The sequence below is a fragment of the Excalfactoria chinensis genome, chromosome 5, assembly GCF_039878825.1.
Source record: "Excalfactoria chinensis isolate bCotChi1 chromosome 5, bCotChi1.hap2, whole genome shotgun sequence".
Classification (NCBI taxonomy): domain Eukaryota; kingdom Metazoa; phylum Chordata; class Aves; order Galliformes; family Phasianidae; genus Excalfactoria; species Excalfactoria chinensis.
Window position 1 is genome coordinate 12,978,147 of NC_092829.1, and position 288,358 is coordinate 13,266,504.

A 288,358-nucleotide genomic window follows, 5' to 3' on the forward strand; every position below is an offset into this window, starting at 1 on the left:
TACTCATAATCTCTTGGTGACAGACAGCACTTCTCCAGATGCTGGGCTCCAAGGAAAGGAAAACTGGCAAGCTGTGCTGCCACTTTAGGGTATAACTTACACACAAAAAGGCAGCAATATCACATTTTAAAAGGACCATATCTATGAAACAGCCACCATTTCTTCCCCATTTCCCTCTGTGGTTTAGCTGCACTTAATGATGGATAAGTCTCCTTTTTCAGTGCTTGAATTTTAACCTTCCTGATTCTTCTAGGAGAGTAAGTGATTCTAGGGGATCAAGACAGAACACCAAATCCAGAAACATACACAGTATGTTTTCACTGTCAGACCTGACTAGAATCTGAAACAGCTCTGCCTGCTTTAATGTAAGTGTCTCTTATGTGTCTGACAGTATTCTGTGCATACTCTTGCATGCAGTATCTTTGCACATGAATCTTAGAGATATTTTGGGTTGGTGTGGTTTTTTTTGTGTTGTTCCTTTTTTTTTTTCAGCAAGAAACTGACAGAACAGTTAACATCTTTAACTACAAGATAGGAACTGCTTGTGCTTGCTGTGTACACCCTGTTTTCCTATCACACTGTCAAGCCAATTACTTTAATTAAAGTTCTGTCTGGCCCTTTTTGACAACTCGGCCTGTAATGATGAAAGTATGTATGAGAATGATCTGGATTAGGGAGTCAGAATTCATTGTTTTCCAACACTCCTGCAATTACTATTAATTTCACATGAAAGTAGGGCACTTTCTTTGGGAAAAACAACATAGAAGTGTCACTTGGGCTCATTAGCAGAGTGGTGGTTCTCTGTTCTTCTATCTTAAATGCATTTCTTCATGGACAAGGAACTTAGTCCAGTGCTTTGAGGAAAAAAAATGCAACCATTGCTAATTGCACTTAAATTAATATTCTAAGAAATTTAAACAAAGCATTCTACCGGCAAAGTTACTTGGCAGTAGAATAACCTCAATGGACAAGTACTTTATTGTCAAATTAGTTTTAATCATGGTGAAAAATGTTGTGCTGTTCATGTGCTTTTATTTAGGTTTTGGCATAACTAGAGAGCCTACTGAAATTCTGAAGAAAAGCACGTTAAATAATTGATCTAATTGCAAAAGCAACAGAATATCAGAAAATTGTGATGTTTCCATGGGTCCAACACGTCAGCATATGTGACCCTGTCCTGGCCAGTTCTCTGTTCAAAACCCCTCTGCAGCCTTCCAGTCTCACTTAACAGTTTGCTTTCTGCTCAGAGAGGGTAAAGAAGAATTGAAGAACTGGACAGGTACACAATTTATACAGCTTTCTCATTTTTAAAACTTCATTATTTTCGATCTACCAAAGGGGCAAACAGCTACTTTAGGACAGTGAGTAGCAATATTTTTGCAGTTTTTTTTTCTTAGGAGTATATAGCTGTTTTATTATAATTTGCTTTCGGTGTGGCTAAGCTTCCATAATACTACTTCTCGAGATTTTTCTCAGAACGCATATCTTCTACCCTCAACCATCGTCCCAGAATTCCTCCAAACTGGAAAACAGCTAAACACACAAAAGCTCATTTTCTCAACTGAGTTGTCATTGGATTTTTCATCCTCAGGATAGCTTAATCTATTTTCTCTTGCTTGCCGCTTTTAAAGCTGGAAAGATACAAACAAGTTCACAAAGACAGGAATAAAATATATGCAGTGACTAGGAGCAATTCTAATCACAGATTTGGGGCATGCTGCTTTGATGCAAGTAACTGTCCACCAGCCCTGAAGGGAAATGAGTTTAAAGAGAAAAGAAGGAAAAGGAAAACTTCCCAATGGATTTGCCATCTCTTAGTCCAGCCTCAGGCTTAGTAGCAGGAAAATGTCAAAAATAGGCTCTGTGCCTTCAGAAAGGCTTTCTGGAATTAGCACAGTAGTTCCATGAGGCAGTACACATAGATTTGGAGCAAGAATTTCTTTTCCACTGTCTCAGAGTTCAAACATTTTGGGGTATTGATTTTTGGTGTTATTTTTTTTCTTTGTGTAGGAAGAAGAGGGAAATTTTCAACAAGGTGATTCACTTATTTTTTTTTTTTTTTTTTCCTCTCCCCTCAGGATTTTTATAATCTTTGAAACACGGACAGCTGCAACTTCTTTTGAAAAGGAAATGCTCACAGGAATAATGCAATGAAAATGTTCCCCAATGGAAAAACAAAAATCAGAAATCAGAGCTGTTACTTAAAGTACACTCTATAAAAGCCACTTCCAGGAGCCTCACCAGAACCCAGAGAATTACTAGGACTGAGACACAGGTACTTTTGTACCTGCCACATCTTCCTGTGCTATTTCCACTCAACATTGGATTCCTATACTCACTCCCTTGTGAACACAGAAGCATGTCATCTTTCTTTCATTTCAACTTTGTTCGTAAGACATCACTCACTGTTAATTAGATTTCACAGTTCCCCCACATTCATTTGCTGGAATAATATGCTTATGAAGGTCTGGGATCTGTGGAAAACCTGGTTCACAATGAAATAAGCTTGAAAGCATGGTATCTGTCCTTTGGTTCCTGGATGGGACATCTATAAACTGATGTTGCTATTGCAATCCAGTATATCTACACAGAAACAGGGGCTTGTGCTGCCCTATTCCAATCACACTTTGTGCCTCCTCCTGCAAACAGCAGCCAGGCGGAGCATCAATTCCTAGATTATCATATCCAGTCATTGACAGTGGAAAGCAAGTGTTAGTAGCATGCATTCTGCCTCTCATAATGTTAAGACTCACAATTTCGACACAGCTTAGTGTATGCAAGTGCTAGAATGCACATACAATGAACTTGTACTGCATCAGAACTGAGTCAATGCCTATCGCTCACTCCATCTGGAAAACTAACATGTTTAGCAACTATGACATAGAACAATTCTATACAATTTTGTACCACAGTAAAAAAATGCACAAAAATCCGACAAAACCCAGAAAAGCTGCTAGAAAAATCTCAACAGTAGAAAATAAGCACTTCCTATATAAATCTCACTTTCTTTTTGTATCCACTGTAATCAAACTGGTCTGGCATTTGTTATATTTCCATACAAATGCTGTGCTGGCACTTTCACCATTAGAGTTCTCACCTCCATATAGTTTGCCATACCATCCAGACTTTCTGCCATCAAGATTCACAATGATTAAATTGCATTTCTTTTCTGTTATTGTGGCAGTACTTATTCAACAAAGTTCCTACCTATATGTATTTATATAGATATACATGTATATATACACACATACATACATACACATGACAAATACTGCTGCAGTTATCCTCTCTTCCAGTGCTTGGAGTGACAGGCATCCTAGAAGGTGAAGGCATACACCACTCCCACAACCACAATATTTCCAATTGTTGCTATGATTGCAATCCATAACAATATGGCATCATTTGAAGACCGGGGTGTTTCTTCTGGTGGATTCTGCATGGAAGAAGCTGCATGGACGTTGGCTGAAGAGTTAAACAAGGAGTACTCTGTACTAAAGTCCTCATTTGGTGAGTCCATAAAGGCTCCTCCCATAACAGGAAGCTGTGAAGAAGAATATGGCAAAATTAGATTGAAAGCCAATAAATGGATTTGTATGGTTTCAAAGTCATTACGAAAGAGTAATCACTAGCCAGCCTTCCAAATCACTGAGATTCCATGTTCATGGTGCTAAGCTGTCAGGCCTATCACATACATACACACTGTACACTATTTCTTCCATTTTTGTTAGGATTGTTGTTACTGAAAGATACCTATGTATATTGCATGTACCATTATACATCAGAGCTAGCCTCCAGGCTCCAAGTAAAGCTACACAATAATATGAAATTATCATTTCTTTTCAAATGATAAAGAAAACGATGATTTGAAATGATAAAGAAATGAAAATCCACAAAGGATTCACGTACCAAAGCACAGCACCGTAACTGTTCTAAGGCAGGTCAGCAATGAACTCATCAAGTACGTACAGTGTGGATGTGAGCAGGGAATTTGTTCCACTTATATATATGGCTTAGAAGTGAACACAATTTATATATATGCAAACAAAAACATGCATTGCAGAAGTTAGTTGTTACAGTAAAGAAGACGAAGCGTGCCAAGTGCACTAAGTTCACTTGCAAAAACATATCTGCAATGTGTTATTTACAAATCTATAAATTCTGATAATTCTATAAATCTAAGGAATTATTAATTGACAGAGTGGAAAACTTCAATTATGACAGGCCTCATAATAATGAAGTTAGTGACAGATTTCCAGCATCACTACCACCTAATGGGTGTTCTTAGTGGTTTTGTCAGTGCTACCTCATAAACTTTTCAGTTCTCCACTTGCAAATGTTTTTGATGTTTTGGCATCATTACTCTTCATCTGTCCCAATAGGGCTCTCTGATATGTCTGAAAACAAAGTCTTAGGTCCAGTAACAACAAAATAAATAAGAACCCTCTCTTCTTCAGTACTAGTAACAGTACTATTACAGCTAGCAGCAGCACAGTACTATTGAGGTCACCGTGGTCTATGAATAATGGCGGAATCAACTTTACTTTCCTTTAGCCACACCACAGAAGGCTGATATGACCATGAGTGCTAAATTACCACGAGCAGTACTCACTGTGCCAGCAAATTAGTGTCTTTCAGTACTTTATCCTTCAAATCCTGCAGCACACTTTGATTTGCCTGCTGGTACCAAGTTACACCCCACCTGTCTACCTTCAGCTGTGCTACGGAGGCTGCTATCCAAGAGAGGACTCAAGGATAAGCCAGCTCTCTCCTCCCACAGTGGTGGCTGTAATCTAATATTAGAACAAAGAATTTGCTAAGTGTGACAGTAAAGCAGCTTTTCTTCTCTTGATATTCAGAACATTCTACAGAGCAGTCTCTGTTTTGAAAACTGACTGCTGAACAGATTTTGTTTATACTAGAAAATACGTCACATTGAAAATGAAACAAAGACTGCAACGGTTATGTCATACTTCCCAATCCACATTAAATCAAATTACCTGTGAGAGCAAATAAATGGTATGATTAGACAAAAGCAGCCTGCAAGAAACCAAACAGGAAATTGCAGAAGTCAGGTCTGGAACACTGCCCCTGCACCAAAGACTTTTTGCTTCTACATTCAACACTGTGCTTTATAGAGAACAAAGGCTACAATTTCACAGCAAGCCCAGCTTGGCCCTCTGAATCCAACAACACCAGCATCTTTTATATCTTGGAATTCAATAGGAAAAACTATTCAATTAAACCAGAATTCCTTTTTATGTAGAGACTGAAGTCAGAATTGGCTTTTATAGCTAATACAACGAGAACATTCATGCAGAAGTGCTGCCAGCAGTTAAGGAGTTAAAGCAGCAAACAACAGGCATATATTTACCACAGCAGCGGCAAAATGCTCAGTTTTTCTTTTTAGCATTGACACTGATCAAATCTACACAGTCTTTCAACTATAGAAACTATCCTTGGTGATTGTTTATGGAAGACACAGGGGTACATGAAAATGTGCGTGTACCCAAGATTGTGGGAAGCTGTGAGCACTGTTCTGATAAGTGATATCTGTTTTTTGGGCCATACATTCTCTACCTTCTGTGAATTATTTGAGCTGACAAGCTTCCACTGTGCTGGTCCACATGGTGCTGTCACAGGGGCAGGGAGCACAAGTGTAGCAGCACGGCTACACACCATGCTGCAAGTGATGTCAGATCTGAGCTTCCTCATTCCGTGCAAGGCTCAAACAAGCTGTTTTCACCATATGAGGGGAACACATGGTGAAACAGCTCATCTGAGTCTCCAAAAGGCTTGCAGTGACCTGGCATAAAACCCTGATGTTCAGCACCTGGCACAGGCTCTTCCTGTAAAACTGCCTTTCAGTTTTTCTGTTTGTAGGTCAGTGGCACTTTCATTGGCAGATCTGGAAATAAACCTCACTGCTGATTTCCCATTTGAAAAAAAAACTGATCCTTACTAAATTTTCATTCTCTCTTCCCATTGATAAAATGGCCATAGTGTATCTGAAAGAAAGCTAATTTTCTGGGCTGTGACTGGTTTCAAGCTTTAACAATGGCCCTAAGTGGAAAGAGTAAAAGCACAATTGGACTCAGTATATCTGATCCCACTTCTTAACATCTCTGCTAAGGTAGTATGCAAACTCAATGCTATTACTCTGGATTCAATAACCAACTCTCAAAGAATTTTGTTACCATGAACACATCTAAAGGCCTTCAGGCTTCTCAATCTGGCCTCTTGCTGCCACTTATCTGGAAGGGCTGCCCAGTGATTAGCACCATGTAAATGGGCCGCAAGAGACATATCTGGCTCTCCAGTGGAGAGGGAAGCATGGGGAAAATACAAACTGGTGATCTTAGTGGTAAATTAACCTCAGTAAGTTGAATTTTACCCTTTAGCCTCGATATCTTTGATTCTCTCAAAAAAGGACAGTATCTTCCCTCTTCAGCCTTATTTAAGATATCGTATTAAAGGCTGCGAGACATCCATACCCAACTCTAACAGGAGCTGTGAAGTGCTAGTAGTAAACTGTAGGCTAAGGAGAGAAACCCTGCAGTACTTCCTGTTCTTTCTCCACTTGCCTCTCTCTGCCTCTGCAAAATATGCAGTTTATTTTAGCCAAGAAATTAACCCACATCACTGATATTGCACAGGGATCCTCAAAGGGTTTTACAGTTGAAGCAAAGCGGTGTAGCACCTGTTTCAAAATGTCTCCTTCTGGTATCCAAAAGGATGGCTGAGGGGCAGCAGTAATAGAACAAGGCTCTCAAACAGTTAAGTAATACATTTGCCTGTTAGCAAAAAAATCCTGTTTTATAACTTAAATGGTTCACATGAAGGAAAGAAAACATGGCAGGTCCCAGTCACCAACAGTCTAAAAATGATGGCTTTCCTAAGTAATATCACATAAAATCCATCATTTAGCAATAACACTGTTCCATTTCTTTGAGAATCAGAGAATCTTTTACATCAAGCTAGACAAGCACGACATTCAGTTCCTGCTATGTTAGAGTGAACCCAAGCTCAGCAGAGAGCTTTGAAGGCACAGCTAAATCTTCCAGTAGCTGTTTTTCAAGAGACTAGGAAACCTCAGCGGCATCTTTGATAGATGTGCTGGACCTTGACCTTGGCTGCAGACTTCTCTGGAAATGAGATACTGATAGGTGAAATGTCACCCCAGCTCAGATGTCTTATAAAATTGCTGTTTTTACTTCAGAATATTTAGAAGCTTTGTTTCTTTTAGGTTACACGACAGATTCTGAACACTTGCAGTGAAATGAGTATTTCCTTCTGGCCTAGCACCATGTGATGGCTGCAATGGATCTGAAAACCCAGCTACAGTCACACATCAATCTGAATAACGCAGTTGATAAAGATGACAGCGGTACACAGAAGTATCATAACCACATTTAAATTCTTAGACTCTTTAAATAAATGTTTTGCTTTAAAGAGATATCCCACATGGCCAATATTTTCCCTACACTAAGTCTCTTGCTTCTCACAGAATCATGCACTTATGTAATTCACCTACTCTAGGGCATATACTATAACGCAAATAAAGAAGTTCTTCATGTTACTTATTTACTGGTAAAATCTGGAGAATCAATTCCTTCCATCCACCATTTACCAGAATATTATTTATTTACCACACAAGGATTTTATTATTATTTAGCACACAAGGACAACCAGGACTGTTGGTGTCCATTACAAGAGTAGTTAAAATGCTTTAAATCCCCACACAAATGGAATTAAAGGGCACCTAAGGCAATCTTATTTAATGTAAGTAAATAGATCTAATTCTGAAGGGGGAGGATCAATGCAAATGCTTTATGCAGATCACTTCCAATTCTCAATTCATTTAATTCAGATCCTTGCTTCACACTAAAATCATGGTCTCTTGTTGACAAGCTTAAGAAAAACAGCTACTTATTTTTAAAATACAATTCTCAAAATGTTTGCCCTACAAGTGGCAATGGAAAATTTATCTCTGCTTTGAAAGCATCAAGATTTCATGTTTTATTTTTAATTCCATTAAAAATTTTATATCTTATTCCAACCAATCTCTGATTTTCTTCTATTTCATCATATTCCTAGGACATGTGTATTATTTCCTTCTCTGCTTTCCTACTTGTGCTAGGCAATAGAAGTTTTTGTCCTTTTAGATGAGACTAATGTTCACAGCTGTTCCTTATCAGCAGCATCTCAGATGCCAGAGGCACAAGTTTCAGCCTTGCCATTGACCACACTAAGAGATGTCACGGAATCATAGAATTGCTCAGGTTAGAAAAGACCTTAAGACCATCAAGTCCAACTCCAGCCTGGTCATACTAACTCTAACAACCCTCTGCTAAATTAAGTCATGCCCAACAGGTGACTAGATATTCTGGAAGGAATGTCCAAAGGTGACCAGAGCTGCAGCAGACACTCCCAATTCTCAATTTGGAAAAGGGCTGCACAAGCCCATCCTCCATTGTGGTCTTTGTCACAAATAAGGATGACTTCAAAGTGTCAACGTCTCATGACCAATTCATTATTGTGGCCAAAATATCTTAGTAGCAAAGAAAGGGGCTGATGACTACAGTTTTTAAATTCTCTTTCTCCTCTATTTCCCTTAGCCTAACACAATTCTTAGGCTGTTTCATGCAAGGAGGCAGCAACGTAGCCATGGGGAAAGGATGGGAATTAGTAACCATTCATGGCAATAGAAGCAACAACACAATTTCAAAACTATAACTAGATCCAGATGAAAAATCGTTAGAATCACAGAATTGTAGACTTGAGAAATGGGCAAAAACGGTGAGTATGTAAATTACTGTATTTTCCAGTATTCAGTAATCAGAATGCTTCTCACAAAAACTAAAAGAATTTCAAGGGGCTGGTGCTCAGGGAGTTAGACCTAGAAGGATGTTTTGGACACCTTACTCTTCTAGACAAAAATTTAATTGCATACAATTTCCTCTGTGTTGCATACACTGATTATGTTCAAACTTAAACCCACTAAGAGGAAAAATCTTGCACGCTAGCTCCAATCCCTGCTACACAGCCCATGAAAAATTAATTGGTTGAGATTTAGCTATACCACAGCAACAGGCATGATATCGCTTAGCTCTATTTCATCACAGAAATTATTTACTATTCCACGAAGACTCAAAAGCTTTCAAACTATACATTTGATGTTTTACACAATGATGGCTGCACTACAAAAGGTTAGGATACATCTGCCTATTAAGGGAAGTAATTACTACCACTGCAGCTCTGCTGTACCTAATGATGGGGTATAAACGCCTCATTTTCAGCACCTTGGAAACAGTCACCTGGAATCTATCCTCAAATATGATAACAGAAGAGGCCAGTACCCTCATCATAATGCAAATCCACTAGGAAAAAATCATTCTGTGATGACTTCCAGAAATTCATTTACCCATGCAAAATACTTCTGGGCATCCAGCAGAAAGCCTTAAAATGGAAATAAAAACAATTTAACAGTCTCAACTGAAACCACAATGATTATTTTCCCAAAGTTTATATAAGCTATCAGGGTCCCTCAAAAAACACAGGAAAGAGAAAACTGGTAACAATGCAAGCAATTTTATTTGGGCTATGTGTCATTTTCATCCAACATTTTATACCAGTTTATTTTCTTCTTTTATTTTCATGTTGCATTGCATTTTCAAAAAAGAAAAAACAAAAAAAGTATGCTGACAAAATCTGAGATATATCTCCCAAGTATTAAGCCTATTTTTATAAAGACCTTTGCTTGCCTACATGGCATGTAGTTCAAGACACACACAAAGCCCAAGACTCGGAAAAAAAAATGATCTATTCCACTTGAGATGAAAAAAAAGAAACCATAGAAAAAGCTGACACATTGTTAACCCCCTTCACTCTGGGAGACCATACGAGCAGCAGCACACATGAAGGTCAAGTAAAACGTACAAAGCAGCTTCTAGGAAGATAGAAGGACTGCCAAATGTTATTCCTACTGCATACACTTCACTTGATAGAATACCAACATCTGGCAGACTGTCATGCTTCTTGATTCCATCAGGCATACTAGGCTCGACATATGGCTTGAACAACCTATAGATTACACATCCCCTTCAACTTACTCTTTAATGCTTAAGGAGTGGTTTATACGTAAAGAAGAAACCACATTAATGTGCCTGAAAATTAATCATTTTATCTTGTATTTTGGCCACAGGAGCATGATAAGTGTGCAATACGCAAGAAAATAAAAATTAGAATGTAAAAAAACATTGAAAATTGCCTCACTTTTGGAATTCAAGAAGAAACTCATAGAAAGCTGTCTTCCAAAGGCTGAATACCAAGAGGAGGCTAAAAGCTTGGTTGCCTATAAATCTTGAGCGCTCAAGAACCACACAAGTGCTACCCGGCAACTGTTTCAGCCACCTTCTGGGATTTACTGTTCCCACAGCAGAGCTCAAGGAAAGGAGTTAACATGCTTCTCATCCACTTGGGTGCAAAGTCAACAGGCATACATTTCACAGGAGTCTTAAAATAAGCCTGAATCACTATGCGCTGAAGTAGAGGAGAAGCACCCATATGGGACATCCCACTGGCCCTTTTGAGGGCAGAAGTCCGCAACAAAGTGTGAGAACAGCCTTCCTTAGAGCCAAATATTCCATATGTTTTTTCACAAGCTCAGATTCTCACATCCTAGGTTTTGCTCACGTATTAAGACAATAAAGGGATGATTAAGTGTGGCTGAACTAGACAGCAGCTGATGACATCTTTGTCATGCCAAAGAAAACAGAACAGCCAAACCATCTGTGTTATGTTTAAAACTGTTCAAACAGTTCAAAAAACATTACAGAAGAATATAATAAATTATACATTTTTGTTATCTCTCTAGATAAGTGTGAGTCTATATATTCACACACAAAGTAGACTCCTTAGTGACTGTTTATATCCATATGCACAGGATAGGCTCAAACTAATGTATAATTTATTATACTTCTATTTGCAGTTTGTACTTTGAGCTGTCATAGTTGGCAGAGCTGCACAGGGTAATTAAAAGGCATGAATATGTAACAGTTTTTCTTGGGAATGAGTGTTTTCCTACTCAAAAATGACTTCAAAAAAACTTCCTCAGCTATTTCTGTGTTATGGAAGGGAGAACAGAGAAAAGGAGGCAAAATTTATTGTACATGCATTCTTTTTCTGTATTTTATTCAGTGCAATCTGAACTATACAATCACCACTGGTATGGAGGACTAAAATGGTTCTGGGAGCTAGTGCAGCGTGGTGGCCTCCCACACTTAATAGAAGACACAAGTTTCTAATCCCTTGGCATCATAGGGTCTTTGGAGCGATGCTTTGAATGTGCAAGCATCTTAATTCACTTAAACAGAAATGTTTTTGTCGTTGAGGTTCATATAATCATAGAATTGCACAGATTGGAATAGACCTTAAAGATCATCAAATCCAACTATGGCCCTGAGTCTGACACAGCTCAAGTATAGAGAAAAATAACTACGAACAGCACAATGCAACACATGAAGTCTTTCACATAAAAGGTGCCAAAAAAACAATCAGAAAATGGTTCCAAGTTCAATAAGAATTTCTCCAAAGCCTGACAGGCAAAGCAAAAAATGCAGACTGTTCTTCAAACCTGAACTTCAGAATCCTTGGAACTTCAGATGGTAAAAGCAACAAAACAACAACCCAGCTAAGGGATACGTTGGTGCTTTAGGGGACAGGACTCAGAGAAAGACAAGCGCACACACATACCCTTGTGATGATATTTGTGCATGCCATCAAGTATATGATAATGTGGTGGCATCTTGCAGCTGCACACGTAAATTTAAAATAACTAGTACCAATAACCAATATCTAGTCAATATCAGCCCAAGAGTGAGAACGAGCTTAAAAAGCTGAAAACAAAGTAAGCAAACTGCACCAAAATCCAAACTACTGCTTTATAAAATCCTTAGTACAAATCCTGTAAGAACAGCTGAAAAAAAATGCCTGACTGAAGTAAAACACCTACCTCTAAGAGATTTCAGCATGTGCAACACAGTACAGTTCCCAGTGTAACTGGGTTCTTCAGTGACGGCACTCCAGGCGATCTGCTCCATGAAGTTCCCTAGCATATTGACAGATCGTTTTGTGAAATTACGAAGGAGATAAAAGATTGAGAGGTAGAGAAGAGAAAGATTTTTTAAGACTCCATTTCCTTTAACCAATTCTGCATTTTCTTATTTTGAAAGTGCCCTGAGAGTCCTAAGTCCTGTAACGTTTGTACACTGAAAGCATACTCAAAGGGATAAGGGTAAGATAACAAATGTACGACCATAACAAATAGATGAGTATGTTCACCTGACTTAAAATGAGTTCAATTAGGTGGTTTAAAACATTCCCAAATAAAATAAGTTTTCTACATATGCCCTGTTTCCTACATAGCCCTGTATACAAGTCACTCTTTTATATAGTAGCTCTGTGAGATCTCTTAGAACTCAATAAAAGCACAGATGTGCCTGGAGTGCTTTCCTCCTAGCACATTCACTACCTGTCCCAGTTCTCCCTTGAAGATAAATTGTAATCATGATGCAATATCACATAATACACACCCTGACTGGAGAGACTGTACAAAACTGACCTCTGTAATACATCATTAAAGATAACATAGTGCCTATCCTCTGTGGATTACTGTTAATTGAAGTCCCTCTAAGTTAGGGAAAGATATTATTTATCTATTGGCAACTACACTGAAATAATTATAGCACAAAACCCATTTAATCCTGTTGCTGAAAAAGCATAATGGAAATATCCCTGATAAAATGCAATACATTGTTGCAAGAGGACTGTCCATCTTAAAAATTCAGAACCAGCTAAAAATAAGCTAATAAAAATAAATTCAGGGACCAGTGATGAAGAGAAGTAGGAAATTAAAACAAACAAAAATAAACATACAAAAAAAATACCCAGATTGGGATGTAAAAATTACAAGCAATTCTAAACCGTTTTATTTCTATATTGCTAATATGGATTCACATTGAGTCAGCAAAACAAACATATCAAATTTAAAAGATGAATGTGATGTGGTTTAAGGCCAATTCCAAACCATATCCCATTTAATACAACCTACAGGACAGTGGAGAAGCTCTATGGGCTACAACGCAGAAACACTCCAGGAAACAGGCAGCCACCCAAATGAAAAAGAATTGAGATATAGCAGGTGCCATGGGCAAGCAGGACAGTACTCATGAACATATGCATCCTTGCTATTGCTCATGCCAGTACCTTGGGAAACTTTGTTTATTCTTTATGTTCTAACTTCTTCATAAAAACTGAATGTTATTCCTTGAGAAATGGTTGAGCTTCTCTGCAGCTTCGCCTAGTTTTAGTCTATACAAAGCCTACCCACTGATGTTCCGGTCTTGTCTAGACACTTTCTAGTAGCAAATTATTCATTTGCTACTATAACTAGTAATTGCAATTACCAGAGACTCTTAATACCAAGGTCTAAAAGTGTAAGCAAACATCTGCAGTCGAATACCTTTTATCAGTGCATGGCATATCCACACCTGCTATCTGTAGCCAGAATTCAAGCCAGTGGACTCACTAAACCCAGTCCTCTTTCTGTTAGATTTTTACTGCACTCACATCATTTTGGGGGAATAATAAACAGAAAATTCACCCATAATTATTTCCACCTCATTTATGTTAAGAAACACTGGAGTGAGAAGCAACAGTGAAGAGTATGTCCCTTCAGAACTGCTCAAAACCAAGGAGGATTCCCCTTGGACAAATCTTGAAGACAGTTAAAAAGGTAGAGTTTCTGTATCTTGAAGCAAGTCTCTAAAGAAACCTAAGATATAAAACACACTCATATGAAACATAAAAAGGCAGCAAGTCAAACCTCCTCAGGAGGGACCATATGAAATGTGGCCGTCCCAGTAAATAAAAGAGCAAATGCAGCATGGTTAAACTTTAATTCTATTTGGCTCTCTCAAAGCAGATGCTTGCAGACAGATTTCTGTTTCAACCACTAATGACTGTCATACACAATCATGTCACTGATTTCAGAGGCCTGCAGGGTTTATAAGCTTGCAGGCAAAACTGACAAGACACAGCTAAAGAATATTCACAAAATCCAATATGCTGCTTAGTCCAACAGGGACATTTAAGCAGTGCAATCAAGATAAGAGAACCAGACTGTGCCATGCAGTTCCAGTAATTCTAACAGGGAGAGGAATAATCATCAGATTGTGCTGGTGCCTGTTACAGATTCTGTGTATAAAACAATGACCTTCCTTACTATGGCATGGAAAGTCATGGTGTTATCCTCCTCAGTGCTCCCAGATTTATCTTTATGTGATGATCCAGAAAACTAATGGGAGGTAGTTACTAAAGCAGAGAGACAAAGATAGGCAAGGGTACAAGAGGAAGAAGTATGTCAGAAATATGGGCAAGGGAAGACAATCTGTTGGGAAGCTGTGTATACTGTACGTACTTCACTTAAGCCCAAAGCAAATAATTTCCAATTTAAGTTTATCTAATTATAAGCTTCAGATATAAGCTCCATAATATTTTACAATGTAAACTGGATAACTTCAGTTTTTTTCTGCAAGATCTAGAAAGAATGAGAATACTCATTTCCTACTCCAAGGCCATGTTTCTAAAGTTTGTATATTACAATCTCAGATAAGATTACATCAAATGGAACTCAAGTCTGGAAACAGAAAAGGACTTTGAGTTACACAAAACTGCTTACATGAACCTTGTTTCACCCAGTTTTACCAAGAACAACTTCTCGTTTTCACCACTCAAGTAGAAAAGGAAAAGAAAACATTTTCTTAATGTTTTAAATCTTTTGTCTCTCTCTGCTTTAGCTTTCCCATTTCTCCTTCCATTAGGAGCCATTTCCTTCTGAAGTCCTGCTGTGCAGGCACCATTCAAGTTTCTACAAACTGAAAATGCCATTTTGGAAAATACCACGACACCACTCTCCACAGATAAGCAAGTTGCCTGTAAATCTGACCGCCACAAATTTCTTGATCTGTCTCTTCTGTTTAAAGCTACATTATGTGTCGTACCACAAAGATAAATAATGATGGAACATTAACAATTCATTCTATTCCTGCTGACCTCATAGAGAAAAATAAAAAGAGGAAAAAAGAATTTCTAGAAAGCATTGAAGTATACGACTCATTATTTAGCAAATATAATTGGGTCATATCTGGCTTTGGAATGACCTGGCATCCTTCAGAATATCTTGTGCCAAGAAAAATTTTATCTATTACTCAGCACCAAACCTTGGATGCCAATTGATCAGGACCTACGAAGGCTCCAAATGAGATTGTTTTTCAGCAAGAATCTGCTCATTCATAGAGATCAGCAGCATGCCCACTGTTTTCAGAAAATATCAGGTATGGGCTATAGCAGAGGAAAGGCCCTGATTACTAAAGGTAATTACCTCATGTAAGTGTTTAGTAGCATCATCTTTTATTGGGGTTAAGCTTGAGGAAAAAAACAAACCAAACCAAAATGGGGAAATGCTATTCTGCCAAAGGACTTTTGAGAGAATAAACAACCTTAGAACTAAGAATGACCCAGAGACATAGCTAGGTTACAGGCTACTCAGGTTGGGCATGGTGAAGAAATCAAACTGAGGAGACAGATCAAAGATTAGTTACATTTCAGTCTCTCATTGCACCCTTTCTCCCATCTTGCTCATCTCCTTCTGTGCTTCAATTAAACTTCAATTATTCCCATTTTTTCCACCTGATTCTACTTCTGTTATCACGCCAATTCCAGTACTTGCAACCCAGTCTTCTGCCTTTGATCTATCTCAACAAAACTCATGGATGATTTTGATCAAAAGCTGCCTAGCATTCCAGAGACAAAAACTATGCATCTGATTCTCCGATGCACTTCAGTTTTGACATTAGAAAAAGCAAGATAAGGCATCAACATCTCCTCACAGTACTTGGGCATTTATAAAGAGAGCAAGATGACCACCAGTACTTGTTAACAAACTGAAAAATAAATAAATAAATAAAAATTGTACGGTATTTTATAGAAATATTATTTTATCATTATACTTCATTAAAACATAATGTTGTTTTGATTTTAGGCCTCCATTAATATTTATACCCTCATTAGTTAATACAACTTAGATTATCCTTTTTTTCCTTTTCCCCCCCCCCTTTGCAGAAATGCAAACAAGATACTCTGTGCATTTGAACCATGGGAATAATGATGCGCTCAAAAGGTTAGTGTGATCTTGTGTTGATTAAGATATATGTTACTAAGATAAATGTTTCACTTGCTATTAATGATTTATTTCAGTGGGGAAAAAAAAAAAATTACACAAAGTACTGTAATAAGGTAAGGAAAGCAAACTTGTCAGGTTAGAGTAGGAGGCCTGAACAACTAAGAATGAAAGCCGCATTTAAGATAGTGTCTTCCAGGTATACCCTTTGCATCTGTTGGCCGTATTATTCTGTCAAATAAAAAGAGTGTGAAAGAAAAGAAGCTCCTAGCAAGGCTAAACATGATTTTAATAAAAAAAATGAACTAATAATTTGCATCATGATTTCAGAAAAATTAAATGTCATAGAGTGAAAATAAATGAATCCAGACCAGAACAATATGCTACCTGGAGTCAAACCATTCTACACGTATTGGACATCCAACGCAGAGATACTGACTTACATCCAAAGTAAAAGCCATCTTCTCTGAGACACCCTCACTCATATCCCACATTTGTAGGAGTCAGCACAGACCCTGTCCCAAGGACTGACACACTTGTTGAAAATATGCTACATAAACCCAGATTACACCTGGCCAACCAAAAACTCCACAGTTTATCTTGAACTTGCTCCTTGCTCAGAAGACTTGTTTTAAAAGAAAGAGTGCAGTGAAGAGGTTCAGAGCTGCCACAAAGTATAACTTGAGCAGAAAAGTCCTGGAAAGAGTACAATATTTATCACACATTGACATACACGCATAAAGAGAACTGCAGTTACAGTGGTTAGGTTAAAAAAAAATAAAGACCAGCAACCTGAAATGGACTATGCAATTAGAGCGATGAACTGATGCATAAAAACTGGATCTAAACACATGCTTTTGAAATCCACATCTGAGATGTATAAACAGAATGAGATTTTTATTTTTTTTTTTAAATTTTAGTTAAAAATAAATTAAAAAAACCCAAAACCCTACTGACAGAAAAGGAGAAGAACAGGGAAGGTTCAGACAGAGTGGGTGTGAGGAAAAGGTTCTTCACCTGAGAGCAGGCTCCCCAAGGCAGCAGGCTTAACTCAGACAATATAGTATGATTTATGGCTGACATTAGCACTCAATATGCTCACACAGATATGTGGACCTGAGAAGCCCCTTGAGCAACATGAGGCAGCAGGTGTACAGAAAACACCCCTTCTCTTGGGCTCTCTTTCCATTCCTCAGATAAAGGCATATCCCGCTCTCTGAAAGATGAGGGCAGCTGCACTGGTGGGTAGCAGCAGATGGAGAGCAGAAGAGCAGTTGGACCCTCCACTCACTTGAGGGCCTCTGCTCTGCCTAGGATATAAAAACCTGCAGCTGTCTGCTTCTGCATATTGGTGATGAAGTCTGGGCTATCCCTATCCTTAAGCAGCCATAAGGCCAAGAGGCTTCTGGGCTTTCCCAGGCAGCAAGGAGAGCATGCACAGACCCACAACGGTAGGCATCTAGTTTACATGATGTAAGTGCACACATACCCTTAATTTCACAAGGGCTGGGCACAAGAAGGTCAAATGGCAGCAGAGGTACTCAAGCATTGCCATGTTCTGTGTCACACGTGTTGGGTTCAAGGCTGCATCAGCACATTAACAACAGGCAGCTGCAGCAGCAGGGGTGCAGCATCCCAAAACGAGAGGAAACCAAGAAGCAGATGATGTTCTTCTGCAGCTCTAAGGTCACACCCCCCAGAAGCACTGTCCATGCATTAGTACCCACCAGGTGCTGCGATTATAATCACACCATTTCCCACACACTTCAGAAATAGCTGAAATGCTAAGGGACCAGCAAGTCCCACCATTGAACACTGACTGCAGGTCAGTCTGCATACAAAAACTCTTTGTAGCAGCCACTGTACTGGTCTACATAATACAGAGTACATGATATTTAGCAACTAAACACACTATTACACACGACTTCATGCCAGCATTTATGGGTATGCAATGCTGGAATCTTTGAGCTTGATTATTTGTTTCATGGATATCCAAGAGAAAACATTTATGCTTTCAAATGCCATTTTCCCCCTTTCCCTCCCCCCCATGCCCCCAGTGTTTTCAAGCAAAAGAGAAAAGCAATCTCCAATTGTTATTTCTTTTAGACATCCATTCAAATATGAATTCACTCAGCCCTTTTGCAGTAAATACTAGTTGCCTATGTGTGAAGTAATGATCACTTCAGAGCTGGTAATAAAACCAGGGAATAAAGAGCCAACAACAATTGCAACAAGAATCACTATGTACTCGTATTTGGAGAGCCAAATCCTCACAGAGGAGAAACATGTGCTTCTACTACATAGGGATGCAGCCTTTATGTTGACTCAAGTTAATAGAGAGAAAAGACAAGCCTCAGGTCAAGCTCTAGGTTGTACACTGCACAGGAAGTGCTGTCAGAGCTATTTTCCTTGTGCCTTCGTATTTTTCAAATGAACAACTTTCAAAATAAATTGCTAATCATGCAACTGCACGAACAAACCAAGTTTGTTTATCTTCACATCAGTGAGCAAGGAGCTGTAAATAGGTGTGACAGCTGCAGCATCTCTTCTGTTGTCACTGCTCTGCTCCTCCTGTGAGACAGGCGGGGAATGGGATGACTACCAGGGCTGACAGCAGCATAGTATGATCCTCAGGCAAAGAGCTATACACAAGCCGTATTACTCTTAAACATCTGTCAAAATCAGCACTCAGAAATGATGCTCGCTTAAACGGGGAAGAGAATACCCCCATTCTGCAGCTGGACAGGCCTTTGCTGAAATAGTGCAGGCTGACAAGCTGCGGTTTCCAACCTTAAAATCACCTGCTAAATTCATTTTGAAGGACACAACACCATGATGAAAACACAAGAAAACCACAGTTTGAGAGTCAGAAATCTAGTTTTGAAAGGCAAGGCTACAAGCTTCATCCAAACTCAGAACTCCAGGGATGCGCTGAGTTTTACTTGCTGGGCCACCTGACTGCAGATCTGGCTAATGAAGGAATTGCTTATTTTGCCTGTCAGTCACAGAGAATTTAAGCTTCCTCACTCAGAAAGCCCCAATTTGTGAATCTGTTCTGAAGAAGATTTTTATTTCCTCCATGGTAACATGGCAGAGTCAGTTTCCAATCACACCTCACCCAAAGTCAGGTTGCGTACCTAATCATCACTTATATAACAAAGCTCCAGAGATTTCTGGAGTAATGCATCAATACCCTGTATGTTACATGTCGCTATTAAAACAAACAAAAATACCCCAACATCATGGATGTGGTGGAGTCCAGCTGAATCCAACACAGTATACATAGAAAAAAAATTCCACATCTTTTGTAGAAATTTAAAAAAGAAGAAAACAACAACTAATAAAAAATAAATGTATAGATAAAATGATATTATTGCTTGAACAAAATGAACCCAAGTGTAAAACCATGTAATTGGTTTTCTAATAGCAAACATCACGTGGTGAGATAAACCAGCTTTCATTGATATCTATTTATGCTCTAGAGCTGAATTTAAGCTTTTTAATAATCTAGCTATCATTTCTTAAGCCAACACTTACAGAAAAAAATGAACATGCTCCCATAGACTGGCCAGCATTCTCTGCATCAATTCCAGCCATACCATGCTGCAAGCTCAAGATGAACACTGGAGTTAGGCCAAGGCTACCTTTGATGACTATCTCCCATTTCCCTTCGGTTCAGTGTTCCCTGTGCTGTACAGTGATACCTGGAGGCTTTTTGTTGAACAGCAACAGATGACCAACACTGGAAGTCAATGGCTTACATCAGCATGTTGCTTTCCGCCTTGTGCCTGTGCCCTCCTCTGCCTCTTCTGTACTCTGCAGACCAGAGGTCATGAGACAAATATTTCTGAGGCAGGGCTGTTTTATTTAGTCATCCAAATGCTAATTTATAAAGCACTGTTAAGAGTATTATGTACCCTGAGCAAGAGATGCACTATGAAAACCAACCATGCTGAAAATTATAGCTGCTTGGGTAAAGGTTACCTGTGAAAGTACAAAGCACAGTTGTAAGAGAAGTCAAGAGTCTTCTCAGACATGATAAGATTACAGGAGAAATGAGTTGCAAAACTACACTGGAGAACAAGTGAGAGCAAGAACAGCAATTCAATTTCTGCTGCTTACATTTCACGTGTACAAGAGTCATCAGGGAATAAAACATCTGCCACCTTGATGATGACTTGGTTCAGGACCTCCCTGCCTGGCCCATATGCACAGCATGCTCAGTCAGACAAAGGAACCATTTCACAGCATGGATCCTGCTACAGAGCAGCATCTGCAGTTTGATATGCTGGTGAAACTGGAGGGCAAGAAAAAATTGCACAGGCAGTGGAAGAAGGGACAGGAAACCTAAAGGGAGTACAGAGATGCTGCTGGACTGTGTAGGGACAAGGCTGGGAAGGCCTTGCTGGAACTGGACATGTCAAGAGGTGCAAAGAAAATAAATGCTTCTACAGGTAGATCAACTGGAAAAGGAAAGTCTGTGAAGGTGTACCACCCCTTGTGCGCAATGCAAGCAGGCTGGAGACAAGAATATTGAGGTACTCAACAACATTTTTGCCTCTGTCTTCACTACACAGACTGCTCTACACAGAACCCTAGAGCGGATGGTTCAGAAGGTGGGAACCAGTGGGAACGATGCCCCTCCTGCTGTAAGTAAAGATCAGGTTAATGACTGTCTGAGGAACCTGGACATCCTTAACTCTGTGGGCACCAATAGGATGCATCTCAGAGTCCTGAGGGAATTGGCTGACATTCACCAAGCCACACTCAATGATATTTGAAAAATCATAGTGCTCAGTCCCTGGTGAGTGGAACAAAGGCAGTGTCAAACGCATTTTTAAGAAGGGTAGAAAGGTTGATCCATGAAACCACTGATCTGTCAGCCTTATCTCTGTGCCAGCTAAGATTATGAAGTAGATCCTCCTGAAAGCTATGTTAATGCATATGGAACAGAGGCAGGCAATACGAGACAACCAGCACAGCAACACTGAGAGCAAATTCTTCCTGACCAATGTAAATGGCCTTCTATGATGGCCCAACTCAGTTCCACTTTCACCTTTGATAAGCAATATATTATAAACACACATCTTCTCTAAAGCAATTTACAAGGCTGATCAAGATACAGATCTGCAAGTACTTGCTAATATGGAGCACGGGAAACAGGAGTATGAGGTTTACTCAGGATCACACACTGAATAAATACTGTTGTTAGGACAACCGATTTTGACCTCTAGAGCTCATTACTCTACACATCTAATGGAACTAGCTCTGTCCAAATTTAAGCTGCTTCCTCTATAGTTCTCTAGACAATGTTTTTTTGTTTAAATTGTTATGTTTTGGGGTTGGTTTTTTGTTTTTTTTTTTTTTTTTTGCTGTTCCTTCAACGAGCTCTAGCAACACAGGATGAAATTAGATATACCCAACCCTGTGTAAATGTTTGCTGTCTTTCAGAGCCACATAAATCCTTGTTAAGGCACGACAACATATCCCTGCACAAGGAAAATATTTATTCCTTTGCTGATTTTTTTTTTTAAACAAAAATTTAGATCTTTGAAGGATTTGGACTTGAGTTGGTGCAACTATAGCAGCTGAGGTAATTTATAGAAGGTAGGCATAGGGGATAGGAGAGGTGCAGAAAGAAGGTACTCAAAAAGGATAGAAGATGATTTGGATGGAAATTTTTTATGAAAGAAAAGTTGGGAAAATATCCAAAATCCAAGTAAGGAAATAAATAAATAAAATTACATGGTGTGTCAAGCAGGGGAAGAGAGAGAAGAGAAAGGAACAACCTGATCTATTTTCAGCGGAGCTCATGTTCAAAGAAAAGCTATTATAATTGCTCAGAATGCTTTGACTGTTATTGCACATAGAATCACAGAATTGCTCACATTGGAAAAGACTGTAAAGATCTTTGAGTCTAACCACAGCCTAACCATACTACCCTAACTCTAATAACCCTCTGCTAAATCACAGCACCACATCCAAACAGTTTTTAGACACAACCAGGAATAGAGACTCAACCACCTCCCTGAGAAGCCCATTCCAGTGCTTAACAACCCTTTCTATGAAGTTTTTTTTCCTGATATCCAACCTAAACTTACCCTGGTGCAACTTGAGGCCATTTCCTCTTGTCCTGTCACCAGTCACCCGTGAGAAGAGACCAACCCTGCTCTCCCTGTAAACACCTTTCAGATACTGGAAGAGAGTGGTAAGGTCTCCCATCAGCCTTCTTTTCACCAGACTAAACAGCCCCAGTTCCTTCAGTCTCTCCTCGTAGGGCTGATTCTCCAAGCCCTTCACAAGTCTTGTTGCCTTTCTCTGGACCTGCTCCAGCACCTCCATGTCATTTCTGTACTGAGGTACCCAAAACTGAACGTAGTACTCGAGGTAAGGCCTCATCAATATCAAGTACAGGGGCAATACACAACATCATCAAGGCACTTAATTATATACTTCTCTTAACAAAGGTGTAGGTCAGAAGCACTTGAAAGGCTTATAAGCAAAACAGCAACAAACAGAACCAATTGAGGTTAAAAGCTTAATTTTTAAAAATTTATTTTAAAAATCACTTCCACATTAGAGATAATCTGGGAAACAAGAAGAATTGGCCTCATACCCAACTTTGTCTCCCAAAGTTTGCCACAAAGACAGTTGGGCTTCTCTGAAGCAACTGTAACAATAATGGTTTCTAATTAGCTGCTGCTTGGCAGGTTTTTGTTCTGGCAGCTTCTACAAGCAAGGAATTGAGCTCTTAGAATAAAAAGACTAAAGATTCAGCCTGAGAGTAAATGCTGCTTCAAACACCCACCACTGCAAAAACAACTTGAAAGCACCATGTAGGTGTGCAAGCCTGCTAGAGAAAGGGTGGCCAGCAACCACAGCTAGGACCAGCTTTGGCTGCCCTGTACACACAGCATGGCTGTGTTTGCAGAGAGCTATCTTGGATCTGGTCTTGCTTAATTTTTCCACAGCTGTAAGAATTCATTCAGTAAATGTTCATGTCTCTTGGCATCATGGAGTATTCTCCCATTTAAACAGCGTAGGGACAAATATTGCTCACTCGAGTACTAGAGGGTATGGGAGAGCGCAGACTGGACAGCACATTCAGCAATGTCAAAATACATGGCAAGGAGGTCTTACACTTCATTCTGACCCTTTTGTTTTTTTTACCCCAGTGCTAACAGTTTATATATGCAGTGTCAGCGGCATGTTTGCCAGTGGCTTCCACCACACTGATACTACTGCTGCTCCACTGTAAGAGAGCAACTCCTGACTCATCCCCGGGCACAAGAAGCAGATGAAGCCACTGATGAGTGATGACTGCCTTCACTTCACACCAATTTTCACTGACCTTCCTTTTACATTTGAGTATCTGCTGGGGGAAAAAAAAGCTCAGAATAGCACAGAGCCATCACCATTTCTAAACATACCTTTAAAAACCATCATCCTGCAAAGAGTGGAAAAGGTTAAAACTCATCCAGTTTAGGATGATACACACTCATCAAGCCAAAAGGAGACTACCAAAACAACAGATAGGGGCTCCAGTAGATCTCACTGACAAAGGGAGATAATGCAACTCATGACAGAAAATGCTTTCTAGGAAAGCAAGTCCCAGGAGGCAGGTGCAGCAAGCTAATGGAGCTGGTAACTGCTGAATTTGTTTGGGTTATTGTTCAAATTTTCTGCTTTCCACATCATTGCGTTTCATTTGAAAACACTAATATTTTCTCTGAACAATGATCTAATCTGATGGTGTTCCAATGGTCACCAATGCAACCCAGGCACTACTAAATCCCACACAACCCCTGGATTCATTTGAAGATTTTTGGACTCAGCTTCTTCCTGATATCAGAATAAGACAAAGAGCAGTTAAATGGTGAAACTTAATGGCCACCATCCATGCCGTTTCCAACAAAAGGTAAAACAGAAGCTTCCCCACGTTTGCAGCTCATTAACAAATCAGTAAATCCAACTTATAAAATACATATTTATGTCTATATAATTAAGTCTAGATTTTCCAGTCTGTGGGCCCAGCACCATCGTGCTACCCAGTAAGTTCAGCTCTCACCAAGTCTGCCAAGAGCATTGCTGCTCAGTGTATCAGTGTATCCTTTCTGCTAAAGAAATACCAGACACCTAAACAAGCAAGACGCCTGACATGAATGTAGTGCTGCTTCAGCCTTAACTTCTCACCTGCCATCTGTAGCTATTTGCTGGGTACAATAGGACCCCAGCTGCTGCTGCTGCAATCAACTATGTTGTTGATGTTGGTTCATCTTTGTAATGCACGTGAATGTGTTCATTTGCAGTCATCTTACAAGCCTGTTTTTTTGCATTCGGCACAGATGGAATTGTCTGAGATTTGCACCCTTTGTAAATCATTTAGCCCATATCCACTGAAAATCATGTCAATTGATAAAAACAAACAAAACTAAAACAAAAAGCACTTTACAGAATTAGTCGCAGTTAATTGGCACATGAAACACATTATTTTCAGTCTCTCCTTAAATCTCCTTATGAAGTATGCACATAGACTGTACAAATGAAGACATGAGCTGTTTCCTCCTTTCCCTTCCCTGCCATTTTTCCTTGACACATCTCCCAAGAGAAAGTGGATCTGCTGTTATTCGATGGAATTACAGTCAGGCCAAAACATAGCCTTTCCCAAATTAAACAAAAATGACCACTAAAAGGTTTCCTCCTGCTCTTCAAAGAGCTGTTCCTATGAATTGCAAAGCGTTCTCACCACATCAGCACCAGGCTTTGAGATATGACCTTTCAAGCAAGTGGACATTCCTGCTGACATTACTGGAACAGCATACACTTGCTCCGAGTGCAATAAGTGCTTAAGTGTTTTGTTGGATTGGAATCACTGCTTTTAGCATCTCTGACAGCAATTACAGCCTGAAACAGCAGCCTCTCCCAAAGTGCAGTATCCACACTTGACCAAATCACTTAGTCCAAATCTCTGCAGAAAAGCTTTGTTGGCACAGAATTTTCTGCTATAGAAGACTTGGAAGTGGAGTGTGCACTGTCACTGCAGCAATAAGAAACAGGCAGGGATTCCTCATTTCCCACTCCTCCCAAAAAAGACCTAATGTGGGTGCACCAAGCAGTTGCAGAAAGACGTCTCCAGAAAATATTTTTCATCTCAACTGCTAATGACATCCTGGATGAGGACAGTACTAATTTCCTTACATAGAACAGCATCTGGATCATCTGGATTATGTAGCTGGTCTCTGTGTGGGCGCCATACCACAGCAAGGCACTGAAGTTTAACTTCAAGCACCTGACACACCTTTAGTTAAACTCTGATTTGCTCTTTCAGCCTTCTGATGTCTGATTTCTATCTACTATAAGACAATCTGGAGGACTCAAAGCGTATCAAAGGAATTCACCTGAACATTTGGAAGGAAGCAGAGCTGGTAGTGCCCTACTATTCTGTGCTTAAGCAACCACTTAATTGTAAAAGAACGCCCACATCTTCCTAGCTAGCATAATTACTGTTTGATTTGACAGGTCAAAGCGTTTTTTTGTCTCACAGACTTGATTATAATCTTAACCCTGCTTTTGAAAAGGTTAGGTTGACTAACCTTAAATCATGATTCGCCACATGATTTATCTTAGAGGTGTTTTTGTTTGGTTGGTTTTTGTTGCTTGCAAGTACAATTTTTAAAGAAAAAAAAAATAAAATAAAGCCAGTGTGTCTCCCTAAGCTTACATCAGTGGTGTTAAAGCTTCCAAAACAGCACAGATTCTCAAAGCACAAACACAACCCTGGTACTTTCTGAAGTTAGCTTTCACAGAACACAAACGTGCACACAGGCTTTTGTTGAGCAGCTAGTCTAGGATCTGTTTTAAGGCAGTGGAAATAACCTATCAAACCCACAAATCTAAGCCTTTTTGGTTTTAATATCTTCAGAATACCTTGCTGAGAGCACACAGCTAATAAAGGCTTTGAATGCCTTGACCCTTGAGAGAAAAAGTACATTAAGAGAGAAGTGGGAAAACAGATGTGGGATTATCCTGGGCTCTGGTTCCTCTATTCTGTACAGCAGACTACAGCAAGTCCTAATTGTGCCTCTCCTTGCATCCAGAAATCTCATTAGAAAGGAATTAAGGCGAGCAGCAGCTATGTCTCAGATGCCTGGAGATGCAGCAGCTCTGTTCACCAAGGTGATTAGATTTCCCAAAATACCAAGCAAACCCTCCACACACACACACCAATTCTGCAGCATAGACATGAACATTGTGTATCTTAGGGAAAATATGAGTGGTATATCAAACTCATCTTAAACAAACTCAGTTTACCATGGGCATTCCAGTGCTTTCCAGAAGTTACATGGCTCATAACAACATACTTTTGATATAGAAGCATGACAGCCTCAGACTTCTCATACTGATAAGGGCATAGGCAGATATACAGCTTCTTTAAGGTACACCAAGACCCACTACCCTGTACTGGGGAAAACAACTGACCTCAACTACTGCCAAGACAATGAATGAGACGCAGTGACTGGAGTGGTCATTGATCAGACCTGAAATACCAGCAGAGTGATACAGAACACAAAAGCAATTAAGTCTAAGTTCTCTTTATTACATGGCCTTGCTTTCTGTACCAAGTTTGTTTATGTTTCTCAAACTCCTTAAATAGGTCAGCTTTCTCAAAATGTCTACAGTAAAAAAATCCTCAACACCATAACAGAAATTCAAGATTAAAAAACCCCTCACTTTTATTCACAGAAATTAAACACAGGGTTCTATTTACCATACTCCAGATCCCCAACAGTTTAAAAAGAGCTCCTGAACACAGAGATAAAAAACATAAACTGTATGTGGGACAAAAAAAAATTCCACAGAATTAAGCATGTCCCCAAGGCTCTTACTGGCTCTTCTCTGTCCTGTATGTAAAAGAAAAGATCATTCATCTGGCAATTACAGCAATATTTTTTACTACACGTACATATACCCAACTATAAAGATATTGCAAGTTGGAATCTACTTCGCATTCTCAATAGAGAACAAAAAACACAGAAGTCATTTATGGGAAAGCTAAATTGCAAACACAAATCCTGAAAAACAGATAACTGCTATAATGACTGCAGGTGCTGTTGAGCTGGTATTGATTCGTATCCTACTGAGGACCATGACATCATTTTTTCCTCTGTAGCTTCCCACTGTGTGCCTCTATTTTTCATGTTGAATAGATGTTCCAGCCCTGCTCACAATGTTATTAACCCTGATGCAATTTTCACTGTTAGCTTCCCCAGCAGAAATGCTTTAGCCTGTTCTTAGGTATGAGCTGAGGGAGGGGAACAAGTTGCCACCAAGCACCTGATAGCAAAACCCAGACCCCTGCTTTGTTGCTGAATATTTCAACAGCAGAAGCAATGTGCAACCACCTCTGAAAAGCACTGAATGCTCTTAGCCTGGATGCAGAGTTCAAGTCCCCCATAATCAGGTTTCAATGCTGGAAGCTGAAGGCCCTACCTATGATAAGGGGCTACTTCTCAGGTTACCTAGACTACAAGAGTGCTCTGAAATCACTGAAATGAGCCACACACACACACAGTCACAGAGCTCAGCAGCAGCTGAACATCTCTGACCATATTTTGAGGCACACAGGATTACTTTAATTAAAATCTGGATTCAAAATGAAAAAAATCCTAACTAATAGGCTTTTCCTATTAGCACAAGTGACCTGACAGAAATCAATTAGAGCACCTGCATAGCAGGGGACACTGAAGCCTGCACAGCCCAGTGCGGCTGAGCATACAGATGTGAAAGGTCTTATTTTAACAAGGGATTTAATTGTCAGAGTTGAAAGCTGTTCTTCATTACACACTAATAAATGTTGTACAGCTGAGCTGTTCAGACATGAGCGCCTAAGCTGGGCAGCCCAACCTTTGTGCTGTACCTCCAGCGCACACATTTGTTAGCATTACTGCTCTGACAATCTCCAATCTTCCACAACGATTTTTAACAGCAAAACGTTATCCTGTCTATGGCATCTAATACATCATTCAGAAGGCATTACATTAATATTCCTGCTAGCACAAGGAATAGTTTCAGGGCGTCCAATGCACAAAAGCGACTTACAGGAACATCGCCTAAAGTATCCTGTAATTCACTTGGAAGGTAAGCAGTGTTTTCTTGCCATTAAGGATCTCAGTTTAGGTACTGCCTATTTTGGCATGAAGTATTAGCCTGACATTCACCAGGAAAACGGCCAGCCCTGCTGAACACCAGCAGGACACTAATGAGTAACAGCAGAGAATCTTTAGGAGTGGTCAGCTTTCTCCTCTGCTCTCACACACCCTTCACACTAAGGGTCATCTCAGTGGACCGTGTCACCAGAAATGCCACAAAAAGGACTCCAAAAAAGGAGGAATAGATACAGTAGAGAAAAGAAAGTGGAAGAAGAGCGGTACATCACTTCTAGAAGTTACACTGGGGGTTAATTGTTTGTGATGACAGGTGGGGACCACTGCCTGGGTCAGAAAGAGGTGCAGAAGGCCTATCAGAGGGGAACAGCACAGAGGTAAGAGCAGCATCCACAGTATGCAGCAACATAAAACTCCTTAGCAGGAGTCCAAGAAACCTTATCCTATAATTCTAGAACAGCAACACAAAAACCTCTTGGATTATGCCTCTAGATCTCAGCTCAGGCACCTGCTGGGAGAGCCCACAGCTGCCCTGTCTGAGCAAGCCCCCAGCACACACTGCTTAGAGAAGTGGCTGATGGTCTATAAGCTGCCAGTGCTCCAGTGGCTTCTGGACAATGCCCTTATTAATAATACACTGTAACTTATGGTTAGCCCTTTTACCTGCTAGATAGAAGAAATCATTCTGGTAAAACATGAAATGGATGCTCAATATGAATTCCTTTTCCTACAGTTTGTCTGTTTAAAAATCTAATTCATTTGGACTCACAAGATGCTTTTTGGCTTTGGGTGCTCTATAGGACCTGAGGTACTTCTCCATACATTGACCACCAATATTCATAAACAACCCTTGGGCTGAAGCCCAAACTTAGCCATGACTTGAAACAACTTGGCCACGCAGACAGGAGCACCTCTGCATACATCAGGCCAGAATCCGTGTACAAAGACAACTCATACAAACACAGATGCGTGCACAAACGTGGAAGCGAGGAAAACAACCGAAAAATCAGCTCTCCGCTTTCTATTTATAGCCCACAGCAGGAGGCAGGGACGACGCTGCGTTCGCCTCCCTCCCCATCGTGACGGCAGCGGAGCGGCCCGAGGGATGCGCTCCAGGGCCGGGCGGGGAGCGGTCCATCCGCTGGGCGCTGACACCTGCTGCTCCCGGCAACTTCAGAGCCCCTTCTCTCTCCGATTTCCCCCTCCTTTCTCCTTCGTTTTATTTTATTTCATTTTTTCCCCCCTCTGCCACTTTCCCCCTTCCCGACGCGGCACAGCGACTCACTCCTCGCCCCCCTGTGCTCCCGCTTCGCCGACACCCCTAGCAAAGGAAGGAGGAGCGGGGCTGCGCCTACCTGTGCGGCCATGAAGGAGAGGTCCATGCTGCTGCTGCTGGAGCTGCTGCCCGAGCTGCCGGAGGTGCAGAGGCTGCTGCCGCCGCCGTTGCTGCCGGGGGCGGGCGGGGCGCGGGGGCGCGGGGCGGGCGCCGCCTCCCCCAGCAGCGGCGGGCGCGGCCGCGGGACCGACACCGGGACCAGTTCCAGCTCCGGTGGTTCCTGGTTCGGCACGGTGCGATGCAGCACGCTGTTCCGACTCGAAGAGGCGGCCCGACCCCGCGTGGGCTGGGTTGTCCCGCCCCCACATGGCGGGGGGCGGCCGCGGGCAGCGCCCGCGTGGGACACCGCTGCTTTCGGGTCAGGGTGCGGGGGGAACGCTTCTGCTCTGCGGCGTCTTGTTCGTTCCTCACGGCTGGAGCTTACGAGCAATTGCCCTGCAGCTCCTGCTCCCCAGTGGGTGCCGAGACAGGGAGGACGGGTCGGAGGCACGGCCGATGCTGGGCAGTGACGGAGACGCGCTAGGGAGCAGGTGCAGCACTGCTCTCTCCACATCTGCTGATCCTTTGCATGATACAAGCCCCATGAGATACGCTGACTATTATACCCTTGTTTTTCTTGCCTAGCAAGCAAATCCATCTTTTATTCTTTTTATTTATTTTTGCTTTTTTTAATATTCAACAACTCACCTTCTAACACCTCTGCTGAAAAGAACTTGTTACACTTCATGACATGTTATCATTCTCAGACGTTTCCATGGCTTAGCTGCTACAACTTCATCTGTAACTTCTCTCCTCCTTGGTCCAAAATTCAACAATTCATGGCATATACGTTTTGTGCCTTTTGTTTTCTCCTGTATTTCACAGATGCTGCCATTTTGAGTGAAGATTCGGTGAGCTTGTACATTGGGTGGCATTGAAAAACCTTTGACACCAACTAGAACGAAAGAATAATAAAAACGGAAATTCTTATGCGCCGACTGTTTTTGTTCTGAGAGTTTTTACTGTCTGTTTTATGTTGGTTTCCTCTCCAAGACTAAACCATTTTGTGATATCTTTACTGCTTCAGCTTAATACAGGGACCTGAGCGGGGTGTAAACATAATATCAGTAGAAGAACTAATTGGAAACTCAGCTTTGCTGTGGGGTTTTAAAATATAGAAGAATGGAATAGCACGAAGCTGTGTGCTCTTGGGTCGTTATGATGTTGTGCTGTTGCAGCAGGTGGTGGTGAAAAGCAGCTCAGCTGCTTTACATCAATGCTTTACTTGATTGACTGCTAAAGCACCTGCCAAAAATGCTTTTATGTCAAGAGGCCCATTAAGTCTAACAAGTAAAATCCAAAAGAGATGGTGCCGTTTCATGAATTTTTCATCTCAGTTCTGTAAATAATGAAATTGTCTATTTGTGGATTTTCCCCAAGATTTTGAAAGAATGTTGGTGTGTGCATCACAAGCCGTAAATCCAAAATCATTTTAGTCCTTATCATCCAGATAAATTACTATGTCTTGTTTATCTCCTAAAAACACTTAATGAGGATCACTAGTGGCAAGAAGATCGTTCAGTCAGATTTTCAAGTATTTTACTGTGATGTTCAATGGGTTCAGACAACTGAGTTGTCTCCAAGAGGTTCCTGGCTACGGCGCTACTTCTTCCATGCACGTAACAGCATAAGATTGTTGTGGATACAGAGAAATTCCTATTAGGTTAGAGAGAGTGGCATTTATTGCATACAGTGACACTGGAAAGTGGTACCCATCATCATGTCTTCATGCTATGCTTTTATTGATAATATAGATAGAAGGTGATGCTATCTGTTAAGCACCCAGAGACCTTGCTTAAAGTGATAGACAATAATGTCATGCTAAAGCCTACTGCATACACCAGCTGATCTGCTTGTGATGTAACCATGAGCATCCATAAGTCCAATGCTGGATTCATCCAGATGCCACTAAACAGTTCTTCTATTCTTGATCTCAGCTGGAAATTTGGCTAACTTATCTTGGGGGATAGCCATAGTCAAAATCAGTCACAATCAGGTAAAGGGAAGTTGTCCCTTTACCCCATTTAAACTATTCTTTTACTTCTTGTATTAGCTTCGGAAAAGAAAAAAAAAAAAATAATCTTCAGTTCTCACTACTGATTACTATTTAGGTTATTGCCTTTTTTCCTAGAACAGCACAGATCTGTACTAATTAAGATAGAAATAATTTATAAGGCAAAGAGAATTATTTGTTACAAGCCCTTATTATGTTAACACAAAAATACTAAATTTTGCTTTCCCTTCTTCTCCCAGAAATGCATTTTGGATGGAAATTGCTTTACAAGAGCTCTGTAGGTTTTTCTATAAAGCACATATTTTAGACCATCTTTCTTCTGGTAGTGCTGATGGAGAATTTAAATTGAGATCTAGCAGCTGTGTTGTCAACCTTTTGCTACAGCTTTCCCATCAAAACTATCTAGACCACTTAAAGAGATTATGTCATGATTTGCTGTTGTTGTGAACAAACACAGTAGCTGACAGCTAAAGCTGCAAACACAATTGTATAACATTACTCTTAAAAACGAGCTAAGGTTGCCTAAGATACTCTTTAATTAGCTTCAAAGCTGTTTACTAAAAAGACCACATTTTTCATTACAGCAGAACGTGACTCCATTAGAGAATAGTTTGGTTTTTCAGTTTTCCTGGGGCATTGTAGGAAATCCTCTGTTGCTCTGAATGTGTACATAAGCTCTGCTTTTGCTTTGCAAAATGGGCTTAACAAAACATGACAACTGAATCTTGCAGCTGAAGAGGGTTTTAAATGGGCTTGTATCTGTACAGCCCTATTTACCATATGTTGTATTTAGCTACCTAAGACAACACAATACCAATTTTTAGGTTTGTATTATTTAAATCTTATATTCATATAGGGAGAATTAACTTCCACTTTGGGAAAGAGTATTATGTTGGCTTCTTGGTGCATTTTCATCGTGTGTAAACACTGTTTGTATTGAACTCCAATATTAACCTACTGCTGCGTTATTGCAGCAGGTTACAGTCACACAAGGCAATTAACTCTCTTAACGAAGAATCAGCTGCTGACACGTGGTATCCCATCTGGAGACAGAGCACATTATCTCTGACAGACCCCAGCTGTTCAAGGTAACATAAAGGAGGCCAAGGATGCTGAATTTTTCATACAGTGCCTGCTTGAAATCCCTCCAGAACCATTTGACTTCTTTTTCTCTCTTCATTCAGAAATCAAATGTTTAATCAGAAAATATGTTAATTTTTCTAACAGTGTTTTGTCCTTCAACAATAACCACCACCAACAGCATCACCTGCAAATTAATGCCATGCAGCCCTTGTCTTTCAAGCTGCTATTTTCTATGAGTGGAACCCAAGCATCTTCCCAGGTCCTTGGAGAACTGCTGGATCCCAGATCCTGCTGGCAAAATGTCTGAACTGACAAATAAAGTAAAAACATGTTTATTTTTAATATCTTTTTTTTTATTATCATCTTTAAGGCTGAAGCAACCCATATAATCTCTCAAAGTGTCTCAGTAGTCATAAGAGAAGAGGCAACATTGGCCAATACATTTGGTGTGGCATACGTCCCTTTTTATTCATCTGAACTTCCACTTTAGCTGTTACATACTGGAGGCCTCACTCATACGTAACTGTATGATGAAATGAATTAGAGCCAAATAATTTAACAGAAAATTAAGTTTGTAACTTTCTGTATGAGTCCTGAATCCCAACAGTTGCCCAGACAAGAATAATAATAGTCAGCTTTTACTCTCAAATTACTTGCGGGCACAATATTCCTCCCAAAAGAGTTTTAGATTTAAAACTCCCCTGCAAACAGTTTCATTAACAGAGATATGAGCTGTAATAATGCTCAAATTCTCAACATTTCAAGCTTTTATCTTCATGTAAAATTTAGCTCTAATGGGCAGGAATACTCCTAAAATCCAAGAGATTTTCTCTTGTACTGCTGGCTTTGAAGCATTACAAGCTAACAGTCCACATCATGATGGCACAGGGAAGCAATGCAGAGGAAACAGAATGTAGAGAGGGAAAACAGAAAATAAAGTCTTCAATTACATTCTAGCTCCTGGTCTCCTCAGTGGGACAAACAGGCTCTCAGCCCTGAAGGAATCAGCATTCCCAAGGAATCCCTGCTAGAACTGTAGTTGCTGTAAGTATTAAAGGTATTGACCTTTGTCTCGCTGTTGCATTTATGTGATCTGAAAATGCAACTGAAGCAGCAAAGACTGAAAAATCCAACTGCTCATACTAGCTATCTTTATCTGCCTGTACCCTCCCTTGAGTCTCATATGTGACTTCCCATAAGAAGGATGGGACAGCATTGTTGGCACCAGGCACTCCCAACCTTGAAAGAAATAGAGAGAAGAGCTGTGAGGAAGTGGGAAATCAAGCAGTGGTGGTGGGGGGGGGGGCTTGGTTTACTTAGCCTCAGTGGAGATGTACATATTTCTTGGGGTTCAAATCTCTCTCTTACAGCCCTGGCTCTGACAATTTATTGTACTAATGGGTAGGTTAGAACACAGGAGAGATAATGTAGCCTCTCTTCCTAATTACAGCATTTTGCCATAGAATCATTTTTCTTAGAGATTTTCTGTTCAGGTAATGGCTAAAAATTAGTTTATTTCATGTAAGAGAACAGAGTCATTTGTTACGGATCTGGCAGTAATTTAAGAGGAAGGAAAAACAAGGAAATGATGCATACTCGTGCATTATTAAAAGCTTACATAGAGAATTATCACAATGTGAATTCTGTTCTGAGCATGAAAAGTAAGCACAAATTTAAGAACCATAATCACCTTCCTGGAAAACCTGCTGACTGCAAATTTGTTGACATAATACCAGAAAGTGTTGGAAGAGGCATGTGGCCTTGAGAACAAGAATTTCATGGTTGTAGCCAGAGTTCTGTAGGGAATAGTTTGCCAAAGAGATGCTCCTGTGAACCTGTTAACATACTTTCGTTTTAGATGATCCAGAAGAAAACAAAGGAGCACAAAATCCCTCAGTGTCACATCAACACTATCCTTGAACATTTCCAGGGAGGGTAACTACACCACCTCTGTGGGCAACCTGTTTGAATGCCTCACTGCTCTAAGAAATTTTTCCTAATATCCAACCTGAACCTGCCATGGTGCAACTTGATGCCATCACCTCTCATCCTACTACTGCTATCTGGGAGAAGCGGATGACCTCACTTCGCCACAACATGGTAAGATATATTAAAAAAAAACAACTGAAGAAGGCAATCAGAGTAAGTTCAAACATAGAAACAGAAGTTAGGATAAGCTAACTAGTATGCATCTTTTGGGGAGGTCTATGTAATTTTATCTGCATTTCAAAGGCTTAGTGTACAAGTCCCCATGCAGACATTGCTATCTTGTTATCTAGTACATTAATCTCTACCATGGTAGAGTGGAATTCAGACTCTGTCACTGGATCAGGAAAAAAAAACACCAACAAAAAACAACCAAAACAACAACCACACAATTTGATGGCTTTGGAATGGGAAATATTAGCTGGCAATAAGCCCTGCCTAATTTGATATTTTTTTTTCCCTTGCTGTTACTTGAGGCATACTGTCTCTGCTTCCCTTCCTTGGGGAAATGCTGGAGCCAGTGCCAAGGCAGACTCATGGCAGGACTGCAAACGATTGCCACAGAGGCAGGAATCAAAAACAAGCAGCTAAGAGCTACAATCTGCCTTTGACAGCTTCATCTTGGGAAGGCTTGTAGAGAAATGGAAAAAAGCTACTCTTTCATCTCATACAGAGCAAGCCTGTTGTCTCGTTGTCTCTCTTTCCTTGAAAGAACACACTCATGAAATACTCAAATTGAATTTCACTGTTTCTGTCACCTGGTAGTTTTCTAATACAGTACCAGCTAGTCCCTGATACTCAGAACTGAGCTCACTTTGAGTGATCAGCAGCCATTTAATTTTGCTTACTAGTGAGGCAAAGCAAATGAAGATTTCTTCCCAAGTAATGTACAGTGTGTTTAATTTGACAGCACCTGAAAAATCAATTTTCTCTCTTTAAAATATGCAAGGAGCTTTTAAATGCAGGAGAGAACATAACTAAGTGTGGACATTACCATGGTGCACTACCGCTATGCTCTGACCTACTGAAACTTTCATTGTGCATCCCAGACAGTCTGGCATGATGTACGTTCTCTACAATCAAAGAATATTACAAGAAGATCCTGCTTTTGATTTATAAATATATATTGCAGAAGTAAAGCTGATAAAGAAGCTTCAGAAGGATTGTAAATTATTTACAGGTTCTGTTACTTTTACATTAGAAAATAAGGAAGTTTCACCTTGCCAAACAGTGAATGACAAAAAAAGCTACTTCAAAGAATCATCTTCTTTTATCTTTAGTTAGTATAATATTAATGAGGATAAAAAGTAGGGAGAAAAGAAGACAGCCAGAGGGCCAAATTCATTGGTAATTTATTTTGTAAGGTATCTCTGATTTATTTTCTTCTAGATACTGTGAGGTGTTTATAATATTTTTGTGGATTCTGCATATTGTTTTGTCTTCTCCTTATCTTGAAATATTCCACACAATAAAAATTATATCAGAAAGAAGTCATCTGACTGTCACGGCCACTCTACATCAGTAATAACCATGCAAAGCAAAATAACCTGGTCCCTCCATGCAGAGGCTTTGATGGACCAGACCTAAGGTGCCAGACAGGAGCAAGAGGTAGGGAATGCTCTGCCACTGTAATGCTGGAAGGTTCTCAGCACTGTAAGGGTTTTAGAAACAGAAGCGTTAGTTGCATTTTTTTTCCTTGTTTTAAAATGGAAATAAAGAAAACATGAAATTCTCATGTAAAATGTGACAAATGCCTGATTTACTGAAGATCCAATTAGTATTCCAGACATGTCAATACCTCCCACTGCATTTTATGAGTGAGAAACTTCAGTACTATTACATCTAAATAACACAAAGTAACCTGCTCACAAAGCAGACATCGCTTTTTCCTCCTTCCCACCCACCAATGCTTAAGTTCAACTTCATTTACTTTAATTAAAAGACTGTGAAAAAATTAAAGGGAAACACAAACAACCTGCAGGAACTTATATCAGAATCCACAACAGATGCATCTAGAGTGAGTGTAAATGAACCTGATTTTCTCTTCCTTGTTGAAGAGGAAAGCTACTAATATGATGAGCAAGGATTACACTTTGTTTGATGAATAGGAAAATTTGTCAATGGGCTTCCCTTTTGCTGTTCTCTTGGATGTGAAGAAATTGATGCTAAACAGCTAGCAACACTGACAATACATTTCTGCAGCAGTGCAACAAGAATCCTCCTTAGAACATGACAGAGTTGACAGGGGTGAATGTGAAAAAGCTGAATTGTTCTGAAGACACTGACCAAAACAAATGGACTGATGTGGTGCTTCTCTGGCTTCTGCCTGCTGCAGAACACAAGCAGAGGCCATGTCTGCTTCTGGATGAGCTTTCCCTTATCACATCTGTACAAGATTGTCTATTTTCTGACATGTTGTTAGATGGAGAACAATGTCTCCAACAGAGGCAAGAAGTGCCCTGACTCATTACAAGTATCTTCTGAATCTAAAATATTGCATGAGTGTCACATTCTATAATTGTCATTCAGAGACATAATTATGGCATAGCCTATAGTTTCTTATTTTTCTAGTCTATGCCTATGTTAGCAATTATGGCAATATTTCATGCTGTTTTATATCTTAAAATGCATTTTCTGCTCTATTAAAAACTATTAATAAAACTATTATTTGTTTTTTGCTCATGGTAGAGATTCTCTGTTTTCTCAAGGCTTAGGTAACTAAGGAGTTTTACTCCTGTCCAGAGCTCCCTGTTATATTATCTCTTACCATTTACTTTATAGAATCATAGAGTCAGAAGGGACCTTTAAGGTCAACTAGTCCAATTCCTCTGCAATGAACAGAGACATCCATAGTTAGATCAGGTTGCCCAGGGCGTGATTCAGCCTTGCCTTGAAATTTTCCAGGAATGGAGCATCCTGCACATCTCTGAGTGAGCTGCTCCAGTGCCTCACCACCTGCACTGTAAAAGACGTTTTCCTTGTATCTGACCTAAATCTACCCACTTTGAGTTTGAAACCATTTCCCCTTGTCCTGTCATCACAGACTCTGCTAGAATCTGTCCCCTTCTTTCCTGTAGTTCCCCTTTAGATCCACTCTCAGGTCACCTCAGAGCCTCCTCTTCTTCAGGCTGAACTGCCCTAGCTCTCTCAGCCTGTCCTTGTAGGAGAGGTATTCCATTCCATGGATCAGTTTTGTGGCCCTTTCCTGGACACACTCCAACAGGTCTATACCTCTCCTGTACTGAGGACTCCACATCTGGATGCAATACTCCTGCTGAGGCCTCTCCAGCACAAAACCTGGACTCTGGTGCTCTCTGTTCTTCATATCCTTGCCTGTTCACAGGAAGGTCATATGGCCATCTGCTCAGAATTTTTAAACACATATGGAATTACTATTACATCATAACAAATTAACAGCTCCTAATATGCATAAGCACATAAATGATGATCTGGATCTTGGATTGGTTCCATGCTGCTTGTTAAGTATTCATTCATCACAGAGTAGCATAGAAAATGAATCCTTTGAGTACAGATAAATGGTCTTTCCCTGCTTGTACATTTGCAGAAAAATGTTATTTGTCAAGGAAAAAACAAAAAAAAAAAAAAAGAGAACAGCAGAGAATATGGTCAGGTGTCTTTTGACCATACTCGGCTTCCAGAGCTCTGTGTTCTGTGTGAAGGAGAGGCTCTGTCTTAAGATTATATAGTTCAGAGCTAAAGTGAAGCTTGCAGCAGAGGAGAGAAACAAGGAAAATCTTAAAGACCTTATAGATGGAGCACTAGCCTGTAGGATGTATTCCTACACCAATCTGTTTGGTCTGATTTTCCATGGTTTTGAAAATCTGTGGGTAGCTCACTCTGCCTATAACTGTTAGTCATATAATTAAAAAGAATAATTGAAAATATACAGCGCCCTTTGCTTTGAGATACAAAACACTCACAGACATCACTAATTAGTTCTTCACCCTTCAGAGAAAGAAGCAATCATTTCTAGCTTGCTTTTGTGCCAGCTCAGCCACTGCAGCAGCAATAAGCTACAATGCACCAGGAGTCCCACAGACATCTCCTGTGGCTGTGCATGGACAGAATTAATACAGTGTCACAGAAAATAAGACTAAATAGGACCTGGAGAGGCCATGAAGCCCATTTTCCCACACTAAAGCAGAATCTAGGCTATTGTTGGCTCCTAAAAGCATCGCATCCAGTAAGGAGGTCACACAGTAGAGAACTGCTAACTCCCCTACTAACTACTGTAATCTCCTTGCTACTGCTAAAACCCATTACTTTCCTTTCATTCTTAGTTGACATGGAGAATAGTTCAGTGCCTTCTTTTCAAATGCAAACATTCAGAGATATAAAGACTACTATAATTTTGCTTTCTCCTCTTCCTGTAGCTAAACTCCAAATACTTCAGTCTTTCTACACAGCTCATGCTCTCTAGGCCATGTGAGAATTTCATGACTTCTTTTTCCTCTACACTGTACTTCCTCTAATTAGTCTGCACCACTCAAGATAATGAGGATTAGAATGGGATATTATACACTAATTACAGACTTACAAGTACTAAACTTAGTTTTAACCCTTGAAGTAATGAGTTGGGGTTTTTTTAATCAAAAAAGAGAATGTCATCTGAGCCTGCTTAGCATTAAGTGATTGAAGGCTTCTTCTAGTGAGCTTACAAATAAAAAACATGGTAGAGTGACTTCCACAACAAACAGGATTAGGAAAGTTTTTAAAAAGCAAAATAGCAACACAGAACAGTCATTGTTCCTGGATGTTACATATTCCTCTACTGACAAAAAACAAACAAACAAACAAAACTAATACAAAAGTAATGAAGAAAATGTTTTGAGACTTTATAATCAGTATTTGGGGAAAAGTATGTTTGGTTAAATACTGCAAATACACCTTTTCTTTACTAAAGCACACGGTCCATTAACAAGCTGTCCTAAAGTACACATTGCCATGTGAGATGTGAACAGCTCATGGAAGTATCGATGTTTTTCATAGACCTCACCTGTCACAACTGATGCATCTTTTATGGACCAATACATAGCACCTATCATGTCAAATAAACCATGAGCTAATCAAATCAGATACACTGACTGTGTAGCGAAAGAAATAGCCTATCAAATCAGACACTGAATGAGTTTTAAGATATCTCCAGGAAAAACTGGATTTCTTTGCTGTCCTGTTACAAGCTTCGGTATTTTGTTATAATCTTAAGCAAAGCTTACTTGCTTTGGTGAAAATTTCTCATAAGTAGGCTTGGCTTGATCAAAAAACAAAATCAAACAAGAAACATTTTTGTAATCTCTTCCACTGTGATAAGAGTTTTCATTCCATTTGAAAATATCACCTATATGGAAGATAGAGAAGTATCAAGTAGAATGGCATTGTTTCTCCATAGTTAGTTATTGTCAGCCTGTCTTCTCCAGGCTGAGCTACCCTGGGTCTCTCAGCCTGTCCTCATATTTGCAAATACGGTGGACAACATTAGCAATAGATGTATGGTTGGACTTGATGATCCTAGTGATCTTTTCCAACCTTGATGATTCTATGATCACCTGAAACACTGAAACTCTTTGCTGATCTTGTCCTGCTCCAATACATCCATGTCTCTAGCACTAGGAAGCCCCATGCTGAATGCAGAACTCCAGAGATCATAGAATGGCTTAGGCTGGAAGAGACTTTAAAGATAATCCAGTTCTAATCCAGTTCTATGTGTGCCTCCGGTGGCACAGCGGTAGAATTCCCGTTTGCAACACCAGGGGGCCCGGGTTCGAATCCCCTCCTGTGGAGCAGGGGGTAGAAGTGCCGCTCTGCTACACAGAGGGCTCGAATCCCGGGAGTTGGACTCGATGATCTCTAAGGTCCCTTCCAACTCGCACAATACTATGATACTATGATATGATGATATGATACCTCCCACTGAGGGCTGGCATCCATTCCCTAGATCAGGGTGCTCAGAGCCCCATCCAACCTGGTCCTGAATGCTCTGAGTAAAAAGTTAAAACTTCTGCCCAATATTTAACCTAAATCTCCCTTCCTTTAGTTTAATACCATTTCACCTTCTCCTTTCACTACCAGACTCCACTAGAAAATAACATAATAAACAAGTGTACTTTAGCATGCTGGTGCAGTTATTACTGCGAAAGTTCTGTTCAGGAAGACACAAAGCTAAGGGCCTTCTAACTGCAAGTGTCCTGGAGATACTGACAGAGAGACTGTCAGATTTAACAACCCAGGTTTTGTCACCTGTCAAATATTGTTGTAGAGAAGCCCACTTAGAAATGCCACTTGATTTAGCAGATGTGTAGGTGTACACCGTCAGAGCCTGTTTTATTTGCTGTCTTTCCTCCAAGTGCTCTTTAGATGACTACAATCACAATACACAAATAGTGCATGTCTGGATATTAAAAGGCTATTATGAATCCAAATTAAAGATTCACATGCTGTGTCAAATGACTGTGTCTGTATCTTACTAGCTGCAATTTAGAATATTGCTTACTGCAACTACATTTAAGGAAGGGATGCAGCTACATTTTAGCTTAAGAGGAATTGGTACACCTTGAAAAAATACTATGCATGGGAAAATGTCAGATGTGACAAAAATGTGTACTCATGCTACATTACTAAGTAGTCATCGTGGAGCCACTACATGATTCAGATTACCTACCTGATTTTTCCATAAGACACAGAAAGCATGATTTTTTTCCCTGTCAGGTGCTTAGTCATAAAATGGCATGCACCTTTCCTGCCCTGGATGTGTCTGGTATTTGCTCTGGATTGTTCCCATAAATGGTTAGAATAATAGCTTGGCAGCAAATAAACCTAACTCCCCCGCTTCATCCAGTGCTATTAATTCAATTGGAGAAGCAGTTTAGTATGACCTAACAAGTTACTAGTTACAGGATTTGAGGCAGCTGTTTCATATTTGTCTCAGTCCTTCCAGGTTCCATTCTAACATGTAACGCAGGAGGAAAACTGCCAACGGAAGGTACTTCTGTGGTCTTAATGCTGATTTTCTCTCATTTTTGCATGCATGGATCTTAGCAAGCTGTATTTGATATCAGAAATTGAGTGCCTAAGGAGTAAGGATACTTTATTCTTCAGTTAAAAAAATCCTAACACATTCTGCTTCCTCCAAAAGAAAAAGCAAGAGATAGAAGCATTTAGCTCTCCAAACTCCAGCCATTTGCAAATCAGTATTAAAACTGAAAATGTGTTTCTTAATGTGCCTAAATGCAGAGTGAAGAGAATTTCTTGAAAATAAAACAAAGACCAAGCTGACACCTTCTTTCTTTCTTCCTTCCTATTACAATAATATGATTTCATTCCTTAATAGTAACATGAACATATGTATACAATGGCCTACTTTCTCAACATGACCAGAGGCGGGGGTGGGGGAAAGGGGCATTGGTTTATTATAGCTGTGCCAAATTAACCTTCTACCCCATTAAGGACAGCTGTGGTTTCATGCTGCACCACTTGAGCATGGTAATACTTAGTTTCCCAATCTCAGCTTGTTTTCTAAAGCAAATTGTCATCTTGATTGCATGACTGAGAAACCTTTTGGAGTGTTTATGAAAAGGGCAGGAAATCAGAAGTAGAGTTGAACTTACTTTAGAAAAGTTTATGGTTTATCTAAATTTCCTGGCCCTGTGAAGTTTAGTGTCTCAATGCAGCATTACATTGAGGTATTTGCCGTGCATATATTTTGTAATTTGAATGTAATTCTCAGACAAATGTAGCTATGAAAGTACCCCTGTGCTATTGGTTTCATATGTACAATCACAGCGCCAGTCAGGTCTAGGTTGTTATTCCCCATCTCACATTCAATGTTCCTTTTTCTCTGGTTGTGCACTCTGGGAACACTCCCAGTCCCTGCGCTCTGGATAATTTTTCCCTGTGGATACAAAGATGAGAGGTGGTGTCTGGAGGTGGGATTCCACAGAGATAGAGCAGGGAGCTGCCAAGGGCTCCCTCACCTACCATTACAACATGTGGCCCAAAGAACAAATCTCCTTCTCTACTTCACAAAGCTCGCAATCTGAGTGTCTTGGGAACAGACTTTAATATTTGTGTGCTGTTACTCCATCCATAGAAGAGCACTAGTCTCTGAGGAGCAGTCAACAAGGCCTTAATGCAATACTGAAGCTCATTAACTGCCTGTGTAAAAAGCCCAAAAGAAAGAGGTCAGCAGAGAACATTTAATATAAGAGGTCTGTATCTGGCACAAACAAAACATTAATGAATATGCTGCACATTTTAAAGGGAAAACCCTAAAGCAGAAATTTTAAGGCAGAAAACAAACAAAGACTTCATGAAACCTGATACTGTTGTCGAATACATGCAGTAGTAAACTAAACTGGAATGGACACGGACTGCACTATAAAACTCCCTGGTGGACAAACAGGTAATAGTTTCTGGGTAACTTAATTTTAAAGTAATAAGGAAAATTAAAAAAGAAAACAAAACACACACACACACACACACACACACACACACACACAAAGCCCACCATGATACAGAATAGGTCACTGGAAAGCACTAAACACAATAATATGATAAATCAATCAAATAAAGTCCTAGATCGTAGCTTTGTCCCTGGAGCGAAGTCACACTATATGACGCTGATCAACCAATTCCTTCAGCCTCTCAAGATCACAGTATTGGAGGGGTCTCGAGAAGTCCTCCCCTCTACCCCTTATCCACAACACAACCACTTTTCACAGATAGCTGTTCAGCCTGCTTTTAAAAATTGGCCTGACTTAAAATTATCTCATTTTCTTAGGCTGAATTTTAACTGAGGCTAGCTATGGGAATATAGGCAAGCGTTTAGAAAACCATAAGCAGTAAGAGTTACAGATCACCAAGCCTCTCCTTAGCATAAGTAGAGCTAATCAGGAGAACATCAGGATTAAAACAAATGAACAAACAAAACAACAACAACAACAACAAAAACCACTTTCAGGAGCAAGAGATGAGCTGGAACTTTCAAGAAACAGTTTGTAAAGTAAGCTTAATTGAAAACAACAACATAATTGTACCCACTTGCCATACATAAACTAGAGTAGTTTTAAGTAGTGGAGAAGCAGGAAGAAACTCAAACCAGTGTTCCTTCGAGTGCTGAGTATGCCCTCAGAGGCCAGCTGCAGAAATAGTTGCGTCTTCTCAGAAGCTTTAATTTGAAGTCTTCATCTCTAACGTGCCATCTAAAATATGGATTAAAGCTTTCTTACTTGCTTACTTTTCATTCCTTTCTATCTTTATATCTGTACGTATTTTATAATTCATTTTATTGTATTCTTTTTATTAATTTATCTTATTATTCTTCCCTTTTTCCCACTGGCATTTATGATCAAGATTTTAAGATGATTTTTTTTTTTTTTTTCTTTTACCAGTTTTAAAAGCCCAGCTTTGAGGCTTTGGCTCCTCAAATTCTTCTCCTTGTCACCCTTACACCAGGGAGTCAATATTCTTTGTCTTTAATTTGAGCAGATCCCACTGGTCTATTCCTCTGGTATCAGCACTTAAATGCAAATACATTCCAGCTGAAGCTTTACTAAGGAAAGGTACACCGGGAAGAAATGTTTCATGCAACTCGCAAATTTCATTCTTGGTAATACATCCCAGGATGCCTTCAGCTATTTTTTCCAATGACAAGGCATGGTTGACAGGAGACCAGTTTATGGCCTACACCAAACCAGATTTTTTTCTTCAGAAACGATTCCCAGTTGTTCCCCATCTTGCATCAATGGGGATGATTAATCCCACCCAGAAATCATTTATTTTGCCTTTTTTTTTTTTTTTTTTTTTCCTTTTCTATTCAGTTTCACCCTATTTTTAAGCTCATTTTTCCAATTTGTCAAGGACATTTTGAACACTATTCTTACGCTCAAAAGAGTTTAATATCTCTCTTGGTTTAGTGGCATCTGCAATTTTAATGTAGGAACTAACCAGTAGAAATTGGAAACTGTTACCTTTATTGCTTTGAGGTTGAGTCATAGATTGGAATCCCTGAGAAGCAGATGACCATTCAGTGTCACATTGGACTGCTGAAGGAAGAAGCTGTTTATTCATCTCAAATCTCACTGGCATGTCAGGCTACATGAGTCCACTGTGTGGGGAGACATATCTCTTTACACCAAGTTAGCCTGCAAATAACATCAAACAAGAGGCTTTGATTACTGAATCCCTTTTATTACATGATTCATTCAAATGTTTACCAGTGATGCTGTTGTCTATGTTCTATATATATTTTTGTATTATTATATTATGATAGTACTCCATTCCTCACTAAATTAAGTTCTGTGCTAATGAAAAGATTTGATAGGCATGTACTACATTAGGCAGGGGATTAAGCTAAGTTCTCTGGGAATTCTGTCTGTCCTCTTCCTTAAGTTGTAAGTGGAAAAGCTTCTAAAAATAATCATTACAAGCTTTGACCCTAAAGAATATCTCATTAGCTAAATTATTCGGCAATATGCACAGAGGAGTCACAGTTCAGAACTCCAATTTAAAGGGTTATTCTTGTCTAGAACAGAACTGCTGGATCAGTTTGGAACAGCTCAGATCCTGCACTCCATCCAACAGGGCTGTGCCAGCTCCTCCTTCAAGCTGCTGGAAGCTGTCAAGTATGCAATGTGTTCATTGGATCCAGAACTGTGGGCAGGAAGGAGCAGTCTCTGATTTGGACTGTAGCTTTAAAGTAAAATACAAAAAAAAAAAAAAAAAAAAAAAAAGAATTGTATCACTTAATACTAAAATACCTGTATCACAATGCTTTGAGGTCATTCGATATAATTTGGGGGATAATTTCTGTGCATATAGAGATTTCCAGGCTTTCCACCTGTATAAGGCCAGGTATTATCAAAGCATCAAAATTTAACAGTACTGGGCTGTGATACTGAAAAGAATCATAGAAATCATAGAATCATTTGAGGTGGAAGGAACCCTTAAAGGCCATCTAGTCCAACTCCTTTGCAGTGAAAAGGGACACCAACAGCTCTGTCAGGTGCTCAGAGCCATGTCCAGTCTGACCTTGACTGTCTCCAGAGACAAGGCATCTACCATCAATCTGGGCAACGTCAGCCAGTGCCTCACCTCCCTGTTGTAAAAAACCTCCTTATATCCAATCTCAATCTCCCCCCTTTGTTTTGAAACCATTTCCCCTCATCCTAGACAGACTCTTCCGAAGTGTCTGTCTCCTTCTTTCTTATTATTTCCCATTGGATACGGAAAGGCTGCTCCCACATTTCTGGATTTTTGTGTGGCCTGACAGGAGCTGACAGAACTGACGAGGACACTTGTATAGGTAAAGCTGGCTGCACATGAGCAACTTCTTGTTGTGTATCAGAGCAACAATTCATGCAGGGTGTCAGAATCAAAAGATGAATGTACAAAGAGGAAGGGGGAAAGAGAGTTATGTTTTACACTGATGTCTTCTTCCCTCAGAAACAGAACTTGTGTCTGGGTTTTATAGGAGCAGAGAGCAGTGCCTAAAGGACAGCGTTAAACACCTGGCTTCCTGGAGATCCTCCTTCCCAAGAGGCAGCTAATCTCTTTTCCAAAGAGACCTAATCTCTCCATCAGACTATAAACAACCCTCGCTTCAAACATCGTATTTCAAGACTGAGCTAATAGCACAGCTGGGTATAACTACGTCAAATCGCGTGTTTACATTTTCGTTCAAAGAGGACTGTACGAGTTTGATCGTAAAAGCAGAAATCCCGAGTGGAAAGAGCCACAACGCAGCGGCAGCCCCAACCCTGAGCTTCTTCTGCCCCCTGGCGACAAGTACTTTTGGGCTTAAACATATCCAGCCTGTTCTTGCTCATACCCTTCACTGAAAATATTCTCCAGCCGCAAAAGAGAGTTTCATTATACCATCGTTGTTGTTGGTATTATTAATATGACTATTAAAATGGAGGGTTTTCAGTATAATATAATATTAATACAGACAGATTCTCTTCCCAGACACAGGAACACAAGGCTGTGCAGGAGCTCCTCAGTCTGGATGTAAGGTTTATGGTAACAACTTTCAAAGGCAGAGGTTTATCAGACTTACCCCTAAGTACCACAAAGCTCATGTAAACCCTACCTAACCCACTGTGCTGTGACCAATTTCACTGAACAGCCGTTACCAGTTTTTAATACGTGTCTGCATGATAAAATTTGGAGGATGGAGATGAGATAGGGAAGGATAGGGGTAGGCTAGCTCAGCCACTCCAACATCACAATCAGCCATCATAAACAGCATAGGAATATTTAAAGAACCAATCCGTACTTGGAAGAACAGATTGGATACCTTCACCACACATGACAAACACGTTCTTTTGAGACTTCTGCAGGTACACGAATGCTAACCTTGTTCCATTTTTCCTTCTGTTGTGGAGGAAATTGAATTACTGAAGACATTAATGCAAAGACTGTTGCTTATAATTTGAAATCCCGATATAATTACGCCCAACCAGTACATGAACTTTGTAGTGTCTATTTTAATCATATGGCATAATTCACTGCAGCTGGATAAGCAGATATTTATATTTTGATAGTGCCTTAAAACAAGCAGGATATATCACATGTAATATTTACATAGGGTAATCTATATAACAAATTGTACTCCAAACTATTATTATTATGCCTTTTTCAGTCTGAGGGTGCAGCTGAGAGGGCCGGTGTCTGTGTTCTGCCTTGGATCTGCAACTCAGCCTTAGGAATTGTTTCTTGTACCCACAATCTGAATCTTGAATTTCAGTACCCAAACACTTATTGTGGAATTACGGAACAGTAAAATCTTTGACCTACAACTTTTTCTGCTGAAGTCACTGGTAAAACTGCTGTGGATAACAAAAGCTGTAAGGACAAAAGTTTGCCAACATAGAACAATCACTCCAACATGTTTCCAATGAACACCACTGTGCCATCTAAATTTAGGGGTTTTGGAAAACCTGTAGAACAAGGACTGTCTTTCAAAGAGCTTTAATGCCACAAATTCCCACCGATATATCAGACATCATGAAAATCTTAACAGAATTAATTGTCTGTAGCTCCGTAAGGAAGTTCTACAGGCTGCATCTGCAAGTGAAGTAGCTGATGCTGAAGACACGAAGTCCATACCACATTAACTGCAGACAAGCTGGTCCCATTAGCTACTGGAGCACTTCAGGTTCATTCCTGGAGCACAACTGTCTGTTTTTATCTGAAAATACAGATCAATTTGTGTAGTCGAAGATAACTGCACAACTATTGGACCATTCACTTCAAAGAGAATTCCTGGTACACTTGAAATATTACTGTAAATCAAGCTTCTTTTAGAATTTCTGATTTATTCCACAGAAAATCCTGTAAATAGAAAAGGATCTTTTAATATTTCTCATCAATTTTTTATCATACAAGATTTGCTTTTAAACCTCTGACCTTAACACGACAGAAACAAATCACTTCTGTCAGGTGCATTCTATTTGCACATTCTCCCAACCAGACATTTATTGACTTCATCAGCTCTCACCTTTCCTTTGAGAAATGTCACAGCCTGTTGAGGAGTACAGCCTGCCTTCTTCACCATTTGTTTGTGTGGGGATGATGGTTTCCATAAAGGTTGGAAAAGACCTCTGAGATCCTACCACCAGTACTGGCCACCAAACCATGACCATACCACATCTACACTCTTCTTGAACACCTCCAAAGACAGAGGCTCCACCACATCCCTGGGCAGCCTGTACCAGTGTCTGACTTCTCTTCTCTTTTGGAGAAGTTGCTCCTAATACCCAACCTGAACTTCCCTTGGTGAGATCTGAGACAGTTCTCTCAAGCTCTCATACACTTTTGACTTATTTAAGTGACAAAAGTGAGTAAAATCAGGCAGCGTGGGACTAAACTACATTTCTGCAAAAGCAAACCCAACTTTTTGAATTATCTTCCTAAAAACTTTATCTCACCTTACAGAAAGCCCAAGGACCCATTTGGGGAGATTCAGCCCTGCAGTGAAGGTTCCCACGTACCCCTTGACCACAGACTGAGATAGTCCTAGAAGAGGCTGCTGAGCTCTGCAGGGTTACTGCAGCACCAGCAGATGTCCCTGCCATGTAAGAAATCACCATTCAAAACAGCATCTTGGTAGGAGAAACAACACTTCTTGGTTCACTCTGAGTGCTGTTTCTAGAATGGACACAAATACAAACAGTATCCTCCCTCCTTCCTTCTCCAGAAGCAGTAACAGAATTGAAATCTTCTGTGTGCATAAGCAGACAGATTGCACACAGCTTTCTGGGATTTACAGTATATAGCTTACTACCACTGCTTTTGTCACATATATTTGAATAGGAACGTCTATGGAAAAATATTCTGACAGGAGAGTCTCAGGCATTTTCTGCCATTTACAGACAGATGTACCCTGTCAGTGCCCAAGTATGCTTTTCTATTAACAAGTATAATTAATAACAATGAAACCACTGCCTTTAACTGGCCTGCATAGTGCCTCAACAGTCAAAAGCTGCAGCAGAAAAAAAAAGAAAAAAGAAAAAAAAAAAAAAAGACTAATTTCAATGTCGTGCCAATGCTTTGTGAAGCAGTCAGTGGGAACAGGATGGTTCCATCGGGTACGCCATTTCTCTGCTTCACTCATCTGCTCTGTGTGAGAACTTCTTAAAAGCCTACCTCAGAGTCTTTCTTTCAAAACCAAGGATAAAAGTTATTCCTAACTGCAAAACTACTGAGATCCATTTTGAAATTTGGACATATTTTAGCACACCACGTGAATATAAATCTTACTACTATGAAGTTGTTGTTTGTAATTTTATTAGCAGATATTTTTGTTGTGTACATGCCAAAATATTTACAGTTACCCCTGGCATAGGGTAGCTATGTATAGCATTTATAGATGTGAAAGATGCATTAGATCACTGAATCTAACAGTAAAAAAAAAAATAACTTTGCTCATATGAGACCTTATAAAGAAAGCAGTCCTTTAGTTTAGCAGCATACAAGTGAAGTAAAGACATCTAGAATTAAATGACAGTACTGTAAAGTTGTACTTTCTGAAATGACCGTTTTAATTTCAAGATAATTTTCTGCCTGAGGACCTTGCAGTGAAAGACAGGTTTAGTTGTGAGAAAATTCTGACCAGAGAACAGAACCAAAGGTGCCAGCTGGTGCTACATGCTCTCTTCTCTGTGACAAACTGGTTAACAGACAGCAAGATGTTTGCAGCCTGTGGATGCACTTCTCATAACGTGCCTGTTCCTGTTTATGTGGGCAACAATTCCTTCAGTAATTCAATGCCCTGCGATAACAACATCTACACTTCCCCTGACTAACCCAGAGTCACTCAGAGATGAAAGCCGGCACTTGCTTTTGCTCCAAGAGAATAAGGAGTCAAGTGGGTCCATGATTCAGTTAGAACTCATGTCCCATAGATAAAGTTTTCAAAAAACAAAACAGAGAGTGAGAACGTGGGATGCTTTCATCAGTTCCTACTTCTTCAAGATCTAACATGCTTCTCATGCTGTTAGGCTTTTAGAAGTGCTTCCAGACCACACCGTTCCTTTGGGTGCTGTAATGGCATTTATAGAAGCCAAAAGGGAAGCTCTGATGTATAAAACTTTCAGCATGGGTGTTTTAAAACACAGAGTGAATTTGTGCCATTTGAAAAGAGTATCATAGATGAGATCAAGGTGATTAGCTAAAAAAGAAAAACATCTAAACAAGTAAATTAGAAAATGTGGGCTTCTTTTTTTTCCTACCCCTCTATTTTGTGCAAATACAGCTAGAACATAAGGATCTGTAAACTGGCTTTTCCAATAACTCCAAAATATAGGTTGCTATTTAGTATTAATTTTGACATGTAGCAAACCCCCAGACAGTTAAAAGCTCAGCAATGAGATGCTTTGTAAACGACATCTCTTAAATGTTTTAAGCGTGTCCTCAATACTCACTCCATAAAGTAATCACACAGGCGTGTTTGTTGTGCTCTAATAATACAGCTAAGCTGGTATCCCAATCTTTGTTTTCCATTTTTTGAAAGGGAAAAATAAAATAATTAAGAAATGTCATAAGGAGCAAGTAGCTGAAATTGTTCTAGAGGAAACATACACTGAAAAATTGCTCTAGTAGATGCACAGATAGCAAAACACACACAGCACCATGTAAATCTTGGAAGCACTGGCCAAGTAGCTGTGAAGGTAAGCAATATGGCAAAAAAATTCCTAACGTCAAAAGAAATGGAGGTCTTGGAAAGCCCTGATGAGCAAGTAACAGATCTTCATTAAATCTTTCAATTGTAATTAAAATTTGGGTGATTGTACATAGAGGACCAAAATTTGCTCTTATTCTCATGCAGGATGCCTCTCTCAAAGACAAAAAATTAACACGAGGAGCTGAGTTTACAGTAAATACATGCTACTATATATCCCACGATTTTAATAAGCTGACCCTGGGGAAGCAAAATGGCCAAACACAGCACAGATGATAAAAGCAAGTTTTGTGAGAACGGTGTGACAAATGAACATCCGCTTTGCAGGCAGAGCCCAGTCCCAGCAGAATTCAGGGAATCCTTGGGAGAGAGAGGCATTATTAACACCATAGCTGCAAGCAGTGTTTCTGCCAATACTGGCATCTTATTTGTTAGCTCTAATCACATCACAAAATAGGAAACAATTGTGTTCCTGCAACTACTTGTTCTGTGCTGCTGTGGATAAGGGAAAACAGAAAGCGTGGGTGGATAGTCTGGTGGATGCACAGCACAAGTGAGATAAAAATTCTGATTAAATATTTAGACTTTGGGAAAACAAAGGTGATTTGGGACACAAGCAGAACTGTGTTCATGATTAACAAGGCAGAGCTGATACTTTCTTCAACGAACAGATAGCAGCAGTACTACTCTGAATAAATACTCTTCTGAAGACTGCTTTTGTAATGGCAAGACAACAGAGAGAAAGTCCTGTTCTGAAGAAAGCAGCTGGAGGCAAAGGAAAGCGGGGACTGAAAATAAGCGGAGTTTCTCTAGCAAATTCTGCCCAAGGAAATCAGAATATTGCTATTCTGTACGTAATCAAACATCCATAAAAAGCCTATTTTGTTCTTCCAGGACTTCATTATTTTCTGGGCACGAAAAGAATGAATATGGCCTCGGGTCTGTCAAAATATCCTGAGCATTCAGAATCTGTACTGAGTCAAGAAGCATGCATACAGTGTTTGTTTATAATACAGAGGCAATAATCAGGTTGCAGTGCATGTGGTCTTTTATTTCCATTACCATGCTACCGTGCATAGCTCTGCCTTGACCAAGGGTAAGTACATGGATAGCAAGCACAAGTCTGTGCATAGCATAGTAATATTTCTATTTGGCAGGTTTCTGTAGCAGAATGTTATTTATTTATTTGATATTCAACCAGAGTTGAGAACTTGCCCTGCTTTTCTGTCTCCAAAGGTTGGCACTGCTACCTGCGTGTGAGTTCTTTTTCTGCCTTAATGGAGTCAGGAATTATAAGTTCCATTAGCCTTTAGGGTCTGGAAGCCTGACTACCATCTCTCTCTCAGTTTAGACAACTGAAGCCCTGACTCCTGTCCCCAGCTGTCAGCCTCATTATGCACAGCAGAGAGGAACAGATGATGGCCAAGTACTCAGAGCAGCCAAACAACAACTGGAAAGATCTGCCTGTATTAATCTGGCTGAAACCAGTGAGTGTCTTTCTATTTTTCTTTTTTTCCTCCTTTTTCCTGATTGTTTAGCAGATTTGGATAGCATGGTTTGTAACAGGAATATGGATGTAATTATACAATTGCTCAAATACTGGAACTAAATATTTTTAATTGAAATTACTGAATTATCTTCCTATGCTCAGATAACATGGGAAAATCATCTAAGACAAAAAAAAAAAACAAACCAACAAAACAACTCATGAATTGCTTTGCCCTTTGATTTTCACCTGTGCAAACACAACATATTGACACATTCTTTGCTACACCTAGGACATTACCAGTATCTCAGACATGGTAAATCATTATAAATAGAGGGGCTTTCCTGTATCACATACAAAGTTGCAAAGCTTGGGAGCCCTTCTACCAAAGTGGAGATTTCTATTGACATTAATAGGGTGAATTCGCAGCAAACAGAAGCAGAGTTTGCTTTTTCCTAGTGTGGGCAACAGAGTTGGTGTGAAGGCATACATAGGTGTGACACAACTTACAAGACTGTGGCTTGGATTTGCCGGGTATAATATTTATGGAGAAAAATAAAGGTAATTGTGTCTTTTCTGTAATGTCCATCAAACAAGTTGCTGGAAGTTAGCCACAGCTACTGGGGATGATGCTGGTGAGAGAAAGCCATTTGGAAGAGCAGAAGCTGAATATCCAAGAAGAGATACGTGACTGATAAGGGACACAGCACCTGAGTATTTGGTTTTCATAAGGCAAGAGATGCCAGATTAGTTCTCTCTTAAGGAAAAGAGAATGACAGGGCTTTCAAGGACATCTGTAAAGGTAACTGAAGGGAAAGCATTATTATTAAGCATTGCTCCATGAACACTGGTATGTACCAGCCTTTGTATTCTGAAAGGGTAAGAAATTTGCTCAAGATAGCATGCATTTCATTTGAAGATGAATCAGTGTTGTTTTAGATGACTTAGTTCTGCCTGTGCTGGTCTGTTTTTAACATGACACTTTATCAGTGTATTTTTCAATATTAAGTTCTGGCTTTCACTCTGTATATGGAAAGGGAAAGAAAAATGATTACAAAAAGTGACACTTGCATATAAGACAATTTGATGATCTGATGAGTGTGAAAGATTTCAGCCTCATCCTTTGACTGAGCACACAAGGTTACCTCAGTCACTTAGGTTCCAGAGGAATTAAGCAAGGTGACAAGCAAGTGTAAAGGACTCATAGCTTCCCTCCAACACACAACTCTAAAATCAGATCATAAATCACAAAGCTAGAACTTTTTCATCATTACCTCATTTTCAAAATTTCGTTTCTGTTCAAACATCCTCAGTATAACATTTGTTTTTCTTCTGAATAGAAAAGACAGCAGCAATGCATGACATGCTTACAAACTGGAGACATTCCATTGGCAAAGCACTAAGAGGTGAAACATATGGTGAATTAAATTCATGCTGAAAGGATATCTATCACATTTACACAATACCCTGAATATTGCAGGCATTAGGATAACCTTCAAGAAAATGCTGTAAAATACATGGAAAGACACCCAAAGCATTTCAGAGTTGAGCCACAGAGAAGAAAAAAAAAGTGTGATAGAAGATGCATCAGATGGAAGGGTATAGAGTTTGCTCTCTGCATGGACCTCATTTAGAATACTGCTTGATATTCAGAAATACAGGCAGTTGGAAAAGTTGCTACAGCCTTAAAGTTCATAATAGTCCACTTAACATCCACATAATGAAGCCTGATCTTGCAGGCCTGTCTGAAGCATTACAGGACTTCTGCATTAACCATCTATATTCTATCACCTACTATTTAGGTGAGAAAGATACTTATATTCATCTTAACTTCTGCCTCTAAAACCCAGGGATACCTATTTCTTCCTCTGGCACACACTCTTTATACATCTGCATTGACTTCCCTCTGCATTAATCCAAATTATTTAAGTACTATTTGCAGTACTCAGAGATTTGAAACGCAGTGATGGTAAATTATTTAGCAAACAATTAGAGGAAGGAGTGCAAACAAAGCCCCTAATTTCCAGAAGTATCTTTAATCACTTGGTGCAGCCTTAGAACTCCGAGCAAATATTAAGGTAATTAATTGCTGTCAACCTGCCAGCCACATGAAAAGCACCTTCAGTGAATTATGGAAATGTGTCTCTCATACTTCAGAAGGTGTGAACACAACTACCTGCTGTTTTTGTCAAGGTCACACTTTGAAACTGCAGCACTATTCCCACAGCGCAGAAGTTCAAATCTATTCTGATGGTTCCTTTAGGATTTTCAAGCCTTCATTCAACAACCATTACCAATGAATGAAACAATCACTTCATATCTCAAATGAGTACTTCAGAAATAACCTTTGAATAACCTCCAGTAATTGGTTGACATATGACTTTCATGTGAGTTTGGATGTACAAATTTTTCTAACAAAATCCAGACAAGCACAAAGACAGAAATTCACAATCAAAAAGGCAAAGCAAGGCTCTGTTCCAGGAGCCAGCTGTTCACTTGCTTTGTTTTACGGGAACAATTTCAGCTTCTAAAATTTAGGAATGCTGCATCACACGGTTGTTTCAAATGAATTCATTCAGCAACCACCTAAAACATTAAACACTGCTGCAAACTGTGTTGTAGAGGTCTTTGGGATTCTTAGCATCCTTATCATAGAATGGCCTGGGTTGGAAATGATATCAAAAACCATCCAGTTCCAACCCCTGCCATGGGTTGGCTCCCACCCACCAGATAAGGGTGCCCAGGGTCCCAATCAGCCTGGCCTTGAACACCTCCAGGAATGAGGCACCCACAATCTGTCTGTACAGTCCATGCCAGTACCTTACCACCCTCTCAGTGAAAAGTTTCTCCTGACACGTGAGAGACAACACTAAGGGATGCTGCTGAAGATATGACAATGGTCCCACCCAAACAGCACTCTCTATAGAGAATGCAACTCTGTGGTCCCCCCTTTCTGTTTAGTACATCCTCATAAAGCTCCCAGAAAGCAAAAAAGACCTCAACATTTTTGTCTTTACATAGTGCTAACTTTAACCTAAAACACTACTTCATTTTTTTTTGCCACTGATATTACATATTTGTAGTCATCCATCACTGCTTTTAAATACAGAGAATTGTTTCAATGCATTTCTGTGAGATTTCATTGCTCCAGTTTCTTACTGAAAGAAAGCAACGTTAAGGAGACAGAGCTTTATGGTGTTTCTTGGTGCAGGACTCTACACAAACTCTGGCAAATCTACTTGTACATGAACCTGACATGTACTAGGGTCAAGCGCAAAGATGGGCACAGAGCACAGTCCCGTGGCAATATCTTGAATTGTGTTTATCTGCTCAGTGCTGAGTACCACACTGAACAGAAACACAGCTCAGGGAGTCCATTTGGGGAATCACTTGAGATAAGTTTATTTTTACAACTCTCACCAGAACACTTTGAAGTCACATCCTCAGCATTCAGAAGCCACCCAAGGGAAACCAGCATATAATCAAAACACATATTGGATGTTGTAGCCAACGCTGTATTTCAGGGCTGAACTTTTGCCATATGCAATGAATGGTGATTTTATGCCTCAGAGCTGATCTACCATAGCGTTCCTTCATCAGGGTGACAAAGAGGTATGGCTTCAAACAAGAAAACAGAGCTTCTCATGATCTGTTCAGTTGTAACATCAAGAACAGTAAGGGCTCTCTAGGGACAAACTTCACTGTATATTAACTTTTTCAGAGTGCCAGATTTCCAGTATTATTGAAGTTTCTATAGGAGCTCAAGGCACTGAGACAAACTATGAGAACAAGACAATGAAATACCCTGGACCAACTTAAGACAGAAATCTTATTGGTTCAGTCCTCCCATTAAAAGTCATCCTACTTCTTTTCAGATCACAACAACTTACAGAGTTGGTGACCACTCGTGGGCAAGCCAACACCCAGAGGCAAGTTGACAGTTCCATGTAGAAGATCACTGCAAAGGGGCAGAGACAGTAGCTGGCACAGATGGGAAGGCATGCTATGAGGTTAGCACTATCTTACACGAACCGTGAGAAACAGATTTGTACATCTGGAGGTATAATCGAGTAGCTTGGAAACTTTGCAAGGTACTAAGGAAGACATCAAGAGTGAAATGGAACCTCTGCCACAGGAGGGAGGCTAGGGTGGCCGGGGGCGCTCAGCAGAGAAGTCTGCTTTATAATCCTACATGACCATGGCATGCAAAGGAGGGGCAGTTATTCTCTACTCTGAAATTTCAAGTCTATCCTACAATCCATTCAAAGCAAAGTAGGTAGCACTCTTTCTGCTAGTAAGGAATGACTGATCAGGAGCCCAGTAAGAGAAAGACATTGAGCAGACTTCTGCTAGTGAAAGAAGAGATGCCACAGGAAAGGTTTTCCATTGCCTGGAAGCCTGAAATGGAGGAAGTAACACTCAATAATTACAAAAAAAAGACTCAAATTAGACCTGGTCTTTCAATGACTGGTGCAGTGAGGAGATGATTTTTTCTTTTTGTCTTCTAAAAAATAAGAAAGCTGTTACCAATGTAGGACCTAGCAACTCACCACAGCCTTCCAAAACATTATCATAGTCTAAAAATTGTACATCATGGTCCGCTATCAGAGAGAAAACTTTTACTGAAAAAGAGAGATTACAATTTTACTTCTCATTGGGACCTCATTCTTTATACTTGCTCTTAGATCTCCTCTCTGATTTCTAAGAAGATTATTGCAGAAGTGCAAGTGAATGCTAAAAAAAAGTGGTGGTTGTTATGTCATTTTCCAGTGCCCAGAGAAGTGGGCAACTTTGAAAGAAATGGAAGTTAGATGATGTTTAATACAGAAAATAATTCTCCAATCCTATGCATGTGTAACTGTGCAGACTTGAAGTGACGACTTCACACTCTTTTATGCAGATTGCACTTAATTATGTTCAGGCCTGTCACCTGTATTGCAGCTACACCATCTTTCTGAAGAGAAGGAACTTCATAAGTGCGCTAGACTCTCTTCCACCAGTTCTTACTTCCTTAACACAGCCAGGATTTTATCATGGACATCGATGTACACTAATTTTAATCTGCTTGTTTTAAGAGGCCCATCTTTCTCAGAGGGAAAGATAGATTGCTGTAATATTCAAGGTTTTGTAATAACAAAATGTCTGACCAAAATTGCAGCATAGTTGGTAGATTGGGCAGAAGGAATTATTCCCATGTAGATTCTAACAGTGTATTTTAATAAATGTTTTAAATAAAGGGATGGCTACTTCCTATGCAGTTTTGCTTTGTTCTAATGAAATATTCACCATGCTGTAATTGCAGTCCATCCCTCAGGCAGAAGTATACTGCCAGCCACACAATAAATATTACACTATGCCTCAGTAGGGCTTTCTGAAAAGAAAACTTTTCTTGGTAGATAAAACTTGATTGATAATAGCTTGTTCTGAGAGGACCACTAGGGTTTTTGTTCACTAAGAGGATTTTAGAACCAGCAGGGTGTTGAGATGAAGTACATACCAACATTTTTGCTAATCATTTGTTATTGACTGTATCTCATGGAGTAGAAACAGACCACATGAGTCAAATCACCAAGTTAGTTTTCAACTGCAAAGGCACTTCATAAAAACATCTCCAAAAAAAAAAATAGAAAACTGTTTTGAAAAAGAAACAGGAAAGCTAGTGTGAGCACCATGCAGAATGAGATCCTCCTCTCATAGCTCTGCACTGCTACACTTAAATCAGCTGGAAGAATGGATCTTCTTTGGTCAATGTCAGAGTACATTTTACCTTTCTAAGGCAGTAAACCTAGTTTGACTGTAACAGAAAAGATTGGGATTTATTTTCACACTTGATAGTCTGTTTGCAGCCAGAGTCTAATGATACTCAAAATGCATTTCAACCTTATCTTTCAGTCTCTCCCCCTAATGCTGCCTCCCTCACCTCCTGCTGATATGGGCCCTACATCTTCAAGACCAGCAGAATTGTCAGCCTCAGTTTCCATAAACCAGTTACAAGTATTTGTGTGAAACCAAAATACTCAGAATAAAGCAAGTTCAAGCAATACTGTAGAGAAAACAGAAAACATGACAGGAACTCCCATACTGCTGCCTATCTCTGTTACTGACCACAGATTCTCTGTCATGGAGTAAGTATGGTGGTAATAAGAAGGGAGAGAACAAGACGTACCAAGAGTGAAGCTCTTTGGTTTTCTCAGTTCCCTCTCTCAATCTCTGCCTTTCCTTTGTAGGTTGTGAGCTAATACTTCAATCTGACAAATGGAAAAAGCAGGGCATAGCCAGGAGGTAGCAATAAATATTCAGCAATACTTTTTTCCCTTTAGTTTCCCCTTCATTCATCCAAAATTGCCTCAACATATTCTTCCTTACAGAATGGGGAGGAGGACAGTTTATGCCAAACAGATGTATTTGTTTCCTCTTAAAGAAAATATCTGCCTCTCACTTCTGTATTCAGAACTGCATATTTACGGAGTGTTACATTGCCTACAACCAGACTTTAAATATTTATTGCTCATGTGGTTGAAAAATAATGCAATTAGATGACAAGCAATCCTCTACAGATTCCCCCTCAGACAATATTTCATGCCATGGGGGAAAGCACTCTATGTATGGTTGGCATCTACTCTGCAAGAAACTCTGCTGGGAGGGATCCTACTTGTTTGCTGTGTCCTCTGTTTGCAGAGGAGAAGGTAGATGTAAGGAGTCCAGTCTTTCACAGCTCACAGCAATGACCCATGGGCTCCCAAATCAAAGCAGGAGGGAGACAAAGGAGCAACACAGTAGTTATTTCCAGTTCTGCATACTCTCAATAGACCTGTAGACTGTCAGTCTATAAGCTCTCCCTCTTCCCTATGCCTCCATGAAGTAGACACCCAGATCAGCAGTGAAGACAGAAGCCACGGAGAATGGGAATCGTACAGTTGGCCTGATCCATCCCACAACCTGTCAAATACTTCTTTGCCAAAAAAGGGGCTGTCAGTGTCACTGCAATAGGAAGCATTGTCACAGGAAGAAGCAGCAGGATTCAGGCGGGCCACACAACATTTTCAAGTGGCTTGCACATTTCCAGTGCTCAACGTATCACTTTTGAGAAACCACTAGTGTACATATTAATCTGAATTAAATGAACTACTGCCAGAACAGGCTAAGTCTGAAGGACCAATGATTCGGATAGACATCAAGCTCAATTCCATGATAGTGTCCTATCTGTACTGGATTGTCTGGAATGATTATTTCTCATGAGATCATAAACAGTGGAGTTTACTTTTCTTTCTTTTCTTTTTCTTCCCTCCCAACTTCCTCCCCCCCCCCCCCTTTTTTTTTTTTTTATCTTGGCAGTTCAAGACTTCTTCCATTTTTTTCTTGTCTGGGTACTACAGTTATGAAACTCCCAATTGATGTTCATGTAAGTGAGGGTAAGGATCTTTCTGCACGGAGCTTGTTGCCAGAGGCTTGTTAGCTACTTCCAGTAAAAAATGAAGACATTACTTGTGATACTTCTTGTAAATAGGAAGAAAACCATTCATCTTGCAAGTAGATGGAGACCATAGAATAACCCAAGGTGCCATCTGCAGTCACTATGAAGTGGGTTTAAGTATTTCATTTACCATTGATGCCTCACCTAGAACTGAACTCTGCAGCTGTAAGTAGGGCTATTTAAATGACAGAACTCCTCCATGCTTCTCCCACTCCATCAGCAGACAGGAAAAATGAAGTTCTACAATGCATTTTCAGCTTCAGAAATAGTCAAGAATGAAAAAGTACTACTTATAACTTTAAAAAATACAGAAAGTAAAAAAGCTTGAAAGGACATCACAAAGGGTCAGACCCGCATTATGGGACAGACACAGAGAATGGAGAAAAGTCATGGGTAATGAGAAGCACAATACCAAGAGATACTGATTTCAAAATCACGTTAAAAGTACAAAATATATTAATACCCCAAATTGCATGGGCTACGTCCAAGCAAAATATTTACCAAGAAACAAAACCACATTTCTTATAAAGGAAAGGCTGTGCTAGTGTTTCAAGGGCTGAGAACTGAAAGAAAACTTCAAAACAGGGCTGACAAGAAGGCAGAGAGAACACAAGGGGAGATGGCCAGTGGTGAGCCCGTTGTGCTCAGAAATCATAGGAAAATGCCAGAACAAGTAGCAGACCGGATTTTTCTTCTGCTTAAGTTAGTTTCATTGCTTGAGACACTAATGTGCTGAAGTAGGTTATTTTGGTTTTACAACTGAGCATAAAGGGAAGCATTCTCAAAAAATGTTGAGCATCTGACTGAGCTGATATTACCTAATTTACTCAGTTTTATTAGATTTGATAGTTTTATGCCACTAGATTAAAGCACTTAGGAGTCAAATTGTTAAAAGAATTAAATCAGATGCCAGAATTCAGAAAAGCAAGCCCTTATCATAGGCGTCAGGCCGAAAATGTTACGAAAGACACCATTTAGTTGCAAGCGGTCACCAGAACCATGCAGGTGAACTACGTGGGTTTTATGCATTTAGTCTGGGATACCTTCATGTGTTTGACTTCTACAGTGTCCAAACCCAGGGGGAGCAGATGCTTCCCATCTACCTCCCACCACAGGGCAACAGCTATGGGAGACTCCAATGATACATGCTCATTGAGATGAGGAAAAGCCACAGATTTGTATGAGTTCAGCTCACATACAACAACAATAAATATTTTCATAACTGAAAGTAACGCTGTGATTTCCTGCAGGAAACTGCCCTTTCTCCAGCATGGCTCAGGCTATGCTACAAGGGGAAGCCACAGGCTGCTCTTACCCTTCATAAGCAAACTATACCTTCAGCAAATGCTTTTAAGAACGTACCATTCCAGAGTATTGAGCTCCTTTATCTCTTCAATAAAGTGGAAGAAAAGGTAAAAAAAAATAAAAAATAATGCCATAAGACATAACTCTCCTGCTCACAAAAGTATTCTCTATTATTTCTTCTCTAAACAAAAATGCATTGCTTTCTTCATAACCTACACAGCTCAAAAAGTCCTTTGTCTCAGGCTTACCCCCACTGAGATAGAGGAATAGGGAAAATGCCCTCACCTTTCTTTCAGCTGCCTCCAATTACTCCCAGCTGCAAAATGCAATCCTATCTGCCTTCCCCTTGTTTTTACAGTGGATTGTGGTGGCAACAAGAGTTCTGGCCATAGACGGGTATTAGGGTGGTAGGACCAGCAGCTCCAAAAGCTGAAGCTTTGCCCCACTGAAGAGCTTTAATTATGGGCTCAGCAGGGAGCTATAAATAATGGACATATTTTCACCACAGAAACCCCTTAGACTGCAGTCTACACCCTGGAGAGCTTTTCAGGGCAGCCACATTCATCACTGTTTCCTTCAAGGGCTTGCCACTGCTAAAACAGCTACAGATATGGTAGCAGCCTGATGCTACACCCAGCAAGGAGAATGACAAACAGATGTAGACCCAGATAAAACTTGGAGAAAAATCAATTAAACATGTATATAAAAATAATTATATGCTGCTTAAAGATGCATGCAAACTGACATTTTAGAGATGACTCATATTCAGTCATGAACAGGTTGAGAGCCTGTGGGTTAGGATTAGAGAATGATAGAGTCTCCTTCTATGGAGATATTCAAGACTCAGCTGGATGGCTACCTATGCAACTTATTGTAGAGTACCCACCTTAGCAGAGGGGTTGGACTTGATGATCTCTTGAGGTCTCTTCCAACACCACCAGTTCTGTGCTTTAGTGTGGCTGCAGGATGTTGCCAGCTTTAGCAAAGTTACTTTCAGTACAGTTTCTTCCCAGCTAACAGGCAGCCCAGAGAGCTAACAGGTTCACACACTGTCTGTGAGAGAAATGTGAACCTAAGTGCAGGGCTATGTTCAGAATAGGAGCCAGGTGCTACCTTCTGCTCATGATAAGGGCTTTGGCTGACAGCTGGCACTGTGCGTGTTGTAAGGAAGGTAAAGAAACAATTACTTACTAAAAGAAAACCACCCAAGTGAATTAATTTATTTAACTTTTACACAATAAAATACATCCTTCAAAGTAGTTTTCAGAGAGCCCATGGACATATATAGTACATCCTTCTGCTTCTACCACTCTTTCAGAACTAAACTTTCAGTTTCTAAAAAGTGTATGTTGCTTGCAGGGATCTATATAGTTTGTTCTGTATGACTTGAACTGATTGACATAAACTGATGTTTTGTTTTTACATCTGGACTATCTCATTCCTATTCTTAATACTACTCCTCTGCAGTGACACATCAACAACATTGTACTCATCTAAGATTTGATAAATAAAAAAAAAACACACAGAAGGAAGAATCCATCTGGTTGAAAGAAAGAATATCCATCTTCCATCCAGGGGTGTAATGTGGAATGATACAAAGATGGTAGCAAAGGTGATGACAAATATTCAAAAGGTTATTTATAAACAAAACTCACCAATATGGATGCCTTCACTAGGAAATGCTGAGACAGTCTCCACCAAGGAGCAATCTCCAAGAGATGCTGCCTTAGTTGTGGTCAGCCCTTAAATGAGGTCTAGAGATGGTAGAGTCAAGCTCCACCCCTTCCGGGAGCACAGCTAAATTACTCTCACCTGTGCTCCCACAGCTGACCCAACACTTGCCTCAGCTGATTAATCAGAGGTTCAGGCTGTGATTACCAATTTCCCACACATATGCCATTAGATTTTGTTGGTGTGCAATAGATGGCAGCAGAGGGGCAATCCACTGTACAGCAGTTTTCAAAGCCCCAGGACACAGTAGCCTTGCTCCCCTGCTGTCCTGGCCTTTGCCATATTCTTTTTTACTGCAGCAAAGCCAACTGAGCACATAACACGATTAAGATGAGAAAATGAGTGTGCTCCCCTCACTGCCCCTGGAAGAACCAGGGCTGAGGTGGCCAGCAGCCAGGTTTAGGGAGGCAGAGTGCACTGGGAGGCTGAATTCTGTGCCTCTGAAGGTTTGTTATATGGCTGTTTACAACCAGCAGACATCTCTCAGCCTTTTTCTCCACCTCACTCAAGTGTTCTTGACCTCACGGGAGCAGCGGTCTGCTGCGCAGAGTTATGTGGTGAGTGGTGGTCTCAGTTTATAAAAGTTTGATGTACATCAAAAAATAAAACCAAGAAGACATTTGCATTCACTGCTGAAAGCTCTTGGTTTGCATAGCAGGCACTCCCATGTGCTGAGCAGTGCTGTTTTCCCCAGGACAACATCCGCAGTGTGGATCAGTGTAGGATAGGGAGGCTGAGAACAGATTGTGGTAGGAAAATGTTTTTGCATTGTGGAACTGAGTTTTGATTTTAATTTGAAAATGCTTTTCAGCTGGAAATTAAGTTTATCTTAATGAAGCAGGCAGAACAAAACATGGTTAAAAAATACCAAACTACATTGCAAGGTATGTCACAAGAGATGCTTCTAAATTCCATTCTATCAAAAACCTCACAATTCCTGAGGTGAAAAACCATTTTAAAAATGAACAAATATTCATTGTATAGAGAAAGCATTTTCTCAGCTCCAAGCTGGATGCTTTCACACCCAAACACAACAGCTGAAGTTCTGTGCTTAGTCACAGCAGCGTTTGGCCACTGCTACACCAGTAACACCAATGACGTGTTGCATCTTTTCACCAGTGAAAGCAGGCACATGAGCAATGGTGTTGTTCCAAAAGTTAATTGCTTGTTATCTTCAGGGTCAGTCTGGACAGAACTCTGAGCACCTGATGGAACTGTAGGTGTCCCTGTTAATTGTAGGGAAGCTGGAGCAGATACCTATTTAAGGTCGCTTCCAACTCAAACAATTCTATGGTTCTATGATTGGAACTTTTTTCGTTTGCTTGATGATGCTGCAAAAACCATGCAAGGTATTGCTTCAAGGGGTTTGACAACTGAACCTTCTAAAAATCAAGACCTCAATCCTGCAGGTCTGTTATGCTCAGAACAGCACAGGAGCCACCTGGGGCTGTTCACATGAGCAGAGAAATAAGAAAAACAAGACCCATGTTTGGTGTAAAAGGGCTCATCCTTCTGCCTAAAACTGTAGTGAAGGTTGTGGAGTTGCACATTACTCTTCAGAAACATCAACCTTTAAAAACCAGGAGGTCAGTATAGGATAGCCAGAGCTTTGTAAAATTAAACAGAGGATGCAAAATCTATTTTGCTGCTGTTTGTACAGCTCAGTGAAACTGTATGTAAACATTGGACTATCAAATAGGGACTTTAAAGCCACTAATAAGTGTGGACCAATGGTGATCCATATAAAGGAAAGTGTAAAACATTTAGCACTGAAGTTCTTCAAAACATAAATTTATATGCCTATCATCTGATGGAAGATGCAGTGTGAATATTTCTCCACTGTCTTCATTCTTACATTGGTTATATTACATAGGGTTCATCATCAGTTTCATCAGTCACATAGACTCAAAGAGAACAGATGAAAACAAGGTAAATGAAGCAGGAAGGTATAACTCATTATATAGGAAATTCCATGTTTTTACCCTATCTGATTAATTATGTTGTTGCTATATTTTTATAGTCTGATGAAGAGGAGGCTTTTAGTCTGAGGAAGAGGAGGCTGAGGGGAGACCTTATTGCCGTCTTCCAGTACCTGAAAGGTTCTTACAGTGAGAGTGGGGCAGGTCTCTTCTCACTACTGACTTGTGACAGGATGAGGGGAAATGGCCTCAAGTTGCGCCAGGGCAAGTTTAGGTTGGATATTAGAAAGAACTTCTTTACAGAAAGGGTGGTTAGGTACTGGAATGGGCTCCCCAAGGAGGTGGTTGAATCGCCATCCCTGGATGTGTTTAAGAGCCGTTTGGATGTGGTACTCAGGGATATGATTTAGCAGAGGTTTGTTGTTGTGGTATTGTTTTGTGGTTGTTTTTTAAGAGATAGGCTACTGGTTAGGCTGCGGTTGGACTTGATGATCTTCAAGGTCTTTTCCAACCTGCGTAATTCTATGATTCTATGATTCTATATCTGAACTTCCAGCCAAACCTGTAAATACATCTATATATGCATATTGACTGCAAAGGAACTAAGTCCCTTAGGCCAAATTAAGCACATATATGTGTTATAAAAGCAAGCGTCTAAATTATATCCCACTGTGCACTATGAAATGTCAGCAGCATAAGAATGATAGTTATTTCATCTCACTTCTGAGTTGGAAACTATTAAAAATGTATTTGTACAACACTGTTTTCTTTTATCTTAATGCAAACACTTCATATGCTACTGTTTGCTGACAGCATTTGAAAATGCACAGCTCCAAATGCTGAATCTTTGTCTTGCAGTTTCTTTAGGCTCTAGAAATGATGGTATGAATTTACTATAAAATTAATGCTAGCAACAGATGCAAAGAAATTTATTGGCTACATTTTCTGCCCACAATAAAGAATTAATGAAACATGGGCAATGTTGTCTTCATTCTTTCCTTATGCACTCAGTACCAAAGTATTAACTATCTTTATTACAGAAATAAGAACAATACATGCTAAACTGAAATTGAATTGATTGGGGTGTGTGTGTGTGGGGGGGGGGAAGCAGCAAATAAATTTGAAAACATACATAGCATTTTTTAATTCATATCTTAAATTGACAAACCCAGAATTATAAGACCTTCCCCATTAAACTTGCAGGAAATAAAGGTGAGAAATTAGTCCCCTGGAACATAACCACTTTATTACAATAGCTCTCAACCAATTCCAGTGCACCACAACATCCTTGATCCTCAAGAAGGTAAGTAACTGTGAAAACCAGCTAGCCTCCTCTACACAAGTTCTGGCTCATGGAGTGTCCCAGCTGGCATCCCCTGCTACTTCCAGTCTGTGCCACTGCTGTTGGAGAGTGATACTGGCTGAGGATCCTGTCATCATGAGACCTACAAGGTACTGGAACCAGATTAAAATCTCAGGGTTGGTTCTGGAGGTGTGCGAGTACATCAGAGCCACCACAGAACAAGTTGCATGAGTTTAATTCCTGTCTGAACCTGCAAAGAACAAGCTATAGACTTGTATTTCTCTTTTGTTTCACTAGCAGGCTATCTAGCATGATGGGAGAGTAGTTCGTGCTACCAAACTTGACTAAGGAGCCATACTTTAGTATAAAAACCCTGCTGTAGTGATCAGCTAACACAAAACCCAAGCACCTGACAGTAAGGTACAGTCAGTTAGAGAGACACTACCCACAGAACATCGTGGGCCATGATCATGGTGTATTTCAGAGTGAAAAGGAACATTTTGAGATAAAAAGCCATATCCTGTAAAGTTTAATTGCAGGAAACACTGGGGTACTTCCAGCCTTACAAATTGCCTTTCACCATCTGAGCCCTCCCAGGTGAAATGCAAATAGGCAGTCCTAATGATTAAGACAAGGAGCATCTTATTGGCTTCCAGATGGTTTGAATGTAGATAGATGTATGTGGATGCACATATTACTGAAACTTGGCCTGAGGTTTGTGCTGCACAGGTTTTGTTTCTCTTAGATTATTGGTGGGGAAGGACGTGCTGAGTTTATAAGAGACTCAAAAATGCACCTGGAAGCAGGGCAGGGTGTCTGCTAGTAATTGAGATGAACAATGCCTGTTCCAGTCTTTACATCCTTGTATGTCTTTGTAAACTTTTGCATACTGCTCCAAAGAAGACACTCTCTTTAAGACAAAGAGGTTCTTTCATGTTTGTGCAGTGTGCTCCTGCTCTGCCAAAATCTCCTCTTGGGAAGAGAGCCAGCAGCACTTGGAGTCTCAGTCATGTTTGCTTTGGAAGGCTGCTACTGCAAATTGCTGCCGAAACTTAGGCTGTGAGGTTACTTCTTTATTTCACTTAGATACATTTTTTCAGATAGAGTATACATACATATACACACACACACATATAATCAAAAATACTAGATGTCAGAAACTAAGTATTCCAGCCAAAACTCAAAACAATTAATTAGAAAATACTGCTATGCTGCCACCCTGGAGTTTTAATCCAGTTACTCCTTAATTCCGTTCCTTGCTATGGGCCACATTCCTCTCATATCCTACTGCATCCTCTGAAATGTCAGGTTCTCATTTAGAAACGATGACACCTTCTGACATGCATGGATGAGACCTTGGGGTGAGCCTCAGGATACAGTTTAAGTGGAAGTATAAGACACTTAGACTTCATCAGTGCCTCACACAAAATATTTGTCATGATGTGATGGAGGTTTCCTTAGTATTTGGATGCCTAGTGAAACAACACTGCACTTGAGGGACAGAACAGGGAGCGAGAAGGGGAACTCAAGGAACAAAGAGTCCTTTAAATTACCAGGAACTAAACCAAAGAAAATTTCTGAATATACTGAAAATAATAAGACTGCCCCACACTAGACTTGTATACCCAGTTATAACACAATGGAAAACACAGCAATAACAGCAGAGCAACAAGGTCCCAGGCTGCATCAAGGCAGGACTTATTCAAATGCAACAGCCAGGGACACAGAAGTAAAGGAAAGAAGCAGCTCACCTTCAGAAAGCCTCAGGTAGGCAAGAATCTTCAGCAAGAAACCCTCACCTCCACTACCAGCCCTTAAATGAGGTATGGGAAGAGATGGATCCTGGCTTCATCCCTTCCGGTCACTCATCTGCACTGCATGCACCTGAGCTCCCCTGGGTTGGCCCTGCCTTCTCACCAGGTGCTCAATCACTGCTTCAGGCTGTGACTCAGCATTTCTGCTACACCCAGTAAACCAGAACAGCAGCTTCCAGAATCACAGAGTCTCCCAGCGTCGAAACCTCGGAGGAAGGAGCAAGATGCATCCTTCCAGATAATGCGTGGGAAGGTGTACTCCTGAGATGGTGATGGTTTTTTTTAGAAGCAGCCACAGGAGCTACAGTTGAGAGCTGCAGCCTGTTCTTCTTCCTTCTTCTCACCTTGCTATGTCCATGATGGGCTTTGAACAATTTTTTTACTTCACAAATTCTTCTGCACCCACTTGGCTGTGTGTATGGGAGATTGGTAATCACAGCCTGAACCTCTGATTAATCAGCTGAGGCAAGTGTTGGGTCAGCTGCGAGAGCACAGGTAAGAGCAATGTAGCTGTGCTCCTGGAAGGGGTGGAGCTTGACTTCACCTCCTGTAAGACCTCATTTAAGGGCTGACCCCCACTGAGGTAGCATCTCTTGGAAATTGGTCCTCAGTGAAGACTGCTCCGGCTTCTTCAGCTACGGCATCAACACTGTTAAGTTTTTCCTTTGCACATAGCCTTTGTGCATTTGCCATCATCTTTGCTAATATCTTTATATTAGCTACCTATACAGCTGTGCTGACAGCACACCAGGTAGCAGCAGGGGGAAACGCACCTTCATAGAATTGTAGAATGGCCTGGGTTGTACAGGGCCATAATGATCATCTAGTTTCAACCCCCCTACCATATGCAGGGCCACCAACCACCAGACCTGGCTGCTCAGAGCCACACTCAGCCTGGCCTTGAATGTCTCCAGGGATGGAGCATCCATGACCTTCCTGGGCAAACTGTTCCAGCATGTCACCACCCTCTCTGTGAAAAACTTTTTCCTAATCTCTAACCTATACTTTCCCTGTTTTAGTTTAAAACCATCCCCCCTTGTTCTATCACTGTCCACCCTCATAAACATCCATTCTTCCTCCTGTTTAAATGTTCCCTTCAAGTACTGAAAGACTGCAATGTGATCTCCCCAGAGCCTTCTCTAAGCTAAACAAACTCTGTTCCCTCAACCTTTCCTCACAGGAGAGCTGCTCTTTCACTCTGATCATCTTAGTGGTCTCCTCTGGACCCACTCCAAGAGCACCACATCCTTCCTGTATTGGGGGCCCCAGGCCTGGACGCAGTATTGCAGATAGGGCCTCACAAGGACTGAGCAGAGGGGGAGAATCACTTCCCTTTCCTTGCTGGCCACCCTTTTTTTAATGCTGCCCAAAACACAGTTGATCTTCCAGGGCACAAGCATGTGCTACTGGCTCATATCCAGCTTCTCGTCCACCAGGACCCCCAGGTCCCTCTCTGCCTGGGCTGCTCTCAAGGAGATCTTCCCCCAGTTTGTATAAATCTGTCACCTCAGGAAAACATTCTTCATTTCCATAATGCAAACTATCAGACTAAATAGGAGAACTGAAAAATGCACAGGTATCTTCAATTTACACTAGCTAAAATTGTTGTTCTGGTATCTTATTGTGAGATTGGATTTTCATTTTCTTCTACTCAAATGAAAACAGGAAGATTCCCATCACTAACGTGGTAATATTTAATGTAAAAAGCCTTTGGTAACTCTTTGCATCACCTGCAAGTCAAGCTGGGAATAAGACTATTGGCTTTTTCCTTGCCAAAGCAGACTTATCATTCGGTACTTGTAAAGAGAAGTTTTATTCAACACTTACTGATGATAAGGAATCCGTGATGTGCGTGATACCCAGTTGTATACTTCTTGCAGGTGCATGCTGACAACTGCTTATGTAAAAAAGCATGAGGGTAATTTGTCTGCAGCTGGCATTTAGCTGAAACCAGGCCTGTGTGCATCTGCCTGTGAAGACACTGGTTCAGGATCTTGTATAAAACTGTTTCCTTTTCATGGTCATTTTTGAAAGCATGCTTTACCCCATATCAGTGTTCACGAGAGCCAAATAAAAGGTTAAGGAATTGCCCTCAAAGGAAACTCTTCATTTTTATTTAAATGAATACTTAATGAATCTAGTTAAGAACTACTTGCCCCAGGATATTTCTAGAAATATCTGTGAACACAAACCAGTAAAATTAAAATATTAAGTGTTAAGCATTTTATGGCTGGGGATAAAGCTTGTTTCTTACTGTAGTGTGCAATAAAAGAACCGCAGCAAGGCATGTGGCACATGGCTATTGGAAGGTGCCTGGTTGTGCAGCAGATGTAAAGCATGCAAGTCTCTTTAAGGCATAGATCAGCTCACCCACAGCTGGAAACTCCCCCCCTGTCCAGTCATCTGCTGGAAAAGGAAGGGTGAACACTGTTTCCGTAGGATTTTTGGTCTACCAGTTGAGCTTAAGCACGTTTGGGCTATTTGCTGTGCCTGCTATGGTGAAAGTCCTGGCCTATGTCTGGAGGAGCACAAGGCACTGAGCAGCAAACATTTCTACTCTATGTGGGGTGTAGGGGTGTTACTTGTTGTTTTGAAGAGTAGATGTTTATTTCTGATATTGATAGAAGAATTTAACAGGCATTTATTCTTAAGCATCTTCATGCCCACAAGATGACAGGTATGGATGGCATACTTCTCTGCCTCTCCCTTGATGCATGGAGAGGCAGAGAAGTATCAGCAGAGCTCACCTCTCAATCCTGATACCGCCCTTGCCCAGCTTCCCCTCTTGAAGATGAGGATGAGACTCAGGCTGCTGTGCTGGTTACTGGAGAAGGAGCGGCTTTAACAAAACACCTGCAGAGGACCATCACAAGGCAAAGGGCAGCTGGAGATAGCCAGGTATTCGCTGTGCTGTGGGGAATGGGGACAGTGCCATTGCCCCATGCTGAGATCAGCAGTACCTTCAAAAAAGAAAGCTACAAGATGGAAGCAGCTGTATTTTAGCCAATTTTTTTCTCACTCAGGCTATACAAAATGCTGATTTTTTTCTAATTCTCTGGAATTATCCAAGCAAAATGACATTACCAAAAAAAAACCAAACAAACCAAAAAACAACAAAGCCAACCAATCAAGAAAAAAGCCTACAAAAACAAACTAAAAAAGCACCCGGAAACAACATCAGCCTCATTCACTTCTATTAAACTGTGCCACTAAAGTTTCTCATTCTCCCCTATACCCTTTGTTCTACCTGCAGAGTGTAACCACAACGAAGGTTCCTTCAAGCACCCTACAGTGTCTGGCACCTTCTGTCTCCTTTTTCAAATCTCACTTCTCTCACTCTGCCTTTTTTCTTTCTTCCATAAACATGAAATTATTTTTCACTCTTTCTTCCTTCAGTCTTCATACTGGATTTCATTTTAATTTACTCGCTGACCTTTTCTCTTCTCCTGATGGTTTCTTATTGACTGTGATACACTAGAGACTAAATACCTCTTTTATGAGAGTCTCCCTGAGGCTTTCCCAGGCTTGCTTTTATTTTATCTTCCAGTGAAGTTTTGTATTTGTGAGATCAGTCCCAGCCAGTCTCACTGGAACCCAGTGAGGGGCTCATTACTGGTTCCGGAGGCACAGGGCTGATCACTGCTCTAGGAGGAGACTTTTAACAGCTCCATTTGACTTCAACAGCAATCTCCCTTGTTCATTTGAGGACATAATTCAAGTCAGAAGTCAGCAAACAAGTAATTGACCTAATTTTATTTATTTTTCAGGAGACGTGTCAGAGTTAATGGGGAACTACTTAAGCAATCCGAGGCAGAGTTGTGGTCTCATATTTTTAGTGCTTCATACGCTGGTAGGTACTGAATTCTGACGCAAAATGGTGATCATCCCCTGTATGTTCCTGCCAAAAATGCAAATCAGAAAATTTCACTGCACTGACATCATTTAAAGCACAAGTCAGAGAATTGTGTGTGGTGGGTTACATTCAACATACACCCTGTGTTTACAAACTAGATTTCTCATAACCTCCTTTCTACAGGCTCTTTACATTTCTCTTTCTAACTGCATAACTGTGTTTGCCTCTCTCACTACAAGCCCTTAGAGAGTGTGACCAGGTTCTGAAAGCCATAAATTCTGTGAATTTCATAATATCCTGAGAGATTACTGAAAATTCCTTCCATTCACTTTTTGTTTCAAACTATAAATAGAACCTTCTTTCTGCAACCAGTCTCCAAAGGTCACCTTACGATGTTTTGCTATTTCCCGTATTAGGCAGCAATGCTTTTCAGCTGACATTCCAACTTCAAGTCATGCATATGAGCATGATGTGAGCTTGCTGCAGACTACACTGAGAGGGCTGCAAACAAGACTACTGTATAATTGCTGAGAAGAATATCATCCATTGTCAAAAAGGGCACTTCATCCAACAAAATCTAGCTGCATGAATACAAGCGTCACCAAATGTTTGGTCCATGCTAAAAATATAGCACATTTATTAAAAATATATATTTATAAACATTGGTATGAACAGACACAGATGTTAAGCAAATGAGAAAGTTAAAATAACCACATACCACATTTCTCCCAACATCGCATCAGTTTTAGGCAGATCTTGCTCAATAGAATTGGTTTTTTTTTTGTTTTTTTTTTTTTTTTTCATGATTGCACCATATGTTCATTCTAAACAAAAAGCCTGTCAGATTCGATGTAAGTAAAAGCATAAACCAAGAGAAAAAATATCATTTGACCTAACAGACACGTGATCTGTGCTATGTAGCTATCATAGAGTTCCATCGTTGCAGGTATACAGTATACATTTTTAATTGTATATAGTGTACAGTTTCTTTTTTTTTTTCTTTTTTTTCCCTTTTCCCCCTTTTAAAATTGTGTTAAAATAACATAACCCAGGTGGATTTCTTCAAAGCTACAACTTACATAATTGCAGTCATGTTTCCCCCAAACCGAAAACCAAAGCGAAAGGAAGAGGGCAGGACAGAAGAGTTTAGCTTGTTACTGCGTGAAGAAGTCTTGTTAAATTAATTGTGCTTCAGCCTTCGCTGCCTGCAGGCAGTGCTTTTATGATGTGTTAATATAATACAGAGTCAATTCTGATTAAACAACTTGTCAATAGTCAGCAATGTTTGTTGTCACTCTTAATGGCCGTTTTATCTGTTCTATTTGCATGCCTGCTAGTTTACAGCGTTGTGTAAATGTACACAAAAATGATCACAATGAGGTTCAGAATTGTCCCAATAATTCCAAGCATCGCCAAGATGGTTTCTTCTTTGCTTTCCTTTTCTTGACTGCCTTTATCTTCTTCATTTCCACTAGTGATTACCATCTTGGTGGCCAGTTTCTTTATCCTCCCCTTCAGGATAATCTAGAATTGGGAAGAAGAACATTGGAACACATAGTTAGATTGTTTTTCTTAGCTTACATAAATGATGGAGGCAACTGCAGGATTTTTGCCTCTTAACACTGTATGTTAAGAATTCAGTTTAAAGTTTCACATTTTTCTCTAGCTATTTAGTAAATGCTTAATCGATAGTTCAGCTAGCCTGGAGATTTCTTACAACCCTCCACAACACCCTCTGTTTATCTGCTAGCCATCATTTACAGCACTTATCACTCATCTGCAACATTGCTATGAAGCTGGTTAGAAGTGCACCACCGAGATGTGACTTCCACCTGTGTCAGCGGGAACTTGGTTTGCATTAGAAATGCGGGAGACATTGGAGTTGCAGAAAGCCTGAATTTACACCTCGGTACCAAGGACTGAGTGGGTGAGAGAAACAGAAATGGGAAGAACTTTTTTCCTTTTTAATAGGAAAAACTACCAAAACCAGATATTTTGTCTTAGATATTTTGTCTTCTGCCAATAAGGAAGACAGCAGTGACTTTCCTCTAAATAATTCAAAGTAACAGCAAAACCAGAATAACATCCACCGTGGCTTTTATTTTCCTCATTCTTAATGTACGATGAAAAGTTCCTTGCAGTGCAGTGAGCTGAGAGGTATCGATCTGCCTGCAGGGAGGATACAGCCATTTCCTAAGCAGCAGCTCTAGCATCTGAACTGCTCAAAAAAGAAAAATCCTTCAGTTCTGGGACCAGCCCTGACTTCAGGCACTGCTGGAGCTCCCTTGGCGTGCCAGCCAGGTAATGAGACCTGGGTAAATGTTTGATCTTCAAATTAGAAATGGATAAATTCTATTCATCCGTGCTTGCATCCATCTAATGCTGTAAATTCAGATGCAACTAGAAAACCAGACTGCCCCAGAAAACTGAAGCAGGCTGGCTGTTTTCCCAAAGCAAACTGATCTGCCAGCAGCTGGGCTTGGGCTGTGTCCTGCTGTTATCTCTGTGGCTGCCCACCATATCCTGTGACCTTCCTGTGCCCCAACAGCTCCTGCCCACAGGAGGGTGCTGGCTGTAGAAGAAAGGAGGCACAACCTCTTCTCTTCTTCCTCTTGCAACTAACCCATGGACCAAAGCTGCTGGACTCCATGCAGCTTGGGCAGGCAGAGAAAAGTGAGCTGTCCAGAAACTGGCACATTTCCCCTAGCATCATAATTTGGGAACTCAGTTGTGCAGCCTGAGTGAGGTCCTTGTTCATGTATCTGTGGTACAACAGAGTGCAAAAGGGATGGAAAGATCTGGAAGAGTGGAAATCCTCCATCAGAGAGAATGGGAGAAAAAAAGAGGGAGTCCAGACAAAACAATGTGTTTGTTTTGTCTACCAGTTGTTCACATACAGGGCAGCAACTGCTGCTGACATCCTTGCAAGGACTGGAATCTCAGCAGGTACTGATGATGTAGAAGTGATTAACAGTGAGTAAGGCAGGAGCGGGGGTCTGCGGAGGTGTCACCAGCCCTTGTATTAGCATTTACGTGCTTTGCCTTGGCGTCACCCAGTGATTCAGCAGAAAACAAGGCAATTGGTAACCTGGATGTACTCACAGCAAAGCTGTGACTTCTAGAGGGATGCTGCACCAGACATCAGAATGCTCTCATCCCACAGGTCTGCTGTTAATCTGACCCAGCGGGGCAAAGCTTCAGGGGCACTGAGCACCTCCCAGGGCAGGCTGGCTCCTGATTCCTTTCCAGCCCTCACACACTGCTCCCTGTGTTCTTCCAGCTACTCTCACTTGCAACTCTTCCTGTTGGACCTCCTCTAGCAGCAGATGGGCCTTGCCATATTTGCCTTCAGCTGGTTCTTGGAGGAGTCCAAGTGTTCCACCTTTTGCTCAGTTCTGCTTTGCACCTAGCAGGTGCTTTCCCAGCTTACAGCATTGCCACTGCACAATCAGTGATACCTAGACAGGAAAACTGGCTCTGGGAAGTCCCAGGAGAATTCCTGTGAAAGCCATTTGCTTACCTCACAACCCAATGCATTGAATCCACACGGATGCAGACCACAAACCCACATCCCTAACTGTACCATAGTCACGCTCTCTCAATAGCCAGGACATGGTCCCTCTGGTCAATGTCTGCATTCCACTATTTGTTTGAAAAGCCAAGTGGAATCACGATCAGAACACAGATCCCAAGCCTCAAACAAGAGGATTTGAGGAGGCACCTCCAGCTCCTGCAGAAACATCATGACAGCTGAGCATCCTGTAAGCCAAACCCCTCAGTCTCTGAAAAAAGCCGAAGAAGATACACTGATTAATTTGTTGGCCTGCCTGCATCCAATGGTTTAGGCAGAGTTAACCACTCAGCCTCAGCTGGGGTGGATTTCCAAACACCCTGCACCAACCAATCTGGGTTGGTCATGACATCTACACCACACATGCTCGGTAATTTTATTTCTAGGACTGATGTGAGCAGAGGCAGCTGGAAGGCATCAGAACCCCTACTATGAGCAACTCATCTTCTAATAAATTCAAAGTGTGCAGCATGCAATTAAAGCGTCAGACTCTTTCCTGCAGGACACTGCAAATCCTAAAATTAACGTAGATCTTAAAAGTAGCTAAATAATTCACAAAAGAAAAAGTATATCAAAGACTATTAGTTATAAAGAAAAGCCCTCTGGCTTAGGAAGTCCTTGAGTTGTGATTTATTTATTTATTTATGTTTTTGAAAGCCTTGAAAGTATTCTAGGGAAGTACTGCCAGATCTTTGCCTTTTCAATAAAATCTTTCCCATGTAACCACTGCTGGCAGCCTATGATAGAAGGGTCCCCAGGCTGCACAATCTCTAAGCTGAGGTCATGCAATCATTTTTCTTGTTCATTGCAAGTTCTAATAATTAGCAAGGAGATACTGAGTTTCCTTGGAGGGATTACTCCAGTGCGAATACACCACTTGCTATTTCATGCCTAACCTATGCTATGAGAGAGACTACAGTGGGCTTGGTATTAGAAGATGCTTAACATTCCAACCGGACAAGATCAGGACCAAATACAATTATATTAGCGCTTTGCCAAATACAGGGCTGTTGAATTAAGGTAAGCTTTGACTTTGAACTGTGAGGAGACCAGAATCAAAATGACTTTTCCACATTTATGGAGTGACCTTGGGAGACAAGGAGTGCTCTCCTGATGCCAGACTCAAGCTTTTCACCTTCACAGATCTCATGCTCAGAGGGGAATTTTGGCTGGCTGCATCTTGCAGGTGTCTTTTGCTACAGGGAAAATAGTTCCCGACACTTTTAATATAACATCCCTAATTAGTGAAAAAAAAAAGTAATCAAAATCTTTTCGCTTTCCAGGTACCTTTTTTCAGCCTTTATTGTTCCCCTCTGGAAACTGATTTCATTTATTTGACATTGTTTCATGTTTTAAGATTCTTATGACACATTGCTCCTTTTGTACTTTTTTCTTATGGGACTTCATGCTTGTCAGAAACACTCCTTTTCCTTGCCCAGATATGCTGATCAATACAGAAGGAATAGAAAGCACTAGACAGACCATTTCTTTAATAGTGATCCTCCTTATTTAAGTAGTACTTTGTTAGGTAAGTGACCTCTTGCCTTATCAAAATGAACGTGCTTCCTATACCATTTTTCAAGTTTCATAATTAACCTGGTATCAGCCTTTTGAAAAGATACACGGTCTGTAAAGATATACACAAAAAGTTATGTATTCTGTGTATTCTGCTTTGCACAGGGACAAGGACAGCTCAGTGGTTATAGCACTACTCTGATATTCACCTCTTTGAACTACTATTGACTTTGTACATATCTAGGGAATATCACCTTATGTCCCACTGCCTCAACTTCTAATCCTTGGGATTCTTTCTCAGTCTGTGCTGGGAAATGACCCATAGAAACAGCAACGCCTTTCAGAACAGGGTGATGTTAACATGAACAATCAAGTTTAACTATGTTATAAAGCACACCCACCGCCATCTTCATGGATCCATAGGTCTCATTGCATGCTGATATTGTAAGTAGTCCTGTGGACTAGACACAGCATTTCTAGCAAGAGGAAATAACCGTTCCTTATCTCCTCTCCCTCAGCATGAGCCGTTAGTGAGCTGAAGGTGATGGGGCAGCATCAGGGCTTTGGAAATTGTGGCAGGGAGTGCATTTTTGTTATTTTACTGCAGTACCTTTGTCAAGTTGAAGGTGCAAAGCACATCCCTCGTGAGGTACCTGCCTGATACATCTGACAGCTTTTGAACACACTGGCTCCTTGACTTGCTCTTGACAAAGCTGAGCAATCTGCAGTTATTTTGCTTGTAGGTCACTACTGACAAAGCGCCCATAAGGCTGCAAGCTGCACAGCTGGGAGGAGCACTGCGCCCAGATATCAGAACAGGAGAGAAGTGTCTGAACTCTGCTTAGACCTGTATGGCTGGCCTGTATGACCCAGTGCTTTGACAAACAGGAATGGGAATTTCTGCAAAGCTCCCAGGGTCAGGTGCTGAGCAGCCTCCCTGCTGCTCTTAGCCCAGCCACCTCCATTTACAGCAGCTGAGGAGCTGGCTTCTAATCATCAGCCTAGCTTGAATATCATTGGGCACAAATTTTGTATTCTTAATACATAATCACAGACAATCACCAGCCAAACTGTTCTGATACTTAAACTTGTTTATAGTCCCCAGGCTATTAGTTGTGATGACACATTAACAGATAAGAGAGCTTTAATTTTCTGGGGATAGTTCCGCCCTCCGGGGATAAGAAACACAGCAGAAACTTGTTTTGATTAGCAAACTGAAGGACGCACAGAAATCATACAAAGCAGAGTGTGAATTCAGCTGCTGCTGGAACTGCCACCTTCCCTTTTTGCACATAGAAGAACTCCAGTTACCAGAGGAGAAGAGGTTTAATCCCACTTGTACAACACAAAGAAGAGTTTTGTTGCTTTCCTCGTAACAAGTTTTTTTAACCTCATTTTCCTCCAAGCACAGATGTAGGACAGCTGCACGCTCACAGAATCATAAAGGTTGGAAAAGACCACTGTTGTCATCTACTCCAACTGTCAGCCTATCGCCACCATGCCCACTCACCATGTCCCTCAGTACCACATCTACCCTTTCCTTGAACACTTCCAGGGACGGTGACTCCACCACCTCTCTGGGCAGCCTATGCCAATACCTCACCACTCTTTCTAAGAAGAAATTTTTCTTAATATCCAACCTGATATCCAATTAAGATCCAATCTCATCTCCCATCCTGCTCAGGACAGCCCCTGGGCAGGATGCTGAGCAGTGCATTCCAATGTGTGTTGCACTGCTGCCAGTGGGAGGAAGGCAAAGCCAGCAGAAACATTTGTGAGTATCAGCAGCCCTGGCATCCTTTTTCCAATAAGGATTACATTGCCATATTCTCAATTCTGTGACGACTTTGTACCAGATACAGTCCTTGTGACATCTTGAATTGGATCTGTCCTCCCCAACTTTCACTCACACACTATGCTGTTAGCTGCCAGTCATGATACTGCTCAGAGAGGCATCAGCAGCTGCAGGAACACCCATCTGCATTTATTTGCAGAGCTGGATTTCACAGCACTGAAAGGTATCATATGAATGCAAGATAAAGCTGAGAGAAGGAAAAGCAAGAGAGAAACTTTTAGACCATTAAAAAAGCTTCAAAAAAATCCCTTCAGCCAGAGCAGTCTGTACAGGCAGTGCATTATGTATAACAGCAGATGAATCAAAGTGGGAAGAGCAGAAACTAATACTGAGCAACAATCAGAAAACCTTACAAAAGCAGAGACCTGTCCAAAAGGAAAGGGAGGGGAGGCAAGGAAAGGTGCCCAGGGAGAGGTGTTTCTTGTAGAGAAAAAAAGATCAGAAAAAGCAGAAATGTGAGCTCAGTTCAATAACATCTCCCCAACAGTGAGCACAGAAACCAGTGTCTACAGCTAACAGATGTCTCAGCGGAGAAAGGAGAAGCACTTATGTAGTGCTCCAGCAGGAAAGCGAACCTACGTCATCCTGCTGCTGTGCTGGCAGGTTTCAGGCAGTGGGAAATACATGCTATTTATAGCTCCATAGCCACGATATCACCAAGGGCCTCAGCAGTGTTAGACCTCCTCTCCAATAACGGAGGGCACTCCACAACAGTGAGGTTTTTCTAAGAGGGCAGAATTCAAAGCAGCAATGTATTACAGGGCTCACCCTGGACCCCACTATGGGTCAGGTCCCATAGATGCTCTGGCGGCTGTTTTTGTCCCCAAGGCAGCTCAGGGACTCAGGAAAGGTGGAGGATTTTCCTTCTCCCTCCTTCCTTCTTCTCATTTCTGTCTGAAACCATGCATCACCCTGCTGTGCTCAGGATATAAAAGCTCTATTATAAAGAGACTGGATATTTTGAATATGAGCATCCCTATCTCAGAAATGAAGCTACAGTTTCTATCAGAATAATTATCCTTAAACACCAAGCTACTGCTGGAGGCTCCCCTTTAATTCCTCTGTGCAGAGGCTTCTATGCACAGATTCAAAAATAGCCTTCAGCTCCACCTGCAGCATGGATTAATGAAGCTTCATGTGTCCTAGTATGTGAAAGAAACAAAACTGATCAAAGGCCGCCCTTCAACCTACAGCCCTCTCCTCTTAGGTATAAGACACCCTATGAAAAATGATTACTGATCAAAACTAGCGAGTTACTTCAAATAGAACTGGTAGTATATATGATTCTAATTCCAAATTTCACAAACCCAGGGATGGTGAATTTTCTGGGTTGGCTCAAGCAGTGGTTACGTTTCTGTATTCTTATCAACTTAGAGTGGCTTATTTCTTGTTCACAATCCATTTTTCTGATGCACAGCACTGTGCTTGGTTGCTCGGTGCTGATGCTCAGAAATGTTTCATTCTCAGTTGGTGCCACAGCATATTTGTCATTCTCATCCTTTAAATACTTGGTATTTCTTTTCAGATTTCTTGAGTTCAAAGAGTATTTCCTCCCTTCTGCTGTTCCATTAGTCAACCCTGATACTTTCTATCAGCAGTAAGAATGGGAGAATGATGAGAATTAAGCTTCTTTTTCTTTACATGAATCTTTCTACAATGTATTCAAATGTACTAGTTCTAAAAAACAACTGACATTGCTTGTGCTCCAGTTTCAAACAATTTATTGCTCTGCTGTTTGCAGCTACTTTAACTCCTGACTATGAAGGCCTATGTACCCTGGAGGCATATGGGTGCCGAACTGCACTTGGGTTGCTGGTGCAGCATGGAGCTGGAGCTAAGTGCCATGTCTCCAGGACAGCACAGAGAACTTAGTGCTGAAACATAAAGGTTGCATATTGTGTATATCATGGTGGAGAACAGACCCTTCATGTCCCAGACTTATCTAGCATTTGCTTAGCGCTGTCTTTCAGAGCCCAAAGGGCTCCTTCCCCTGTAGAAATAGCCTCAGTGTGGAAGGAGAAGACAAATATAATCACCAGCAGGCCTTTGGTGTTTCATCACTGGCTGCTTCTTCACCCTCAGGACTTAGCTAGCCACAGTGCTCATTTCCCAGGTCTGCTGTATAGGATTTCTGGGACAGACCAAACACGCTGTGGTACTAATGAGAATAAGCATAGCCAGATCTAAGCTAAGTGTCCCCTTGCCATTAGCTGATGCCAAACATACACAGCACGAGTCTACAGCAAAGCTTACCTCTGTACCTAACCAGAGTCCAAGGATCTGCAGGTAAAGGACTTTCTCTGCCATAGGGAACATCTCTTGGATTTTTTTTCTCTAATTTTGTTTAATTACTTTCTGAATTCAGGTCAACTTCTTGTTTTCTATTGAGCACTGTCTAGCAATGAGCTCAGAACATAATTAAGGAACACCTGAAAAATCATCCACTTATTCTTTAAATCCGCTACTTTACTCCTAACGGTGTAATTTGAGACAGTGCATAATTGTATTTCAGACTGCAGGGCACCTAGAATACTTTAAATCTCCTACCATATCCCTGCAGTCATCTTTTTGGAAGGCTAAAAAATCCTATTCTACTTGTTCCTCACACAAAATCAATATCATGCTTTCAGTTATCTTTCTTGCCTTCTGCAGTGATGCTGAGGGGTTTTTGAGTAACAGAGGACATAATGTCGTCTTTGGATTCTTTCATTACCATGAAGCTTGTGTGCTATGCACTCTGAAGATGCACTGTCCTTACTCCAAAGATTTTATCATTTATACAGACCAAGTCTGGTAGAGGGGACACTTTTCATTCAAAAGAAACAAAAAAAAGAAAGAAAAAAACACAGGAGGGATAGGAGAAAAAAAGAGGAGGTTAACATCTCTCCCGTGCTCCTGAAACTATCACAGAATAAATATTTGAAGGCAGATCTCTCAGTCCTTTGCACATCTTTCCTGAGCTTAAAAAAGAACTTCTGAACACTAGTGTGACCGTCCCTGCATTCTGGTTATATCCTATGGGTATCAGTTCAGAGCAATTCAGATGACTCTTTGGTTCCTACCTTTGAATAGCCATGTTTGGCAGTGTCCATTCTTATTATTGGATATTCTGAGAAAGAAGAAAAGAAATAAAACCACCTAACTGTTAAAAACCTTAAGATTTGTATCTTTGTCCCAGTAAAAATGTCATTAACTGAAACAGCTTAATGAATAATGTGTTATAGAATCTCTTTCCATCATTTTAGACCTCAGCACTTAATTTTCTACTTCAAAGGTACCTGCAGGGTTCTCTTTTAGGAGGAAAAAAAGTTGAGACCCTGTAAAAGGAAAGATACAATACTCAAGTATCATGAAAGACTGGTCTCCCCCATCTGCCAGAAGGCACATAACCTCTGCCCTAAGAAATTCAAAGAGCTGCCCTCACGCCGCTGCATGTTGGAATGGAAACTGAGCCGCTTCAGAAGAAATATTACAAGGAGGAAAAGTTACACACATTTATCTTGCCTTGGCTATACATTATCTCTAAATTCTGCCAAGACCAGAAGATAATTTGTCCTCTAATGGATCAATCTACCCCGAGGATTAGTTCTTCAAAATGGAGCTCAGAAGTGCCTCCTCCTTCAAAAAAACCCAAAACCTTGAGGAATATAACATATGAGCTTCCTCAGAAAAAAGCTGTTAGTTTGTGGGTCTAGAAGTCTAAATGATATTTGGAAACTGATGATTATTTTTGCCACATTTAAATCTGCTAAATGTATCTGTGAAATATGTAAATATTAGATTTTATGCAAGGAGCACAGTGGCAATTTTATTGCAACTGTAGTAGCCTGATATCAGTAATGACTAAAGTGTTATGCGTCTGAATATGTACTCAGTTTTAATTGGTAAGTTGGAAAACAAAATTACATTTATTGTATTTTTTCCTGCTTAATTAATCTCTGCTTAAATGATCTGTGCAGAACCTTTGACATGAGTTTCAAATGACAGTTGAAATGACACTGACGGTTGTCAACAAAAAAGTTCCAATAGCAAAATGCTGCGTTTACTTTTCAAAAATAAATAGTTTGTATAATAAATTTGCAAAGATCAGTCAAAAAAGACTTAACTAAACGTGATCCAGCATGGAGTCAGCCTTCTTCTGTTTGTGTATTGCCAAGCAGTTTGTAACTAACCAATGTTCTACTCAGCAAACAACAGATTCATTCAGTGCACAGTGCATTTGCCATAGGACAGGATAGAAAATGGCTTTTGTTTGCAGTCTTAATTATTTTTAATGAAGAACATAAAGTTGGCTGGAGAGAGCAAAAAGGAGCAGCAGTCCTATGTCTACAAGACTGAGATGCTTCCCTGAGGAAAGGGACAACTCCCTGACAACACTGACAACACTGCACGAAAGTTCTGTAGACTTCATTTTCTATGAGCCTACCTTGCGCTCAAGGGCTTAAATATCTGCATCAGAGAACTCTGGCCATTGCAGTGGAAATGCATGGCCTCATGCAGTATGTGCTGCTAGTACTCTAAAAAAATTAAATTGGGCTCTCAGAATTACAGGTACTTGTAATCTTGTCTTTCCTGCTGTACAATACCACATGTACAAGAAAAAATTATACCTAGAATTGTTATTAAGACACTATAAAGGTATCTAAGTCAGTGTTTGCACACAGCAAGGACCTGCAATGTGGAACACCATGGAATGCCCCAGCGGGAAATAGCTTTGCCTTCACAGCAGAATTTGAGCTATGCATTGAACAGCAAAAAGTAAATCAGGTATTGAACTCACAAACTGTGTCATCTATTCTGTACACCATGCGAGACTCCAATCCTTTGCAAAAATAGCCTTTGACTGATGTACCTGTGCAAGGTGGCAAATTAATGGAGCTGGGACAATTTTACTTGCAGCATTTTTTATTTTCAAGTGCTGAGCTGTGCAACCTTGATAATGTTCTTTTCACATAGTGTTTTGTGTGTTATTATTACCTATCTCAGCCTTAATTTAAAAATAGAGCACTTTTCTGTTGAATGCCCCTTTTAGGACACATTTGGAGCTAACACTTGAAGGTGCTGATAACCTGGCATTCAGGCTATTGGCTCCGTAACAGCAGTCAGCATCCAAACTCTGAAAATTTCGGAACTTCTTTCCAAGTTTTAGAACAGGTATTCCAAAAGTGAGGCAACAGAAAATCCCTGGCTGCTTTTAAAATGTTAGAATTAACTTTGGTAGAATAATGTAATCGGAAGAAGAAGTCAGTTTCTAAAACAAAGTTAGCAAAGTAGGATAGCACTCCAGGCAACCAACTCCCACACCTTTTATCATCATCATTAGTCATTTTTATTGCAGCAGCATGCGGCAACCCCTGCTGACGTCTGGGCTAGAAACCAGACAAAGACAGCAAGAATGATCCTTAGCCCAACCAGATTACAAAATTACAACAGAACGGTGTATGGGAAGGTGGGGGAAAAAGAGCAGAAGGTTGAAGTAATTCGCTGAAGGTCAACCTACACATTCTCAGGAGGCCCATGCACTGACCTGTGGGAGCAGCTCTCCCTTTGGCTTGTAAGAAGAGTGAGCATGGTGTGAAAGAGAGGTGAATATTCAACTTCCTAAGATCCTGGGGAAACATCCCAACTGTGCAAGCAAGCACAGGTGACAGCTTATCTCTGCGTGGCCACAGGTGGAGCTCTCTAGCACAGCAGAGAAATGAGATTCAGGGTGGAAAATGTCCTGATTAACTTGCCCAGTGCTTGGACAGAACCATAAGGATGGGCACTAAAGAAAGAAGCAGCACTTCATTTATTTTGTGTGATATAACATAGAATAATAAAATGGGTGATATGTGGAAGGAACCCTGGAGTCGTCTGGTCCCAACTCACTGCTCAAGCAGGGTCACCCAGAGGTGGCTACCAAGTACCACACTCAAATAGAATTTGTCTTGATGTCCATCAAAGGAAAACATAGCAAAATTATTACATTTATCTCCCTAAATCCTTAAGAAGAATTAACAATGTGAAATTGAGTACTCTTAAGTGTAAGAAAGCAGTAAAATATTTTCAGTTTTTTTTTGTGGTTACTTTCTTGAACATTTTTTAACATCTCCAAGAGTGGAGACTCCACAGCTTCTTGAGGCAGCCTCTGTCAGTGACTGATTGCCCTCATAGCAAAAACATGTTTCCTAACGTTCGGAGATTTCCATTGCTCAGCAAAGGATGTCACCTTGCATATGCAGCAAAACCATCTGTATTTTTTAATTTTTATTTATTTATTTTGCTTGAGCTTATCCCTATTGGTTTTAAAAAGATACAAAAGATCTGGCTATCGACTGAGGAGATTATTTGCATATGTCTTCTGTACAGTATGTATAACCCAATACTCTAACGTAGTGCCACTAATTTAAAACAATGCCTGTATGAAAAATGAATAAAACTGAGAACACAGCCACACATAAAACTGATAAATTTTCACTGTTCTCTAATAGTGTGTTCAGTAGCATACTGGTAACCTCTGTTAAGGATTTAGGGAGATAAACATATATTTTTCTGTATTTTCCTTTGGTGGACACTATGCCAAATTTTATTCACAAAACATTAAGCAAAATCACTGTTAAGAGGAAAGATAATATTTATTTATGTTCCTAGAACTGAGAGCCAAGTTTAGCCCTATTTTTTGACATATAATATATAATAGTCTTTAAAAATGTTGCTTGCAGTAAAGAGGCTGCTAATAATAAGTAAAATATTCCTAGTATATAAATTGTACAAAATTAGTCAATGAAAATGATTTTAAGTCCCACAGTCCATGTAAAGTACAGTGAGACCACTAAGTCCCATGAACTGGTGTGGTAAGTAAAAGAAGAGCAACACAGCTAAGAAACAGTGGTTTCATAAATCTCAATTTTCAAAATCAAGTGTTTCAAAATGAAGAGTCTTCTATTTGTTCACACAGAACTGTTTTCTATTCTAACTGTTATGCCTATACCTGTAGGTCTGATGCTTTCCCAGTTAAGATACTTCACTAACATTTGTAATGTATCTGGCTCTACTCATATTTTTTAAAGCCAGGTGGTTCTGGAAGGTGGAGTTTATCCACATCTCTTCCCATTCCATGCTATAATAAAGTGCTGATGTGTACTGGGATAATGTGGCTGGAACAGTGAGAATGCCAGTATAAAAAAAAAAGAAGCTTGTGGCCAGAGACCAGATAAAACGCAAGTGGAACAGCATTCTTCAGGCTCTGGTGAGAGGACGAACTTTCAGTCACAAAACAGAACTGGGCAATGAGCACTATTCATAGAAATGATATTAAGATTGTTCCTGCTCACAACTTAGGAAAGTTCTAGGGATAGGAAAAGATGTACAAGGCTCCAAAACTTACATATCTGGAACTGGATAATATTAAATATTAGCCTGCATATAATAATATGTATAATAATATAAATATTATAAATATTAGTTTCGGCTGAAAATTGTGATTTGAATTTTCTATACTGTAAGAAATTCATCTGGTTTGGCTTAACTAAGAAGGAAATAAATTGCATCCTCCTCAAAGTACAAATCAGTGCTAGTTCAGTTATGGATTGAGAAATTATACATTTTACCATACACGGGCAGCGGTAAACATAACTGTGTGTATAATGGAACCACAGCATTCCTAGATCTTAGAACCTGCCTGTAACATAGACTGAACAGGAACCTGTACTGACTAATGTTAGATGTGAAAATAAGACCACGTGATTGAAGAACTGAGAGTGCAAAGTACCTTAAAATACAGAGCCACTCCACCACTCATCCAGGAAAAAACTGAGTCAGAATAAGATGAAATACACTATTTAAAATCCCGGAGCTTCCCTGGCTTCAGGGAATCAAACTTTCTTGGTTTTGGAATCAATTCCCTACTCTTTGGACCACACTGTCTCCCTGGACCATCTGGTTTAAACTGATGCAGTTCAGCTTCTGTTTATACCAGTTGAAGTCTTGCAGCATAAGCTTTTTAACAAGTCACTTTACAGCACCAACAATTTAATTCATCTTAACAGAAATACAGAAATAGAAACAGTAAAACGTCTTTTGACCTTTGCTGTTGGCTATATTCAAACCCATGCAATAAAAAGAGCAGAGAGGAAATTTAGGACATATGCTCAAGATGATGAAAAAAACGTTTGGGTATATAACACAGTACACTGAAGAAACCATTCAAGAACAATTCATCCTGCTGAAAATATTATTACCATAAGGCTGCCAGGGTCAGTGCCATCTCAGATTATGCACTGTACAAGTGCCAGCCATAAAAGAAGACCCACCCACAGGCCCTATACTCTTGAGCAGGAGTCACTAAACACGAGCAATTGATCTCTTCTTGATAGCTCTGGAGACATCAAGAAGAGCACAAAAATAAAAATAAAAATATAATAATAATAATCATCATCGTATTATTTTGCTAAATAAGAAGATGTCAGTGCAGAGTGAATCAACATCAGTATTTAATGAAAATAACACAAATCAGAAAAAAATCTCTTGATACAGAGGAAAGCTCAAAAGATTCCCATTTGCTTTTTTCTCCAAAGACTTCCCAGCTGGCTAAAAGTACTTATACAAGCCTGTCTAACTTAAGAATTCAAACTAAGTCCAATTATGTCTATCTTATCTGTTCTGATCTACTCCTAAATGCTACTGATATGGCTAACTTAGCGGACACTTGTTCTTCTCACACTCTAAAGCCAGTCTTTCATGTTGATCCTGGAAGCCATGCTGAGCATGCTTTGGATCTGACAGGGAATATCCTTTTGTCACCCAGAGACTTATTTCTGTTGAGTTCATTATGGGCATTGCTTTGCTGCAACCACAAACAGGTCATTGTTACACCAGGCTATGCATCTGAGGAACCCTTTCAAGTTGCAGTCAGACATTAGAACCATACTTTTCAACTCCTTAGACTTCTAGATACTAAACACAGCCCAATAATTCATGTAGAAACTCTATGAAGCCACTGCTGACTGAAACACAGCCAGCTCTGGAGTGAGGCACCAGTAGTTACAAATGAAACTGTCGTGTCAGATAGTCCAGAGGAGAGGATATATATATATTTTTTTTTCTTAAGAGAAAGTGTATGACAACATTATATAGCAAAATATCTCATGAATCAAAAGACATAACCATTCTTTGCCAAAAATTGGAAGCCCTAAAATGTATAGCTCTATGTTAGTACAGCAATTATATTAGTTTTCCCATGCTTTAAAAACCCCAGACAAAAGTTTAATGCTTCTGATTTTTCTTTTTAAGCATATACTAAGATTTACACTAGATGAATTCCAATTTAAAACTTCCAAAGGCTTGACAGCTGTGTCAAAGAAGAAAGGTTTCTCACGGTACATGCTTGTGGGTTGATTTTAATAGTAAACATTTTCTTTCCAAAGGTCCAATATTTATATTCATTTTATTATTCAAAAAATCTGTGGTAAAAAATAAATAAATAAATAAATAAAAAAAAAATCTGTTTGCATCAAAATTGCATTTTCTCATATTTTCTTGCCCATAGTTCATGGTTCTTTCTTTGAGTTGATTCCAATTCTTATTGTTCTTCCCCAGTCCACCGGGGATTGCTTGGAGAGTGCAAGCCCAAATAGGAATTAGCCACAGGCAGGGGTGCTGCAGGTAGCTTCAGAGCAAAAAGCACTGCTGCAGGTCCCCGTGTCTGGGGAGGAAAGGAAGACAGATACAGGCTGGTAGAGTTCTTTCAAGAGAAATCTTAGGGCTTTACAACTCAGAGCTCTATTCAAGCCCACACAGATAATCCAAGAAACAAGCTTTTTATGAAAACCCACTGGCAGTGTTTTACTCTGAATAGCACTTCTTGGACTACAAATGTCAAAAGTATCTCAGCAGTAATGCATTTGGAGGCTGGCCTTGGGAAACTCTTCATAAATATCTGTCAGTAAGGCTGGGTAACTTCCCTCCTCTGATGAAGTCATCCACTCTGGTCACAGCTGCACTTCCCCCGGGGCTAAAGTAAACGTTACTGAGGAGGAAAAGTGCACGACTTATAAATGCACAGCACTACACCACATGCAGGTATCTGCAAGTAAATAAGAACAGAATAGATTTCTCATAAACATCTGCACACACACCATGCTCCACCATCATCATGACCATGTTATTCTCAACATGCTTCACAGCCAGGGACAGGGACAAACACTCCCACACCAAACATGCAATAACATTTTTTGTATATGCACCTCCTGACAGGTGGTAATTGCTAAATCTTCTCATAGGTGTCACACTGCCTGGTCTCAAAAGCCACAATCCCTCCATTAGCACAAGTGTGTGTTGCCTTTCTTCTGTTTCCTTATTCTTTATTTCTTGTAAATGTTAATAGTTTTTTGTTGTTCTTTGTTGTCTTACTGTCCAAACCATAGTGCTAGAATAACAGTAGTCTTCTCATCTAAGAGACATTTACATCTACTTGGACTTAATTGTTTCATTATAGTTTTACCTTTTATTTTTTAACAATGCCGTAAGCAAGGTATCTGAAATCTCCCTAACTTGGTTTATAAATTATTCCTGCCCCAACTTGCAGTCATTTATAAATGACATGGACTACATCTCCGCTGCAGTCCTGTACTGCTGCACACTAATTTGTGCTCAAGTTAGCTCCAGCACAGCCAGGTGGGAGCAGAAAGTCTCTCAGGCAGTACAAGGGCCTTCATCTGTCTGAGGAGCAGCCACCATCCTGCAACAATACAAAGATGCAACTCAAAGCCCATGTCCTACCATCTTTCCTCTACCTGTTACTTAAAACCACTAGACCGATACAAGCTGTGTGCATCTATATGGGCTTTTATTACTCCAAAGCAGTAAAAGTAAAAAAAAAAAAGGAAAGAGGATTTTAGATAAAGAAAGACAGTCTGTTCGTGTTTGCTGTTATAACAACCATGCACACATTGCTGTGGTGAAAGCAACCAATGGTGCAGTCCCATTGTGGGAAAAAACAGTGGCACAGTTCTCACCAATTCCATCGGGAATTGGATCAGGCCTTAAAAGCAAAAGTTGCTTACACAAACAACATTGAGAAAAAGAAAAAACTACTTTTCATTAACTGCTATTGAATATTTCAACACCGTATCTCTACGTTAGTCCTAGAAAATGACCTGCACAGTGAGATACCAACTCCTGTAGCCTCAAAGTGGATCACCTAGCAAAAAAGGCTCACAGAAAGTCCCTTCCTTTTAGCTGTCCTGATTTCACTCAGTAACAACTTGTGCTGAGAACAGCTCCTAAACTGCTCGGCAGCATTGTTATCTACATAGCTTGCTCTGAAAGTAATGCCTCCTATTTATTTTAATGGAAACTGCAACAAATACAAAAAATCATAATAACACTGTTTAATAGAGCAAATTCTCAGCTAAAAAACTCTATTATTCAACATAGTCACCACCATTAGCTAGGTATATTCATCAGGGATGAACAAGACTATGTTGTGGGCAAACATAATAAAACAAGAAGGCATTACTTTTGGAGCAGCTCTCATAGATTGGGAAAACTTAAATATAACCACAGACACATCAGCAAAGATCAGTGGCAAATGAGCTTCACTGCAAAAAGCACGAAATGTTATCAAAGTGTTACGCATTCGTACAAATAATCCACATAAAAATCCTAATAACTAGGATCAAGTACCTGCTACTTTAACCAGTTAAACCACCTAATGATCCTACCCAACATTTAAAGAAATAACTACTACTGCTACCTTCCTGCCCACAGCTAAGCAGGGAACTGAGTTCCAGTTCCCTTCTTCACTTTCCATGCGTCCTTCAGGAGAACCAAAAGGTTCCCTGACAGTTAATGGTCCTGCAGAAGCATACAGTGATGTATTTATTGTATTCAAGGTTATGTGGAAAAGCAGCAGCCTTGCATATTTGTGTTGTATCACCTATCAGAAGGCTAAGGAGAGCCAAATCCTGAGAGGGTTAAGCCAGTCAAGATAGATCAGTGAACATCAGCTGAAAGCACAGACATTGTTTGGCATCTATCTTACACTGCCAGGAGAAGCAGTCAGTGAGCAATGCAGTACTTGACCTGTCAGCATGATACAGAGCATTTACATAGCTTTTTACAAACATTAACAGATTAATCCTCACCTTGGGACACACAGGCAAGGTTCAGTAGCCCCACTGAACAGATCTGGAAGCTGAATCACACAGTGATTGTAACCTGATTTCTGGGAAGAACTCAGCATCTTTACATCTTATATAAGCAGAGAAAAGGGATGAGACATTGCACCTCCAGACTAGGGAGACATAGGCGTGAAGCAGATAGCAGCATCAGTCCAGCCACGTGTGTCTGTAAAGAGCTGGCGCTATGGGGACAATCTGAAGGGCAGAGTTTCTGGCTCTTCAACTCACTCCAGCTGTGACAGTACCCAGTAGGATGGTAGGGCTCACCCCAGCAGGGAGAACACAGGTTTGTGTGCAGTGCACTGTGGAAAAGTCCTACCTGGTTGCAGTTCTCTCATGAAATCAACTATCCATAGCATATCACCTCACTGCATTTCAGTAGATTCTATTTCTAAAAGCAGTAGCAGCTATCCTGTGCTAACGCTCATGTGAAAGCTGAGTCCTATGCATGGATCTTGGACTTAGCAATGGGGAGTAGAGAGGATCTATAATACATATACGCTGCAAAATCATACTGACAGAGCTTGTAGACCAAGGCAGACAGTGAAACGCTGCAGTGGCTGGTGAGGAGCACTGTCTGCTTGGTTTAGCCTCGCAGGAGACATCATTTTTGCACACATCATTTATACAGTTGAAGGACCTGTTCTTAGCAGTGCCACACAAGGCTGAGGAAGAATCCACTGTAAATCACAGGGGAGCAGAGATCAGGATCCTAGGGGAGCAGGACAGACAACATAAGTTGTGCTGGACTTGCAGGTGGGATGGATGCATGCACCACAAGGAGAGAGGCTCAGCTCATAACACACTTGCAATGGACAGATGTACCCAGATACACTGTCACTGGTATTAGGGATCTGTGCCCACATGGGCTGAGGTAGACACAAAAAGGGCCAAGGGAGGATGAGTCCGGACAGGCACCTGATGAAGAAGTGTGAGCAAGGAGTATGTTCTACTGGATTCTTAAGATACATGGTAATCCATGCAACTCTGTAAAAATGATCATCATTACCACTAAAGAACTGATGTCAAGAAGGTTGCCTTTGTGTTACGAAGGAAATTGCTTATTGATTCTATTTGCGCCAGGTACTAATCCCTTGCTTAACCTGCAGGAATCAAGAAAGACTCTTTCTCTCTTCATGCAAAACTTGCTTTTTGCAGGTGAACTGTGCATCTCCAGGTAAGGCTCCAGAGGAGGGCCATGGGTGGTAACAAAGTAGGGTGCAGTGCAGTTTCTGATGCTAAAATCTCTGATGTCCAATTGGTGTGCCTTCTGTGCATACTCATACATACACTGAAATCCAGGTTAGAAACTGGGAAGGAATCTGATTGCAGGGTCTTCTTTATAATATCTGTCATGTCCACTTTATTGATATTACTATTATTTATAAGGACATGAGGCTTTAGTGATGCTTTTCATTTATCTCCCCTGGAGAAACATTGCATATGTAGCTTGTAGCTTTTACTAGCTTTCTAAAATTCAATGAGTAGGATTGGAATTACTTTGTGTTGAGCATGCACAGATGGAGCAGATGGGTCTTTGTGCATTAAACATCTTTTGCATTGATTTTGGGGCAGGAGTTGAGAACCACTGGAGACCAAGACACCAACAGACCCTTATAGCTCATTAAGTGCAAGGAACAGACACAAGACCTGAGGAATCACAACTGGGAGTTGAAGCAATGGACCTTCCCTTCTTCAACAGACTCATATATAATAGTGCTATTAAAACCATAATAAAACAGTATGTCACATATAACACTCAGGATACTCTCAGGGACATGACACACGGACACAGCCTGATCATTGCAGAAAGTCAGGGTAAGTTTAGGTACCCTTTACAGAAGGGACTGTAAAGCACTGATTCTATGATTAAGTCACGTCAGAAATACTGCTCCCTTTATAATATGCACTGAGTTAACAATATCTCCGGGTGGCTCCAGCATAATATAGATTGTTGCACATTTTCATAACAGTGTTTTGAGGAGTCAGAGAAAACATCCAACCATGCTAGAGCACCTTGATGTAACAAAAAGCACCCGCTACTTAACAAAAACACAGGAACCCAACATAAACAGAAATGACATTGGTGGAATGAATGGTTCTTCCAAAGGAAGTATTGGATTTCCAGCTTTGATAAATACAGATATAGAACAAGTACTGTTCAACAGCACAGAAACAGTATATCCTAAGGGTCTTAGCGGTCATCCATTAAGAACCACTTTCACAAATACATTAAAATCTCTTCCAAAATCCCGTCTTATACTAAGTGTTCTACTGATTCTATAGTCAGTGATTTTTTTTCCTTTGTTTGTTTTGCTTTGAATATCTGAACTGAAACTTTTCAACCAATTTTTGCTTTAGATGCAAAAGTAAAGTAAAGAATTAATCCCAACAATACACAGGCCACAGATCTCAACAAAAAGCCTCACCATCTGCTTTCTGAGTCCAACAGCTTAAATGACTTGATTTTAAAGCATTATATTGGCCTTCCTGAAAGGAACTTTCTGATCCTCTTAACATATTTTAGTATCACCTCTCTTTGCAGAGTACTGTTAGGTTTTGGCGCATGTCAAAGTCAAGTCCTTATTTTTCTTAACTACAACACAGTGTTACCTAAAGTAGAATGTGACTATTTTCAATATCCAAAGTTATTCATCATAAAATGGCAAGTCCCAAATTTTTTAGAAGTCAGATATTAAAGATATACACTTCCATAATTTCCATACTAAGCAAGTAAGAGACTACGCAAAGACTTTCTAGTCACACCACTGCTTGCTGTCTAGCTTAAATAAGGGAGGGACAGGCACTGCCCCATTCTTTTTCTCAGAAAGAGCTGCACCAGACATTCTTGACTCAATTTGCAATCAAATTGCTTCAATATCTACTTCTCCCTTTAGCTAATCAACTTTTCTCACCAAGCCTCTTCTTTTTGAGGATCTTATCCTGAATAATATTTTATGGATGAACATCTGTGGTAATTCTCTGCTGTTTCCTAGCCAGCTAAAATCCACCTTTCCTGTCAATGTTCAAAAATTACCCTATCATAATCATTAGATTTATTTTCCTGATCTATTAATGTTGCAGGAAATGTGTAAATGTTATAAACCCCATTCTCATATCCTTAAGGGTATTTGGATCTGTCATTTAAAAAAGAATTATGGGACATATGAAAAGTTCTTAAACATCTGCATGTTTGAAGTTAAAACACATTTATATAGTTTAATATCCAAGTCAGAATGCAAAACATTTCTGTCCCAAATGGGAATGCCTTTCAGAACCTCTTTTATTGTATCCACAGATAAGAATGAGGGCTGAGGTTGGCTGGGGATGACTCTGTGGACCATTGCTGCTGATGATAGGGGAATGCAGGCGCTCCTCCTGGCTGCCCTGAGTTCTGTCCACTGGAGATTGCTGTATTGAAGGAGATTATGCAATAGCTCTCTATAATGGAATATTTACTGACTAAGGTATTTATTTATTTCCAAATTTTTTCCATCATAAGCCGTTCAGTTAATGTCTGGAAAAGTAAAAGCGTATACTTGATGCAGTGGAATGTATTTTACAAGTTCTTCTCAGTGTTTCTCAGGAATGAAGGCTAAGTGAGGTGAGGAAGTGCTGCATTTAACCAACTTTCATACCCCTCCACATTCACTGGGGAAGTACAGTATTCAGAGCTTGTCACACTTGGACCAGTATAAGAAGTTTCTGCTCCCCTCTGCTCTCCTTAAGTTTCTGGGACTTTCTGCTGTAAAACTCACTGTGAAACTCTGGCACGTTGGCAAAACACTTTTCTTTCTTCTGAACATGTACAAAATTTTCTAGGATTTGTATTAGGATGCCAGAGTAAAATTTTTTCCCCCAAATGCTGATGCAATTTTACCAGCTAAGTACTCATATCTAGCTAATTCTTTTTCATAAGGAGGACAAAAAGCTGAGAGATTATCTTGGACAGAGGAGTCATATTAATAAGAATCTCTGTTAGACATCATATTCTCTGTGTCATTTTTTTTTTCATGCACAAGTGCTATATTTATAAAGATCCATGTGAATTTGGGATAATAAATCATCAGGCATTTTATGTTTTAAGGGAGTTATTTTTCCTGTATTTAAATCTCATTCATTTGCCAAGAGACTTCAAAACAATTCCAGAACCCTAGAGCTATCATTAAATCCAGGCAGCATAAATAGATACATACACATGGACACACCTTAATCTGCATGGGGTGTTTAAGACATTACTATTTCGAATTTGCAGTTTAATCTAGGATGTATTTCCCCCACGTTGTAAACCAATTACATAATTAAAGCTTACATTCAAACAGAACAGCTCAGGAGAGAAAAAAGAATTTTTTAGGACAACTGTGTCACACTGGAAGGGAAGTATGCATCAGTAATTCCCTTTCACATTTGATACTTCAACTAGTATTAACTTAAAAGTCCAAATGCAAGTCATTAAGCAAAAAATGAAGAAAATGAAGAACAACCTTGCAGGGACAGTGATGAACTGAAAATGAGGACATTTAGGTTCAGTTGAGAACTCTTCCCTGACAGTATAGCCTAGGGCAGTCTTTTGTTCCTCAGTTCCTTATCTATTTAATAAAGATATTAATACTCGACTAATTCTACTCCTTGCCTGCATGCACTTGGAGGGCCTCTCAAAGGCTTTTGTAGTAGAAACTACCTCCTCTGGTATCCGTAAAACTCACAGCATAATAGAAGCCTGTTTTTCATTGCAAACACAAAAATAGTTAAAAGAGGGAATTGCAATCAGAACTTACATCTACCATAGAGCTGGTAGGAACTGCTGTTCAGTATCAGCAATATAGGACTATGCAATGGGTAGTGCTGAAGATGGCCCTTCAGGGAGCTTGCAATTAAAGATCTGACCTGTAAGAGACAATAAATATTGGGACAGCTATGACAAGTCTAGTTTAAAAAAAAAGTAAAAAAGAAACAAAATGTTTTCCTGCCAAAAAAAAAAGAAAGAAAGAAGAAGAAAGAAATTTTAAGTACTGCAATTCAATACTGAGAAAAACAGACATGGAATTTCCTATTACAAAAATGAAAGTGCCTGAATAACAATGCTGAAATGAAATGTGGCATTTGAAGTCATTATTTTTACACATTCAAGTTTTAGGGTTGTTTTTTTTTTCAATAGCTCTGCCTTTTCAATTTCTTAACCTGGTTTCTGGAAAAAGAATGATGCTGATCAATTGAAGTTTCTCATCAGATGGATATATTCCTCCCGTGTTTATGTTTAAACAGTAAAACCTTTAGGTTCAGATTTTTTTAAATTATTTTTGTGGGCCTAGCAAAACCTCAGGTTTTTTGCTGTGTCTCCAATCAAGAACACTCGAGGCGTTCCAGGTACAGGAACTTATTATGTGTTCTATTATGAGTACTTTTTTTCTCAACTAGGAATAGTTGTTGCAAATGTGGAAAGTATTTCCATTACTCAGCGTAACTGCCCTGATAATGTAGACACTTCAAGCTCTAATTCACATAGTTTATCTAATGATAGAGTAATGTGGATGGAAATTAAATACATGTTTTCAGCATCAGAGCCCTATTGAATAGTAACCTAAAGGAAAGGGAAATTACTTTCACTTCCTTTAGAATTCACAGACAGCTAAATAAAGCTGTTATATGACTGTTTAAAGTAAATGATGAAAAATGGCACTAAAGAAAGAGCTCTGTCCCAGAACATCATTGACAGAAATGTCTGCTAAAAACAATGATCATCACGAAAAAAGGCCTCCTTCTCAGAGTCACACACCCCTTAGAAAAGAATCAGGTCTTCAAGCTATGTATGTGTTGTTATTTTTGGCATTAATGAAACAAACCTATTGCTGCTTTAGAGTACTGGACACATTTTAAAGGTTGCTATTCTTGCATTTTCTAGTATTTTTATTTCTTCCATAGTGCATAAGCTAGTGCAAAAAAAATCTGGTACACAGTGTTCTAAAAATGGACAGTTCTCTACAATGTATAATGAAGGAAATATTACTTATGTAAAACATATCCTAATTATATAGACATCAATAAGCAGAAAATATTGCATGGTGGGAAAAAAAACTATCATGTTTTAATGTCTTCTGTGACAATATAAATATCTATATTCTGTAGAAGGTTTGCAATAATTAGCACTTCATCTTGCTTCTATACCCTGAAGATAAACATGTTTCTGGATCTAGTAAAGAGCTGAATGTGATGTATTAACGGAAAGAATGAACAGATGTAACGTAGTAAGTAGCTTGGTAAGTCTCCTGGTATTTAATAATAGTAAATGTTTCTATAGGTTCAGTGATAATTTAAATGATGTTTGCTTTTGATGAGTTTACAGAGCTGCTGACAAGAATACTTAATAACAACATTAGCAAAGTCACATAAATAAATAAGGCAATGAATGTTTCTAGTGAAAATACACTCATCTTGGATTCAAAGACCACAAATAAAAGTAAACTTTGCATACTCTGATAATTCTTCCCTAACAATGTGTCTGTACAGTTGTATGATCTTCAAGAATGTAACTGACCTATTTTTCTTGCCGTAATTGCAAGACTAAAGGCTACACATGGGTAAAACAAAAAATGATTTTGTTTAGAAGAGAAATACAAATTATGCCTGAAGCCTAATAAATCTGTTGCTATGACAATCAAAGAGACTGGTCTGACAAAATCTTTCCTAATTTATTCACATGAGTAGTTCTTACTCATATAAGTTGTCCCATTGATTGAAGTAGACCTGCTGATGTGAGGGGAGATTTGCAACAGGAAATTTGAATTCAGTATGCAGTTCACATAAAGAGCTAGGGAGAACATTTCCACAACTAAGAGCTTCTTCCACCAAGGAAGATTGGAAGATGACATCTACAAGTTACGTTATCCTTCTTCATTTTTTCTTATTGGTTCTTAAAACACCTGTGCATTTTAAATAGCACAATATACAAAAACCTGCTTTATTGTATGCGTATGCATACTTTGAAGCTCTATTCTTTAAATCCTAGTTCCTCTGAACACTACCTGAAAACTGCCATGCTACAGGACTATGTTTGCATCATCTCAGTTTCCTCCTGCTGTAGTGACACAAAAAGACTGCATCTCCATTCTCTCTTTAGAAATAACCTTGCGAGGTCCCTGCACTACAAGGGAAGCACCATTATCTGTGATAAAACTCAATTTTTGAGTAGAATTTAAGCTCTTATACGAAGTTCGTGGGAGCTGGTTTGGGCTGGCTGGTCTCAGAATTTTGCTTTGGCTCTTTGCATCTGTCCCACTCCCTGAACCTGCAGCCAGGACTTCCATCACCTCCATCCACAGCTGGGGAGCCCATGACAACTGCCATTCAGTCCTGCTCCTCACCCATTTCATCTCTTGTCAAATCCAGTAGGACTTGCTGGAGATCACCTTCAGAGCAGGGGCAGGCCTTCACCTTGGTTTGCTCCCCAAGGGGCAGCCACCCCTCTTCAAACTCACTGATCAACCAAAACAGAGAAGAAAATATATACATTTACCATCAGCACTCTTTCGTTCTTTGTTCTATTCTATGATCTTGAAACAGGAATCCAAAGAAACCAGGCTTTCTTGAAAGCTAAGTTGTTCTTCTGTCTCAGTACACTCACTTTATAATTCCTGATCTGCTTGGCAATTTCCTGATAATGACTGTAAGTTGTAGTGAGTTGAGTATTTAGTTAATAATATCACTTTGCACTCACCTACTAACTCTCCCCCAGGAAGATGAAAACACATTACAGTTGTTGCTGAGCAAAATCTTACAACATCCACTGAATTCATTTATAATCTTTCTCAACACCCAAGCTAGTAAAATGACAGAAATTACCACTAAAACAAGACCATCTCATACTAGGTTTCCTTACTACTACTGCGACTTAGGTCATCAAAACTAATGTTGTCACAATTCATACTGGTCTATTATTTATTTATTTAGTTATTTATTTTTGACTTTCTGCTGTATAAAAGGATTTGCCTTTCCCTGAATTTAAAACACAATATCCAATTGTGTACTGGATACCTGTTTCCCACAGAGAGTAAATATTTTGTACCCGCAGATCTAACGTTAAGTAGCAGACACTGTAAACCCTTCTATAGGTTTTTATCCTAATAATATAGATTCATTACTGTTTCTATGCTTCCACAGGATCTGTTTTCCCTATTTTTCCCTTCCAGCAGTCAGTACGCAACTGAGGTGCATCACCCCAGAGAGACAGAGACAGAGAGGAAGGGGAGGCAGGAGAAGGGGAATGGAGGGAGGGAAAAGAGAAATATCAGAGCAAATTCTAAAACATCCATCCCCTTTAGCCTGGAAATATACCAGTTCTCCAGTGCAAGTGCAGCTGATAACACAGGTATGCACAAACACACACACAGAAACACTCAGAGCCAAAAAGCAAAGAAAAATGACAGAAATGATCTTACAAAGCTACTGCAGTAATCAGGACACTTGCTCCTGGAAAACAACCATACTGACAAATCTTCTTTTGTTATGTTTTTATATTTATTCAATTTCCATTTGGTTATTGGTGGCATTTTCAGCTCTCACCATGGAAGAAATATTATTATGAAGGAACAAAAAAAGGCCTTACCATGCAGTGCATCAGGAAGAGATGAGAAGCACAGAGCATGCTGCAGAGATCAAGCTCAGCATGGCACTCAGATATCCTGTGGAACTGAAGAAAATTGTCCAACCCATTCTTCCGAACAAAGCGGACAAGTTTTCACTAGGCTTGAATTTTTCACCAGAAGTCAGATCTTTAAAGTGCATTATATTTCCTTCTTCGGGAGATATATTTCCTCCAGTTAAGTTTCAGCTCCACAATGCCATTTCCAATCAGGTCGAAGAAGTTCTTCATTCCCAGATTCGTGGCGTCATCAGAGGGACTTCAAAGACAATCAAAGAAAGAAAGAAAAAGAAAAGAATACCTTATTGAAGTCCTGAAACTGCTATGCAGAAAAGGCAAAAAAAGCCCAACTCCTCATATTTCTATTATCTGACTATCTCGTCAGTCTCAGATATGCAGTGCTGATTACCTGTAATAAAGGAGGAGACAAAAACTTTCCCAATTCACACATGATGCCTTTTCAATACCACCGCTCAACTGTGCGCTACTAAGCAACCCTCCTCATCCAGAGGAATCTTTTTTACCATCTGACTAAAGCATCATCTCTCCCTCTCCCTTCCCAATGAGCACAAGCATTAGACTAAAAGAGCGCTGGAAAAAGATGGATAAATAACCTCCATAATACAAATGAGATCTAAAAGCAAAACCCTCAAAGGAGGGAGTTCTGAAGCAAGGAGCTGCTTTGTCTGAAGGATTTGGGAACACACGTACTAAGCAAGAAAAAAAAAAAGGATGAATATCAGTAGCTAATGGGAATTTGGGGGGGGGATGAGGTGGCACTAAAGGGGTGTCAGGCTCGGGTGGGATTCTGAATTACCCTCAGCCTCCTGCCTTCTCGCTGACAGCAGCTCGGGCTTCCCCTGCACTTTCTGCAAAGCATATTAATTGATTCTTGTTGCTGAGCAACTAACTCTGGGGAGCCACACCGACAGCTCTGTACGGCTTCAGCAGCGGCAGCGAAGAGGGGATGCTCTCCCCGCCCGCCTCCTCCTGCTGCTCCCCCAGGGCTCTCTGCTCTCCCCAGGATCTCCCAGCCGCCCCCCGGGGACGCTCTGCGAGTAGAGGGCGAAACCCGCTAATGCAGCAGGGAGCAGAGGGTGGCTATCCCTGCCTTGCACAGATCCGAGCCGGGCCGGGGCAGCCCTGGGAACCCCCGGCACAGCTGTAGCGGGCGGTGCTTCCCTGCTGGAAAGAGACGCTGGTTAACCCTCTGGTTCTCCAGGCAGAGATGGAAATACAGTGAGTGGCTCCCAGAGTTTTGTCAGCGGATGGGTCTAAAAGCACCCGCAAAAGCATTGTGACAACAGAGTGAATGTGCTACTTATTTCTGACCTCTTCAGCATTTTGTCTTCAGACAGAGTAGATGTTCCTGTGATCAAAAGGGTACAGGTTAAGCCAGAGCTGCTGTCCAGAGGAATTGCCTGGGTGTATGTGTCTCTGAGGCAGCAAAATGGAGCTCTCTGACACAACGTTTTCCATTGCTTTCTCTGATGTTGCATTTAATCTGCTCATAGGAGTAGCCATGACACCATGTAGTTTTGTCCCATAAAAGAGACAGAATCATGGGTTCTGGCTCTGAGGGGCTCCTCATAGAGCTCTGCAAATGAGGGCCCAGGAGGAATAGCAAAGGATTCCTGCAATTCCAAGTAGAGGGACCCTGATCACTGCAATTTGTAGCAAGGTTTCAGCTTACTTCTGTGCATGAGAGCCTGAAAAAATCTCTTGAACAACAGTTTCCAAAGCAAGCCGTTGCTCTTGTGCTTTCATATTGGATAAATCCTTAGACAGATTATGGCATTTGCTCAGCACCAACTAAGCCATCTTCTTATTGACCAAGTAAGATGTAAGAAATGAAAAGACCTCAGAATTTCTCTCCCTGGGACCTGGTACTAAGTGTAACATCAGATCTTGGCCAAACTACTCAAGTGTGATTACTGTCAAAGAACTGAGCTACATCAGCTCTTTATTTCTGTTATAGTGATAGGACAAGCTAAAGGGCAAGGTCCTGAGAAATGTCTTAGTTGGCAGTCACATAAATAGATGACTCTCCCCTTGAAAAACTCAACCTAAAGCTTGTGTGCTATCCAGATGGAAATAACTGGGTCTTGGTGAAAAGGGAACAAGTTATCTTAAGCAACAGAGTTACATTTCTGATAGTAGTTAAAGCTATGCTGCTTTCATACTACTTTCATAATTTAAAAAGCAAGATCTATAGTTTAGCTGCATGTTCTCAGAAGAACAAGATGTTTTCTTGAATATTCAAACCTCAGAAAGGGCCATTAGATCAGTTAGCAGAGCTGCTATATGATGCAGATCACAGAACATTTTGAGTGTATTCAATATGTCTACGGATACAAGTATTCATTTCATCCTCCCTGGCACAGCTTACAGAGAAATATGGAAAATTCAGTATTGATTTAGTAAATGAAGGTCATTCAGTCTCCTGTCAAGAAGATACAGAAGGGTATTTATAGGGAAAATATCCTATAGTTCACCTACCCCCGTGTAAATACTTCATGTAAGTTACCACAGCACACTACGTACAGGTTATAAACACTAAGTTAACATATTAAACACAGACTGTTCCTGATTTATATGATCACTGATTTAGGCAATTTATTTGGCTTCATTCACTTCTTTTAATCACCTCTAACACCTTGGACATTTCTTCTGACCATCCCTCACAGTAACTCTTCTTTGTTGCTGGGTAGGAATAAATCCAGAAAGGTTTCCCATAGAAATGGTTGATGTAAATAATGTATTTTATTGTGCGTCACTGCTCATATCTGACATTGCTCCCTTTAGCACATAAGTTTACATGCCTGCAACGAAGTGCTGAGGAATAGCAAAAAGGAGGGCTGAGAGGGAGCTAACCCATCCCTCCACAGGATCCATCACCCACGTGCTAGTCTTGGGAAATGACTTTCAAACCACTGCTTGCAAGTCTCATTCTGGAATCTCCATGGTTTTGAAAGGCAATTTATTCCAGTGCCTTGCTACTGTAACTATAAAAAGAGTATTTCTAAGCTCCATTGCTGTGAAGTTAAACATAATATTTCTTGTCCTATTTGCAAAGATCAAGGAAAAGAGCTCCTCTATTCCTCCTTGTGCCTGGTTTTATATATTTAAAATTCACTATCTCTTCTCAATCTCTTTCCTTTCTAGATTAAAAATTTCAATCGTCTTTTACTCATCTGTCTCTCTTTTTAGGGAGTACTTTGTCATACACTGACCACCGGATGGTAAATATGAAATTATTTGTTTATAGGGATGAATGTAAATGTCTGTGAAATGAAAAGGAACCAAAGGGAGATGTTTTGGCTCAGGAACTGAGTTGTACGGTGCAGGAACAGTGAAGCAAGGGGGAACTGTTTAATCTAGCTACTGTGGTAGGATTACAAACTGTCTCAATGTTCCTTTCTCCTTTTCTGGTCAAAATGGGGTTACAGAATAGAGGAGGTGAAATACCTCTGGGGACTGTATGTCTGGCAGGACAGACAAATCCTTCCAACCTGGTGAAGATTACTTAAGAAAATAAGAAAAATTAAAAAGACTTATTCACTTGAATTTATGTAACGGTTTATGAAACACTAAATAGAAAAGAGAAGTTAGCACAAGATCTCAGGTAAGCAATACCTGAGAAATGGAGAAATGCATAAAGAAGAGATTCAAGGAGAGCATATACTTGGGAAGGATGCAAGCCTGGAACAGTTATGAATGTTTAGACTCAGCAGAGAAAGGTGGAAACCTTTTCCAAGTTCTTACAAAAAAATTGTCTATGTAAACATTGTTTCACCATATACATAGAAAAGACAGATTTACTTCAACATAAGCTGTGATTGTGTCCTCTTTTCCCCATTTACCATTACTCATATTGGTGCCTGCTTTTATCCTCATCTGTGAAATCTTTAAAAAGTCTGAAAACAAACTATTAATACCTAAATGTACCTTGTTTTACACTTTGTTTTTGTAAGGAGGAATACCAAGCAATGCTAAAGTACTGTACTGGGGTAAATTGCATAAATAAGTGCTAGGCAAGGGCAGCTGAAGGACAAAGCAATAAAATGAAACAACCAGAGAAAGGAAATTAGTCAACAACTGATGATTTCAAAACAAAAGTAAACTGGCATCAGATCAGTAACAGAAATGTTGGCAGAGGTGGGCTTGTAGATGTAAACATTTGTGTAACTGTTTTTATATTACTGTTTATAAAATGCAAAGTTGTTGAGATAAAATTCGGTGCCTAACAGAAAGTACAAGTACAGCATCTCTTTCACTTACACAAACCTTGAATTTCATCTCATATAAGGGTTTTTTATTATGCATTCAAAAGTCTGACTAATGCATACTTTCAGTCCCCATTCCATTTTCTATTTATCTTTTTCCCACTTTTCTATCCTTTCAACTGTACTGTTACCCTCTGAGAAAATGAGTGCCCTATGAGCCTGATAACCAGAGTGAGCAAGACAGGACCCAGTCACCTCAAGGAACTGTTATTTGGGGGCAGTCCTGAGGCCCATCCCTATGGTCTCTCTTCTGAGTGACAGGGGAAGCCTCCTTGCCAGTTCACCCAGGTGCTGCCACTGGAAGCAAGAGAAAGGTCTCTTTAACCAAAACACTGGCCTTCATCCCAATCAAACAATTGAGACAAACCACTCCTTCACTGATCACAAGCTTCACCTACTCCAGTAGCTGCCATCTGAGAACTGAAATACAATTTCAAAAGCAATGCTGTACATAAAGGATACAGTAATTTTAAAATAAATGCAAAGATAGTGGCAGATCTTGGAAATTACTGAGTATGAAAGAAAAGGCATAATTCAATTCTGTTCTAAATTTTAATTAAGAGCCTGTGAAAATGATTTGCTAATAAATTTCCTGGAAATGTTTCTCATTTTGACCTTTCAATTTCCCGTGTCGAAATTACTATTCAGTCAATTGCAACACAAACAATGGAATTGATTTCTTGCCTTTTTAGTTTAAATACCATATAATGCGTGCATGAGAATTTGAGCTTCTGTGAATGCATTTTCAGATCATCATCAGCAATTAATTCATCTAGCCATAAGGAATATACCTTATTTCAAAACTGGTTCCCAAATGTATGACAAAACACAGACACATGGTTCCATTTATTTATATTACACTTCGCATTCCTAAAAAATCCTTCTACCATGCATTCAATATAATATTAAGATTATCACATTATCATTATTTTATTACTACAATCATTTTCAGTATCTGATATGCAGCTGATCTCATTTTTTATCTACTTCCCATCTGTGCAAATCTGACTAGGATGTCATAGCTGGCAAAACTTGTATCAATAAGAAAACAGCACAGCCAGCAGAAAGCACAGTCAGTAAAATACAAAACCATCGCAATCTGTTGTTCTTCCTTTTTAAATAAATGCCACTTTACTCCAATTTAACCTCTAACAGAATAACAGAAGATAGAAGGTTACAGATTGTGGTCACTAATTGTTGGGTTTGTTCGTTCATTCACAAGTTATTTGGAAATAAATTTTAATGGATCTGATTCTGTTGGTTAGTTTGTGATTGGACAAGGTGATCTTAGTGGCCTTTGCAACCTAAGCAATTCTGTTAATTTTCTGTTACAGAAAAGTAGAAATCCTAGATTGGCTGATTTCAATGATATTTTCCATCAGCACAACCAATAGCAGTATATACACAGCAATTACTCCCCGTTGCAGAGTTAGCTGCAGTTCAAATTCACCACATACTGGTAATGTCACACTCCCTTCCTTACGTCACCCCAGGACTAAAAATAGTATTTCAATATATCTGTATCAAAAATGCATGACCGTAAATGTGGATTCCTAGCAAGTAGCACAGCCGTATTCATTGCAGGAAATACACACCACAAACACCCTTTTGTTCTTTAGGAAAAGAAAAACCTGTTTTGAAAATGTATTTCTTAGCACCCAAGTGAAATTCAAATAAATAATCTCAACAGATATAAAAAGAGGTGTCTTGACATAAAATACGGGTTGTTTTTTGAGAGCAAGAAACAGCAGTCCCTATTGGTTTATTTTTATTTTATTTTATTTATTTTCTGGGGGGGTGGTCATCAATACTGAACCCGAATTACACACAATAACAAGTGGCCTGATCCTCCTCCTCTAACATGGATAGCAAAGCCCGCCCCATTTTCTGTGGAAGAGGATCAGCTCTGTGCTGAGAACACTAGCACAACCCACAAACCATTCAGCCTGTTGCACAAATGCAGACAGACCTGCACCTGGAATTCTGCTTAAATAAATCTTATCCGTGTGTACATTAAATTGCTCTGAAAGACAGGTAGGGTCTTCTGAGAGGCAGCGGCACACTTGCGCTGTCTCTATTCAAACAGGAATCTTGTTAGAAAAACAGTAATCTTGCTGTACAGCTGCGTGCAAATAGGACATGCAGTGCATGAATTCACTGAATCCCAAGGGTGATCATCTGCCTGAAATCCTTCTCTCAATAAGCGTGTTCACCCACAGTAAAAAAAAAAGAATAATAATAAAAAAAAACCAGCTCTAGAGTAAGTTAAGCAGTAACACTTTTTAGTGCTGAATATTCACATTATTTCTCAACAGGCAATATACCCACTGGGCAGAAAACATAATAGTATGCTAATGAAGAATTAGACAGGCACTGGCTAAATTAGTCTTACTACAGTTTTGTTAACACTTGGGTGTGTGTTACATGACATTAATATTTTGTAACGTAGAACAAAAATTTCACTCTTTGTGGTTTTTTTTTTTTGTTGTTTGTTTGTTTGTTTTTTAAAGATGTATTTTGAACATGAATTGGAGATCCAAGCATTAACAAAAGTAATATAACCTGAATATTCATAGGATTCACACCTGGATCTTAAGTACTGCACTGCACACAGGAACCTACTGGACTGAATACTGCAAAGCAGACAAAGTAGCCCTTAAATATTATCAAATACATGAAAAGGCAGAGCGTGAGTATTGGCATGATACTGCATGGTACTTGAACAAATGCATTTTGAGGAATTTGACACAAGCCAGGATTTTAGTAACTGCTGGCATTTCTGTTTTGACTACTACTGTTAGCCAGAATCCCAGAACTGGGGAGGTTGGTAGAGCCTGTTTATTTTGCTTTTCACAAAAGAGTTTTCAGCTTCTTGTTTTGCCTCTATTTGCTACCACTGGAGGTACCTTTGGCTGAAAGTCACTATACTTTGACAGAAGGCACCTTAAAACTGGACAAAAGCAAACCCCATCAAGCCCTGCTCTGCCATAGCCTCGTGAAACGATCCAAGTTATCACCTACTCCACTGAGATGAATACAGAGGAATAAAGCACAGCTATTTAGAATGATTCTTCAGAGCAAAAAGATAAAAGAATATAAAAACACAGATCCTCCTGGGACTTTGAAGAGTCCTGTAAAAAAGGAAATGTAAACGTACCTTTTAAGGTATGTTTATTTCTTAAATACTCCCTCTGACTTCAGAATTTTTTTTGGTGCTGGTCTCCATTTAATTAATTAATCGCAGTATTTGCACATCTTGAATGCTTCACGCTAATGTTTCACTCCCGTTTGCAGATTGATCTGCTGTGAGACTTTAATGAGAGACATTTCTCATGTTTTTATGCAGAATTATTATACGGAGGAGAAAGCGATAATAACTCAGACTTCTGTTAATTACACATCTAATTATTCCTCGAAATTTACTTAGAATTCTGTCTGCCAGCAGGCCTTGTTTCATTTATCACAGCCAGATTGGAAAAACAGCTTAAATTAATTGCTTTCTGTAATCAACCATATTTTAAAACAAAAATTAAATATGAATATTTATATTTTAGCCAAAAATACTCTCCTCTCTTACAGTCATTCAAGCAAACAAAACTAGTGGAAAAAACATGTAACATCTTTGCCTTTCCATAATAATAATAATTCTTAAAGCAGGTTGAATATTCTTACAGGATAGCAAAAAAATTAAAAGCTTCGTTAAGAAAAAAAACTATTTTTTCCTAAATCAATCAGGTATTTTATGTTTAATGTTTGCAAATAGGAAGCCTCACCTCTAGAGACACAGCAGTGCCATCAGCCAAAGAGAATAACTGTTCTCTCAAGGGTGAAAGAAAGAAATATCTATTTCTGATGCCATTAGATTCCCACTCGCGAGCTCAGAAAACTATTGTTTATCACTGTATTCATAATGTGCTGAAGAACTTATCTGAAATATAAAATGCTCAAAGATCTCATTTGAGAAAATTGTGCTTTCAGGGAAAAGCTGTTCAATGAAAATCATCTTTAGAAAGTTAGTTCTATGCATATTATCACGTCTGTCATGTGGGATAACGTTGTTTTAACCACAGTAATCAATCCAGAAGCAATTATAGGATGACAGAAAGAGGTTTAGACATAGATACTTCACTAGGTAGGGATCATTTATCTACATGTCCTCCTTCAGTTGTATATAAATGAATTCAAAAATTGCATATGTTACGGATTAGTTTGAAATGACAGGCAGATCTTGGCTGCAGAAAGCAATAATATCTTCACAGAAATATTTCACCCTATAAGTAGTGGCTCTGTAAACTGACAGATAGGAAATGAAAAGGTGCAGTATGGCATATTTAACATTTAAGAAATACAGTTTGCCTTCAGGTCAGATACGTTTGCTTTGACACCAGTCCCTCATGACCCTGACTCCCTTCCCAAGGCATCGGCTGCCAGAGAAGCTCTTACACTTACCTGTGCACCTGGCAGGAGATGAAGAAGTTGAAAGCACTGAAGTTCCCATGACAATCTGCCACTAATATTTAGTTAACATGGAAATAATTGCATTCGTCCATCCTTCAGCCTTCTCAGTAAGTAAAAGCCGGTGATGGATGCCAGCAGCCTTGTTAAAATATCACTGTAATCTCTTCAAGCTCTGGAGATTGCTCAGAATGCCGAGTCTGTAAACATGCTATAGCTTCCCAGTAGCTCAGCACTTTCCAAGTGGGGATATGTCTTCCTATTTCAATAATGCACTTCGCAGAGAATTCTACCTTTCTTCATCTCAGTAGGAAGGATGCAGTTTTGGAAAGCAAATTCTACAGGAACAAAAGAGTTTAAAATATTCGAGCTTTCTCATATCCAGTAGTTAAGATATTTGGAAAAGAGATAGCCTTTAGACTTTCTTTGGTTGTGGCTTTTTCCTATTAATATAAAAAAAAAGCTTCAAATAGAGAAGCAAGAAGCAAAGAAGATATAACAGTTCAAGAAGCAGCAGTCAAGGATGGGTGTCTTGTGATTGCTCTGAGTTAATACTCCTCAGGGGGAGATGAAAAAAGCACAAATACAGCAAAATCTGTCTTACAGAGTAAAAATCTGTTGTATAAGCCAGTCTCCAGCAAAGTAAAGCAGCGTGTGTGCTTCCTCTGTTAATTTCTAGCATGCCAGAAAGCAAAGGAAATTAGAAGCTTTCTGCTGATTTGAAGCAGGTAGGGAGAGGAAAAGAAAATTCAGTAGATGTATATTTACTGTAATCATTTCTGCTCCCCCCAGAAATATGTTAGAGAGGTCCAAAATCTCCCAAAGATATGAATGCTGCATCTACCAGAACCACAGAATATTCTACAATTACCAGTATTATCAGGGGGCATATGTGGAGAATGATCATTTAATAATGCGGCATCCCATAGATAGAAAGAAACATATTCACATGTGCTCTTTCTTTAGCCAAAGCACACGTGGTCTTCAAACTCTGGAAAACATGACTATGAGGGCTGTTACAAGAATCATAAGTGACTACTTTTGAACAGCTGAACCAATTAGTGACACCAAGTAATGGCAACTTCAGCCTAAAATGCCTATTTCAAATCCCACTGAAGCCCATGAAAACAGATTCTGGAGGCTACTGATGAGGGTTTTTGCCAACTGGCTCCTGTCTCTCTGGGCATCACTATGCAGCAAGACCTCAAAGTCATCAAAAGTATTTCAGACTGAGCTGGTAGAAAGCCTGCTGTGACCTGTAACTCTCACAGGCATACCAGTGTAATGCCAGCTCTGAATTTGCTCAGATAATATATGTCACACAGACACGTGCCTGTTCCCTTCAGGGCCAAAAAGAAAACATCCCATTTATTTGTATGATGAGTCCAGTCACAGAACAAAATGCCATTCAGCCAAGTGTTAGTCAAGCATAAAACAAAGAAATTCCCCAGCTGCAAAAATCTGAAGTCCAGCTGTCATCTTTCACACTGACCACCTGCAATGCCACCAAATCTTGCAGAACACAGGGTTCTTGAATCTAAAATGTTCCATTTATTAGCACTGCTGTAGCAAAGCCCTTTTCAGTCAGTGAAAATATAACACTCTGGAAAAAAAAAATATATATAGTAACCCAGATTTTCCTTTAGTCCAGTTGTTAGGGAGACTGACTGATGCCAATGTGCATCATCAATATACTGACAATATGAAACATGGGGGAAAAAAAATCAACCCACTATGTTTCACATTTGAGGCACCCACAAAATACAGCAAATCCCACATCCTTGGCTAAGAAGGAGTCTCTGAATAGCCCAGGGCTCTGCCTGAAAAAAGCTGTACCACTAAGCTTAATTTGCATGATCCGTCCTTTGTCATACTCACTATTCTGCACTTTACTGCAAACCAAGTCTCCTATGCTTACATGTGTATGCAAAATAGTCTGCCCTTTGATGAAGTTTTGGCTGCTGATTTTGTGTAGAGGAAGAATCTGCTCCTATGTCCATAAGCACTGGAAATGGTTATAACTCCCTCTGTCTCTGATGCCCAGGTGGAAAGGTAAGTTCTCTTTCTGGACACTCAGCAGCCCCACTCCTGTAAAAGCTTAAGGCAGAGAGGTGGCAACACAGAACTTTTAGCATTATAGAAGAACTGCCAGCCTATTATTCAGTTCAACAACTTTCCTGAGCTGAGTTGCATCAGCTTTACTTCTAGGTCCATACGAAAATCTGCTTCTTGTGTGAATTGCAGTCTGGCTATGTCACTCCTTTCAGGAGCCTTTCCACTAGCACAGAGATGCTCTCCAGCCAAACTATTAAAAGTGCATCACATGCAGTACCCCGGTGACAGAAAAAACATCAACACCATTGCACCATCACAGCATATGAAAATAAAGTGCAACATTTCTACACCAAAAGTTACCACCACTGACATATATCTTTCAGTGTAGTAGACTGATACCATCCCCTGCACTGTTACTGTAGCAGAGATTGTGGTGTTACATGGCAGAATTCTCAATGTCCATCCTGTTTTCAGCTCACATCTAATTTTTAAATACGCTCTTCAAGGTCTCTGAATTTTTAGCATGCCCATTTTGGGTTCCTAGTATGAGAAATCTTTGAAGAGGTCTGGTGTTAAATGGATAGACATCTTGGACTACTGAAATGCTTGACGGATTTAACAGTGGACAGCAGGAGAAAGAAATAGACCAGCTATTGGTAGCTGCTGTCAGAAATAAAAAGTGGCTATGAAATTTGTCACTATCATGTTAACCATCAAAAAACTTTAATGTTTAACCACTACAAAGTGGATCTGCCTCTAGAAATTATTTGGAATGCCTGAAGTATTCCTTTTCCATAAAGTCCTACACACCTTGTATAAAAATACTCTCTTGGTATTTTGCAGCTTGAGGAAAAAATATCTTTTATATGGTACAAAATACTCCCAGCACTCACAGATACATTTTAGGAATAGAGGTCAGTGTGTGTATGTTCAAAAGCTTAGGATATTAATAACACTACAGGATCTAGAGTTTTCTGTGCAATATGACATTTTAGCTCCAGACTGTAAAAAATGGAATTTGTTCCAAGGGTCATTTTTGCATAAGAAGGTGATGCTACCCTTGCAGAGAGCTTATGGATATCTCTCACTAATCCTGTGACAGTCATTGTGTCTTTGGAAGGACTCTGACTATCTTAAGTTCCCCTTGAAAGTCCTCAGGAACTGAATACAGCCCCTCAGAAAGCTGGGATCCTAGCAAGCACATCATAGTGCTACATTATGTCATCTAGGTTTTCACACACACAATTCTAGCACAAAAAAGAAGAAAAAGGAAAAAAGAAAAAGCTTTGACAGATGAAGATAAATTCATTTTAAATATAACATGCATCTCCCTGAGCACCCGAGACCTTCAAACATACTTTTTTCTTGAGTCCAGTTCAGAGACTTGCAGCCAAATCAATTCTCTCTATGCATCTTGGCAAGTTATTTGCACTAAATAATATATCCTGCCCAATTTCCTTAGTGAAATTTAATCAAATGACAAAATGGTCCCAAAACCTGGAATAAAATGCTAAAAAAATGCATGACTACTAAAAGTTAACACTGTCCAGGGACAGAGCCTTGAAAGAAGAAATAATAAACCTGGAGCACAGTATAAAAAAAGGAAGAAAATCCATGTCTTTAATGTTTACACTAATTTAATTTTTAACCATTCCCTATACATAAGAAAGAGATAAGTGAGTCAGTTCGCCTAGGATTTAGCTTTGGCTGAAGTTCAGCCCTATTTTAAAACAACTGTTCATGATTACTTCTAACTGTACCAACAACAGCAAGAAATTCAAGAACTGCATTTGGTTTGCCTGTCTGCTGAAATAATTCCACTAGGTCAGATACAAAATCTGTTCTAACACTGCAGAGCTGCCTTTGGACTACTTTCGTGTAGTCACCTGGAGATTAAAGTAGATCACACTCCCTGTAAAAAGAGCAGACCATGTACATGAACACACCTAGATCATGCCAATGCAAGTACAAACGTAAGTCTAAACTGGAAAAAAAAACTGGATAGTCCCATGCCTACACTATGAAAGTGTCCCAACATCTTGAAAACCTTGAAAAAGAGGCAGCATTTTTCTTGTTCAGCAAGTCAGAAGATGCCCTAAAATACTGTCACTAAAGGAAAGTGACTTTGATCCCATAGCTTCTTTAAGAGAAGGCTGAAACATATTTGCTGCAGACATCAGGCTTTTTGATTAATGGAGGTATACTGTAATAAGACATCAGGATACTTGGATATAAAACCATATTTTTCCTTAGGCTTTTATGAACTCTGTAAGGCCCAAGCATGAATCACATTCAGAAATGAGCTAGGTCAATCAGCTCTTGAAATAACTCTAAAGTGCTCTATCACCTCCTAGCCCCTAAAGATAAAAGATAAACTTCAAAATGCAGATGGACAGAGAAAAAAGAAACTGTGAAGGGTCAGGTCAAGGATTAAAGTAGTGGTGGAAAGGCTTAGGGCAAAGAAGAAATGGAAATGTCAGAGAAAAAAAAAGCTGCAAGAAGAAGGATGGAGAGAAAAGAGATATTGACTGAGAAGGGCAACACCTGACAGCACTGAAACATGTGGAAAAGGACAAAGGTGTGAAGTGAATAGCCTGGAGTCCTGGCAGGAGCTTCTTGGAATTGAAACAAAGGAAGAAATTTGCCCAAACAACAATTTGATCACATTGTGGATGTTATTTCTTGGATGAAATTATCTCTCAATTCACTCCCCAGGAACCATTTATGACAATAGAAAAAAGGTGGGCATTATCTTATTTGGTCATTTGTCTTTTTAAACAGTCCTAGAAAACTTTTCAGGACTAAGATTTGATTGAAGAATTTCTCCAAAAGCATTTCTTTCACTTCTTAAGTGTTTGCTATGTGATATAAAGTTTCTTGGGTTCTGGGCACTGCAAAGGTGTGCTCTTGCAAACCCAGATGGAACAATTTCAGAAAATACTGCTCCACGCTTTCCATACTATTCATAAATTAAAAGTCACCACCAATAAGTCATCAAAAGAACAGTTTAAGGTTAGCTGTTTTATATCACATCACTATGGATTAGATACACTCTTATGGTGATTTATCTGATTACAAGAATGGCAATTTGCAGCTTATAGTTGGTCCTCATGAGTGCATCTAGTCAGCCATCAGCTATGATCTGTTTTTGCCTGCATGCCTGAAACACCCAGTTTTCTCTCAAGCATAGCTGTAGTTTCAGGCTTTTGTTAGTGTGCATGTCTTGAACAGATGTGATGAATTTTACTGCTCTTTCTTTTCAATTTTTCTCCGATTGTACATTCAGGAAAAGACAGTGCTTAAATATGAATGTATGATAACCATTCTCACCATATGCTGTATTGCTTTTCAAACCACAGGTAAGAAAACTGCAGATATTTTGTATCTCTAGTTGTTTTGTTGTGCATTTTGTATGCAAAATACTGAGGGATTGTGATAAAGAGATGACATGTAATCAGTCCATTCATCACAACACGTACATTATAGACAGCCTGTGACCACAGCCTTCTCTTGAGCACTTCTACACAGCACATGTGGTAACATATTTGAAAAAGTTCGGCCAAAAAAAAAAGGGAAGTATGTTTGCACCTGAAGTAACTCATTAACTTAACAGAACCAATCCACATATAAAAATAAAGAGTATCACAATCCATAATCTGGTTTCTAGCTGACATGTCCAAACTAGATACAGTGAGCATTCCGTGTAAGCACACTCCTGAGCCATATATATCATATAAGAAACAATCTGGAAAGGTTAAAAAGACTCCTCTCCAAAATCCCTGCTATTTTTACCTCCTTTTCATCATCATAACTCAATTTCATTTCAGCTTGCAGCTTTTGAAGGGAGCACTTGAGAGCAGTATTTGAAAACTGAGAGCTAGTATTATCATCATTACCCATATGCAAACCAGACATTTTCCCACAAAGAGATACTGTGATGCTTTTATTACGATTAGTAAAATGTTTTTCAATCCACAGATGGAAAACACTGTCTAAAGTAAAAAATAATATATTATGTGTAAGTTTTACCTTTACAGTCTGATTCCAGACTGTCATTCATATGCTTTGCTCTATTTTATTACTACAGAATCTACCGCTATTTACTCTTCAGCTTGTAGAAACCACCCACTAACTACATCAAATAATTTCTACAGAATCAATTAAATAATATGTTTTTCTCTGCCTACACTGGATCTTAAATTTCAGTTTTACCCAGGGGTTGCTTAAAATTCCAAACGCTCCTAAATAGTTAGATTTTGCAGAGTACTATAGCAACTGGTTTCAAAGAAACTGTAAAAACTCAAGCTTTTCTATTTTCCATTAAATGTTAAAGGTACAAATTCTTGTGTAAACAAAGCATTTTTCTAAATTCTGTATCTAACTTTGTAATTCATTTTTCATGTTTACATTTCTCCTACAAATGACGACAAATAATTTCTTTTAGCTCTCTTGTTAGAATCTACTCCCACATTCTTAGCAGGGGGAAAAGAAAGAAGACTCATTTATTTGTCTTAAACAGAAAAGATCTAACAAACAATGTGTTTTCAGTTGGTTACAGTAAAACTCAAGTGCTTTCAACTGTTTCAAAATGTAAGTGGAGCCAATGAATTAACTTCTAATGCAGTCATAAGATGGTAACTAATAGGAAAGACTAAAGCCAAGATTCTATGAATGCTCTGGTTAAAGGTTTTGGAAAGACAGCTGAGCAAAGACACCGGAGAGCATCATCCAGTTTCACATCTGTACACTGACTGCCACTGGCAGCCCCTAGGCAGTGACTCCTCATTTCAGGCAGCTTTGCTCTGATACTCACCGCCAGTGATGGGGAGTTTGGGCATTTGTCTTGGTATATGTGTATTGCTACACTGAATCCTTTTTGAAGGATTTGTTTTACAGATACATACCTAGACCTACTGGAAATATAATGATTTTGTATTAGAGGATATATTTTTTGAAAGTTATACACTTTAAAAAATGAACCTGTTTCCATTCTGGCATCTGAATATTCCTCTCTCTTAAAATATCTAATATTGAATGGAAAAGATCTTACATTCAGTGAAGAAAATATCTCCTGTGAAGACAAAGATATTAAAGTTCCCTTGGTCTGCATAGGCTCATATCTTAAATGCATGCATTTTAGTCTGCAGTTAGTTTTGGATAATAACATTATTCTTTGCTAAGTATTTTAAATGATGTATCCAGTATCTATGCTATCAAATGGCTGCCATAAAATAGTTTTCAGATGGCAGATTAAAAAGCTGGAATTTAGTCAGTGACTAAATTTCAGTGCAACCATGTGCATATTCTACTTTGAATATCATTTTCATATGTTATTTCCTCAATATAATATCTCCTTATGAACTTAAAAATAAACATGGTTTCCACAAATAAACTATAAGAAAGAGAATAATTTCTTTTTTTCTTGCATTCCAGGCATTTAATAAATTACAGCTTCCAGTACATGCAAGTGTGTATTGACTGAAGAGTGGTGGGGGAAGTGGGAGGTGGGAGAATGTGAGGGAGATTCTTGTTTGCTTGTTATTTAAGTGGAAGAATGGTTATATTTTAGAGGAGTGGTGGTCTCTGAAGAAGGTTCCTCTTACTAACAAGAAGTAGCCAATAAAGACATTAGCCTAACTTTGGATGTCAGGAAGAGAAGTAAAGTACATGAAGTAAACTATATGTGTGTTCTTTCATTAATCTTCAATTTTCAAACCTTATTTTCTACTTTTTTTCCTGCTTTTACAACTTCAATGCTCTTTTAACACTTCTTAGATGAATAATATATGCATATTCATAAAGAGAATTTACTAAAAACCTTTTCATAAAAATGTATTTTACTTCATAAACCATGGAATAATTCAACAAGTGTACATAGATACCAGGAGAAATTACTCAGTTCTACAGCACTTTTAATCTCTTCCATTTGCAATGGTTTAAGTCAGTGGGTACCGTCCCTTTGAACTTCTTGCCCAGCAGAGGCAGACATGCTGAGAGTAGCTGTTCTTCAGTAGCAACCAATTCTGAAGGAGCTCAACCCCTTTAATATGCTGCCAATGTCCCTTTTTAAGCTGGATTGTGGGGGCCTTGGATCCTCTGTATCTCTGACTACAAAACCCTAGGGATAACTTTGAGTCTTCCCTGATGCATTCTGCCAGAGGCTCCAAGTGGGGACATTCTCCCCAGCCATAGTCTCGAACAGGTTTTTGTTCTAGACTGTTCTGCTGCCCACCCCCTAATGACGCAAGACCTATTGCATAATCTATTTCCTGTATAATTTCTTAAAAGGCGTTTTGTTGTTCAGGGTCCAGTGTGAAATCATTCTTCTTCCAGGGTCATTTGATAGAGAAGGTAAGGAGAACATTGAGTTTCTCTTACTAAACATCTCCTCTGCAATCTTTTTCTGACCGTTCTCATTAAACACAAAATGATTGCCAGGGTGATCGTGGTGAAGAGTTATATTCCTAATATAAACTGTTTCAATCTGAATCAAATAAAACAAATTATGTTTTCATTCATACTTTAATATAAAAATTACTTTATTAATTATTATGTTTATTATCATTTATTATTATTATTATTGGAATTCCGCAAAGCTTTTAAAATGAAATTATGGAGAGAGCCTTCAGTCACACTGATCTGATAGAGCAGTCTTCTCAAAGATGCTCATCTACTAGAAAAATATTCATCTTTACAACTTCAAGTCTGCATACCACATGAACTACAGACGTATTTACAACTAAGCCTATGAAAAAAAGATGTTTTTTCATTTTGTTACCATTTTTTTTTTCCAGGTTGGTCAATCACCAAATTATTTAAAACTTCAACTTTTTATGTTCTTGGAAATTATTTATTCCTGTCCCTCCTCACTGAATTTATAGAACTATTTTATATGCAGCAACACAAAATCCACAAAAATCAGCATAAATATTTCTCTATCCTTGTATACATCATATCATTATTACAGTGCTTGATTTCTCTACAGTTTTAACAAAATACTTCTTCTATAGCTGTTACTAAACCATAAGACAATATCTACTAGATACAAAACAGCAAAAAACATGGAAAGCTAGAAAAGCTGTTTTGACTTTCCTAACCAAGAGAAGAGCCCCTTCTATCCAGCCGTCTTAGAACCCATATTGTGTATAGTCCAACTAACAAACAACACAGATATTTCACTCCTGAAATCTGCATGGCTTTCCACCAGAAAGGATTTTATAAAGAATGAAGCAATGAAGAAATTTAGTTTTAGCACTTTTGTTGGCTTTATATATAACAAGTAATTCACACTTGTTCAAGTCTTATGTTTCAATAACTGTTATACATGGGCGCCTGCATAAAAATAAAAATAGCTTAGAAAAGAAGAGTAGAAAGGAAGAGAGTAATAACAGCTCAACTTTGGGAAATATAAATTTTTCTATATTATTTTACAGTAGAGTGGGTACATATTAAGCTCTTTCCTAATAATTTTCCTGAGAACTGACTTCTAGTTTCCTGTTTCAACAATAAAAAGTAGGGAAGAAAATCTGTTCTGTTTCCCTCTGGTGACCACTTTCACTGAAGTAGGAATCAAGTCAGATTTACAATGAAGTAGTACAGCAGGAGGTGACACTTTAAGACAACCACTCATCCCTCTTGTAGCCAATTATGCAATTTGTGAATTAGATTTTCCATGCACCTGAGGTACAAGATGTGCTTTAGGTAAAAAGAACAGGGACAAAGATTAAACAGAGATAAGGGCTATATTCCCACATTCTGCTTCAAAATTTCAGAAACCATTCTCAGTTCTGAGACCGATGTATTTGAATGCAACAGGTCACTCCAGTTAATACATCACCCTCCGTCCTAAAAAGTTCTCCCTAAGTGCCAGGTCCTCTTTTCAAGAATTTATTTGTGAAACACTTTAAAAACAGAACTAAACTCACCTTTGCACTACTTAGAATACATTCCCTGATTGCATTTGAAACCAGGAAGACATGTTATGTTGTTTCTTGTAGGTATAATGTCTCTGGTCACTTTGGCTTAATATTCTTCACCCTTAGCTTAACATGTTGATTCAGAACTGAAGTATCATAAGTCAGGCACATGACTTTTTTGTTATTGTTGTTGGTTTGTTAAATTTTTCCTTTGTGCTAACATGGAATCAGTAACTCCAGGTTGAACACAGAATTTTCTGTCCTTTCAACTCTCACTGCATTCAGTTTGCCTAGACCCTGATTATCTCTTCAAATACTAGTGGGGAAAAAAAAGTGATACCCTTATATACATCTTTCCCTGTCTCACCAGGTAAAAACTGGGAAAAAAAAAAAGAGTTATAGAAAATATTTAATGTGGGATTTTTTGTAGTGAATTCATCATCTTCTGAAATGTCTTTATTCCAGCACAGCTTCCCTTCCATTCACATGATTTGTATTTCCTGTCACAGCCCAAGGAATTTCTATATTATTTCCATTTCATGTATCCATCATATGAGACAACTTTAAGGAAATCAATAATAATATAACTTTTTACACATTCATCTTTAGAAAGACCATTTTGTTTGAACTTCTACATTAATGATGAAAAATTGACTGCAGTTGTGCAGAAGATCTTAGTTATTAAAATCTGAGTTAATCAAACAGAAGGAAATTCTCATTGTCTTTTAATGTAGTATCCACAAGATCTGATTGTCTTTCTTCTGGATTTTCTCTTTGTCCTCATAATCCCATTTTAATTTTGCCTGTTTATTTCCTGAAATAACATTTTTAATAGTCTATGAACTATTCTGAACATAACACTCAAAGTAGTAATTACTTAGGTCAGAAAAGATTTCACAAATATTTTAAGCACCTTTAAATTCAAATTCAAATTTAACTTCAGATTTTACGAAAAGACAGATATTTTTCCTCCCTTTCAAGGAAATCAATAGATCACATTCTCTGATGGAAAAACTGTACTGATGTCATTGGAGTGATAACAACAGTTTGACTCAGAAGGTATTGGTATTTAAATGCTGTAATACTGACCAATTACTTAGCAGAATAAGTATGTATCAAGTTCAACTCTCACTGAAAAACAAAAACAACAACAAAACCCTGTTTACCAAGGGCATACTGATATTCTTCTGAGCCCCAGAAGAATTGGATTGCACTATACAAACAGAGGGCAGAGAACGACAGAGCTACTCTGCCTTAAAAGGTTTGAGCATTAAAGCAGATCAGTTCTGAGTGCATGCCAATTACGTCCTGCCTAAATGAAAGGCTATCTGCAAGGGCTGGTGCAGTATTCACTAGTGGTGTATACTGTCATTTGCAAGCATTGTTCCTCAAGAATAAGCTAGGCCAAGTGGAAGAAGTTAAAAGAACAGTAAGAATGACAGAACTCATGACCACTTCATGAGGGGTCATTTAATCTAAAGGAAAGAAATATGAATGGAGATTTAAAAGTTTTCAGCTGTACAAAAAGTATCTGTAAGGAACATACTAAACAATTCCATATGGCCACTGGGGCCAAAACAAGAAATTACATATTTAAATACCAACAAGGGAAATTTAAGGTCAGGCACTGCAAAAACTTTTGAGCAACCACAACAGCCCAAAAAAGCAGCTCAGCTCCATTACTGTAATTTATCATAGAAAAACTTAGGCAAGTGTATCTAAAAAGTGACTTAGACAAACGTGACACAGCCTCAGATAAGAGGTATGCTATCCTGCGTCCTTTCCTGATTTATTTTCTGTGAATCTATCACTTGCATTTCTATAGATTTTTGTTTAAAAGCAACTACTTACCAGCAATAGAAACGTTAGATTTTCAATTACTTCTACTCAAAGATAAGAGCTGTTCCTATGAAATATTCTGTCTTGCAACAGATAGTTATTTGCATTTATGCAGAAACCACTGACAGAGATTTAAGTTTTTTTTTCGTCCAGCAGAAATTGGATTACATGGTTCTAATGGCCTCTTCTGGCTCCAGCATTTCTGACACAACAAACAGATATTTTCTCAGTATGCTACTGAAGATACTACTGAATCTTTCTTTCACAACTTTATACCACAATACTAAGCGTAAGTCCCTGAAAGGACAAAATGTAGTTGGCTCAAAATGAAATACAATACAGTACTGCAAAAACTGCACTACTGTTGTATCATATTGTACTGTCTGAATGCTTCAATGCATTCCCCAGAGATGTTAGGGACTCTCCATCCGTGGAGATATTCAAAACCCTGAGTAACCAAGTGTACCCAGTCCTGCTTTGACCAGAGGCTTGGACCGCACGATCTCCAGAAAGCCCTTCCAAACTCAGCCTCCTGTGATTTTGTGAATTGTAGATTGCAGAACACATTTATTACAGATCAGCCAAGTGAAAACTCAGAAGCATTCAAGAATGAAAGAAAAAAATGTAAAAAACACAGGAATAAAATTTTCTCTCCTGTTCAGCTCCACAAAGATGTTTTTCAGAAGCATCCTAATTTTTTTTTGTTGTTGTTCCAAGTGGATTATTTTTCTAATGAAAATTAGGCTGCTTTCTGCTCTCAGAGTGTGGAAAAGGGAACGAGTGAAAGTAAAGTTACCTGCTTTGTAAGTTGTCAGCACATATGAAGAAATGTAAAAACAAGTGTAAGATCTGGTAAACAGGAGAACATGATGAAGTGCTCCGCATAAATTTGGAGTTATAAGCATCAACTTAGTGCAATAATTTGGAATAAATATTATGAAATTACAAACACAAAAACTAGAAGTTGACAATGGAAATGAGTTAAGAGTAAAATGGATGAAATACTGGAAAGGATTCAGTGCACACAGAAAGACAGAAAATTGAGATGAAAACTGAAGGAGTCAGCTTCCATGGCTCATGGGAGATGTTGTCATGTTCTAGCCCATTCCCCTATTCAAGCTAGTTTTTCAAAATAAAGTTATCTTCCATGTTCTGATCTAATCCATGAGAAGAAACCACAGACAAAGGCAACATAAACAACCTATCCCCACCGTACAAGAGAGAGTTAGATGCTTCTCAAGGGGGGACACTTATCAGTAAACACAGATAATCATTGGTTCAAGTTTCAACAAGAAATTGAACAAGTTTCAACAGAACAATGAGATGCTGTGCACAAAAACTTGTGCAATTTGGACACTTAGCAACTGTCTCTTGGAAGCTGGCATTTATATAATCTATTTCGGAAACAGAAGACTCCTTAATTCATTGAAATGGATGAAAAAAGGGAACGGTCATTGTAATTTATGTTATAGATTAGGAGTTAAGTGCTTTCATACAGGATGTAGAAACTGAATAAAAAAAAACCTTCTCGATCATACTGTTTCAAACACAAAATTTACATCCTTCAGCAGCACAGCTTATCATTATGGTCTAAAGGGAAGGTTTAGGTGGGAATCGCCTTCCTGCAGAAGCTGTGTCATTTTATAGTTAAGAATATGGTTTTCTCATATGTTAACAAATTCAACTAAAATTTACTAACAAAATGGGAATGTAATTTCATTTGGAAATGAAAAATAAAGGCAAAGTGTCTATTAAAGAGAATTCATCTGTGAATGGCAAATTGATTCCTAGAGCAAATGCACTCATTTTGCTCAAAGAAAGGATGTGATCTCTGACAGTTGGATAAAACTAGTAGGAAAAATAATTGCTTGATAAATCAGTGTAATTAAATTTTGCACACGTGAGTGCTACAGCACCTCAATCTTCAGCGTAATAAGGCCAGCATAGAAACAGGACATAAATCTCAGCCCTTTAGTCCCTGAAGAATCTGTTATTCAAAGAAAACAGTGCACCTTTTCACTGAATTGTAGGGGCTGGAAGGGAGCTAGAGAGGTCATCTAGCCCAACCCCCTGCTAAAGAAGCTTCCCTATTGTAGGTCACACAGGAAAGTATCCAGGCAGGATCTGAATACCTCCAGAGAAGGAGATTCCACAGCTTCTCTGGGCAACCTATTCCATTGCTCTGTAACCCTCAAAGTAAAGAATTCTTTCCTTGTGTTTGTATGGAACTTTGTGCATTCCAGTTTGTGCCCCTTGCCCCTTTTTCTGTCATCGGGTACTGATGAAAAGAGGCCTCATACACTAGTCTCCTGCCCATTAGATATTCATAATCACTGATAACATAATATCTCCCCTCAGTCTTCTCTTTGCAAGGCTGAACAGTCACAGTCGGTGGGTGGTGAACAATTGTTTTGTGCATCAATTGTTTTGTATATATATATGTGAATACAGACATACATATATATATATTATTATCATTACTGTCATTTCTCCCTGTGTTTTATGTCCCAGTAAATAGCTTTCATCTCAGCCTACAAGTCCTACCTTTTCTGTTTTGTTTTTCCTTTCTCATTCTCTTCTCCATCCCACTAGCAGCAGGGAGTGAGCAAAAGGCTGTGTGGTATTCAGCTGCTTGTTAGCTTAAACCACAATGCAGTTGTCTGAAAGTAGGTGTCCATACAAGCATCAGTTGTTCATGCTTCCTGCCATGCTCTGCAGATACCTAGCCTATGTGACCTAGAGAATGATTCAATTTACCGTAGCTTAGGGAACCAGCAGCACCTTAGCTGAGTCACTCACTGAGCTCCAGTGACTCCATGCTAGACCTTTATTGACTCTAATAAGGGCCTACACATTTGAGATGAGACAGTGTAACTTGCCTGTCCTCCCACTGACGAAGGATCTCCTAGGCCCACCAGGATGTCATGCATACCCTCAGGCATCTGAAATAACAGTAGTTCCTTGTGTGCAGGTGACTGTAGAAAGCTTATAGTCCACAAACAGGCTCCTCCATGTAGGCATAACAAATTTAGGTATTTCAGATGCCAGTTGAATGCCTGGAATTTAGGAACTTAAACAGAAGTTTTTGCTGGAAAGGCAATGTTACTGCCATAGTATATGCATCGCTGCTAAGAAGTGGCTTATGATAGTTTCTACCCTGTAATTGAAGAGGACACAAACCAGAGAAAGCACATCACAAGCTCATTCATATATGTCCCTCAAGAGTACAAGGATATGTTGCATCTGCTGTCTTCAGAACTGGTCAAGCAGAAAGCACCAGTAAACACTTTTCAAAAGGATTACATAAGAGCGATTTCAGGGCTTTTCAGTCAACCTGTAGGATATCATAGGATACAATCACAGAATCATTAAGATCCCTAAGATCATCTACTCCAATCATCAACCATCACCACCATGCTCACTAAATCATGTCCCTCAGTGCCACATTTCTTGAACATTGCAGGGACAGTGACTCCACATCTCCTTGGGCAGCCTGATCCAATATCTCACCCCTCTTTCTGAGAAGGAATTTTTCCTGACTTCCAACTTGAACTTGAGCCAAAAAATCGTCTCTCAGCTTCTTCATTCAGGCTTAGTAGATGGCAAATTTGGCCACACTGGTCTGTGCTCTACTATCTCAGAACACAGAGTTTGTGAGTAACCCTTAATCGTTCAGACACTTTGGCTCTGACACCCGTATAGGAGAATGAAGAATAATATTAGCAATGAAATGAAGAGACTTCAGGCAACAAAATGACAAAACCCATGAGGGACCTTTGAGTACTGAGGCACTGTATCCAGACAGAAAAGTATCAGCCCAGATTTGACTAAGGAAAAAAAAAAAAAAAAAAAAAAAAAAAAAGTAAAGTTGTCTTTGCTTTAAAGATAAATTAAGCAAAAAATAGTAGTTTTATCAATGATCTAATATGGAAAAAGTCAGCTTCCTAAACCAAATTCTCTAAATATCTTCAGATAAAGTTATTACCCAAGTGGTTTAGTGACCTCCTAACTTTACCATCAGAGTCTATCTGTGGGTATTGACCAGAGTACATGTGATTATGGAGGCAGGTTTATATAGGCATGTTTGCAAATAAGCTTATTCATTAAGCGGTTAGCTATTCAACTAGATTTGATTCTCCTAGACACATTAGTAAGGTCTTTGAGCTTGTTTCTATCCTGCATCTTGTGAGCCTGCCATGTCTGGCAGTATCCATAGTGTCCACCAAGAGGAAGAAGATGCACTGCAGATGCTTGATTGCATCTTTTTTCTTCCTTGACTGCAGTGACTGCTCTGAGAAGTAAACAGTCACTCAGGAAAATAAGGTGCTGCAAATGCTCACTGTAGGTTGTATCACTTTGTTATAGACTTGCTCACCTTCTTTCCCTAAATAAGTTTGTCCAAATTTACCTTCCAATCTGTATAATCCCCAGTGTTTATCAGAGATCTCTCTCCACTCCAGGCAGAGAAAACGTTTCAATTTTCCTCTGAGAATGTTTGCTCTTTTCCAAAACTGTTCTGTGTCTATATGCAAGATCATTTGTTGTGTTTTTTTTGTTTTGTTTTGTTTTGTTTTGGTGTTTGTTTGTTTTGATAAGGCACTTATTCTTTATATTAGTTCCTGCTTTTGTTTTTTTGTTTTCTTTTCACTAAAGGAAGACAATATTATAAAGTTTTCAATCTCTAAAACAGTGTGAGGAAAAAACTGTACCTTCTGTTTTCAGAATCAAAAGAGGAGCTGATTTCAGAAAGCAACTTCTTCTTTTATTTTTTTTTTTAAGTCACTTGAAGAGAATACAGTTCACAAGGACACTGCCTTTCAGGGTCAGTGCCGAATTTATCTTAGGGCACAAGCAGGTTAGGACTCCAAAAAAAGACTAATGAGCATGGCAGAAACATACCCTGTAATCTGTCATTGTAACAGAGCATAGCACAGTTATCAGGAATTTCAGGTGCACGTAGACTTAACAGTTACATGGAAATAAATTCCTTGGTTTGCTCAGTTAGAAGTGCAAGGATGCTGGATCAAATAGTGAAAAGGGGTTGTTGTCACCACATTTGCTTATGCAAATTGCTATTTTAAGATATATGTACAGTTTGGCTTTCCTTTATGGTTGCATACTGATATTCTTTCAGCGCCTGCCCAAGTATGTTTCTGTGTTCTGGAATAGGATGTGACACAGAAGGCTCAGGAAGACAAGGCACTTGGTTGTAGGTGTGGAGAGGTTAAACCACACTTTTCGCAGGCTTGCCATGAGAAAAAAGGGAAACCTTAAATTAGCTGGAATTTACTTACTGAAGGAAAAAAAAAATACAAAAAATTGTTCTTGTTTTTCCTTCTTCAGAAAAGACTAACATCAGCATCATCTTGTGAATAATTGGGCTTGGTCCCATTCCTGGTTTTCAGCTATCTGGAGTACAGTTAAGTCTGCTTTTTATTTGACTTTCTTCCCAGAGGGCTGCTTCTTTACAGGAGAATTAAAGATATGCAATGCTTACACACACATTTCTTGCAGTTCTGATAGCAGAGGAACAAGACCTGTTCTGAGTAAGCACGAATAATAAACAACACTGCAAGTTGCTACTGGGGGCTCACATGTCTGAGAGACAAACACCAAAGGCCAACTCCCTGCTGAGAGAAGCTGATAGATTGCATATGTTATCAGAGATCTCCACTGTGTTCTGAGGATCTTACCACATAGTTAACAGGGGACTCTGAGAGCAAAATTCTAATTAAAATAAGTAGGCATTACATAACCAAGCTTGAAAGGCAATTTTTCTGCAATATATCCCCTAGTGACCAGGAACTGCTTTCATGTAAAGCATTTATGCAGCTCAACCTCAGGAATTTAATGGTTGGGAGATGATAAGAAAATAATTTAGATTTTGGTATACTGTGGACAAATTAATTTCAAGGGTGTGTGTGTGTATGTGTATATATATATATATGTGTGTGTGTGTATATATATATATGCCTAAGAACTTGTAATCCTTAACTTCATCATAACTCGTATCAACATCAAGGTCTCAGCTTTTCAGAAATGAACAGATAACACACATCACTCAGCTGATTTTTAGAAGACATCATCATGCTATATACAAATGTGTTTCAGAGAATGCCTTAGCTCCACCAGGTCATCCATCATGTTTACGAATGCACTGGTGAGGGTCTGCAAGATTTAGCTCTCTCTCCCTCTCTCTCTCTCTTAATTGGTTTTTCTTTGCAATTTTCATGTTTTCCTCCCTCATCTCATTTAGTTTATCGATTCTGTTTTTCCTCCTGTTTCTTTCTTTGTTACTCTGAGATTAGCATCACAACATGAATTCTCATGGGGATACCCACCTGGGTAATCTCTGCCAAGTAAAACATCCAGCCTTCGCAAAGGGAATGGAAGAAAGACATGGAAGAAAGTTGCTGGGAGGTCTATCTTTAGTGTCACAGATTTGCTGACAATCTGTCATAGTGCTGCAGAGTCCAGGTAAAGTGCAGCCCCATGCACCACAAGTACTTCTCCAAATTATCTCCACGAAGGAACAACATACGATGCAAAAGTATTCATTCTGAAAGAGCTGGGGCTGTTCAGCCTGGAGAACAGAAGTCTCCAGGGAGACCTGATAGCAGGATTTAAAGGAGGGACCAAAAGAAAGAAGGGACAGACTCTCTAGCAGGGTCTGCTGTAATATGGCAAGGGAAAATGATTGCAAATTAAAAGAGGGGAGTTTTAGATTGGATATAAAGAAAAAGGTTTTTACAATAATTGGTTGGCACAGGTTGCCCAGAGAGGTGGTGGAAGCCCTGACCTTGGAGACATTCAAGGTCACCCTAAATGGGGCTCTGAGCAACTGAACAGCTGTAGGTATCCTTGTTCACTGCTGGGGAATTGGACTAAATGACTTCCAACTCAAAGGATTCTATGATTCTATTTGTACACCTTATGTCTGAGACTGCTTTGCTAACATAACTTTCAGAAGGAGGGCCAGCATTCTGAAGAAAATATATCTACCATTAACAATTAATTTGACTGGGTGGGTGAATTCCACCAAGTTCTTTTAATTCTCACAAATTAGTTTCACCTGCCCTTAATTTACGGATCTAACTTTCTAAAGCATTAAGTTTCATATAAGATTTTACATTTATTGTATATTTTTTATTATTAACTATTGTACTATTTGGTACTATGTGTAATAATTCCTTATGGCAATAACTCAAATTGCTATTTTCATATTATCTTTCTCTTGTACTCTCCTTTTTCTTATTATTAGTATTTATTCTTATTAGTATTTTTCTTAGTATTTATTATTATTTATTCCAGTATAATTAGAAGGTACATCTCAATCACATGAACAGAAATATTTCCAAGAAACATTTATCTGCTTTTTTCAACTGATTCTGTCAGCATTGGCTCTGTGAAAGTATCTAACTACTTTAGCTTTCCTTCTGTTTAAAACAGAGCTCACTTCCCTAGAAATTCTGCTGGACCTCATCTGCAGAGCTCAGGTACTCATTGAAACATCAACTAGTCAAAATTTGTTCATGGAAATAGTCTAAGAAGTTGTGGATTTTGTTGTTGTTGTTGTTCTGATATTGCTGATGGGCACCTATAAGCTAGAACTCACATTTGTGAGATCTTCAAATAGCAGGTTAGTCATTAAGGTACACAGCAGGCTTATGTTCAGTTTGAACAACAAAGAGCAAGACCATATCTTTACCATCTTTTTAAACAGTTTGATAAGTTGACTAATTACTGAGTTTCACCGATACTACTCAAAATTAGATGCAGCCCTATTAAACCTTCATTTCTGTATATCAACTGAGAAACTGAACACCTGGAGGTAACTGATTATGGATGGAAGGGGAAAAAAAAAATCACAATAATAACTACGCTAACGTGAAGAAGGACACGTAAATCCATTTCATTTTATCATTTGAGTAGAAGGAGTAAATTCACCACAGTAAGTCTCATTATTCTGACAGATATTTCAAGAATGCATATAATATGAATGTAGAACTTACAAGGAAAAAGCTGAAAAATCTAGAAGGGAAGAAAGAGGTGACAAAAGCCATTCAATCAAGGGAGATTTGAAGCTTGTCCCCTTAGTTCCCCTGTATCACATCAGTAGAAGCCTGTTACTGCTAGCATTCAACAAAGAAGCCTATTTAGATATTTGTGAGAAAATTCAGGAAAGGACGATTCAACTATTAGGAGATGTAATGGAGTGAATGCTTATTTCCCACAGAGCATTCTTGGCACAAATGTCCCTAGACAGCAAACCCCAGAATGAAAACAGCAAATGATTATGTAAAATGAATAACATTTTTGAGATAGTTCAGCCTAGGACTGGCACTAGGAAACTATATAATCCCACAACAAGAAATAGAATTCAAAAGATATTAAGAGTATTAAGGGCACAACTTGTCAGAGGAAGACTGTTTTTAAAATGGTGTGAGCAACGTTTTATAGCTCAGCTCTAATTTCAGGAAAAAAATATGTTTTTTCTGTTTCTTGCTTTGAAAGACTGAACTTGGGATTCAGTATTTTGTGACTTTTGCTACTCTCCAATTACAGATTCTATACATACAACAGAAGAACAACACCTTATATTAACTGAGTATGAGAGTATGAATACTCAAACAGTAAAAATGTTTTATCTGCATTAAGGGGCTCTATGCGTGCAGCCTCAAGAGCTGCCAGTCACTGGCCCAGAAAAAACCTTAATCATCTTTTACATAGCAACCTGACCTGCTACACTTCACTTCTATTACTCCTACAGACACAGCACCCCTGAGGACATTTCCAGACCAAGTCTTCCTCCTCGCTGCCAAGGTCTCTTCTGGACATTTGTAGATGTTTACCTATTCCTCATCAGTAAGACAAAACACATTTTATTGTCTTTTGTACTTCCTAATCTAATATTTTCTTCTGAATTGCCTCCAGTTCACTGCAATGTTAATTAGCTTTTATGCATTACCAGAGATTGATGCATCTCAGCAGTGACTTAAGTGACTTCTCTACAGTTGTTTTAGTTTCTATTCATAAGACCTTTCAACCTATATTAGTCAAATTATTTCCCCCTTGTACTGCATTAGCATTTACATAACATCTCTCATTCTGAAGTAGCACAATGAGGATCAAAAACAGGCAGAGCAGCTGAGAAAAATAAAAAGTCAGGTACTAAGATTTGTCTTTACTTGAACTCAAGTTGGTCAGGACAATATAACAGCTGAGCATTTGTCAATGTAGAATTTTCCACATCATTTAGATTACTAAACAAGAATAGCTGAACCTCATCATAAATCCCAGTGTAATGGGAGCTTAAGTGTTTAGGAACACTTTTCCTACATAAAAATAACCCAAACCTATAACTATTACTATTCCTATATAAGAGTCGTGTTAGTGCAGCAAGGATTCCTTCAGTAGACTATAAACAGCACACAAATTTTCATGTACATTTTAAGCATACAATTATAGCTGACATATACTTTCATTTTTTATTACCAAGTTACTAGAGACAATTTGCATTAGTAAACAGTTCACATAGTGTCTGAGCTTCTTAGTATTGAAATGAACATGGCTATCAAATTATTAGCTACATAACATCATATGAAGATCGAGTCTGAATTACACAAATGTTCAATAATCTAGAGGTCTGAAACAAACATTTCCCAAACTGATGGCCTATAGACTCCTATCAGAGGTCTACAGCTTAAGATTTATTACTTTCTGATAACATGATGCTGATTCACCATGGACAGTGGGGACAGAGCAAACTAATGAATAAAAAACATTAACCAGAGATATACTTTCGCTAAAGACTGTGGCCCTGTGTTTCCTGGTAATAACCTTGTTTGTTTGGTTTTAAATCAGTCAAACTGATTGTCTGCACTTCAGTTTTCTCATTCAGAATATTTTTTTCTTTTCAAATTCATCCATTTCTGAGGAAAAAAAAAAAAAAGACTATAGAAGGTGGTATTTTAATGTATTTTTAACAGGAGAGCCTATTTACAGAGAAGAACAACAAATGTATGTATCGCCTGGCTTAGGAAGAACACAGCTGCTCACTACAATGCAAAAAATGACAGTACAAGAAGATAAAGCAAGGAGGGGAAATGAAATAAGACTTTAAACACATGATCTTGGAAAAAAATCATGAAAGGCAAAGAAATCTGAAACTGAAGTTTTTTAGGAAGCTTAAGTAATGGAGGCTAGCACAAAGAGAGTGATACAAAGTAAAATAAAGTGCATATTTTTGCAGTCCATTTTGGGCCTAAAAACATGGTTGGTTTAATAATACCAAGTAGTTTTTTTAAGAAAGCAAAAAGTTTAACAATTTGCTTTTGTTCTTCTCCAGAGAAATGTGTCACTATTTCTGCATACATTACTTCCATAAGCAGTTCCTGAATTGGGCACAGGATTATATATGTAGAAGATCCAGGGACACGACTTTGCTATAACTGTCTATGGAATTTTAGTTCTTTATTTCTCTGCCATTGTCTGCTCATCTTATTTAATACCATTAGTGTTAATTCTTAACCTAACAAACTCAGAGTAAGAAACTCACATTTAAAAGGGGGCAAAAATAATGAATACTACTTATGCATACCTAGTAATGCATAACTTCCATACTCAGGAAGTTAGGTTATGCATTACTGTGCTCAAAAACTCATCTCAAATGACCTCAATTTTATCTTTTAAACACTGATGTCTAAAATGTAGTTCAGGAATGCAATCAAGAATGCTTGTTTATTAAAAAACAAAAACAAACTTTTAAATAACAAAAAGTGGTCTCAGTTGCTCAAAGATAATGAGCAATTCCAAACTTTCTGAGGTTTAATGAAAACTACTCTAACTGCATTAGTTAATCAACTATTACTACTTGCACTGCAGGACATAAAAGATTCATGTCAGTAGAGATTTAAGCTCACAAAAGTAGAACGATACTTAATGGTTAGTGAACTGCACTGGAATATTCCTTAAAGCAATGTTTCTCCTCTTATGTCTATGTTACAGTGTGGTTTCTTTCACTGAAGCCTTGTGAGAACTGTGAATGGTTAAGCGGTTCAGGTAGACATTCACTGCTACCCTAAAATTCAAGCAAAAATGATGGGCATCCGCATGTAGGTCCATGCACTGTAGAGCGAACTGGTTTTAGAAAGGCATTTTGTGAATCACTGAATAACACTAAGCTTATAAGCAATACTGCCAAAGAGCAGCTCTAACAAAAGCAGCAAATTCAGTAGGTAGAAATTCTCCAGAAATTCAATTCTGAATACAGAACTACACTGTAATAAGGTGCAAACCTGCATAAAAGGCACACTGCAGGTCTTCATGGTATGTTTGCTTTGGTTCTCTCCTAGTGAGACACCTATGCACACAAACAATTATACTGGCTTCCTGTATTCCTAGTCTCTCAAAAACCTAATGTCACAGCTATATTCCATATATTTTCAGGTTGACTGCAAAGCTCCTGCAACCTATTTTATTCTGCATATGCCAGATAATAACCCGAAAGAACAAAAACAGGCTAACATTTTCAAAACTTTCCTCTTGGAATTACTACTCCCACTGTAATTCTAAACTTTATTTGGTACACCCAGCTTTTCCCTTTTGCCTTTGCCACCTCCAGAAAGCTAGCTAACCTGGCAGAAGGCAGCATGTCCCCATGCTATAGTACACTGCCACAAGTATTTGCAAAGTCTCTCACCAAACTACTTCAGGGAACAGATGCAAATTAAAGATAGTAAAAAAAACAACAAAACAGTGAACATCCTTCTCCGGTAGTGTTGCATTATTCCATCTTCAATTATATGTATCACTTTGGTATAAGCATTAAGATTCTAGATTCAGAGAGACTTGAGCCCTTAAGTATAAACAAGTAATACTTAAAATACCTCTTAACTTAGTGATCTTGTTAGAGAACAAAATCTATGAATCAGGAAAGCTCCCAGCTCCCAGACAGCAGCCTGATATCAAGACATATCTGAAAACTATAATACCTTGTTAGCTTAAAGCTAGTGACCTCTGCTCTGACAGATCCTTCCCCAAACAGGAGAATGCTATGTCCAAGACATGAGATCTCTGTAAACTGAACCTGAAACACTATAGAAGATTTGCTCAGGATCGGGATTTTTTTTTTTAATTATTTTTATTTTTCACTTTTCCTTGTATTGCTTAGATTGAGTGTTTGTTTAGACATCATCCAGGTAAGCAGACAATGCGGATCATTTTACTTTTGGAAACCACTGGGGAGGGACAGAAGAGAGACTTTTATTGTGGTCTTCCTGTGGATGTCACTTCTGTTCTTTAACATTTTAACCTCTGAATTTAAATAAATAAATAGGTGATTAAAACTCGGAGCATGTGTTTGCTTCTGTCTTACAGAAAAATGTGTAAACATCATCATGTGTAGTAATCCATACGAAGCCTTACACTTTGGACGGTTTGCATATCAAAAAGTTAATTAACAGATATAGTCCATTTCCATATATCTTCCTCTAAAGGTTACTGCAAAAACATTTCCTGAATATCCCTTCACAATTTAATGGCAGCCTGGCAGTAGTATAATGACAAATATATTTAAGTGACATGCGTGTTTCAGTGGCAGAATACAAAGCATAATGAGGCAATGCATTTCTTATAGAGATGTGACATGAAAAACATTGACCTGTGGTCCCAAGTCATTTTCATAAGACAAAAGCTTTCTTGGTAATAAAAACAAATCAGTCAATGTTCTGAAAGACTAATAAACCATCAGGGAAGCTATTCAGCTGTGTTCCCCATTTAGTGAAACAGGACCCATTATTATTCCTCCTTTGTACTTAAAGTTTGGTGATAACATTAGCTGCACTATGACAAAGTAGCCTTCTTGATTAATGGGAGATACCTCCAGAAATGGCAGTGGGACTCAGCTTGGAAACATATGCTGCCTTGCTGGTCATATTAAACAAAGCCAGCCTGACATTAGGAACACAGGGCTGGGCTTAACAGACAGGACAGAAAATTAATTGCAGAGAAGCTGAAGATAGTGCAGTGCCCCTGCATGAAATGTTGCCAGCTCAGAGACTATTTATATTAAGACAAGCAACTAGAACATGAAGTGGATGAAAGAGGGGTCAGGAGGTGCAGATATTTTGCATAAGGAGGAGAAAAAAAGAAAAAGAAAAATGGTGCCTTCAGTCGACGAATTTCAAAGTGTTTCCCAACAAATAGACCCTCAGCTGCTTTGCAGGAGGAACAAAGATATGCCTCATAATTACCTTCGTAAGGTAAGGAAGTTGCACTGCTTCCTTTTCTACAGGCACTGAAGGTGGGAAAATGTGTGATTTGCAATGGTTTTGCCATGCAGATAGAAACAAATCAAAGGGTATGAATGCAAACTGCTTTTTCTGTAACTCTAAGCACACTGCTACACACATACAACAGCCATCATTTACAGAGGAGGAGAAATGTTGCAATGATTCTTTATCAGCCACAATCTCATTTACAAGAATCTTTGTCTTTCTGATTTCCAAATGAGACAGTATTTGGAAATATAAAAGCATGAGAGAGATGTCATTGAAGTAATTCTGATTGGAACTGGAAACAACCTGCTGGAACTTCTGCAAGAAACCTGGGAGACTGCCTTTCCTTTTCATGACTTATATTTTGGATGCTCTACCCTATTAACGAACTAGTACTGTCCTAACCTATATCACAATCAACAGCAGTATATCCAATCAAATTTTGTCCAGTTGCACAAGGTCCAGTTGAATAAGTAAGGCTGCCCACTGAGAATTTGCTGAATATGCCGTAGAAAACAGTACACTATTACTTGCTTGAGAGTGGATAAATTGACCAAATGATAAAAAATAAGGAATAGAACTGAGAAGATACTGGAGGTCTAAGGTAGCCCATTTATGATTGACAGGGCTGTATCAAGTGAGAGTATTTGAAAGTTCAGTTCAAATGTGGTAGAGCTGTTCCTGCTGATGCAACATGAACAACTAATTGTGATGGACATAATACAAAGAGATCCTGCTTGAATTCGAGTCTACATGTCACTGCACAAGCAAATTAGTAGACAATTTCATGCCTAATCAGTTTAAGATACGAAATGATATGGGTAGACAATGAAACAAAACTGAGCAAAAGGAAATCCATCAATGCTCCTGTTACTAAATATGTGTGTAAAACTAAATTATGAATCATTCTATCAGGAGAAGCAGCAGGTGCTGCATCAAAATGTATCAGGGTAAGAAAACCAAGAACTTTGTTTTCAAAGTATACAGAGTATTCAAAATTATTATTCATCTTTAACTAAGACTAATACGAATCCTCCTTGAAACTTTAACTGCTTCTCAAGCAGAAACTTGAAATACCATAGCACTTTTTAATACTACACAACTTTATTAAAAAATAAACATAAAAATGGTATTTCCAATGGAAAACAGAATTCACATAATGTAGATAACAACTGCACTCCCAGCAAGGAATACTGCTGAAGAGAAAAACTATGATCACAAAAGAAATGAGCTTTAAAAATCTGCCACTCATACTAGATGTTTTATGTACTTTTTATGTATTTATGTCTGTTATAACCTTTAGTATATGTGTAAGTTATCCTGGGTTTGTTTTCATAAAAGATGCATGCCATTCAGAAGCTTACAATCAATTAATTTTCTTACAGACTTTTTCAGGGGCTCATGGTTTATAAAAACGGCATATATATTTTACATCTAATTGTCAATTTATTTTCCTGAAATGAAACTTCTACCAAAGGAAGAATAGCTCCTGATTTTACAGACTCAAGCACAATGGCAGCAGAGAGATAGCAGAGACCAGTTCAGGAGCCACCTCCCATTTCTGTCTACTACATTAGCTGTGCTAATGTAGGTTTGGCGCAGAAGTTCTCATTAAGAAGGAATTCAGTGATTTTATTCCATTTCCTTGAGGCTGTTCAAAATTACTGTAGTCTGCATAAAATCCCTGTGGGCTGCCGGTAGTGGGTTCTTCTGCTGAGGAAATAAGATTGTGTGACTTCTTGTAACCCTGCGCCCCGCTCCTCCTGTGACTGGAACAGCAAGCACAATTCCACAGAGCTCATTCTTTTCCTGGGCCACATCTTCATATCCTCCCGGTTTCTCTCTCTGTTCCCCATGGCATAAATGATCCCAAATTCAATCTTTGGTACAGCAAAATTCAGTTTTGCTTATAGCACTGACAAACTTTATACCAACTCCATTTAGGAAGATTACATGATAAGTTTCTCCAAAGGGCATGAAGTTTGTGTGGGATCACACAAAAATGTTAAGTAGATCTCCTGTTTTTGCATTCATAAAGGGAGACTGCATAGACAGTATGTAGACTCAAAGTGAATCACTTTGCTTTTGGCAGGACTTATTCTCTATTGACACCAGCTGAAATTATCTTGACTGGCAAGTAAGGCAAAAAGATCTTAGAATAGACAATCAGAAATAAATTCAGTAAAATAAAGCAGATGAATGCATGTCTTGTCCTTTTATTGATTTAATTTTAACTTCTGCACCTTCATAAAAGCTCAGAAAAATTCAGCAAAAGGTCGTATAGTGGTTGGCCCTATTAAAGGAGTACAAGGATTGTAAGTGCTGAAGTATCTCAATTCCCCACTCTCCTAGATGATTTGCAGATTGGGAGGGAGGAGTGGGAGCATCCTCTCCCTAGGCATTAGCTCCTCCTAGAAGTAGGATCATAGGAACATGGTCCCAGCTGCCATCATTCTGCAGAGATGACTTCTATTGCTTCTTCAAAAAGAAATTTCAAAAATGATTCCTCTTTGTCTTAACATAATCTTTGGTAAGAATACATCAGAGAATTAATCAAATAGTTTTTAGGTATAGCATAGGCCTTCTGGACCTTTGTGAAGTGCAATAGGAAAGAATAACCACTGTCATAATTAATAGATGGACCTAATGTACGCTCTAACTGCAGGAGAGCTCTGATCGCTGCAGCACTCCTTCACATACAAAATTCTCCCCACACAGGGCAAAGAAATAGACTCGTAATGTCCTAGAAAAGAATCATATGATACCTTCATCCCATCTTACTTCATGCTCAAGTCCAAAATGTAAAATGTCTAAACATTTTAAAAAGATAAAAGCTTGAGTAATTTGACCCAAGAGCAGCCTGACTTATTTCCTTTCCAAAGGTGTTTGTGATGTTAATTGCTGTCTCTTAGATGTTTTAACTTGCTCATATTTTATATGAAATGACTGTTTACAGGATATTATGTATATGAGCAGTTTTGCTCTTCAAAGTCTTAGCTCTGTGAACAGGGCTAGCCCTAGGCAAAGCCTAAGGCAGAAAGTGAAATACATTTTTTAAAGGCTGTTTGTTAATTGAGCCCTAAACTGCTTCCTTATTTTTTGCCAGTTTTATCCCAACATAAAAACAAATCAATGTAAGGGCATTCTGCCAGATTCTGGGCAACTCAAATTACTCTGAGCCTCCTCATGCTTCCCTGGCAGCTTAGATCTCCCAGCACTATCAAAATTTTGCTCAGCATCTAACAGGATTCAAACCTAAATGGTCTGTAATCTTCATATAAATATTTTAATTACATGCTGCTATGCAGAATTAAAACAATCGGCAAAGCACAAAGAGCTTAACTAAGAACTTGTAAACTGTGATAGCATTAGTTTTGTAATTTCAGTCTGTTTATTATGCTTTGGGCATCCCTCTCTAAATGGCTGAGAGTAAAGATTCTTCACAAAAAAATGGTGGTGGTTTTACCAGAACATTGCTGCCTTCCTGCACTCACTGCAGAAAATGATGAAAAAAATTAAGAGGTTTCTCAAACCACCAGCTTGAAATTCAGCTTTTTCCCAAATGTCTCTTGTTTGAAAGGAGATGATCACTTTGCTCTCATGACATCAAGCAGCAAGAGGAAGATGGAGGGAGAGAAGAGGTTGAGGGCCAGCCAGCCTCTGCTCTCAGACCTGCATCAAATGTACTGGAGTGGCAGCTTTCCCCTAGAACTCACATGGAGCACTGTGTTCAGAAGTGGAGTCCTCAGAGCAGGAGCAGGGTCTCTTGTAATACAACAAGAGAAAAATGGTTTCAAACTAAAAGGGGAGATGCAGATTGGATATAAGGAAAAAATTTTTTACAGTAAGGGTGGTGAGACATTGGAACACACTGCCCAGAGAGGCTGTGGATGCCCCATCCCTGAAGACATTCAAGGTCAGGCTGGACTGGGCTCTGAGCACCTGTCTGCACTGTTGGTGTCCCTGTTCACTGTAGGGGAGCTGGACTGGATGACCTTTAAGGGTCTTTTCCAACTCAAAGGATTCTATGATTCTAAGCATCCTTAAGACACAAATGTCCTTAAAATACTAGGTGTTGATACATTCCAGAATGTTCCTGCACTTCCTGTTATGAGTGGGGCATCTCAACTCTTTATTTCATTTTGCACTGTCCTGCCTCCCCTAAGAAAACCACTCCGAATCCCACTCTGCAATCCATACAATTCAGCAGGTGTGTTCTGCAACACCCAAACTCTTTAACAGAATGTAGCTAAAATTTCATCTGGGAACTGAACTGTCCATCACTGACACTTTGAAAATTAGATGTATGCCATTAAGGATTCAGGAACTTATTTTAGTAGGTAAACAAATAACATTTCCATTTTTATTCCTATATCCTTTACTCCCTCACAATATACTTAAGTATTCCCTGGAGCTTGTTATTATATTGACTGGAAAACCAAAACCGATTATAATGATGACTGATGAGAGAAGTGTACTGGCAGGTGTCTAGTAGAACGTAATCACTCGACAGGAAATGTCTGGTACCATTCAATAACAATATCTCTCAACCTCTGTATTTTTTTCTGATTTTAATATCCAGAATTCACCCATCCCATTTTCTTTTGGTTAATAAAATGTTGCTTCTTTTTCTCCACAATTATTGACAAGACTATTATCTAAATGAATATTAGGTTTCTTAATTAGCAGGCAATTCAGCTGTGAATCGCACAAAAACCTTGTCTATTTTAATAAATGGTTACATTGCTTTACCAGTACTGAGCAATTAATTACTCAGAAGCTGCACTTCATTTTCCATGCAGCATTTTCCTAAAATTTGCACTGTGTTCTAACCTATGCAATTGTCAAATAGACAGAGGGGTTTTATTCCCAATCTAGGTTTCTTATGAAGTATCAGAAAACAGAGGCAGTTAATGGCTTGGAACAGAAATTCTTCCATGCCCCTTATTTTCCGTTCTCTCCAAGAGCAGTCATCTGAAACCTGACTGCTTCAGTGAATCCAGTTACCTGCATGTATCTCGCAAATTTCTACCTCTCAAAATAATATCTGAAGACCTTTACTTACAGGTCATTCTCCTCCTGCTTTCCTATGGCTTCTTAATATGTATAAACAAGATCTGAGACCTCAGGTCTGATTCTTCTTTACAGTCATTCAAAGCAGTGAGCTTAAAGCAGGACTGACCCTTCACAGAAGCTACCCTGGACACATTCATCAACTTCAGTGGGATTATACTAATTTATACCAGTTCCAAACCTTGCTTATGGTCTTTTATATTCACTTGATCATAGCATATATGATTACAAGTTGCAGTGCACAAAAGCAAATAATTCAGCCCTCTTCTTCACTATCATCTTTTCTTTGTGTGTGAAACATTCAGAGATACACAGATGCACAATACAGGCAAACTAATGAATTATAGCCTTGATAGAAATCAACTCTGTGTTGACACTACCTTTGGAAACAAGGTTGATGTTAAAATCTTGGTCCTGTAAATTAATTATAAAAATACTGGAAAATTTAATACTATATCTGTTGTTACTTATAAGCTAAAATAGCTCCACTCAGAATAGCAGTAGGTAGCCTTGGTAGGCAGAGTGCAGACTGTTCTGGGCACAAAGGCATTTGGGAATGTATTTCATCATGAACCTCAGGAAATATTTTGTTGTGATCAATGACTGCTGTACATACACTGGCAGAGCATACTGAAGTCCCATTGCACACAAGGTTGTTTTGATTTACCAGCTCAAGCAGAAGAATGCAAGTAAATGATATGAGTATTTTGCCCTTCAATATTAAATGCATTCTGCTTTTAATTAGTAAGAACAAGAACTGGTTTGCAACAAGATGCACTAATCCTCTTGTAACAATATACAAATGATGTCAGAGGCTCTGACTCAAGCTCACATAAAAAATGGAACACTGCAACACAAATAATTCTGATTCATGGCATGCCACTCTTCTCCGAACCTTTCAGACATCTCAGCTGTGACCTCCTCTTTTATCACTGTGCCCATCTTTGTCCTATGTAATCTCTCACATGGCTTCCCAAAACTGTAAGATCTGTTCTCTACCTTTATACGCACTGTGTTGGGCTACAAGGTTGCTTGTTCTGAATCCTTCTGTCTTCTAAACCTAGAGAAATTTACCCAAATTTACACACCTCTTTAAAAGACTTCTTTCAGTTCAAGTGCTTTCTGTTCCATTCCTAACTGTGAGCACCAAAGTTTTCCCGATGAAAGACTGAATGAGACATACTTATGCAAATACAAACATCATCCCACCAGTACAGGCTATCATGTGATGGCAAATAACTGTATCTTTATCCACACCACAAAACAATCATGTGCCAGAAAACCAGTAACAAAGATTAAAACTGTGCCTTCCACTAGGCATTGCAGGGTATTCTATAAAACACTGCTTTTTGTATATGGATGTAAAAACTTTCCCATGAGAATTTCTTATTTTCAGGTAACAGCTTAGTTAAGAGATCCAATGATATCCTTATACAACAAGCCCATAGCAGAGCTGGAAATTGAGGGCCTACATTTCACCTCCAAAAGTTAAGAATTTTGTCTTCTTACTCTCCCCCCAAGAGGTAACTTGCCTGAAACAGGAGCAGGATGCAAATTCAGTGCTCAGGACCAGTTTTGCTCTAGCCCATGTTCCCTTTAATCCATTAGTAAATTGCCAAGAAATCTGGTTCAGGAAAAGAATAATGGCACATCCTCAGCGGATATGAACCAACTGGTCTCCACTACAGTCAACATCCAAAATTGCTTACACAAAAATAAATTTTAATTTTTTTTATTTATTTTTTTAAATTAATCAGTCCTATAGTATCTTTTAAGTATTTTGTAGATTGCTTTCTTTTGTTAATGTGATACCTACTTTCTGTAGAGAAACTCCCCTTCTCTGTACTCTGGCTTTGCTAGTTATTTCAGGCATTCTTATCTGAGCAATAAAAGATTGATAAAATATTCTTTTTACTTGATCAGACTACCTTTATTCATAAGTTAAATACCACTAAATTGACCATTTACCTTACACGTAGAGAAAACACTATTCACCATTAGAATATGCTCTTCTATTAGATTTCCATGCTATAGTTTCAGAACTAGTAGGTTAGATATCTGATAAAGTGAGTAATCTTACAAGTTTACAGATGTTTGCATTGGCATCAGCATGCATGAACAAGGCTTCAGGCTGAGTTTCCACCCAACTGCAATTGTGTTGAAATAACTGCAGTCACAGCATTTCATCAAAATGTAAATTACATGACAAAACACAGCTGTGATAAATGGCACGAGACAACCAGGAAAGACCATAGCAACATCAGGCTAAGGTACAGTGACTTTTTCATCTACAGCTATTATCAGTACCTAAGGAATATTGAAGAGGTCTATTAGTCCTGTTGTTAGGATGGACCAACAGACTCAATTCTATCTCACCCAAAGCTAGAGTAGCACTGTGCGTTTAGATACAAATCCTAGCCCAACATTTAAATAAACATTTTTCATTTGGTCACAAGCTTTGAACCTTCTTTCCACTTCTGAAGCAAATGCACCAATTCATTCTCACATGCTTCCAGGTATGGGTGTGGATGCTATTGTGGAGATGGCCAAGAGAGGGCACCCAGCCCTTTTCTACACAGCCCGCCATTGTGGGTTCCAACTAAATGGCCAGGTCCAACCAACTTTGCAGCAGTGCCTCTCACTTGCAAAAGAAAACCAACATGTCCACTGACTTCAGTGAATCATCCAGTAAGCATGTAGCAAATGTTTCAAATGCTCTAGAGAAGGGAATTGCTCATGAGCTGGTTCCCCCGCAGAGTTCTTTGTGTGATACACAGATGAACCAATGAATGCATGAAGTATTGCTTCATGAATAATAGTATTTATTTTAAAGAAAGATGAATAAGAAACAGCCCTTATGATTTTCATGCCTCCGATGTTCCCAGAAGCAAGTGTGCCTGCTGGTGCTGAGGCTGACAAGACAGTTTATTTGCTCTCCCTTCCTGACATAGGAAGTGGAATTTGGTAAATTGTTGTTAGACCATTGAAATCTAATAACATGGATCACTACAAGACCATTACAGCCCCCGAACACTATCTGCACTATATGAGTGAATAATGACTATGCCAACTTTGACAAGGGAATATGTAACCCTCTGGGTATTCACTGACAAAGTGTAATTTCCAAAGCCCGGTCAAGAAAGGTGTTCAAAATTACAGTGCCATTGGCCAAAGCACCTTTCCTATGGATTTTAAAGATTTGTGACAGTGATAAATAAAATCATTCTCTCAGACAGCTCTTTTCAAAATCATTTACGAATACTCTGTTCAAAATGGCATATCATTACAATAAAGAAAAATGTTGGTGTAGAGACACATCTAGTTTGATGCATGCGTACATATTAAAACACAGATATTGCCACTTGAGAGATGAGATGAAAAAAAAACTACACTAAAAACATCCGCTTAATGGCACTTTAAAAATACAATTTCTTAACACAGTGTACCTGCCAAAGTATTCAACTGATTTTACATCATGTCAGGGAATAGCTGGCAATGCTTTTGGCTGCACAAGAAAGTTAGTAATCAATAAGAAGAAATGCAATTCACCATGCTTGATAGGTGAGCTAGTGGGGCAGCAATACTTCTGAGAAAATGTCGAGTGACACGTGGGCATTTGCTTTCTGTCTTCAGTTCCGCAGCCAAACCTGACACCATAATATAGGACATTTCTATTGATTTCAGCACAAATTATCAATCAGAGTTCAGCAGATGGTAGGTATGACTGCCTAATAAATATATGTTTCCTCATATTTCAAGCTGCAAAAAGGGATTTTAACTTAAGATGGTCTGTCATATCTCAAAAACTTTTTACCATTTGTAAATAAAGGGCCTACACCTGCAAAGATATCTCTTTCCAAAGATCCTTAAGACAAATAAGTCCTATAATTTTTAAATTCAGTTTATAGCAGAGTGCTATAATTGCAACACATATAGATAAGAGCTAGAATAATCACTAATCTGTACAAGTGAGAAACCATTGATGTGAAACCTTAGCGATGAGGCTAAGATATTGCCTGAAGCCATACCTGTCAGTAGTCCCACTGAAAACAGAGCATACTGCCAGAGGAATGCTATAAGGGGAACGACAGGGAAAAAGAAAAAACATACTGAATTTTAAAGCATCAACTCTAAAATTCTTATCACGGCTTTCACAAATAACTCTGACTTCTGCAGCACTTTTCTCTAACCACACTTTCCTGCACCTCTCACCCTTGTTAGCAATGCTCCCCCATGTCTGAACAGTTTATTTTCCCAAAGAATCAAGACTTGCTCACGTTACAGTTCCATTCAACTTAAAATGAACCTCCACATCATCTGCCCAAAGCAAGGAGTATTTCAGCTCAGAAGAACAGCCACATCAGGTGCCCTCAGTGATCCATTTAGGATGCTGCTTAGTTCTGCCATCACTCAGATACCAGCTTTTTTGCAAAACTGCACTAATAAAATTAAACAAAGAAATCATAGCATCAAGGAATGTATCATTTTGGGAAATAAAAGAAGTGTTTCCGAGTACAACCACAAAGAATTCCAATGTCCGATGGTGAACTTACAATTCTAACAACAAACCTACCTAATTTACAAAGCCCACAATTAGCCATCCCTAAGAAAATCATGGAGATGTAAACTCTTCTATGACTGAGAAAAAGACAAAAAAAAAAATTGTCTGCCAGAAGCAGGTTATGAGGATGCTACTATGTCCACGGACCTGTGGCCCTTCACACATTGTAGGGGCATGTGATATAAATGTGGGCGCAGGGAGCAGGTGGAGGACAGACTTGCTGAGGGAGAGCAGAGTGGGATGGCAGCCTGAGGGCCTGGCAGATCCTGGACCAGCAACAGCCTAGTGAAACCAGGGGACATCAGGGGGCATCTGGGTGCCCATCCCACCACACCTGTCCCCATGGACTGGGTGACTGCTGAGAAACATCAACATTTACACTGTAGAGGCCCCAGTGAGTGTGCAGGGGCTGGTACTGGTTAGAGTACTATTTATGGACTGACAGTGTAGCTTGGGTTAGACAGGACAACCAGAGACCATTCAGTTCCAGCCATCCTGCTATGGCCAGGGACACCCTGTCTTTGCACCTCTGCCTCCACATTTCCTTACAATATATTCCCATCTAACAGTGTTGCATTTCTTCAGAAAAAGGGTAAACTTCAGTGCAGCTGGAGGTTTTTTTGCACATGTACAGTTTGCTGCTGCACCACCTACCTGCACTCTGGGGTCATGGCAGTGTCTTCTTTTGAGGACAAGGAAGGAGAAAAAATCTTATAGAAACTGTTTATCTGTAGCAGCGGAGCAGATTACTGCAGTGGAAATGATAAAGGAAGACAGTCACTATTTAGAAACATTCATGGCTGGTTTGGGCCTCTATCTCTAGCCTTGTAAACCTCTTCCCCACAAGAAGCTGCTTCCCTCCAGCACATCTATGGCCAATGTGATGTGGGCAACTCTGCTCTTTTGACCTGTGCTGCAGCTGAACGCTAACAGACTGTTGTGTGAATACCTTCCAAAATTCTCAGAGCTAAACTGCTGTGCTTAAGCCAGAGGGGTTGGGGATCTGCCTACCAAATCAATTTTAGCTGAGAGCTATTGAGAACTTCTTCGATTTATTGCAACAGCTCTCTAGAGACAGCATAGTGCAAAAATCAGGGGATATCTCCTGAGTACTTTTTTCAGAGGATTTCATTTTAAAGAGTTGCATAGGCTAGGTCTGAAATGAGAAAACTCACCAATGTTTTACAGAGTTTAATTGGAAGAGTGTAAGGGAAAAGGAGAACAGCTTCATGTCTGATTTGAAAAACATTCCCCTGCAGTGTTTGCAACCCAGCTGAGCATTTTCTTCTGCTTAGTCCTTGATTTTCATTTCAACATTTTATTCAAGGACTAAGCAGAAGAAGCTGATTTCTTGCTCAGAGGGAAAAAAGATGCCTACAAAATAAAACCAGAAGATTTCTGGAAGATAAGCAATGAGCAGCAAACTACGTAATATTTGAAGTCCTTTCAGTTTGAGTCACAGGGGAAGTACTTCTGATAACAAAATAGATGATACGAGTTGTACATATGTCCTGATCCCTCACTGTGCCCAGTCTTGGCTGGTAGCTGATGTGTGAGTCCAAGGCAGCCCTTGGGTGGTGTACGAGGCTATTCCAGTGTAGGATTGCCCACATCCAGATAACCACAACAATCCAGAGGCTGAATGGACACAAGATGATCTTTCAGGGTCCCTTCCAATCCCTGACATTCTGTGATTCTGTGAGATAAAACAATGCTACCACAGTTCTGAACTTAAAATAAAATAAAATAAATAAAAAACACCAAGAAAAAAAAAAAGCAAGGGAAATGTGTCTCTCATGGTTTTAGCCTGTGTCCTCTTCGTAACCTGAAAAAGGCAAGGAGCTGATCTGTAAACAGACCATATCAATTTCCAGGTATAAAAAAACGACTCCATTTTTATTTGATCTGGACTGTTACTCTGACTTAAAGACAAGACAGAGCTCTCCTGCACATTAAATTTCTTATCATGCCAAAGAAATTGAAGTTTCTGTTTATGCAAATTACCTTTGCTAGTTTTTGAAAGCAATGCAAACAAGTAAACCATATGTGGAAAAAAGCAGTTGGTCAGAAGGAGGATAAAGTGGTGCTTGTGCCCAGTGTTGATGTTTACAGAGTTTTTTTAATTTTCATTAAACAATATATGAGGACCTTTTATGCCTCAGTGGATCCTGATTGTTGTCTGTCTATTCCATCCCCTCACTTTCCTCTTCATTCCTCTGAAAGCTTCAGTGTAGTATGTCATGCTCATTGGCTAGGCTGCAGTACAGGAATCCCAAGCCCAAGAGGTCCAGCCTCCTTTAAGTATAGGACCAGTTATTATTCCTCTAAGCTTCCTGAGAGTTCAAGCATCAGTTTTCTGGCTGTGTGAAGTATAAAGTTTGTCTCCTGAGATATAGGAGTCCATACATTACACTGACCTCAGCTCCAGTTTTAACAGACTTTCAGCCAACTTTCTGTCCTTTAGCACAGCGACATAAGCAATTCCATACATGCCATTAAAGCTAAATGAGGAGGTTTCCCTTCTTAATGAAGTGTCAGCTTCACAATTCTGACTTGGACACAAAAACGCTGAAGTATTCAGGCAAGTTCTTCCTGAACTGACCTCATTCTGTTTGTCCAGCTTACCTGTAAAATTAAATTTGTGGGTCTTTCTCAGATGCTTGAATTGCAGTATAATTTGTTAAAACGCAGAGGGCTTAGCATTTCTCAGTGCAATGCTTTAGACCCTGGTATGAAATCTGAAATTCTTTCAGGGAGATGTTATCTACAGAGCTTTATAACTCTCAGCTCAATACAATATGATGAAAGCCAGCCATATTTAAAGCAACTTTTTACATAGTATCTCCTATATATTACTCACAACACTTATAAAATACTAATTGCTTTATAGCTGATTTTGTTCTGATTCATATGTTGCATAATTAGAATTTCACTCAGGAGCAGATGGCTGTCTTCGTTAAATCATGATATATTCTACTCAAATAGAAGCAGCTGTTTGTTTGGTATTCTTTTTTAAACACTCTAATTTATTTCCTGTATGTAAGAAATCACTCTGAAGGAAATCTAAACTATAATCATTCAGTTTGTTTTCATTAGAGCTTATTCACAATAAACTCTGACAGATTTTTATTTATTTATTTATTTACCAGAAGTTTAACATGGGTGACATTCATTAACATCAAGGGCAAATTTCTAGTATTCAATGTAATTTTAGATATATACAAATGATGTTTCCCTTATGCTACGTTGTATGGGAAATCACAGCCTGAACCTCTGATTAATCAGCCGCGTGCTGGATCAGCTATGGGAGCACAGGTGAGAGTAATGTAGCTCCTGGAAGGGGTGGAGCTTGACTCTACCTCCTCTAAGACCTCGTTTAAGGGCTGACCAGCACTGAGGCAGCATCTCTTGGAGACTGCTCCCCAGTGGTGATTGCCCCATCTTCTTCAGCCAAGGCATCAACATTGGTGAGTTTTCCTTTGAATGTTTTCTTTGTTAATATCTTTGTATTAGCTACCCCTTACACTACGTAATGTGTAAAGACATAAGTAAATGAAGCCAACATGAAAATAGTTTCCAAAATACCTAACAAAATGGGAAAGGACAAGAAATAATTGTCACATATGCTGGTATATTTTGTTATGTTTTATAGAGATCTTAAGAAACTTTTTTCTTAAAGTTCTGGGCTCCAGTCTTCTTCCCTCCACTGAGCAGCAGAGAACACAGGCTCCCAAATTACATTTTTATTGCTTACTTTAGCATGCACTGATACGCAGAAATCAAAAGGCCTGAGTTCACAGGCAGCAATTGAAAGCTCCTGCTCTCCCACACAGTTCTACTTTTGGAGTAGAACTTTTCTGTTTATCTGAAACTTCAGGTGGCTTTCAAAACTTCAGGGAGTACCAAAGGAGAGAAGGTTTCTGATGCAAAAGTTAAAAAACTATGTCACTGATACGCTGTTTTGAAACAAAACATCATTACTCCTCCTTCTGGATCCCTTGCTACTCTTTCTGTTTCCCCTAACTCCACACCTCAGCACTTCTGAATGCTACTTTGTATCTTGGGACACTTCATCACTTTTCTGACTATGAATTCAAACACATTCTCCTCTACTCCTTTTTACATTAATATATACACTACACAGATGGAGTAGCTACTCAGTAAACCCTTAAGCAGAAGTTGTGAATGTACGTATCTGCTAAGTTTAAATATTAGAATCACAGAATTTGTGATTTTTCCTTACAGCCCTTGTTAGGATTGTGCCAGAATTCATCACTCTTTAATGAATACAAATGCACATTTTAGATTTGAAAGGGAAATAAAGGAAATGTATTTTGTATGACCTCATGTCTTTAAAAAGCCATACCATGTTTTGTCTTATATTCCAGAAAGAAAAACACCTTCTTATGCAAGTTGATTTGATTCTGATGAAAGCAGGGCATCTGTATACAAGAGTATGCCAGAAAATCATATACTGTGATTCAGTGGAAATATATAGAGACAAGAAAGTCTTTCTGGAACCTGGAGACACACATCAAGATATGTTTGTCCACCAGAAAGTTTTTCTCCAAATCACACTGCCTTGGTGTGCTGGCATTTTCCACTCAGATCTGTGTTAGAGAGAAAATGTTATTTCAGCTTTTGTGTTTGTTGGCAGGCATTGCCTAACCCCAGAGCCAGTGACTGGCTTCTAAGTCAACATTCAGAGAAAGTCTCTGAAGAGAATCGGAATTCCTTGTGGAAACCAGTTTTATTTGGAAAATTTTACAGGACAGAAGAGCCTACTAGTTTTCTATACAAGGCACCAATTACTTGGAGAGAGAAAAGTGTAATTCTCAAAACACTGGATAACCAAGCCAGGCCCAGTGGATTGCTTTCATCACTTTGTCAGTAGTTCTAGTAAAATTTACACTTTGTGGTTTCTTTTCTTTTGAAATATGAGAAAGAATATTATTCGCAGACATATGTATCTGGCTTGTCTCTATACCATTCTGTGCATGAAAGGGAACAGTGCAGACATGCCATGGCACTTCGCTTGGAGGTGAATAGGATTGACAGTAAGTAAGAGTGAGACCAAAGGATTCTGACTAAGAAATACTCCTGAGAAAAGAAGGTATACCGAATATTCAAACAAGTAAATCTCCCGTCACACCCTTCTGTTTGTCTGCATTATGTCTCATTTATATCAAATACTCCTACTCAGCAGGTAAGAAAATCATACTTTTCCCGACTTTTCCAAGCTAAATTTCAAAACAGTTCTTAAAGGAGAGGGAAGGTATCAAATGCGGGACATTTCTTTTCCCAAGATGACAGTTTAATCTACTTACAAACAACTTAAAAGCAGAGAGATGTGCTTTGCAGCTGTAACCATAGAAACGGGTATCAGCACCTGCATTAAGAGAGAGCTGGGACCTCACCCTGCATTAATTCCCTCATCCAAAAAATATGTATCTACTGAGGCCATGCAATTAAATAAATATTATTCCAGCCTTCCTTACATTGGCAGTGTGGAACAGACTCTGGCTGCCAGGGACAGAGTGGGAGCCAATGAACTTGTGGCTTCCAGAGCACCCATTCCTGCCCAGCTCAACAGAGAGCTCAACAGCTCCTAGCACCTTCACTGTCTCTTCTTTCTCCCTTTGTTTCTCCCTATTGGATTTTTTCTCTTCCCTGTTATTTGTTTTTGTAGTCATGTTCTTCATACTCCCCCTTCTTACATTCTCCACAAGTAATACTAAGCAGTAACAAACCCTTGAGGTCAAATTCAGTTGCAGACAGTGAGCTTAGAAGGTGGCTGCCCTACCCAGAATAGCCACTGACTTTACTACGTACACATCATCTCCACTATCCACACAAAAGCTGATAGTGTGCTGCATCCTGGAACATGCCTCCCACCACTTTCAGTTTTCCCTTCCCCACTGCTTCAGGCACTGGAGTGCTTGTTTTCATGTGTAACTACACCTGATTATTTCATTAACAAACAATACACATTATTCAGTACCACTAGCATCATTTTAGACAGTAGAAAAAGAGGTCATTTTATATTGTCCACTTTGATGGAAGATGCATATGAAACTTAAAAAAAACAACTAGCAATCCTTTCAGAGTCAGATCTGCTTGTGATTCACAGTAATAAAAAGACAACTGCATTTTGGAATGTATCTGGCAAACACAGCTAGAGTGATAGTAAAACTGACATGGTGAAGTAGAAGTGATATCCTAAATTTGACATCTTACTCTCCCTGATGCATCAGGACACTAGAATCAATCATTCATAAAGTCTCCTTTGAGATTTATGAAGCTCGGGGTAAAGTGACAGTCCGCAGTTGCTGTTTTGCATCTAGTGGAATGCAAGAATGAAAGATACAAGTGTGCAATGCCGGCATTCTACTAGGTAAATGTATTACGCTGTTTGGACAACAAAAGCTAAAGGTAATTTAAAATATCACCCTATTTCTAGGCAAATAAAATATTCATCTTTTGAGTTGATTTTTCACGTAACATAAATAATCTCCAGATATCCGTGTGGAAATAATTAGCTGATATAATTCCTTGTATTTCACTTACTGCTGGAAAGAGACTCAGAGAGGGAAAGACTCACAAACAGCATACACTATCACTAAGAATAGAGAATAATAGAAATACTAGAAATAGAGAATTAATAGAACGCTGCATTCTATTAATTTACTCCAGGTTTTTATTTTGAAGTAAACCAAATAATTCCCAAGACAAAATTCGAGTGTGATTTTAGGACTATTTCACTCCAGGGATGGGTTCCTTCAGGCAGAGTAAACAGGACTGTGCTTAGCTGTGATCTCTCCATCCTGTAGTGTCATTCAGCCGCCTTCCAACTTCAAACCTCCAGGTAGATTGACATTGCCCCCAGAGGCAGGTAATGAAGAAACTTTGGGTTTCAATATGCCTTTGGCAAGCTGCAGTCGTTCTTAAAGTATTTCAGGAATTCTTTAAAAAGTTTCAAAGTAAAAATATCTCCATCTTCCTTCTCTGTCTCCACCTAATATTTTGGAACAAGGGGATCTGAGGCTTCAAACAGTACAGCAGCTGTTCATACAGTACCAGGAACTGTTCAGCTGCAGCATCTCTCACGTTACAATGCTAAACACGTGAAATAAATACGTAAATAAAAGGAGATAAACAAAAAAGCCAACTTTGTTTTTACGTCAAATACACTCAAAGTTGGAAGAAAAATGACCCAGAAGAAAGAAAAAACACACACATACACACAAATGAACAAAAATCTAAACCATGCCCAGACAGATCAACAAATCCCATTCAAAGTAGACACCATTCTGTACTTTGGACACACACACTGACCTAGGAATGGCCTATCTCATATTAAGAAAACCAGAGTAATAAGAACTGACCCCAGTGGGATAAAATGATCAGAAGAGTAGCAAGAATTTTGGACTACATTTATTAAGCTGGCCATCTGAGCTCTCTGCAAGTTAATGATGTAAATATAGTCAATAATTTTGCAGTTCAGTGCAACACTGGGACTATCTGAATTGGAAGAACCTCATTTAAAACATGCTGGCTAAGATCTTGTAACCTTTGGTTGCACTGGGAATGCACAACTTCAAATTAGCTCCAAAAATGTTGTAGAAGAAAGCCAGAGTCATCATGTTTACTCTTTTACTTTGCTGAGGCTCTGAGTAACTTTGTGCTTGCTGTTGCATTTCAAGGCATACCTTATGGTTTTAAGCCCTGTTCCCTGAACCATGAACGTACATTGGGTGGCATTTTCCACACTGCCAGCAAACTCAAGGATCTGAGAATTAAGGCATATATATACTTTTTGGGAAACACCAAGCTTTGTTGCAGGTGCTTACAGAATGAAGCTAAGACCTGAATTTCTATTGAATATTTCCAAAGGTTGCTGACCGTTTACTTCATATTTCTGAAAACTTTTAAAGGGTAGCTTATAAAAGTAATATATTTTCCTGCAGATCTCACTAAAAATTTGTAACAGCAGCAATAACAGAAGAAAACACGACAAGACTGGGTATGGTACTGCTCAAGATGTCTTTACTCCCTTCATTAGTAACATAAAAATTTAAGACAAATATAAGTTCAACCTTGGTTTGGTTTGGTTAGATAGAAGGTGCTGCCCTTCCTGATTAAACCTGCATACTTAAGGTCAGGGATCATAGACTGCAACCTACTGTTTGCAATTACAGACAGTAATCACAAGCAATCATGTTACTGCTTTCTAACAGGTACTCAAGGTATCAGCAAATCTTGGTAACTGCCTTTCTGAGTATGTCTTATTCCTCCCGACTGCAAATTAACTGTTTTAGTGGCTTCAAGCCTTACCACTTGCCACTTGAGCTTGCATGTGGCTATGTGTGTGATCATGTGTGCATCCTAACTGTGAACCAAAGCGCATCAATTTTGATCGCATTTACCCACTGCATGTTTTATGACTGACTCAGGCCAGGAAGAAGACCTGTGCTCTGTGGTTCTGATGATTTGAAGTAATTCCTTAACATGGTATCAGCATGTAGCTTTTGCATGCTTTTCTGTACTCATAAGCTATACAAAGGTGCTGTAAGACTGATAAATTCACATAGACTATTAGGTGTAATACTTGAGTTGTGTTTCAGCTCAGTTTCTGAATGACAGGCACTGCTAACTCAACCCACTCAGGATTTGTGGAACAGATTCAGATTAAATCAGAAAACTGTTAAAACAAACAAACAATCAAAAACAAACAAAACAACAACAACAACAACAAAACTTATGAGGTTTCTTATTTCCATTCTGCTTTTTTGGGAGGGAGTAGAGATGGTGGGGGGTGTTGTTTTAATTAGTTGGGTTTTTCTGAGAAGTACATCTTCAAAGCTGTACATGAATAGGTATTAGAAAGACTAGTACTTCAGTATAGCAGTGTAGGAATGAACTCCACAACTAAGCATTTTGTTTTCCTACCTGGATTTAAGGATCTAAGAAAGCAAGAGCAAGGCTGCTAGAAAATACCAGATTCACAGTAATCTTGAAAAAATGCCTTGGATGGACACTCAATTCACATTTATTTATATTTCCACAGAAGGACAGTGAAGCAGCACTAAAATGCAATTAACCAAAATGAAGGCCAAGCTCTGACTCTAGCCAGTCTGTATTTTTACCCACCAACATTCAAAAAGTCCAGCTTCAGCCTAACTTCTAGCAAGAAACACTTAGACTCCTAAGTTCTAATTTAACAGCTCTTTTCAAGTGCTCAGAAATCCTCTTCTGTTGGATAGGAAACAACCTAACAACCAAAAATTGTGTTTACAAGTCAATTAAGGATCATCAGCTTGTGAGTGGCATAACAATATAAGCTCGTTGAAAAGGCCATCTATTTGGCATTGTTACTTTAGTGGTTGTCACTGGTTAAAAGCCAGCATAATAGACAGATGCCCTAACAGTTTAATAGTTATTGGAACACCTGGTGTACTTGATGTAATATTACGTTAATTCTTCTTCACTATGAAGACTGGTAATATACACTCTTAAAATTTTAAGACTGAAAATAAATAAAACTGGGATGTAGCACCAATTTTGCCTTTGGAATGCACATCAAACTCATTCATAGGAAAAGAGGAATGGGTATGCTGGTTGTTGCATCTCTGAAGAAGTATGAAATAGAAAAGTTCTTTTTGCAGAGGAGCTAAGTGCAACATGCACTACAGTTCAGCACTGCAAGAACTAAGCGTTGCAGTGATTATGGGTCTGTCACCCTTTGCACTGTAAGTGAAGATGACCTTTTCCTGTCCCTGTTCTGACCAACCAAAATCAGCATGAATACATGGGGTGTGCTTTACCCAAGGCTCCTCACTGATTCAAGCAAAAGTCAATTGTCTCCAGACTTAATCACTCGAAGCTCACAGCTACATGCACTGTTCTATAGTCCCCTGTGTCATATAATGGGGCTGCCAGACCTTAGCTACCAAGCTTCCCACTGCAATGCATGAGAAACCAAATCAGCCATATACTTCAAATATGATCCTGAAGAAGGCAGTGAGCTGAAACACTAGGTGGGTGCTATATGAGTTTGACTGAACACCACAGATTGTTTTAGGCATAAGGACACCAGCCACCAAGTTTCCAGGATCAAGCATAATTAATTCTATGGCAAACCAGACGGAATCAGCAGTAGTATGAGGGACTGTCTGTGAGAGTATCCCTCGGAAAATCTATGTTTAATCCAGTTTCATTTGGAAAACCAGACTATACAGAATGATTCTTATTTGAAGAGACAACCCTGTCATAGGGGATTTCAGTGGCAGCGTTGAAGAAGTGGAAGACAGGAAACAATAAGAGAATCCTCTTGACTGAGAGATGAAAGACTTTCAGATTATTTATATTCTGTTGCTGACGCTGAACTGGCAACACTTTCCTGGCTTCTGTATGGTAGAATAGGAGGGAGAAGAGTGTCTTTTCACTGCCCCCTGACTCTCCCATCCCAGTGAGTCTTCCTAGACTGTAAGAAAGAGCGCAGAGGACTGCTTATACAGCTAAAGGGCATAGTAATTTTGCCTGAGAGAAGGCTGTCTCTCAAGAAAAAATGATCACACCTTTATGCAAAATGGCATGTAACAAATACATAATGGGTTCCAATCCCTTAGGTAGGGCTTTAAATAAGTTACTTGAGAATCCTGAATGATTTATCCACATCTGCTGCTCTTTAGGTTACAGAAGAAGGAAAAGGCACAACTGCAGCGTCTGAGGATTCCAAGGAAGCAGTGAGGCTAGTTCGGTTATTAGTCCCTACCATAACACTGAGTACAGATTAAGCTAAACAAAAATATATTTTTCATTCCTCCTTCCAAAATTACTGGCATATTAGATCACAGATGCAGAGAAAATATAGACTGTGGAGAACGTTCAGTCTTAAATGTCTTAAACTTGATAAGTAAACAACTGTCACAAACACTACTTTTGCACCAAAAGACTGTGCTGACAACCCTGCAAATAGCCACTCCATGTGATCTTAGAATCACCACATAGTAAATGGGAACATTGCTCTGTATACTGGAATCACCATATAGTAAATGGGAACACCACTCCGTACACTGTAAAAGCAGACCTACAGGACCAGTCTGCTACTGAAGCAGCACAGAATAAGAAGGTGTAGCATGATACATGAGTATAAGAGATATAGCAGAGAGATACTAAAGGGACTACATTTGTTAGAACCAAATCTTTCCCTTGCAGCTTGCACATCATTGGTACAAAACACTGCTGTTCTCTTATGCATTTTTAACATAAGATTACTAATTATTTTCAGATCATGAATATAGACTTTCATCATATGGTTTAAGGAATAAAAATACTTCTTTAAAGAAAACTCTTTGCAGTCTCTTTCAATGACATATATTTCACCTTTTATGTCTGTGAATTTGCATTAATACACAATAGAAACACATCTGTGCACCAATGAACATTAGCTCTCCAGACTACTTTGAGGCTTTGTCCCTGATTCCCATTTTCCTACTAAGTGTGGACAGCTAACTCCAAGAGGTGCTGGAAAGGTTTCTCAGGATACAATTCCCAAATATCCCTCTGTGCAGGTGGAGGGGATGAGGTATACTCCAAGTCAGGTTCAACTTGAGTCACGTCCTTTTAACACACTGTTGGAATACCTTCTAGACTACAAGATAAATTGCAAAGATAGCTTGCATTCTGTGGCAACGACTTAGATACATAGACAAATATATTTGAAATGCCTGAAACAGCCTAACACAGTCCTTGTTAGATGACCAAGAAGACTGCAGCAGATTTCAGTTATCACACAATCATTCATGACTGAATTAGAAGCCTTCTGAAACAAAGAATCATTTCTTGATTTTTTGTGGGGGAACAAGATTGAGCTCACATAGTCTGTGTTTTTGTAGCCATCGTACTTGGGGCTACAAAGGAACCAAGGTGAACGCTCCCTCATTTCCACCCTGGTTCTTGCCAGGATTATCTCAGCACATCTCATTGTATGATATCATTTGGGTTTCTGTCCCTGTAAGGACGTTTGTTTTTTATTTTTTTCTCCATTGATTAGTCCACATAAGCCTAAACAGCTCAGGCCCACTATAGTGTGCAGGCTTACCAGGTATATTTGTACTACTGTCTTCAGATGACCATTAGATAATCAAATGGTCGTTTCTGAGCCTCAGTGCCTGAAAGTATTTGTCATTTTCTGAAAATGTTGGTGTTCAGTTTCTGCAGAAGTAGAAAGTGTGTGTAGGCCACTTCTCATGAATGTTTTAGGAGATTATCTGTTCTGGAATTCACACTGGATGCAGAGCAGTTTCCAGCAGCACACTGAGCACTCACAAGTTATAATCACTCTGGTGACAGACTGGATAAAAATCAACAAGAATATGTTAATGTTGTAAGAGTCACCTCAAAAACATATTAGTTCTATTCTAGTCAAAGTTGATCCAAGAGATTTTGAAAACAAGGAGTTGGTTGAACATCTCCCCTATCACAAAGTCAAAGCACAGTGAGCAGCCATCTAAATATTTCATTTATTTCTAGAATTAGCATATCCCATTTAGAATTTCTCTACCTTAAAATGACAAACGTCATAAGAACATGTGTATATTACCACTGCTTGTGCACAGGCAAATACAGAAAAAAACAGTAAAGACATTCGGCATATGTCTGGGTCCTCCAGTTGTTACACATGGTGTATTTCTGTGGATAAAACTGAACATGAGTTCCTCTTCTCCATAGCTAGGTATGTTTTTATTTCCTAAGATCTTAATACATTTACATTATGAATTTACAAGAGTAGTCATATAACTGATCCATCTATTCTAGTCCCCTTTACTTCACTTTACAGTGAGTAGGAGCAGATGTTTAGTGTATAAGTTTAAGGACATACATAGAGAAAAGAGTCTGATAATACAGTTTAGTTACTTAGCTAACTTTATGTTTAATTGTTATGGGTAGGATTCACAGAATCACAGAATGACCTGGGTTGGAAGGGACCTCAAGGATCATGAAGCTCCAAACCCCCTGCCTGGCAGGGCCACCAAACTTCCACGTTTACTAGATCAGGTTGCCCAGGGCCCCATCCAACCTGGTCTCGAACACCTCCAGGGATGGGGCATCCAAAACGTCCCTGAGCAGCCTGTTCCAGGACCTCACCACTCTCCTAGAAAAGAACTTCCCCCTAACATCCAAACTAAATCTTCCCTCTTTCAACTTAAACCCACTTCCCCTTGTCTTACTATTATCGGCCCTTTCAAGGAGTTTACACCCCTCCTGATTATAGGTACCCTTCAGGTTCAGTGAACCTAACTTCATTCATGGAAAGTCTACAAAACTACTCCAAGCTGGTTATCAAAACACATTCTGTTCAGATGGTGATCTGCTGATAGCAGCCCATTTGACCATTAAAGAATGGGCTTTATGGACCTATGGAGTTGTCATTCTCTCAACACTGACTGTTGAACAAACCTAGATACTGACTTAAGCTAAACCAATAGATTTAAATAGCTGAGACTTTCACAAAAAGAGTTCTATTCCAAAATCTAATAGAATAGTGCTAAAAACTGGTAATTTACTTCAGGTTTTTGTAGCCTCCTTGGTCCACTTACTGGGTCAGTTTACAACTCCTGCATGCCACAGTATTACTCAAGAAGTTAAAAAAACAAACATCCAACTGTCTGAGAAGAGTGATTCAGTACATACACACATCATGGGAACCACTGGATTTACAGTGCAGGAAAATGTGAGTCCCAGATTTATATTAATTGGATTAGGGAGTTTCCAATTTACAAAGAAAAGATGTGATCAGAGCTAATCTTCCAAAGGAAGTCTGCTCAACTTTGTTGAATCATTCAAGATTGGTTCTGCAAAATATTGTTTGTAAAATTACTCTCTAGGTAAAGCCTTATATAAGGAAATAGAAAGAGACAAGTATAAATGTTACATTAAGTACTGGTGTCTAATACAGAATGCATCATAACTATGGTAGGTGGGGTTAATTTGTACCACATTTTTCTTTCTTTCTGCCTCCCAGAAGGTCTTACATAGAGTCTAAGCATAGAGCCAAAACCTCTGCAAGGACTGTGCCAGGGACAGGGGAGCACTGTGGGAAGCAAACTCAGAAACACACTCTTTGGCATACTTCAAAAGACTTTTCATTTTCTTTGAGTGAGGATTTGCGCTACCAAACCGGCTTTCTAGTGCGCAGATGTATGCATAACCCTGTGATGTAGGATAAAATGCTTCAACTGGGACTTCATGTCATTTTCTGCTGAAGGGTAAAAACCAGTAAAACCTTGCAGCATGAGTCAAGACTGGTTTTATAAATGCAGCTAACAAAGGAGTGAATCCCCTCTGACAAGTGCGTGAGGTGTTTGTACCAGAGAAATTAGCTGTACAAAGCTCTGTATTTAATTCTTACTGAAAGTGATTGAGAGGTACAAATTGTACCAGAGGATCTTTCTAAGTAGAAGAGAATGTAGGAAAGTGGGAGAGAAAAAATAAAATAAACTGATCTCTACACAGTAACAGTTAAGAGATGATAAAAAACTTAGTAATATATAAGGGGGAGGAGAACAAGGCAGGGGGACAAATAGAAGTAGTCTAGAAGTTTATCATGGATAATTTGTTTCTGAGAACAGGAAATCCCTGCTGCCATGCCTTCTTGGGTTATTTCCAATGTTACAGATAAACCAGTAGTTTAGTGAATACAAAAACCAGGGCTTCTGCCTCTTCCCCCCCTCCACCCTCTCCCCCTCCTTTTTTTTTTCCTTTTTTATTAGCACAAAGGAAAACAGCAACCACGTCAGGAGAGATTTGGTGGTTTTAATTGAGTTGCAGTTGTATTCTTTCCTGTGTTTTCTATCATGTCAATTTTCCAAGTGGCCATCAAGGTTTTGGCAGCTGAAGCAACCCAAGTATACAAGGCTGACATTTAGAATTGCTCCAGGATTTGCCTTCCTCCTGGCAGTACTATCAAGAGGGGCTTTAAGCATGCTTAAGTTGACTTTAAATCAAGATGTCAGCTTTGAAATCAGGCTGTCTTTGGCATTCTTGTCAATAATACTGAACTTGGCTTAAGACCTATACACCTTTGTGCATTAACTGGCTAGTATTTGGAGCTATGTTGCTTTAATATATATCACAGACCTTTGCCCTTTATTCACGATATGGAACCTTTACAAGTTTGTTTGGGCAAGCTTTTATCCTCTTTTAATGAGAAAGGACGATTGCTTTTGTTCCAACTATTTTGTTGCTTTTGGTTTTCATGGGTTATTTTTGTTTGTTTTGTTTTGGAGGGAACATAGCAAAAAACAGACAGATAGAAGTCAATGCATTTATGTGATAATATACATTTGCACCTCTTCTGTCACAAAGATACACATAAAATGGCCATCTGTCTCCAAACTGCCTTGGAAACCTGTGTGCTCATGACTTGCAAAACACTTGTAGATGCACACCACAAAGGCCAAACTGAAGACGTCAGGGTCTGCAAGTGCTAGCTGCTAGAGAGCCAGACAAGACAAAGAAGCACAAATATGACCACCCAGATTTTCTTCTTTCATCAGGGCTATTGCATTAGAGAAATCCCAAAGTGGTTGGTTGTCACAGGATTTCTGGGAGGAAGCCCAGCATATACTGTTGATATTTAGCTTTCAAGTTCATAGCTCATTTATATAGCTGAAGTGCTGACCAGAGAGCCCTGGAGAGTTCTGCTTCATTTCATAAGAAATAAAGAAGAATTTTTTAACTTTGTTTGCTGAATTGTATTGGGATTTAAAACGTCAGATACCTGAAGATCTGAATCTTCCAACTGAAGTCTTTGGTTTGCTTCCATCCTATTTGCAGTTAAAACTACAAGGAAATATTTCCAAGTTTCTCATATTGTATCAGTTGGAATAAAAGTCAATGGAACCAATAAAATTCAACCTGAATACCCAAACTACACTTTTGACTGATATATGAGAGACAGTTAATCCAGATTAAAGGAGGAGATGAGAGCACAGCACAATAGCTATTATGGAATGTCTTCCACAAGCACACAATAACAGTGTTAACAGAGAGGCTATTCTAGAACAGTTGTCCCTGTATACATTTATGCTACAATAACTACTCCAAGTAATGGCATTGGTGCAGGTGAGTGCCTAAAACAAAAGAAAAATTAGAAGTAATTTTGAACAGAATACTGAACTAAGAATATTTACTTTTATTTATTTTATGCAGTAGGTCTCAATCCAGAATGCTCAGAAGTATTAAACAATGTATAGAATGTTAGGAATGGATGTGAACACTGACAAAAATTTTAAAAGGAACAGAACATCAAAACTGGGGAAAGAAAATTTGGTACAATTAAGATTTGAGTTAGAGGGAGATTGAGCCAAAATCTTATATATTAAAAAGAGAGGAGAGGAGAGGAGAGGAGAGGAGAGGAGAGGAGAGGAGAGGAGAGGAGAGGAGAGGAGAGGAGAGGAGAGGAGAGGAGAGGAGAGGAGAGGAGAGGAGAGGAGAGGAGAGGAGAGGAGAGGAGAGGAGAGGAGAGGAGAGGAGAGGAGAGGAGAGGAGAGAAAAAGTTAAAAACATTTTACCCAGTACTGAAAATAAGAGAAACGCCAGCCTTTTATCAGCATAAAACAGGATATGAATAAGAGGGACCTGTAAGCAGTGCAAGCGACTGAGATACAGAACAGAGAAAAAACTTTCAAATGGTAAACTTGGAATAGCTCTGACAGAAGAGATTCATCACCGTTTCATGGAAATATTAAATGACTGCTTCAGCCACAGTATTTAGTAAATTCCCATTAACGTCACTTCTCTCATCACAACTATTTATGGCAGCCTTTTCTAAAATGATCTCTTTTTCTTTGTTTTTCTTTTTCCTGCAGGATTTATTATTTAACTGCTATGTCAAACCAGCCCTGAAATAAAACATGCAGCTCACAATCAGTAGGAAAATACATTTGAAAGAAACATTTTTTTATCCAACAGCCTAAAATTACAAAACAAAACAAGAAGAAAAAAGAAAAACACCATCAACAACAGTCCAAACACAAAAGAAAAGGAATAAAAGATTAAGCCACATTCTAAATCTGTGCAGCACAACTTAGCGTGCAGAACTTCATACAGTACTCAAGATGAGGTCACACCAGCACTAAACATAGCAGGAGAATCACTTATTTTGACCACCTGGCTGTTCTGTGTTTAATACACCCCACAATACTGTGTGCCCCCTTGCCTACCAGGGCACAGTGATAACTCAATGCTGAGCTGCTGACTGAGCACCCCCAAATCCGTTCCTGCTGAGCTGCTCTCCAGCCACTCCTCTCCCAGCTCTGCCTATGTCCAGCATTACTCTATCCCAGGTACAAACCTGTTTGGGTGTTTTTTTTGGTCACTGTTCAAGCCACTGATGATTGCCCAATGCTTAAATGTTTCTAGGTCCATCTGCAAGTTCTGTCCTCCCTCCACAGAGTCAAATGCTTCTCCAAATTTAGTGTCATCAGCAGACTTGCTGAGGATGCACTCCAGTTATCCATCCAGATCACTGATAAAAATGTGAAATAGGACTGGCCCTAGAATTGAGCCCTTGTTGCCTTGTTATGGAGTTAAAGTCACTTACATAAGAACATCTGTATAGTGAAGTTCAGTAGGGATGGGAATCTGGGAGAGGCAGGAGCAGCTGAGCCTCTGGAGAGGCTGGAGTGCAGTTGCTGTGTGTTGTTATTTGCCAGCTGCTCTGAAGGAAATTATTTGGCATCAAATATTGCACGGGAAACCCTCCTTTGTAATACAACAAAATCTGATAGAGCAGAGCAGCTTGTACCAAGGAAGAGCTTGCGTTCTCCTTGCCTCTTATCAGCCAAATAGCATACAGCACAACGCTCTTTTTTGTGTTATAAAAATTGTGAATCTTCACTAAAACAGCTCTATAGTCTACATCTAAAGCCAAATATCACTCACTTCAGCGATGCAGGTTTTTTTGATGATCAGACAGTGCTTAAAACCCCACTGAGCTCTGAACACACCATCAACCTGAAATTTTTGCAGGTGCACAAATCTGAACACTGTCTCTTGCAGTGCAAGGAAAAGCAGCACAAAATCCTCATAGAATCAGGGAAGAGCAAAACCAGAAGTATGCATGAAGCAGGCACTCGCATTTTATAAGATCATAAAAAAGTTGGCAGGCAAAGACCTCAAGAGGTTGCCAAGAACACAGAAGGGCAGGATGTAGTACAACTATTAGATTAAAACAAACAACAGTTTGTCTACTTTGTACCTGAAGTTCTCCAGAGATGGAGACTCTGTTGTGCTCAGCCACCTTCTTCATTAGTTTTGAATTTAAAGGTCTTCCCTGATGACCACCTTCCATTTCCCTTTGTACATACAAAACCTACTGCATTTTTTCTTGTTCCTCAGACACAACATCTCTTTTCCTGAGAAATGAGCTCTTTTGGAGCTCATTTCTGTTTTGCAGCAGAGCTCTGCCTGCCTTCCTGAGAGAAGTCATCTCTCCTCTTTCTGTTTGAACTGATGTCCCACATGCTACAGATTTACCATACTGCACGATCTCAAGGGCAAGGCATCATGTGAGCTCTTGGTTCTCTTCCAAGTAATAACAATGCATTCTCTTGCCATTCCCTTTAGTAATTTAGCTTTTAACAAACACACAAAATGCCTGGTGTCCTTTGGAGCCATATAATCTGTAGCAGAGTGATAACCTTCCAGCTATAAGAATATAAAGTTTTGTTTTAATTGCAGTGTAATTTTTGCTATAAAGTACTGCAAACGCCTCTGCATTCTACCACACTACTGGGAAAAGCAGATATCTATTTTTAATGTGTTTCATTTGAATGATGTGAGCAGTCCTTTTGCAATCTCTTGCATGCATATGAGTCCTTTCAAGTGCATTAACTTGATTTGCAATAAGCAATAATATGATCTTGATTTAAGATTCTGATCTTAAAGTTTTTATTAATTAAGGTAAATACTCACTCTGATTATAGGTAGGGGAAACCGAAATATAAGATATTTCATCCAAATTGACATAGCAGATGCAAGGTTTGAAGAACTGTGTAGTTCTCTAGATTCCTGCTTGCAAACCACCCCAGTGCTATATCTCCCATTTTAAACTAAGAAAATAACATGACAATTTTAGAAAAACCTAAGTAATTAAAGCAGCTTATTTTCACATGATAAAAGTTTCAAGTAAACTTCAAAAGAAAATAAAAAACAGAGGAAATGTTCTCAGAGCTCTCCCCTCCCCCAAAAAAGAGTTTATTTAAAAGCATCCATTTTCATTAGTTGAGATCCATTTTGCTTGATAATCAAATGTTTATGTGACCCTTGAAAATACAGAAGGTTCCAAGATCACACTGTCATTTAATCTTATGACAATATAGATGAGACAATAAGAAGCAGGTACAGAACAGAAGATATTTCTGTGAGGCTGGGTAAATCTAAGTAATATTAGAAGGTATCTGCATGGTTGCATGAATATTAGTGATATTAGTTTTCAGAAGCAGTTAAAGAATCCCAGGAATGAACGCAAAAGCAAAGTACTGCAATCTTATCAGCCCCAGCTATTCATTAGGGCACAGTCTTATTTACTAGTTTCAAAAGAAAGACACCACAGACCTCTTTATGGTCCCTTCTTGCAGCATTTTATGTTGGATCCATGAAAAAGTGTGCGGAGTACCCCACTGAATGCCTCAGTGTGAATGATTACCCCATCCCTTCAGAAGAAAACAATTAACCATCTTCCTAAATATGTTCCAAAAGTTCCAAAAATACATCCCCCAGCATGAATGAATCACTTGTCACTCCACCCCTACTCCCTGTTTATCGAAAGCTAAACTATCTGAATGGAAGTTGAAGATGAACTGACCAGTGCAGAGCTGGATTGTTGGGAGAGAAAAAGTGATGTTTCTGAGGAGAGACAGCTCATATAAGTCAAATTAGTGTAGCAAATTAATTTCTCTGGTGCTAGGAGTTTGGAAGCTGTCAGTGCTCCAGAAAAGATCTATTGAGAAAACAGTCTGTGGCAAGATCTTTTGGGGCTGAAGTCAGAAACAGCTCGAAAGAAATAAGGGGATCTCTAGGTCTCAAGCCATGGCAGAGGATGGCCTGATGGAGAGGCAGTTCAGCTTGAAGTAGTAGTAGTGTTTATCACCATTAAAAAAATGGGGAATAAAACATCATTTCACTAAGCAAAATAATTATAATAATAATAATAACAACATTGCTTGAAGTTGAGAACAATTAGAATATCAGACTGCTTCTGACCCAAATCTGTCCTACAGAAGAGGAAATTAACTTTGTGACCTTTTCCAATCAGCAGACAGATGTCCCTGTCCTGGAACATCTCTGCTGACAATACCAAAAGGAATCAAACAGGTATTTGCTTCTAGAAGCAGAAAACCTGCCAAATGTTTCCTGCCCATGAGATATGCCAGGGTTGGAACACAAATATGCAGTTTAGTGCAGCCATAATAATGTAAAGCCTCACCAGGCTCCACAAGTTGGGGAAGAGCAGATGATTCATGTTGTCCACATATACAGTACATGGTGTGATCTAAAAGGAACTGTGGATAAGATCTGCTGCAAGAGGAGATTTTGTAAAACAAAATGACATTAATGAGGATCCATTTTCTATGCAATTAACAAAAACAAATTCTTTGCTCAAATCCCATCCCAGCATGCTCATTAAAGACAGAACTGCCCCAGAGGCTCTGAGGGCTGCTTTCTGTCTACAAACAACATGAAAGCTAGTTTGAACAAATGCCTTAGTTGTATCCAAAGCTGCTCCCATCATGAATACATTTGCAAGAAATGTTTTATACCACACACAACCTGGGAATAAACTTTTGAAAGCAAAACTTGACAACATCCAAATTCTCTGTGCTAATGAACACAAAAGTTGGGATATGGTTATCTGTACTCACAGATTTATAGCCGCATTTCTACTGATGTATGAAATGAGAAATCCCTGCCTCATGCACAAGAGCAATTATACAGACATCGGCATTCAGACAGCGATGCCACACTCAGACTTGCTTCACATGTACTGTTCAGCACACAGAAATGCAGAGACATGCAGACACTTTGCCCAGTGTCTCCACATGTAGACAAAAATAAGAACTACCTTTGGAAGACTTAAAAAAAATACTAATTCTAAGGTAAGTTTTGTCTTATATTCCTTCAGGTTTTTTAAAAATGTTCTTTTAAGGCATATATATCTTGTGCTGGCTTAGAATAGACTTTGCAAATAAATAAATAAATAAGAAAACCAGTAAATACTCAAAAATAAAAGAAAAAGAAAAGAAAAAGAAAAAGAAAATCACTAAAGCACTCCATGTTAAAACAAAGCAACTTACTGTTGAAAAAAAATAATTATAACTTAATGTTGTCATAATTTAATGCTTGATTTAGTGGTTGGCAAGGACCCACGTGAGGGTGGATGGAACCAGATGATCTGTAAGGTCTGTTCCAGTCCAAGCTTCTCTACGAGTCTGTGATACTCTCCCAGAAACACATGCCCTTTTTCAGTGAGAAAACATGAAAGGTTGATTTCTGATGCCAGCCATCAGTATCTGACATTGCATTTGAGCCCAAAGGTCAGACAAGGGGAAGGCACAGAGAGCCTTCATCCACAGGTTGTCTCTGAGCGGACAGGAGTTACTTTGCTAGTCAGTGACAGGAATTTATCAAAACCTTGATGTGGCGGCATGTGGAATAGATCAGGAACACTGATGTTCAGCTTTTCTTGGGAACTATTAGCTAAGTTTTACTTGTTTGTGATGAAACTTTGAAATGCTGAGGCCTTGCTCTTCTGTGTGGGCAACAGAAGAACGTTCTCTGCCTCTCATAAGATAAAATCATACCCCCAGTTTGTTATACCTTACTGTAGCTTACTTGTATGTGCCCTGAATGCAGATTGATTTCATGTGGGATCTACCACCTGTGAAAGATTCAATTCTCAATTTTCCTGTAAGTTGTAGTCCTTTACGTCAGCACAAAGTGAGTGAAAAGTAAAACTGGTGTAGCCATTTCCCTCAGTTTGCATCTATTACTACCAACAGCTAGCCCTATTTTGTGCTACCATTTTCACTCATGCTGCTTGGATTTAAATTTTCCTCTTTCTTCACTCTGTCCCAGAAAGACATTTGCTGTTCCAATTTCCCTCTAGTTCCTACATTTTCCCTTCTTCTTACAGTTCTGTATCAGAGCTAGGTGATGTTGTTCATCCCAGTATTTTCTCCACCAAAAAGGATGTGCCAGTAACATCCCCCCAATCCTTAAATTCAACTTGTCTCCTCAAACAGCTTGCTTTAAAAGTAAAGGACAAACATTATAAGAGTAAACACGTTTGATTTTGACCTTTTCAAACTACTCTGCTCATTTCTGAGCCAGCGAAGGTCTGGACAAGTGCAGCTTCGCTGTGCAGAGGTACCAAGCTCCAGGTTTGAGCAGGGCTTATCAGCACTGGCAGAGCACTGCACAGACACATCTATGCCAGTTCCAGTCCCCAGATGGCAAGCACTCTGTGCTGACTTTTAAATGATTAGCAAGTTCTCTCTGAAAAGCAAAGCTTATTAGGTAAAACTTCCAAGCACAATGTGATGGTCTGGATGCTCTGAGTGAGTGTTTACTGAGCTTTGCTTGCCAGGCAGTGTTTGCCGTTATGCATGTAGCACTATTATCTGCTTCAAGCCCTTTTCAGACTGAGTCTTTTGTCAGGTGGAAATCCCAGCAGGCCAGACGTCAATGTTTTGAATTATACAACTAGTTTCTGCTTTCCACAGCAAGGGGTCAGCTCCCTGCCAGCAAACTCATTTGTAACGCTGCACTTGTAAACTCCCAATAAAAGGCTCTGATGGAACCACGCTTCGCTGGGTAGTGGCAATAAAACTGCATGGCCTCCTTTTCATTATAAAAAGGTTCCAAAAACATACCACTTCTAGCCAGTGTTTCAGTGTGCACATGGGGATGAACGCATCCAGGTGAGATTTACCACAATACCTGAGCTTTGTCAGCCTAAGGGAATCCTCTTTAAAAGTCACTCTACAGAAAAATCTCAGTGATAACAGGAAATTTTAACTACACCGTTCTTTCCATGTTTCTCATGGGATTTTTGTGTCTTTGTTGATTCTGACCACAGGAGTCAAGAATATCAAAAGAACAGTATGAGAAAAGGGGGAGAAAAGAAAAGGGTGGGGGCAGAAATAATCAAACTGTTGTCTTGTTCCAGAGGCTTGCCTTAAATACATGACAGATGTTATCACAAATAATTAGGCTGAAATTTGCTTCCAGTTACAATTGCCTTTTTAAAATTTCTACTCTTGTTGGAGACTGTTTAACAGGGTGACATATACCACAGTCCTGCCCCCAAGACAAGCAAGATTGTTTACACTCAGGTGCCAATGCCACCCTGGAAGCATCCAAACTGTACATAAGGACTAATCTGCTTTTAGGTTAACAAAAATAAATAAGGAAATAATGCCAGCAAAAATAAATGAATCACTGAGGGGCCAAGGAATCGATGAATAAGTGACTTTGGAGCATCCTGCCTGCATGGGAGGCCCTCAAGATATGCTTCAAGACTGGATGCCAAAGATTTGTAAGAGCAGCTTTGGGAACCACTGGAGCAGGGCATGGTGCAAGAACTCCAGGCATCACTGGGCATGCCTGGAGTTCCTGCACCAGTGCACATGGGCGAGTGGCTGCTTGGATTTGCACTTAGGGATCATGGAAGCAGACTTCTGCTTTGGTTGTTACTATTTGTGCTAAAAACTGGATTTGGTAATTATACGGATTAGCAGAGCATACCCTTTTCTCCTGGACATCAGCGTTATTTCTACACCAGACAGTCTGACTGGTTCTCCTGAGCAGCCAAGTAGTTTTCAGGCAAATCAATCTTCCCTGAGTGCAGGGAACTGTTACAATTTTATATGAAAAAGAAAAATAGAAGGTAAGAAATACAGCCACAGAAGACATTTATAACACATATATTTTGCTTCATGAAGCACTTTTTTATGGTAGAAAAGGGATAATAGACACCTTTAGGGACAAAATCTCTCAATTCCTTATTTGTAAGCACACGTCCCCACAGAAATCTCAGAAATCTCAGGTTTCAACTACAGTGAATTCTAAATGGATGAATGTTCATACTAAGTGTTCATCTTGTTCCCAGAGAAATATCTTCCGAAGTCTCCCACTCTAGCCTAACTGAAGAACTTCATTATATCTCCAAACTGTTCTCAGCAGCACTGCCACCCACAAATACCCTCATGTTGGGCCAACCAGCTGTGGAATCCACACAGTCACAGATCCACTAGCCACGCTATCACACATACCAATCACGGCTGCTGTGGAGAGCAAGCACCTCAGAAGACACACAACAGAGCTTCTCCTTTGGCTGCCCAGATCCCAGTCCAAGACTAAGATGACTCTTTTGCAATGGGTTCTGCCCACACATGGGTGCAATTTGCAATACCGTACTGGCAAAGAAATGATGATCTTTCTAAACCAAGATGACTACAAAACAAAATTACACAAGTAGCTTTCACATCCGGCTCCATGTGGCATGCAAGGGTCAAGTCTGAATCAGTACACGGAGGCATATAAAATATTTACTAATACCAGCTGCCTCAAGATCTACTGAAGATTGTTCTTTTAGGGGTATTCCTGTATGCATTTAGAGCTTGTGCATTTTTAGATGATCAGCATTAGTTTGGAAGACCCCAATGGGAGAGCTTATTCATTTATGCAGGGCATAAAGGTCCCCAGCAGTGGATGAGTGTTTAGAAAAGTCATAAAAGCCCCATTTCCTGCATGTGAACTTGCATCTTGCAGAATGAGACTCAAACATGACTCTTACTTATTCACTGTAAACTGATGATCCATACACCTCCAGAAGCACTATCAACACTGTATAATGTTTGTTGTATTGCCTATGTCCCTTATGTCCCTTTGCAGAAAACATTTTGCACACCAAAATTTGGGCCACCAGAATTTCTTTTGAAAGTCTGCTGAAAAACCACATGGCTGTTCTGTTGCCATATTTTTTTCCTTTTCTAACAACAGCAACAACAACAACAAATGCACAGCACAAGTACACTACTTCAAGGTGACACACTCAGAATTTCTCATTTTTCAAATAAAGGGATGATGACTTTTAAGAAATAGCTTGATTTTGGAGGGGTATTAAATTCTTCTGTTTCCAGGAAAAGCTGCCAACATTTTCAGTTTTCAAATCTAGGAAAGTCCTATTTTACACATGCACACTAAAAGCTTATTTGAGTTTGGCATCTGAATGGTTTGCAGATTCCATCTGGACTGAGCGTTCCAAGCCCAGAGCCACAAAAGAAGAGCAGAGCTTCTGCCGAAATCTATCCCACCAGCTGCTCAGGGTCACTTGTAAAACTGGCAGAGTTCCTGTAGGCATTCAGTATGAAGCCTTTTGCCTAAAAAAGGAAGGTATTTGATCTAAGAAAGTGGCAATATGACACACCATTGCGTATTGCCATGCCTCCAGCAGTGACTTTAAAGCAATACAGAACAAGTGAGTTTGTGCCTAGCAAGAATTAGAGCTATTTATTAGTACATCACAAGGTCTTTGTGTTATTAAGATAGCAATAACAGGAATCTATTGCCTAGATTATGTACTGAAAGGAAGAGAAGTTGAAGGAAAGGTTGCAAAATATTAGCCTATGACATTGTTTTCACAAAGATATACACCAGCTTACAAGGACTACTTAAACTGGGTCAGATAACTAAGCTATTCAAATCAGGGTTTAAATTCTTCCAATGGGGATATGGATGATGGACATCTTGGCTTCCACAATAGTCAAGAATGGGAAACAGGTGATGCTAGGACACCATTCATCTCATCTCACCTTGAGACAGACTGGCAAAGGTTTGTTCCCATGGACTACAGAAATCTTTGGGCAGTCAGCTAAGGTGTAGCTAATAATAAATCTGAAACTGGGAAAAAGTGTTTAACTGAAGAAGCCAAAAGAAACAGGGGAGAGGTATTTTGATGCTTTTAAAGGTTTTTTTAGTGTATAGGTTTGTTTGGTGTTTTATTTATTTATCTATTTGTTTGTTTTTTTGAGTGTAGGATGATTCTCTGACTTTTGACTGAGGGAATAAGTATTGGTGCAAATCTCTCAAGCAATCAGGTATCCCCAGAAATTTCCGCATTGGTGATGTTAGCAAGTAGTGAGAATCTTTGGTTCAGAGATTTGTTGACTTTTCTGTTTGTTTGTTTGTTTGTTTTTTAGTACATGAGTACCTAGCTGAGAAGAAGCTTGCTCAGGGTTCTGTAAGCATCTAGATCCCACAGGGTACACTTAGAAGCTCAGCAATGTATTACCATAATCATTCCTCATACTGGTAATTTGATACTTTTCTCCTTCACAGCTTCTCTAATGCCCTTCAGATGCATTTGATTCTTTATAACAGAAGCTGTAAACAAAGGAATATTTTAAAACTTTTCAATTACTCGTCTATCTGTGTGTACATGTCTGACTTCCATCATGACTCACTCCATCATGCCTGGCCACTGCCTGATTTCAGCCAGCTGCTAAGCAGACGCATTGCTGCATGAGCCACCAGGTGGCTATGATGTGTGGAGGGACTGCAAGAAGCACTGCTCCACTCCACTATCCAACTCCAAGAACACCCTCCATCCCACAGTGATGCGGGGAATGGGAGTTTTTGCCTAGGGGTAAATCACCCTCACTCCCCATTACAAGGGATTGTGCAAGGTCAGGCTTGAGTTTGGCTGAAGAAAAATATTTGGGATGGATTGCATTTTGTGTTTAGAGGCTAATCATGTAGGCTTCCCCAAAACTCAACACTGAATGATAAGCTTCTCCAGGAATATTTCATATGCTCCATTAGGATCAATCATATTGCTTAGTCTACAGCTCTAGAAGTCTACATAAAAATTAGTCTTGGTGACTTCAGAATCTGAGGTATGAATAAAAAATTTACATTTGACAGTGCTGATTAATATACTGCATGTTTCAGTTAATGAGGAGTCCACAGTCATCACAATATATTTTAAACAAACTTTCAATGATTTTTCTGTCTAATGAGTCTAGAAATTTTATGTTCCCTGGGAAAAAAACAACAAAGTTATATAAGTACCATATCCAATTGAATGTACCTCAGAAAATTCTGTTTCAAATCTCAGTATTTTCCAGATTATCTGGAGCCACCACCACCACTCACTGCATCAGGATAGAGCTTGCTGTTACACCATATATGTGAATTTCTATTAGTAATCCAGGAAAATTCCAAGTGAGCCTCACATTAAAATATCTGGGAATCTGGCTTCCCATTCCAACTCTGTTAGTTGACTTCCTCACCTTAGGAAATATCTGTAATGACCCAATTTCAGAATAGCATCAATATTTCTAAAAATCTCAATGTAAGCAGCAAACATTCAACACCTCTAGCTTATCCTAGCCTCTAGTAGCAGATCTACTGCCATCAGTATAGCTCCTGAAATATCCCAACATATCTCAAAGTGTTTTAGTTAGTCACTTTTCTTTTGAATATTCTTACCCTTAATTCATATGTGTTTTTCTTCTAGGGGAACGTTTCATAGCTTATTCCACATATTTTCAAGACATATTTTAGAGCTTACAATAAGGACATATAAAAATAATAATATCTACATGAAAATTTTTACTAAAGCCAGATAAATATTTCAGAGATATCCTAGATTAATAGGTAAAAGAGGATACAGTTAAATACTGAGACTGTGAATTTAATCTCTAATTGTCTCTCCATCAATGTCTGTTCAGTGATAACCAGATAAAAGCTAGAAGTCTTATTTAACTGACATGTGCCCTACAATGTCACTGTGGACAAAAGTATCAAGTGTGAAAGTGGGGCAGTATCAGAGACAGTAACCCACCAATATTCTAAAATCAGGAAAGAAAGATACAATGAGAACAGATCTGCTTATCTACTTCTATTTGACCCCTAAACCTTCAACATTCATGTTTTGTCTTTTTATATATATATACACACATATATATATATATTATTGAATATACTTGAAAACAAACTTTCAGTCTGCAACATTTCTGAGTTAGAGGAAGTTTACAGTGTCTGCATTTTTTTAATCATTTCATCACTGTAATGTCACTGAAATGCAGATTTAAAGTTAGAATCCTACCCTTGGTGGGTACATTTAAGCTTGACACTCAGCTCTTAGCCCATACTGAGTATCAGTAGAACCTGTACTTCCACTATAAATCAGCTAGTGTTGTAAGTGGCATAACAGCTGAGATTCTTACATATCCCCTGGACCTGATGAAACCAGACAAGCATGTAACCCCCAGAGGAATATTCTTTATGAACCACTGGAAAAAAAAAAAAAAAAAAAAAAAAAAAAAAAAAAAAAAAAAAGTAATTTCAGACATACCAACATACCATATCAATTCATACATTTATATTCATACTACGACAAGTTCAACACCAGCAAAACAGGCAGCAAGAGCTGGGTGTATTCAACAGGTTTTGATTTGTTTTGACTTGCAGACTCTTCATACCTTACAGTAATGCTTCAAATATTAACTGCAATGAATTAAAGAATTAGGACTGTGAGACTAGACAAATCAGAGAGTGTATTGAAAGCATTGTATATGTGGAAGTTCTCACAGGCCCAAAGGTCATGTTATATTTAACAACTTCAGAAATAAACATTTAAGTGAAATGCATTCAAAACTTGATAATAGATTCAAGATATAATGAGGTCCAAGTTTCATGAAGTGAGTTTGAGGAATTATAATACATACTTGATGCAGAGGTTTTCCACATACACAGTTTCATCAACAATGGCTCTGAAAGACCACTGTCAAGGAAAAACTTGTGAAAGTATTTGGATGAGGTGATAGAAGCCAAGGTTTGCTGGAAATGAGAGAACAGTTGCATCACAGCTAGTGTGAACATAGAGGGCCATCCTGATCTTGATACCGATCCCTCTACTGGGATCTGTCTATACTAAGGCTGTATACATACAGCTCTCTTTACTCACTAAAATGTAGTCACATTCACCTTTTTCTTAGCAGAAGCAGCATATATATTAAAAGTAGAAAAAATATTAGAGCAATTGTATTCCGCCTGTCAGATGAATTCCACATGTCCACATGTATTAGAGGAATACTAGGGACAATTAAATAAAGAATTGGATGAAGTAAATTACAATTTATTATGTCCAATTTACATATTGCCCTCTCCACAGAAGTCAGAACTGCATTCCTTCTCAAGAGAGGAGAAACTTTTTCTTGCAACATGATAGAGTCAGGCTATGTTTGAAGACCATGGAGCTTACTGCCAGCCTTGGCTGGACCATCCTACCACACTCACCACACTGTCTGGATTTGTGCTTTCTGACGTCCATCTGTTTGGGCTGATGAAAAATGGACTATGTGGATATTTTCATGGCAGTGGTGCCACCACAGTGACTGTGAAATGGTGGGTCGTCTCCATTGGCACAGATTTTTATGAGCACGGCATGCATACTCCACTGCTGGTGAAAATGCATAGCTAATGGTGGTGACTATGTTAAAAAATAGTGTTTTGTAGCTGAGAATTCACTCTATCAAATACTGCAACTGTGCTCTTTGTATATGTTTTACAACATAGAACAGCGTTTGACCACATTTAACACGTATGCCTTAAACACAGTTAAAGCACAAAAGAGCCCTACAATTTTTACTTGAGATATCTAGAAGAAAATCCCTGGCTTGCACATACAAAGGCTATTCCCTCAGCAGTTAATGAAGCAGAAATAAATACTCCAGAAGAACACTCTACTCCTTTCCTGGCACAGGCTGTGCTTCAAATAGGAATTCATTTGTATCATTTATCTATTCGCTGCCTGGTTTTATTAAGTCTACCTTGGCTTTTTTGGAGAGTAAGCTCAGCATAGTTATAATAGTTTTAAATTATTAAATGTCATGGCAAACATTTCAGGAGGCAAATATTTACTGAAAACAGAAAAGGTTGACTGAAAAAACACCTTTATTTTGCCACACACAAATCATCTGGTATTTATATTTATGGACGTGTATGCAATTCATTTATTTATTGCAAAAGGTTGCATCTATCAAAAAGCACACAGTTACAAACACATGAGCAGCAGACTTCATTGCCTTTCTGATAAAGTATCTCTCATGACAACTATTTTAACGGCTTTACCCCCAGCCCATTCTGTCCTTGAAGTTAATGCTTCGTTGTTTTCTCTGCTTTGTTTGTCAAGAGCTTAAGAACATAGAAATACTGTGTTTCTCCCTACTATTTATGCACTCTTCCTTCTTTCATAAGAAAGGCTTGGAACTTGTTTGTCTTTTCTTGCACAAAAGAGATGAAAAAGCCATTTAAACTTCTGTTGCACTGTTCTGTAATTCCGAGCATTTAACAATGTTTTACAAAGTTATTTATAATGACCAGGTTTATTGACACAAAATAAACCTTGCATTAAGATAATTAAGATAATAAACAGTGCAGCGTTCATTCTCCCATTCTTGAAAATCAAAGTAGGCACAGTCCCAGCGCCTCTAGTGATGAGCACAAGAACTGGTACATTTTATTACCAGGATCAGGCTTTATTATTCAGAATAACTATCCTGCTAACCATCATTAAAGGGGAAAATCTTATATAAATTCTCCTTCAAGTTGACTGGCTTTCTGTTCGAATGAAAACCATAATCCCCTGATTTCCACCAATACTGCAGCATCTTAAAGCAGCATGGTCAGGCATAAAGGGAAATTTCTGGCGTGGGAAAAGATGAGAAGATTAAAGAGCTTGCACTCAAATTTGGTGTGAAAGCTATAGCAAAAAGGAAATAATAATAATAATCAAAAAGAAAATAAGCAGGCATGACACGTTCCAAGTGAGGGGAAGTAAGGGAGAATGAAGTCAAGACCTGAACAATACAATGATGAATGACCAGAAAATATATTCTGATAAGTTTGACCCCATATCACTGTGACTCAAGATAGTTTCCATATCAAAACCGAATTCTTATGGGGAAAACAGGAAAAAAAAATTAATTGGCTTTCATGAAAGTGGCCAATTTTAGCAGATTGCAATTGTTACTGGGATGTAAATCTATTTCTCTCTTCAGATAACACAGAAAACAATTACTCATGCAGAGAACATTTTTAAACACCTATCTTTGGTAGAATAGATCTCAGGAATAGTTTATTGCATTGATTCTCAGTGGTGAGAGAAGATAATTATTTCCATCAGGAATCTATAGGATGATAAACTGACTCTTCGTTTAGTAACAAGCTTTAGAAATTCAGGAGAATACAAAAAATAATCTGTGTTTTGTTCAGTTGCATTTAACAATCTTGATAGAAAAGTTAGTCTGACATCAGAGTGACTTTGAACACTGCTGGCTTCACAATTCATCTGTTCCAGTATTCAAGACAAACATGGGGAAGTAACATCTACTATGTGCTGAATTCAGTTGTGCCGTAAGACCATTAACCTGAAACGCACCTGTGAAAGAACTGGACACAAATTCCAGAGCACAGCTCTCAAACAAGCTTTGTGAGGGAAAAAAAAATTCATTGCACAGCTGTGATGTGCTCTGAGGCTTAGTAAATGGAGAAGTTTCTGGTTCATCACTTACTGTTGTGAGGTATGGAAAAGTGTCCTTAATATTCATAATTTCATCAGAGTCTTATTAAGCATAGAGACTTGTTTCTTTTTTGAGCTTTATTAATAGGAGGGGGGAAAAATGAAGAGAAAAAAAAACAAAACACCAACCAACTGTGGCACAGTTGTGCCACAGGCAGTTGCCACAAAGACACAGGCAACCAGCCTGTTGAACAGGCTTGCTAAAACACAAGCATGCAGAGTTCCTGCTGCAGTTGCCACCACTGCTGTCATTGTGTCACTAAAGCACATCCCATTCCCCCACAGCACCTCTAAGGCTGCCCAAAGATTCTGTCCAGAAACAGGAAGGCAGGAGTCAATGATTCAGTGCCAGCATTTGGCAGGAGACTGCTCCTCTATATAGTCTTTCTATAATGCTTTTCTTTGCAAAAACAAACAAACAAAACAAACAAAACAACAGCAACAACCCTTCCGATTGTCTCAGCGTCTCAGAAGTAAAACCACAAAACAGCCACTGCTTATCAGCAGCCTTGAGTTCCTTACTTTACTTTCTTTCACTACCTAGTTGCTCTGCCTCCAGGAATATCTATGCTTTGGAGAATCTTTGGCAACTTAGAAGGCTAGGAATGGATTACTAAATTTTGCAGCGTCCCAGACACATTGTCTGAATTTTAGGTAATTCCTGTCTTTAGCACTCTCCAACTTCAGTTCCTTAGCATTCTCAGAGGGGTCATGGAGGCACTTACTGCAGGATCACGCTGCAGCCAGAAGATACGAGAAGCAAACAAATGTAGCATAAGAAATAACTCGCTTTTTCCCACTCTCCCTCATCCCCAGAAAAGCTAGCCTGTGCTTGGATTTTCAATATGAGGGAATCCCTTATGAGTACAATGGAAAAGTAAACCTATGAAAACATCAGATTTGATTAAAGATGCAAAAGCTCTTTCATTGTCTTAAACAATGCTTTACAGGATTGTTGACTGACAAAGAAACATGGTAACAACTGCAGATGCATCTTCACTTTGTAGTATGAGCTTACCGAACAATTACAGGCAACTGGTAGCAGAGATAACAGCATAGGAGAACTTGGGGACACCTTAAGACATCTCAGACACTTTCCACCAGTGGATTAGGTCAGAGTTGAGGAGTTCAGTTTCTCCTCACCTTTTCAGTAAGAGTTTCTGTTGCTCTGTATGTCCTATTACAAGACAATTATCAGAACAAAATTTGGGGTAATTATAGAAAACTTATTCAAATTACTACAAGTCATTCATCAACTCCAGGAAGTTATTAAAGCCATGCTTTATTTCAGATTTCATTTTATAGCTGAACACAGGCTTTAAAGTAGTCATCAATATATAATTCAACTAAACATTTAATGTACAAAAATCCCCTAAGCGTGTACTTGGTTTATTTAGTCACCTCTTCATGTTTATCCATCAAGAATGAGCAACAAAATATCAGCAATTAAGAGCTCTTATGTAGGTTTTATAAGCAATTACACTTTCTTACGGTTCATGTATTTTTTTAATGATATATTTTGGTTTCCAATAAAGTAAATCAAAGACCAAAGTATTCAAGCATTGTAACACTTGATTCTGCTCCCCAGGAAGCATCAGAGAGCCCTGAACTATCTTAATTCCTGACCATATGCTAAAAAGTCGCAGAAGTCCTGAATTTCTGTGTTTTGGATTGCAGCCCCTGGTATATTCATGTGTCTGATGAGGAGCACAAAGTCTGTATGTAGATGCACAACAGTTGGTAGAAGAAAAATGTTCTATGATGGAAGAAAGAGCAACATTTGTTTTCATTACTTTGTCAAACTGCTTTTCTCTACCACGGATAAAAATAAATTCTTTCAAGTGGATGAAAACAAATTAAAAGAGAAGAAATCCTGATGCAGAGAACAGCAGCTAAAGAAGACAAAAACAAAACATGATGTGCAGCAGATCTAAATGGGGATGTGAAATATTGAAAACTAGAGGAAAAAATGACACAACAGAAGATAAAGTTTAATAAAAGATCAATTTTCAGCATAACTGGAAAGAGTAAAGAAAAAAAGACTTTACTATTCTGTGATATGCATCTAATCATGCATATAAACATGCTTTTAATTTGTAACACTATAGCATTGCAAATGTTTCATGAGTTGTGAAATTTAACAAGGGCTGTGTTGCTTTAGGCAGAATCTGTTTTGTTTTGCTTAAATTACTGAGCCAAACACAATGTGTGGAGTTTCAACTCAATGCAGCGTTCATGTGCTAACATCTTCCCTGGTTAATGTTTTCTTCTGTATGGACTCACTATCAGTTGGAAGGTTTAAACAAGCCTACTACTTTTTGGCTGCATTTGACTGTTCCTCTTTGCACTTCAGGAACAAAGTGAAGTACCGTGCAGCCTCTCCCCTATAAAATACTTCAGTCTTATATATATACATATATATATATACATACATATATATATATTATTAGTATTATTATTATTGGTTTTCTAGCAGACATATAAGAGAGACTCCCAATTAGTCCCAATTAGATGTTTCACACTAATGCCTATTAGCAGGCAATTAATATATGACCTTCAACTCATACAAGATACAGCTAGAAGGCACTATTCTTGGTTCAGGACTCAGAGGAGAAGCTTGCCTGGAAACCCAAACAGTTCTAGAAATAAATGCTGGTGAAGCAGTATTCTTAACTGTAGAGTATAAATATAGTAACCCAGCACTCTTGCAGAGAGCACAGTACAAGCTGGGGACCATGAAATTGCAGAGCAGTATCACTGCCAGAAAGCCCAGGGAACTGCTCACACATGGTCACGTCAGTAACTCTGACGCTATAGCCTATTTTAAAACATTGTCTGTATATTATTCCACCAGTGGCATTGCCACAAAAGCCACAGAGGTTGAGGATTGAATTTACTGGAAGGTTTGGTTTTGTTATGTTCAATACATTGAGACAAAATAAACCCAGATTCTTATTGGAGAAGTGTTGTATGCAAGCATTAACTCCATTGACTTCAGAGTAATTACACAAGGTTACTAAAATTAACATCTTGCCCATAGCACCGAGCAAATTAGAAATGCATAGACACAGATGAAAGGAGAGGCGGGAGCTGACAGAAGAAAGACGCTGCCCTCATGAATGTTTTGCAGTGCTGCTGAAAAACAAAAGGAATTTGGGAGGAAAAGCTATTCCAACCCAGCCACTCATCAGGAACCTGAGCAAGAAAGAGGGCGCAAGAGAAGAAGGTACATCTTGGCAGAGAAAAAGAGGAAAAAAAAGAAGAAAAAAAATGAGACTGTATTTGCCTGCTAGGCAGGTTTTTGCAAGATCTCATCATTCTATTTATAACACCACATGCCATGTTGCATTACATCACACCATGGGAGATGCACAGCACATGCAACAAAAGGCATTAGAAACACTGTGGGTTCTCCTCAGAATAAATACGTGCTGTGTGCAGTGTGCAGTAGCAGTTCAGAGGGAAGTTTTCTGGGAAGGGTATGAAATTCCTCAGCAATTATTTCTGACCTATTAGGTTTACTTCCACATTCTACAAGCTCAGCATTTTAAAACACACAGCACCTACCAAAAAACACACATAAACGCAACAAAAGTAGGGATGGAAACCAGTTTTTCTTCATTTATTTAGGATTTATTCTTGTCTTTTTTTCTCCAAAAGCAAACTGCAGTCTAGCCTTTCCTGTGTTTGTCTGTTTTATCCACCTATTCCTTCACTAAGCCCCATTGAGGCATACTGTTTCACCCCACCAAAGCAGAGAGTAGCAGGTAACTCTTCAGAAAGCCTGGAGTGTCCCAGAAATTCTGGAGCAATCTGGCTTTAATGCATGCAGGATCATGACTGGACATGACCTTGAGCAACCTGATCTAGCCAGATCTACTTTACACAGAGGATTGGAGTGGATGACCTCTGGAGGTTCTTTTGAACCCAAATTATGATTCTCTGTATATTCCCTAGTGACAGAGACACCATTTGCTTTATCAAACACCTAAAGTAACAAACAAGTCTGCCACTCAGACTGTTACTCGTTTTACTTTGATTTTGAAGTAGAAAAGGTAGTAGTAGCTTAACTTCTACAAATGTTTACTTCCTAGAGGAAGACAACGGCACTAAATGGAGAATGAGTCCAAACATTCAATTTAACTTGATAGCAGCAAAAGTGCACAGTCGTGCTTGAGAGAGATTGCATTGGGCATCTACAGTTATTGTTTCTTAAATTCTGAAGGTCTGACATTGTGACCTCATTAGTATTTTTTTATTATACATTGTTTCTTGAAGGAATATTGGAATATTATTTCCTGAAAAATCATTCTGTGATTCTGTGAAAAGTAATAGAGCTCATGACAGAGAAGGTTCTCTTTTACATAGAGTTCGAAAACAGAAGAAGAAACCTTTATGTGAAATGGGCTAATGGGATACTGTTAGTAATACTGAAACACAAAGAAAATTTTAGCATGAAAAGAAAATGCAAGCAGACCCGGGGTTGTGGAAGGGAAACAAATAGATTTTAGTGATTCTTTAATGAGAGGCAGCAGCAGGATTTCACTCTGGCAGTTTCAGAGTATGTGGGATTAGCTGTGTTTACTTGGTGAGTCAAGGAGCCAACCATCAGATTCAGTTCTCTGTGCTACTTAGCGGTTTGAGATAAGCAAGGTTTGGTCTGCAGCATTTGTTGATTCTGAGCATAAAAGGATCTCATCTCCCCACTTCCATTAATAGGATTATATATGCTGGGCAATTTTCAGCATGTCAGATGGCACACTGAATTCTTTGCTGAAGTAATTGTTTAGTCTCTAGGTTTTGGAGTCACAATCCTAGACAGTTTTTGCCAGGAGCTTTTATAACAGAAATATAAATAATGTCTTAAATTGCCGAGCGGAGCAAACGAAAATAGCTTTGTAATCAGTTTATTTTAAATGTCAACCATCTGAAGCTATACCTGCTTACACCACGTATTGCCCAGATATATATACGAAGAAAATAAGTGGTGTCTCCATGGCAACACATAAACAGAAAGGATCATGACAGCTTTGGTGAAGAAGCACCCTGGCTCAGTGCCAATTGCCCAGATATTTCCATTGCATGAGGCATCGTGCTACAAGTGCACTGAAGTGGAAGGGCCCTAAGCAAGGGCTGATCCAGTGCTGGCTAAGTGTTAAACAGTAGTGAAAATACAGAGAAGACTATCAAGTAAAGGCTGATGCCTTTTCTCTCTCTTGGTCTCCGTATGCTATTAGTATTCTGAAATAACACAAGGGAGATCCACAAGTGTTTTTGACCAAAGGCTAATATCTGAACTTAAGGCTCAAATATCTCATAATTTGGGCAGAAAATGCTACAGAAGGAGGGTTAAATTTCAGATAATATCTGGGACTCCAAATTACTACCTCTGTTTGTGTGCAATTCAACTCACGAACATGACAAAGACCCTTTCCAAAAATAAACCCACAACCTTCAAGCATACAAAGACATATCATTAGTCCACTGCGTTTTCTGATCTGTGCTGTGTCACTTCACAACAGGTGGATGGATGCAGACAGCGAAGGATGGATGGAAAATTCTAAAGTCAGATAATGACAACGCTAGTACCCAGTGAGCACTGTTCCTCAGCCCACAAAGCTATGCTTCCCAGAGGGCAGTGAAGTGCACAAAGGATCTATAAATGGTTGGAGGGGTTCCTTGGTTTGAATATTTAAGGAAAAGGGCAAGCATTCAGAAGAACATGCTGTAGTCCCCTACGGACTGATCTTTTCCATGGCTTGCAAAGAACAATTTTTTAAAGAAATAAATAATTAAACCAACAATCATAATTTAGAGCAGGATGCCCTACAAGTTCATGTGTTTCCCTGTTCACATCTCTCAGATGCATCTAATACTTCCACTGGGACTTTTCTGGCAGCAGTGAAAGCAAGGGTTTAACTGGAAGTTGGGCTTCCTCAAACATTGGCCAGGCAGAACCATGAATCAAGAAATCCCATTTTCATACACAAGTAATTTAACTTGTCAGCTGCATCCTACCTCCAAAAGTGCTGATAAGAACCAACAGTGTAGATAAGTAGAATAAATACAATGCTTGCATTCCAAAAATATAACATTATTCCAGAATCCTTTCATCTGGATAGTTAACAACTAGGTCTACCAGTTTCACCTCACCCTTCTAATATTCACACTGAACTGAGTGTCAGTCTGTCACTCAGGTCACACTGAGATTTAGCCTGTTAAGACTTGCTGTGTGGCAATGTCTCATGCATGCTGCCATCAACTTGGCAACCTCAAGTGATATTGCGACACAAATACAAAACTGCAAAAGGATTAACCCCTTAACTTGCACCCAGAGAGTCCTAACATGTAGGATGTAAACTTGCTTCAGCTCATTTTGTTCTGGTGCAACAGACATTACAGCAGAGAGCTGCATGGAAAGGGGACTGATGGCCAGCTGAACTTGAGTACGAAAATATTTCACATGAATGAGTTGTATTTCAACAGGAAAATAAATCTTTATCCAGAATCACCAAAAACATTTTCCTCTGGTATAACATGGCACCCATTCCAAACTACAAGTATTTTGCAGCAGGAAATGGAGAGGAAATATCGTCCTTGTTTTGGGATCCAGTTGAGATACCACTGCTTAACAAGATCCCATTTATCAGCAGAGCTGCATGCACTGACTTTACGCATCACACATGTAAAATAAAACAGCTAAATCATGAATGTTTTATCTGGAGCTGATACTACTAACTATCCACAAGAGTAAAGCAAGAAGCATGCATGCAGTTGGTAAGCAAGGATCTACCTTGCAGAGCAGAGTCAGCTGTGTATCCACACCAGCATGCAGGGAGCCAAGCAACACAGAGACAGACCACAGGTCATGTAGAAAATATCTACAGCCAAGCAAATAACTGAACACAAATTTCTAACACCTTAAGTCATTATGCTAACTACATGGTCTTGGCTTCAGGCTTGAAGGCACCTTTTAAACAATTAAGACACTGACAGTTTTTATTACATTGTTTATTACACTGAGGGTTTTATGCTACACATTTTACTGAATGAGTGCTTCAAATATTGTTTTTCTAGACAGCAACTGATGATTTCATAGCCAGCAATAGCTTTTAAGGTCTCTTAAAAGCCTAAGTATTTATTGATACATAAAGTTACAGTTGCCTAGTATTTTTTTTTAAGTAGTCTTTCATGATCTAGATAGCCTACAAGCTTTTTCTTATTTGTCAAAATACAACATTACAATATAAACATCAGTTATATTTGGAGAAATTTTTTGGAATGAACATCATTTCATTACTTTTATGCTATTTAATTCCAGAGCATTTTGTTTAGATTTAATTCTACTTTAAGCTTAAGTAGTACGTGCTTGTACGCTGTTACAGATTCTGTTTGGCACTTGTAAAAGCTTAGCCTTGCTACCTCTGATAACTTTTTAACACTTTGAAACAAAGAACATAATAGACAAGGGAAAAAACATTATCCTGATTTATTTCCTCTCCTGAAACATTGAAGTGATAGCAGATACCACAGGAAATGTTCAGCAGTACATAACGAACTACACAAAGAAGGGTCAAAAGTCCAATGCCTTAGGTACTATGTAAATGGTTGGGAGGAATATACTAATAGGTAATATGGGATGAGCTAGCTACATAAAACCTTAAAAACATGTATGTATATGCATAGATAACTTTTATTTTATCCATCTCTTTCCTCTGTAAGCTTTAACCCATTTACACCAATGATCTACCAGAGAAAAAACCCCAATTAGCACAAGTGTTAAACAAACACTTAAAAACACTTAAGATGGTATGCTCAGGCACTTTCAGAAATGCTCACAACCTCTTTGGGTTGTGAATTTGATTTAATTTTGTTGGTTAGAATTTTTATTTATTTATTTATTTGGCTGTTTGTTTTGTGTTTTAAACCTCGAGTCTTCAACTGTGAGTAGAGATTGTGTAAGGGCCACCAAAAGGGATTCTTGGCTAAATTCAAGAGGCAACATACAACTCTTTGCAAATACCAAGACTATACTCGACCTGTCACACTCAGCAATTCCTCTGTTGTCTTAATTAAGGATGCAGTTTCTGCAAGTGGCAACACATCAGAGGAACAGTAAAAAGCCACAGGCTGCTCTATTCCAGACTCATACACTGTCTCAAGTATTTGCATCATTACACCAAGGAGTACAAGTTAGGTAAAAAGATGGCTAAAGGCAAGAAAGGAAGCTTTATGAATATTTCAGAACTCTTAAATACCTTTGAAGTGTCAGACCTTCAGAATTAGGTACTGGCACAATCTAAATACTAATGGAGTTACGTGCTTTATTCTAACAAAAGGCATTTAAGCACATGGAGAAAAGAAATGATAAGACAGCTTTAGCATGAGACAGGCTTATCCTGCTGACCTGGTCCCTCGGATGAATGCCTTAGCAATATTCTGCACATGGGTTTGAAGGGGAGATGAAACAATCAACCACATACCAACTCATCCCGACAGCAACCTCCATGCTGACTTTATGTCGGCTGATCAAACATGGGACAACCTCACCTACTGGGGCAGTGAAACAAGTCCTGCTCAGCATGACAGATCCCATTATTTCCTAACAAAGAAGTTGTTTTTGCTGTGAGATCACACAGGTTGTTTGACCCAAACAGGCTCCAGTTGGAGCTTGCTTTTAATTAGGCTACAAAGACTTAGTAGCTCAGTATCTATGACTACTAATGATTTCTTCCACAAACAGACTTTAACAAGTTTGTGAGACAAAGTTCCCCAGTGCAGAAAGAAATAAAGATTAGACATAAGCTTTGAAGAACTCCATAAGGAAGACTCAAGAAAAAAAATTCACACCCTGCAGAAACTCTGTCAGAGAATTAACTGTAAGGTGAATAATAACTACACTCTGTTCAGGAATTAAAGGTTGAATATGACTCCAGGGCTGTATTTAAGATGTTCAGAAAAAGTGAGTGCTGACAGTAAGGAGGTATAACTCAGATGAGACGGTTTCAAAGGGACATCTGGCCAACAGAGCAACATGTGTGCTGAATGGAAAACCTGAAAACACCTCATTATGGCACACTGCTACTAAGACTATGAATATTTTGGGCTTTCCTCAAGCAAACTTACCATGAATACATAGCCTGGCTGACAAATACTCTTACTTGATGCCAATCTGTGAAGGATCTGTTTTCGTCCACCTGCATCATTTTCCAGCAGGGTAAAATCTTGCAACATGAAGGCGGCAGATGTCATGGGGGAATGCATCAGAGCTCTGCCTGCTGCCACCAGGGTCCTCCTATGCAGCTTGGAGCTGAAGATGGCCTCCAGGCACCAGCACAGCAACACTAGGAAAGCATCTGCTGCCTGCTACAGAGGTATTTCTACAGGAAGAGGTTTCTTAACCTCTCCTAGCTGAACTCAGCGCTTATAGAGAGTTATCAATGCGACCATTCACAGCAAACATTTTTATTCTTTCCTCTCTACGCCCCCTTTCATTCTGCAGAGATGCCAACAACGAAGGTGGAAGGAAAACATTCAAGTGAGCTCAACGCCAAGTCTCTGACAGAATTCACTGTATTGTTTACACTGGGAAGGCATTAAAATACAGTTATCTCAAGGCTTACAGCACACATTCTCTGCTACACTGAAGATTCCTTAACATCAGACACATTCATGGTCTTCAATAATACAATATGGATTTTTTTTCTCTATTCCTTTCCAGCTCTGATGCCTAGCAATCAAACTTAAGCCTCTAGTGTACACGCTACACGTAGCTTAATGTTAAACTTTTGCAAGGCAAAATTTTCTTCCAGAGCATATAAATCCCTGCGTAAGGTATATACTTTGGTTTTAGGTATCTGTTAGCCTGCTTTTGTCTGTGCCTTTGGGGATGCTGTTTTATTTACCTGCAATCAGAAAGGCTTCATTCTATCATCCAGAAGGGTGGGAGGGGGGAAGGGAAGAAGAGAAGGAATCACTAAAGTCCAAGGTCTTCTATTGTGACATCACAAAAACCATAGTGTTCTGTTCACACACACAACAATCTGGAGGCTGGAAATGTAAAAACATGGTAACTAATAAGATTTGGTTCATCATTAAGAACCAGTTTGTAGCAACACTGAGAAGTTGTTTCCCCTGTTTAACAAATATATCAGTTCTGTGTTCCAGCCCTCTCTGAAACATAAATAAAATCTTTAAAAGAAGTAAGGTTGGACTGCATTTCAATGACTGTCCCCTCCTATGTCCTCTCACAAGAAAGATGGGAGAGTCATTTGTACTGGACCCAAGGCAAACTGTAGTTTATGGCTGGAGTGGATAGTTCACCTTGTCCAACCTAAATGATTACATAACTATGCCTTCATAAGCCTATTCTCTTCCAGCTGAGATCCCACTCAGGCAACTCCATGCAGCGGGCATTAGCACTCTTCCTCCATTTCAGAAGTTGTGATGTACACTTCAGTGTTTATCAATAACAGACTGGAACCACTGAGCCACTGACCTTCACTGCTTTTGGCTTCCTGCAGGTTGATGATTTAATTTTTGCCTTGTAGATTAACTTTAGTCAGTGCAAAAAGTATGGTCTGAACGACCTTCAGAAATCTTATGAAGAAATCTCCCATGTGTTCCTATTTGCAAAGAAAGAACAGTCAAGACAAAGGAAACTACAGATTCCACCTCCTTGAATGCCCTTCACATTTCATTTTTCAGGTCCAAGATTTTCTACTTCTCCAACAACTTTTGTTGTTGACTTTTTCTGTCCAGTTCATATGTACACAGCAGTGCGTGAGGTTGGCCAAAAATTGATTTCTCCAAGATTGCAAAATGTTTAAAATAAACTTATTTCCCACACTGGTCACCCAGGCAAATTTAACGCCTCAAACTGCAATTAGATAGTTATAAATGAGTTGCTGAAATATTAATCTTAGCATTCATTATTCTCTCACTCTGCCTTTATTGTTTGATGCTTCTTCCTATGCCATCAGATGTTGTCTCTCACTCTGTGCTTCAGTATCGTCTGAACAGCAACACGTCCATAGGATGACGCACATGCTTGGCTACCTGTGCATCCAAAAGGATACACTGTGTTCCAGAGGAATAAATACCTTATTCTTTAGATGGAGCCAGTTTTCTTTGAAGTATCTGACCCATCTTCCAAAAATTTCTTCTTCAAGTTTGAAGATTTATATTAAAGTTCATAATACTGTAGGGGAACACAGATGATCAAAGTGTAGCTTTTTCATTTCTCCTTGGGATTGATATTTCTGCCAAGCCACAAAAAAAAAAAAAAAACAGCCCCTCAGCAACTCCCTTGTTGAGGGCATCAAATTGAAGTCAAGGACATTGTGAAATGATAGCAAGCATAAGCAAAAATACTGGACTGTAGCACTGTAAATGAAGAAAGATACTGCTTAAAGGAGGCAATATTTTGTGAGAGTTTTTATTACAGCCCAAGAATTCAGTGATGTTCAAGTTGAGCTTTAATTTAGTTATTTCTATATTATAGGCAACTCTGTGCATTGAATTGTTATTTATGTAGCATAAAAATAACTATTCTCACTATGGTTTTATGTTATCCATTTTGTTTAATCCAAGGATTATAAACTCATTTCTAGCTTTAATATACTAATGGGCAGTAGTCTTCAAACCATCCAAGGAGACACTATATGGAAAAACTTCACATGAATTAATGAGAGGAAAAACTTTCAGTAGCTAAGTTAAAGACAAAGACATTTGCCTGATAAAACAGCAGTGGCCCCCACAAGAACCCTCAGACTGGAGAGATCTTCTGCCCCTTGTTGACATGTTCCTACATTCAGCATAATTATACTTAGTACTGGAGAGCCAATAGGTGCAACACACCGTGGCCCTTTGATATATCACTTACACATTGCTCCTTGTATTTATTACAGGTTTGAGTGAGGCAGGAACAGGAGTTTCTAGGATATTCTTCTATATGTTATTCTGTTCAGAATAACATTCCATAACTTAGTAATTACTATCAATTTTTTTTTTTTCCTTAAATAAGCAACTAATATTAACAACAGCTGCAGACATCACTAGAAACTAAACATACACAGTTGAACAAAGGTGAGATACATAAGGCAGTACCTAACATCAACACTTTCTTCTCACTCCCATTGCTGCAGAGCCTGGGAGCCCAAGACACCATCCCAACCACTTAATTGTTTAATTCTATGGGAAATGCTGGGCTAAGGAAATAAAAGATCAGTCAAACATGTATGTAAACTGAATCTACATAGCCTGCAAGGTCACAAAGAGAACCAGATAAGTACATGATCGTTCACCAGAAGAATACAGGTTAGCTCTTAATCCCCAAAGGAGCAGTTCAGCCCCAGAAGAACCTCCTAAACTCTCTCAAGATTGAATGAAGAAATTATGCTGCATTGTATCATTGATTGACATCCATATTTTCTTCAAAGCAGATTTATTACTTCTCAGTTTTACTTCTTTTGCATCCCAATTTCATAATAACCAACAGGGGAAAAACAAAAGGCACCAGGAAAGTTCTAGCTCCAAAAACAGATTCACAGCTGGTGTTCTAATGGAGAGCATAAGGGCTCTTTATATCATTTATAGAGTAGGCTACTAGATAGAATGAAAAAGTATACAGACTTTAAAGAAAAAAAAAAAATTGAAGACAGAGAGGAACACTTAAAATTTCCAGCCACAAGCAGTCTGGTTCAGTTTTACTTTCAGCCCGCAGTTATCAGAGACCTTATCTCATTTATATGATAATAGCTTGCCTCATGTCACTTCAACAAGCAGAGATAGCCGCTAAGCAGTGCCGGCTCCTCAAACACTCTGGCTGAAGCATGGATGTGGGTGGAAGGAGCTCTCTGGGCTCAGAGTGCCAATTAAACTTGCCAACGAGCTATGCCCAGAAGTGCTGCAGGAATGTCTTATTATGAATTTAACTCTTCATAATTTTGTGCACATTTTGGCATGAAAATATTTTCAGAGCTATTCTTTTGCACAGGGAATGAGAGACTTGCTGCAGCAATTGGAGAGCACTGCTAGTACGTGAGGAGCAGTAGCATTTCACGGGAGGGCTAAAACGTTATACCAGGATGGTTACTACAGCTGAAAAGCTCTATCTTCTAAAAGCTTCTTATTAAATATAAAATGAGAAAACAGGTCAAAGCAGATCTAGAAATTAACGTAAAATAAAAGACTTTGGTCCTTTGCAATTTCAGAAGAAATTACTAAGGAATGGCTCATTCCCTGCCCAAAGCATAGCAGGAGGGCAGTGACCTCCAGAGTTGAATCAGGTTTTCAGAGGTGCAATGATTTAAAGTTAGCCAGGTAGTAAACATTAGTATAAATTAAGGATCTAGAATACAAGTTTCACTACTATAACAAATGTTTTCTCAAACAGGTTAACTGTAGTTTTGCTTAAAATCCATTATCCATTTAGGTGCATATGAGAACAACTTGTTTTAACAAGTAATTTTCCACAACAAGCTGGACAGTGAGGCACAATGACTGTCTACACCAAAACTCCAATCTTTGCTCAGTGGGTTGTGTTTTAATGTCTGTAGTTGTCAGGTACATAATACCAGCTCACCCAGGATCGTGAAGTCTGGGCTAAGGGGGAATTTCTTTAGAGTGCATCTCAGAGCCCAAAAGGATATGATTTCTATGTTTTCTAAAGGGGCCCTGTGCCTCCTGCTGAGATGAAGAAGTGTTGAGTATTACAGGGAGTGACAGGAAGAAGTAAAAAAGAGAGAGCAGGGACACTGTAATAGTATAAATGCCACGCTGTTTCCCTTTTCCAGAAGATACAGGTAGATTTCAAGTCTGTGCTTGAACTACCCTCTCCTGCTGCAGAGTATAAAGAAGCAGCCTGCTCAAATTGTATTCTGGAAGGAGTGCTGGGAGGGAGGCGTTTTTGGAATGCTAATTTAAAACACTTTAAGTTCAGAGTATTGAGATTTATACGAAATTTACTTACGGTATTTATAAATAACATAACACAATCAAGATGTAGGATAGTCAGTGGTGGCAAAGAATAGAACACCAGTATGTCTAAGGACTGCTATTTATCAGAAACTAGAACGTTCCATATGAATGTCTTAATCCCAGTGGCACCATGGTATGATGCTCTCAGCCACACAGCCCAGAGAAATAGAATTTAAAAGCAGCACTTTGTGCTCCTAACCATCACAAAGGACTAGTTTCGCATCACTTCATCACTAAAACCCTCACTTCAGCCACATGTGCTTTACAAGTGTGTTAAGAATGTGAAGTTAAGATTAGAAGTTTAGAAAACCCTTGGAAATGATTCAGAAGCTTTCCTGTGATCGTATGCACAATGTAGGAACACTTAGAATTTCGAGCAATGTATGTACAAGGAACTCTGACCATCACTAGAGAAATAAAAGAAAACATCTACTTCCACCCTAAGTATCCCCATCTGCAGTCTTATCATGGACTCATGGAAGTGCTGGACCACAGACTGCTGCACTGGGAGAGATAGAAGTCAATGCCAGGGCAGAGGTGATGGAAATACATCTGTGAAGCTTTGGTACAAAGAGAGCAGCCATCAAAAGACAAGTCAGTTTTAGACAGTCTGAAGTAGCCTTGGGAGAAACGTGTGAAAAGAGGACAACAGGAACACAAAACTGTTTGCCTTAGCTGATATAAGTGGAACTGAGTTGATAGGCACAAGTCATGAGGTTCAGCTTTTAAACACAAAGGATGAAGTCACCTGTCAGCTCAGGAGACTGGGAAGGATTTTTCACAGTGAGTAGCCACCAGCTAAGCCATCTTCAAAATGAAAAATGAAAATAATCAGGCATGAAACTGCCCATCAATTGATAAGAGCATCAATAATGAATTTTCACTATTAATAAATCCTGCCTCGAGAGTTTTTCCAGCAAGCTTAATAAATATTTCATTGTCTTTCATTCTGAGAAGTAATCCACACACACACACAAAAAAAGACTCAGAAAATCCTGAAAATAAATGAAAAAAAAAAAAAAATCATTTAACATAAGCTTTTCAAAATCTAATAGCTATGAGGTGAGGAAATGTTAGTGCAGTTTAGCTTTGACTGCAACAGAGGTAGGACAATTATGAGAGGGATTTAATGAGTATGACATACAGCACAGTGCTATTAAATGCTTTTCAAGCATAATAAGATATATTCCAAACAAATGAGAAAAGAAACAGGGAAAAAACAAACAACAAACATCACACAGTGCCACTGCATACGTCAAATCAAATGTGGAAAGCCCATGGTCTCTTGTGTAAATTAGAACCTGAAACACTACACACACAATGTGTGCACATAAGGGAACTGTACATCTCATTGCCAAGTCCTGAAGCACAAAACAAAAGAACAGACAGAACAAAAAGCCAAAACAAGCATCTTACAGTCTGGAAAGTTAAAACCAATGAGGGTAAACCACATGTGAAGTTGTAATGAAAAACTAAGTCTCTCAAGGCATTAAATGAATATGCTCACACACTAGTAAACATTTTAAATATGTATTCAAAGTCCTGTTGGATTCTAATCCTTCTGTGATAATTATAGATGACTCTCATCCTAAGTAAATAATTCAATAGCAAAAAATGGCTTGGCCTGGAAGCGAGACAAGCAGTGGCCCAAGACTTTGGATAGATGCTTTTCACAGAGAGAATTTGGCCTCAATTTTGACTTTGTGAGGAGAAGTTTCTGGAAAAGAGGAACACACACACACACACACACACACAGACACACAAAGCCAAACCATTTGTATTTGCAACTGCTATTTAGGATCACCACTTCTGAACTTCATTTTTTAGAGGAAGAAGAAATTGCTGATGGGGTGAGAAGAGACCCTAGCAGTGTAATTCCTATGAGGTACTGCTACAGGGGAATAGCTATTGTATTTGAGGGCAAAGTTCTGTTTTATGCTTGTTTTGATCAGAGGGTGGGATCCTGAAGTGCTGTAAGATGGCATTAGACACCTGGGAGTACAGACGCCTGGGAACCCAGCAGACTCCTGAAGGCAGAGTACTATCTCATGTTTGGGGTTTGTTTGTTGTTTATTGATCTTTAGCATAAACATGCACCTTTCTCTAAACACTTAAAAGTAATCTGGTTATGAATGAGAGTAACAGTAATAATGCACTCCTGAAAAAGGGAATGGAATTCCATTTGCAAGGCATTAACCAACAAGCTGATTAAATTCAAGTTTCCACTCACCTGGAAACCAACGTTTTTTATGCCAGGGACTTTAAAGCAAGGTTAAACTATATGTATGCACACACATATATCCAAGCTCAATTCCACTAACTCTGACGGGTCTAAAATGCAGTTTGTCCTCGCACACATCTAGGCCCAGTCCTAACCCTATGGGAATCCTTCAGACCTAATTCTAATACAAGACATGAAGAAACGTGCAAAATATTTGTTTTCAATAGTAGGAAAGAATAATAAAGTAAAAAGACCAACAGGAATATGAGTAATATGGAATTCATATCATCCTACCATGTATGTTTTCAATGCCACATTTTGGTTACATAGGTTAAAGAAGGCAATAGTGAATCTGAAGCAGAAACCACACATCTTTTTTACTATGTTTGAGTCTTCCTCTATTGGCAGCAAAATGCCAACCCAGAAAGCTTCCTTAAAACACTGAGATATTCACAGGCATTTGCAATCTATTAACGCACAGCACTGCAACATCCTCAAGCCATCCTGTCAATCTGTACATGCAGACCAGACCAGATTTAGCTGCTCTAGCAGAGATGAGGTACACAGAGACATATTAAAACCTAGAGAAAACATTCAGCAGCCAGCTTGCAACTGGGCTATAAAAAAGAAAAAGTCTTAGGTACCTCTAAAGTTATCAGAAAACCAGACAAGATATTCCATGTAACGTTTTGTTCAAGCCTAAAGAATGCTTGGATCCAGTTTTGCTCTTACCAACTTCAGGGAAACCTTAGAAAAGATTTTCTAGAAATAACTCTTAAGAAACTGAGCTCTGTACTATCTCACCAAAAAACTGCCCCCTAAGGCAGAAGGAACAAAATTATGTAAATATCACTGACCTGTTTCATTTAGACCTCTCTTCGTGAGCACCTTGCTCAGTTGCACAGTCAAATCTTCATTGGAGACAACTTTTGGCTGTGACCTTGGCACTAGAAAGAGAAAGAAATGCAATAATCAGGAGGGATGCAACTTAAAAACAAACTCTGAAGCAGATCTATTCAAGAACAATAGTTGTAAATATATTTTATTTGCAATAGTTAAGTCCGTGCACAGCAAGAAGGGAATATCTTACATGAAATCCCAGTCCTTATAATACCTCCAGGGAATAACACATAGCATTAATATAAGCAGCAATCACAACAGAACACCTTCTACAGAAACAATTTTGCACAAAGGAAGGCTGTACATGTTTATTACCATTGTTTTTTGTAATCTTTTTGTAAAACAGTCAGTTAAATCCTTACTGTGAAGGATGTGAGACACTGAAACAGGTTGCCCAGAGAGGCTGCGGGTGACCCCTCCCCAGAAACACTCAAGGCCAGGCTGAACGGGGCTGTGAAACACCTGGTCTAGTGGGAGGTGTCCCTGCCTATAGCAGTGGGGTTGGAACTAGATGATCTTACAGGCCCCATCCAACTCAAACTATTCTATGGTATTCTTGCAGCTGCAAGAGGCAGAGGGGCGGGGGCCTGGGGTAGAGTAATACAGTCAGGGTGTCCCACACCCAGCAGCAGGCTTAAACATTTTTCTGCATAACAAGGGTGTTTCCTATTAAAATTGTCTTATACACATCCATTCTGAAAAATAGAAAATGGATTTTAACTATTAGGAGAATGAAATTTGGAAACAGTGTTCTCAAAAGTCACAGTCTCTTTCACAAAGAGACAAACGAGGCACAACAAATTAAGCCATCTATTCAAGATCAGATATGAATTTTGTGGCAGGAACAGGAATTGGATACCAGAACCTCAAATGCCAATCCAGGTCCTTTAAAATAAGGTCAATGTTCTTATCAATGGAAACCAAATATGTTGAAAGTTTGCTGGCTAAATTGTGCAGTCCAATATAGGCAATGTGATTCCCTATACATTCCTATTCCAACAGTAATTCCCTACCACCAATATTCACAGATATTTAAAAAAATCATTAAAAAAATAAAATCTTTCTGTCAAAGGGTTATGCTTCAGGGTGCTGCAGAATTTATCAAGATACCTATGGGCAGCTTTTTGCTTCTTTTGCATGGCAAAGCAAATTATTTATTGATACCTCAGTGTAACCTGTTCTTCTCTTTTGTTGTTTTCCTTCTAGCTCTTACCACTGGAAATATCAATATAGTTGTGTCCTCAGAGAATAACATCCATACTAAAGGAATTCAGTTACAAATAAACAAGCCTAGGTACTTCTGTTTCTTCTGAACTCCTTTTGATTTGGGATTATTGCCTGACTGCAACTTATTTTTCCCTGCACACACTGCTTGTCAATCTCTTGACCTGGTTTTTTCTTTCTCAGTTTGAAAAGAAATCAATGGCAGAGCTTCTGTTGGAAGATTCCCAAGGGTATCTCCCTAATCATCAATTTCTTTGTCATGCTCATCTCAAACAAGCCCTAGATGCTACTTGCTTCATCAGATTTAAGTACTAATTCCAATACCAGACCCTCATATTTGCTATTGTTTGGTTAATCCTCAGCTGCTCACTTTATACAAACAGAAAATAAAATGAGAGAGAGACATTTGCTATTCAGGAGAGAAGATTTTCAGAACTGATGTTTGTTTGGTCCTTGGGTCCCCAACTGCCTCTCCCCATCTCAGGACTAGGGCTGTGTTCCAGCCATAAACACATTGTCACACCAGTGACACCAGGTCACGCACTGTCCCCAGTGCTCCCTCATGCTCACAAGGATGCACACTGCCTGTCTGAGGGACCTGGATTCCCAAACAACATTAAAAATTCAGTCCCAACCTTCTTTTCCCCTCAGTCTTAAATGAGGCAGAACCTTTTATATTTTTGGATAGCCTTAACTTGTAAAATTTCATCACTGTTCTTAGTTCCTGGTTCACGCTGAGACAGAAAGTCATCTTTGGTCAGAGGGAGTGATCCTTCACTCCTGTTCTGACCTCCCAGAACTGGAACCAAGTGGTTCACTCTCTGTACCCAACTATTTGTGCACTAGACAGTGGTTGGAAGAAGTGACAGGACTTGCAGCTGCCCATAGGGTCTGGTCTGTAGGAACATTACAGCTTTTTCCCTGTTTTCCCACAAAACACAGTCTCTTCACTTTCCCACTTTCCAGAAAAAAAATTCTAAGACCAGTTTCTTGCAATCTGAGACGGGAACAGCAATTCTTTGACATAATGCAGTCCTAAGGCAAGTTCTACAAGGATGAAGAAGTGATGTTTTTCCTTTCTCCAGACAGCAGAGTCCATGAGCTCCGCCATCTCCCTGGAAACCCCTTTACAGTTTGTCTCTCTGCTCATCTACCACAGTGCTGCCATTGCCACCCTAGTGCCTGGCCTCAGTACCTTGTGCGCTCCAGTGAATCAATAACCTGAGCTGCTCTGCAGAAAAAACCACTTGAGCAGAAATAGATTGGTAAGATGCAAAGGCTCAGATTTTTAAGAATTGAGTTTTGAGCTGTGGAAAGGTACCAGCACAACTTTTGCAGCACTGACTGCATCATTATAACTTAAATCACTTGCACATGTTGCTGCCTTACATACCTTCAGAAAGCTGAAGGAGAGAAGATAAGTCTTGTACTAAGTTATTCAGTGATTTGGGGCATTTCTCTTCTATGGTGACACTGAACTCAGACTACAAGCCTACGCACAGAAGGACCAGAGCATCCTCATGCTCTACAATTTTGTCCCAGCACATGAAATTGCTTAAGGCTCCTGGTGCTGTAACTGTGAGCATCTTCTGGAGAGGCAGAGTGTTCATGTGTGTATGCAGCAGGAGGGACAAGAGTAGCTTGCCCTGGGCACCACAGTCAGTGAGGACTCCACAGCCTCTACCAGCCTCTTGGCCTTGCAAGCTGGGAAGGCATCAGTGTGTTCCCACAAGTGTGTTGTGGAAGTTTGAAGGCAAGTTTTGCATTGCTGCCTGCAAAACCTGATGAGAGGTTGGCACAGTATCAGAGGCAGGAGCTCAGCTCAGACTGAAAGTTCAAGGTGGTGCCAGGAGCTGCCGTGGGGCATACTGAGCTGCTGTTCTTCAAAGGGCTTCGCTTGTGTAAAGAGACCAAGGGAGTTGCTAAAACACAGACAATGAAAACAACTTTAAGTGAGAGATTAAATGAAAGGAAAAAAAAAAAAGTTGTCAAAATGTCAAGGTTAATGTTTTCATAAAAATAACCGGGGAATGGCTAGACAGCATGAGTGCAAATCTTCAACTTAATTAAAACTTTTAAAGTGTGAATACTAAAATCTTTCTTCAGTCTAGACAGGCAATAGCTCTATACTTAATGAAAAAAACAGCCATTTTGATATTTCTGGTCATTTTTTTCCCCCCTCATCCCAGTAGCTACGTGTAGATTTGAAATTCAAATTGCAGTCCATAAAGACAGAAGAGCTGTAATGAACAGGACCGCAGCCTCCTGCCCAAAGCCATTCTGCACATGTCAGAAGCAGCAATCTTGCCCCCACCCAGGCTCTGGCTGGGGACTGGCAGCATCCTGTGAACATGCACACCAAGCCAGGGATGGAGCTCATCTGACACATCTCTGGCCCCTACTCTTAGCTGGGTCACAGTTGTTTCTGCACTGCATCACATGGGTGGTTTCTCAGAGACAGCCGGAGGAAAGGGACATCCTTATGTTACAGGCTGGCAGGGGCCCTGCTATTCAGATGGCCAGAGACAGCAGATATTGAATTTGTGGTATCTCTGCGAGCATCTGGCCTTGGCAGATCTCTAACAGATTTTAAGAGACCAGTTTAAAAATCTTTGGAATCTTGTTTTCTTGCAATTTGTTGACAGTGGACATCATCATTCCATATTAGTGATACCTATAAATTGACATTTATCCATTTATATACAATCCAGGCATTTTCCAGATGTCTCCTTGAAACAAAACTGCATTTTAACTGCTTTTATAAAATAAAAAACATATTTCAAGAACCCCCTGTATTCTCAGTTTGGTTATTACTTTCTCAGCACATCCTGTGTTTTACATACCACCCCTTCTAGTGGATAATAAAAATAAATACACGCTCTGAAACACAAACGCCAAGTTTCCATCCCTCCTTCCATATGTTGCTCACACTTCTGTGCACAAGCTGAACTTGGTTAAATTGCCAGGGATTTAGCAGAATCAAAACATCCTTTGCTTAGCCATCTTAGCTCCTTTGTTCTTCACCTTCCTAAACTTTGTCATATCGCTTATTGATCTCTTCAAAGAAAAATTCCAATTTAGGGACTGATAAGTATTTTTTCTCCTTTTTTAAAAGGTATATCTTGTTTAGACACACTGTTTGCAGACAAACACAGGTTTAAAGATATCCAGCAAACGACAATGATAGAAAGATATCAACATGGCTGAAGGCTGATGCATCAACTGGCCCTAACTGATTTTCTGAATTAAACTTTTTCTTGGAAGTAAAGCTGCTGGAGCCATCCCACCAACTCCAAAAGAAAAAGCTGCTCACCCCTCCCTCCCTCCTGTCTTTTATTCCTTGCATTCAGGACGTTTCCTATCGTCGGGGTCTATTTAAACTCACTTTCAAGCAAATGACCTCTTTGAGGAAGAAGCAGTCATGCGATCAATTGCTCTGTAGCGTGATGTTTTATAACAATGCTATAAAGCCTCAAAAAAATGAAGGCTGTATACAGCAAACCTCAGTGAAGTTGGTGATGCTGCCAGTGCTGCAGTGCTGGAGAACAGGTCTGCTGGTGATAATGCTGACTGTTACCTGGTTTGAACTTGAACATACACCTGTTTATGTAAATGCTAACTGGAGAGAGTCACAATCCTGATGAATTGCAGCATCCTGGGTTAAATACATCAGTTGGGAGACAATGAGTGAAGAGGTGCTCCAGAGCACAACAACCTTTGCTCAGCCAGCCCTAGCTGCAGCTCTTCCTGTGCCATCTCCCATACCAAGCTGCTGAACAGTCCAGACTGCTGTCAGAGAATTGAAGCTTGCTGCAGGGCAGAACTGGTCCTTCCACCAAGCTAAAAAATGATGGAGAGGCAAGCAAGGTGCAGGAATATTCAGGGTGTTTATGACTCACACTGAAATCACTGCCTCTGCCACCTCAAAAACCTCATAATCTTAAACTTGAGATGGTATTTGCCTTCAGCTATCTGACTCTGTGCTTCAGCATGAACCCCATCACTCCATTCCTAGGAAGTCCATCGCCATTGGTTCAGCATTATGGATATCAATGATAAATCAGTACTATTGCATCTTTATAAAATATGGACGTTGGAACCTTACGTGAGAGCAATTTCATTATGGAGCTATAATATTAATTTACCATTCTGTTCTTCACAGTGCTGAAACAATGCTATTTCACACAGTTTGACCTGCAGAGAGCAGGCAGGCACACACAGCAGATAAGCTGCAAATAAGAACATCATTCTGTACATTCAGCAAGAGTGATTATATCCAGTTCTCAGATTTCTTCAGGAAGGTCACCATCCAAACAGGTTAGATCAGAAGCTCAAAATTCTCTGCACAGAAGCAGCAATCTGAAGTTTAAGTTCATTTACTTAAGCAAAGCAAAAAAAGTTCCAAACAGCACAAAGCACAGAGCAAATTCCAAGTACTCCAACAGATGCAAAGCTGAAGTTAAGAACCAGATTGCTTTAGATGAACATTAAGAAGTTTAGAGTTTTGTATACTCTTTTGATATCCTAATCTTCTCTGTTAAAACAACGGAAAGCCCTAACTTTCTTCCAAAAAAAAAAAAAGACTAACACGAGCTTCTAAATCTTTCCCTCAGAAAATGAACTCAGTGCATGTCAATCTTCTCTGCTTTCAGTCAGTTCCTGGTGAGAAATCTCAGATGTGCCACAATTAGTGGAACAAAATTAAAAACAAATAAATACATCTACTGCTATGGAAGACATATCCTGGCAGGAAACCAACATTGGATCTTCCCGGGCTACTTTCTGCTTTCACACCTACCTTTTATAGTGTTCTGTTAAACTGGAATCCAGTGGTGTTTTTTTGACAGGGGCTTTTACTCAGTCAGGACTTTCAACAAAACTCTTACCCATATCCACACCCACAAGGCACACTTTAGGGACACAGTCAGTTTTACTTTGATACAGGAGTTGGAGCTCACTAGTCCCAGCCTGAGTTGTAGGCATGACTGTGTTTCCATCCTGGTGGAGAAAGTCCAGGCAGAAAAAAGGAGGTGAAGAGACCACCCAGAAAGATGTCATGTCAGGGAGAGCATCCAAGCAGCCACCCCAAATACCCATCCTGGTAGAAGTCAGGCAGTTACGGCCTTTTTGCCACCTTCCACCTCCTGTCATTTAAAAACGGCTGGTCAAGAGCTGACCTGGTGTATGCGCCTTGTTTGCACTGAGAATTCCTTGAGTTAGGAGAATTTATACTGGGATATTAGGCAGACATAAACAGCCATAACAATTCTAGCTCTGCTTGTATGAATGATCCACTGATGTGTGTAAAATGCACTCTATTACTGCACTAAAGTCAATTTGCAATTGATCATATTGCATTTCTAGTGTCAGCAGATATGAAAACATGTCATTTACCAATGCTTAATGAACCTCTGCGCTGACAAGACATAAATATCAATAAGCAGCTCTCCAGTTAAGGAGGTTAACCAGCAAAGTACTCGGTGAAAACATTAAAGGGGTAATCATCTGGCAATTGCTGTATAGATGGAGCAACTGCCCTGAAGGATAACTAACTAAACCCATTTGAAGGAATATTACAAGAAGAAAAAGAAGAGAGAGAGAGAAAAAACAGGTAATTAACTCCATGTTATAAACTGAAAAATTTTATCAGAACAAAAAAGTAATTGCCTTTTGGGATTGCACTTGTTCTCTTTTCCAAGAGTGCTTGAGGTAATCTGCTTAGTAGCGCTCTTTGACTGCACTGGGTATTTGGAAAGGAAAATGCAAAGCAGCAAGTTGCTCCATTTCCTCCTAATTCTTCTTGGTAATGTTAATCCTTTCTTCTCTCTCTCCACCTCATCTTTTCATTGCTTTCACAGGGTCTTTAATTTTAAGATCTTTCCTTCCTTCCAGGAGAAAGCTTTCAGCTTCTTGTAAAGTTATGGGAACTCGGTAAAGGGAACATTACTAGTGCTTAGAAGCACTTCATGGAAGTGAAACAAGGTAGTTTAAACTTTGCTTAATAGTTAATGGAGCAATTTAACAGCAACTACAGTCACTACTGAACATAAATTTCAAGTTCGGTTCAGATTTTAAGCATCTGCAAATAGTACTTCTATTTAATCTGTGAAGCCTAAAGCAGCTCAAGGTTTCCAAACAAACATCATGGGAGTCCAGAACAGATGAACCTTCCCAGCTGCAGATGCACCTGCGGGTGGGAGGCACACAGGCCTCTTATTGCCCTGGCTGGAGCACCTTGAAAGCTTCCTCCTGACTGCAGGGACCTGAGGCAGTCCCTGCATCACATGTAACATGTCTGAGGCACAGAAATGCTGTTTAATTCCAGATTTCTCTTTCCCGGGGGAGAAAAATAACAATGATAATAATTAGAAAGTAGTTCTATGATCAAGTAGTGGCAGACCAGACAGTTCCTGCAGTGTTTTGTTCTGAACCAGCAACCTCTCATCTTGCAGCTGCCCTGGAAAACCACTGAACAGACACACTGCGAGCAGCTTTCTGATACAGCAGGAAAAACCATAGTAGAGCTATGGGAAGAAAGGGAACGTCCCCTTTCTGAAGAAACATCTGGACATTCAGAGATAGAAATCATTAAGGAAGTTACTGCTTTTTGCGCATTCAGTAACAAAAATAATTTTCAGTGTATTGTAATGCTAGCTGTGCAAAATCATGAGCTGGATGAAACAGGAAGAGGAGTTTGCACATCAAAAGAATTGCAATTAGAAGGAAATTGACTGTGCTCTGGTGTAGCCCTTGCCACAGATGCTTACAGAGTACCCCATAAACGCTTCCCATTTCAGGCCCAGTCTCCAGCTAAATCTCATTATGCAGACCCAATCCTCCTTTCTCCTGCATGTATTTTGTCCTATTTCAATGCAAATTCATTTCCCCTTGGTAATAATGATTTCCCACAGATCTCATATCACATTTTTCATCGGAAGATGAAATGCAAAAGCAAACATCAGATACAGTTCACTAACCCCATTTTGTAGCTTCAGAAACCAAGACAAGGGAAAGTTCCCCAAGGCCTTCCAGCACCCTAGAATACAAATAGGGCTTCAGAGCTCCACAGTGCTTCCCTGGGTCCCTTAGACCTGGAGTTCCCTACCTAGGCACAAACATTTACAAGTGTGTTTGGAGGAGCACATCTGGTTTTCCTTATTGCCAGCATCCACACAACATTGCCCTCTGCTTGGACCTCTGAATGCACAAATGCCAATTCACCAACCAGAATTAAAGTGAAAATCTGCACAAGATAAGAACCCAAATCAGTTGCACAAATATTTTAAAACATTGGTTTTTAAAGCATTCTAATAATTTCATGGTTGTTCTCCTATGAAGACATCCTGACATAGTATATTCTGCCTGGAGAAGAAAAGGGTCCATGGAGACCTCATTGCTGCCTTCCAGTATCTAAAAGGGAACAACAGGAGAGATGAGGAGTGTATAGTGATAGGACAAGAGAGTAACAGTTTAAAACTAGTAGAGGTGAGAATAGCAAAGAATTTCTTCTGGTTATCTTCTGTATGAGAGTGGCACAGGCTGCCCAGAGAAGCTGTGAAAGCCCCATCCCAAGTTGAATAGGGCCCTGGGCACCAGTGGGTGGCAAATGTGACCATAGTAGGGGGACAGGAACTGGATAGTGTTTAAGTTCCCTTCCAGTGCAAGCCAATCTGTGATTTGTGACCAAGCACAAAAACTAAATACCAAACACAAGATGTAAGAAAAGCAAGGAAAAAAAACAAACACCAAAAGAGAGTTTTTAACAGCTCTGTTACTATGTGCACTAAATGTTGGTGGTGAAATTCAGTAAGTGTAGTTGTAAAAATGCTTCTCAAAGTGTTTGAAAACATGCTGAAGAACACAGCATAGAATAAGACAAGACAAGACAGAAGTCTTGACTTCATTGCTAATAGTCAATTGAATCCCAACTACTGTTTAGCCAGATCCAACTTGAACAAAACACTAAGAATGACAGAACTGCAACCAGAAGCACCGTTTAACATTGAATTAAATATTAAACTATTATTAAATATATCTCCCGCAATCACTGTGATTACAAACAGATAACTCAGGAATACTCCACAGCAGATTACTAAAAAAACATTTGCTTCCAGATGCAATTTTAGATGGCTGAGCAGTTTCTTCATAACTCACACCTGAACTTCAGAGTCTCTGCCCAACACAGTAATCATTAATCTAATTACAAGTTTGCTCCCAGGTATGTTCATAGCTCAACCTTATAGAGATATCTTACTATTGCTGTTTTGTGTAGAGGAAATAAAAGGTTTTATGTAACTGTGCTTGATTTTTTCAGAAATAAAATAGAAGAGGAGGTTTTGTTTGCACTGAAGGATGAGATTTCCCTCTGGATTTGCTGCCCTCTAGATATCTTCCAGTATAAAACTGCTCCGCTTTTTAAATGGATTTTGCAATAATCTGCTTTAGCTAGAGATGCAATGAGGAGAGAATAAACAAATACAAAGGCAGAGAAGAGGCACTGATTCAATGGTTTGTCAAGCTACTTTTTTTACAAAGATAAGAAGTCTTAAAATTATGCCAGCTGTCCAAGGGGAGGGGACTGGATACAAGCATCTATGGGGGCATCAAATCAGTGCTAGAGAACAGTGCTCCCGCAACAATACACCCTATTTCCTGTACATAGAAAGCAGTGAGATTATCAGCATGCTGTCTTCCCCCCCTCCAAACTGTTCTTCAAATGGACTTCAAAGCTGATGTAAGAAAACTGAAGAGGTATTTCTTCCCCAGAACTCCCTCACTCTTTGTCTTTGGGGTAATACAGCTCTGCAAAGCTTTTTGTAGTGATGCTAGTCACTGGGTTGGCAGTGCCACTCTAAGACATTTCAGATTTATTATTATTATTATTCATTTATTATTATTATTATTCATTCTCTGCTGCAGAGAACCTTTCAGAGATTTTGACAGGAGAGGATTCAGAAAATAACATGTTTCCCACCACCGCAGTCATTGTGATCATTCTGGCAGGGATATCAACAGATAATTTAATTGCAAAAGGTGCCACAGAATCTTAAGAGAAAGATGTCATACAAAACAAGAACATCATTGTTTATTCATTATAAAGATAATGCTAACAAAATGGGGATTAAGTAAACAGGGCAGACTACAAATAAAAGGTAACAAGGTTTAAATCATTTCATTTGTTCAAGGACAGTACTGTCTAGAATACCTACAGCAAGAAGGCCTCAACAGTTTCCCTGGGTGAGAAGATAATTGTTTTAATCATCTGTCTATTTGGTATCCTATCCAAGGTTTTTGAGAAGATTGAGAAAACTTTGGTAAAAAAATGAATTATTAGAAGAAGAAAATAAATCCCAGTTTAAAAGGAAGAGCAATATCACACTTGAGCAAGATGGCTCTTGCCCATTTTAACTCTATGATGGGGTCCCCCCCACCTCTCAAGAATAGGTATGGATCTCTATTAAGAGTGAAGTTCCATGCACAGCTCCACTAAACAACCCTTTCAAGGAAAGATGAGTATAACAGTTAACATCAAACCCAACACAGGTTTTACTAAATAAAAGCCCTGAGATGAGAGGGAAGCATATGGTATCAAGGTGCAATAGAAGAAGGTGCTAGATAATCTCAATGGTGTTCCCGTTTCCTGTGAAAGCATGGAGCTGATGATCTTTCAAGATCCCATCTAAACTTAGGCTGTTTTGTGATTCCATAACTGCAGTTTTTGTCTTTAAGCCCATTCCTTTCCAAGTACCGAATGTAGTAGCAGTGGTTTTACTGCACTGATTACTGTGATTCAGATTCTGCAAACAAAGAAAATGCTCATCTTCCCCAGCCCATCTAAAGAAAAACATAATTAGCAACAAAATGAACCTGGCAGGAGATGTGAGTGAAATCTCTATTCTAAGTTTGCTATCAGAATGAGTGATGAGAACTACAAACTACACAGCCTTGTACCAGAGACATCACCCAGAGCAACAAACACCAAATCTTTAACCCATACATTCTAAGTGACTCTCACATAATTTGATTAATATGCAGAATCTGTGCAGATTTCAAAGTGTTTCAAAGGCTTCCTCTGTGTCAAACTTTATTAAAAAGTACATTTTCTTCCCCGGTACAGGTACAAGTATTCCTACTGATGCTAAAAAGGTACCTTAGTGCTCGCTGCTGGAGCTACATTTCATTGTCTGTAGCCCCTGCAAACTGACAACTTGACAAAACTATATGTTGGCATTTAGAAAGCACATTTCATCAAGGGAAATCAAGAGGAAAATAAAACAGTTATTAACTCACGAGGTCAATGTAGGGTGATCAATATTATTAATTGCTTGTGGATAAGTTGAGACAGTGGTTTAGCACACTTAAGCAATTATCTGATATAGAATACAGTGTTAAATACTAATAGTATTCAATCATGGGTGGTTAAGAAAAGCAGCTCCTAATTCTGCCCACCTTTTTGAATAGAAAATTAGAATTCCTTCAGCACAAAATCTTGCTGAATGCCATCAGTCCTTTACTCAGGCCAAAGCCAAACTCATAAAGGAATCAGGTAACCTACTGTCTCCCTTGACTTTTGTGACACTGGAAACAGGAATCTCAAGCTAACACTGAACATGCTGTCCTGGTGGTATTTTCAACCTTATCACAAGGTGAAAAGTCCCAAATCCACAATGACAGCCTGTTACCAAGAGATTTCAGCATTTTTTTATACAAGTTGGAAAAACAATTGACAAATACACATTAATATGAATACAGTGAGCAGCAAATTGAAAGGATGTACCTGTTTAAGCAGCACATTACACAAAGACCTCTACCTAGAATCCTAACAAATATGCATGCAAAAGGTCCCCTTTGAGTTCCCCGGCATTATCACATATTGAGCTTGAAATCTAGTGTTACACTTAGGATTTAGAACTGATATCAAACATATCATGTTTTTGTACTGAGATGAAAACAAATTCTGAATTCTAAGATACATAAGCTTTTCCCATAATTTTATTGCAACAAATGTATTATTCCTGTCCTGGTGTCCTTCAGATGTTTTCAGACTAATTCATTCGATCTGAGCACTTTGAATCCCAGGCACTGGCTTTGGATAAAAGCTTTGATATGGCTGGACATTCCCTTCAGCCTTAGGGAAGTGAATGGGTGTTGAAACTGCACCTTGCATTTGATTAACATGAGCATGCCAGCAGCAGCCAAGTCCCAAAGATAAGCTGGAATTTCACAAGTGTCCTCAAAAATACCAAATGTCTTTTAAAGTCATTGACCCGAATGGGTACACATTTGCTGCTCTCACCAAAACCAGTGGGAAGAAAGGATAAATGCTACATGGTTGTTAGTCAGGCCACTCACTGCTTGCCTGGAGAAAAGCTCATTTGCTATGGCGACAAGCAGAGAATCAGAAACCTGAACAGAATAAAGTCTTGCTTTTTCTTTGGACTGGAATCTCAGGTGGATATTAATATTTATAAATTCAAAGGCTGCCACTAGCTCAGAACTAAATTTCAGGCATTCATCCAAATTGAACCCAAAGCTTAAACCTTTCGACATGAGCCTTCCTGTCCACACCAAGCATTTGTGTAATTAAGATTTTCTTTTTATTAAAAGCTTTTTTTTTTTTAAAAAAAAAAAAAAAGAGAAAAAAAAGAAATCTATCAAAATCCCTCTATCAAAAGAGCTGGAAAAGTACAGAGGAGAGAAGACTTCCAGTGTTCAGAGAAAGTGGCCCAGAGGCCACTGTTCTCCCTAACTTACATAAGTGAGAGACAAGCAGTATGTTCCAGATAGGAGAGTTTATTCTTCTGTCATGATCCAAACTAATAATGAAGACGAGTTCACTTGTCAGAAGCACTGTTCCAAAAGAGGGATTATGTTTTTAGTGACAGAGCGGGCCATCCCCTGCATGCACAGAACAATGTTTTTCTTCCAATTCTACTGTGAGTATCAGCTGCTCTTCCCAGCAGCCCCAAAAAGAGGGAATCCTTCCCCTCAGCCAGCAGTGACCATGAGAAACCCACAGCTGATGGATGAGGCTGCCCAAGCTTTGTGCTGATGTCTGAATGCTGTAACAGCACATGGAAGAGGGAGGTAAAATCAACTCTAAGGATTGAAAGAAACAGTGAAAGTGGATGTGAAGGCAGAGGTGCCTTGTTTCTGAGCAGCTTCAATCTACTTCTGCCTATGGAAATCTGCAAGAGATATTAGTGCTGGTTTAAAAAACAAGAAGGTACACTGAGGGCTGAGCTGAGGACAGCTCAGACGTGGAGGGTCAGAAAGGAAACCACCAGAATGGAGTCATCAGAAATATCAAGATGCATTCAAGTCGTGCAGTACACCAGAAAGTTCAACAGATTTTCTCCCCTTGCTTCCTTATTTTAACTGTCAGTGTCACCACCCCTCTGCATGCTTACCTTAATCAGCTTCTTCAGGATAGGTCATGTTCCTGCAGACCAAATAAGACCAGCACAGTCCATGGACCCAGCACACACCTGCTCTGCCCCAGGCATGTCACACACTGCAGACACATCACTGCCCACAGACAGCAAAGGCAGCATGGAACCAGGGGCACTCAGAGATCCACTTTCACTACCCCTCACCATAATTTTCTTGTTACTACTTAAGCAAGAACAGCACATGTTTCACTAGCTAACTATAATGATGGTAAATGACTTGCTTGGAGTATGTCCTCTCAGCGTAAATAAATAAATAAATTTTTGGAACACTTTTGCCTTCCAGATTCTAATCACATGAAAAAATGAAACAAAACCTTGAAAATTGAAAATATCCACAAGAATTAAACATGTTTCAACATTTTAAGGCAAAAATCAATGCTATAATCTGTCTGTTTTCAGATGCAGAACTTGATCTAAATCCTAGTGCCATGGAAACACTGCTCAACTCGTTAATGTAACTCATTTGTGCGACAGTACACTGAAGAATTAATATCAAGAAGACTGGACATAGGAAGGAAAGCACCTTAAAAACCTGTAGAGTACTAAACGAAAGGCTAAATAAGCTGGTAGGATTGACATGTGTACTTACATCTAATAACACACAGGGAAGAAAAAAAAAAAAGTGTAAAATTGAGGTCACCTTCCTGCAGGAGGTAGGAATTAAACAGGGGAAAACTTCTTAACATTCAAGAGAATATTAAAAGACTCGCTTAGCACAGCTGCGCAATGAGTCCAAAGGAAGGTCGGCAAGACTGCAAGGGATGTCAAAGCCCACCAGGAAAGCAAACAGTGGGCGTGATGATGGGACAAACAACAGGGACCTTGTAGTTCTAACTACCGTGGGGCTCATTTCCAATAACTTAACAGTTAGGGCCTTTATAAACATGGCACAACTAGAATACAAACAGCAGGTTAGTAGCCGTACGTTGCTCAGTTTCCCTAGAAGTCATGCCCCTCTGCATGGATCTAAGTGCAGAATAGGGATGACCAAGAAACTGCTGGCTCATCCATCCCAATAGCTCTATGCATGCTACTTGATACATAAATGCACGTTTTGCTACATATATGAGGAAAAAAAAATTACTTGGATTGGTTTAAAGTTCTAGGCATTCTTATGGCCTATATACAGACAACTATATCAAAACACCTGAGGAAGGTTATATTCTGATCAATTATGGAAGCAAAATAATATTGTTTAATGATGTATCAAGTTGACACCATCACTATCTCAGAAGAGCCATCATCCCACGCTAGTGAGAACTAGATTCTCATTAGTACAAGCAAAATTAATCCCACTGGAGTTAGCTCAGTTTACAGGCTTTGAATATTAACATATTTGCTGCTATAACTTCCCCATGTCCCCAGAGCAATCAGTGAATCATGAATTTATGTAGTACTTGTGGCACTTTTCAGACATTTATTGTTCTTGCACTTTTCCAGTTGTCCCAGTTTTTCCCTTCCCAACTCCTCTCAAAACTTTGACCATACAATTCACTTAAGCTTCTAAATGAGATAAGTCTATAAAGAGCGTTGGGTCAGACAGCCTTAATTTGAGAACATCATTACTCCCACACTAAACTCCCCCCAGTCAATCCCACTGCAGCCTTCACAGTTTGTATATCTCCCAAACCAACCTTAGTGGGATTTTTATTTTTCAGAAGGAAAGAAGGCAAGAGGAAGAGATACTATCACCCAGAACTGTGAAGACTGGAATTGTCCAGAGGATTAGAGCAAAGGAGTATTCTCATTTCCATAGATTATGTGTGTGTGTGTGTGTGTGTGTGTGTGTGTGTGTGTGTGTGTGCTGTAAAGCGTAAATGTTTCATCTGCAGAAGGAAAAACAGTAAGCCTTTATTGTATGTTTAGCTTGGTTCCAACCAACTTTAAGTCAAATTAAGTTTGCAAAGTTAGAAGTACTTAAGGTGCTCTTGAGGTTCAGAACATCGTTAATTAGTTCCCCACACACAGCCTCTGCAGCCTTTTTCTGAGGAAAGCCATTTCTGGGTCAGTGGAGTTAAAAGGATTCCATCTGAATAAAAGAAGGGGTAATACTTTTCCTTTTAGCCACCTGAAATTTAAACAGCTAATACGATTAGAGTCTTTCCATAGCCAGTTTGATGAAAGGCACTTTCCAAAGACAATCCATTTCATCCTATAACAGGTATTAAAAATAGCCTGAATACACTGCCCTCTGGAGCTCCTTATCTAGATATTTTTCTCTAGGCCACCTCCAGGAGCTATATCTGTATCTTCAGCCATAACAGACTGGATTCATTTGTAGGTGAAGATGTCTTCATGCAGGTGTCTACAAGTGAGTGATGAGTCCAGGTTCCCACTGCTGAAAGATTTTACCAATATAGCATACAGACAATTGAGAGCAATTCAACTTTCTGTCAAGCAGACACCTGGGCTTGACTGACAACAGAAGTCCTGTGCCAAACCTGCAACACTATGAACGTCTCAATTACTCTGGAGCATCCCAAACAGCACTGATCATCTGTGCTTAAGTAATTGAACTGAGCCCTCGTGCCTGCACTCCTCTTCACACACCAATGGATGCACAGATCAATCATAATTGACTACGATCAAAGCACAGACAGCTGTTTTCCACCATACAAATAAATGTTTGCTCAGTTCTCATGTTAGAGTCATCAACCAGAAGACTATTGCTAGTTGCAAATAAGTTCAACAACAAAGCACATCCTACCACAAACAGACTGCTTTCCTAAGGAGGATGCAGAGACAGCAGAACCAAGTCAAATATCACTGGACACTCATAACAACCACGCAGTGGACAAAACAGGATCAAGGACAAACCCTACTCAGTTCAGCAGCTTTAGTCCATTGATTTATCAGGAAATGGAACCAAAGTCCTGGAGCTTGAAGTAGTATCTCTTGTAGAATCTGTAACAGCTTAGAGGGTCTCTGATTCTTGCTTAGCATCATGACGACAGCCCCAGCTTGAGCTGCTGTAAAAGGTCAGGGTCTCCTGAACTGCTTGCTTTGTCCTAATTACTTACAAGTAGGAAAAAAAGAAGCATATCTGAATTTCAAAGCATATATGCTTGTACTATTCTAGTAATAAAAGTAATACATATTTGTTTAGCTGCAATGAGGCACATCACCTAAAGAAACAGTAGATCATTTTCTTTACAGCTGCTCAAAAGGTTGGATGGTTTCAGTTACATTTCACTATGGTAAAACAAATAGTGCTTTGGGTTCAAAGTCATTATAATTCAATTGCCTGTTTGTAAAGGAATAGAAGGAGACATTTAAAATATGAGTGCATGAAAGGGCTTTTCAATCTCTTGAGCCAATCTAAAGTTAACTGAGTGAATCACCAAGCAGCAAATCAACTAATAGGAGGAGAAAATCAACTCTGGAGAAACCAATTATAGTTCTATATCTCCATCCTCCAGGATTTGAGTTCAAAGTCAAGAAAGTCCCCAGAAGTCTCCACGACTGTCTGGAACTGCTCTGCATACCAGAACAAGTTAAACATGATTTCAGAAGATCTAAGTGGAGATATCCAGACCAAAAAAGCAAGATGGTAAATGAGAAAGTGACAGTGAACAGAATGTCGCATTAACCCAACTACTGACACCATGAAATGAGGATTTGCCTACTTAGTAATACTCAAATTAGTAATACTCAGAGTATTAGTTCCCTACTCTCCTTACATAGGATGCTTCAGCACTCCATCGTGCATTGTTTTTGTGGAGATCATAAACAGACAAACAAAAGAACAAGTGTCAAATAATGGTCTGCATAGAGGTGTTGAGAAGCCCGCTAGATATTCTATTTGGGAGCTGTATTGTTTCATGTTGAACTTGGTCATTTCTTGATGGAGCTCAGCTTGCTTCAAATTGGAAAGGATTTTAAACAGCAAACTTTCAGGATTTTTAATCCCTAAAGTCATTGAAGCAAGTGGATCCCTGTAAAAGGGAGAACAACCACTCCATCAGTGACAGAAATACTGTCTAAGCCATTGTGGCTCTTTGCCTGGATTTAGAAAAGCTAAGTCTGATTTTCAAATCAAACAGGCACCTACAGTTCCAGCTGAAATCAGCAATTCTGGAAGTCAGATTGACCATGCAAAATAATGCATCTCCTGGGGAAGAAAATAATTGCCTGTGGTTTACCTTCAACTTTGGCATCACCTACCAGAAAAGCTAGAATAAATGATCAGAACTGTTTCTCCCAGACCTGACGTTTCACTCTTACAGGTCAGAGTTTATCTGACAGTTAAAAGAAAATAAACATAAAATTTTTCCATCAGCTCAGAGTCCCAGCCTTCAACTATAGGTATTGAGAGGGCAGGGAACTACCAACTGCATAGAAACCATTTGCCTTCTTTGGACAAGTATGATCACAATACAGAATTCTTCTGCCAGCAGGAGTCAAGCCAAACATTTACAATTTAAGATGTCTAAATGAGTTCAGTTGATGTTACTGATAATCAAACAAACACAAAGGCCTCCTCAAACTTGTGCTTATAATCACTACTTCCCACTCCACAGCCCTCCTGTCAAAGAGGAAGGCTTTCCATGTCTTAATGATGGGTAAAGTGGCTTTGAGAATTGCTCAATCAACAACAGTTCCAACACTTTATTGCATTACCCAGCCCAGAGGAGCTTTGGATGTGGGAAGAGATGCCTGAGCTGCCTGCTGTTTTGCTGATGCAGAGGGAACACAATCACTTTGTGTTGGTCTGTGTCTCAGACATGGAAACTAGCTCTAGAGAAGCATCTGATGGAGTTATTTATGTACAAGTGGATCATAATATTGATAAGGTCTTAGTTCTCTTGCACTAATAACCAACACAGCTACCAGGCGTTTTCATAAATGGAAAAGCTGGACACAAACCTAACAAACCTGAAGGATTAACAACTTGCCTGTACTTGAATCTGGAGAAAACTCACAAGCCTACACCTTTCCAAACTGTCATTCCAAGCTGCTGAATTACTGTGACAATATAAGCCACAACACTGCGCACTAATAGAGGGGAGACCTTTCCCATGGAGGAGCACTGAGTCAGCTGAGCAGCAGGACCCTGGGGACTCAGGAAGCAGAATATCAAAATCAGGCAGCTCTGCCCTGTGCTGCCACGGCCAGACCAAGTTAGCATCTAAATTAGCTGATTTGAAAGGTGCTCTGGACACATTTCCTCCTTCCTACGACTCCACACAGGAAACTTAAATGCAGGCATGAAACAGATTTCTTAAAATCCACATTCTCATTTATCATCCATAATATAACGCTTCTCCTGGCATCTTGTGGTTGATGCTGCTCCCTACAAAATGCCCAGTGAAACACTAGGAATGCTGAGACTGGAACCTACTGACGTGAAAATAACTGTACAGAACAATGCAGGAAAAGGCAACAGGGCTATTCTGAAGCCTGTTAATCTGCTTGGTTTTTTTTCAGATTGTATCTTTTAACGCTACTATAAATCAGCATTTTCCAATCAGCAGAGTACAATGCACGTCGAGTCGTACAGATTTCTAAAGCAAGACATTGCATCCTATGCCTTCTAATTAGCAGTGCTGGCCTGATTGAATGGCTCTGCACCAGTCAGTACAGATGCAAGCTGGCTGGCAGTGCTGTGGGGGGCAGCATCCCCACACATTTGGGAGAGAGAAGAGAGGGAAGGGGAATCTTAGGATACACAGAAATAGAAATGAAAAAAAAACAGTAGGAGGATTTGCAAAGGCAAAAACAAAAGAATAAGTAGCAGAAATAAGGAGGTAGTACTGCTGAGATATACTAAAATCCACACCCACACTGGCTTGATGAAGTTGATGAAAATGGCAGTCATCTCTTCTGAGAGTTAATAATAATAATAATAATAATAATAATAATAAATTATTCCACAGCATCCTAAAGCAGCAGCGCAATTCTATGCAGTGGAAAGAGGCTTTCTTTCCACTGACTTAGCAATTCCCTCCTTGGATCTCAATTCCTTATTAGTTCCCCAGAAAAACCTTCATATGTCAGCTTTCTTATAAATACGCACCTTTTATGACCCCCACCCTAACTTAGATGTAGGAGCTCTGTGGCTAACCTTTCTCAGAAGCTTGAAATGGGTAATGCTCCCAGTTCTTGGTTTCTCACCTTCCTGGACAGCTGGATGTGGGTCTTGGTGTCACCTGGGTGAGATCACACCATCCCAGAGAACTAACGCCACAGGTCAGATTCAGCATGGAAGTGACAAGGATAGTCAGGCCTTTGTGAACATTCAGCCTTCCCTGGTACCATCAGCAAAGATCTATGCAGTAAGCTCCCTTCTCCTTGATTCACAATATCCTACACAGATCAAAGGTACTTTGATGCTTAGCTAAATTAGAGTAATTGCCTCTTCTTTGTCCATAACTCAATTAGCTCAGCTGGAATAATAACAGAATAGTTGAGGAATAGTTGTAAGTTGCAGAAGCCTTACTCTTTAGATCCTAACTTGTTACTATCTTCCGACTTCTTCCATTTCTTTTAAATTAAACTATATGTGTTTACACCCCCCCACACACATACTCTCCATTCCCTTTCCAGCCAGCTTATAAAGCAGAAATGTATGGCTGTCTGTTTTTAAATTACAGGTATAATTGTTACCTCCCACTTCTCTAACAAAATAGTTATTTTTAATTATGGAAAGCACATTTTTGCTGCAGTTCAGCTATCTCATACTGAGATCCTCCAGAACTCTTTAAAGTATCATCTGAAACTGGTGACTTACTGATTTTTAAATTATTGATTTGTTCCAGCTCTTCTTCTGACACATCTTGATTACTAGAAAAGAGCAAGTCCCAGTAGGTATGGCTCTAATATTCTCAGTGCTGAAGACTGGTGCAAAGAAATCACTTAGATTCTCAGCAATGTCTTTATCTTCTTTAATTTCTAGCTTTAATCTTCAGTGATCCAGTTTCTGAACTACTAGTTATCATTTGACAGAAAAGGAATAAACCTAAAGCATTTTTATTTTATCCTTCTAGGTACTTGCAGTCTACCACATTTCCTTTTAGTTCCTTCTCACATTTAGTCCTTACGCTAATTAATACACCGATGTATAGGAAAGCTTAGGTTATATTTTCAAATTTGGGATGATTTCCTTTTGATTCAATAAAGCAAACAACAGAAAACTCAACAAACCTCTCAAGCCTGCCATTCAGTTGTACTGGTTTTCTCTTTTCCTGTCTAATATTATTTTCTTTAGCAACACATACACTCTCCAGATTCTATTATCCATTCTTCACTTCAATCAGTGGCATTTTTATACATTTTTTTTCTTATATTTCTCCCTCAGGAGTTTTCTTGACTAACCCCATGTTACTGAAATCTGGTTCCTGTACTTACTCTCTCACCAAACTATGGGACCATATTATGTTAAAGCAGCTTCAGACACAACCATTGTCTTGAATTCCCTCCTGCACATGGCTTAGGATCAAGAAACAACTACCAGGATGTTAGCATGTAAAACAGGTAACTTTGATCTGAAATACCTACATTGACTCTGGTTCAGACTGAATAGACAAATTCCTACACCTTGTTTAGCCTTGCCAAAAGGCAGCAGATGGCCAACTTGGAGCACATCACCTATACCAGCAACAATCTGCTGATGGAAGCTGCCTTACTTACATTTAGACATAGCAAGGCTGCACACAAGGGAGACCCAGACAACATGGTACACCTTGCAGGAAGCACCCAGCCACCAGTTGGGATGACAGCTGCCAAGAAGAGGGCACACCCTCTCCCTCTTGTTGGAGAAGGGTTCCTAGCTCAGGAAGAATGGCAATGTGAAGGATTAACACTTGATGGCTTGGAGTCTCAGAGGAGACAGATCACCCAGGTTTGAGTCCACATGCTGATCCTTAGAGCTTTGTTTTAGCCAAGAGATTTTAGTGCAAAATGTAGAACCCCTGAAACAAAACATGTTTGCTACAACCTGGTGCCAGCCCAGATACCCCTTTCATATATATATAGAAAGAGGTTATTTTTCTGAGGCAGAAACGTGCAGGACTATGTTAAATGAGCTGAAGTGACAGTGTGAGTGCTAGATCCTCTCCTGTTCACAGCCCTCAGTCCTTGGTGTGGCTGAGGTCAGGCCTCATTTCCCCTGCAGAACTGGGCAGCTTTTTAGTAGTGCTGGCTGAATCATACCTCACATCCCTGCAAAAAGTAAAGGTGTCTGGGCAAGCTTGCTTCAGGCTACTTCATTCTGCTTTTCTTATTACTAAATAGGTAGAAGCTTCTTTTATTTTCCTTTGATTCCCTCTTGCTGACAAGGACTCATTACCAGCAGGCAACAGAGCTGCTCCACCATTCCTGCCCAGCTCTCCTCCTTGAGCTGCCAGGCAATTACTCAAGCAGCAAAAGACCCCAAGATGCATTGGCAGAGCTTTAAATCATTTATCAGCAGCAAATAATTGGGGAGAAAAAGAACTTAAAACAAACAAAATAAATAAATAAATAACCTGACCATGGAAAAAAACCAGCAAGAATTAACACTGCTCTGTCTGCTACTGGTAAAGCAAAACATTGATTTATTATTAACTACTCAGGAAGAGAAGACACATGGGTACATTGAGGGTAACCCTGGCATCATGGACTGGCCCCAGCAGGGCTGCAAGCAGTGTCTCTGCTGTCCTGCACCTACTGCATGCTCCCTGCAGACACAGAGCAGCAGGAGTGAGTTTTTCAAGCTTCATAAGCAGGGTGCAGCTCATATATCCAGGCCCTGTAAGCCACCCCAACAGCAGCAGCATTCTCTACTGCCTGCCCCTGCCTGAGTGCAGAGAGATCTCATTTTGTCGTGCCAGCTCAGACAGAAAACAGGTAAAAGACATGGTGGATTTATACAAAATAAAACTTGCTCCCTGGATAATTATGCAAATAAAATCATAAGTCCTCCAGCAATTGAGGAAAGAAGCTGTTCAGAGCTTTTCTATTTCCCATTCTACCAAGGTCCACCTGGGCCACTGGCTGCTCAGATCTGGCTACTTTTGGTCCTTTCCAACCCAATTCAATGCCCCTGGAATCAACAAGATGTGCTGCTCCAACTGCAGCCACCTGACCTCTTACCACTCCCCACTCAGACGCTACGTTCCAAACCATATCCAAATTCCATCTTCCCACCTCAGCAGCCTGATGTGAGGGTATCTCCGAGCTGTGTGCCCAAGTGGCACCTCAACCCCTTGTGCACCACGTGTCCCAGGGGACAGTAGCCAAACGGAACCACGGGCCCAACTCAGGCCCTCACCAACACCGAGCCGCCCTTACCTCTGAGACACGTGTCAGCGGTGAAAGGCCGTCCCAGTCAGGAGGCCCCAGGGAGCCCCACGCACAGCTGCGTTTTCCCAGCCCTGGCAGCAACGAAGCTGGCACCTCTCAGATGCTTGGCTTGGGCACAGCGCGTCCCAGGCTCCAATCAGGGCAATCAGATGCAAATCTGCTCCGTGCTCAGCCTCAGTATCTCACTAGTCTCACAGTCCAGAGAAAAACACCTCCTACGAGCACCAGCGTCATTTCAGGCAGGGGCGTAGGATCACCAGGCTGGAAATCGCATTATGGATCAGATGGGAACATGCTCCGGACTCAACATCGTCACATTCTTCTCCCCAAAGAAAATGGGAACCCCAAAGAAGAGCATGCAACGCAAAGGGAAAACAGGGAGGGCTGCGTTCGAGGATGCCTCTGGGTCAGCACTGCACCGATCTCCGGTTCAAGAGCACCATCTCCTGGGTGGTTCAGTGGCTGGATTCAGCCCAGAGCCAGGCTCTGAGCACAGAGTGCTGCAGCAGAGACCAGAAACACTGGCTTTCATGGCATTGCTGATCAGCAGGGAGATCTTGGCTGACGGGTAGTATTTAAAGAATATGTACTGTAGTGTGGATTTGACATGAGAGCTCGAAGATGTTCATTGATACACTCTTTAAAAACACACGGTTCACTCACTGGATCATTGGCTTAAGACAAAAGACTCCAAAACTTTTTTTCTCAGCTTCTTACACATCATTTACCCGTGCTTCAATGTACTGTGGCCTGTAAAATGAACACGTGGCTGCTCTATTTCATGGTTTTGAAGCTAAACTATACACAAAATCCTTTGGACCTTGAAGAATGGACTTGTGCGACAAGAAGGGGGTGTTATTTAACGTTTCTTCTAAACTCAATACTGCAAAGCCCTTTTGATTCATCTTACTATTAAATGCAAAGTAAAATTTTACAGGAGCTCATCTTTAAAAGATGTTAAACCAACCCTCTGTGGAAGCCTTACATTGGGAAAGTCAGCAGATATATATATATATATATACACAGATATATATATATATATATATATATATACACACATACACAAATGCAAGTGTCTCACTGTATATGCATAGGAGCACTCACATAACCTTGCATGTAAAATGGTTGCAACTGAAAAAAATAAAAGTTACCATTTCTCCATCACTCATGAAGATTAATTTATCCAATTAATAAAGATGTTTTGGAATGAATATTGAAGTTAATAAAATACGTCAGAAGTTATGGTACTTAATTCAACAGCTCGAGAAGCAAGCTTTAAGTGATTTTCTCTATTAAAAAGCCTAGCATGCTTATTTATTCTGTTCTAAAAGGCCTTAAAACATTTAAATAATTTAAGAATAAAAGCTGCCCTTAAAAGGCTGTTTCCTCTCACTGTGGAAAGGAAACATAAGCCAGCAGCCTGATGCCCTGGCAGCATTTCTGGTGGCTGGATCATCAATGGAATTATAGAAGCTATAAAGATATTCAATTCTTTATATGCAACACCACATCTTTCTTCTCAGGCTCACTCCACAGCAACCACAAATTTTATACAGTGTAACAGCCCAGCTAAAATCACCTTCGCTTCCAGAAAAACAAAACAGTTGTGAGAAACTGGATGATTACTTGTTCAGATGAGAAGGGAACTCAACACAGCAGCCAACACCACAAACAACCCGAATGCTTCAAACTCTCCAACCCTCCCCATCCACCTTTGCTCTCAGAGACTTGAAGAATCAGTGCTCACCTCATAACAAAGGAGCATTTTCTCCTCGCACAACGCTATAACACTGATGTCAAAATACCTGTTGTAAGGAGAGCTGGGTTTTGCAGTTACACAAACTGAAATAGACGGGGACTTATTGCTCAGACAGCAGGGTTTGCATTTTGATACCACCCTTCTTAAACACAGGCACTGAAAAGGCCTCAACTAGATTCAGGCAGCTCAGAGAGGCTTTCCTTGCTACAATTCTCAGCTTTCATGCTCCCCACGCTTCATTTCCTTCACACTTCATCAGCACTGTGAGACTTCTGGAAAAACTCTACCAGATGCTTCTGGCAATAGAAATCACAGCAACAGTAAGAGAGCAGCAAGACCCTAGGCCACATCAAGGCAGAATTTGTTCAAATGCAACAGCTACAGGCACAGAAATAAAGGAAAAAAAGCTGCTTACCTTCAGAAGGCCTCAAGTATGAAGGAATCTCTAGTAGGACACCCTCACCTCCACTGCCAACCCTTAAATGAAGGCTGGGAAAAGGTGGATCCTGGCTTAATTCCTTCTAGTCTTTCATCTGCACTGCACTGAGCTCCCCTGGATCGGCCCTGCCTTCCCACCAGGTGCTCAATCACTGGTTCAGGCCATGACTCAGCATTTCCACTACACCCTGTAATCCATTAGGATGCTGGGAACTGGTAATAACTTGTTTTTGCTAGGAAGTAATTTTCAGTAGTTTAACTGATTTGAAGATGAATTGAAATGAAAACTAGCAACACAACAAACTGAGAGCTGAAACCTACTTTTATCTGCCTCATGACCAACTCAGTAAGAAGAAGGAAGCTCACCCCCCTTTGGTAAGGATTTAACAGATAAGGAAACTGCTTGCACATATTCCATAAGGGATTTCATTTGCTTAAATCAAACCACCATATTTTATATGTGACAGGTGAGATGTGCTATCAGACAAAAAGGATTACCTTAATTTATGTGATTATGTCCATTCAGTTTAGCCTTGTACTACAGCAACATTACCAAAGGAATCCTCAGAAAATATATGTTTCAGTATGTAAGTTACAGTAATAGTAGGAAACTTTCCAGTTTGGTAAACGTTTGGACTAAAGTCCTTTAGTAGTAGAATAGCAGTTAATGGTTTACACACACTCCTCTCATTGCAAGCCCTCAACAGTACAACACAGCCCAAATAAGCTCAAAAGCAACTTGCTGGAGGCACATAGCTGGAATACATACTTGGGGTGGTATATAAGAACTGAAGAGCACAGTAATGGGAGTCAGGGGTTTTATGATGTAGCCAACATTGATCAGAAACTGTGCAGGTGGCAGTGCTCATTTTCAGCCTTGATTCTTGCTGTACAGAGATATATTTGTACAATGGCAAACTTCAGGAGCGGGCAGCTTTGCTTCTTTCTTCAAGAGACAGACAGCATGGCAAGCTCTGTGCCTGCCCTCAGTTGTCCTCTTCAGCATCTTCAGCCTTCCCAAGCTGTGTTCCTGAGCACTATTTTATTGTAGAGTGATCAGAGGAATACAAGCAGCAGTACCTGGTGGTTTTCCTGACACTTCCTGCATCATTCCCTCCCCTGCTGCATCCTGTGACATTTCCTACTGTGGGCAGTCATCCTTTCTCCCTCCCTACCCTTCACATCCTCCAGACCAGACTCCTCAAGCTCACATCCCCAAGAATTTGCTTGGTACATCCACTGACTGACACACCAGACACCACCATTAGCAGCTGTTCTCTGCCTTACGTGAAGGAGGAGAAAAGCAGGTGCAAACCCTTCATCAATAATACCTTTTTTTTTTTTTTTGTTTTGTTTTTCCCTTAAAAGAGTAGCACCAATTTTCTCAAACAGTCAACCAGAGCAATAAATTGTTGGGGAAATTCTCTCTCAAAATGAGACTCTTTGTAAGCATCCAGAGTTTATCACTTATATAGCTGATTTTTTTTTTTTTCATCTCAATGAGATCAGCATGAGCATCTACACAGATGTAACAAGTAAAACAACAGCTCACGTGCACAGAGCCTGGGAAGATACATCTCCAAATGTTATGCTCCTGTTCCTGTGGCTTTTTGTTATCATTCTTCCTTTCACTTGCTCAGTTACAATATTCAAAGTAAGCCAAGGATTTATACAAACAGCACTACATATTGCACAAAACTTTAACAGGTTTTTGTGTATAAAACTCACCACATTTTTTGTTGTAGTTTTGGGTTTTTAAGGGAGACAGAGAAAGTAGAAAAACTGTTCATAGTTTTAGTAACAGGAGCTTGTGCAGGGAGATAAAAATGCTGCTCAAAGAAGATCTGACAATGTTAAAATCACCTTTATGTTAAAGTAGCAGCAGATAATATTGAAATATATTGAATAGTCACAAAAGAATAAAGAATAGAGCTCCATGAAATGGCAGATTTGGGCTGTTGTTGTTTTTAAGTAGACATAGTAGCCAGACTAAGAATTAAACACTGAAGTAGAAAATAATTAGTTTTCCTTCGAGTTACCTTATTCTTTGTTAACAATATACATTCATCTCATTTGGTCTTTCGACACGAACAACCAAAAAGCTTTGGACTATTATTTATTTTTCCAAACCTCATCTTACTTTTAGAATAGCAAAAGCCACTCATGAAAGATTAGCTGCAAGAAAACCTCATTTAATGAGAATTTCAAGAGTGGCTAAACTGAACTAAAGCTTTGCATTTCATGTGATATGGTGTATGAACAACAACAACAAAATCATGCTCTCATACATACATAGCAATCATAACTGACTGCCTCTGAGCACAGCTTAGCCATAATCAGCGTTCATACTTAAGTCACTTCTACTGGTAGTGAAGCTGAGTTTAGGCTGAGATGCTGTTTAAGCATGGAGATACTGACTGTGTTTGAACTAAGCAGTAAACTATACCACAAACATATTGTAACCAGCACACATTCAGCAAATTCTGTTCCAGCTGTACAGGGACGTGTTTCCTCTACTAGACAGCTTGCAATGGTGAATACAAATACAGAATTGAAACTTGCATTAAAACTGTTAACAGCTCTGAGTTCCTCTTCCAGTGAGGGTTTTTTTTTTCCTTCCCTACATTTTAGATTTCACATTAAAAGCAGTATTGGATTCATTATAGCAATTTAAAATAAAAAGGAACTATTGCAGACAATCTACATAAAACACTTTATTTCCAATCACTTGCTTAGCTCACATGCAAACCATTCCCCGGACTGCATTCATAAAGGTAAATGGCATTTAAAAACAGCATGGTTAGCTTTTATCCTCAGCAGTATTACTGTACAGGTGAAGCTACACTGTTTATTTTTACTTGGGAAAACAAGGTTATATAGTTACTTGAAGACTTCCCAGAGCTTCCAACAAAGAAACATTTTGGCTATTTTCAGTAGCCCTTCTGCTGCACTCTGCATCTTCTCTCCAGCGAAAGTTTAGTCTGTTTAACCCATGTTTGAAGACCACACTCCAGGAACCAAAGCTGATCAGAGACGGTACTTGGAAATACAACAGATCTAAAAAGATAACTCAGTAACTAGCAAATAATACAGCAATTACTGAAGTATTCTCCTGTACTATTGCAAACAAGAATACTGAAGCCTTAACAATTCCCACATTCTAAAACTGACACAGAGAAACTGCAGTACACAAAGTATATAAAGAGGGGGAAAAACAACTTTGCAAGAGGTAGAAAAGGTTTTATAAAAATCTTCAGGCACAATTCATAGCAGTTCTTTAACAGCTAGCAGAAAGATACAAAGTAATAATGACCATTATACATGTATTTGTACTAGTGTGTTTATTTTTAGCCTTTGGAATAGAAGTGTATTTCATGCACTCTCATAACACGATTTCTTATGTATTGTTTGAGAGCTATTTTCTCCTATATCATATGAGATGGTACAAACTTTACAGGCTCTTGGGAATTCTTATTGTCAGGAGTTATAAAAAACAGAAACAAAACAAAACCCCACAGATGCACTAGCACTACTTAGCGCTTTTTCAAGAGCAAGGGAATGCAAACACTGTTTGCACACAGGTTTGCGTAACAAAGAAACAATCAATCAATACAAATAGCATTATTAGTTCTTTTGGTTTACTCCCGCATCAGTCAACAGAATGCTTTTAGAAGTGAACTTCTTTTTTTACCTTTCTTAAAACAATTCCCACGTGTGTGTGCTTTACAGTACAGTGGTTATACTCAAATTTTCACAATATCCATAAATCAAAACAGTGAGATCACTACATTTACCATGAACTAACAGACATCCACTGATAAATCATAGTGTCAGTTTAAAAAGACGCCTTCTTTGAACTGAAGTACATAAGGCTTAACTGGTTACAAGTTCTCAACAAAGATTTCCTTTCTTCCCATCACAGCATCTTTTTCTCTTCCTCATTTTACTTTTTCTCTTGGTCTTTTTCTGCATCCAGAAGTGCTGAGCGGATTCCTAATTTCTTTAGCTCTTCTACGAGATCTCCATTCTGATGCATCTGGAGGAGGATATCACAGCCACCAACGAATTCACCATTGAGGTATACTTGTGGGATGGTAGGCCAGTTGGAGTAGTCTTTTATTCCTACAAAAAGGAAAACAAAATTGTTAGATGTTTCCCTCAGTGAACAGGACTTCAAGTAGATACAATTGCTTCAAATTGGTCAACTGATATTCTTATTTCCTCCCCACTGAGGTAATAATTTTTCTACGTAACACTGAAAGAAAAACTGTGTCAGTAGGTGTGGCTCTCACTCCAACTCAGAATGTGAAAGATACGGAGTCAGCTCAGCTCCTACAACAACTTCAAACGTGCTGGAAAAAAACGTAGAGTCTCCCTTCCTGCCCTGGAAACAAACAAATATGATAAGAAATGGGAAATCTTGAAAACCGCTGAGAACAGTTTGGATCCTGCTGCCCTTTCTATTTCCCTAAGGACTTTAAAATACATTATAGCTGTGTGAATTCAGTCAAAGACACACTACCACAATTTCAATTACAACATACATTCGCTCTCTTAAGTGCCTTATGAATTTCAAACTGCTTTATCTTTCATTGCCAGACCTTACAGCTCAAGGGAGGGGCACAAAGACTGAAGTCTCTCAGAGGAGATGACTGTATTAGATGGAGCTCGAGTCACAATTATGAAGTACAACATTAAATTAAAAACTATACTTCATTAAAAAAATATATAAAAAGAAACTTACAGCCATCCAAAAAATACTGACTGATCAAACAGCATAAACTGAATCCCAAACTGCACTTAAGAGACCACAGGAAAAATACCATACAGAAAAATCAGTATACCTAATTTGCCAAATGACTTTCCACACAAAACCATCAATTTATAAATCAAATACAAGTGTTTGAAAAACAAAATCCACTACAAAAATAGCAATCTAAAAAGAACTTTTGTTAAAACCAAGCATCCCTAACTATAAAGTGCAACATCAGCTCCTATCTTCAGCATCACCACTTGCAATTTCTTCCTTAGCATTTCATTAAACCCTTTCTTGGCTGTTTAGAGGAAGCTTGCCAGAATGTTAGGTTTTGATGTGAACTTGTGTTTCAGTGTTTGAGAAGCAAACCTTTTTATTCTAAAACCCTTTTAACTCATAACAACTGCGATGAGGATTTGAGTCCCCACACAAAAATAAACTTAAGGATATCCCTTCTCAGAGAAGGGATATGAAATAAGGGTGGTTTTCATTAGGATACTGCAATGCTAAACCAAGGGCACCACATATCAATTTAATGCCAGCAAGCACTGCAAGGTAATATTTAAACCAATTTTTCTTCCACAGACATATTTTCTTCAGAGACCTGACATCATATACATACAAGCACTGATAGAGCTTGTAAAGTTCTGTTCAACTTCAGATGACAATATGAACACCACCAGGCTGGGCTGCTCTACATGCCACGTTCCATGTATCAGGCAAGGTCTGCACATTGAGGCTCAATCAGATTACAAAGAAAACACTTCCTCAACCTATTCAGCAGTCCCTAGTTTAATATGGCATTTAACAAAACTATTTTAGCAGCATTGAAGCAAGCCAGCCCAGTCTATGCTTGCTGAACTCAGGATGTACTTGCGTGACTAATCTATCAGCAGTATGGAAAGACACTGCAGGGAGCTTCCTTCCCACTCCCTGGAGGTTACTACTTCTCTCTGTGCTTCAGAAGCTGTAGTCTTCTCCTTTGAAATGCTTTGTAAATCCACACTCAGAGACCAGGTTTAAAGCAGTACATTTCAGAGTGACTGCAAAACCATCACCTGTGCAAACTGCTACTGAGAGGGATGCCCAGAGAACTCCCACCCTATTTCCTCCAGCTCCAGCAACCAAACCCCAGCCTCTCTTTTACCAGCATTAACACTACCAAATGCTGAACCATATCACAGAACTGAGTCAAGCAACCATGCTCACTCCTATCCCACTCTCCAGAAAAGCATCACCTTTCCATGGAGATTATTAGTACTGGTAGAAGAACTAGCCCAAGGGTGGGAAGAAATATCAAGGTCAAGCTTCAGTAAATCAGTTATAGTTCAGATGAACAATAAAAACCTCAAAATATGGTATAGATATAGTGAAGAAACTAGTCAGCACTTCAAACATACCTGAAGCATCACCTCTGCTAAAAGCAAACTCTTATTACAAGTGCTATAAGCATACACAAATGCAAATACTTACATTCATCGCTAGCACCCAGTTCATATGCCATAATCTCCTTGCAAGTAAATGCTCAAGTTGAGCAGAAGTGTTAGCTACTTATTTTGCTATCCCCACATGTATACACCAGTAAAGAGTACATTCATGAAGAGGGCTTAAGCAAGTGCCACGTGTTGGGTATCTGACTTTTTAGCACCTGAGATCAAAAGGAACAAAGAGGGCCTTCAGTCAATGGTGAATTCCATTTGGCAGTCTATAGAGCTACACCGTCCAGCATCTCTCCCCTCTGCTAGAAGCTGCCATTCACAGAAGTGAACATACACTGGCTTCTCAGGATGCAGGAGGTGGTATGGGAAGCAATTGGCCTCAGAAGTAAGTTCTCAAGCAACCCTTCATTTCAAGGCTTCACCTCCAGTGCTGGCACTCACCTCAAAGTGCAACAAGCCAGCCCAGCTTGTAAACCCAACAGTCCTGGTAACACAGCAAGCTGGTTGTCCACACAGCCTGATACCAAACCACTTGAGATCACCTCATGCATGGCAGCATGCAAATTTAAATCACAATTTGGTGTAGTCTGGATAAAAAGAATTAACACTGTGCACCTTCAATACTAGCCACGTAAAACCTCAGGTCAACCACATATATCAGAGGGAAAGAGGGAAGATGGAACTATCATAAGGACTGAGTATTGGCTTTGTACAAGTAAAACAAACAAACTACCACAACACATACAGAATAGCTCCTGCAGCTTGCACAGTAATGCAAATATTTCTCGTGCAAACAATTATCATCACAAAACATAGCATTGTACTTTATAAAAAGCAGCAAAGAACCCCAGCTGGCAGAGAACACAGTGCTCCGAGTCCAAACCATTCATGAGGTTTCACAACACTGTTCACAGTGAAAAGAAAGCATCTGATAACCGTCGAATGGTTTGGGAGTGGCCATAAGTTCACTCAGTTCCTTGCCTGCTATGGTTTGTGGATCACCCTCCACCAGCTCAGGCTGCTCAGGGCCCCATCCAACCTGGCCTTGGAATACATCAGACATGGGGCATCCACAGCTCTCTGGGCAGCAGTTACAGCACCTCACTGCCTTCTGAGTAAAGAGTTTTCTCCTAACACTGAATCTGTATCTCCCCTCTTTTAGTTTAAAGCAATCCCCTTTGGCCTACCGTTATTAGACCCTGTTAAAACTCTCTCTCTCCTGTTTATAAGCTCCCCCTGAGTACTAGAAGCTGCAACGAGGTCTCCCCGGAGCCTTTTCTTCTCCGAGCTGAACAGCCCCAGATCGCTCGGCCTTTCTTTGTAGTTGAAGTGCTCCACATCTCTGTGCCTATGAACCAGGGAAGACGGCGTGGCACGGAACCCCGACCCGCAGGCTCCGTCCCGTCAGCTCGTCCCTGCGATGCGCAGCCCCGGGCTCTCGGTACCAGCCGTTCACAAACCAAAGCAAAACAAACACCACACAGCACGGAGCAGCGAGACCCGCCGTGCCGGCGGCACGCAGCCCGGAGGCGACGCTTGGAGATGAGCCCGGCCCGCTGACCTTGCCGGAGGTCGGGGTCCTGCAGGACGTCGTGGGCGCGGTAGTCCTCCACGCCGTGCAGCCGCAGGATCTGCACGACGGCGTTGCTGAAGCCGCAGAGGGGCTGCGCCGGGCTGCCCTTCATAAACACCACCACCGGGTGCTCCCGCACCAGTCGTTCCACCGCTTCCCGCGAACCCGATCCTCCGCTGCCGCTACCATCGGCCCCGCCGCTGCTTCCGGCGCTGCCGGCGGCCGCCTCGCTCAGGTGTCGCCTCCCGGGCCGGCCCCGCGCTGCCCAGGCACCCAAGCGCAGGGCCGCACGCAAAGAGCCGCTCATTCTGCCCCGACCGCACGCCTACGTCCACTGCCAGCCCCGACCCCGCACCGCCAGCCCAAAGACAGCGCTGCCAGCCTATTGGTCGAGGGCACGAAAGGTCGCGAGAAGCTTCTCCTTTGCATAGGTAAAGCGAGGTGCCGATCAACAACGACAGCCAATAGCGTGAAGGCTCTGCGAACTGCGTCCCTCCCACCAACGCTCCGAGACTATCTCTCGTTCCTATTTGCGGGGGGAGCGGCGTTGGTGTAGCGCTATTGGACGAAGCACTTGTCAATCCAAGCCGATTGGATGGGGGGGAGGGGGCGGTGCCATAACCGCTACCGGTCAGGCTTCCCCGGTGCGCTGCTTTAGCTCGGGGAGCCGTGGGGTTACGTCATCAGCTCGCGTCCCCCTATTTCCGCTTCCGGGTGGTGGCCGTTTTCCTTCGCTTTACAGCATGGTGGGTCGGCGAAGCTCGGGCCTGCTGAGCGCGGCGCTGCAGTGTGGGCCTGGAGCGGTGTTGTGCACCCAGAGGGCTGTCCTGCGTTGGTTCTGCCGAAGCATAAAAGCGGACCCTGGGAGTGCAAGATGGAGAGGTGGGCGCAGAGGCTCTTTAGGGGCTGGCTCGCGTGCGCAGCTCGCCCCGCCGGAGCTCCCCGGCAGCCCCCGGGCTCCTTCCGGGCACTGAGCCGAGCGCGGAGGCCCGCAGCAACGAGGGCTGTGCGGTAAGAGGGAGTGCTGTGGAGTTTGCCTCGGAGCTAAAGAACAAAAGCGACGCGTCCCGCAGGTAGCGAATCTAAGCGTATTCCTGAGTAATGCTCTTTGTGGGGCTGGCGTCTGGACGTCTGGCTGTAGTAACGGCCAGCTGCGTTACTCTCGCTTTTAAGGAAGTTCAGATTTCCTACACAGACTTCAGGCATCGCTTCTGTTGCGTTGTACTGTAATTAAAATGAATCACGAGGAAACTTCGGGGCAAACTTTAAATTCGTGGGCACAGCTTGTGAATTACGAGTGTCTATTAAAAAGGAATGTACCGCTATTTGGATGTCTGTGGTTTTCATGAAATACTCTTTATTACAGATCTAAAGGCAAGGTACATTCTTGCTGATAACGTTGTGTGTTTTGTGTGGCAGTCTGTTTTGTTATGAGCAGAGCATCGGAAACCAACCTATCTTGTGACCAAGGCATAGAAAAGTTCCTGTTTTCTGTGTTGTGATTGATGAGTGGGGTTGTTTGCTGCATATGCTACAATTCGTAGTAGATGAAACTTATTTAATCTTTGCAACATGTATGGTTTGCTTTTGTTTCTTTGTCAAGCCGATATGTTACAAAGAAGTTCTGTAAGTCTTATGTACAAGAGGCCCAGTGGCCCAGTTTGTCACTTCCAGTCTACCAGAAAGGTGCCTGTTGCTTTAATATCCTGGAGATTCAGAAGGGGATTAATTGAAATTTAATTAACAAGGTGAAGATGTTACCATGCTGAACTAGAATTCTTAATTAAAAATTAATAAAAGTTGTGACGGAATTTTGATTGTATTTGGATTCCCATATCTAATCCCAGCTATTTCCACAAGGATATGGTTAATGAGAAAAGAGAAGCATAATGGAGACATCAAACTGAGGGGTCATAAACCCTTGTGGGGGTAAGCTCCTTCAGGAACAGTATAACCTCAGCTGCAGCAGAATCCTCTGTAGTCGAAGAGATGCCCTTGGTTGGTGGTACTCTGGGCAAACCAGGCTTGCAGAGAGAGCAGCAGTGCGAGGAAGCCGAGGCATGCCTGTTAGAGCAGCAGCAGCAACATGCGCAATATTCCTCTCACAGTTCTAATCCTGTTGCCACGGAGATAATGACTTATCCCATGTCATTATTGATCTATCAACAGTAAGAGCAATTTTGCAGTCTGATATTGTTTAGCAAATAAAGTAACGTCTGCTGAACACTTAAAAACTGCTATAAATGTTGGAAAGCTTCTCCAAAGCCTGAGTGTTGGGTTAAACAGAAGTACCTGAATTCAGTTTATTGTTGCAGTGTTGTGAGGTTGGCTTCGTGAGGTAATGCTAAGCTTGGCAAGAAGCATTTGAAAGGAAACATGTAGTTTGGTCAAATGTTTTTGTATTTGAAAGTATGCAGCATTCTTTAAGTAGGTAAATCCTTTTCGCTGCCGGTAAGACTTAGAGCAATTAATCCACTACAGTTCTTTGTAGTAACAGAGAACTAAAAATATTTGTAGTCTTTGTCCAGTGTACTTTTAGACTAAACTGGAACGACTTATGTTTTATTTTCCAGACGATGATAATGATTTAAATCGCCTGTTCACAAGAAGTATTAATGGAACTCCTGCAGGATTTCTGATGTTTTGCTGTTCTTTCTCTTAGACGAACTGTTATCACCTCATTTTGAAAGCAGTAACAAAAGCTTGCTCAAGCTGCAAGGTTTAAACTCAATCACTTCCAGGCCTTCTGCAGCTGAATGAAACTAGTAGTTATGAGTTGATGGTTTGAGTTTCTTATACATACACAAGAACAAAGGTGTCTAAGAAAGATATAGTCACAGAGGCTTTTCCCTTTGGGGTGGGGGGGAGGGGGGGAAATAAAATGGGTGTGTGTGGCAGGGATGAGGCGGAGGCAGCTGGTTAAAAAGATCAGCAGAAAAGGCTTGTTTCAGCTTATCAGGGCAGGACACCTCTTTATGTCCTAGTCAGATATGTCTTCCTTACTTGTGACAGAGTCTGGAAATGAAGCATTATTATGTGCATTAACATTTAAGATCTACTTCAGTGTTTTTATTGTCTCGAAGCTTTTTTTGAAGCTCCTGTTCTGCATGCCAGGTAAACAATTTGAGGCATGCCATCAGGGCAATATCTGGCAGCATCAGCTTGTCCTTTGAGACCAGTTAGAATGCTCAGGATACCTACAGCTCTGGACTGCACAGTTAAAATCTGTGTGGCGTGCATGTATTTTGAATGCTGGAGAAGAAGCTGTGAAACTTTTATAGTAAGCTGCATGTTGGATTTGGATTGTGTAAGGATCTCTGCCTTTAACATGGAGAAGTCATGCTAATAAGAAAAAGTGTTTTGTGTCCTGTACTGAGTGACTAGAATATGAAATGTTCAAGTTAGAAGGCAGACCTTTAAATTAGACACCTTTTATATTTCAAAGTAATTAATATATAATGCAATTTAGTACCAAGTAATTAGTCCCAGTATGATAAGTGTACTAAGTGTGCTATGGGAATTGTGCAAGCTGTCCTATGACAATAACCTTGTGGTGTGAGCTTTGGAATAGAGTAGAATTGCTGTTTAGTATAAGCAAGCTTCTTGCAACTGTGTTGCCTGGGCAGAGCCTTTTAGACCTTTCCTCCTTATTTGCAGGTGGTAGCAGTCCTTGAGTCTTTCACTATTACAAAGGAAGTATAACTATATATAAGTTAATTTCCATACAGAGTTCAGAAGCGCCACCTCTGAGTATGCTTTGTGCATCTCTTGGCCTCTTTTTGACTTGGAGTTAAGAATGGCAGATTTTTTCATGAGCCTAAAAAAACCATTTCATAAAGTTGAGAAAGAGAAATTATCTGTTAAATACAGGTATACTGGTCTTGGGTCAAGTGTTGAGCAAATGAAAGCTAAAGACCGTTTGTTTTAAGACTGTTAGTTGCAGTGAGGCAAGAAAAGCTCTGATGAGATTCTATCTAGTGTCCACGAGAGGGCTCTGACAGCTCAGGGCTGCCCGCTGAAGGTCCCTGGCTGAGTCACTTGACTAAAATGGCAGGTTGCAGTAACTGGATTTTTGCTGCCACTGAGAATGGTTAGTTCTTTTGAATTCCCTTACCTTAATAGTGCAACAATCACTTGAGATAATAATTGCTATTACCAGGAAAATCCTCCATTAAATAATCATAGAATCATGAATGGCCTGGGTTGAAAAGGACCGGAATGATCATCTTGTTTCGCCCCCTGCTCTGTGCAGGGTCACCAACCACCAGACCAGGCTGCCCAGAGCCACATCCAGCCTTGTTTTGAATGCCTCCAGGGATGGGGCATCCACAGCCTCCTTGGGCAACCTGTTCCAGTGTCACCACCCTCTGTGTGGGAAACTTCCTCCTAATATCCAACCTAAACCTCCCCTGTCTCAGTTTAAAACCATTCCCCCTTGTCCTGTCACTATCCACTTGTGTAAACAGCCATTCCCCCTGCTGTTTATATGTTCCCTTCAAGTGCTGGAAGGCCACAGTGAGCTCTCCCTGGAGCCTTCTCTTCTCCAAGCTAAACAAGCCTAATTTCCTCAACCTTTCCTCATATGAGAGGTGCTCCAGCCCTCTGATCATCTTGGTGGCCTGCTTCTATATAAGTTTTTTGTGTTTTTTTTCTTCTGTGTGTTTTGTTTTTATAAGTAAGAATGTTCAGCAAGGTATGTTTTATTTTGAGAAATGTTACGTGTTGGAAAAACATCACCAGAACTGTAATAAGCATCAGCGGCCAAATATCTGCTCCATGGAACAAGGCAGATATTACCAAGCAGGTCCCCACGTGTGGATTTCAACTGTATTAAAAGTTTCTCCAAGTAAAAATTGAAGCATTTTGCACACAACAGCATATTTGTGAAGTAGACAGAATTGTTATGATGTACCTTGAGTGTAAGTTTATCTTAGCAGTATAAACGTGGTGCTATAATGTTTCAATAAAGATTGTGATTTTCATTACAAATCCTTTAGCCTCTTTTTGTTTGTTTCTAGATATATATATACGTTTGTTAACTTGTAAAGTTCTCATAAATTCCCTTTAAAAAAGAACCAAATGCTGTGAGCGGAAGTCATGTGAATTGCTTGCTGTTTTTTAAGCTTTTCTTGACCAGGTGGTACTGAAGTAGCCCTGGAGATTCTTCAGTTATTATCTATGTGATTTTTTTATATGGAATAAATAAGCTCTTCTGTACAAATGTTGAGGGTAATTCTCAACTATATGTGGAAATGTTGAGACTAATTTTTAGCTATAAACTTAATGCTTGTAGCAGCGTAGAAGTGACATCGGGAATGAAGAGAGTGAGATTTAAGTGAGAAGCCAAATTGAAATTAACAATTATGGTCAGTGATATCCTTACAAAAAGATGTTTGTAGTCCCACTATTATATGAAGTACTGTGTAGAATAAAGTCGCCTTCCTCTTGCTTGTATACATCTTTTTGTGTGGGTTTCAGTGCTGCAGTGGTGCATGTTCATCCTCTGAAGTTGTTAGTAGCTTACCTCCCTTGCATCGTCTCAGTTTGTTCCCTCCTGTGCCATCTGAAATTGCACAGCAGCTACTTAATTGCAAGTTGAAAGACAAAATCTTATATTGAAAAGATGTGACATTTAATTGTAGCACTTGCTTGTCTCATACAAAGGCCTGTTTTATGCAGGTTGTTGTTGTTGTTTTTTAATTTAAGAAAAAAGTATTTTCACCCTATGAACAGAAGCCTGGGGAAAAGCTCAGACTTTAAACAATCACTTTTTGATAATTGGGCCCTGTAGAGTACAGTAGAGCAGATATGTCTGAATCATCCTTATGCTCCCTTCCCCATCAATAGCCTTTCATCTTTGTCCACAGATCTGTTTTGATACTAGTTGTGAGAGTCGTGAAGAGACAGAGGTGCAGCTGGTTTCTATCACTGTGCTTCAGTCTGAGACTCTTTGATTCAAGAAAGTTGATCTGCATGCTTTTGTAGTTCTGTGCAAGGCTGTGGTGGTGAATTCACTGTGGTGAATGATTTAAAGTCCACACTCTGGGGAGGGAGAAAAATAAAACAAAGGACGTTTCCTAGAACTGTATCCTCTTTTAAATATGGGCAAACAACAGGCATTTTTTCTAGCTCGTGTTTCCGGCCCTTGAAAAGATTAATACAAGCACATAAGTTGCTTCACAGAGCTGGCATTTCTAGAGGCTGAAAGATTAGAGTAGGTGAAAGTATAACTGCAGGCTGAGTGTCACAGACATAAAAATAGCAAAACTGTGTTTATAGCATGAATGGAAGCAAGGAGAGAAAAACGTAATTTATTGTGATAAACTGTTATAGTAGAAAGGTTGTGGAATGTTATATTTCAACAGTTGTCTTTGCTGTTTTTCCTGTGGACTCCAGAGAATGCTTTTTAAAGCTAATTTATGGTATTTTACTTGGAAAAACACAAGGTGTGTGGAGAGGAGAAGGGAAAAAAATCTAACATACTGGAATTGGACACAGGATATTTGGCTTCAGATCCTGTGGAATATCCAACAGGTCTTGTCTTCACGCTGGCTTATCTCCTACTGACTTCAATTGGGGGCATTGCTGTTAGCTAGCAGAAGTTAATGCTGCATTGCTGCATGCTTCTAAACATAACTTTCCACTTTGGTTTTGTTTCTTCCACATTTTCAAGCAGAAGTCAACATATCCCTCTCATCTGCTTTCTTGCATGATTATGTTGTTGCTTCACCAGAACTTCTAGTCTTCTAGGTGCTCAGACTCCCTAGCATACTAGGCATCTGGCTACAGTTGGCCTCTGGCTACTACTGTAATAAAGTGATCAAACATTTCTGGTCTGCAGAGAGTTAAAAGCATGAATTAATAGTAGTGTAAGATCTGAGACTTAAGAAATATAAAAATCACAGATTGGCTGAGGTTAAAAGGGATGTCTGGAGTCACCTGGTTAATCCCAGTGCAGAGTGTCCAGGCAGCTTTTGAACATCTCCATGGAGGAGACTCTGGTTTCTCTGGGCAACCTATGCCAGAGTTCAGAAAAGTTACCTGGTGTTCAGACAGAACCTATGTTTGCAGTTGGTGCCCAATGTGTCTTTCCCCAGCTTAGGGCACTACTGAGAAGAGCCTGGCTCCATACTCTCTATACCTTCCCTTCAGGTATTTATATGCATTGATAAGATCACCACTGAGCCTCCTACGTGCAATGCTTTAGGTGAAGCTGCATCAATACAAAGTATAGAAGGGGAATCACCTCTTTTGACTTGCTGGCTGTGCTGTGTTTAACACACACCAAAATGCAGTTTGCCTTCTTGGCTGACAGGGCACAGTGATGGCTCAGTCAGTTAATTAAATTTTCTTAAAAGAAGAACATGAAGTTCTACAGCAAATTTGCAAGACAACACCAAGCTGAGTGCTGCAGTTGATATGACAGGAGGAAAAAAAGGAGCTAAACTAAAGGAGGAAAAACTTAGATGAGATGGTAAGATGAAGTTATTTTTACTCGAGGTGGTAAGGCAGTGGTACAGGATGCCCAGAGAAGTTGCGGATGCTCCATCCCTGGAGGTCTTCAACACCAGGTTGGATAGAGCCCTGGACAGCTGGACCTAGTGGGGAGCAACCCTGCCCATGGCAGGAGTTGGGGCTAAGTAGGCTTTAATGTCTTTTCCAACCCAAGCCATTCTATAGTATTCAGTCTTTACTTTGGGAGGGAAAAAGAACATAGACATCTTAGAAACTTAATTTCCTGCTTAGCTGATAACCTTGTTGGTGCCTAAATGTTACAACTTTTAGGGAAAAAATAATTGCTGCAGGGAGTGGGGGGCACAGAGATCCCATAACTTCAGCATTCATGACTACAAGAGGAGAAGGGCTTGGGGTTCTGCTCCCAGGAAATTTGATGTTCTGTTCAGTAATTCCTGTGTTACAGGAACTGTGTGAAGAAAAACTTGTGGCGTGTAGCTGCTGACCTGCTGACTCCAGGTAAGTGTGCTTAGCAAGCATTTTTAGTTATAGTATTACCCTTCAGCATTAAACACTCTCAAGGCATTTATAATGGCATTGTAAAGGGAACTGATTCTCCATCGCAAGGTCCAACTTCCTTCTACAAGTGGTCTGTCTGCCCAGGAGGTGGAAACTAGCAATACAGAAGGAAAGCCTCAAAATGTGCAGTAGGGAGAATGTGAAATGGCAGGTCTGTATGATCTCTGTATGAATCCAGAATCTGTTAGCTCATCTAATTGATGGGAATCTTGCTCTGCTCTTCCTGAAGATTTGTTGCTTTAGAGCTTTTTATGACACTTCATTCCTCACCCACTCAGGAAGAGGTGTTCTGTAGCAACTGCTGCCATCGCCTACTGAAGTTTTCTATCAAGCCACGTGCAACAACTTCTCATAACTAAAAAAAGAAACAACAAACCCCAAGAAGTCCAAGTGACAAAACCTGTTATGTCAAAGACGTATGTCACCGGTATACTGCACACCAATGTTTCTATCCCAATAAATGCTGTTTCTCTCACCACAGGACTGCCAAATGACTCATTATGAATAACAACTTGACATTGCTGTACCCAAGCAAGCAAAAAGGGAAACATCTTAATATCTTGTAGTACTTGTTTGTCATCGGTTATGAGTGTGGTAAATGGGTGTGTTATGCTAATAACAGAGAGCAGTTACCCTGCAGCATTATAAGTGCTTTTCTGCTGCACTTCTTCCTGTGGTGGGTCGTCAGTCCTGCGGAGTAAACCCTGCCAATGCATGTGCGTGTCAGTAGCACTATTTGGTGCTTCCCACCCAGTCCATTGGGTATTCTGCACATCACAGGAAATGTCTGAAAATGCTGCGTGTTCACTGACAGCCGCTTGTGGTTTGGTTGAGAGGCTGAGCAAATGGCTTCTAAATATACGTTCCTTTCTTCCAATGAAAGAGGATTAGAGCTGCTGTTCTGTCATTTTCAGAGGCTTCCCCACCCTTTCACTCTAATTTCAGCCGTTCTGACCTCTCTGTTGTTGTTTAGGTGTGGTGTGTGTGCAGCTTTATATTGTTTAGATAATGTACTGACTGTTCGTTTACTTAATGCCTGCTGTTTGCCTGCATATATTTCTAACTAAGAATGTACAAAGCTGTTGGAGCTAGCGAAATCAGAGCCATCAGAGCCATGCAAGCTGCCACATGGGGAAATGCAGAGAAGGAACTTAATGATTTTTAAATATAATGATGCACTGTCCACCACCAGCAAGCTTTATGAATGCAAGGGGCTGTTCTCATTTTGGACTTAGAAGATCCAGTTGTACAAAGTCTTAGGGGGTGTTTTTGTTACAAATTAATTGCTGCCAGTAAGGACTGTTGATATACTTTAATATCTGAGCCAACTTTCCCAATGAAAATTCGTAAGATTATCTAGTCTTTATCATCTACATCTTCTACATGCATACTTGTGGAGTTCAACTTCTCTGGAACATGTGCAGCTCTTCTCACTATTCCAAAGATTACTAAAAGATAACCAGCCCTGAGTTTACTGTGAGGCATGAGCAGTTGCATGGGCGTAGATGCTGTTTTACACTGTTGATATGAACTTCACTCCAAGTAAGTCAAAACCATGCTAGAGAGTAAATCAGATTTCCCAAGTTAGGGGACTCACTTGTCCACAAGCATATGCAGCAATGCAGCATTCAGTTCCCCTTTCAGTGACAACTTAAATAGATCATAGTGGCACAGTTTGGGGTAATTAAGGGCCCACCTCCGGTGTTCGATGCCTCAAGGTCAGAACCAACTATAAAAATACATGTGTCTTACCATTAAATAATTCTTACAAATTCCCGTTATCCTTCTCCACTGTGAATGAAGGGCAGCAAATCCTGATGACTTGGGAGCAGTTTACATACTGAGTTATTCCAGGTGGGGCTGCATTAACACCATCTCAAATGTAAGCTGTGGGCAAAAGTCAGCCCTCAGAGGCCACCCTTGCTTACATGGCTAGGGGACATCGCTGGTGTGTGCTGGCCTGCATTGAGATGTGGCACCACTGGACAACCCTCATCCTCTGCTTCTCACTGACTCCTGCAGCTTGCTCTGTTTTCACTTCTGGATGATGTGTCCCGCGGCTCTTGGCCTCAGGGCTGTTATATATGGCTCAGAGACTTCTATCAGAAGCACCCGGTTTTTCTGCTTGTTATGCAGATAAGAGCAGCAGTTGTCAGCAGCAGAAGGCAGCAACACAACCTCTCACAAAGAACATTTCTGTGCCTTGAGAAATACCGAAAAGCTCCACACACTCGCTGTTTGTTTACACTGCATTATTGCTCAAATACAACAAAGCTGTTCGTTCTTCCCCCCTTGGGGCCATTTCCGTGCAATGAGAACTTTCTGCTGCTGCAGGTGAGTACAAGACGTCCATGGCTCCAGCCTCTGGCTGCCAGGAGAGCCCGCTTCATGCTTACCAGCGCACCACCTCTGTTGTTTATTTGTTTCTTAACTGATCTTTCCACAATAACTTGGACGTATGCTGTAGACTTCTTGCTTGGACTGGTTATAACAGAACCGCCTAATTCAAACAACGGTTTTGGCTTGCCAGGTTTTGCTCTGCCTTCCAACTTTCGGTTTGAACGCTCCATGCACCGAAACGAACAACTGCAGAGCCCTGGGGCTGTTTCCTTCACGTACAGCTGGTGGGAAGCTGCCGTGCTGCTGCTGTCCGTGGGCCGGTGTGGATTTCTGCACCCACCTGCACGTCTGGGGAACGTTCATGTTTGTGTCACGAATCTAACAGCGCTGGGTGTTAGAGCTCTAAGTCTCCAAACAGAATTCTGTGAGAAATTCGGCTATTTCTGCCGGCACTCAGCTCACCTGAGCCCCCCAGACCCGCCCCGTCCCTCCCAGAGCTGTCAGCCCCGCGGCCCGGCCCCGCCGTCCACTCCGCACCGCTGCGTTGCATAACGCCTCCCGCCGGGCCGGGCGGCGGCGCAGCGGGGAGGGCCGAGGGCGGGCTCTGCGCGCAGCCCCTGAGCGGCGGGGCCGGTGCCGGGCGGCCCCGCCGAGGGCGATCGAGAGGAGGAGAGCAAAGCGGAGGGAGAAGCGCCGCGGCCCCGTGGGGACGCTCGGTGGCGGCGGGTGCCGCGGCGGTGAGTGGGGCGCGGGCCTGACTGCTCCGGGGAGTAACGGTGAGGCGGCGCTTTGCGGGAGAGCCCCCGCGTTCCGTCCCGTCCCGCCCAGTGGAGGTGGACGAGGCCCCTCGGCAGCGCAGAGCGCCAAGGACAGCCCTGCGCCAGGGCGGCTGCGGCACGGCCGTGCGGCTCTAACGGTGTCCCCGCCGCGCAGCTCCTGCGTGACGGTGCGGCTGCGGGGCCCTGCAGCACCGCTCCTTAGTGGAATAAGCGGGCGGGTAAAGCCTCTTATTGAATGCCTTCGTTTAAATAAGAAAATAACCGCATCTGTCCACGAGGAGCAGCCCGGTAAGAGCGCGAGCAGCGGCTTGCAACTTTTCTTCCCCAGGTGTCAGGCTCTCGCTGCCAGCCGGCTGCTCGCCGTGGCTGTCACGTTCCTGCGGCACTCCGTGCTCACGCTTTCTGTTCCCTATCCTGTCCCCTAACCCCCGGCTGAAGATAGCCCAGCTCAGCTCCGGTGCTTCTCACGCGGCACTGTCTCGAGCAGTGAGAATGGTCCCGGTTTGTCCGTAAGAGCCGTTACCCTTCACCTTTACATCCCCACTCGATGCACAATAAGGTTTTGGCTTCTCCCATGCCCTTCTCTGCCACGGTGTTTATTTCCAAATGCTTATCGGTTTGACTCGTGTGAACTCAAGTCTTTGTTCTGGAAAGCCTTATTCCTAGAAATAGCTCTTCTCAAACGCATTTATGGCATGCAACCTGCAGGAATCAATGATTAATTGTAAAAACGAGGGTTGCAAGGCTATGCTTCTACAATTTGTCAAAGCAGTGGGTTGCCTCCCTTCTCCGTTGCCTCGCTATCTTATATCAGTGATCAAAAATACCACTGTGCGGATCAAACCAGCTCCTTGCTTCTACTACTTCTGCTTGCCACTTCTAAGCCCTCCACGTGCCATCTGAAAGCCTCTGTACGCGGTGGCTCTTTTTTTTTGAAGAAGGAATTTGAAAAACGCAGCAAAACTTGACAAGCTGATTGGTTGCTTTTCAACCGTTCTGCTGCTTTTTCTAACAGTGTCTCGGATCCGTTGATGGGCAGTTGAAACGCACGTTGGCTTGGTGTGGCCTTTTTGGTTGCCAAGTGTGTAAAGAAAGCAAGGAAATGCAACCCGCCGCAGTCCCCTGGCAACTTTTATTTCGAGAAGCAAACTCGTAGTGAGTCATGGGAGCACTGTTCCCTCCAGACTAGCTGCCAGGAAGTGGAACTTGACACAGCTGATGGTCTCTGTGTAAAACAGTTTTCCCCTACACACAGTGTTGTTTCCACGTTCTTTGTGAATCACCAGATCTCTATAGCCCTCAAACTCCCAAAGAAGACACAATTTACTGCCTCTTAGGGTGTGGTGCTGCATGTTTGCCCCTTCCTGTGTTGGTTTCAATTCTTTTCTTCTGTTACATGCTTCGCTGTTTCTTTTCCCTCCCATCCTGGTCAAAAGTTTTCCACATCTGTGAACCATTCCCAATGCATGTATCCTCTGTCTGGCTTTCATATGCTAATTGTTGAGAGCATCTTGCCTTTCCTTTCGGGTAAGCCATTTTTGTTCCCTCCAGTTCTCTGTGGCTCTCAAATCATCCTGAAATACATCTCTGAATGCTTGAGCTCAGGATGCAGCTGTACTTCCATTTACAAGTGTGTGATATGGGTAGATGCTCCAAGTCTAGCACCTGCATCACAGTTTCAGGGATAGCTAGCTTTCATCTTTTACAACAGGTTCTATTGGAAATAAGGTGCTTGTTGTCCCTTAATCCCTTGATTGTTGTCCCTTAATGGCTTTCGTTGGGAGGGACTTTAAAGCCCACCTAGTTCCAACTCCCTGCTATGGTCAGGGCTGCCCCCTGATCAGATAAGAGCCCAGGGCCCCATCCAACCTGGCCCTGAATGCCTCCAGGGGTGGGGCATCCACAGCTTCTCAGGGCAGCTTGTGTTAGTGCCTAATTGTATATAAATATTTGTATACAAGTGTGCTGTAAGAAGGTGATTTCCTTCTATGAAAACTGATGACTCAGCAACATGCTGACTTACAACTGAATAAGTCATGGAGTTTTGAACTCTGGCCATTTATACTATCTGAAATTGCCACACCTCAATGTCAAAATAAAGGTAGTAAACTTGTTTGATAGAGAAGGACATTTTCATTGACAATCTATATAAGGTTAATAAGCAATCTTGGATGTCTCTATCTGTCTGAACAGGAATTTTAGACTGTTCTGACCTGTAATACAGGGCTTGTATTCTGAGGAAGATTATGGTTATTTTAAATATGATCTGGGCATTTTAGTTTCCTTTTGGCAGGACTGACTTGTCATGTGTGTTAATACAGGGACCTTATCTGTGTTACGCCTAGCAGAAGACTTGGGCCTGACAGGAAGCTCTTCATAGCAAGGGATTTCATGGGAATTCATGTTTTGGCTGTGGTACGATGAGGATTAAGTTGCCATCTCAGCCTTAGGATCTCACAGAGCAAATACGTGAAATAATGTACTAGTGGAGATTGAGGAAGATCCTCAAGACACAAGAAGAAACAACATCCATGAGGTTGTAGTTTGCCTGAAAATCAGATATCAAGTTTCAGGTTGCTTGTTTTTTTCTTAACTGGTGTTTGTTTAGTGGTATTAAAAAGATAGAATAGCCATTTTTACTGATGTGCTATGCTGAAAGCCTTCTCATAACTATGGCAGTAATACTTGGATGCGCTGGATGAGTGAGAGGCCCATGTGGAATAGCATGTGCCAGGAGATTTGTTGTTATACTTAGCACTAGTATCTGTTATTCAGATACAGTAGCTGTCACCAATGAATCCTATACACACATATGTTGCTATGCCTGCAGTTAATAGTTATTAAAAAGAACCCTGGCTTTAGTAGAAGAGCAGTCAGACCCACAGAAACCTTCAGGTTCCTTTCAGGCAGTTGTGTTATGCTGTATCTGTGGGACAGCTGAGGAAACTGAAGCCTGACAAGAAGATGGGCTGAGGGAGTTGGCCTTGTTCAGCCTGGAGAAGAAAAAGCTGCAGGGTGACCTCATTGCAGGCTTCCAGTACATAAAGGAAGCCTATAAACAGGAAAGGACTCAACTCTTTACAAGGGTAGATAATAGCAGGACAAGAGGAAACAGTTGAAGGAGGTAAGATTTAGGTTGGAAGTCAGGGGGAAGATTTTTACCAAGAAAGCGGTGAGATGCTGGAACAGGCTGCCCGGAGAGGTTGTTCCTGGAGGTGTTCAAGGCCAGGTTGGATGGGGCACTGGGCATCCTGGTCTAGTACTACGTATGGAGGTTGTCAGCCCTGCCTGCAGCAGGGGAGTTGGAGCTCGATGATCCTTGGTGGTCCCTTCCAACCCAAGCCATTCTACGTTACTGTGTTGCTTGCCCAGTCTGCTGGCATCCTCTCCCAGACACATTCCCACTGCTGCTGGAGAGTGACAGCAGTTTGTAATCTCTCCAGTGTCATGACTCGTGGAGCTAAATAACAGAATAGTCAGGAAGTTATATTTGATTAAGAGAAGTTCTTAAAAACTCCTTGAAAATGCTTAATTTTCAAGAGCAACCTGAACCTGTAAGTATTGTTTTGGCCCAGGCTAACATACACAGCTTAAGATATGAATTCTTCTGGAAGTGTTTGCATAGTTCTTCAAATTGAAACATGCAGATGTGGAGGCTCCAGCTCATGACTCCCGAACAAAGTATGAATGGGCTATTGCTGAGTATATGGCCATCTTCCTTCTCTTAATGCATTAGAGTGATTTAGAAGAGTTGTGTTCTGTGCCTCAGGTTTGCTGCATGGTGTTGGTGAGCATGTACAGCTGGAGGTTGGAGGGGGACCAGAGGTTCTGGGTGCTGAATATGTCATTGGCTCTGGCACCGTCTATCAGAGGCTGCTTCTGAAAGGTAGACCCTGTGAAAGCATCATATCTCCATCTGTGGAAGGGGATGTTAATATCTCATCTTATGGATGATGTTAATTGATGCTATGTTGGAGGTGTCACGCTGAGATACAATAAGCAACCACAGTGGGTCTAGGTACTTGGACTTACAAAACAAGATTAAAGCTGTTACCCCACAAGATTATCTCACACTGATTTATCTCACCTGTCCATTCGGTTGGACCGACAAAGCAGCAATGAAAAATGGACTATGAGAAAAATGTAAGGGTTACTTTAGCTGTCTCCACCTTAAGCAGCAGTGTGATGTGATTTCAAGCATCAAATCCTTGTCTTTTGTTTTTGTATCATTGTAACTAGGCAATCCTAAATATATATGTTGCCTCTGATTGAGGAATAGTTTAAGAGATCACCACCCAGATGCTGAACTCCATTTTCAGTGCAGTCTGCAGAAGTTCAGGGACACTGAAGATGGAAGGTGAGCAGATGCTGATATACCCACCATGTTTTCAAGTCTCTCAGGTAGAGAGGTAGTGTCATGTGAGGAGATTATTTCAGTAATGAAGAGAAACCAATCTTTGAAGCTGCTGGTCTTCCCCAAGCTATATATTTCCTGTAACTTAAATAACTGATTTTTCTTCAAGCTCATCGCCTTGTATGAGCACTGTTGTGGCTCTGTAGGAATCCAATAGCTGTTATGTGAGTGGCAGATGACAGTGTATGACAAATACAGGTGATGTCCCATATTTAAGTCAGCAGAAATGCTCTATAGCCACAGTGGTGGAAACGAGCAGGCTAGGCACATGCTCTTTGTAATGTACGTATCTAATAATGCTAGCTCAGTAGGAAAAGAGCTTATGTTAATTTAGATCTCCAGATAAAGGAAGCACCCAAGGAAAAAATTTCTCACTGGCTTGTCATTCAGGTCCATAGGAAAATCTTGGCTCTGTGTTGCCATTGACTTTAGCAGGGATTTGGATTTTCTCATGTTCTCAAATTATAGACCTGTTACTAAATTAGTTGTTTTGGCAGTGGGTGCATACTGGTGTGAGACACAAACCTATGAAGAATACCTTCAGCTTAACAGAAGGGAAAATAAGGTCTAGACTTTCTGTTATTTTTTTTTTCCCTTGCACTTATAAGCTTAAAATTGTTGTAGACCCTTTACCCCTCTCCTCGTGTCCTTGCACCTTAGCTATTGCTTTATTCTTTTTAAGACACTTTTAGCACAGAAATAATACCAGACACAGAAATAATTACGCAGACTGTCTGGCTTATGATTCCAGGCATAACTGCTTCTTCTCTGAAGGATTTCTATGAGAAGGTAATGCCATTGGGTCCAAGTTCATGATAACTGCACTGCACTGCAGGTCCTTGTCAGAAAAATGGTTCTATGTTGGAGGTACCCAGAGTGATTTTTCACTGTCTGAGGAGAAGCTTCTATATTGTTGTAGAATCAATGAATAAGTGGTGAGGGAGACAAACTAGAAGGAAGAAAGAGAATAGTGGAGAAATAGACTCTGGTGACCATGATAGGACCTGTGGGAATGGCGTGGAGGTGTGACAACAGAGAGAGTCAGGCTGGGTAATTAGGAAAAGGTTCTTCACTAGAGGATGGTGGGCATGGAACAGGTTCCCCAGGGCAGGTCCCAACTGCTGGAGTTTCAGGAGCATTTGGACGATACTCTGAGATGGAGGATTTGAATTTGGGGTGGTGCTGTATGGAGCCAGGAGCTGGACTTGGTGATTGTCCTGGCTTCCTTCCATTTTGGAATATTCTGTGTTGCTATGATTCTGTGAAGTGACAAAGAGAGTTATGCCAGGGGGGCTGGGGAGCAGGAGCATGTTGCAGGCAATCCTTGCAAGACTGTGGTCACCTATGAGGTTTTGCTGTGCGGCCATAGCTGTGCCATCTCTGGCTGCTCTCACATGGTCAGCTTTTGCAGCCTTTCTATCAGTGCAGACCTTGCTGCTCGCATTCCCAAACTGCCTGCGTCATTTCCAATACTATAGAGAATGAATAGAAACACCTGTCCTTATGCAAAATACTTATTCAGATATTCCCCCTACAGGCATCTCTGGTCGTGCTATAGGCCTTAACCATCCAGTGGTACTTGTCTAGGGCTGTCTGGGACAGGGCCTACCAACAGCCCCAAAGATCTTGCTTTCAGTAGTATTTTGTTTCTTGCCTCAGCTGCTGACTTGCCCAGGTGTTGGGTGTAGTGAGAATATTTAATTATGAAGGAGAGTTGTTAGCATTTTCTTTTCGCAGCCAAGCAAAGTAGCATTTGCTACCTGATGAAAGAGCTGAAGGTTCTTTAGAAACATTTTTGTAAGTAATTATGTGGACACATTTAATCACTTAATCCCAATACTTTAGATGTCACAGATTATTATTATTATTTGTATTATTTAAGCCTTGCTAGTGTTGAAAATTGTAGTTAGTCAGTGGTTTGGAATTTACCAGAACATTAATAACCTGCGTCAGCGCTCCACAGGTAATTGTTTTCCACAGTGTCCTTTTCCTATGTTGTCTATCACGTGGTATTTATGAAGCTCTTGCAGGTTTCACCTTTGTTTGGAGACTTGTAAGACCATTTTTCAGTTAAGCAACTATTCTAAAAGCTAACCCATATCTCCCTCAAACAAGATTTAACATTCATCAGGGTTTGGATTTCTGTGGGGGATTGTATGGGGCCTTTTGTTTGTTTTCTGTTTGTTTGTTTTAATGCCAAGAAGTAAAATCAAAATACTTACTTTCTCCTTGAATGGGGCAGAGCATGACTGACTGCCTGCCTTAGCCTCGTTTTTCAGATGCTCAGCATAGGCTCTGCCTAATGATTCATTGTTTGCACAGAGTGCAGCTGTACCAGAAAGACCAACAACCTGACACCTGCCTGTACCGCTGCCAGTACCTCCAGGCCCAGTACTTGGGACAACTTGAATATTTGGTGTAGGTGTTGGTCCCTGAGTTTGCAAAAGTGTTACCCTTTGCACTGTTACAGACTGCCAGGGAATCTGAAGTCATCCAGCTGGTTTTCTTACAAAATGAATGAATCTGTGTTTTAACACAGATGTCTGGCTAAAGAACATTGCCACTCAAATGCTGTCTCCTAATGCAGCAGAAGCAGTAGAAGGGTGGGAAAAATACTTCCATTCCTGGATAAACTGTCAGCAGTATTCTTCAAATGGGAAGTAAAGAGATGGCAGATTAGATGCAGTAGGAACATTCGCTATGCTTTGCTGAAACTACAGTTTCCTTTTAAAATATGGTTTGCTTTGATCTAAATTACAGAAAGTTTTATGGGGAATGTTGCTGTTCTGACTGCTAGATTAATCCATTCTTTTCTGCCTCTGGGCTGTGGCTGTTTGAATTTACCGAGGTAGATACTGGACTCCTTTGCTTTCACTGTTAATCTGCAAGCTGATGTGCTTTGCATCATTTCTGAGGATTATTCAGGTTAGCAAAAGCCTAACAAGATAGCTGGAAAACAGCCGGTTTATCACTTCCCTCTCTGAAGTGCGCTGCCACCATGACTAACTCCTGTTTGTTGTCACTTTTCACTACTGTTGGCAAAATTCTATGCTCAGTTGGCTCTGATGGTGTTCCTGTCTCAGAGAGGGTTTGCAGCTTATCTTGAACTGCTGGTCTTCAGTTAATCCACTGTATTAGAAACTCAACAGTGGTAGCCCAATATAGAATTTCTATCCCAGTGCTGTTCTCCCATTTAGATTTTCTTTTCCTATTTTTCACCTAGATTTTTCACTTTTCCTCTCTTCACCTTTTCCCATGTTTGCATGTACTGCTTGGTTCTGCTCGCTGAGATGGAAGAAGGGGACATAAATTTCTCTCTGTTTAACCTCTAATTTGGAAGTGGATTCAGAACCAACAATTTTTTCTTCCACATTTCCTTTTCCCTGTTTTCTCCACCTTTCCTCCTTACGTTCATTGTACTCTTATGGATGTTGCTCAGTGTAATACAAATCTCAAGTTCACCAACTGTAAAACTAGAGATGCTTGTTGGCCATTTGGACTCATTTGGGATGTACACTATCTTGAGTGCAGTCACATTGCCTGCAAATACCAGCTGACCTCCACTTTATATGAGCTTTAAGTGAGACCAGAATCTAGATTAGTGTGTCAGCCTGCAAGGGGAATCTCCTGCTGGGGACCTGGGAATGAAAAAGAAGGAAAAGATGAAGTGGGTAGAGAGGAAATTTATAATTATGGTAGCAGTTTTAGTTTTAAAAATTGTTAGCTCATCTCTGACTTGTATCTGTCTGTGCTACTATATCTCACTGGTTTTCATGTTGAGTATTTTGGATTTGTTCCTGTTCAGCAAACATTTGTCAGGCGTGATAATTTCAAGCATTAATCCTTAGGAATTAACCTGCTGTTAATGACCTGAACTCTTAGTAGTTTCTGGGGATTATTTCTATTTAAATCTTACCTTTCAAACAGAGGCAGCACACTGATAGATTTCTTTTTGTTATTTTTCTGATCTCCTACGTCTTTACTCTTGTATCTCCCTGTCTCACTGCTACCGTGCAGCAAGCAGCAGAGAGGAAATCCTGCACTGCCTTGGCAGTGGTGAGGAGGAAGCCCTGGGTTTCTCTTCACACCACATGCTGCTGATGCCAGTCCCACTGAGCTGCACTCCAGCATCCATATCCCCACAGCCTTGTGGTGCTGCACACCCCCAGGGGAACACCAGGCAAATCCCTGCAGGCTTTTAGCAGTCATTCTTCCAGAACTCCCAGGGTTTTGTGAGATTTATTCCTTTTATTTCATAAGGAAATGAGATAGCCAAGACCATGCTGCTTGTGTTTCTCTTTCAGCTCCTGATAACTTGAACTTTTTCCACTTCCCATTAAATTTATTGGAGAGATAGAAACCTTGAGAACATTAAGTTCCTTGAAGTGTCATAAATTTGGATTACATTGGAAAGGAGACAGAAATAAGCACTGTGCTAGAGGAGTGGGCAGCCCATGTGTGTCATAAACAAGCAAGTGTGTGCTGCCTGCCTGTTTGCTTGCTTTTCTCTGGGGAAAGCCCATGCATCATCTGCTCAGTAGAAGGGTAGTAGCAGAGAGGCAAAGGGCATTATGTGATGAAATAAGGACAGATAAACTGTTCTTTGAGCAGCAGAATATATAATTCTAAGGCCAGAATGGAGAACACCTTCATGTAAGACAGGAAAATGTAGCAGGACTATCCCAGCCATAGAAATCACCACAAGGCCATGGTTGTAGATAAGGGGCAACTAGTGAGGTTAACAGTGTCTGTTGGAGTTGGGAGGGCATATCAGCTTTCACAGCCTTAAGCCAGACTGGGACAAGTGTAATTCCTTTCCTGAAACTTGTCTAGTAGTGTGGTTTTCACTTCCTGCATACCACCATTGAAACATATCTTAATTTATTGCAAATACCCAAGTTAAGATAAAAGAAATTCCAAATTAAGTTTTAAAAAGGGAGTATCATTTGCGTCTTGCTTTGTCACTCATGTTGTGCTCCTTGTGGCTTCTGTGAAGATTGTCCAGCTGTTGGAGGCTCTGTTGGACTGCAGTGTAGCAGACATCACAGAAGTACGCTTTTTCTTTTGGAAAGAGATAACCTGGTTCCTTTGTTCTCTGAATCAGCCTTTAGCAAGATTCCCACTGAGCTCTGAACTATGAATTCAAAGGGCAAATGCAGTGGGAGGATTCAGCTGACATGAAATAGATTTAAAATATAACACCATTAAAAGCTGGCTGTGGAGATCACTGAGAAAAGATTATTTCTCTTAGACCAAAGTTAAGTTATTGCCATGATGTACACTACTCCTTGTAGAAGAATTACATATTACTTGCATTATAAAGATCTCTACCTTTATGTTTCTTCCTGTTCTTAATGTTTGAGAACCACCAGAGCGATGACACATCACTCAGGAAATGTGTTTGTCAAATGCACCAATGCATGCATTCAGATCCACTGCTGATGGTGATCGTTTGCTCTGGGTGTGTATCTGCATTAGCCCTCTGGAAGCTGGTGGCCCTCGGGATGTTCATTATATTTTGGGTAGGATTTTCACAGTTGTTCTGAGGAAGTAGGCCCTGTGTTCCCAATGGAATCTAAATAAAAGATTCGGCAGCTCTGTTCTCAGCTGTACCCAGGGAAAAAAAAAGATCCATGGTTTCTTACAATTTTTTTTTTATTATTTTTTATTTTTTTTAATGTGATTAAGATTGGATGATGCAAGAGTGAGAATAATAAGTATCAGCTTTACTCTGGATGCTCAGCAAGGTAATTACCTGTGATCACAGCCTTAAATAACTCCTGGGTCCCTCTTGCTAGATGTGGACTGCTGATAAACACGACTTTCAGCTGCCATGGCTTTACGCTTAGCTGTGTTTTTAATTAACCTCAGTAGGAGGAGGTTGAAATACCCTTTAGCTTTATAAACTGTGAGACTCCAGTCCTCATTCAGGCTCATGTGATGACTAAAAAGACAGTGTTGCTTCATCCAGGAGACACGCATCCTCCCTGTTGTGCAGCGCTGGGCTATATGTGTTGTGGAGATGTTGCTCTCACTGCAGAAGCAAACTCCTGTGCTGCTGGGAGCAAACTCTGCAGCTGGAGGCAGAGCTGCATTCCTGGTCCTTAACCCACAGAGCCTGGCAAATGAGCGTAGGGGGAGGGTGATGAAAATGTGGAAACTGCAAGAGTTCAGGCAAAAATGAGTCACAGGAAAAGAGCCTCCCTTAGTCAGTTCCAGAAATGTTCTCAAACCACTCAAAATTCATTTTGAGACGCAGTTTTGCAGCGGTCTGCTTTGTTTCTGAGTAAAGATTTTGGAGGATAAAGTTGCTGGCAGTTCCAAAAATGTATTGTTTAGGACATAAGAAGGCCTTGTTTGCTCCATAGCTTAGCTTTGTCTGAACACAAACCACTGTCTTTTTGCAGTGTACAGCCTGGCATTATCAGCTTAATACAAATATTACTTTAAATTATGTCCAAATGCTGGCTGGCTGGGTCTGACTTTATTTATCCTGATGTATCCTTTTGACAGCATTTCAATAGTTTAGCAGTGATCTTTTCTCTCTTTTTTCATATGAGCAGATCTTAGTGTTTGGTACAGGTTCAGCAGATTTCTCCATTGTCATTAGCTTTGATCCTATGGAAATCACACATTTACTTTAACTAACAACTTCAGCATTTAAAGTTAGGAATGTCCTAATTACTTAAGCTACTTTGTTGTTGTTATAGTTTCAGCGTGTCTCACTTTTCCATAGAATCAGGGAGTCCAACCATGAGGCTGAAAAAGACAACTAAGATCATGTAATCCAACCATCAACCCATCACCACCATGCCCACTAATCATGTCCCTCAGTGCCACATCTCCACGTTTCTTGAACGTTTCCATGGACAATGATTCCACCACCTTCCTGGGCAGCCCGTGCCAATGGTTAACCACTCCTTCTGAGAACATTTTTTTCTCTAATATCTAAACTGAACCTCCCCTGGTGCAACTTGAGGCTATTCCCTCTTGTCCTATTGCTGTTACCTGAGAGAAGAGGCCAACCCCCACCTTGGCACACCTTCCTTTCAAGAAGTCGTAGAGAGTGATAAGATCTTCTCCAGACTAAACAGTTCCATATTTTCCATACTTACGTCCCAGTAGCATTATCCTAATAAGAGTGATTTGAAAGATAGATATGAAACATTTGAAGTTTTGCAGTTAGTCCTTCAGCTGTTCTTCTGGAGGGGAAAAAAGGTATTGTATCCTTATTTGTTTAGTGTCTGCAAATGACTTTATAACAAACATTGCTGGTAAACACTTGCTGTACAAGGTTGGTTGGTTTAAAGGCTGTGCGCTTAGTGCTACCAGGTTGGACACGGCTGGTAACTCAGAGGCTAAGATACTTAAGTGATGGTTAATTAAGATTTAAGACTGTTTTTTGGTGAAGTGGGATATGGGGTGGAATTGTAGTCATAAAACTCCTAGAAACAAATGTGGATAAAGTTCTGCGCAAGAAGGAAAGATGCAGAAGAGAAAAGAGACAGACTTGGCGACAGGCTGACATCCCACAGCCCTAAGCACCCTCATCTTTACTAAAAGCCTCTTCATGCCGTGGGGTTGCTGCAGAAGAAAGTTGTCCCACCTCCGCCTGGATCCCTGCCTGGAGGTACTCCTTTCTCACATTGGCTTCTCTGGGCTCCCACAGGACTTAAGTTTTAGGTGTCCCACAGATGAGCTGAGGCTTGATGCAATGAGTCCTCTCACTAATGCCTGCAGGGCCAGAAAGGCTGGAGGATGTCTAGTGTCTCTGGCTCTAACAGGTAGACATGGGAAGCATGACAGGAGTTTGCACAGAGCACAGGAAAGGCAGTGGTAATCTTCAATTGTCCTTTCTTCTCTCTACTGCTCTGTGCCCCTAGTACTTGCTGATGCTCTGTTTTCATTGCTGAAACTTTTCTAACACATAGTCTGTAATCTTTACGGGGCAGGTGTTACCCTATGAAGCACTTCTGGCTACTGCAGGGTCCTGTGGGAAGGTGCAGTTTGTATGTGACCACCACGCTGGGGTCATGATGGTGGAAGTGGCCCTGCCCCTTGGAGTTAAGATGCGGTAGGCTGCATGTAGAAGAGATGAGCCACTGCTAGCCAGCCAGGAAAGGCAGGCAGTGCCTTTATCAGGTACTGATGGGGAACCAGAAATGGGATATAAAGAATCTCCAGGAAGAATTATTTGGTTATAGTCTATGTAACAACCTAATTTGCAGAATTTATTTGGCAAATGGTAAAGAATAACCATCCCTCTGAGAAAACTGTATTGTCAGTACACAATATATGAACAGCAAAAGTGGAACGGTTTATTAGATAAATTACTTGTTCTGAATTGTTCACTGATCTCCAGCCAAGATTCAGGTGGCACAAGAGTTTATTAGTCAATATATCAGTGGTGTGACTGGCACCCAGTGCTGTGGGATCACACAGGCTGTAGAGAACAAGTGGGAAGTAATTAAATACATAAATTCTAGCCTTCAGGGACCATGAGATTAATGCTGTAGAACTGTAGTGCTCTTGCTTTTGCTGACTAATGGTAAAACTTCAGGTGCTGAGCAAACCTAAAACCAAGCCCATTCCAGCAGCCAGGGGGGGAGTTCACCAAGTGGGGGTTGCTGGTAGTCAGCAGGTTCCCTTTAGAGGAAATTTCAGAAACAGACACCCTAGATATGAAATATCTCTGCTGCAGTTTTAGAGCAGAGATTCTTAACGTGTGATTTCCCAGGCTAGGGAGTCTATGGAAGGTGACTAGTAAAGCAAGCCTGTTGTTATTATCTTTGAAATCATCAGGCAGATGTCTGCATGTTTATTGGGGAACTTCTAGGATATGTATTATTAAAGGCTATAATCACTCTCTTCAGTATTTACACCACTGGTCTAACATGTGAAATGCCAGTTTAATTCTTGTCAGATTAAGTATTTCCTTAGCTAGAAGCAAGAAATTCTGCACCCTTGATGCTGAGGTGTAATGTGAAGGGCACTGCCCGATTCTGCAGGTGGGCTGAGGGAGCAAACCCTCTGAAGGTTGGTTAGTATCACAGTAATGTGGGGCTAGGAGATCAAAACCTAGAACAGATCTGCTTGTTTCTGACAGGGCAAACAACCCCAGAACCCATCTCTGTCTCACTTGCACATGATGATTCCATTCATAAATTGAACTAGTTTAATGTTTTGAATCTTTTTTCTTTTTTTCTTTTAAATTTATTCCTTTTATGAAGTGACTTGCTTTATATTTATAACAATATCCCATTTGCACTGCCTTTCACCAAAGTCTGAAATTAATCTCTAAAAAAATCGGTTGAAAAAAAAAGTTAGGGTTTTTTAGTTAGCCTGGCACAGAATATGGCTGACAGACAATTTTTGTTTTGTTTCTGTATCAAATGGATAGAAATTCATCTGATGTGATCACGTTGTAACTGAATGTCTTGCATTTGCTGTAGGCTTCCATGGATTCTTTTGTAGGGGAAAGGAGGTGGTTATGATATGCATGAGTGCTGCAGTACTCATGATATTAGCATTCCTCAGTTGAAAGGGATGCTTGTAACTTGGTTATGGGTGTGTTTATTTAAATATATACAACCAAGAAACATCTTGTTTACTCTCTAGCTCATTCATTACGGCAAACAATTGTTAACCATCATAAACAGCAAATAACACAGGAAAGGGCTGTGTTGGAAGGTGGACATTAAGTTCTTCTGTGCCTGCTCACAGCCAGTTTAATTCTGTTGTGCCTGGCCGAGGCTTTCTGTCCTATGATGACAAAGCATCTACTGCTGGAAATGTGGTTCCAAGCAGCACCTCCTAGAGCTGACCACGAACAATTTCCCCCTTGAGTGCTCCTCCTCTCCAGCCTGCAGCATTTGGAGCTCCCAGCTCTCTGTCTTTGCTTGGCTCCTTTTACAACATCCAGGGAAACTGAAGAGTTATTAAATTATTCCAGGAACCAAACAATTCCCAAAATCACAATTGCTTCCAAATTCATGAAGATGTATAAAATTTGACCCACTCCAGTGGGGTTTTTGCTAATCTTTTTCATGTACAATCCCAGAACCAAACAGAAAGGGTTACAAAAAGTTTGAAGTATTTCAGTAATTAGAAAACAGTCTCCCTAATTGTGATTGATTTGAATTTCCTGCTTTCCTTTTATTTTTGTAAGAACTTGGTTCTGGAACCTAGTCAAGTAGTACATGAATACAGGAAGCCAAGACATACTGAAACTATATAAGAACCTGTGTTTATAGGTGTCAGTTTGAAAAGAACATTTAAAGTTGGAGTGATTGCAAGAAATGTTTTAAGAAGTTTAAGGTGGAAAAAAAAAGCTGCATGACTTGGCAGAGAGGAAAAAAGTACATTAGGAAACGTTGCAAAATAATGGGATAATCCTACCAAAAAGACACTGCACTTGCAAAACAACTTTAAAAGCTCCCAGTACTGCATTACAAATATTACATTTCATAGTACCCTAGTGAGAGCTATTAGATGCACTAGGAAAAATGCTGGAGTAGATACACTTAACTTGGCAGTGCTCAGACAAACTTGGTCCCAGGAATGCTGGCTGGATTGCATGAGGGACTGAGCCAATCTGCATTGTGTTATTGCCTTGGGATACCTGGGCTGAGGCATCATGCCTTCTGCAGTGCTAGCCCAGGCACTTCCAGCAGTGTTTTGGAGCCATGGGGGTTGAATCAGAGTTAATGGAAAGCCCAATACTGTGGGAGATGTTCAGCTTGAGAGTCCCAGAGCTGATCTGTGCCTTATATTTTCCTGTTCATGAAACATAAGCATATTTTCTCTAACATCTACGTGTGCTGCAGGAGCTTTCCTGGGCCAGTTATGCTCAGCACCTTGAATTATGCTTTCTCCTTATCTGTGTTAAGTGACTGCATTATTTCACTTGGAGAAATGACATTGCGTTATACTGAGTGTCCCATTATCTATGCCAGAATTGCTTTTGGTTGGTTATTACCCTCATTTAGTAACATACGTGTAGAGGTGCTAAATGCTTAGTGCAGTATAAATATGTCTTCCACAGTATGAATTAATACACAATTCAAGTGACATTAAAATGAAGAGTTGTTTCAAATAGCTACATGATATTTGAAAATGAGTATGTTAAAAATAATTTGGTACAAACTGGTCAGAGGATTGCACTTGTGATTAAGGGGAAGCCTTCCCTGGCACAGCAGGTCCTAGTGCCCGCACCCTGGGACAAAATGATGCAGCAGCAATGGGGAAATACTCTTTGATTTGTAACACTTATCCAGTCTTCATTTGTCCTAGCCTTAGGATTGCTTGCAAAAATCAAAACAACTGTATTGAACCTACTGCCAAATTTCAGGTAGTTTTGACAGCTATTCTTCTCAAGTGGGCAGAAAGCCAGAAGAACCCCAACCTGTGCCTTTAAGGCTTGTTGAGGTCTTCCAAAATGGAAGACCTGAGGGCTCCATTGCTAAGAGCTTTGCTGGGATTTGACTGCCTGGTGCTGAGAAAGAGGGAGGACACAGAGCCACCAAGCTGAGCCAACTGCCACCTATTGGTGCTCACAGCCCAGGAAACCTGCCTGGGACTGGGTCAGAGTTAATGTTATATTTAATCACCTTCATGATGCTAGATTGCCTTAATTACTTGGGAAAAATCAGTAAATGATGTGATGCAGGCAGTTGGAGTAACAAAGTGTTTCTCTTCCTTTGCAAACTGGTGATCTTAACATTGAAATAACGTTTTCCATGCTTCCTGTTGGCTGCATGCAGGGAAGGCCTGTGTGTGGGATAGGGGGGACCCTGCCTCTAGTTTAAGACAGAAAATTCTCACTCAGATGACAGCAGCATAAGCATGAGTAGGGTTTTTCTATGAAAGATGGCAGTAGGTTTTCCAATGTTATCCCTATTTGACTGCCCCGTGCTTTTTGTAAGAAGTGAGACTGGAATAACAGTGGTCTCTATGATCTAGTTCATGACTACAGTCCTGAAGCCAATTTTAAATATGATATGGATGTTACCAGGAATAGAAACCTCTCCTAGGAAATGAATGTCACTCTTCATCTGAGTCTATCCCGCAAATGTACCGTGAGTTTTCATTTCACGAGAGCGTAACTGGAGTTGGCTTATACTCATGTAGACAGATACCATTTGCCCAGAAATGTATGTATGCAATGTGCAAAGAGTTAGGGGACAGTCCCTGTATGGCTACCAGTAATATTTATGTGAAATGGAGCCCATCAGTCAGCTGTACAATTCTGTGATTCTGTGATTCTATAGAGCTGTGTGCTCTTCTCTTTGAGTTAGATTAGTACAGCCAGGAAATGGCAGTTCTGCACCAGTTACTGGAGGACACAGCTACCTGACAAGTCTCTGAAAATAACATTACATTTATCGTTAGGACTCTTGTAATGCAAGGTCAATGATTTTAGCTTTAATGATATATCCTATTGTATGTCTGGTAGCCGCTCCGTACCACACCACCCTTACTAAATCCAGTACATCCTGTTCTGTTCTTTAATTTCCTCAAGGTGAAGTCACTCTTCTTCAAAATTGTAGCTCTGCAAGTTACAGCTTTGAGTTTTACCTCGTCTGCCATGTCCCACTCCCCTCCATGCAAATGTGGCTCCCCGTGTCTGCACGATGAGGGTGGACCCATCCTTGGGGGCAGGATAGCTGCTGATCTGTAGATACAGTTCTCTCTCTGGAATGGGGCTGTTGAGCATCGAGTCTGCTGAAGGCTGAGGAGCAACAGTTTAGACTGTTTTTGTTGTGAGACTTCAGTGTTATGTACACAAATGTCTTGTTTCTCCTGGTCTGACACAGAACAAAATGCACCAGGAGCTAGAGAGAGGAACATCTGATATGGCATGAATCCGTGAGGAGGTTTCTGTCACTGAGCAGGCACAGAGTGTCTCCCTGTTCTATAAAGATGAAGCTGATGAGAGTTAAAATGGTTACAAAACCTCCTTAGTCCAGCTTCACCAAAAGCCATGCTCTATCTCATGCACTGAGCAGCTTCACCATGAACTGTCCCATGGAAATGGAGGGAGCTGCTGTGGCATGGAATTCTGTGCAACAAACACAGGCTTAATAATTAGTTGTCATGCTTTGTGCTGAGAAAATATTTCTGTGATGAATAACAGAGTAAGAATATTTGAATTTACAGAAAACATTTGCTGCTTGGCTGGCAGTAGCTGTAGGATGTGATCCAAAACCATTCAATGTCGATGGCTGTCTTTCTGTTCACTTCAGTAGAGCTCATGTTCAGGGGCTTCATTATGATTAATCCTTATTAGTCAAGTTCAGCAGGGCAGTGCCTAATGGCTGACAAAGGATGCCTCTCCCCTATTGCAGGGTCACTGTGTACCATCTGGGCAGCAGAGAGCCTGCAGCCTGACTAGAGAAGACACAAGGACACATTAACAGAGCAAGCTGCCATCACATCCACTCACTATTTGGGAAAGAGAATGTGAGAGGAAGGGGAAAATGAAAAGCTTGGTGTAGTACACAAGAGCCTGGCATGGAATTAAAGAAGTATCAAAAAAAAGAAATGTATAAGTGCTGATATTCCCTTGTGATATCTTTTTGTGCTTTGTCTGGGCAGCTTCTGGCCAGTTCCCATTCAGTTTCTCCCAGACTCACTGCATGTGCCTTCAGACCTCTCCATGGTCTCAGCAGAACAAGTTAACTGAGGGCCTAAGCAATCTGATGCTGATCTCACCAGCTTTAAAGGGCTTATACAACTCTAAGTTAAGCATATGCCAATTGCTGTGCAAGTCTGGTGTCACGTTCTGTACATGAGCTTGGAAGGGCACAAGGAGTGTTTTGTACTGACTAGGCTTTGGGCAGAGACAGAATACATTTGTGATTTATGTAGCCAATCTGGAATGTGCTACAAACACCAGATTAATTTCATCTGAAAACTTTAAATTAAATCTGTTTACTGTGCTGGAGCCTCCCACTGCTCCCTACCTTCTTTTTGTTTCCTGGTAGATTTTCATTTGGGAAAGCTGCAGTGCAGCTGTCTTTTCTGCGCTCTGCTGAATGCTATATGGGTGAAGTTTTTTGTATCATCATTAAGAAGGAAAGCCACATCATTACCTTCCCCCCTGTCCCCATCCCCCCCCCCCATCCCCCCCATGCATACTCCTTTAGGTTTCCTTGAATGCATTCCTATTTAAGTTTTAACCTAAAAGCTTCCTTTTCTTCCTTTTATCCTTTCAGTTTCTTTGAATGCAATGACTCAGCAGCTACAGGATGAATTTGACAGCAGTGTTGAGAATGCAGAAGCTTGGATGAAGGCCATCCAAGAGAGACTGAGCATCAATGACAACACCAAGGGACCTCGATCTGCTCTAGAAGCCAGGCTGAGAGAGACAGAGGTAAGGGAGGAATGATGTGGTTCAGAAGCGGTTGTCACTGCCAACAGTTGAACTTATTGCTGTGAGCTCTGAAGTTTTCTGTTAGGAAACTACCAGTTACACATGGCAGCAGGAATATTGATCCTGTGTGGATAGGCTTGCCTCATTCTTATGTCTAAGTTTTCTATCTGCAAAATTGTTACAGCCATCGTAGAAAAAGAGGGAACAATTTGTCTACTGGCTTCCAAGGTATTCTTTTGGATTTGGAAAATGAGCAGCAGGTTTGACAGGTTAAAGTGTTTACACGCTTCTATGAGCATGCTGAAACCTGAAAAGGAGACTGAGTAGCAGTTTGTAATTACCAGATACTGATTTGCCAAAGTCCAGTATATTACATGGGAAGAGCTGGACTTCAGTGCTCTGCCTCCTTGAAGACTCTGGCACTGATAAAGATTGGAAGTGTCCTAATAATGGCTGGTCTAGAGTAATCCACTTGTCTTTTTCCATAAGACGTGATAAGAAGATTTACAGCTCCCCTTTCTAATCCATCTAATTAAAAGGTGAATGATTTCATTTTTTGTTGTTCTGACTTAATCTCTTGTATAACTCTTTCACAGAGATCCCATTGCAGATTGTGTCTGCTGTCTTACTGTGATGTTGCATTCATAAACTTCAGTTTCATTAGATGTTATCTTGCTCTTATAATCTCAGAAAATGATAAGCTCCTTTTTCTCCAACCTATACCTTCCATGATTAGAGGAAATGGTAATATTTCTGTGATGAACACTGAAACTACTTTTATACTTGTATTACCATCAGTTCTAAGTAGTCTGTTCTTTAAATCAATCAGATGAATACTTTCCATTGTAATTTACCCAACAGTTTGTAGTTTTGTGTCTACTGAAGTTTGGACTGCTTCTTCTGACAAAGTTTAACAGCTCTGAGAAAATATTGCAGGCTTACGTGGAAAGCTTTACTTAATGGTGCAGCAGTGTTGCTGTTTTTTTTCCTCTAGCTGTGACTTGCCTCTGGCCTAATGTAAAGACTGTTCATGGAGTGATGGATGATGGCTAGACTTGAATGTCAATCATAAGAACCTAAAATATTTCCTCATGGACTATGGATTTATTTCTGCCTTTAAATAATTTTATTTTATTTTTTTTGTCTGGGAAACTGATATATGCAGTCTCCAAAAACAGGCAGAAAATCCGGGAACTTGAATAAGGAGGGTGGTAGTTTGGCAAAGGGAGTGCAGCCACAGCGGAGATACAAGTATTAGAGATCAGTGGTGATTTCATGTAGCTAAATTGAAGTGTCTTGAATTCTGTGGGCTTTGGAGGAGACCTGTAACACACACAAAACCGTGGTAGAAGACATCTTCATTTTAGACTTTAGAAATTCATCATTCTAAAGAAAAACAAGTGTCTGTTCTCTCTTTCTGTTTGTACCTTACCCACCGTGTTCCCTCATGCTGCCTGCTCTGTTAGACTGGCTTCCCCTCTCCTCACGGTGTGCTCGCCACCTCACCTCACCTATTGGCTGTTTTTAAATCCAGTCATAATTTTCAGTTTCTTTTTTCTGCATCTGGCTTGCAGGTTGGTTTGGGTTTTTTTCATGCTTCCTTCCTGAGACTTATTTTCTGTTAACTTACTGATGAAAATGTCAGCCAATGATAGCAATCATTTAAACAGATCTGAAGAAGTAGAATGTCTGTACAACCACTGCTTTCTCTCTGGCTGTTTTTTGCTTTCACCTTAAGTTCTGGGAAAAAGTCAGGCTTTGAACAGGGCTTTACTCTAATATTTTCCTGCTGAGCAGTAACTGTAGCTTTTATTTTCTCTCTCTACAATTTGTTCTGCTTTCTTGGATTCTTTTTATCATACTTTTCATAGTAGATAGTTGGTCCAAACACCTCTTTGCATGTAGCATGCAGAGGTACTGTGTACATGCCAAAAAATAGTCTTTTCCCAAAATGTGAGTCTGGAAATCCAAAAGCCTGTGATCTGGTGTCACCTTTGCATTAAGTGTCTTGACTTTTTCAATTTTATTTTATTTTCTTTACACATATCCTGTGGGCCTAATATTTCTGTAAGTAGTTGCTAGTTTTATACCTCTCCATGTTTTCATTGTAGAAGGCTTTTCCTGCAACTGGAGGGTCTGCAGAAAGCCAGGCATTTGTGGAAGAACAGCAAGAAAAACCAATCTGATTGGGTCAGAATTTTGGATAAAGTGATGCTGAAAGCTAAGCCCAAATCTGGACATTGTCATTCTGTAATACTGGACAGAAATTGTGCTAATTTTCTGTCTTTGGGCAAAGAAAGAAAGTTTGCTTCAGATAACGTAGCTTAAATTGAGGTTCTTGGCTTTCTGATAAGTCAAAGATACATGTTTTCTCTAATTCATAACTTAGCAATTTACAGTCAAGTAAAATGTGGTAGCAGACAAAATTCCACTAATTAGTTTCTCTTGGGCTTGTTTTCTGTGGCAACTTTTATTTGCAATAGAAGAATTTTTTAAATGTGCTTCGTGACTTTGAAATTGAGATGTGGAGAGGGCCTATTTTTTTCTAGCTAAGAAAATGTTTTTCAACTGCTATATTGTTTTCAGTTCAGTTCAATCCCAGAGGATGGTTAAAAATAAGGCTTAATGGTTAAAATCTTTAATGATAAAGAACAAAGCCTAGATGGTTAAGGGGAAGTTCTTATTTTCCACTCAGGTGAAGCTTTGCAGCAGGAACTTAAGGATTCCTGGAAAAAACTAAGATTAAATTTCATCAGTTGTTCTTGCTTCTTTTTCAACTTTTCATTCTCATTTAATCTCTTTTTTCACAGAAAATACGTGATCTGGAACCAGAAGGCGTGTTGAAAATGGACTTAATTCTCGCAAAGGCTGATGCTGCTCTTCACTGTGTCAGTGAGGATAAGAAACACGAAGTACTGTCTAAGCTGAGACACATTAAAGCCTTGTGGGAAGAGACAGCTATTTACATTACTCACTGTCACAGGTAAGAAAAGCATAACACTGCTCGCTCTTTTTTGTTGAAGTATTTGTTTTGTTTAGTGATTTCATAAATTGTTTTCTGCCTGGCTATATGGGAACTCTTATGGAAATGGAGTGGGGCTTGGAAAGATGGTTGGACCTCATTTCACTCTCCCTCCATAGCCAGTCTATCTCATATAGTCATAGAGTCACTAAGGCTGGAAAAGACCACTGAGATCATCTAGTCCAACAAAGTCCATCTCATGGACTTGAATGATGAGTTTTGCTAGACCAAGGTACCTTTTACAGAACATTTCCTCCTTAGGGCAGGGAGGACCTGAGAAGTGAAATGTGACCTCCTATAATCAGTGCAGCTTAAAAATGCTGAGCTTTGTCCTTTTGCTTGAATGCCTTTTGAGCTTGTCAGTCTGCATTGATCCCGTCGTGATTTCACCTAGCTATTCTCTCTTGCTCTCCCCAATAGCCGAATTGAGTGGGTCTGGCTGCACTGGAGTGAGTACCTGAAAGCTCAAGATGAGTTTTACATATGGATTCACAACATGAGGGTGACCTTGGAGCCTGACATTGAGTTGCAGCTTGGCTTAAAGGAGAAGCAGTGGCAGCTGAGCCATGCTCAGGTTCTGCTGAATGATGTCTTAAATCAGTCAGTCCTGCTGGAAACGCTGCTAGAGGAAGCTGCTTCCTTGTTCAACAGGATAGGTGACCCCAGCGTTGATGAGGATGCTCAGAATAAAATGAAGGCGGAATATGAAAGCATCAGGGAAGAAGCTCAGGTAATAATGAAAGGTGTTTAGATTTCATTATCACACAGTATTGTTTACTCTCTTTGTTTCTTGAGCGATGGGGTTCCCTGGTAGGACTGCAAAGAGAAACAGAGCTGAGAACCTCTGTTCTTTCAGCCAACATACTGTTTGCAAGTCTTCATGTCTCAGGCTGTTAATTGAGATGCTCTCATACTGTACTTTATAGTACGTTGTAAAGTGACTGCAAGCTGCTTGATGTGATCTAGTGTGAATCATTCATCATCTTTTGGTACACCAGTGATCTTTGTGTAGTCAGGTGCAAAGTATCTATTCACATGGCCAGGCTTGCACGATAGTTGGAGGATGTCACATTGGTTCAGATCCAGAACTGCAGAACTGGAAAACACTGAGATAATTCAGGTGCAGCTCAACACTGAACTCAACTGGCTGGTTCCAGAATCTGAGGGATTTCCACTGGATGCAGATACTAACTCATGCTTGCTGCTAATCTTCCAGTCCAGCCAGCTGTTAGATAGGCTCGTATAAGACATTCTAGTTTATCTTTCAGTGCCAGTGATTTCCTTTGACTGACCCTTCCTGCTCCTAGGTAAAGAAACTCTGGTAAAAATCATATTGAACCTTGTCGTATGGCTAAGGGACAGAGATTTGCATTTGGGGAGAAGAATTCAGTTTCTTAGTAGCCCGTATCAGTAGAAATACAGTATTTGAGAGGAGTACTCAAATATTCGAGATATGTATAGATAACACAGCATGTAGAGCTTATTAAAATCCAATCTGTGTCTCGTAGTGACTTCCAAGAATTCAGTGTGCTGGAATTACCTGATACAAATACAAACAGTTTTCATTACACTGGCTCTGCTCTCTATCTCTGTCATAATGTTGCCTTATATTTGTTCTCATGTCACATCTTAGCACAGAGCCGAAACAGCATCTGCTATCTCTCCCCAGGCACTGTTGTAACAGTAGCTAACTTCAGGTCACACTGAGATAGCAACTTTGGGATGCTCATGCCGCTACTATGCTTGCTCTGCAAATAATTTTTCTGTTCAAAGAATTTAAAGGAAAACAAACTCTGCAAAACAACAACAGAAAACAGCTGGCAGCTTCTGTGAACACGGCATTCAAATATTTTTTAGTAATCAGAAAGCTGAAATTGCTAATGATGAGTATCTTCAAAAACCAGAGAGAAAATTCAGAGACTACATGCTGCAGAAATTGCAGAATTGCAGCAGATAGGCTGTAGAGTCACCAACAGACCAGCAACTCAACGTTGATTGTTTATTTTTAAAGGTTCTCTTCACAATTAAGCAACTGGTTTTATAAATAAGAATATTCCTTGGAATCTAAGTGTTCCCTGTCTAGATTGCAATTTCAGATTTTCATTCAGCCCCTTCTAAACAACATTTATGTTTGGTTTTGAAGCAGGAGACGGTCATTAGACATGTTAATAAGGCAGTTCTTTCAAACAAGTAATTTAAATAGTTGGGGTCTGAACGTGACCTCTCTGAGACTGGTTTATGCGGTATAATTTCTCTGACTGAGTTGGATACACGATGGTGTAAATGAGATCAGGAAGTGTCTCATAGTACTTAGGTAAAATATGTCTTTATGTCTCCAGCCAACTGAGGTGCCAGAAAAAGCTTTCCTTTGGCACTGGCTACAAATACCACATTTCACAGAAAGATGAGGTGAGAGAATCCAGCTAAGAAATCTCTTTCAGGAGGTATAGAATAAAGAAGGGGGATTGAGAAGCCTTGGCTTTTGCAGCTGAAGTAAATGCAAAACTCATTAGGTAATGCAAAGGTTACAGGCACTGTAGGACTCATCTTGGAAGGCACAGTAGTAGTTAAAAAAAAACCCTTCCACCTCTTCCAGTGGCAGAGTCATGAATGAAAGAGACAAAGGAGTTGCAGGAGGTTTGCTGTGGTCCCATGCGTGATAAGAAGCTAGACGAAATGTGAATGGCAGATGCCGGCTGAATGCTTGAGCTGCCTGCTGGGGTGGACTCCTGGTGTTTGTAGATTACACTTGTGTTGAAGAGCATTTTTAGAGACTGTGCAGTTGTCCAGCTCTGTCAGAAGGGCAAACTCTTGGATGCAGATTCTGAAATGTTTTTGTTGTTGTTTTGACTTTGCTTCTGTGGTATGAGCAGACTTTTTTTTTCCTTTCTTGTTGCACTAACATGTGCCCTTATCATTTCCAAATTGTGAAGAAAATCAATTTCTGTTAATTACATCAGCAGGGGTATTTTTAGATGTGGCGTTGTCTCACAACTGCTCATCTGATAGCAAATAGCAGAGGCAAAATAGCTATATGCAGATGTAGATGGTTGTGTGTTAAAGCTTAAATTATGACTGGTGATGGTAAGAAAAGTTATGGTATATTGTATGTTGATATTTAATCAAATTTATCAAATACACATGAGCACATTGATTTTAATCCAAGTTGTCTCTGTTAACTCAAGCCCAGACATTCATAAAGTCAACACTCTTATTCCAGGACTGAAAGCACAAGGGGAAGCTATGGGAACTTTCTGTACTCTGTGATGCCACAGAGGGATTTAAAGCGGGAACTTCCTTGATGTGCTTTAAATTGCCTTCTAGATGAGGCTGGTTTGCCTCTGCTGACTCTGAGCGAACCTTAAGGGAGAGTGTTTCCTATGCCTCCATCTACCTCTGTGAGTATCTAGGACTGGGAGGATCCTGCCCAGACACATTTCTTCCTCTGCAGCCCATACTGAACCAATTGGACAGATTGTTTTAGTTCATTGCTTGGACCATTTATACCACTATAAATGTTGCCTTCCTCAAATCCCTAACTTGAGGTCAAAGCGCAAATTATTTGTAATCTGTGCAGATTTGAGAATCAAGGCAAGGAAGCATAGTGAATGAGTGAACTGGTTTTTGTTGGGTAAATCTTGATTGGCCACAGAGGGCTCCAATCATACCTCTACATTTGGTTTGCACAAGTGAGCAGAGATAAGAATGCCAATGTGGAAAAGAGAATGGCATGGTGCCACTGGAGGACGGTGGCTTTGTATTGCACCACAGGCATAACCTGTCCCAAGGTGAAGGTCAAAGTTCCACCTGAAGCACAAGGGAGATCCTGGGCTCACTCACACAGAACAAACACAACTTGTTTTAGTTACAGCACAGCCTTTCAAGGGTGTTGCGTGCACTAAGAGCATTCCACAAGGGGCAGACTTTTTTCTTAAGGTAACCGTAGTGTAACTCAATTGCTTTCCATGCCAGCTGGTGAAGGGCAAGAAAAAGATTGGCCTGATTTGTAGGAAATAGCATTTGGTTGGATATTGTATTAGTGAAACAACAGAACAGAATTCCTCATGATTCACATCCTTCAACAAGGACTACAGATAACAAATAAGGGTAGACTGAGCAGATATGATTTTGTCTCGAGAGTGGTTCCAGACCGGATCTGCAGGGAGCAATTCACCACAGGCCCACATAAGTTCATGGATTATTGTTTTCTGGATGCACAGAGAAAATCAAGCATATATCACACAGACTTAAATTTGCTCTGAACTAGCACCAGAGCATGCTTTGTAATCTGCAAATTAGAAAACTCTTCAGTTTCATTATTTCTAGGGATACCTTGAAGATGACAGTTATTTTCTTTACCACCTTTAAATAATAAACATGGAAACAATGTGTGCCTGTGGCACAGTTCCTCTTTTTTTCATTGTTATAGTTAGGCAAACTAAAGCTGTTGTGTGCTCATCTTTATTTTTAACCTGCACGAGTATCATTTCTTTTCATCCCCTCAAGCCCAAACCAGAAATGAGCTTCTGTCTTTTATCCTTTTCTAATGAGAGATTGAGACATTATGGAGAGGAGAAACTGTAAATTTGCCTGATGGGACGATGCAGTTTGTCTCTCTGAGAACTAAACTATCCATTGAGACCCTGCAGCACAACAGTGACAGGTGCTTATACAATCTTTTGTCCTGCTTCTTGTGGAAGCCAAGTGCTGTTGGAGCTCAAGGAAAGCGATTCTTGTTTGTACTTTCTGGTTTATAGTATAAAGGAGAAAGAGCCAGATAAGCACCATCCTCACTGCTTCTGATCTCTCCTGTTACAGAGAAGAGTGAAACTGCTTGAAAAGATAACTGAAGAGCACAAGCAATACAGCGCTAACATCAACCAGTTTCAATCGTGGCTGAATGGTGTGACGGAAAGATTAAACTGCTGCATTGGAGAAACAACCAAGTCTTCAGCAGAGGACAGACTAAAGGCACTGAAGGTCCTATCCTAAAATGATATAATTTTGACAAAGAAGTAGGATTGTGTGTTTTCCAAGCCTGTATGTGTTTCTCAAACCACACAAGGGTGTGCTTGAGAAAAGAATTATGCAAAGTAAGGTGATGGTTGTTGTAATCTGGGTTATGGATAAAGGGTCATCACAGGTCTGCAAACTGTTAACATATAAAGCTCTCTCAGTTTTACCAGTAGTTACTGGATAGTCTACTTTGGGTTTTGGTTTTGATTGATTTTTGTGGGGTTTTTCCTTCTTAAAGCCTGATCTTCCACCATTATGTAATTCTTTGAGCATCTAGCCCTTTTAAACTTTCTAAAGGAATGACATTTGGTAAATACGATCCAAATAGAACCTGCAGGCTCACAAGTATTGAGCACTTAGAATGAGTGAGTAAAATACCAGTTTTAAATCACAAAATCATGGAATCACAGAGGTTGTAAAAGATCTCTAAGATCCTCCAGTCCAACTGGCCACCTATCACCAATATTTCCCACTAAACCATGTCCCTCAGTACAGCATCTAAACTGTTTGAGAATAGTTTATAATATTTTGGTACCATGCTTTAAGCTGCTCACCTTTAAGTCTTTAAGTTAGTACTATACAGAAGGCTGTCAAATGACTCTGGCTTCTGGTCATTTGAAATAAAAGAAAAAGCATATCAAACTGGAAGTAAGAAGTGAAAAAGGCAATATGTACAACTAGGAGATGTGGCCTTATTTTCTGTCTGCTTTCACCTTTTCCCCAGTTTCCCATTCTCACAACTAATATTTATGTAACTTCTTTCTGCAGGACATTGCCAAAAACATTAGGAAAGGTGCAAAGAAATTGAAGCACCTTGAAAATCAATGCACAGATGTGATTCAAAATACCTCCCCTCTGGGAGCTGAGAGATTGAAAGATGAACTCGATGAGCTGAGAAAAGCCTTGGAGAAGTTGAAACTGCTGAGCAGTGAGGAGGAGCAGAGATTGCTCAAGATCCAACAGTCAGAAAGCGCCTACAAGTCCCAAGCCAGACAATTAGAAGCAGATATCCAGGAATTCAGAAAAGATCTACAGAAACTAGAAAATGATTTGGACCCTGGGGAAAGGGAAAAGACTGAAGATGAGTTTGTAGCTCAGTGGAGAAAATGCAATGTAAGTTGTTGCCCTTCATATGCTTAAAAAAATAAAAAGAAATAAAAATAAAAATTAAGTGTAGTCATAGATTGAACACACATAGCCACATACAGCAGATGCCTGGCCCATTGTTTAAAGGTGAAAAGGAAAGAGTAGTCACATATATGAAACAGGAACATAAATAGCAACAATGAAGTCAACTATTCTAACCTTATCTTGTTCTGCACAGTAAGGAGGGGGCTAGAGGATGATTTGGAATTTACCTTGGGTTCAAAGGAACCACGTTCAGAAAGAGAACAGTAAAGAGGAAACAACATCATTTTCTGCACTTATAATGAAGCAGAAAAAAAACACCTTAGTTTGTTTTTGTGTTTATTATCACTGTTCAAAGTACTTTTCATTGCTACTTGTATGTCTGGAACTCAGCAAGAGTAGTTGGGAAAATTACATGCAAAAAAATCCACAAAATACAGACTGATTCATTTGTGTTACATCAGGATGGTTTTTGCTTGTTTTGTTTCCTTACACTAGCGCAGCATTAATATTCCATACATATGTGTTACATATGCGATTTGTTCCTGCACACAGAAGTGCCTAAGACTGTTCCAGACATGAATGTTGTTATACACTGCAATCACTGAACTGAAGCTGGGACTAGCTGGGATTCACTCAGTTCAAACTGTAAGCCCCGCAGGTCAGATGCAGAGGGTAGGCAGTGTGAGAAGAGCAGAGAGCACCTGCATGAAAAGAACAGTTCCTGAGAATATATTCTACTTTATCCAAGTCCACAGTTAACCAGGAAAAAAGGCATCAGAAAGGGGACTTGGAGTTAAGCGTGCGAATATGTTGAGATGGCTTTACCACATCAGTTCATGTGCCAGACGCTACATATGGTATAACCTGTTTGTTCTTTTTGTGATTAAGGCAACAAGAGCAGTTCTGGCTGCAGAAGAGTCGAAGGTTGAGAGGCTGAAGGCTCAGCTAAAGGAGCTGCTGCGGTTTTCCCAAGATGTGCAGCCACACGCTGACAGTGTCATCTCTGCAATACGGGACTATCAAAGGTAGTGGGAAATCTATGAGATGGGCTGGGCTGGGAATATCTTAGACCTCAAGGGGATTGACAGACACCTAAGAAGAAAGCAATGAGCCATTTGATTCTAGGTGACAGATAGAAAGAAGTGTTTTTTTCTTTTATGACATCCACCTCCACAATTCAGTAAACCTGCAATGTTAGCTGTTTGCTAGGAGATGTAGGCTGCTGGCCATTTTCAAGCAGTAATCATGCATCACTAATGTTGTGCATGGTTTTAAGAAAATTAGATTGTTGGCAGCTAATTTGATTTTCTTAGCCTTGTATAATAATAATTTATGTACTTTTTTTGCTTTTCATGACAGCAACTAGAAAATCAGGGCAGGAGCTGTAGTAGTAAATGGTTCGGAAGAATTATGCCCCTTCCTTATTGAGTCTGCTGTGATGACTCATCAGCCTTAGTAATTACTTGGCAGAGCTTATTCCTCTCTCCTGACTGCATGCATGCATGATTCCTGTTTTCAACTTGCCTTAGTTTGGAAACTCTGAGAGTTTAGCCTCTCCCTAGACTTCAGTGTTTCCGTTTCCAGGCTGTCTGGAATCAGGAAGTAAAGGAGCTGGCAGCAAATTTTGCAAATTAGAAGAAAGGATCATTTTTTAGAGGAAAAAGAAAGGTCAGTTCTTTTTATTACATCCAAGCTAACTTTTCTCTATCCAGTGCACAGTATGCTGCCTAGCTGAGTGGGTTATGGGTCATTATGGAAAAGGATTTCAGTTTAAAAACTAGCGAGTAGACGGTGTTGAAAGAGAAGCAGAAAAAGCAGGAGAACGTGCCTCTGTGTAGGAAATGGCAGCTGCTCTTTCGTCAGCTTCTCCCCAGAATTTCTTCTCAAAGTCTGGCAGTGTCACACTGAGCCTGGCAGGGGCAGCAGAGCAAATGGCAGAGGACATTTGCTGTCAGTACGTTACATTTGTGGAGCTGCAAACTTATCTCTGCTTAGCTATGTAATGTCCCAGTGACTCCGGAAAGGTTATTCTTGGTGTTTTGATAGACAGAACTAGTCACATTTACCTTGGAAGCCTGTGGTATTGCTCTTACCTGCTTATCTTGTGAATTTTCAGGAGGCTGTTCCCATATGAATACACAATTTGGGCTGTGCTCTTCTGTATCAAATGGGATTCAGCAAACTGGGAAGTTGGGAAAGCTTAGAAAGACAGGAGGCAGCTGCTTGGGGTGTGTCCCTATTGGGCCTTGTTTCTCAGCTGCGTTTTGGATAAGCCTTTAGAAGAGACGCCTGGATACTTAATGAGTGTGTGCTGATCTATATTTATGTAGATATACACTCACATAGTTATGTGTATAAATATCTATAAATTATATATATATATAAATGTATATAAATATAAGGAATTAATCAAATTTAATTTGGTAAAAATTTGAAAAATCTACATTTGAGCAGAAAAAAGTATATGTATTTTTCCTTTTTTTTTTTTTTTATAGGTAACATAGTGTGATCAAATATATATATATTTTCTTTGTAAAATACTATAGACAACCGTGGTTAAATTCTAGATACCCTTGGCTTGTTCTTCCCAAAACTCAATGAGACTGCTCAGATAATACTATTTGTAAATCATGCTGGCGACAGCAGCCAAGAAAAATGACATAGGAGGGGAAATGTCTGCCTGCTAAAAACAGAGTAGTTCCCGATACACAGTTACACAAGAGAAAAGCGTGTCTTAGGGTGCCTAAACAAAGTTTTATCAGGCATCTCTGACTGGCAGAACAGCTGTGAGTATGCAAGACCAGGCTCTGACAGTAAAAGACTGAGGCTTTTGTGTTAGACGTGGTTTACAGACGAGTATTGTGTTAATTCATGGCCTGATGAATTGGATATTTGGAGTTGGATTTCCTTGTAATTCTTTTCTCAGCTGCCACTCTATCCTTGCAGTGTTAAAGGAAAGACATTTAAAATGAGCACTGATACAGAAACTCAACTGAGCAGACTTTTCCAAAATCCCCTGCAAAGTTTTGAACAATGGAAGCTGACTGTCCAGATGCTTCTGGAGACTCCGGAGCCAGCGTTGGATCAGATTGAGGTAACAAACCTGTTACTAAGCTCAGAAACTGATACTTGGTTACCATTTGCCCACTCTCCACCGGCAACTGACTGAGTACAACTGCGAAAAACAACAGCTGGAAGGGCCTTTCCAGTATGATATGAAACTCCATTGCACAGAGTTCAACTATAGTTGTGGCAGAATGTCTTATTTTGTGCCTTCCTTTGGTTAACTGGAGTCATCAACTGAGTACTCTGAAGAGCTATATGTTATTAACAATGGTGATAATGCTGTTTAGCATTGGCTCAAATTCCCTTTGATGAAAATTCTGTGGATTCTGTTAATAATACTGTAGAAATATGGCTATGGGGTTGAAATGATTTCTGCATGTGTCCAGGAAGGCATTTGTTACTTAGTCACCCCTTTACTCTCCAGAATAAATGTGTCTGTGAACAGGGATGGAGTTTGTCCTTGGGATGAGCATTCAAGCTGTCCTTTCTGTTGGTTGTTTAGGCCTCTGCACAGACAACTCTTTCCATAGTACAGCTTTCCTCTATTTCTGTTCACAAAATGGATGCAGCCCCGATGCTTCTAACATTGTCAGGAAGACTTTTCCTTTAACTGGGCACTGTCCAGGTACCTTTTGTTACCCCTTGTCAGCCCAGCATGCTGTTCTTACCTGAGTTTGTCAAACTGCTTTGGTCGTGTGACTTGTGTGACAATAATACAGTTATGTGATTATTATTATTATTACTTGGTTATGATTTTACAGGAAGAATACTTTTTTTTTCTTTAGGCTGCTCTAGCTGAAAGTTCACAGTTCAAAGAAAAGCTGATGACATTACAGCTGAAGAAAGATTTGCTAAACAATATCCTTGGAGAGGAAAAAGCAAAATCCTTCCTGGAGGAAGTAGCCGAAGCTTCAAAGGAGAGAGAAATTCTACACAAAAGTCTACTGCAAAGTAAAAGCAAACTCCAGGTGAGCTTCAAAGCACATATACAGCCTTACCTGGTAACAAAGGTGACAGTTAATCTTTTTCTAAGCCAGTTTCATAGAATCAAATTTAGCATTAATCAGTTGTGCTCAATCTGTTTTCTTAGGCTAATCAAATACACAGACAAAGTTATGGCCTTTTGTGTTTTGTGGCTTAGTATTTGCTCTGAGTATCGGATGGACTAAGGATAAGGCCAACGGAGGTATATGTTGAATGTTTTTTTTCTTCTTTCCCTACCTAGAATTTGATATTGCAGCATAAGGACTTTGATGCTGCTTTTACACCTTTGCAGAAGAAATTATTTGCTATCAAAGCCAAATTAGACCTGGAGAATGAACCACAGCCTAACCTCTTGGGTAAAAAGACACAACTCCAGAGACTCCAGGTACATTACAATAACGCTTGACCATAATATTGCATTGCTTCAGCAAAGGGTTCAGTATGCATTAGAGCCTGCTTAAGGCGTGCAGTGGACCTGGATAGCCGGGAAAAAAGGAGAGAAGAGCAAAACAGGAAGAAAGAGAGGATTTGACTCATTCTCATGACCATGATGAGTTGGGGTGATTCAGATATGCTGTGCCATTTCACCGTTGGTGCAAAGATATCAGTATTTATCTCGTTGTATTGTGTCTCCTCTAGCAGCTTCTCAGCAGCTTGTTTTCTTTGTTATCAACTAGTGACATGTAAGAACATCCCACCATTGCTTTCAGAACAATTTTCTTCTAGACATCGAGCAATTAATATTCTTAATGACAGTGATTGTTCTTCTTTTATTTTTCTAATAATACCCTCACACTCTCAACTGGAAATGCCTTTAGCGAAAGTCTTGTAAAGGGCCTTGCCATGTCTAGCACACTACCCACATGCATTCTGCTTTTTCCACTGCAGATGATCCAAGATGACTTGGCAGAGCTTGCAATTCAAATGGAAGAGGTAGAGAAGCTTGTTCAGTCAAATGCAACGCATAGACATGAAATGAACCAACTTACATCTGACATTCAGGCCCTGAAGAGATCACTGGAGGTAACCTAAGAGTTATTAGTTGCCTGAAAAGTTACCAGTTGTCCCTATTTAAAAGTAAAGTAAAATGATTATTTGAGCATATGAGATCATGTGCTATGAATGACAGATATTTTCATTTCAGGTGAAGAAGCTACTGAATTAGGGGATTGGGCTCCATGCTCTAGAGATCTCTTCCATACCCTACAGTTCTGTGATTCTTATGACTTTGGTAGCTCTTCCAGGATTCTCTGATTGTAGTATGATATCCCTTTGAGCCAGGTGTCCCTCCACACATTGTTGTGTGTTCTTGTTTGTTTTGTTTTTAGCTGTATGAATTGTTTATGGAGTGGACTCATTATTTCTGAGAAAAAGACCCCATAGTTACATGATTACACAGTACCTTAGACTTGTTCACAGATTGCTGTAGCGTGCGATAGAACCAAGCCAACTGTTTGTTCTTGTATAGCTTTGTGATTCTAGTTAACAAGAGAAAAGTGTTGCAATTTTATGAGTATTAGTTTTGACCTGAGATTTTCTGAAGCTTGTAAACATAGCTATAAAATGACCTTCCAAAACAGTCTCAGAGGAAGAGCTTATAAAATAGTTATGCAGGTCACCATGAAATTACTCGTGATAAAATGTTACTCTAATAGACTCTGTGGAATTCTAGTTTCAATCTCAATAATCTCATTCATCCAGTGGAATTTTGCCAAAAAGTAAAATTGTCACAGTGAGTTCTGATTCAGAGAGTATGAAATGTCTTTACTATTTACTGGGGTGTGAAGAAATGATCAGCTGAAACAGAAGGTAACTATTCTCATGCTTAATGCCCCCCCATGTGGTTGAGTTTAGGCCTGCAAGAGTCTGGATGCTAAAAGATAAAGCTTTTTGTATCTTATTAGCAGCAACGTTTTTATTTTCTACCCATGAGATGGTGTGTCGGTAGTCACAGTGTAAGATTCAGTAATTAAAGCGCTTCTTATTTGTGTTTGGGTGCTGGCGTTTTTATCATTTGTAGATGATGATACAGCAGACTGAAGAGCATGTTCAGAAGCACTGGGCGTTTAATGACAAACTGTCTGACCTCCAGCAGTGGATCACTGCAACCACTGAGAAGATTGGCTCCTACCAGGGTGCTGATGTGAAGCAGAGCAATGAGAGCAGGGTGGCAGACCTTGAGGTGAGAATAACATCTTAATACAATATGTTAATTACTCTGCAGCATTTAGACCTTAAGAGACGGGGTTTTATAGCAAGGATTTGTTCCTCCTGAGACACCTTTTGTTTGCTGCTACCTTCCTGCTTGCCCCATGCTGTGTTATATGGATCTAGGTAAAAGACAACAGTGAGAAAAGAGTAAAGAACTGTTGAAATGGGAAAGTGTTATCAAAGGACAAGTTTTAAAATGATAACTGTATTCATGGATACATACGAGCATATTGAACATTACCCTGTTAGCTAACCTTATGCTGTATTTGAAGTAAGCTCTTCCACAGCTTTTGGCTTTTTCCCATGCAGCTGTATTTTGCAGGCTAGATTCACTCTGGTAGGTTGTTTCAGCTGGCAGCCTTTGTTTTCATATGGGAAATCAAGGTATTTCTCAGGAATGCCACAGAAGAGATGCACCAACAGCTTAGGCCCTTTAAGTTTTGCCATCTACTCTTTGATATATGTTGGCTCTTTGCAAGAATCCACAGCATATTTTTTTTCCCGCTAGGTATTTTCTAGCTAGTGCCAACAGAAGCAGCATAGCCTGGACTGAACATGGCCTTCAGTCTGACATAGCCTCTGCTTTACCCAGGATACCTAGAAGTAACTGTAAGGACTGTACGTTTCAGAGATGGCTAGCTGAGTTTCCAGATAAGGAGATCCAGCTGCACCTCGTGGAAGCTCATGGCCAGCTGGTCATGGAGAATTCTTCCCCAGAGGAGACTGCCCATGTTCAGGCAGAGCTGGATCAGCTGAAGGAGTCTTGGAAGTCACTGAAAGAAATGGCAACTGGGTAAGTGTTCATATTTGTCTCTTTATGATGCTCACTCTACCCAGTAATGGGAAAAAAAAAGAAAAAAAATCTTCAATGAAAATATCAGAAATATTAGAACTAGAAAACTGATGCTGCGTTGAAGCACTCCTGTCTTCAATTATTATTATTATTTGTTAAAAAGATATTGGAATTAATGTAATAAGTCACAATAGTGCTATTTCACTAGAGGTGTCCCCCGTAGTTTTGACCAAAATGTGGGCATCTCATCATCAGGTTTCTCACTGTACTGATGTCTACAATTTTGTGTTTTACAGTCTTCTCAAAAGGTGGCAGTTAAGCAGACCGATGGCTGATAAGAACAAAATAGCAGTTGTGGATAGCAGACAAGTGTCTGGACCAGTCTTCCACTGTTTAGATCTCAACCATAAGCAGGTGAGAGAGGAACTTTGAATCTGCCTTTATCTTCACAAGAACAGTTGTATTGGTTCATGTGATACTGTAAGTTATGCACTTGAAGGTAAAGATCTTGCAGTCAGGGCTTCAGAAGAAATATCTGACTTAACAGTAACAGCTTGTATTTGTTGCTGTTGTCCTGTAACCTAGGAGAAGACAGCAGAAGGGCAAAGGGCAAGCAGCCATGTTAAACTCCTGCATGACTTTGAAGAGTGGTTACAAGGAGAAAGCACCAAACTCTCCAAAATTCTTGCAGTGAATTCATCTTCCACAGAGGAAATGAAGGCACGGCACAAAGAACTGGAGGTTAGTTTTCCAGAGGTGAAGATAGAGACAAAGATTGCTATAAGTACAGATTCTTTGAGAATTGAAAAACTAAAGCTAAAAGACTCTTATATTCTCTGTGTTAGGAGACTCCAGAGCTAAAGAGGAACTAGAAAGCTCAGGAAATTAGGACAAGTATTTCACTCCTACCAAGAAAGATGTGCCAGAGTGAGAGTGGTAGAAGTGAAAGGAGAAGCATGGCCTGTAGGTGCCGGAGTGGACAATTATAGCACACTATATCAAATATATTTGTTAAGGTGATTAAAATGTCTACTTGCTATTTGAAACCACTGCTTTGGTTTCATCTGAATGCCACAACAATGGATGCTGGAAGAAATGAAGCAAACAAAAATATCCAAAGCTACAGGGATTCTACAGATGAGTGGACTATTTCAGGCCAAAAGAGCAACTAACCCTATAATACCCAATAGTTTTATTTAATACAACTGTTCATTTAAATGATAGCTTTTATAAAATGAAACCCTCCTGAATTCCAAGTTGCTAGTGACCTTGCTTTGGCTGCAGGAGCTGCAGGCTCACGTGCCTGATGGTCAGCGTCTCTTTGAGGACCTTCTTCGTTTTCATCCTGTCGTTGGAAATTCTGAAGATCTGGAAGACCTGCGTTACCGTTGGATGCTTTACAAATCTAAACTGAAAGAATCCATGAGTTCGCCGGTAGGTGACAGCACTCAATTTGCAGTTGCTGATCTCTGCCATTGCTCTTTTAGGTTGCTGCAAATTGCTAGTCTCAATTCAGCAATACATTTATATTTCATTGAAACCTCCCTTAATAAGAAAAAAACTAAAGACAGAGCAAATGCAACTATATACTTATGAATATAAGTACAAACCTTCTTGTCTTAAAATAAAAGTTATGTACTATTTTTTTCCCTTTATAAACAATGCTCAGAGTATTTCTTTGCAGAGTATTTCAATGTGTGAACCAAATGAGTAAAGAATTTATGTAATGATGCACTGAAGATGGCAGAATATAAAAATATACATATACAAAATATTCCAGGCCATGCTAAAGATATTTCTGTGTTCTTATGTAATTATTGCTTAAAATTTTTCAAGTACTTACATTATCTGTTCAAGATACCTTAACTGTCGGACTAGACTTTCCAGTTAAGCATTCGGTGCTTTCTATATAGAATTAAGGAACTGGAAGTTGAGCACCTAAAGTTTGAAGCCTTTGAAAATATTCTGCTTTGGGAAACCTTCAAAACCAAAGTTTACTTAAAAAACAAAGCTTACTTAAAACACAAATGCTTCAAAGGGCTCAGAAGATAAGCATGACCTCCTCCAATAAAGAGCGTATTTTGAAGTTTTGTTTGCCACTGGTTGTAATAAGTAGTGTTTTGATTATCAAAACGTTGTGTAAGCATAACTGTAGTCAGTAGGTGTCAGTAAAATCAAGGCTATTGCTAGAATTCTTCATCTGATTCAAATAGCTGAGAACCTGAAAACATTTTAAATTTCTATCTAACGTGTGTTAAAAAGCTCATTAAAAATATATCACCTGCCAGTTCACTCTATCCAGATGACCATGAATTTAAAGAAACATCCCCTATGAGGTGAATACTCATTTATAGGTTCCACTGGGATCTTAAATTCATGCTTTTTTTGCCTTTTTTTTTTTTTTTTTTTCTTTAACAGATTACTAAATCTTCAGAAAAACCAGACAGATTCAGAAAGGTAAGAAATTTTCCTGTCATTAAGCTAAAAACTATTTTATCCGGCATTTTGCGGATAATTACTTTGAATTAGACTTTTTAAAGATTCTTGAGATTGTTCTATCATTAAGAGCCTCTCTTTTCTCCTTTATTATTTTTAGCATTTTTTGCTCTTGAGCTGTACTTTGCTATACCCCTATAAGATGAATATCCATATGCTGTGCTATGTGAACTAACCTAAGGAGGCGGTGGAAGGGTTGAAATCTCTCTCAAAAGGATTTAGAGACCAAGTGCCTAAAATAACCTTGAAAATGTGCCTTTTGATTCCTTTAGAAACTTCTGGAAAATTGCTTTGGATCATTCAGCCCATTCCCTGACTAATGCAGAAAAGCAGAGAAAGTAGAGATTTACCTAATGTTATTAGACTAAATCCTTGCTGTAAGAAGCAGAATTTCTCCTGTGATGGAGTTTCTTTTGGAAGCGATGACATAAGAAACAGAAGCAGTAGCCTAGAAGATAAGGACAAGCTTAAAGAAAACAAAATACTGCCAGCTTATTATTTAATCCATGGATTTAATGGTGCCCTTTTCATTAAGTCAGTGAGTGTTTCAGTTCAGATGAACGCTGCTGAACATCCTGTTTTTCTTGTCAGCTCTTGCTTTGTTTGCAGACAATTAGCTTCTACTTTCACTACTATTTCCCTTTCCTCCTATTTTCACAAGGAAAGAAATAAGGCTCTATTTGCTCAACAGAACATAAATTGGACAAACAGCATTTTGCACAAACACATAGTCATCTTAAGATAAATCAAACCCTTGATTTCTTCAGTTGCAAAAAATATCTCTTTAGAATGAGACCAATATTTGAGGGGTACAATACAGTGCACTTCTAGTATGGTCAGAAGTTAAGACTTCCTCTTTCAGATGAGATATTTCTCTAGTGCTCAAATGGTGTAGCATCTCCCATATTTTTCCCCAGTGAAGTACTGATCTATCCGCGGTAGTTCTCATATGCCTCCTTCATAGTTTTGGCCCGATTTGGCTCAAGAAGTCTGACTCAGCATAAGTTGTTTAGTATTGCTAAGATGAAAAGATCAAAAGAATTTATCAAGTTGGGAAAAAAATCCAACATTTTACTACTTGGTGCTGTGGCAGCCAAATGTTTAACTGTGCTGCTTTCTGATAGGGATGGCCTAAAGGAATAGTTCAGAAGACTGACTGAGAAATTCAGTTGGATAGAGTTTTTTTTGTGTAGAGTGGGAACAAAGAATTTTTTATATATATAAAATATATATGTTCATATATATAAAATAAAAGCTTGAAGCATCACCTTCTGACATCCTCACTGAGGAATTAGGTATCAATTATTAATTCATCTGTCTCTTGTGGCTCAGGGTACATGGCATTTATTCCTCAATTTCTCTAAAAGAGACTGATGTCTTCTGTTGATCTTCAAGGAAACTGCAATAATGTATTGGCAGGCAGCAAACGTTTGTCAATTAGGCCTATAGCAAGTGCACAAAAAAGCATTCTCTGAGTCTTTAATAGCTACTGAACATAAAGAGAACACTTTGGTGTGGGAAGAACTGAAATTCTTCATATGAAGAAAGAAAATGGTTTCCATTGCACCAAGAAGTTATCTGTAGTTTCCTCACAGCCAGTATAAATGTCATGACCTACACCTTGCTCACTGAAGTGAGATTCTGCCTACTTCAGAGTTTTCAGCCTCTATGTATACCATGCCTGTAGTCAGAATTCAAGTAACATAAGTGAGGTGTCTTTTTGTCATTCATGCTGGGGCTTTCATCAGGATGTGAGCATAAGTTGGTTGAGCACACTTGAAATGGAAAACAGCGTTGGTCCATCATGGGTGCATTGCTGTTCAGGCTGAGAGGAAAAGCAAACCAACTATAGAATTAGAAGCTGTGGAGTTGTAAATTCAGATTCCATATTTAATGTGTGGTTAGAAGTGAAAGAAAGACTAGACAAAATATTTTTGTATGTTTTGAACAACATTTCAAAACCACGGTGAATAAAACACTCAAAGTGGCTGATCTTGGGATGTGTACATGGTGCACATGGTTGGAGCATCATCACTGTACTTGCTACATTCAGTGGTTTGCATGCAGTGGGAGGTTTGTGGATCCCTGCTTCGGGACCAGGTTACCTGTAACTTCTCAGCTCCTCCATGTTTCTGGGTCACACAGAATCTGCAGAGGTGGCAAATTTTTAGGCATTTTGGTCTGATTTCTGCTTCTTCAACATGAGGTCCCTAGTGGATCTGCTTTCTCTCATGTTTGAGTCATAAATATGTTGCAGCCACAGCAGATCAACCTTGAAAATGGGAGAACGCAGCTGCAGGCAGTCTCAGTCCATTGCATTTTGTTTTTATTCCATTTCTAGCCTGCATTTCCCAGTGTTGGCCAGAGTAGAGCCTACTCCACATTGATTAATATGCTTTATTCTGATCATTCATCCTTCACTGAGGACATTCCTTTAGCCACTGGTGCCATTAGGAACATTATGGGGCTAATGATTCTGAAGTGAGCAGCTTCCTGTTGATTAACAAAAAACAGTTGCAGGAAATTGCACTGGCTACAGTGAATTTTTAGCAGGTGCCAGCGACAGGGCAATGTTGATGGATATTTCTGCAGGGCACCTAACACATTCAAGGATGCACTTGAGCAAAAGCTCAGTAATAAGTATGATGGAAGTTACATTCAAACACTGGTTTTCAGCTAACTATAAATAGTCCAGGAGCATTCTTAGCATAAATAGGAAGTCAGAAGCTCATTATTTACAGTCTACGTAGCACTGTTTGAATTATTTTTTCAAATGCTCAGAGTAATTATACTTTCTTGCTATACAAAAATGATTCTGGCTTTATTGTTTGTACAAACAAAATTAGCATTCATTACATCAGTGGTCAGCTAATTGCTTCTTTTGAGATTCTGCTAAGAATAATCTCCTATAACACAGGGACAGAAGGAGCGTGTAATTTAATCTTATTTAGAAACATAATTGATCTGGAGTCAATCACATTAGTGCAGCCATTCAAGAAGCTCTGTAGAGCAGGAGCTGCCACAGCGTGCCAGGAAGAAAGCAGTTCTGCTTTGTCTAAGCACAGAGGCAACAAGAATTCTTCAAGTCAGAAAGCTGTGTTACAGAATGCACAACATATCTGTGTTAGTGGCGCATTTATTTTCCTGAAATCCTGCTGGTGTATCACACAGGGACTTCCTCATTTGTCTCTTACCTGGTTCTGCCATTTCTGTGTTTTGCTGATACTCTCCCTCCAAAGTGATGCTGTTTCAAGATGGAGGAGATATCTTGCTTCTCAGGACATGCTGTCCTTGCCTGCTGTTAACATCTCAGATATACTGACTAAAGACATCCAGTTTACTAGCTTCCAGTGGCTCTTCTGGGTGAAGTTTTCTAGTATTGCTTTTAAATACAAAATGTTTGGATATGTTATATTTCTTATGAGTGTATTTAAAACCAGTGACGTGTTTTTATTTATTCACATTTCCCTTCATGATTTGTTTGACGTAAATCATTGTTAAAGTACTCAGCTGCTTCTGTTGAACCACTGCTCGCCATTTTCTAAGATGTTTGTATGTCACATTTAAAATTCTGACTGTATGTATGTGCTACATAGACACAGACAGGCACATTGCCAATAGATGTATCATATAGCTTAGTTAGTAATCACTAAGAATCAGTTGAGCACCTGAGGCATCTATTTAGCTGATTTTAAAAGCAGTTACCTTAGCTGAGATTTTTAACAGCAAGCTAAAAGCCTTTATTTAAATATCTTTTAAATAACATTGTTCTATGGTAGATTTTTATCAGGGATTGAAATCAAAGTAAAGAACTGCCAGCCTTTGATACTGACTGGATTTCCAGAGTACAGATTTGAATAATACTGATCCTTAAAGCTTCTTGTTCTGAAACTCTTGTGAATACTTCACTTGTGATGTTTAAGGGGAAAATGTAACTCACTCCACTGCTGTTGTGTGTGAAGAAATCCTACAAAATTACTTTTCTGGTAGTTTGTTCTTCCATATTCTTATTACATTGAACTTTTTAGTGACCCGTCCTACCTTCTGCCTTACCAGTGTTCCACAGTGCTTTCTAGCTTTTATCCCAAATCAAGCACTTCATGGATAAAGAGGAATCAGTTTCCACTTCAGATCATGTGCTGAAGGTGGGGGAAAAGGGGACTTTTTGTGCTTCTCTGAAAAATTACAGAGGAGTGCTGCTTTAAAGGATCAGGCCGTAGCTCTTGTCCTGTGGCACGCTTATCCTAAAAGCTTGTCGTGTTGTTTATGCACGCAGAAGCTAACCTTTATAAATCCGTTTGTGTCACAGTAGCATATGGCACAGTGCTTAGTTTTAAGCGACTTTGCAGCAGAAAATCTGAAATATCCGCCATATGTGGCTGCTGTAACCTCAGATACAAACTGCTGGCTTTTCCATGTTTTCCATTTCTTTTAAATCAACCCTTCATCAAAGATTCTAGTTCATCAGTCTGGCTGCGTTGAGGTACTCCAGGATCTCCCTAAGGGAGAAAACAAAGCTTGCAATTTGCCTGTACACTTATTTACGTATATACATTTATCCTTTTTAAAATTTAAAAGAACATTAAGGTTGCAAAGCCAAGCCATCTGAAGATAGAAAATGTCAGAGCTAAAATTGCTTGTGAGACCTCAGTTAACCTCCTTTCAGCATGTAGATTCTTCTAGCCTTCTATTAGATGGAGAAAGGTGAGTGCAGGACTCAGACAGATCCCAGCCATCTTCTTTGTACTTAGGCAAGTGTGGTTCTGGGCCAAGTGGCTTGCTGTCCTTTTGCAGAAGCCAGAAAACCTCTGATCAGTGGTGTCCTACTCCTAGTTTCTGCTTTGGTGTATAAGAATGAGCCATAGCTTTGTCCCATGGCATGCTGGTTCTCGGCTTTGTTGGGTCAGTGGCATCCAGCTCCCCCAGTTAGGACATCAGCAAGTAAAAAATTCCTTCTCTCTTGAAAATACCAACTGTGATTTGCAATATGTTGTGCATCTGAGAGGGATGCTCATGGCTCCTTCCTGAGAACTACTGAGGAGTTTCAAGCAGTCTCACGTAGAGGTAAAAGTCCAACTTGCTTTGTTTTGTGAGAGCAGCCTCTGCTCCCGCAGGAGCTGGTCTCATCCAATTGTCAGTGTGTGGCCTCTGTAAGCAGCTGAATTAGTTTCTAGTGGCATTTCAAGTGGCAGAAACCCATGGCCTCTCAGAGGCAAAATATTACTGATAAAGGCAACAGCTTGACCAAAAAAAGGTAATGGTACATGACAATTGCATACTTCTGTTTAGAAGAATGGTAAATAAACTGTTTTTACTGCCTGCTTGGCAGCTTGATTTTTTTCTCAGAGGAAAAATGAAGTAGTAAAATTCACACCCATGTGAGTGATCCCTTCCAAGGTCCCTTCCAAGAGCTTTTCCTCTCTCTTGCTGTAGTCTAAGCCCATTATGTTATGATTTTCCCACTGGGGAGATCCAGGCCTGGATTCATCCTGTCTAAGCATTTAACTCAAGAGTTTTCATGAATCATGAATAGTGTAGAGAGTACAGCTGGGGATAGACCTTCCACAAGTAAGAACTAGAGGTTAGGTTTAAGGCTAGCTTCTTCATGCCACCGTTAGTTGACCCGTGGAACTCCTTGCTAGAGGATGCTGAGAACTATGCATAAACTGAGGTTTGCGTAGATTCAAGGGGAAAGTAGATAAGTACAAAGAAGAAAGATATACTGAATGTTAGATAGACAAGCTGCATCAGACTGAAGATATGCTCAAAGCTGGAAGCAGCTGCAGGCTGAGAATATTAAGGAGTGGTTCCCCTTCTGCATGGGAAGAGTGGGAGTTTCCAGACATCAGTGTTCCTCCTGGGATAGTCTGTCAGTGAAATGCTCTAAGATGAATTAATCCAAATGCATTCCTTTTTCTCTGCTGATTCACTGATTCAGAGGTACAGGTAAGACTTCTGTCAGACATAATGGTGACATTCATAAACATCAAAAAACCCGTTAATGAGAATGATGTAAGATGCTGTATTCCTCTGCTTCCTCATATAGTTAGATTAACAATTTTCCACACATCCAGAAATGTGGTCAACAGCAAAACCAGGGGGTGCACTGATTTTTTTAGCAAAGCACTTCAACAAAATATACAGGAATGGTAGGTAGTGAGTCCTAAAGTGCTTTTCTCCTGTTCCCTGCCCAAGTGATTTTCACAGTGCATTGGGTAAGGAGTTACTAACTGCAAACAGATTTAAGCAACCAGCGACTCCTAGGTCTAAACCAATGCTTGTCACTCAAACTCCCCCCAACATGAATCAAGTACAAATATGAATGTTCACAGCCAATATAGTTCATTTGGTAACAAGTGTGCATTTAGCATTACACAAAACTCAGCTGTCTACCTCTTGACAATCCATGCTTCTCATGCTTCTTGAAGGGACAAAGAGTAGTGAACAGGCATTTATCCTTGATGGTGAACTTTAAATGTATATTTTCATTTTAAATATCGACCTTATTCCTTTTCTGCACGCGTTTCAAAAATGTCTCTGACACTTTGGCTCAATACACAAGTATTCCAACTGTTATTCTAAGATGGTGGAAATTAAAGTCTGTTGACTTCGGTGGAGCATTGCCAGTTTTCCTCAGAGGAGGATCCGGTTTCAGGATATTTTGTGAAGCCTGGATCTGACACACACTGCAGACACCGTGGGTGCTGGGTAGTAGCTGTACTGGTGCCAATAGCTGCAGTGATTGGAAAAAAGGGAATTCCACTCTGTAGCGAGGTTTGTGGTTCCCACCTTTGATCTCTCGTGGAAATGGAATGTACAAACTGTCTTTTGCAAAGGTGGGAACCATGTCAGACGGTCCTTTTCTAACCCAGAATGATGTGCTAAATTGTTGGGAGTGTGGTCCTGGCTCCCAGTACACTTGTACAGCCTTGATCACTCCTGGCCCAGTGCAGCAGAGGTTTTAACCTTGGCCTCAGGCATTCCCTTTTGGTCTGTATTCACAGGTCACCGCAGCCTGAAAGTATCTCTCTTGTAGTACAGAAAAAATATCTTGATGTAGCCTTAGTAAAATTGGCGTGCTTCTTTGTTTATACGTGTGAGAGGGCCCAAAACTTCCATGCTTTTTCAGCTGTATCATCTCACCTATTTTCTACCCTTAAACTGTTGCACCTCTAGCAGTGCTAGCACATACACACACAAAATCCTGTCACCAATGGTTCCAATCAACTCAAAGCAACAAAGTTAATGTAGGATTTAAGTCCACAAGACTAGCAGAACTTGGACATGAAGTAATGAATTCATTTGTAAGGGTATCACTTGAACTCTATGAATAAGTAGTTCTCTATCCAGACTTTAGTTGTCTCTCTGCATAATCCTGCTGCAAACACTGTAGTTATTGGTAAATCTCCCATGGATTTCAGTGTGTGCATGTTGGGGCCCTCATATAATAAGGACTTATCATTGCAAATTTGCTGAAAGCGCCAAACTCTCACAGCTCTTGTGTGCCTCATCTTCCATCCTGCAGAGATATCATAATACTGCGGTTGTGATACGAGAGTCATTTCCATGACAACAAATGGAATCAAAAATGTATGATTCTGACCTTGCTGTGTGGTCAAACAAAACAGAGAAGCTGGGCAGCAAAGGCAAAAGTTCATCAAACACAAATGCCTATAGCCCCAGCAAGGAAGCAGGAGAGAAGCAGCAGATAACAAAATATTTATCCTTCTCTGAAATTCTACTCCCAAGCATAATTTCCTCCACAGATTATTTTAATGCTAGGATCTGCTGTTGTTAGCCTGAGCATCTTACCCTATGGAAAGCTCCAAAGAGAGCAAACAATAGCTTGTTGACAAGGCCATTTCTAATTCATTCTTTCTGGAGAATAAGCTTTAGAACGTAGTACCTTCGAAAGGTACTACTATGGGCTCCTTCCCATAGATCTGAAAACAATGCACTTGATGAACAGAATTTGAATCTCATCTTATTTCTTAAGAGTTGCATTAATAGCCTTTACTATTAGGTGATCAGTGATCTGCTCTGAATGAAATGTTGATTCAGTATTGATTTGGGGTAGTAACAACGTGCTTGACATTGGCAGTGTGGTCACAATGGGAAACCAAAGACAAACCTGAGTGACCAAAGGACACCTGCTTCCTGGGTTATGACAGGAAAACACAACTGGGAAAGTCCGCTATTTCCTACCAGCTCATAGGCAGGAAGATCGGTGTTGCAGCTGATTTAGGTAACTTTCAAATTAAACACTGAAGGATGTATAGCTGTAAAGCATGTTTTAGGTGGTGCTACAAAGTCTAGCAGTCCTTGTCACAACTGAGTGTCAGAGACAGATGGACTTCTAATTCCCATCTGGAGTTTGCAAGGAACATCCTGTGACTCTCAGCCATAATGAACTGTTGAGCAGATAATTGCATGTTAGGATCCTTGCTTTTAATAACATCAGCATTAAACCCTATTATGTCTTAGTGGTAGAAGAAGGAATGTGGTTTGAATTGTCTCAGTGCAGAGGTAACTCCAATCTGATCTTCCACCACCAGAACTACACTCATTAATAAGTAGAAACAATCCTGTCCGTGTCTTCTGGTATTTGACAAAGGCCTTTTTCCTTATAGATGGCACACTATAATAAATGTATGTCATACTGCTGCATATCATGGATGTAATGGAGAATTAAAAACAAGTGAAAATAGGAGCTATCAGTGACAATAGACAGTAAGCACAGTTGACTCCTCTGATGCAGCCAGGGTGTTGAAGCTTTGGTTTGGGGGGTAAATGCCAGCTGCAACCAAGAAAGTTCCCAAGGGTGCTTAACATCAGAGTGCCTCTTGCACCTAAACACACACATAGCCTTCTGACAGTGCCAATGTCCAGGGATGGGAGCTTTCATTAAAGCTGAGATACTGCAAGGTGAAACGACAGACCAAGCAGCTGTTGCTTTGCTGTCCCTACATCTGCCCAGTGTCATAACCAAATCTCATCAGCCCTCTGAAATAATGAAAGCATACCCACTACAGCAGGAGGAGGTTTTCACAGAACAACTGTCACGTCTGTAACTGCAGCTATGTATTTGCCTTCATAATTAATTCTGTAAACATTTATATAGCGCAACAGGCGACTGGGAAATTTAGAAAGCAGTAGAAGGGACCCTTAAAAATTAAGAGAGAGCAACTACTTTCCTCCACCATCATTCTGCTGCTTATCTTCTCTGCTGATATTTCTCATGGACTGTTCATGATTTAGTGGGACAAAGGCACTGCCTGTTAAACCATACATCCAGCCAGAAATCCTCATTCTGTTGAAGTGCCAACACCCCTGTGGCTTTAACACAACCCAAGCTCATCTGAGTTAACTTCCTTCTGTGGAACACGTGGATCTCACTTCAGTGGATATTCTGAGTGGATATTCATGATGTAGGTTGATACCTACTGCTGTAGCAGCATTAAGCATTAATTCTGCCTTCTGAGTATAAATCCATGTTTGATGAAATTAAAAATGGATTACTGAGCCCTGTTTTTCTGGAGGCCTTTACAGATTGCTGGTATTTAATGAAGTTTGCACAGTTCAGTCCACTGGCAGGAAATATTCAGGAATGCTTTCAGTGAAAATGTCACTTAATTAATGTTTCCTGATTTTTCTTTAGCTTCGAATATGTTCTCTCCTGTTTGTGCTCATTCAGATTGGATTCATGAGGTTAAGAGAGCTGCTCTGAGTTTGCACCAGCACAAAGAGAAGTAACATGATTTCTGTGTACCTCTTCTGGGGCTACTCAGCAATAAATGTGACTTTAATGTCCTTCCCGGGGCCAGTCTATTGTTTTCTCTCATTCTTTCACATCTGATGAATGTGTAAGAGGAACTGAGGCAACTGCAGTACAGGGCCCTTTTTCTTGCCACCAAACTCTTCTCCCCCAAGTCAGGATTCAAGGAGCACATGGCAGCTGAAGAGAGGATAACCAGCTGCACATGCTGCAAATGAGGCTCCATCTGCTGTCAGAGAACAGAAGACTGGGTCCCCTCTTCTAGGAACCAGCACCCATATTTTACTGATATGAGATACTGGTGATGACCTGCTGTTCCTTATGCTGACTGTGAGCAGACCACTTGACAGCTTTGGTGTAAGCATTTGTAACCTCCACTTTCTGATTTGGAAAAGGACTTGGAGGTGATCATTTTCTTCTCTTAGAAAAGTCAGCAGTTTTCCTGCTAGAACAGAATTTTCAGCAGTAAATTCTTTAAAATAGCGACATAGTCAGTAAAAGAAATGGTTTAAGCACCAATGTCAATCAGCTGTAGCTAAGAACCCAGGTTAGACACTAAGATCTGTTTTGTTGTGGGCAGTGTGGCTTGTTCTTCCCCTCTCCCATGCAGTTTGATGTGCTTGACATGTACCTCCTCAGTTCTTTATTTTTCTGAGTTGCTCTTTGATTTGTGTCTTTCAGAAGCGCTCTGGAGGCATGTGCTCTTTCTTGCATCGAGTATGGAGGGCATCACTACCATTGCAACTGCTCCTCTTGTTCCTCCTGCTCCTGGCCTTCCTCCTGCCCCTGGCAGAGAAGACGCACAGCTGCTCGCTGGCCAACAACTTTGCTCGGTCCTTCAACCTGATGCTGAGATACAAGGGCCCACCACCAACATAAGTACTTGGCACTGCAAGAGGTGACTCACAGAAGTACAGACTCATTTTTTTTAATAATTGCAAGTATTGTAGATTTTTGAGTTCTAACAAGGCTGTTTTATCAACTGGATATATATATATAAAAAAAAAAAAGCATCATAAAAATAGTCCACATTGTTCAAGCGTACGAGCAAAATTAATATTTTTTACAATATTTTGTTATTATATTTATAATGTGTATATAAAGATTGTGTATGAGTGTGTCTATATATATATATATAAATATATATATATATATAAATGGACATCTGTGGTCATACTCACATCCACCATCCACTCATCCACTGTTTGGGGGCAATCCTGCAGTGTTTCTCTTTCTACCATCTTTCAACAAGGACCACTGAATGATGGCTTTGCTGTTGTTATTTTGGGAGATTTCTGAAACCAGCTTTTTGTTTTTTACAAAAGAGTCAGCACGCGTGCAAAGATCTGGGCAAGCACCAGATTACAAATAGGAGAGCGAGCAGAGTCAAACCATTTACAGAGGCTGACATTTAGCCGAGGAAAAATGGGACAATTCTATTTAAAATCTCGATCTGTTTTTTTCAGTATCCAGATGCAGATATTGCAGAAGGTAATAGAAACTTTTCCACTGACTTCAATAGGTGTGGGGGTGGCCCTTCTCTTGTTCTCATTTTTTTACAAATTACTGTGTTCTCCAACCCACCTGAATCAGGAGAGGTAGAATACAGTAGGAGGAAAGCTGGGATTTAAAAAAAAAAAGACTTTTTATGGTGCATTTCTGCAGAGAACCACTAAAATAAGGTCATAATTTTCTGAACAAATTCCTGAGCACTGAACAAAACCTTATATCAGTGCTTTTGTCTCCAAAAAACAATAACGAGGGCGGGGGGGAGGGTTGTTGTTTTTTTGTTTTGTTTTGTTTTACCTTGTACAGAAGCATTTAGGAATGGATCCTAAAGCCTGAACAGTGTGATACAGCCTGCCTCAATGTCAGCATTGCAAAAGTCAGAAGTACTTTCATAATACCATCCTGGAAACAAGATTCATTCCTAGGGTGTTTTTACGTAATGGTTTGTTAAACTGGTGTAAACTTAATATGTCAAAACATAGATTTCTCTATACTCTAAATGCTTGAGATGATGTCAATTAGCCATTTATTTTCCTAGTTTTATGCCTGATCTATAGATTTTTTAAATGTACATTTTAACATAGTGTTTTAATGTAAAAGCAAACCTCAGCTTCACTGTGATGAAACCATTCTTGATGGTGTTTTACCTCATTGATGCACTAATTCCCGAGAGAAAAGGAAATTCTAAATTTCTAATTTATTTTTTTTTATCCTTTTTCTGAGAGCTGCATCTTTATTTCATTGTATTTGAGCCTCAGTGGTAACCCTGAGAAAAATAAATACAAGAAAAAGAGAAAAAATTAACATAAGAAACAGTTATTTTCCCACCCTGGCTTTCTTGATGGAGAAGCTTGTCTTGTCAGAACCAGCAGGTGGTATTTGGTGTTTTCCAAATAAGCTTCCAAATAATATTGAATCTTGTACAGGTACATTATTTAGCAGCTGAGGAGCTAAAGAAGGAAGTCATTTTTCTTTAACAAAACCACGAAAGTTTTTGCTAAACTTAAAGAATTAAATAAAAATCATCAAAATGTGACTATGACAGCAAGCAGCTCGTAGGCATGGAGTGAAGGAGAAAAAGCAAATGCGAAGAATAGATAAAGACAGAGAAGGAGGAATCCACAGATTTATAAATCCTATGAAAGTCTCTTGAAAAATAGTAAGAATTAGGCTCTAAGTAGGAAAACTCTGAATGCTTTTGATTCCCTCTCCCTGATAAAGAACTGAAACAATCACATGTTAAACACCTTTTCTTCAGTAGGAGTTGTCAACAGGGCCTTTCCTCAGTGTTCTGGGGAGACTCTTCTGCCATCAGCACTCTTTTGCTGCTTCCCCACAGTGCTTCCAACTGCCCTGCTTTTTCTAGAGCTGTGTAAAAATGTCACATTTCTGCAAAGAGAGAAAATGAGTATATAACAAAGAGAAAAGATAGCAAGAAAGATATTCGAGTAGCATGCAAGGGGAATGCGAGAAGGACCTGAACTGGTGCAAGTGTCAGGAGGCAACAGGAGACATGCAGAGTGTGGACTAAAAGCAGGGAGGATAGGATCAATGCTGTGTTCTGAGTGATAACTAAAGGCATTCTGATCTAAGCAGAGAGTGAGGAAAAGCTGAGTCTGTGATTTCTTCCATGGAGGAGCCAGATGGAGAAGAGCTATAAGTCATCAGAGTGGAGTGAATGAATTCCTTCTTTGCAAACGTTCCTTCTGGAGGCGGAGGACATGCCTCCTTCTCTCCCCTCATTAGCTGTTCAAGCATCATGCACATTCCTGCAATGCTTCTCTAAAAATTGCTGCCAGCCCCAGGGGAAGAACCCTGTAGCTCCACAGCAAGGAGCTAATCATCATCCACATCTCCATTTCAAATTAAACGCTTTGACAAAAGAGAAGTGTGGGGGAAGCGGGGCAGTAACAGAACCTGCACTATGTGGTTCTGTGTATATATTGCCTCCTCATTTTTTTTTTTAATTATTTTTTTATTTTTTTTTCTTTCCATGTGATGAAAGTAGAAGCGATGAAAAAGAAATTAAAAATAATGAGGAAAAGTATTGCTACAGAGAAAACCAGCAGGGAGACAGACAAGTTTCCTACTGAGAAAGTTCAAACTCTCACATCAGAGTTCTTTTCACCCTGCCTATAAAGCCCTCAGCTCATGGATCTCTGACATCTGTATGTTACTGAGATGTTTTCTAACTCAGCTTCAGATTGGGGCCACTGTCTTAAAATATCCTTTACCAAAATCTGGGATGTACAAAGCAGATAAGCATCCATACCTGAATGCTTGCACTACTTTAGCACAGATCTAGCCAGTCAGAGAGTGCCAAAGCCCTATAAGATAGAGATTATGGTCAAATTTACAAACTGTCTGTGCATCTGGCTTAGGCCTCATAGCCCACACTGTGTGTAGACACTCAGCCTGTTCACAGGGATTTCTCATGTTTCTGTCCAAGCTCTCTTGCCCGCCCTATTGGATCTGGTAGGTGATTGACCAATTAATGACTCTTCAGTGTTGAAGGAAAAATCCTATACTCTGGTGCCAGTGCATTAAAGTAAGACTTCTGCACAGCCCCGAGGGCATAGTTCAAACCCAGCCTTTGGAGTGAAAGCAAGCCTACTTTATAAATTGTAATTGATTTTGTAGCCAGACGCTTTCAACTGAATTTTCCATGACTGCAATACTGTGAGGTAGAAAATTGTTATTGTGCCACATGGCTATTAATAGCCCTTTCTCTAATTCCTACTAGCAGTTTAGGTTGTATTAAATATTATTTATATATGCACTCTCCAAAAATATTTTGATGAAAATCATGTTCCATTCTTCACACGCATTAAGAACATCATATTCTCCTGTTAGCACAGAATATCCAGTGATAATCACTTACACCAAAATACCAGCATATTTGCCCTGACCGAGACAATAACCTAATAGAAACAGCTGATTATGGCTAGCTAATTTGCAGAGCTTTACAATGATTTTCCATTTCTCCAGTGCTGTTTTTACTGGGATAATCAAAGACCTTGGAAATAGCAAGTGTCTTCAAGAAAAATGCCATCACAAAATAGGTGTATGGTAGTATCTAACACATCCATGTTGTGTTCTGTTAAACTCAGGAGTCTGTTCCATCCAATCTCTTCTTCAGTACTGAATGGGAGACGTTTTGGTGTGCATACATACACATCTCATTAACACTAAGGAAGGTCTGAAGATTTCATATGCGGGAATTCCTTTAACTTATATTGACAAGAAAGTGCGTTGTCTTCTTTCCTCAAGGAAGAAATAAAACTCCTTCATAGCAAAGATTCCCAGAGCAAACAGAGCTTTTTAGAATAACTGAAGGATACAGATAAAATAATTTATTACCCACCTGAGTTTACAGAAGGAATAGTTTGTCCTTTCAAGAAATATCACTATAAGTAGCTGAACAAACATATTGGCTGGGCATAATAGTTGTCTCTCATGTCATAGTTTATGTACCCAGCTGGCTGTAAGAGATGCTTTTGGACACTTTACTGTCTATTTCATAGTATCATTTGCTTATCTGCTGCTGAAAACACATTCAACCAATGGACTGTATCATCTTCCCGCA

At 39.9% G+C, this 288,358-nt stretch overlaps 4 protein-coding genes and 1 non-coding gene across 12 annotated transcripts; 2 read left to right on the top strand and 3 right to left on the bottom strand.

Moving 5' to 3' along the window:
* Window positions 1-3,302: 3,302 nt before the first annotated feature.
* Window positions 3,303-30,322, bottom strand: C5H14orf132 (chromosome 5 C14orf132 homolog). The gene is made up of 2 exons (XM_072337628.1): window positions 29,757-30,322; window positions 3,303-3,541 (listed from the first exon to the last, which is right to left on the bottom strand). The coding sequence occupies exons 1-2, from the start codon at window positions 30,288-30,290 to the stop codon at window positions 3,317-3,319; spliced, it is 759 nt and encodes a 252-aa protein (XP_072193729.1). The 5' UTR covers window positions 30,291-30,322; the 3' UTR covers window positions 3,303-3,316.
* A 40,917-nt stretch (window positions 30,323-71,239) lies between these two features.
* On the bottom strand, window positions 71,240-215,434 carry TUNAR (transmembrane neural differentiation associated intracellular calcium regulator). 6 transcript variants are annotated; one of them, XM_072338710.1, is made up of 5 exons: window positions 214,852-215,434; window positions 191,863-191,952; window positions 99,650-99,944; window positions 95,826-95,934; window positions 71,240-73,466 (listed from the first exon to the last, which is right to left on the bottom strand). In XM_072338710.1, exons 4-5 carry the CDS (start codon window positions 95,832-95,834, stop codon window positions 73,281-73,283), a joined length of 195 nt encoding a protein of 64 aa, XP_072194811.1. In that variant the 5' UTR covers window positions 95,835-95,934; window positions 99,650-99,944; window positions 191,863-191,952; window positions 214,852-215,434; the 3' UTR covers window positions 71,240-73,280. The 6 variants fall into 6 exon arrangements, with proteins under 6 accessions (XP_072194811.1, XP_072194812.1, XP_072194806.1 ...); XM_072338705.1 differs by lacking the exon at window positions 95,826-95,934 and having other exon boundaries at window positions 71,243-73,466; window positions 214,852-215,428; XM_072338711.1 differs by lacking the exons at window positions 99,650-99,944; window positions 191,863-191,952; window positions 214,852-215,434 and adding an exon at window positions 98,409-98,435.
* Window positions 215,435-219,236: 3,802 nt separating this feature from the next.
* Window positions 219,237-225,223, bottom strand: GLRX5 (glutaredoxin 5). Its single transcript, XM_072337716.1, has 2 exons — window positions 224,817-225,223; window positions 219,237-221,182 (listed from the first exon to the last, which is right to left on the bottom strand). The coding sequence occupies exons 1-2, from the start codon at window positions 225,133-225,135 to the stop codon at window positions 221,004-221,006; spliced, it is 498 nt and encodes a 165-aa protein (XP_072193817.1). The 5' UTR covers window positions 225,136-225,223; the 3' UTR covers window positions 219,237-221,003.
* Window positions 225,224-226,800: 1,577 nt separating this feature from the next.
* Window positions 226,801-227,073, top strand: LOC140253666 (small Cajal body-specific RNA 13). The gene has a single exon (XR_011903942.1).
* Window positions 227,074-235,824: 8,751 nt separating this feature from the next.
* SYNE3 (spectrin repeat containing nuclear envelope family member 3) lies at window positions 235,825-284,296 on the top strand. Of its 3 annotated transcripts, none has more exons than XM_072338380.1 (18): window positions 235,825-235,939; window positions 254,612-254,769; window positions 257,580-257,752; window positions 258,212-258,521; window positions 262,610-262,771; window positions 263,576-263,920; window positions 264,827-264,963; window positions 266,885-267,032; window positions 267,790-267,972; window positions 268,230-268,373; window positions 268,877-269,011; window positions 270,009-270,170; window positions 270,829-270,992; window positions 271,289-271,406; window positions 271,578-271,733; window positions 272,277-272,426; window positions 273,411-273,449; window positions 283,945-284,296. In XM_072338380.1, the coding sequence occupies exons 2-18, from the start codon at window positions 254,626-254,628 to the stop codon at window positions 284,140-284,142; spliced, it is 2,868 nt and encodes a 955-aa protein (XP_072194481.1). In that variant the 5' UTR covers window positions 235,825-235,939; window positions 254,612-254,625; the 3' UTR covers window positions 284,143-284,296. The 3 variants fall into 3 exon arrangements, with proteins under 3 accessions (XP_072194481.1, XP_072194483.1, XP_072194482.1); XM_072338381.1 differs by lacking the exon at window positions 235,825-235,939 and adding an exon at window positions 236,175-236,269 and having other exon boundaries at window positions 283,945-284,216; XM_072338382.1 differs by lacking the exons at window positions 271,289-271,406; window positions 271,578-271,733; window positions 272,277-272,426; window positions 273,411-273,449; window positions 283,945-284,296 and having other exon boundaries at window positions 270,708-270,844.
* Window positions 284,297-288,358: the final 4,062 nt, after the last annotated feature.

What these genes read in the sequence shown, in the direction of transcription:
- C5H14orf132 (XM_072337628.1), bottom strand. Translation starts at nt 30,290, where the DNA reads ATGTGGAGAGAGCAGTGCTGCACCTGCTCCCTAGCGCGTCTCCGTCAC. An exon ending in TCTCCTTCATGGCCGCACAG is followed by an intron (nt 3,542 to 29,756) that starts GTAGGCGCAGCC and finishes TCTTCTTCACAG; the next exon opens with CTTCCTGTTATGGGAGGAGC.
- TUNAR (XM_072338705.1), bottom strand. Translation starts at nt 99,688, where the DNA reads ATGCTCTGTGCTTCTCATCTCTTCCTGATGCACTGCATG. An exon ending in TCTTCCTGATGCACTGCATG is followed by an intron (nt 73,467 to 99,649) that starts GTAAGGCCTTTT and finishes TCCCAATTCTAG; the next exon opens with ATTATCCTGAAGGGGAGGAT.
- GLRX5 (XM_072337716.1), bottom strand. Translation starts at nt 225,135, where the DNA reads ATGAGCGGCTCTTTGCGTGCGGCCCTGCGCTTGGGTGCCTGGGCAGCG. An exon ending in GGACCCCGACCTCCGGCAAG is followed by an intron (nt 221,183 to 224,816) that starts GTCAGCGGGCCG and finishes TCCTTTTTGTAG; the next exon opens with GAATAAAAGACTACTCCAAC.
- SYNE3 (XM_072338380.1), top strand. Translation starts at nt 254,626, where the DNA reads ATGACTCAGCAGCTACAGGATGAATTTGACAGCAGTGTTGAGAATGCA. An exon ending in GCATCAGGGAAGAAGCTCAG is followed by an intron (nt 258,522 to 262,609) that starts GTAATAATGAAA and finishes CTCCTGTTACAG; the next exon opens with AGAAGAGTGAAACTGCTTGA. An exon ending in CACAACTCCAGAGACTCCAG is followed by an intron (nt 268,374 to 268,876) that starts GTACATTACAAT and finishes TTTCCACTGCAG; the next exon opens with ATGATCCAAGATGACTTGGC.